Genomic DNA, 288,358 nt, shown 5'->3' with positions numbered 1-288,358 from the left:
TGGGGGGGGAACAGTGTGACGGACACCACATAGTCCGTATTAAAAAGGAGTCACTGCTCTCTGTATTACGCAGACACAAACTCAGCTAGCAAACAGCACTTTGTAGTCTGTGACTACCACATAAAAGAAAATGTACAATTATTAAATATTGGGAAAAGAGGCATAAAATGTCTACAGTATATACGTGTACTTCGGTTTTGTTTCAGAGGGTCAGACCTAGATCAAATCGTACGAAATTAGAATACATTTTTCACGAAAGAAATAATGCAAATCCAAATAATCCATTAGCTTGGACAAAATATTAACACAAATCACACGTTATTTATATTTATAGTTTTACATGCAGAAAACAATACAAAAACATATAAATAACACTTAAAACTAAGAATGGACACCTTTTCGCCTTTGAATGATTTCAATTCTCGGTACCTAGGAATCAATACCAGTCCTCTAAGGGCATTCCATTGATTGCGACTGGACTGTTCAGTTTGTCTTAGAAGACAATTTGCCTCTCATCCTAGCAGGCTCCATCAGTTCATGCCCATAGACTTAGATTGGTCAGCTCTTGTCCTAGACTTAGATTGGTCAGATTGAGTAAAGTAGCTGGTGCCAAAACCCCAACTTTGTATCCACCAACAAGTGGAGGGCGTGTACGGGCAAGGTTGGTTCGCCCTATTGTAGTGAAAAACTAGCAACCCTTCTGTCAATGCCAACGACAGTCATCAAAATGGAATTTCCCCTCTTTTATGTTGAGATATTATGTGGTAAAAAGATTGCTGTGAAACAATCACTACCAGCCCAAAATCCGTTGTTAGATTGGAATCACCCACGTTAGCATTTCCTTTAATTGGAAAAATGGAACCAAAGAATAATCTGTGACCTTTACAGAAATACGGACTATTTTAGGAATGGTTGAAAGGATAGTACTGTTAGGAGTTGGTGATGTGGATCCCAAGGATGCAGAGACGAATTTGGGGTTTACAATTGTTCTTCCTTTTTATTAGGCGGAAGCACAAGGTAGCAAAAACAAAAGGCGATGGTGGAAAACACACAACACACCATGTAAAAAACTACTGAGAGAAAACACACAAAACTAAAAGCGCTAGACAAGGCTAGGAAAAATATACTTCATGAGAGAAGTAATAAGACTAGGTACAAAAAATAAAACGCTAGACAAGGCTAGGATTAATACGGGCCAACCTGAGGTGAAAGGTACACAAACTAGAGAGTCCTCTTGGCACGACCAACCGTATGGAAGCAATGGCAAAGTTCCGGCGCTCACCGGTTGTCAGCAGCCTGGTTAAATAGGCTGTTTTTAATTACAGTCAGGTGTGTGCTGCTGCCTTGCGTCAGCTGCACTCCATACTGTGAACGAGAGAGAGAGTGAACATGGAGTGCAGACAACAGAAATAGGCAAGGACATTTACAGATTACCACAGTACCCCCCCCTCAACGGACGCCTCCTGGCGGCCTACCTGGCTTGTCTGGGAATCGAACGTAAAAGTCCTTGATCAAGTCCTTGTCAATTATAAGCGATCTAGAAATCCATGACCGTTCCTCTGGGCCGTACCCCTCCCAGTCCACCAGGTATTGGAAACCCCTTCCCCTTCTTCTCACATCCAAGATGGTGTTTACAGTAAATGCTGGGTGACCATCAACCAGCCTGGGTGGAGGAGGCGGTACCTCCGGAGGACTGAGCGGGCTGGATGAGACAGGCTTGATGCGGGACACGTGAAAAACAGGATGGCACTTGAGAGATCTAGGGAGATGGAGCTTGACTGCAACACGATTGATGATCTTGGCAATGGGGAATGGTCCAATGAACCTGGGAGCCAGTTTCCTAGATTCGGTGGCCAATGGTAGGTCCCGAGACGATAACCAGACCTTCTGTCCCAACAGGTAGTGTGGGGCTGGTGTGCGATGGCGGTTGGCTAAGAGTTGATTCCTGGCCGATGTTCTTCTTAACGCCGCCCTGGTGTTGCGCCAAGCCTGGTGAGCCCGATGTAGGTGTGCAGTAACAGATGGGACGTCGGCACTGGGTTGGGTAGAAGGAAAAACTGGTGGTTGGAACCCATAGGCGACGTGAAATGGAGACAGGCCGGTGGCGGAGCTAATGAGGGAATTGTGAGCGTATTCGATCCATGGGAGATTCTCAGACCAGGTCGAAGGTTGCTGATGACAAGTGCACCGGATGGCTGCCTCCAGGTCTTGGTTGGTCCGCTCGGTCTGTCCATTGCTCTGAGGGTGGTAGCCGGAGGACAGGCTAGGGGAGGCCCCCAGAGATTTGCAGAATGCCCTCCAGACGGCCGAGGAAAACTGTGGTCCTCTGTCGGATACCACATCAGTGGGGATGCCGTGCAGCCGGAAAACGTGGAGCACTAATAATTGGGCAGTTTCAAGAGCTGATGGCAGCTTGGGGAGGGCCACGAAGTGGGCCATCTTCGAGAACCGGTCCACAATGGTCAAGACAGTGTCATTACCCTCGGAGGGGGGTAGTCCTGTGACAAAGTCCACAGCTATGTGTGACCACGGGCGGGAGGGGATGGGTAATGGGTGTAACAGTCCTGCTGGAGCCTGGTGGGATGCCTTGTTCCGGGCGCAGATCCGACATGCTGCCACAAACGCCTTCGTATCTGCCAGAATGGATGGCCACCAAAAACGCTGGGAGAGGACAAAACTGGTGCGACGAATACCTGGATGGCAAGCGATCTTCGACCCATGTGCCCAATCCAGAACGCTGGAGCGGAGCCGAGGAACCACAAACAACCGGCCTGGTGGGCAGCCCCGAGGAGATGTGTCCGACTTCAGGGCCTCCAAGACTTGCCGCTCGATGTCCCACTGGAGTCCCCCAATGACGTGGGTATGGGGAACAATTGGTTCATGTGAAGAATTCTCAAAGGATGAAGAGTAGACACGGGACAGGGCATCGGGCTTCCCATTCTGAGAACCAGGTCGGAAAGTGATGATAAAGTTAAAACGGGTCAGAAATAGTTGCCACCTGGCCTGGCGGGGGTTCAGTCTCTGTGCGGTCCTTAAGTAGGACAGGTTCTTGTGGTCTGTGTAGATGATGAATGGTTGCTCCGCCCCTTCCAGCCAATGTCTCCACTCCTGATGGGCCAAAATGACCGCCAGAAGCTCCCTGTTGCCAATGTCATAATTTCTCTCCGCAGGGGATAGGCGACGAGAGAAGAAAGCACAGGGGTGCAACTTCTGGTCGGTGGTAGATTTCTGGGAGAGTACGGCCCCTACACCTGAATCAGAAGCGTCCACCTCAACAAAAAATTGGAGAGAACGGTCAGGGTAACACAGAACAGGGGCAGAAGTAAACAACCTTTTCAGCCTCAAGAACGCGGAATTGGCTTCGGGTCCCCATTCAAACGGAACCTTAGTAGAGGTTAGCCTCGTAAGTGGCTCAGCGACGCGACTAAAATTACGAATAAATCGCCTATAAAAATTAGAGAAGCCCAAGAATCTCTGAAGGTGCTTCTTGGAAACCGGAGTGGGCCAATCTACTACTGCTTTTACCTTAGCGGGATCCGGTCTGAGTCTACCCTCCTCAATGATAAAACCTAAGAATGGAATGGATGATGAGTGAAACTCGCATTTTTCCGCCTTGACGAACAGTTTGTTCTCGAGCAATCGTTGAAGGACTAACCGAACCTGCTGCACATGTTCGTCAAATGTTGATGAATAAATTAATATATCGTCCAAGTAAACAAAGAGAAAACGACCTGTCATGTCCCGAAAAATGTCATTAATGAAACCCTGAAAAACGCCAGGTGCATTAGTAAGTCCAAAAGGCATGACAAGATACTCAAAATGTCCGAGAGGAGTGTTGAATGCGGTCTTCCATTCATCCCCCTCTCGGATGCGAACAAGATGGTAAGCGTTACGTAGATCGAGTTTAGTAAAAAACCTCGCTGATTGTAATGGAGTAAAAGCTGAATCAAGGAGTGGTAGAGGATACTTATTCTTGATAGTAATCTGATTAAGAGTGCGGTAGTCTATACAAGGCCGTAGGGACTTGTCCTTCTTTTCGACAAAAAAAAATCCAGCGGCTACAGGTGCGGTCGAAGGGCGAATGAGGCCGGCAGCTATAGATGTGTTTATGTATTCTTCTAGTGCTTTGAGTTCGGTGTTAGACACCTTGTACATACGGGTCGATGGTAACGCCGCCCCGGCTAGCAAATCAATGCCACAATCGTAGGGTCGGTGGGGGGGAAGTGAGAGTGCTCTATTCTTGCTAAACACCGCCCTTAAGTCATGGTAGTGCTTGGGCACGTTTGTCAAGTCTATGTTCTCTATAACAGCGGTAGGTGGCGGTGTATGAGATCCTGCTGCGGAACGAAGACAATGTGTGTGGCAGGTTACACTCCAATTAATAATGGCCGAACGAGGCCAGTCTATGTGCGGGTTATGCTTATGTAACCAGGTTAACCCTAGAATGACGGGCGCGGACCGTGATGGCACAACAAGAAAAATTATTTTCTCACAATGATTTCCAGACAAGCGCAGGTTGAGTGGGAGTGTCTGGTGGGTTATGCTGGCTAATAGGCGCCCATCAAGAGAATACACCCTCTTGGGCACAAATAGTTTGACAACAGGAATCTTATGGAGTCTCATGAACTCAAAATCCAAAAAGTTATCATCTGCTCCTGAGTCAATGAGAGCGCAAATGTCTATTTGTTGGTTAGACCAAGAAAGAGTACCTTTTAGCTGCATTCTGCCTGCGGCCAACGAAGGAGAACGGCGACCTCTGGTGGACGTGTCCTCTGGCGAGTGAGGGCGCACTCGTGGCCGTGCGGCGGGGCGCGGCAGTTCCTTGCAGCGGGAGATGAGGTGATCAGCGGCCCCACAGTATAGGCAGAGTTGGAGGCGAACGCGACGTTCCCTCTCGGCGGCGGTGAGTCGGCGGCCTCCCAGTTGCATCGGCTCATCTATCTGCCATGAAGGGGGGTTGTCTTCGAGTTGCTCCGTCTTGCAGATGGCAGGTCTAGCAGGCGCTGATTGGCTGCAAGGTGGGGCTTGTCTTCCTAGTCGATCCCTCCTCTCCTCCAATAGGCGGAAGTCGATTTGCACCGCCAGCTCGATGAGATCATCCAGATTCGTCGGGAGTGACAGCGGGATCATCATGTGACGAATCTCGTCCGCGAGACCCAGGAAGAAAGCGTCCAATAGTGCAGAGGGACCCCAGTCACAATCGGCCGCCATGGTGCGGAACTCGATCGCGTAATCCGCGACCCGTCGTGAACCCTGTTGCAGCCGGAAAAGGGATCTCGCTGCCTCTCTACCTGGGAGTCGTCGTTGGAAGATTTGCTTCAAGGATTTGGAAAAGTTCGCGTATGTGGAGCTGGAGGTGGTCTGACGGTTCCATTCTGCAGTCGCCCAGGTGCCAGCACGGCCAGACAGGTGAGAGATCACAAACGCTACCTTAGCCCGCTCAGAGGTGAAAGCGGAAGCGTCTAGCTCAAAATGAAGTTCACACTGCGTCAGGAATTGTCTTACGTCTTCCTTTTCCCCGGAAAAACGTTCGGGTCGGGAAAGCCGTATGTTGCTAGTACTAGCGGGTTGTGTAGGTTGGGTGGATGCCTGGTCAGGCACGGTGGTCGAGGTGGGTACGACGGTGGCTAACAGCATGTTGATTCGCTCCAACATGGCGTCTTGACGCTCCGACATCCCCTGTAGACCTCGGCTCAGGTGGTCAAGCTGGTCCCCCTGCTGGTTGATCCTTTGAGCCTGGCCTTGCAATGCTCTTTTCCAGGAGTCTGTCTCTGCGGGTTCCATAGTTTGGCCGGAACTTTCTGTTAGGAGTTGGTGATGTGGATCCCAAGGATGCAGAGACGAATTTGGGGTTTACAATTGTTCTTCCTTTTTATTAGGCGGAAGCACAAGGTAGCAAAAACAAAAGGCGATGGTGGAAAACACACAACACACCATGTAAAAAACTACTGAGAGAAAACACACAAAACTAAAAGCGCTAGACAAGGCTAGGAAAAATATACTTCATGAGAGAAGTAATAAGACTAGGTACAAAAAATAAAACGCTAGACAAGGCTAGGATTAATACGGGCCAACCTGAGGTGAAAGGTACACGAACTAGAGAGTCCTCTTGGCACGACCAACCGTATGGAAGCAATGGCAAAGTTCCGGCGCTCACCGGTTGTCAGCAGCCTGGTTAAATAGGCTGTTTTTAATTACAGTCAGGTGTGTGCTGCTGCCTTGCGTCAGCTGCACTCCATACTGTGAACGAGAGAGAGAGTGAACATGGAGTGCAGACAACAGAAATAGGCAAGGACATTTACAGATTACCACAAGTACGTTTCCATGCACTAAAATAGTCTCATTTCTCAAATAATTTGTCTCTAAATAAGATTACTACAACCTATGGAAACATCTTAATCTGATCGTGTTTGGCTTTTAAAGAAAAGATTAGATTAATACACATGGATTATCAGAATCAGAATCATAATCAGAAGTACTTTATTAATCTCCGGTGGGAAATTAAGATTTTCAGCACAATCCCATTCAAGAGCAGACAAACATTACAGGGAGACAGAACAACTTCCGGCGGCCCTTACAAAAAAGGTGAGAAACAGGTAAATGCTGGGGGGATGAGTGGGTGAATGGCAGAGACCCAGTAGCTGGTCTCCATGGCCAAAAGGCTCCCGGGAGGCAGATCCAGAAGTTCACAAAAAAAAGCACAGCAGAAGTCACGAAAGTACCACACCTTGTCACACAGTCCCATGGGGTCCCGAACCAAAAGGCAAAAAAAAAACATCAGGAACACAAAGGGATGATACAAGAGCACAGAGCTCCTGCCACCAGCAGCCACTACAGCGGCACCATCTTGGGGAAAAAAATAAATAGATAAATAAATGAAATTGGAAACCAGGGGCCGTATTTATCAAGCGTCTTAGAATGCCATTTTACACTTAAGTCCTGAGAATTTGCGAAGTTTTGTCTTACTCTCAAACTTAAGAATAAAAGCTATTTATCAACTTTCTTAAGTCTAAGAATCACTCCTAATCTCCACGATATTTAAGAGACCTTCAGAGGTGTCCTAAGTGGTTAGGCGTTGCAAGCGGGGGATGGCACTGTGGCGAGAGAGACGTGCGCGAACGTTCAGGGAGTGGAAGGATGTCCTGGCTTTGTTTGATGACGAGCAGCTGATCAAACGGTATCGTTTAGACAGAGCGGGTATTATTTTTGTCACAGATTTAATAAGGGGCGTCATCTCATCAGCAACGTCACGCAGCAGAGCTTTCACAGCAGAACTAAAGGTCATCACAATGCTTCGATATCTTGCCACTGGGAAAATGCACATTTATTTTTGATTCATTGCCAATATTGTTTGTTTGTTTTGTATTATTGTGTTGTTTATTGTCAAAATATACACTCCCATTGTCCACTTAAATATTTCTAAGATATTTCTTTATTCTTAGACAAGGGATTCCCTCCCGTGATTGGTCATTTCTATGGACACAGAAATGACGTCACCTAAAATTCCGTTTACGGCACATAGTAATGTCGTAATTCAGCTCTGAGTGTGACACTTAAGATTCAGTCCTACACTTCGCTGAAAGTGTGAGTAAGACGCTTGATAACTAACTTTTAAGTGCAGCTTTCAGCGAAGAATTTCTTTACTCATAAGTCAACTCTTAGCAGACTTCTTAAGAGTAATTCAAAGAAGCTTGATAAATACGGCCCCAGTTCTCTCCATGGAGGACCAACACACCGCTCTACTACATTATTCCCAGGTGAAGAAGAACACACCAGGGAATCGCGGGGCACTGTTTACACCAACAAGCATAAACGTTATAGCTACAGAAGCTGAAATAAATCAATATTTTTAAATACACTGTATGATAATATAAAAACCTACCTGTTTCATAAGTGTCAGAATGTTGGCAAAGAAGACACATTAAATACTGGTCATGATGCCAGGACTTGGCGGTCCACTAAATAGACATATTTTGACAGTGTAAGATATAACTTGCTCCGTTATGCCTATCAAAGTTTTGGAAAATACATTGTTTTATGCAATAATTCATAGTTGCGCATTATTGGATCACATTACAATTCTTTTCAAGTAACACATTTGTTGTATTTTGTCATTTATTTTATTTATACAGTCCTAAAAAAGAGACATGAGAAAAACCTGCCTTTACTCACAGTCGTCCAAGTTGGTGAGAGACAAAATAATAGGGTTACAACAGAGTAAAACATATGTGGAAGGTTTTTTAGTCAGTAGACAACAATTATAAATAGCGGTAGATCACATGACTTTAAGAGATCCTCGATCTCATTCATTCTCATCATCCACAACATCATTGTTCGTACTTCATTTAGTTGTGTAAGCATTAAAAGTCCATATACAACAATCGAAACATTGTCACTGACATGCAACCAACAATTAAAACTAATTCACCGCGTAGTTTGTACAGTGCATCCGATAAGTATTTAGAGCGCTTCACTTTTTCCACATTTTGTTGTTACAGCCTTATTCCAAAATGGAATTAATTATCTTTAGACCTCAAAATTCTAAACACAATACTCCATAATGACAATGTGAAAAGTATTTTATTTATTTATTTTTTTTAATTATTTTTAAAAAATAAAAAAAATCACACGTACACAAGTATTCAAAGCCTTTGCTCAATACTTTGTTGATGGACCTTTGGCAACTAATACAGCCTGAAGTCTTTTTAATACGATGCCACAAGCTTGGCATATCTATCTTTGGGAAGTTTCGCCCATTCCTCTTTGCAGCACCTCTCAAGCTCCATCAGGTTAAATGGGAAGCATTGTTTTTTGGGAGGTTTCTGTAGATAACTGCTTTCATCTTAGTCTAGTCAGGGAGGTGACTAAGAACCTGATGGTCACTCTGTCAGAGGGACAGCCTTCCTCTGTGGAGAGAGGAGAACCTTCCAGAAGGACAGCCACTGCTGCAGCAATCCGCCAATCAGGCCTGTATGGTACAGTGGCCAAATGGAAGCCATTTCTATGTAAGGAGTTGGCCAAAATGCATCTGAAAGACTCTCATACCATGAGAAACAAAATGATCTGGTCTGATGAGAAAAAGATTGAACTATTTGGCGTGAATGCCAGGCGTCATGTTTGGAGAAAAACCAGGTACCGCTCATCACCGGGCCAATAACATTCCCACAGGGAAGCATGCGGGTGCCGGCATCATGCTGTGGGGATGTTTTTTTAGCGGCAGGAACTGTGAGACTACTCAGGATAGAGGGAAAGATAAATGCAGCAATTTACAGAGACATCCTGGGTGAAAACCAACACTTCCCATCCAACCTGAAGGAGGTTGAGAGGTGCTGCAAAGAGGACTGGGCGAATCCGCCCAAAGATAGATGTGCCAAGCTTGTAGATAGATAGATAGATAGATAGATAGTACTTTATTGATTCCTTCAGGAGAGTTCCCTCAGGAAAATTAAAATTCCAGCAGCAGTGTACAGAATTGAGATATAATTTAAATAGTAAATAATAAATAATGGGGGCATCGTATTAAAAAATAACTTGAGGCTGTAATTGCTGCCAAAGATGCATCAACAAAGTATAGAACAACGGCTGTGAGTACTTATGTACATGTGATTTTTGTAGTTTTTATCTTTAATGAATTGTATCAAATATAATATTAAAAAAATATATTAAAACGTTTTACAATGTCATTATGGGGTATTGTCTGTAGAACTCGCACTGCAAAAATGAATGTATTCCAGTTTGGAATAAAGCTGTGACATAACAAAATGAGGAAAAAGTGAAGCGCATTCTTTTACTTAAATTACCAATTAGCTTAAAGGCCTACTGAAACCCACTACTACCGACCACGCAGTCTGATAGTTTATATATCAATGATGAAATCTTAACATTATAACACATGCCAATACGGCCGGGTTAACTTATAAAGTGACATTTTAAATTTGCCGCTAAACTTCCGGTTCGAAACGCCTCTGAGGATGACGTATGCGTGTGACGTAGCCCGGCGAACACGGGTATGCCTTCCACATTGAAGCCGATACGAAAAAGCTCTGTTTTCATTTCATAATTCCACAGTATTCTGGACATCTGTGTTCGTGAATCTGTTTCAATCATGTTCATTGCATTATGGAGAAGGAAGCCGAGCAAGCAAAGAAGAAAGTTGTCGGTGCGAAATGGACGTATTTTTCGAACGTAGTCAGCCACAACAGTACACAGCCGGCGCTTCTTTGTTTACATTCCCGAAAGATGCAGTCAAGATGGAAGAACTCGGATAACAGAGACTCTAACCAGGAGGACTTTTGATTTGGATACACAGACGCCTGTAGAGAACTGGGACAACACAGACTCTTACCAGGATTACTTTGATTTGGATGACAAAGACGCAGACGTGCTACTGTGAGTATGCAGCTTTGGCTTTTTTTTGCGTATGTACGTAACTTTTTTAAAATATATAAGCTTTATGAACCTTGGGTTAGGTGAACGGTCTTTTGGGCTGAGTGATTGTGTGTGTTGATCATGTGTTTGAATTGTATTGGCGTGTTCTATGGAGCTAGGAGCTAGCAGAGGAGCTAGGAGCTAGCATAACACGTACCGTACCGTACGTGCGCGTCACGTACGTAACTTTTTAAAAATATATAAGCTTTATGAACCTTGGGTTAGGTGAACGGTCTTTTGGGCTGAGTGATTGTGTGTGTTGATCAGGTGTTTGAATTGTATTGGCGTGTTCTATGGAGCTAGGAGCTAGCAGAGGAGCTAGGAGCTAGCATAACAAACACGCAGGTGTTATTATGCAGGATTAATTTGTGGCATATTAAATATAAGCCTGGTTGTGTTGTGGCTAATAGAGTATATATATGTCTTGTGTTTATTTACTGTTGTAGTCATTCCCAGCTGAATATCAGGTACCGTGAGTATGCAGCCTTGGCTGCTAAACATTCGATAACTTGACCGTATGTGCGCGTCACGTACGTAACTTTTTAAAAATATATAAGCTTTATGAACCTTGGGTTAGGTAAACGGTCTTTTGGGCTGAGTGATTGTGTGTGTTGATCAGGTGTTTGAATTGTATTGGCGTGTTCTATGGAGCTAGGAGCTAGCAGAGGAGCTAGGAGCTAGCATAACAAACACGCAGGTGTTATTATGCAGGATTAATTTGTGGCATATTAAATATAAGCCTGGTTGTGTTGTGGCTAATAGAGTATATATATGTCTTGTGTTTATTTACTGTTGTAGTCATTCCCAGCTGAATATCAGGTCACCCCCGGCTCTCACAGCATCTTCCCTATCTGAATAGCTTCAACTCCCCACTAGTCCTTCACTTGCACTTTACTCATCCACAAATCTTTCATCCTCGCTCAAATTAATGGGGAAATTGTCGCTTTCTCGGTCCGAATCTCTCTCACTTCATGCGGCCATCATTGTAAACAATAGGGAACTTTGCGTATATGTTCAACTGACTACGTCACGCTACTTCCGGTAGGTGCAAGCCTTTTTTTTATCAGATACCAAAAGTTGCAATCTTTATCGTCGTTGTTCTATACTAAATCCTTTCAGCAAAAATATGGCAATATCGCGAAATGATCAAGTATGACACATAGAATAGATCTGCTATCCCCGTTTAAATAAAAAAAATTCATTTCAGTAGGCCTTTAACAAGGTAAAATGACCACAAAAGAGGCACACTGCGTATGGCCAAAAGGTGCATGGTAAAAAAGTGCATGCAATTATGCACTTCATATGAATGTGCGAAAATAGAAGAAACTAAATTATTTGATAAATCACACTAATTTCGTGCATGGAAACGCACTGTGGGAGATACTGTAGGTGGTGTCGCAGACCGCCCCCTATGTTTAGGGATGGTTTGTTAACCTTGATGCAGGTTGACCCTTTCGCACCATCCGTCCTCCGTGTACACTGTACATTGTACTAGATACCAGTACTCAGCGATACCAATTTTCAGTATTTCTGTGTGTCATGTGGTAATGAATGTGAATTTGTTTACTAATAATAAAAAATACAACGATAATTTAACATTCAGCAGTGAGCTGATAATAACTGTGCTATCCAGTTGTTATATATTTCCTACACTTTTGAGTCTAATTTGCAAGTATTATATTGTAGACTTTGCATGCAGTCGCAATTCCAAGATATTAGATGGCAATAGTGTAGAAACTACTGTAGTCTGTGCTATTAAGTTTAATATAGTTTTTTGTTGTGCCCTACAACGTGTTTATATGTTAAGTATTGTACTTATTACACACTTGCTGTTCAGTTGTAATGTGCATCTTTGTTGTAGTTTTAATTACAAAATTTGGGTTTTGAAATCGCTATGTAAAATTGTTAATGCTAATCAGTAGCATGTCAATTAAAAATCCAATTAGCATCAAGCTAGCGCATTTTGAAAAGTGGAGCCTCACTGAGCGTTTTCTACTCGCTTTATTGGCATGGAAATGTGCAACATTATCTTTAGAGGTTGTCGGACTGAGTCCCCTCTGACTGCGTGTTTCCCCGCCAAGTGTTTGAGCCGGCCAAAAACGTGACGTCACATGCAACAAAGGTATGAAAATATGGCACCTTTTTGATTTTGCATGAATCGATACCCGATAGTACCAACAGAAGTCAACCGGTGCCTATAAAAGTAATGAATTCCGTACTCATCCCTACATGAAATTTTAAAAAATTAACATTTAATGTTACTTTCACCTTTATTAAATACTCTTGTTGGCAAAGATGGGAAGGAGAGAGCCACACAGATGCCACCATTGTACTCTTCTACGAGTTCTTCATTGAGTTCAATAATGTTTCTCACCCATTTTATCAAAGTTCTGGAGCTTGAAACTTTCTTTGGTCCCGTGGTGACTTATTTTGCAGCCCTCCTTAATAAAGAAGCAGAGACTTTCTGAAATCCTATCTTCCCAACACTCAGCTACAGGGTGCGCTTGAACAACTCATCAGCTGAACAGTGTAGGGAGCTTAGCGTTTAACCTTCAGTGGACAAAGGCTAACGTTTTTGTAATTTTACTACAGTTTAACTGATTTTTGTTTTTCCCAAAAGGGTTTTTTAACTTAAATGTTTACATTTTCAATGTCCAATTCTTACACAGGTGTACGACGGATTGGCATGTATTCCAAAAATATCCTAAAGCCAAAATGACATACTGTATAAGTCCTAAATTTTTCAAAAGGCATAAATATATACGTATATATTAGGGCTGTTAAACAATTGAACTATTTAATCGCATTGTTCATAGTTAACTCTAAATTACGGTAATCGCATATATCAATAATTTTTCATCATTAATAAGTGTACCTTAGACAGTACAGACCATTTTCAAGTTTTAACACTATGAATGGACAATTAATTTGCTGTAATGAAATGTATTTTCAACTTTATGCTTTGTTTTTAAACAGCTCAACATAAAAACGACAAACATGATTTAATGGCAATAATTAAAAAGTGCCTACTGTGTGTTGGTGTCTTGCCAGATTTTGTATTTTGTAGAAATACATAATTTGTATTCCTGCTTTAGGAGCATTTTGACTGTTTGAATGTTAATTTGTTTACTAATAATAATAAAAAATAGGCATAAATATATACGTATATATTAGGGCTGTCAAACAATTGAAATATTTAATCGCATTGTTCATAGTTAACTCAAAATTAATCGCGGTAATCGCAGATATAGATAATTTTTCATCATTAATTTTCAAGTTTTAACACTATGAATGGACAAATAATTTGCTTTAATGAAATGTATTTTAAACTTTATGCTTTGTTTTTAAACAGCTCAACATAAGAAGGACAAACATGGTTTAATGGCAATAATTAAAAAATGCCTACTGTGTGTTGGTGTCTTGCCAGATTTAGGATTTTGTAGAAATACATAATTTATATTCCTGCTTTAGGAGCATTTTGACTGTTTGCAAAATGTTTTTACACCTTCCAAAAAATATAGACTTTTATGTCCTGTTTGGCTTGAAAGACAATTAAAATCAAATGTTCCCAGATAATCAACTCGCACACAAAGAAGGGAAACAGACACTGAGTTGTTCATCATTCTGTGATTGTTATATGAACAATAAAACCACACACACATAAGACAAATAATTGTATTCCCTTTATATAGTGTCCAAACTCGAAATCCATTATTCAGGAGGTTGCCTACAGCCAAACGTGTTGATGCCAATATGTTTTATCCACCACATTTGTTTGTATTACAAACACTCAGTGAATATCTTTGTCAGTTATTTTAAAAACTGTTAAAAACCTCCAGTATGAAAAATATCCATCCTTCACAATGTTCTTTATGCAGTTTTTGTATCACCTCCCAGTAAAATCTGAAGCCAAGGCTTCATATTTCTCACAGCTTAGTTCATTTTTGACTGACAAATGAAGTGTTTTGATTGCCTATCTATATTTAACAGCCATCTCACCGAAGACTCAGTGCCTCGAAGTAGTAATTGAAATTGAGTATAATTTCCTCTCATGTCAAATGTTCTCTCAGTGATCACTTATTATTCCTGGAGTGGAATAACTTTAATCAATGGAAAAATATGGCAAAACTTTAAAAGCAGCCTCTCTGGGGAGGAAAAAAATAATTCTAGACCTCTCAGTGTTTTCAGAATTCCCTCTCACACGACTTGTGCGGATTTACATTGAATATGAAGGTGGGCATTGACAAAGGAAGGTGCCCATAGCAGCAACACTGTTACGTTGCTCATGCTCCAAGCATGTAGCAAACATTAAGATTATTCAGATTAAAGTACCAATGATTGTCACACACACACTAGATGTGGTGAAATTTGTCCTCTGCATTTGTCCCATCCCCTTGGGGAGCAGTGGGCAGCAGCGGCGCCGCGCCCGGGAATCATTTTGGTGATTTAACCCCCAACTCCAACCCTATGTTGCTGAGTGCCAAGCATCACACAGACCTTTATATTACTGTAAACCTGTAAGGAAAAAAAAGACCTAATCCATTTGTGTTGCATGTTGCGTAAGGTGCGTGATGCAGCACTGTTTCTCATTAGTCTCCTCCATGTTAAAATGCCAACTGACAGCACTCCTGGGGGATAACTTTGTGCTGCTCCCTTATTTATGTGCCGTGTGCAGCACAGGAACGTCTCATCCTACATGCTGTCCACATCCCCCATCTTCATACATTAAGCTCAACCTGAGCAGCCCCTCTGGCAATTCAGAGCCTTGGTAGTGTACTGTATATTTGTCTACCCACTCAGAGGTCGCCGAAGGTTTCAGATGTTTGAGCTTTATGTAAATTGAATGCATGAACGTATGAAAAGATCATTTGAAATGGTTCTGAAATAACTGCACTTTCTATTTTGAGAAAACGGTCGGTCTTTTTTTTAAATGGTCTCAGCAAATGAATGTGAAGGAGATTTCTATCGAGATGTGTCATCTTCAACACTAGAGATGATAGTTGGTTGGTTGGCTGGTTAGTTAAACGGTTTGTTGGATCTTTGTTTGTTTGTTTTTAGTTACACGTAGTTGGTTTGTAGGTTAGTTGGAGGTGGTTTAGTTGATCAAATGTTTGACTAGTTGGTTTGTTCAATAGTTTGATTTTTGTATGGTTGTTTAGTTAACAAGTCAATTGACTGGATTGTTAGTTATTAGATTTGTTAATTGGGCATTCTGTTTGTTGCTAGGTTACAAGGGTGTTGCCTGGTGCATACTTGTTTGATGGTTTGGTTGGTTAAGACTCTGACCTTAGTTTTATACCACATACAAAAAATAGAATGAAAATAGTTTTTGTCATCTTAAGAATATAGTGCAACACGGAGACGCTAATGCATGGTTTTATTACGAGTCGTATAGATTATTGTAACACCCTGCTTTCTGGTCTTTCTAAAAAGGTTTTTGCATCTTTGGAACTACTGCAAAATTCAGCGGCACATGTCCTGATGAAGACCAGAATGCGGGCTCACATTACACCAGTTTTAAAATCTCTGCATTGGCTCCCCGTTTGTTTCAGGATCAATTTCAAGGTTCTTTTTATGGTTTATAAATGTTTTTATGGTGTTGGGCCTTATTGTCTTTCAGATTTGCTTTTACCCTAAGAATCTTTGTCACGGGATGGCATATTTCCACTATTATGGCTCCCGTCTCTGGAACAGCTTGCCGGAGGACCTCAGGCCTGCAGAGAACGTTCATGTTTTTAAGAGCAGGCTTAAGACCCACCTTTTTGATTTGGCTTTTACCTGATATTTTTAAAATTTTATTGAAGTCATTCATACTTTCCTTTTTATCTTATTAGTTATACAATATTTTATTTAGTTGTATTTATTTACTATATGTTTACTGTATATTTATAAAATGTTTTATCTTCATGTTTTACTTGTATTTTATCCTTTATTTCTACTCATGGTTCTTACTATTTTACAGCTTTTATTATTGTTTCGTCCCAGCATTCCTCAGAGAAAACCATCTGCATCAGGGGTTATTGGCCGTGCTGTGGGGGAGCTTTGTGTCAGCGTCCTGGTAGCTGTGGTCTGATGACCTCCTGGTGCAGATGGCGCCTGTGATAGTGTTTACTCACCTGTCTCCTCTGTACTCAGCCATGCATTCATTTGTTCATGTGTGTGTGTGTGTGTGTGTGTGTGTGTGTGTGTGTGTGTGTGTGTGTGTGTGTGTGTGTGTGTGTGTGTGTGTGTGTGTGTGTGTGTGTGTGTGTGTGTGTGTGTGTGTGTGTGTGTGTGTGTGTGTGTGTGTGTGTGTGTGTGTGTGTGTGTGTGTGTGTGTGTGTGTGTGTGTCCAATCATCGGGGTATTGTTTTTAAGTCTGTTAAACACTTTACGGTGCATTTCTTTTAAGTTTAAGTTTTATTTGATTTGATGTAATCACTTTAACGGTCTGCAAGGTCAATGCTAGGTTTGTTGGTTAATTGTTTTTATCTCCATGTAGTTGCTTTGTAGGTTAGTTGGTGGTGGTTTATTTGATTACATTTGTTTGGTTAGTTGGTTCGTTCATTAGTTTGATTGTATCGTTGTTCAGTTAACAAGTCAATTGACTAGTGTGTTTAGTTATATGAGTTGTAAATTGAGCGTTCAGTTTGTTAGTTGGTAGGTTAGCCGGATGTTGCCTGGTGGATTGGTTAGTTAGACGAGATGGTTGGATGGAGGGTGCTACGGTGGTCAGTTAGGCAAGTTTGGCTTAAGAACCCTGTTGATTGGCAATCAGGGACAGGTGAGCCTTCTAATTGCCAACTAGGGACAGGTGAACAGGTGAGGAGAACAACCCTCAGAAACAGGGGTAAAGTTACTGCAAGACAAGCCTAAACAGGAAGTGGAAAAAAATAAAAGCGCTGGACAGGATTAAACACCAAAACACAGAAAAATATAACATAAATCCAAAAGCTGTAATGCAGTATCACAGCATTTTGTTTGTTAATTGGTGAGTTGGTTAGACAGGTTTGTGGAGTAGTGGAGTAGCGGGTTGTTGCTAGGGGTGTAACTGTATTGTAGATACTGCGGTATTGCGGTTTCAAAATCATCACAATAATGCTGTGACATCTGACAGTATGAAACAAAAACTTAGTGGGTGAAGGTTTTTTTTTTGGTGCTTTTGCATTGGCCGATCTACAAATAAACTACATCTTCCATAATCCTATGCGCAGTGCGGGACCAGAGGGCGGAAGCGGAAGGTGGGGGCGTAGAACACAGTAAAGGGAGGAAGCAAGCAGGAAAAGTGTGATCAAAGTATATAAGAGGAATTGTTTTTTATAGACACATTCTAAACATTTTATCAAAGTCCATCCATAACATTTCGAGTAATGTTGCTAACAAACAGACAAACAAACCCTGGCGAAAACATAATCTGTTTGGCGGAGTTCTGCGTACTAAAGCGCTACCTTCGTCTCAAACGTTTCCAAGGCGACACAGAATGGGTCACGTTGCACCGCCGTGGAGGAAAAGTGTCCGGTACAAGTGCGGACTCTGCAAACTGCGGGAAATATGAGAAGCTGCTTGATAAACCATCACTGGGAAAATATATTTGAAGCATCAATAAACCGTGATAAATCATGATTAATCGCAGGTTTAGAGTGTGATTAATCTGATTTAAAAAACAATCACTTGACAGCCCTAATATGTATGTATATATTTATACATGTGTATATATACTGTATATATAAACACAGCTCACGTTCCATAGTAGTGGGTGAACATTCCAGCGAGCATCAATTTTTGAGGTATTTACATTATTAAAAGTTATATTGTCAGATATTTGCTGAAAAGTGGGTGTTTCCGCACAATTCTTTGCACTTAAAAATACTGTACATGTTTGTAGTAATAACTATAATTAGAACATTTGAGTATTATGTTTGCCATTTTTTCCATCTTTTTTTCGGGTGTACAATTCCACAATAATATCGCACCATGGCCTTAAAACTGTCATGTCTGTTGATCATGTTTTTGTTTGGCCATGTGCTGTTTGGTTTTTGGACACTTAGTCCCTGCTTTTTCACTCCCTTGTTTTGTCACCATGACGACCAATCCAATCCAATCCAATCCACTTTATTTATATAGTACATTTAAACAACAAAAATGTTTCCAAAGTGCTGCACAACAATTTTAAAAATAATATTAAAAACAATATTAAAAACAATAATCAAATATTATCCTTAGCTCCACCAATGACTGAAAAAACAAAAAATAAATAAATATAGAACCAATATAAAAACAATATAAAAATAAATATGATTAAAAATGATTTTAAAGGGACAAACCAATTAAAACAGTAAATAGAAATCAAAAATTATAAAAAAAACACAGAGGACAACAGAGGAACACACAATTCACGTAGTGTTAAAAGCCAAAGAATAAAAGTGGGTCTTCAATCGACCGATTAGTTGCACCTGTTTTCACGTTCGGACTCACACACCTGTCATCAATCATGTCACTAGTATCTAAGCCTGTCCTTTTCAGTTAGTCTGTCTGGCGACATTACCTCTGTCATTATCATGCCCTGCTTATTCCCTAGTTTATGCTTCATGCCATGCCACGTAAGTGTTTGTTTTTTTACGTCACAGTAAGTGTAGTTTTTCATGTCCATAGTTTTTGCCTTTATTATTTTCATAGCCAAGTTTGTTCTCCGCCTTGTGCGCGCCTTTTGTTTGTACCCTTTTGTTTGTTTCTTGTTATAGTGTTAAATTAAATCATGTATATATACCTTCAAGCCATGACTGGTCTGGTCCGATTGCATTCCGGGAAAACCATCAACGCAGCCAGCTGCAAGGTAGTCCTCGTCATGACAAATACCATCATAGGGACGGCGTGGCGAAGTTGGTAGAGTGGCTGTGCCAGCAATCGGAGTGTTGCTGGTTACCAGTGTTCGATTCCCACCTTCTACCTTCCTAGTCACGTCCGTTGTGTCCTTGGGCAAGACACTTCACCCTTGCTCCTGATGGCTGCTGGTTAGCGCCTTGCATGGCAGCTCCCGCCATCAGTGTGTGAATGTGTGTGTGAATGGGTAAATGTGGAAATACTGTCAAAGCGCTTTGAGTACCTTGAAGGTAGAAAAGCGCTATACAAGTACAACCCATTTATTATGTATTTATTTATATTGTACAACAAGATTTTTATATCGCTACATCCCTAGTAGTTGCTGTTTCAGTTTGATAGGTTAATGTATTGGATCGATTGTTATGTTAATCGAGATTTGAATGTTCATCAAATTGTAAATATTGCCCAAATGTTGCTGGTATGAATGTTTAGTTGCTTGTAATGACTCTATTCATTTTCTACTGCTTATTCCCAGTGGTGTGCCGTCAGGGCCAGCAAGGCATTCTCTGCTGGCCTAACATAAATCATGATGATAAATTAATAAAAGTTCAGTTTAATCTACTTTCCGCAAAGTATTTGTCTTATTCTCTCCATGCCTTATTAGGCTGCAGTGTTGCTTGTTTTTACTTGAGAGCTTTTGTCCAATCAGAATTCAGCTAGCTTGTTGCCAGCGCTGTGTGAATTCTGCCGGTTGATAGACAGTTGCGATAGCCAATCAGATGACGAGTTGTTGACAGTAGCCCATCTAGATAACCTTACGTTAAATAAGAATGTGATTGGATTTTCACTTGTCACTCCCAAGTGAGTATCCAATCACAAGTTTTAATTTGCGAAGAAGCAGGAAGTTGCATCGAGGCTATACCCGGCCAGCAGAGAAATCATCGGCACTCACTTTTTTCACTCACAAAGGAGAGCAAAACGTGAGTTCAAATATTTACATGTATTTATTTTCCCACGTTTAATTTTTTTTTTTTTTACAATCATTTTAATTTTGACAGTACCACGTAAGATATGTTTTAAATGCTTATGCCGGTTTATTGATTTTTAAATGTGCCGAAATATAGCCTGTTTTGTACACTGTTGAGGTGATTCAATGCTCAGTAGTGCACACGTGTGTTTCTGTATAGTGCAGGGGTGTCCAAAGTGCGGCCCGGGGGCCATTTGCGGCCCGCAGCTAATAGTTTACCGGCCCGCCACACATTCTGGAAATTGCAAAAATTAAAAAAAACATTTAAAAAAGTGTAATGAGGTGAAATCTGACTAGAAAAAGTTGCAATGTTGACACAAAGCTGCCATGCAGGCTGTTTTTTTTCTTTTTTTTTCTTTTTTTGTCATTTCTTAAAAAAGAAAAAGAAAAAAAGATCTCAATTATTTCAAATATTTAACTTTAAAATGTTTTATGTGGAAAACATTGTGTGGTTGCCATACAAAAACATCAATGTTTTCTTTGACAAAAGAGCATAAAACAAACAAAATAATAGTTCAAACGTAAAATCGACAGACATATCTGAAGTTGATCTCGTAACTTAAGTGTTGAAAGTAAAAAAAAAACTAATAAAAATGTATCACTTTATGATACAAACCTTTTGGGTGCCAAATATATTTAATGGGATTTTATTTGTCTTTTCACTGTGATTACTCAAAAATAATAATGAATGGTGTCCTGCATTATTTATATTTTTAAGGCTCTAATTACTTCACATCAAACATTGCTTTTTGAATGTTTTGGGCAGTGGGGGAAATACTGCATATTTCAGTTTTATTATAAAAAACAAAGTTGTCTTTGACAGAAAAGGCATAAATCCTTTTTGTTTTTTTTACCTTTATTTCAACCTGAAGTTGATATACTGTAGAGATTTACTATAAGCGTTAAAAATATATATATATAATAATAATTAGACTTGGGGGTTTTTTACATTTTAATGACTTAGACCCTTTATGGTCCCCGGGAGCCCTAAAGGTAAAAAAAAAAAAAAAAATCCAAATATTTTGTTATGGTTTGAAAATAAAAAATATCAAAATGGCCCCCGCATGCTTTAATTTTTCCATGTGCGGCCCTCAGTGGAAAAAGTTTGGACACCCCTGGTATAGTGTTTCTCCAGCAGTGGTGACATAAATGATGGTATTTTGAGGTGTATTTATTGAAGTCGGACATCACTGAAGGCCTAGATGGGAAACGCACAGCCCGCCACTGCGGGAGGGGCCGGTGATTATTGCAGGTGCACTCGGACATAAGGTGGAGTACACCCTGGACAAGTCACCCCTTCATCGCAGGGCCAACACAGATAGACAGACAAATATTCACACACCCGAGCCAATTTAGGTCAATGTCTTTGGAGGTGGGAAGAAACCGGAGTACCCGGAGAGAAAAAACTCCACCCAGGACCTTCCCGCTGTGAGGCACAAGAACACCACTGCTTCACCGTGCTGTCCGTGATGAGTCTCAATAACAAAAAAAATATTGCCAACATTCTTGGAGGGAATAGCTATCTATCATAGAAAAATGGGTAAGTATTTAAAAAAATGACAGCAAACAACACATTGACTTGCTTGGTAGAATTTCGTACCAAGCAGGACAATCCTCACACAACATAACATCTCTAATTAGACTATAACAAATATGCATTTTACATGGTGTGTCTTCTCAATTTACCTGGGCAGACACGCACCATTTCTCCGAAAGCTCCACAGTCACGCCTGAACATCACCCACCGCCTCCCCCGCTGATTGCCCCCTGCTTTGTAAGGACAGAGGCTGCCCTGCTTTCTAAGCCTCATTGATTCTGGATGGGTCTCCATCAATTAAATCTTTTGGATTTTCATCTTCACCCCATCCGACTTGGCACATGGGGGGGGGAAAAAAAAAAGCTTTAGTGAGGAGAACTGTCTCATATAAAATGTGCTTTCATTGAAATTGCTTACAGCTGCATTTTTGTACCGTTAACAAAAGAGCAAGTGGTGTGCTGTCTCGTTTTATCCGCTTCCAGAAGTTGGCCAATCCAAATAGATGGATGGATAGTGAACTAACATGAGGAGTGATGGCTTATTCATGTGTAAACAAAATGTCTGCTGCAGGCAGCTTTTGGAAGAATTTCTGATTTTTGTGCTGCCAATGTAGACAACATGCATCCTGCAGACAGGCAGGATTACTCTTGGTCTTGAGCTGCATGTGCAGTGTGTGTAAAGTATGTGACAGGAGCTCGTTTAAGTTGTTAAAGTAGGGCCGTGACACTTTAGGTTGCTCAACCTGCTGAATGAGATGAGAAATGTATATTGTGGATATATTTTACAAATATGGTCTGCTCAAACCAGTCAAGTGTTTTCTTTTAGGAAAAAAAACACAATGTGCAGATTTTTTGTCCTTGGCACTTGGATTTTTGTGTTAGATTTAAAGGTTATAAAGAGTCAAGCAGTGCCTCAGTGTTATGTGTCTGTCACACTACAAGAAAGAAGAAAATAGCAGCATGAATGCCCACCGAGAGGGAGCGTTGAGGGCAAACAGTGCCATGCTGCTAGAATTTACACTATTCTTCAAATATGATTTATTATTTATTCCTGCTTTGATGCCAGAACTAAGTTCTATAGACGGATTATCTTCCTGACCAGCTGGTATTTCTTATTTATCAACGTTTCATCTCTCTCAACATTTCAGAGTTGACTTGTGAATTTTTTTTCAATTCATAGACTTAAAAATCTAATAATTTTGTGTATACTTATAGGTTTCATGTGGACTAACGGGCCAATATCTTGATTGTGCCTTATGATAAGATACAGCAGCTATTATAACAAACCACTACTAATTTTAATTTGAAGCATATCAGGTATAATAATTTCCACCCATCCATTTTCTTCCGCCTATCCGAGGTCAGGTTGCGGGGGCAGCAGCCTAAGCAGGGAAGCCCAGACTTTTCTGATCCTACTTCACTCATTATTAATCTTTTCCAAAAAGGTTTTTACATTTTTATACTCCGACATCTGGTAGGTTTGTAACATTTCAGGCCTTAAATATACATTTGCTTTCATTTATCTTGCAATAATGCATACGTCTTAATGACAAAGTTGAGTGTCATATGCATAGTTATTGATATACATTCAGGGTGTAGATGTATAAACATGCAAACTGGCAGGTGATACCAAAAACATCTCCCCCAAGCAAGGCAGTGCTTTTTTTCCTGTCACTCTCACACACCAGCACCAGAGAAATTGTTATGTTCCTAATTTAAAGACAGGGGAGTAATGGTGAAGATGTATGAACATAAATGTATCTCTGTCTCTATTGCCTCAAGATATTGTCACACAATTGCCTATGCATTTGATTTAGATTTTTTTTTTTTTTTACATCCAATTTTAATAAATGATAATATAATATTTGTTCCACTGTTAGATAATAATAAAGTTGCAATTGCATGCAGTGTCAGCATTTTTCTGTCAAAATGGAAAGAAGTAATACAGTTAGTATTCGGGCCTTGAGTTTGACACTTAAGCTGTCAAAAAACTGTTAACAAATATGATATGTATGTAATAAATATTTTTTTAATTGAAATCTACCACTTCACTGCAAATGAGTTATTTCGCGGAGATTAAAACCTCTTGGAAAAATAAATCATATATTTGTGTCATCAGTAGCCGATGGTAATAGATGATAATATAGATTAGGGCTGTCAAACGAATGAAATATTTAATCGCAATTAATCGCATTTTATTTATAGTTTATTCATCAACATTAATATATATATATATATATATATATATATATATATATATATATATATATATATATATATATATATATATATATATATATATATATATATATATATATATATATATATATAATTTTCATTATAAATAGGTGTACCCTAGACAGATCATGTTCAAGTTTTAATTCAATGAATGGGCAATTAATTTGCTTTTAATGAAATATTGTTAAACTTTTTTTTTTTTTTCCAGACAGCTCAACAGAAAACGGATATAAACACACATTTAATGACAATTTAAAAAATCGCCTGCAGTGTGCTGGTGTCTTGCCAGATTTTGTATTTTGTAGAAATAGAGATTTTGTATTCCTGTTTTAGGACTTGCATTCAGAGCAGAGGAGCTACACGTTCATGTTTAGATACCAGTTTCACGCAATAACAACACAAAATGTTGATCGTTACGATCATGCTTTGTTTGTCGAAGATGTACTTTGGTAATGTCACCTGTGATATTTCCACCTAAATAAATGCTTTTTGATACATGTTGTACAAGTTAATGGTATGCATTTGTATGCATGACAATGTCTTAACCTTCTCTTTTTAATACTAAAATATCATCTTCTATCATCTGCTAAACATTCCTTAATTGAGGACTATCAACCAATACATTTTATTAAAAAATATACACTTTATTCTAATCTGCCAGAAAATATCCTATTTCTATTCCTCAATTGATATACTTTATTTAGGTATTTAGGTAGAAACATTACATTATAAAACATCTTTAACAAAGCACGATTGTAACGTAAAACTATTTTTCATTTTGTTATGTCGTTGGACCGGATCTTGACATGTTTTGATTTCAGACCTGACTGTTTGCAATAAAACACGTCCCCTTTCGACTTCCTGCCTACTGTCTTTCATATTTGTTGGGGTTTCATGCTATCATACTAAAGCAGTCACAGTAACAATCCAAATTCTATTTTATCAATGAACCTTAACTGTAATCTAAACACGAACATAAAGCACCACTTACCTCTGAACGACGCACGCAGCAGGCATTTGCTGCAGTGATGTCGTCTCACGGCGAACTTCCCATGGGTTTGAACAAGGTCTATCCATCATGTACCTTTTCTTTGTCCATTTCCCGCTTGTGGCTCATCAGTATAATATATATATATATATATATATATATATATATATATATATATATATATATATATATATATATATATATATGTATATATATATATATATATATATATATATATATATATATATATGTATATATATGGAATGGCCTACCTGCAACAGTTAGAGATGCTACCTCAGTGTATATATATATATATATATATATATATATATATATATATATATATATATATATATATATATATATATATTATGTGTGAATGTGAGTGTGAATGTTGCCCAGCGATGAGGTTGTATTCCACCCGAGTGCAGCTGGAATAGGGTCCAGCACCCCTGTGACCCCAACAGGGGCAAGCCATAGAAAATGGATGGAATGGATGGGTTCAGTATTCACAGAAGGAGAAAACATTGACATTACTGTCAGGCTTCTACAAACCACTGCACATTACTTTGTCTTTGTTTACACAATACACCAAATTAGATTTTGTTGCCCTCAAGAGACACAGATTGGGTATTTTTTGCTAGTCTAAACGCGGCAAAGTGTTTCAAGGCTAATATGTTTGGATCACATTCAGGCCACACGAGGAGGTACTCTGAAATCAGTTTGGAATCTGATTTTTTCAAATGTGACTGCAGTCTAAACGGCAATGCAACCCGATTTGATTCACCTTGGCCTGCAGTGTAAACCTAGTCTATGACCGCCAGGGCTAGAGTTAGCCTTCCTTTGCTCCCTGACCGATAAATCGTTGATAATTTCCTTCTTCCATTCTTTTCTTATTTCTTTCACGTTCCTTCTTCAAATATTATTGGTGTTTAATTGGATTAGCTTTCCCTCTTTCTCTACAGTATATTCTCTCAACCTTTCTTTTCCACTTTTTTATTTGGTTTTGGCATTATCTTGTCTTGATTATTTCTCCCTGAACTCTACAATTGCAGATAGAAACCAGCAGTATATTAATAACATTCATATTTGTTTTAATAGATGGTTGAACTTATGATTTTTGAAGACATTCACTTATTAACACCTTTTGAACCCAATTATTTCAAAATGGTAGGATTAAACTGCTTTCCACTTTATTTTGTCACTACCGAAATGATCATGTCACTACTGAAACATTATTATGTGTTTCGATAGTGACTGTTAAAGGCCTACTGAAACCCACTACTACCGACCACGCAGTCTGATAGTTTATATATCAATGATGAAATCTTAACATTGCAACACATGCCAATACGGCCTGGTTAACTTATAAAGTGCAATTTTAAATTTGCCGCTAAACTTCCGGTTCGAAACGCCTCTGAGGATGACGTATGCGTGTGACGTAGCCCGGGGAACACGGGTATGGCTTCCACATTGAAGCCAATACGAAATAGCTGTTTTCATCTCATTCTGGGTGTATTCTGGACATCTGTGTTGGTGAATCTGTTGCAATTATGTTCATTGCATTATGTAGAAAGAAGCTGAGCAAGCAAAGAAGAAAGTTGTCGGTGCGAAGCGTCTATTTTGCGAGGGAAGTCAGCAGCAACACAACACAGCCGGCGCTTCTTTGTTTACATTCCCGAAAGATGCAGTCAAGATGGAAGAACTCGGATAACAGAGACTCTAACCAGGAGGACTTTTGACTTCGATACACAGACGCCTGTAGAGAACTGGGACAACACAGACTCTTACCAGGATTACTTTGATTTGGATGACAAAGACGCAGACGTGCTACCGTGAGTATGCAGCTTTGGCTTCCAAACATTTGATCGCTTGACCGTACGTGCACGTCACGTACGTAACTTTGTTTAAATATATAAGCTTTATGAACCTTGGGTTAGGTGAACGGTCTTTTGGGCTGAGTGATTGTGTGTGTTGATCAGGTGTTTGAATTGTATTGGCGTGTTCTATGGAGCTAGGAGCTAGCAGAGGAGCTAGGAGCTAGCATAGCAAACACGTAGGTGTTTTTATGCAGGATTAATTTGTGGCATATTAAATATAAGCCTGGTTGTGTTGTGGCTAATAGAGTATATATACTGTATGTCTTGTGTTTATTTACTGTTTTAGTCATTCACAGCTGAATATGCAGGTACCGTGAGTAGCAGCTGCGCTTCCAAACATTTGATCGCTTGCCAGTACGTGCGCGTCACGTACGTTACTTTGTTTAAATATATAAGCTTTATGAACCTTGGGTTAGGTGGACGGTCTTTTGGGCTGAGTGATTGTGTGTGTTGTGCAGGTGTTTGAATTGGATTGGCGGCTTATATGGAGCTAGGAGCCAGGAGCTAGCATAGGAGCTAGGAGCTAGCATAACAAACACTGAGGTGTTTTTATGCAGGATTAATTTGTGGCATATTAAATATAAGCCTGGTTGTGTTGTGGCTAATAGAGTATATATATGTCTTGTGTTTATTTACTGTTGTAGTCATTCCCAGCTGAATATCAGGTCACCCCCGGCTCTCACAGCATCTTCCCTATCTGAATAGCTTCAACTCCCCACTAGTCCTTCACTTGCACTTTACTCATCCACAAATCTTTCATCCTCGCTCAAATTAATGGGGAAATTGTCGCTTCCTCGGTCCGAATCTCTCTCACTTCATGCGGCCATCATTGTAAACAATAGGGAACTTTGCGTGTATGTTCAACTGACTACGTCACGCTACTTCCGGTAGGGGCAAGCCTTTTTTTTATCAGATACCAAAAGTTGCGATCTTTATCGTCGTTGTTCTACACTAAATCCTTTCAGCAAAAATATGGCAATATCGCGAAATGATCAAGTATGACACATAGAATAGATCTGCTATCCCCGTTTAAATAAAAAAAATTCATTTCAGTAGGCCTTTAAGGTAGTGAAAATTCTAGCTAATTTTGAACATAACTGAATAATGCTAGCAAGCACATGACTAGCAAACACATCTTTAAAGAGAAAAACATAATATTTTGCATTAAAGCTGAAAAATGTTAAATAATTGAAGAGAAAATGTGTTCGGTAGTGACCATTTTTAAATATACACACTGATTTTGAGACTTTGGAACACATCTATTTAAAAACTATGGGATTAGGTTACTTACCATGCAGCCACGGGGGGGCAAAAATGCAATGTCACATCCTGTTAAAAAATGCAGGTGTGTTTATAGATGTTTAATTATTGTTTTGATCTTTTATGTTGGCTCTTCCTATCATTATGAAGCAGAATTCACCAAGCGTTGGAATGTTTACCCACTTCAATGGAACGTGAGCTCTGTTTATATATACATACATGTATATATATCTACATATAGTTGAGGTTTCTGTGGTTTATCCTTTATACAGTGCTCAATACCGGGGTAGGAAAAAACACAGACGCTATATCATCCCTACAAGCCTGTTTCGCAGGTTTCCCTGCTCGTCAGGGGATTTTAATTTGTACTATACTTACTGTCACCAGGTTTTGAGCAAATTAATGACTTGCAGTAAACTAAGCCGTTTAAAATGTTCCAGGATTACATTCTGACACAAAATGTCATTTGTGTACAAATTATGGGATATTTTCTTAAGCAAATGTTTAATATGCAAGCGCGTAATAACCTGTGATTAATCATTATTAATCACAATTCAAGAGTGTGACTAATCTGATTAAAAAATTAATGACTTCTAATGGTGTACATGCTGTTTTACTTCAACTGATATTGTCACACTACTAATCCACCCTTATGTTTTTGATGACATATAAGTCAACCATTTGTAGTACGTCCTATAAACTGTGTTCCGCCACTTCAATGTGCCATCTTGTTTTTGTTTTTTTTATCCCGACAGTAACTTTAATGTTGCTGCTACTCGCGTGGGTTCTGCACAACTGTGATCAAATTTGCACTTCAGAAATGATCCTCAGGGTCTTGGCAGGCTAAAAAGAACCATTCCTGAGTGTGTTTAATAATTCTGTTATCTGCTTCTGGTTTTTCAAGGTAACCGTTTTCCATTTCTGCACGGTTTCTAAGAAGGTAACTTCTTTCTGTGTTGCTGCGGAATAAATCAGCATTTGGAAGTTTTCATTTGACATTGTAGATGAAGTGTGTGAAGTTGGTGATCAAATATTAGTTTTTATTGAAGAGATGTTTTATACACTGCATACGTAAGCGTGAAGTTTGCATGTTCTTATCATGCTTGCAGGTGCTTCCTCTTACATTCCAAAAATATGCATTTTAGGTTTATTGGAGACTCTGTTTGTTATCTGTCGGTATTGAATGTGAGCAGTTCAGGGTGCAACCTGCCTCTCACCCGAAGTCAGCTAAGATAGGCTACAGCTCATAAGCAACCTCAAGAAAACAAGCAATATAAAAAAAATTAGGTGTACAAAGGTCCTATACGATGACGAGTGTGTAACAAACAATCAGTCAAAATTGAATCAACTTTATTTATATAGCACTTTTCATGCATAGACAAGTGGCAACACAAAGGGCCTGATTTACTCAGATCTAAATACCAAGCGCTATAAGCAGCATGTGCAAAAAATAAAATTGTAAGTAAAATGAGTAAAAACCGTCCCACTGGAACTCTCTAATTACTAAAGTTCCGTGGGTGACTTATGTAAACCCACTACACCGGTATTTTTTAGCACTTTCATAACGAGTCGACTGACAGATGTAAGTAAGAACTTTACACTACTTTATATTAGAAATGTTAACAGTGAACAAAGTATGCCCCACAACAAGAAAAAAGAGAAAAAGAAGAAGCTTATCAACTACGGTATCGAGACACGGACTACAAAGGCGGACGCGCGCACATTTTTAGGACTTATGCAGATCCCAAATACACATCTGTTAGAATAATTATGTGTAAGTTATCACACAACTTTAGTATGCTTAAAGTCTGTTGCTATAGTTATTAGCTATTGTGCTCAAGCTGTACTTTTTCTATCTGTACAAGGACAAAACTTCTTGTCTGAGGGGTGGTCTCAGCCGCAGATGGTATCTTTGTTTTAGCCCGCTAACAGCCAAGGCCTTCAAAGACCTCAACGAAAATAAGACGACAGCACGCAGACGAAGCAGAGACAAGGCGAAATCACAAGGCCCCCAGCACATTCCGTCACATATTGTGCGTACTGGAGCTGCTTTGCATGATATATGCGACCACTCCTTTTAGAGGCGGCCTCGGTGATGTTGACTGGGGAACTCCTGAATAAATAGAGGGACGCGGGAGCTGTACCTTAGAGCGTAAGGCGAGACTGTGACTAAGTGTGCAGCTCCATGCGTTCTCCTCATGAGCTAAATTGAACTCTGTCTCTGCATGATTCCCTGCTTCTTGTCTGTTTAATAGATGTCATCAGTGTTTGAACCTGACAACATCAACAGGTACCATAAGGTAAGAAAAGTTGGTTTTGCATAATATTGCAAAACAATACGCCAGATAATATGGCTGCTACTGGTTGCCATTTTGTTGTATATATATATATATATATATATATATATATATATATATATATATATATATATATATATATATATATATATATATATATATAGCGCTTTTCTACCTTCAAGGTACTCAAAGCGCTTTGACACTATTTCCACATTCAACCATTCACACACACATTCACACACTGATGGCGGGAGCTGCCATGCAAGCCGCTAACCACGACCCATCAGGAGCAAGGGTGAAGTGTCTTGCTGAAGGACACAACAGACGTGACTAGGTTGGTAGAAGCTGGGGATCGAACCTAGAACCCTTAGGTTGCTTGCACGGCTACTCTCCCAACTGCGCCACGCCGTTAATACTACGACAATCCATCAAGCGGTGCGGCTTCATCGCTTACTAAAGTCGTACAAAAACATTTTGACAGATTTATTGTGTGTAATGTTCTATTTCTCAATGGAACATTTAAAGCTTTGGTGTTGTTTACTGGCGTCATCTTGCAGTCTACACATATACTTTATGTTTGAGTGCCATCTACTGGTCACACTTTTCGTTAAAGATGTCCGATAATGGCTTATTTGCAGATATCCGATATGCCGATATTGTCCAACTCTTAATTATTGATACCGATATCAACCGATACCGATATATACAGTCGTGGAATTAACACATTATTATGCCTAATTTTGTTGTGATGCCCCGCTGGATGCATTAAACAATGTAACAAGGTTTTCCAAAATAAATAAACTCAAGTTATGGGAAAAAAATGCCAACAAGGCACTGCCATATTTATTATTGAAGTCACAAAGTGCATTATTTTTTTTAACATGCCTCAAAACAGCAGCTTGGAATTTGGGACATGCTCTCCCTGAGAGAGCATGAGGAGGTTGAGGTGGACGGGGTTGGGGGTTTTTGAGGTGTGGGGGGTTTAGGGGGTAGCGGGGGGTGTATATTGTAGTGTCCCGGAAGAGTTAGTGCTGCAAGGGGTTCTGGGTATTTGTTCTGTTGTGTTTATGTTGTGTTACGGTGCGGATGTTCTCCTGAAATGTGTTTGTCATTCTTGTTTGGTGTGGGTTCACAGTGTGGCACATATTTGTAACCGTGTTAAAGTTGTTTATACGGCCACCCTCAGTGTGACCTGTATGGCTGTTGACCAAGTATGTATGCATTCGCTTGTGCGTGCGAAAAGCCATAGATATTATGTGACTGGGCCGGCACGCAAACGAAGTGCCTTTAAGGTTTATTGGCGCTCTGGACTTCTCCCTACGTCCGTGTACACAGCGGCGTTTTAAAAAGTCATAAATTTTACTTTTTGAAGCCGATACCGATCATTTCCGAAATTACATTTTAAAGCATTTATCGGCCGATAATATCGGCAGTCCGATAATATCGGCAGTCCGATATTATCGGACATCTCTACTTATCGTTACACCATGTACCAAATATAATTGCTTTAAGGTCAGTAAGTACAACCAGAATTATTATGTACACCAGGCGCACCGGATTATAAGGCGCACTGTAAAAAAATTTTAAAATGAAAGGATTTTAGGTGCGCCTTATAGTCCTAAAAATACGGTAAGTGATAATAATGTACTCCATAGTCACCTATAATACAAAGCTGACACAATTTTAAAAGTTTAAAAAAAAAAAAAATGGCCCCTGCATTCTTTGACTTTTCAGTATGTGGTCTTTGGTGGAAAAAGTTTGCTGGACGTGGAGGCCCATGGTCTGCGGTTGTGAGGCCGGGTGGATGTAATGCCAAATTATCTGAAACGCCTTTGGAGACGGCTTATGGTAGAGAATTGCGCTGTGTGATAAAACTGCACATTTCAGTGTGGCCTTTTATGGCGGGCAGCCTAAGGCACACCTGTGCAATAAACATGCTGTTTACTCGGCATCTTAATATGCCACACCTGTGAGGTGGGATGGATTGTCTTGGCAAAGAAGAAATTCTCACTAACACAGAGTTAGACAGATTGTGAACAATATTTGAGAGGAATAGGTCTTTTGTGTATATTGTAAAAGTTTTAAATCTTTGAGTTCAACTCATGAAAAATGGGAGCAAAAACACAAGTGTTGTGTTTATATTTTTGCTCAGTATATATATATTGTTGCGTTGACCAGCATTCCTCCAATGGGGAATTCAAATTGCTAGTCTCTCCCAGATTCTTTTTATGGCAATACGCTGATGTTTATATTCAATCTCCAGGCAATAGTTGGTATTTTGTAGTTTATTCTCAAAGCTTAGAGGACAAACCTGAGACCAACCCAGCACCCAAGCGTTCCCTAACCCGGTCCAGATCGGTCTAGCTCGGTCTAGCTCAATCCCCCCGGAAGTCCCGTGATCTTCCGTCTGTCCCTCGCCCCCACTCTCTTTGTTTAGACTACTCCGAGTTATCTCTACTCTGACACATTCCAATCTAGAAGGCCAACACCTTACTATGAGACTCAAAAGAAGGAAGAATACTAGCTATTCTTTATATGACTATAGGAGTTTAGAAAGAAGTAACACTTAAATATGGATATGCTTCCAACAAGTCCCCCTTTAAGATCTTCTAATAAGATCTTTATTACTTGTACAAAACTTATAAAGCACGCCCCACATTAAAGTAGGTGCTGTTTTTTTTCTTTAAGCAAGCTAGCAATAAAACAACAGCTTATTTACATGGGAGATAGATGGAAGGAGTCCACGTCAATGTCGTCATGGTCAGGGAAGTAAACCAACAATTCTCGAAAGTCTTAAAGTTACCACTTTGCTAGACACCCTTTAGTGACACTTAGCCCAAGGGGCGATAAAGCAACCGCATGAGGCTATGATGGCCAAAAAAGCTCCGAATGGAGACCAAGACAGACTTAATTAGGTCAGTCCACCTGCCTAATGTGCTTTGAAGCCAATCTTTGAAGGGGTCAGAGAGAGAGTTCCCTAGACAGGGCCTGGAGGCCCTTTAAGGCCCTCTGAACTGAGCCATCGGGGGTAGTGTTGTTAGGAATGAAGGTACAGCATTGGTCACCAAACATTGCACACACTCCTTCTTCCTTGGCTAGGATGCGGTCAAGGGCTATGCGGATCTGAACGGCCCTGAGGGAGGTCGGGGCAAGTTGTTCAGCAAGTCCCTCAACGGCGTCACGAGTCAGGTTGGTTAGTCTCAACGGCGGCGGGGAGTTAGAGAGGCCGCTGAAACAGGAGTTCCAAGGGGTGTTAATTTGGTGAGTGGGGTCACCAGTCTAACCATAGCACAAAGCCCAACGGCTGACGTTGGGATTCTAATGTACAATCTGTGCTTCCCACAACACCAGAATAAGTCAACTCGTGCCTAAGGGCCTATCCTAGAGCCATCTATCAGTGTGGTGCACCAGTAACGGTTGATGTCACCCAATTTGTTGGGGGACGGAGAGGGTCCTGTAATTTGAAAACGCGTGTAATTCAGCTTTTGGGCCACAAAGGGAAGAAGTCGGGTGGCATTGTCAACAGAAGGGTACACATGTCAGTCAACTTAAAAGGGGCGGGGTAAGTGTGGGAAAAGGGACGTCCAGCGGAAAAAGCAACACAGTCACCCAGGTTTTGGCATCCACCTGAGCCACAGGTTGTCTGCACCATGTCATTAGCATGCACGGATGTGAGCCTTTGAAACACCACCGAGGTGGGGTGGTACTTTAGGTGCTACAGGGGGTGTAGAGGTAGTTAACGCCCTCTCAAGGACATTAATTTTAATAATTCCTTTAGGGTCTGTATCAGTCAGGTCAAGCCCCAAAACAACATAAAAGGGACGATGGGCACAACTTACCAGAGTATGTTGTCTGCATCCGACACCAATGGTTCAGGGTTGAGTCGTAACAAATATAGAGGTTATTACCACGGTAATAGCTATTGTGTCCCCCGTAATTAATCACACTGCACAGGTAAAAAATAAGTCTTGCTATCCCCTTTGACCCAGTCTATTTAAAGTCCGCTGTATGTTCTTAGACACTTGTCAGTCACTGTCGTCAGGAGGGATGAACTGAGACACAAAGACAGTAGAACACGCCCAAACACCAGTCCGTCAGGTAACACTACCAAGTGTAACATCCTGCCTTTCGTCTATCAATATCAGAGTAATTTAGGTAACAAAACGGGGATAAACATCAAACTTTTCACTTAATGTAACGACACATACAGTTATGCTGAAAACAAGCAAGAAAAACTAAGAAACATTTAGCATACTGGATTGGTCTCACACAAGGATATACAATATAGAAGTTGAAAAGAGTAATGTAGGTAGAAAATCTCTCTCATCTCCTGGGCTGTGGGGCAGATGATGTGGCGATGTCAGCAATGACATCCGCTGGTAATCTGTCAGGTTCTTCAGCTGTAGTGCAGAGGGAGAGGTGGTACCAGGTGTCCCCTCCACCAGCCAGTCGAAGGGCATGGGACGTCCGTTCTACGACCTAGAAGGGACCAGTCCACCTGGGCTCCGTCCACTTGTGTTTGATGACCTTGATCTTGACCCTCTCAGCGGGCGGAAGGGAATCTGTACAGAAGAACTGGCACACAAATTCTGCAATTTTTTGTGTAAAATACCATTTTGGTTTTACGCTGAGTCCTCCTTCCATGGGGGGCTGCTGGTCCTGTGAATGGCTGACCTGTATGCAGCTCATAGGGTGAAAAACTCAAAGGGCGGTAAAACAGTTTTATTCACGGACCTTCGAATGATCATTAACACTAATTGCAACATGTCAATTCAATTAAATTTGGTCTGTGCACAGATTTTAGCCAATTAGTTTTTGATGTTCTGGTCCATCCTTTCAACCTTACCTTGGGACTCAGGATGGTACCCCAAACCTGTGTTCTAGTCCGAAAGCCTTTTCGACCAAGGCTAAGTGAGTATTTTTTTAAATGGTTGCCGTTGTCTGACCTAATCTTTTTGGGGAAACCATGTCGGGGTACTAGGTCATTCACAAGTCATTTAATTACTGATATTGCATCCTCTTTTGAGGTTGTTGTTGATTCCGGCCAACCACTGTGATTGTCAACACAAGTCAGTACGTACCTTTTCCCTTGTACCGTATTGATCATATCAGTGAAATCAAAGACTATACATGGTTCACCCTCACCTCCTCCATATTCTAAATTTGATATACTAAAGTACTATCGATGTGTAAAATCATTATTTTCAAATTAAAATTAGTTATAACTTCTTACCCACGGGAAAAATGTTAAAACTATGGAATGTGTCAGAGTCGGATGATTGTCGATTTTGTTCCAAGGAGTCTGTATCCACCCTCACTCACCCCCTTCTGTTTCTGAAAAAAGGACTGTTTTAGTCATACTATCACTCTCAGAAACATCTAAGAAAAAGGTCAGCTAATAGTCAAGTAGCGGAGGACAGGTCATGTTTGAGGTCAATGAAAGTCTCTTTAGCCTCTATGGTCCACGGGGGGGTGGTGTTAGGGTAGGGGACCCCTTAGCGATATCACAAATAACTCAAACTCAACTAAACCCTATCTTTTATGTAATTTATTCAATATGGTGAAAGTAACAAAATATGCTTATATTTATATTGTCACCAATACTAGAAAAATACTACCCTTATGGCGGATGCTTCAGCAATAGTATTTTGAATTTTTACCACACCTGGTGGCCCCAATAATTCATTAAGTCAAGCTCATGTTGTAGAAAGTTGAATGATGCAGACACGTTTGTTACTGAATACTTTCTATCAGACTTCTGTCTTGACGACTATGTGTATGTAATGAGCAACTATAATTATTTGATATGCTTAAATGTGTAATGTGTCGTTTTAGCTCAGCTGTTGTGTAGCTGCTAGCTCCTCGTAGCCTACAGGTGTCTAGAGTGCAGACCACAGTAATGTGTTTAACATCACTATGGGCTAAACTTAATCTTTTGAAAATGTGGTATTTGGGTGTCGGTGTAATGTTTGGCAGCTACGCTGTTTCTTGTCATTGGACCTAAGTTCTTTGGTTTTGTAGGCGAGACAGAGAGCAAGGGAACAATGTGGGACACTATTGTGTCCATCTTATACCATGCTAGCTGTTGCAAAGATAGGTCAACATGAGCAGCCACACCTTGAGTTCCAACATATATAAATAATCATAACATATGGCGACTCGGGTGGCAGAACACACGGAAGCATCTCAGCCAGTCAGGGTTTTCACTGTTAGAGCAGTTGGATGTCAGCCATTCCTGTTGTTTCAGGCTGTGGTATGAGCTCATGGAGGAGTCTTGGTAGTGGTGTCGCAGCTGGGTGGTTCAGCCGTCAGGTAACACAAGGAATGTTCCTTCTTTGCGATTTTAATGTCAGGGTACTGTCTGTAAAGGAGGTCCAGCAATCTGAACCGGAAGTGGTTTGGTGACAGGTAACCTTCTTGTGACCCCAGCGAAGCCTTCGACCTTTAAAGAGGAAGCACACAGTTTTTTTGGTACCTCTGCATTCAGAATCGAATGGGTGGCTGATAAAATTGTCCGTTGACACTCATGTCCAGCAGGGGTCCTGTCGGTACTTCCTGCTGCGGCTCCTGATGTGGGCGTCCTCTTACACGCCTTCGTGTTCGTTTGTTGGCACGACGGAACCTTTCCTGTTCGGAAATGTTCGGACAGTCACGACTCCAGTGACCAGGCTGGTCACAGCCGAAACTGTGTCTACCCCAGACCGGCTTTGAAGCATCGTGTTGTCCACCACCCGAGTCCAACCGCACGTCTGTTGAGGATTCTTTCCTCCACCTGTTGGAACCCAAAAGCAAGGTCACCCACTGCTGAATATACCCTAGCTGATCTTTGACCTTTCGGTTCTTTTAACCTTTTATCTTCAGCGATCTGTAATTTAAGTAGTCGTTTCCTTGTTGCTCTGTCATTAGCCCTATTTTGCATGGGATGAATAAAATGTCCTGCCATATATTGTTTTTGGCACCGTGTATATCAGGGTTAACGTTGTCCAAAGTGTTTGGCCAAAGGTTCCCTCCCGGAGGTACAGGTGGGAAAGCAAGGTCAACAATGGCTTGCATGTATGCATCGGCAAGAGACTTATATTGTAGTATGTCCAAAGTGTTAATGTCATTTGTCAAAAATGTCTGCCGGAGAAAATGGTCAGACGTGTACAAGGGGTTAATTTTCGGAGGCAGGATTAATCTTAGAGGGGGCGTGTTAATACCTCCTTCTCTTGTCACTGGAGTAGGGGCGGTGTCCTAGTCAAAGTCTGGGCGGGTCGTTTGAATTGTCTTGCGCATGCGCGGCAGACAAAAAACCAATCAGTTCTTTCTGTCATTAATCATCGTTTCTTTTGCTGCATTTCGTTTTTCCACGTAATCCCCGTTTACTTTTATCATACGCCAAACTCTTAAATTCTCTCCCTGAGTGTTCCATTTTCACCAGCGCACACACACACACACACTCAGCAGCACACACACACACACGAGCATGCGTAAGCACTCCCGCTCACACACACTCACACTCAGCAGCACACTCTCTGCGTTTCACCTTACCATAAAACTTCCAGTTACTTTTTTTAATTTTTTTTATTTTATGTTACCAGATGTTTGAGTTCACGACTTTTCGAGTATTGTAAACTCCCTCTTAACCCTTTCAAGGAACGTTCTCTTTTTTTTCTTTTTAAACTGTACCTGCTAATTCCATTGTCGACAACCGTACATTCAATTGATCATCAAACAGTAATGATTCATCACATTTTCCCCAGCCGCCATCACATTCTTGTCTGTCACACTTCTTGGCCATTGTGTCTATTTTTTTTTCAGGGGCCTCGAACCCCTGAAGGCCTTTAAACCCCAAACCATACGGCGGCCTTTAACCCCGTTAAATTTATCGTACAATATGCAGGCCTCTAACCTCCATATCATACGAGGGCCTTTAACCCGTTACTCTTTTAGGCGGCGACCAACTACCCAGGGTGAGCCACACCCAACTATTAGTTCACTCGTCAATGAAACAATGAAATTGAGACACAATGGCGTAAGTTGACCACTTATTTACAATTTTAATGCAATGGCCGGCTCGGCAAAAATGCAATCAATCTATCAAAATCCCCACTCTGTGCCTGGGATTACAAAACAGTGTTTGACTTACAGACTTCAGGACAGACTCCTAACGCAGATTTTATCTAAAAAGAAAGGTTCTGCTTACCTTGAATTGGCCAATTGAGTCTGTCCAGAAGATTACAAGAAGTCATCAATCAACAGCGTGCCATCTCGGACGAAGCCCCCAAATTGTTGCGTTGACCAGCATTCCTCCAATGGGGAATTCAAATTGCTAGTCTCTCCCAGATTCTTTTTATGGCAATACGCTGATGTTTATATTCAATCTCCAGGCAATAGTTGGTATTTTGTAGTTTATTCTCAAAGCTTAGAGGACAAACCTGAGACCAACCCAGCACCCAAGCGTTCCCTAGCCCGGTCCAGATCGGTCTAGCTCGGTCTAGCTCAATCCCCCCGGAAGTCCCGTGATCTTCCGTCTGTCCCTCGCCCCCACTCTCTTTGTTTAGACTACTCAGAGTTATCTCTACTCTGACACATTCCAATCTAGAAGGCCAACACCTTACTATGAGACTCAAAAGAAGGAAGAATACTAGCTATTCTTTATATGACTATAGGAGTTTAGAAAGAAGTAACACTTAATATGGATATGCTTCCAACAATATATATATATATATATATATATATATATATATATATATATATATATATATATATATATATTTAGTTCAGCGTTTGAATCTCGAGATCAACTTCTGGTCTATCGGCAGATATTGTTTCTTCAGGTTTTTTTACCGATATATCTTTTTTTTTTATGTCCTTTTTCTTTAAACCTTGTTTTTTATGTCAGAAACAGAAGCAATATTTTCCACAAAAAAGCACCCCTGTTTTGTGTCTCCTTGGTTGCTATGGTTGTTCATTGTGTTCACCTGCCTTTGATTCGTGTTCGGGACGTTCACCTGTTCCCGGGCACTAATCAGAGAGCTATTTAGTCCTGCCTTTTCGCCTCACTCATTCTGGTGCTTTTGTTTGCTCTCGTGCAACTGTTACATTTATTCCTTGTGTTTCTTGCGCTAAGTTACGCCTTAGTTTTTTCTGTCTAGCTATCCCGTTAGCTTCCAGTGCTATATGCACGCTTGTTTTGTTTGTTTTCTTGTGTTTGTTTGTTCCGGCCTGATTTATGAGAATAAATCTTACTCTTACTTGCACGCCATTTCCTGTTGTTCCGTCTGCACCCTGGAAGAACAATCCGTGCATCACCATGCAACCCACCCGATACAAATAATTCATAAAAACGTTTTTATTTTTTGAGCAATGACAGTTGGTTTTTTTTAAGTCCCACTTCGCAGAGATCCAAAAGAGCCCCACTCATAAAAAATGTAGTCAACATTGTAACTTTTTCTCAATGCATTGCATCTGTTTGCTCTTTAATTCCACTTGTTAATCTTTTTTTTTTTAATAGTATCTGTAGATTGTGCCACGGGCCGTGGAAAAATTTGCTATGGGCCGCAAATGGCCTCCGCACCTCACTTTGGACAACACACATATATTTGTTGGATTATTAGATCATATTAAAAATTAAAAGATGTGCAATTGCATGCAGTATTAGCATTTATTCCTGTCAATAAGAAAAGAACAAATACATGTTGTAAGAAAAATGTCAATTTCAGTGCTCAGCTACTTCTTATTCATGTTTAACAAGTAAAAATGTTCATGATGACTCACATTTTTTTTAGAGCTTAATAAAAACTGGAGATGACTCATTTTTACCCGTGTGGAAGTTATAAATGTAAAAATATTCACATAAAAATTGCCTCTACAGTTGACAAAGGTGCTATTATGGCTACAATTGCACTCCAATACAGATTATTTTCTTGATGTTTTTGCTATTTCTCAAGGGAAAATGCTTCAAAATCCCCCAAGTTCAGATTCCTGGAGCACTCTGGTACCGAGTGTACACACTTACAATGACCACAGTACTGGTAGTCAAGAAGAAAGAAAGGTCCAAGCTAAAGAAGACCTTCAGCAGAGGTGAAGACCCTTTTTTTGGTCCATTTAGCCTTCTGTTAAATTAACTTTCCATCCCTCTGGCTGTGTACTGTACAACTCTCCCCCATTATCTGTTTTGGCCTGACTTTGATGGCTGTAATTAAATGATAGACTTGAAGGCTGCTTGGCCTCTTCAAGGCTGCCTGTGACTGCGTGTTCGTGTTATTCAACCAAGTTCACACCATTTGGTGCCAAGTAAGCAGCAAAAGAGTCAAATTCCCGGCTTGCAGCCTTGAAGGGGGCAGCTGTGATACATTAATTCCCGTCCAGATGTGAGCGGCTTGAAGCTTAGTCCTAATGAAGCAAATCTGAATATGAAATATGTTTATTAAAAAAACTATTTTCTTTCAATTTGAAACGTGCCCGAGCCTTGAGAGTGTTCAGCGTGAGCTCGATAAATTTCTCCTTATGCATGCAGATACAAAATGGGAAAAGTGTCACGACACAGCCCATAAACATACGGAATGTACAATAATTCAAGCAGAAAGCTGTTTTATTATTGCAGAGCGATTATAATGGTGGCTCTGCATTGCAAAGATTTATGTACATAATGTGCACTACAACATAATACACTTGAGAATTTTAATTACAGAAGTTTTAATTGGCCTGAGCGCTGTGGAACTTTCTGTTTAAATCAGTTATGATGCTGCATTCACTTTGTTCATTTACATTCCATTTATGTAGCAATTGTAGTCTTTAATAGATACATTTGAATTAAGTGTATTTTAAATGAAATATCTGTCTTTGTGGTACTGTTGTGCCTGGGATATTTTTTATTATTATTTTATTTATCCGTTGCTATTTTTTCATTTCAGTTTTAATTTACATTTTTGTTGATTTTGTTATTTTTAAAAAAAAAATGTTTTTGATGGTGCTAGATGTGAATGACTTTTGTATAAAATAAATGAAAACAATAAAAAATCTAGACCATAAAGGTATTTTGGAAAAAATAATAAATCATTATACTGGTATTTCATGTAATAAACTAAATACAAGATAAAGGTTCAAGGTTTATTCGTCACACGCAGAGTACACCCCAGTGAAATGCTGTTTTCCATTCTCTTATAAATGATAAATGGGTTGTACTTGTATAGCGCTTTTCTACCTTCAAGGTACTCAAAGCGCTTTGACAGTATTTCCACATTTTACCCATTCACACACACATTCACACACTGATGGCGGGAGCTGCCATGCAAGGCGCTAACCAGCAGCCATCAGAGGCAAAGGGTGAAGTGTCTTGCCCAAGGACACAACGGACGTGACTAGGAAGGTAGAAGGTGGGAATTGAACCCCAGTAACCAGCAACACTCCGATTGCTGGCACAGATATTGCGAATAGTGGGATCCAAACACTAGTTGCTGAATCTAATACACTAAATACAAAAAATACAAACATTTTAATAGCTCTGATGTACATTAATTACAAGACAATAAGTTGCACAATAGGTCCCAGTAGTTATGGTAGAAATATCAGTACAAGTAAAAGTACAGTAGTCGCATACAGTACCAGTGCAATGTCAAATAGTATAACAGTATATACAGTATATACAGTATAGGAAGTAATAAATATTAAGATGTCTACAGTTCTTTGGCAGTTGAGTCGTGACAGTAGTATGAACAAAGGTAATGGAACAGTATGACTTCTTTATACTCTTGTTTTTACATTATTTACAGTCATTGAATGAAGAGTATTGTAGTCCGGTAATTACAGTGGTAATTACAGTGGTAAGTAAAGTGATTCTTGTGCGTGCGGTTTTGTGCAATTGTGATGAGTGTTAATCAGCGGTGCAGTTGAGCAGTCTGATGGCTCGGGGGTAGAAGCTCCTCCTGAGTCGCTCCGTGTTGGCCATAAGACTCCGGTAGCGCTTGCCTGACTGCAGCAGTGAGAAGAGGCAGTTGCTTGGGTGGCTAGAGTCCCTCACTTTCCTCTTGGCCTTGGATCTACACCGCCCGGTGTAGATGTTGCAGATGGTTGGGAGCACACCTCCGATGGTGCGCTCGGCTGATCTGGCCACTCTCTGCAGTCTGTTGCGGTCGTGTGCGGTGCTATTCCCAAACCAGGAGGTGATGTTTCCAGTCATGACACTCTCTGTTGTGCATGAGTAGAAGTTTCTGAGGATCTTGTGGTTTAGCTTGAACTTTCTGAGTCTCCTGAGGAAGTAGAGACGCTGTCGTGCCTTTTTCACCACGTTGTTTATGTGTGTGGTCCAGGACAGGTCTTCTGATATTGTCACTCAGAGGTATTTGAAGTTGGTCACTCTCTTGACCGTCTATGCTGAGTGGACTGTAGTTCCTTGCCCCCCGTCTCCTAAAATCCACTATGATCTCCTTGGTCTTGCTGACGTTCAGGGCGAGGTGGTTCTCCTGACACCATAGTGCCAGGTTCTTCACTTCACTCAGGTAGGCCGTCTCATCGTTACCGGAGATCAGGCCCACCACAGCTGTGTCGTCAGCAAATTTCACAATGGAGTTGGTGGTGTTTTTAGCCACACAGTCATGTGTGTAGAGTGAATAGAGGAGGGGGCTCAGAACACAGCCCTGGGGGGCACCGGTGTTGAGGATGATGGGTGATGAGGTGCAGATCCCTGCTCTCACCACTTGTGGTCTGCCTGACAGGAAATCCAGGACCCACTGACAGAGGGTTGAGTTCAAGCCCAGGTCCTTGAGCTTGATGACGAGTTTGGATGGGACTATGGTGTTGAATGCTGAACTGTAGTCGATGAACAGCATTCTCACATAGTTCCCCTGCCTTTTGTCCAGGTGTGTCGTGGCGGTATGCAATATGTGTGCGATTGCATCGTCGGTTGACCTGTTTGGGCGGTATACAAATTGCAGGGGTCTATAGTGGGGGGGAGGGAGGAGCATATGTGGTATTTGATTAGCTTCTCAAAGCACTTCATGGCTATGGGGGTGAGGGCTACGGGGCGGTAGTCGTTGAGGCAGGCAGGGGCAGATTTCTTTGGAACAGGGACAATGGTGGATTTTTTCAGACAGGTGGGGATGACGGACTGTTCAAGGGACAGATTGAATATGTCTGTGAATACCGGTGCCAGTTGGTCAGCACAGACTTTTAGGACGCAAGCCGGGGATGCCGTCTGGCCCTGTGGCTTTCCTGGTATTCACCCTCTTATAGGTTCTCACGTCATGTTCTGGTATTCTGAATGCTGAGTCTCAATTGACTGTGGCCATACCCTCTTTTGCGGCGCTACGAAGGCTGCTGTTTGAATTTGCAGCCTCAAACCGTGCATAAAAGGTATTTAGCTCATTTGCCAGGGAGACAGCCTTTGTAGTCTGTCATGGTTCTGAGCCCTTGCCATACAGCTCTGGAGTCAGCCTGCTGAAATTGAAACTCAACTTTGTCCCTGTATCTTCCCTTTGCCTGCTTCACTACACGCCTGACGTCATAGCACGCTGCCTTGTACGCGTGCATGTCGCCGGTCGCGTGCCCTCTGCTGTAGGCTGAGGTGCACGCTTTCAAAGCCTCTCGGACCGATCCATCAACCAGGGCTTCTGATTTGGAAAAACCCGCACTGTGTATGTGGGGACTATTTCCTCGACCAGTTTACCAACAAAGTCCAGCACAGTGTCTGTATATTCGTCAATGTTGTCTGTGCCCTCGCGGAACACACTCCAGTCTGTACAATCTAGCGCGTCCTGGAGTAAGATGGTCTTTAATTAATATCCACAGTTAATAGTGCGTTAGCTAATAAATAGCTAATAAAGTGCAAAATAGCAGCTCATTACCATGGCAACACTGGATCCCCCACTGTACTTTAGCGGTCTTTAATATTTACGCAATAAAAGTTCACCTCCAGGCAGCTACAACCCTAAACTAACACCCTCCCTGGATTGCTAATAATCAAATGTAAACAATCAAATGCAGATACTTTTTCTTATGCCTTCTGATCTCTCTCTCTCTCTCTCTCTGTGTCCACTACTTGCTGTCCATATCCTACCCCCCCCCCCGTCCACACCCCTGATTGTAAATAATGTAAATAATTCAATGTGATTATCTTGTGTGATGACTGTATTATGATGATAGTATATATGATAGTATATATCTGTATCATGAATCAATTTAAGTGGACCCCGACTTAAACAAGTTGAAAAACTTATTCGGGTGTTACCATTTAGTGGTCAATTGTACGGAATATGTACTTCACTGTGCAACCTACTAATAAAAGTCTCAATCAATCAACCAAACACACCTTTCACAGAGATTATACAAAAATTCACTCTAAAATGACGTTTATTTAAAATATTTATAAACTGGATGTGTCAGTGGTAGTCACATCCATGCATATAGGATTGGTACCTTCTAGCTACTTGAATAGCAGTTTCAGCTAGTATCATTGACTTAATATTTAGAATATGTTGAAATAATGTCAGTTGCATGGTGAATGTCAAAATTTGTGATTAGAATATATATATAATTTTAATTGGTTATGTCTGTAGGTGGTGACAGTAACAATAGCAAACATATAGTGCAAAAGTATGTTGTAAGTAAATGTTTATAATTGCAACAAAAGCTAGAATCAGGGCCCTCCTGGGCTAAATTCAGGCCCTAAGCAAAATTGTATTTTAAGCACCCCCATTTAAAAAAAAAAATTGCACTTTTTTATTTATGTGAAGCTATTTTTAGACTTTTTAAATATGATCTAACTGGAGAAGGAGAAGAGAGGTGGACTTGCTTGGATTTGTCTTTTTTTGTGCTTTTTTTAAGCTATTATAAAACACAAATTCTGAAAATCAACTGGATTTTTTTGTTTGTGTCCTATTTCCTATCCCGATCTACCCCATCTGTTCAAAATGACACCCACTTTTGCTCTTTCCCTTGAGTAGTCTTTATTGACAGGTTTGACTGTACAGCAGAGGATGAATACCCCACAACAAGAAGATAAAGAAAAAGAAGGATCTTATCGACTACGGTGTCGGCACGGATTACAATGGCGGACGCACACAAATTTTCAGGACTTATGTAGATCCAAAATAAACATCTGTAGGTACCAGAAGGTAAGAAAAGTTGGTTTTGCATAATATTGCGAACAAACCCGCCAAATAATGTCTGCTAATAGGTGCCATTTTGCGGCCCTTATACACACACCAGAATTATACCCGTGTGTTGAAGCAGAGTACGTCTGACTACGGTAGCCGAAATGTTCCGACGATTCATCAAGCGGTGCGGCTTTATAGCTTACCAAGGTCGTACTAAAACATTTTGACCAAATTTTGAGCGCCGTGTGTATTGTTCTATATTCTGAATGGAACATTTAAAGTTTTGGTGTTTACTGGCGTCATATTGCAGTCTACACGTATCTCTTATGTGACTGCCACCTACTGGTCACACTTATCATTTCACCATGTACCAAATAAATAGCTTCGAGGTCGGTAATTACAACCACAATTATTCCGTACATTAGGCGCACTGGGTTATAAGGTGCACTGTCGATTTTTGAGAAAATGAAAGGATTTTAAGTGCGCCTTATAGTCCGAAAAATACAGTATAAGGGTGTTGGTTTGTGTTTTAGAGGGCTCTAATTAGGTTCAAGCAAAACCTATTCAGAATGTCGTAGGCAGCATTGTATTGCTGTAAATATGAAAATATTTGATTTATTAATAACATATCTACTTTGCGGTAATTCGTTGGAACCAATTGGATGCCATAACGGAGGGTTGATTCCGTGATTACAATAAACCTGGCATTGTATAGCAGACATCAAACCATTGAAAAACTGTGTTATTGTTTGCGCCTGAATTACATACAACAGAATGTGAGCTCAGTTTTGAGTGTGTTTCACACGTTTCCTGCTAGCCTCATGATAGGTGAATCATGAGCTAAAAGTATCCACACAGCAGGACATCTGTCAGGGCTGCTGACAGTACCAGCTGCTCCTTTCTACTTGCCAGGGGTACGGGCAGGTTAGAAGGTGGGCCTCATGGTTCTGTTCGCAAGAACAGGGACTGAATATAGAGCCAAGCCTCTGGTGGTGCTGTGCCCTTAGGACAACACAATAACTGCAGAAGTGATCCAAGAGGAGAGAAAAATTAACACAACAGAAGGAAAGGAGGAGCAGTTTGCCCTTGCGGCTAGTCATGAACCTAACTGAGGGTCTCGGGTTCAAAATGTGTCACGGAGGATGTACCGTATCACAAGCATTGTTTAAAGGTGCTATTAATACTACAATGTGGGAGAAACTTTGCAAATTATGTTAAATATAGTATACGCCATCCATCCATCCATCCATTTTCTACTGCTTGTCCCTTTTGGGGTCGCAGTTATTCCTTAAACTGTGGTACGTGGGCTTCATGTAGAACACCAAAAAAGTTTGCACTGTATATGGAGTATCATTGTTGACGATGTTTGTGCATTGTTGTTAATGTTAGAGTGGCCAAACATATTAAATATACTTGTTAAATAAAACAATGAGTGATGAATAATGAATAATAGATAGTACTTTATTGATTCCTTCAGGAGAGTTCCTTTAGGACAGGGGTCGGCAACCCGCGGCTCCGGAGCCGCATCCTTGACCACTCTGATGCGGCTCAGCTACATACATGCCGACCCCCCCGATTTTCCCAGGAGATTTATGGATCTCAGTGTCCCTCATAGATTACTCCTAGGGAAAAAATAATCCTATTTACTCTCTAATTACTAAAAAAGGGCGTGCCCTAATTGCACTGCAGTAATTGTCCTCTATAGCATTTACATACAGCGTGCCAGTCCAGCCACATGTTGCATGTTGTTATTACTTGCACACACAGGAGACAGCAAAGCATACTTAGTCATCAGCCACACAGCTTACACTGACGGTAGCCGTATCAAACAACTTTAACATTGTTACGTTACAAATATGCGCCACACTGTGAACCCACACCAAAAAAGAATGAAAAACACATTTCTGGAGAACATCCCACCGTAACACAACATAAACACAACACAACCATTACCCAGAATCCCATGCAGCCCTAACTCTTCCGGTCTACATTATACAACCCCGCTACCACCAAATCCCCCCACACATCAACACCCCCCCCTCTCCGTGCGTTGGTTGAGCGGAAGAGTTAGGGCTGCATGGGATTCTGGGTATTGGTACCGTCAGTGTAAGATGTGTGGCTGCTGAGTTAGTACGCCTTGCTGTCACTTACGTGAGCAAGCTAAAAATGCATTCTACGTGTGGTCTAGCAGGTACACTGTTAGGGCAGACTGTAGATGGCGCCAAATGCAGTGTCCTCACGCTCTGATATTCGGGAGTCTCCCGGGAAAAATGAGAGGTTTGGCAACTATGACGCTATCAAGCGCCATTCATTCAAAACTCGCGGGCTGCACTAACATCAAATTTCCACGTTAAAGTGCGTGCCGGTGCGTGTGTCGGAGACCCCTAGTTAACATAGCACAAAGCGTTTAAGCTTTGTATGCGGTGTTTTTCATTTTAAATTTTAAAATTTATTTCGTGGCTCCCATTACTTTCTTTAATTTGTGAAACTTGCCAAAATGGCTCTTTGAGTGGTAAAGGTTGCCGACCCCTGCCTTAGGAAAATTAGTGCCCACTAAGCTACTGTATTTTAATGTTTGAGTTTGAGTTTGAGTTTATTTCGAACATGCATGCGTACAACATGATACATCACAATCTCCAGTTTCTATATTCTACATGTTCGAAAAGGAGTAGAAAGAAGCAGAGCTTATTTAATCATACCCCTTTTCCTTTACATAGCAGTTGCTAAAACTTTTGTTCACTTCCTGTTCCCAATTTATTCATAATATACTCCATAAGTAATCAAATCAAATTAATAATAATTGGTGAAGTATTTCATATGGTGAGATGAGTAAGATTATCTTGAAAATTAATGGATGGATGAAATAAATTCAGAATGTTTATCATAGTTCTTCTTCTTTGTACTTTGTAAACACTTTAAGTTTGAAAAGTTTCTTGAAGTGGAGTATATTAGTTGGTCATCATTATCATCGTGGTACATGGAGAGCCAAGTGTTTTGTGAGGTGCCACTTAGTGAAAATAGTTTTCGAACCACTGACATTTTTATTCCCCCTTTTCGGGGGGTTTTGTCTCTTCTGGAGTTGTAACGGCCACACTCCTGCTCACTTGTTGGCATGTGTGCATCAGACTTATCGAAGCTCCTCATGCTCAATTAATTATAAACGAAGTTGATGAGACCCGTGAACCAAGGCAGGGGAGCTGCGGGCTGTGAAATAAAAATATTGAGCCGAAAGACGAGGGACGCCACAGCCAGGTGATAATTAGTCACCGCGTGCAGCGCTTTTCTTGTCATGCGTGGTCGTTTGAGCTATTGTTGGCTTAACAAAAGGGAGTTTTGTTACGCTTTTGGTTAGAATTATCACTCCGTATGCGTGTGTTCACATAATGGCAAGCCAGAAACATGTTTTTTTTAACAAGTTTAGCATCAACTCTGCTATAAGGAGAATGTTGTTGAAGTGAAGTACAATATTTATTAGAATGATGGGATTTTGAAGGGAAACTGCACTTTTTTGGAATTTTGGCTATCGCTCACAATCATTATGAGAGACATGAAGACTGGTGTTGGTTTTTTTTTGCATTCTAAATATTAAATAAATGTGATCAAAAGTTCACTTACAATGATGCCTATAAAGCCCTTAAACATCCAAAGACCTCCATTGAGGTGTTATAAATGGGTTACACTTATATAGCGCTTTTCTACCTTCAAGGTACTCAAAGCGCTTTGACACTATTTCCACATTCACCCATTCACACACACATTCACACACTGATGGCGGGAGCTGCCATGCAAGGCCCTAACCACGACCCATCAGGAGCAAGGGTGAAGTGTCTTGCTCAAGGACACAACGGACGTGACGAGGTTGGTAGAAGGTGGGGATTGAACCAGGAACCCTCAGGTTGCTGGCACGGCCACTCTCCCAACTGCGCCACGCCGTCCCGTTATAAACATGATATAAGTATATATGTAATTTAGTATCAGGCACATTTATAATAACATTAAATATTTACGTATTTTGATCATTTTAAGCGTACAAAGCGCATTTTTTTAATTTTTATTAACAACATCACTGATTATTGCTCACTGCAGACATCAAGAGAGCAAACAAACATAGAAAAAAAAACATCACATACTGTACAAGGTCTGCTGTAATTAAGATGCAGACTGCTGGAATGTTCATATATTCCCATTTAGATGAGGAATTACTATAATTGTCACAAAGAAATGGGGTGGGTGAAGGGGGGACCAAGCGTCATTTTGTGTAATTCTTGCTATTTCCAGGCCCTAAATGGCTGTCAAAGTCTACCAACTTGTCGGAATACCTCCTCAGACATCTTCTGTCCAGGTGAGATGAATGATTTATGATCTACAATGAACTTCCAGGGAGCAAGTAAAAAAGAAAGCAGCGGCTTTGTCTGCGTTAGCGCCTATAATAACAATATCACCAATACTTGGTTAATATTTCAGTCACAAAATGTAAATTGAGTATTTTTGGTTGTTTTTGAATGGTTATTTATTAGATTTTATGAGCGAAATAGAGAACCTCTGATTGGGTCCGCTTTAAGCGTACTTCTATTTGCTTTTATTTGCAAGTTACAATGCATTAAAAAAAAAATCATCTGTCATGTCTTTCATAATGATTGTGAACAATAGGCAAAATTCCAAAAAAGTGCAGTTCCCCTTTAGAGTACCAGTGGAAAAACAAGTTGCCTCTATATTGAAGCTATTATCATATATAGCTGATGAATGACATTGAAAGACTTACAAAGTTTGCAAGTAAATGGATATCAAAAAATGATCAATCTGACAGACATTCCCGAGCCATTTTATGAGATAATGAGCAAGACAGTCATGTGATTGCGTGACGTAGAGGTAGGAACCGCAGATCCCTTCCCTACCAACAAAAATGCAAATCATGCAGGCTTTGTGGGAGTCAACAACGATTGAATTAATTAAATTAGCAGACTATCACAATAAGTTTGGGCATTCTCCCCAACCCTCGGAGCCAACTCACTCAACTGATCGTCAGAAAGCTCCGCCCCTCTCTTCATCCGAGTGTCCAAAACAGGAGACCGCAAATCCAATGACACAACTACAAAGTCCATCATCGAACTGTGGCCTAGGGTGTCCTGGTGCCAAGGGCACATATGGACCCCTTTATGTTTGAACATGGTGTTTGTTATGGACAATCTGTGACGAGTACAAAAGTCCAATAACAAAACACCACTCGGGTTTAGATCTGGCGGGGCCATTTCTCCCAATCACGCCTCTCCAGGTTTCACTGTCGTTGCCAATATGAGCGTTGAAGTCACCCAACAGAAAAAGAAGAGATTGACTGAACAGTGTGAATATACTGTTTTTGCAGTCATTGACTGAACAAAATCAATATGTCATATTCAGTGTTTTTTGTAGTGCTTTGATATAGCTCATGAAGTACAGCAAATAATATTTATGTTCAATGACCATACCTATACAAACTGCACTCTTGCTATGTGTTACTATAAACATGTGATTGTACTCCGACTCAGTGTGAAGTAGTGTGTGAAATAAATTCCATCTGAACGGCTCAATAATCGCATGAACAATAACTGAAGAATTTAAACACCAGGCGAGAAACAGTTTGGAGGTCACAAAAAGTGGGGGGAGCATGGGAGCAAAACAACTAATGGTCTTTTCTGCTCGTTCAAAGCAATCAAGTCAAAACAGCACCTTTAACTCGAGCCAAAATGTAGTCCTTTAAAGACGACAACAATTTAAGTATTCCAACAGTGAGGCTAATTCTCCGAGATAATTACCTGCCCTGAGACACTCTCTGGAAGGACCCGCCAACAATTAACTTTGAGCCTCCCTCCATAAGCTCTCAAGTTTAAGATATGGAAGAATCACGAGGAGCAAAACAAAAACAAAGCAAAGTAACTTCAGTGAGGATGCACAGTGCAGTATAGTATTAGCAAAGTACTTTGGCAGCATGCTGTACGTCAGCAGCCCTGAGGGCCAGAGGCCAGACGGTAGAAACTGCAGCTGCGCCATTAATTTAAGGTAGATTAAATAGTGGCAGAAGGTTCAAGTTTAGTTTTTTTCTCTTAAGTCGGTTTTGTGTCCTCGTTTTTTCCTTTTGGCCCATACCAGCTGCTCCTATAAGGAAACCACATAGATTCTGCCTGCCACACATTGTCCAAAAGGCTTGATGACCAGTTCCTTCTGGACCAGCTGGCATTTGACCAGGTGGCATCGGGCTGAAGGACTCACCTTGACTCAGCATGCTGTGCTTCTTAGAAGTCTCTTAGGTTTTATCCCCAAACAAGTCAAACCATCTACTGTTTCGACAATTAAACATACAATTAAGCATTAAAATGTGTTTTCGGGTGATCAAATCCTTACTCGTTGTACAGGCAATGCTTTAGATACATTCTAACTGTCATACAAGTGTAAACATAAGTTAACTTTACAAACTAGTAAGACCATTTTTAGTTTAATGACGAATGAATGAATATTCAAGAGATTAAGTTGTCTGTTATGTTGTCAAAAAAGTGTAAGAATAAGTTTACCAATGTAAAAAAACAAACACTTATGGCTTGATTTACTAAGAACCAAACACCAGGCAGTAAACAGCGTGTGCAATCTATAAAATACCGTGTGGGCCTGTTGCGTGCGATTTATTAATACTGCACATGCTATTTGTAACTGGTGCAGACCATTTAAATTTAAATGTGGATTTTGCGTGTACTATGCAGCTTTCATCAATGAGACACTCCCATTTACTGCACACATCATGCTCCTATCTGTAGCATTTTGCTATCACACAAGCAGCCGACGTGTACCACTTTTTATGGGCATTTAGAAGAAATTCTGCAATGCATCTACAGTAAGTGTGTACACATGGACACAATTAATCAGATTAAAAGCCTAACCGGATTAAAAATGCTTCATGTAAACACGCCATTGGGAATATTCTAACCCAATCACACGTACACGTTCAGATCAAAATTTACAGCTACTCCAGGTGCTACCTGCTCAGGCACTTAACATGATGACGCCACGACTGCGACTGCGACTGCAGAAACTACAAGAACCTGCACATATCACAACATGGAGGACACGGAACAGCTCTATTTCAAAAAGAGAGGTAAAACAAAAGTAGCGAACAGAAGGAAAAATTGATGAATAAATAACGTGTCAATGTCGGACAAGCAGAAATGCAGAGAGCCATTTTGGTTTACAGCGGAAGTCTACTGCTTCTTCTTCTTCTTCTACTTCCATTTACGGTATGTACTGTGCATGTCAAAATCAAGTATTGTTACACGTATTATTACACGTCATAATGGGATAATTTTTTCACAGCTCATGTACACAGTAACATTTTAATCCGAATAATCAGATTAAATAAATGTTGCCCATGTACACGTGCCTATTTTGTGTCATGATCCATGGTCCGGATCATGTTTTGTTTAGTTATGCTGTTAGTTTTGGACTTCCTTAGTTCCTGGTTTCACTTCCTGGTTTTGTTTTGTTTCCATGGTTACTCATTAGTTTCACCTGTTCCACGTTTGGACTCACACACACCTGTCTCACGTTTTCACATTTTGAGTCACGTACCTGCTGTCACTATTATTTAAGCTCCCAGTTGCCAGGCTGTCTTCCTGGCAACATCACCTTCTCTTCACTAGATAACTTTTACCCATGCTTCCATAGTTCCTGCTGAAACTTTCCATGTCAAGTAAGTTTTTGTTTATTGTTCATAGTTTTGTGCCCACGTGCATGTCTTTTGTTTCATAGTCTAGTTTTGTATTTCCGCCTATTTGCGCACCTTTTGTTTTCATAGTCTGTTTACCTCCGCTGTGAGCGCCTTTTGTTTATAACTTTTTGAGCTTTGTTAGTGTAAAATAAAATCATGTCCTTACCTCCACGCCATATCCGCTTCAGTTCATTTGCACCACGGGAGAACAAATCACGCCAAAGACCCAGTCCTGACATTTTGAAACCAACTTTTTTTTTGTGTGCTGCAGATGCGCTCACAAGAGAGGCCGCACTGAATGTGCTCAAGATGGAAAAAAAATGCAAACTTTGAGGAATTCTTTAATATAGGAAATATTGTAATATATATTCTATGTGAAAAAACAAATGTCATGAGAAAATACTAAAGACACATCTATTACATTTGTTTTAATCAGCCCCTTAAGTTCTTTAGCAGCTTTGAAATTATAAAATGATGTTGCTTAATAGACAATGTGTTTAATATTTATTTTATTTCTGGCATCCAAATGTTGGCACGCACACGCCTATGACGGAGGATTCTCATCTGTCCATCCTTTGTCTGTTGATAAATCACATTGCACGTGCTAAACAATTACATTTAAAACATTTGAAAACATTTTGTAATGGGGAGGCTCAAAATAATATGTTACTCAAGGCTCTAAATTAGCCTGTGAGGCCGATCCTTCTGTTCTCATACTTTTGATGTTTTCGCTTGCGGCCTTGTTTCCGTCAGTTTCCGCCCGGAAAAAATAAAGCAATGATGTCGCCAACTATTATCCACAAGTACATTTATCGCCGACAAATTCAATCATCCACTTTTGACGACTAATCGTTGCACCCCTAATTGACACTAAGCACTAATATTAAATGTCACAGAGGAAGTTAGTCTCTCAGCTTTTTAGAAATGTTTTCAACTATTGATTAAATATTTTACTCTTTTGGCTCATCTCCCAAATGGCTCTTGATTTTGCCTCAAAGTTTTCCCTAGTGTTTGACCCTACCTTCGTTACAGTCAAAAGTCAGGTCTCCTTGAAGATTTTGCAAGCATTTATTTGAAACAGGTCACAGGTAAAGATTACAGCGTTGGTCTCACTTCTGCAAAAGCACTGTCGATTTGTGTGCGAGTCTTCTGCAAAAGTGAGCCCTGAGGAAGGATTATTCACTCTCTTTATTGCAAAAGAGCCGATAAGTCCAATGGATCAACGAGTATTCACAAGACAGGGAGCCAGTCCAAGGAAAAATAAGTGATATGCCTGAAGTGGTTCTATCCAACAACAAGGGAAATGTTGTCAAAAGGATGTGTAACTAATTATAAATATTATTATACAGTAAATCAAAAATATTAATATCTCATACTAGTTTCTCCTTTACAAGATTTTAACCATTGTACCATTATTTTGATAGGAAAGACAATTTGAATGTTCACATATTCGTTACAAGGGATTGATTACATACCAAAACACACATCAATGTCTCCAAAACAACAAACAGTAGCCGGGTAGGCAGCTGCATATGGGAGTCTGCTTAATCAAACAGTTTGAAGTTCAAAACAAGTATATGAATTTAGGTGTACTGTATATTTGTTATTATATTCTAAGTCAAGCTGAGCAAATACAAACATTTGTGTGTTGATTAGTCCTGATTAGTTATGTTTTTATGAGGCACCTTAATTGCTTCATTCCGTGCAAATTAGCATTGTTACTTTTATGTTTTGTTGATTGCACAAAAACAAATGAGCAAAACACTGTGAACAAATCCACATTATAAAAAAACAAGATTAAACTCAGTATGAATGTCATTACATATAAATATAAAAGTTAGCTGCCTCAGCTTGGATGGGCTGATGCATTTCCTTCTTACGTGTGGTATCCACCCTGTTTTTAAGGAGATTAATTAATTTCAATTCCATTTTCCTTTATATAACCAGGTAAAAACTCATTAAGAATTGAGATTTAAAATCTCTATTACAAGAGTGACCTGGCCAAGAGTACAGGCCAAAAGTTTGGACACACCTTCTCATTCAATGGGTTTTCTTTATTTTCATGACTATTTATTTTGTAGATTGTAACTGAAGGTATCAAAATTATGAATGAACACATGTGGAGTTATGTACTTAACAAAAAAAAGGTGAAATAACTAAAAAACATGTTTTATATTCTAGTTTCTTCAAAATAGCCACCCTTTGCTCTGATTGCTTTTTCGCACACTCTTGGCATTCTCTCGATGAGCTTCAAGAGGTAGTCACCTGAAATGATTTTCACTTCACAGGTGTGCTTGAAGCTCATCGAGAGAATGCCAAGAGTGTGCAAAGCAGTAATCAGAGCAAAGGGTGGCTATTTTGAAGAAACTAGAATACAAAACATGTTTTCAGTTATGTCACCTTTTTTTTACTCCACATGTGTTCATTCATAGTTTTGATTTCTTTAGTGACAATCTACAATGTAAATAGTCGTGAAAATAAAGAAAATGCATTGAATGAGGAGAAGGTGTGTCCAAACTTTTGGCCTGTGTTGTACATATAAATACAAATAGTAGCAGTCACACATTATAGTTAAAAGCACAAATTACTTACCAAATAAACATAAAAACACAAGATGATTGAATCCATCCATCCATTTCCTACCGCTTGTCCCTTTTGGGGTCACGGGGGGTGCTGGAGCCTATCTCAGCTGCATTCAGGCTACACCCTGGACAAGTCGCCACCTCATCGCAGGGCCAACACAGATAGACAGACAACATTCACACTCACATTCACACACTAGGGCCAATTTAGTGTTGCCAATCAACCTATCCCCAGGTGCATGTCTTTGGAGGTGGGAGGAAGCCGGAGTACCCGGAGGGAACCCACGCAGTCACGGCGAAAACATGCAAACTCCACACAGAAAGATCCCAAGCCCGGGATTGAACTCAGGACTACTCAGGACCTACGTATTGTGAGGCACATGCACTAACCCCTGTCTCACTGTGCTGCCCAAGATGATTGAATACTCAATAAAAACTATTTAAAAACAACAAGTAGAGTGCCCAAAGAAACAGCTACTCTATCTTTTAAAATGGCCTGAAATTCCCCCAAAGTGATGAGTTCAGGTAGCCTCAGATCCTTTTGTATTTTATTCCATAACCATGGAGCAGCAAATCTGAAGGCTTTTTTTTATTTTTATGAAGAGTTGTGTTGGCTCTAGGAACCAGCACGCTACGCCTGTGACCTTAAATCGTAGCAACTGGAGTCTCATAAATAAGGGGGAACAATACCAAGAAGTGATTTATGAATAAAACCCATCCATCGAGAAAATCTGCGGACTGACAAAATAATTCTGTAAATAAACATATAGTATTGTACATTGTATGCAAATAAATAACAAGTACAACCTTGAAATGACGACATAGTTTTAGTTAGTAAATAAACACAGGCTTTTCCCTGAAGTACCCCGAGCTCCTTGTTAGTGTGTACTGATGCCAAAGACAATGTACACTTTATTGCACATGTAATATATCATTATATTGATAGATAAATGCGCTATAATTCCACAATAGTTTTGCAGCACCACACACGCCTATGAACTGTTCAATTTGGATGCGTAGAGCGACTGCTTTAGTGGTCGCTCTGTGCATTGTGCTCTATTCTGATCATAAATGGTACCTTGTGTAAATAATTCCACCACAGTCAGCTGCTTCTAAGGTGGAGTTTGTTGTTGTGGTCTTGTTCGCCTCGTAAAGAGTTGCATTTCCCCCACTCGATGCTGATTCAGACGCTGGAATAAGTTTGTTGTGGTCCTGCCTGTTACGGTACAGTGGGGGCAGAAGACGGCACAGAGGCAGAGACGTCGTTAGCTGTGTGACGTGTGTAATTAAACCAAAATATGTATGGTGTGACTATGTGTAGTGATTATCTGAGGAGTGTTACCAGGAGTTGTTAAAGGTGAGTGTTGAGCGAGGTGCGGAAGTCCAGCGAGGGCAAGGCAGGCTCGGAAGTCCAGGGGCAGGCAGGAGATCAAGGGCAGGAGCGAGGCGTCAAGGTCCGTGTCCAGGCGAGATGTCGAGATCCAGGAAGGCAGCCAGGGAACCAGAGGGAATTCGGGGAGACGAGACACACAGCTCGAAACCAGGAAACGGAGGAACGCTGCTGGATGGCGACAAAAGGCACAAGATGATGAGCACAGAGGAGGAAAAACACAAAGGGAGAAAATGCATTTAGAGCTGGAGACGTGTAGGCTTACTGTACAGGTACAAGTAGCTACGTTCTGGCACTGGAACGCAGGACGCGCTTGCTTAAGAAGGCAGGGGAGATCTCATCAGCGCCAGGTGTGTTGATTGTAGATTGCGTGCAGCCGCACGGAGGCGCAACAGCAGCAGGAGAGAAACGCCCGTGGGCGTGTCCAGCGGTGCGCTCAGAGGAGCTCAAAGGAGCGCACAGCTTGAGCCGTAACACTGCCTTTTTTAAACAAGCTCCTCAGCGTGAAGTCACTTGCTATACGTCCATTACCGCTAAACCAAAGTACTGACAACATTTTTCTTTTAGCTCGGTTGGTGCCAGCAACTTGAGGGTTCCAGGTTCGATCCCCGCTTCCACCCATCCTAGTCACTGACGTTGTGTCCTTGGGCAAGACACTTTACCCACCTGCTCCCGGTGCCACCCACACTGGTTTAAATGTAACTTAGATATTGGGTTTCACTATGTAAAAGCCAGTGACGTGCGGTGAGGTTCATGGCTGGTGAGGCACTGACTTCATCACAGTTAGATTTACAAACATATGAACCCTAAAGAGTATCTTATTCACCATTTGATTGGCAGCAGTTAACGGGTTATGTTTAAAAGCTCATACCAGCATTCTTCCTTGCTTGGCACTCAGCATCAAGGGTTGGAATTGGGGGTTAAATCACCAAAAATGATTCCCGGGCGCGGCGCCGCTGCTGCTCACTGCTCCCCTCACCTCCCAGGGGGTGGGCAAGGGGATGGGTCAAATGCAGAGGACAAATTTCACCACAACTAGTGTGTGTGTGACAATCATTGGTAATTTAACTTAACTTTAACTTTACACATACAAACTGTAGCACACAAAAAAGCACATTTAATTAAAAAAACATTATTATGGTCTTACCTTTACTTATAAATGAAGTCCATGCGCCGCTCCTTTTGAACAAAAGCATTGATAACTTGTTTATAGAAGTCTTCCTTATCTTTCTTCAGTTTTAAAAGTCTCTCTGTTTCGATGGAGTTCTTCCTTTAATTATTACCTCCTGCTTCGATTGAAAGTCCAGTTTAGAAAACTGTTTTATTTTAGATATGTAATCCTCCATGTTAAAAGTTCAGGCGAGAGGAAAAAATAAACGATCGCTGCTAACTGTTGCTGCTTGTTGTCACTTCTTCTGCAGCCGAGTAGTCGCAAGAATGATCTCTGGGATCACTACCGCCCTTTACCACAAGGAGGCGGGATTACTGCAAGCCTCACCCAGTGTGTCTTCGCAGCCGTTTTATGATTGCTCAGCACAAGAAATACGTTACACACATACAGTTGTTGATAAAATACACTGTACATTATATACCTCAGCTAACTAAACTATGGAAATGTATAATATAATTCAATTAGCAATACGGTCTCACTGCACAGCAGGCCAGCAGTTAGCCGAGTCATTGCGCAATCCATGGCAAGGCTCAACTGGCTGGTGACTCACTGCAAGGCTCTTCTCAGTATTTGAACGGCAAATGTGAAAATTCAGCGATTTTGAATAAAAATAATCTAAAACTGGTGAAGTATAATGGAAAATAACTTTATAGTATAATCACTGGATACATATAACAATTTAATTAAATTTTTTTCTTTTTACATTTTTTTTCTTTCCATGATGGCACGTGAGGCCCCGCCTCACCTGCCTCCCCTGACTGCACGTCACTAGTAAAAGCCCTTTGAGTCACTAGAGAAAAGCGCTATATAAATATAATTCACTTCACTTCACTTTGTAACAAACATTTCGCGTTCATTAGCATTAGCATTAGCCATGTTTTGCTAAACTTGTGAATCTTGGACAGAGAAGTAAGGGGCGGGCGAGGGCGACGGAAGCTCATAGGGCAAAAAAGTCTGCCGGAGCAAAAGGAGAAAAAACATTGATTTTTATTTTTAAAAACGTCTGCAACAAAAAACTTGAATTTATCAATACAAATGAGGCATCGCCCAGGCCTAATTATAGTAGTCACTTCACAATGGTGTACGTACTTTTACAAGAATGCAAGTCATGATGAGATTCTAACCAAAAAGCAAACACATTGTTAACACTGTAGCTATCGTTATTATTTAGCTCACAATGTACCGATCGACAAGTTCGTCGGAATGGCAGCCTGAAGCCTCTAACTGACCACCGTGTACAAAAGGTCACCTTCTGACAGCGGCCATATCTCCCAAAGGTCAGACTAGTTGTGCCATTTGAGAAAGAGGCTGACCTGTCAATATACTTCCAGCATGTCTTTTTTATCACTTTGCTAAAACCGCAGCTTGTTTGCTAAATAGTTGGATGATGGCAGAGAGGCTGAAATTCAAGAGGTGCAGTTAAGATTGACACTCATTCAGACTTCATCATGCAGTCTTGCAGATTGAAGTGTGTAATTTTGAGATTTTTGGGGGGAGAGCTGGGCAAATGTTGGCTCCTTATAAACATACAATACCTCACATTTCAAAAACCATAATCTTCGTACTTTTCGGACCATAAGGCGCACCAGATGAACCGGTCTATTCGGGTCTATTTTTATACAAAAGGCGCACCGGGTTATAAGGCGCATTAAAGGGGTCCTATTATAATATTTTTCTACATCCTTGTGGTCTACATAACATGTAATGGTGGCTTTTTAGTCGACATGTTGCATAGATGTTTGTGTTTTTTCTGGGGGGTTGATTGATTGATTGATTGAAACTTTTATTGGTAGATTGCACAGTACAGTACATATTCCGTACAATTGACCACTAAATGGTAACACCCGAATGAGTTTTTCAACTTGTTTAAGTCGGGGCCCACGTAAATCAATTCATGGTCTTATTTACGTGGCTCCACTTCGACAGCGCCTTCTCCCCGTCATATTTTGTAGTTCTACTGACATATGTAAGTTAGAACTGTATGCTACTTTGTATTAGAAATGGCAACAGCAGAGGATGAATGCCCAGCAACAAGAGGATAGAGAAAAAGAGAGGGAGCTTATTGACTACGGCGGACTCACGCAAATACTGTATTTGGGACTTATGCAGATCCCAAACACACAACGGCTTTAAAATGCCAGAAAATATGGCTCATAATAGGTACCATTTTGGGGTCCTTAAAATAATAATAATATAATTGTCATGATCCGTTGCCCGGATCATGTTTGTTCTAGTTTTTGACTCCCTCAGTGCCTGTTTTAGCACCCCTAGGTTTGTGTTTCTTGGTTGTCATGGGTGCTTATTATTATCACCTGCCTCTGATTAGTGTCCGGGACGCTCAACTGCTCCCGGGCACTAATCAGAGAGCTATTTATTCCTGCCTTTCGCTGTCTTATTTGCTTCTATGCAACAAGTTACGTTGTTGATTTACCTTTGGATTCATATGCTAAGCACCCCTTGTTCGCTATTCCGTTAGCTTCCCGTGCTATCGGCCCGCCGGTGCTCTTTTGGTTTGTATCGCGCATGATTTATGGACATTAAATCATTTTCTCGAGAGAACGATCCACGCAGTAATATGCGACCTCGACGTTACAATAACAACATATAAATAATATAATATAATGATAATAATATAATAATAATAATATGATCCTTATATCCATAATAATACCTGTCTGCTGAAGCACAATATGTCCGACTACTGTAGCCATAATGCTGCGCGTTCCATCAAGCACTGCGGCTTTATAGCTTACCAAATTTGTACCAGCCTTGGGACCCACCGTCCAACGAGAATCAGCCGATCCACCCACCCCCTCACAGATCGTCTCCCTAGGGACAATCCCTGACAACCCTGCAACAATATGAGCGCACAACATCGGGCGCAAAGCACAGAGTGCAAGGGTAGGCCCGGGCCGATCCCTGACAAGCCAACCAGAATGATGACAAACAAAAACAAAGCCATCGAGTCCGCCAGCCCCGACAATCACCAAGCGCACCAATACCAGCCGCCCTCTCGTACCGGACACAGCAGGCACGGGGGCTCGCACCACAAACAAATGGCAGCAAAAATAACTGCTGCAAAACCCCCGAAGGCCAGTACCAATGCACCAAATCAAAACGACAAAAGAACCGCAACCGACCAAAACCATGGAGACCAACCAGCGCCAGTCCGTTAGCCAACCCAAACACCAACATGGGAACAAGAGACATCAACACCACCCATCACCAAGAAACTGAACTCCCCAATTTAAACCCGGAACACACCATAGCCCAAAGCCACAGCACCCACACCAAAGAAAAAGGCTGTGCTACCCCTGCACCAGGCAATTGATACAAACTCCACAGCGCCAAGCCAAAACAGACGTACACTTGACGCCACACAAGCCGGAAGCCAAAGAACAACCACCTAATTCACATCCATCAAAAAAAAAAAAACACTCCAAAATTGAAGAAGACAAACACATCCAAACACACAAACAAAAACACCATAGAGCTAGAACAACACCCGATGACCCGAGAAAGCCTACCGTGCGGCCACTCAGCGCAGTCATCAAAAAAATATTTTAAAAAACCACACCCGACTAAAAGACCCCAACTCGCGCACAACCAGCCCCTGAGTACACCAAACAACACCACAACAAAAATGACACCCGTACCCACCCCAACTACAAAAACTCCATCCAGCCATTCCACCCATCGCCCGCATTTACCTGAGGGTCCGGCACCCACTCCCCAACAAAGACAGAAATCACCCCACTGCCCCAAGCCATAATCTCACCCAGACGCAAAACTCTGCCCACAGACAGAGCACGTCTTACCCTCACACCACCAGCTAAGGCCCGGCACGAGATTTGCAAGCCACCAAACCACAGCCCGTGGAGCCTCGAGGAGACACCCGTGACTGTGATGTGGGAGTGTGTAGAACCAAAGAGTGTCTACTGTGTAGATAAAATTAGTCCCTAAAAAAAGAATGTGCAATTTATTTTTATTTTTTTGAGTCCTACAAAGTGCTTATACTGAAATAATTTTAATTGTTACACCCCATCTGTTTAATTGTAACGTGCATCTTAGTTGTAATTTTCAATACCAAATGTGGAAGTGTTGAAATCCCTTGCAAAATCGCTAAGGCTAATCGGTGGCATTTCTATAGCAAATCCAATGTAAACTAGTATCCAGCTGGTGCATTTTGAAAGGTGAAGCCTTACTGTTTTTTCAAGCGTCGTCTTCTTGCTTTGTTGGCATGGAAAATTGTAACATTACCCAAAGACAGTCAAGGCAAGTCTGCTCTGACTGCTTGTTTTACAGCCAAGTGCTTGAGTCGTTGTTGATTCTGCAACCGGACATGATGCCACGTGCAACAAAGGCACCGTTTAAATTTTGTGTGAATCTCTACCCGGTAAAACTGATAAAGTACCAAATTTGGCACCCATTCCTAATGATTATACATTCTGAGATTCTTGGAATTGGCATCTCCCGCTGCAGCCGCGCAAAGCTCCCCTGCCTTCTTAAGCCAGCGTGTTCTGCGTTCCAGTGCCAGAACGTAGCTACTTGTACCAGTACAGTAAGCCTTATACGTCCCTCGCTTTCCTCGCCCTATGTGCTTCCTCGCTCTCTGTGTTTCCCCTCCTTTGTGCTCATTGTGTCTTGTCCTGTGTCGGCATCCAGCAGCTCCGCATCATTCCCTGGTTTCGAGCCATGTGTCTCGTCTCCCTGACTTCCCTCTGGACTTCCTGCTGCCTTCCCGGATCTCGACACCTTACCTGCCCCCGGACAACGACGCCTCGCTCCAGCCCCCGACCACTTGCATGTCCCCGGACCTCCGAGCCTGCCTTGCCCTTTCTGGACTTCCGCATCTATCTCAACACACACCTTCAACACCTGCCGGTAACACTCAACATATAATCGCTTCACATAGTCACACCATACACATTTGGAATAATTACACACATCATTCTTTTGTATTAATAAATACGCTGCAAGCTAGGCGACGTCCCTGTCTCAGTGCCGTCTCCTTCGCCGCTGTACCGTTACAATACGATAATTAACGAAGGTACGGCAACGTTGTTCTTGACGAGATTAAAAATAAATTAACCTTGTTGATATTAGAAATAAAACACCCCTAAATTTGTTAACAAAGAAGGTGACATGTCTGATTGTTGGCGATTGCTACTTGATTGGGTATAAAAGTAGATTCCATGAAATGCTCAGTCATTCACAAACAAGGATGGGGCGAGGGTCACCACTTTGTCAACAAATGCGTGAGCAAATTGTTGAACAGTTAAAGAAAAACCTTTCTCAACCAGCTATTGCAAGAAATTTAGGGATTTCACCATATACGGTCCGTAATATCATCAAAGGGTTCAGAGAATCTGAAAGAAATCACTGCACGTAAGCAGCTAAGCCTGTGACCTTCGATCCCTCAGGCTGTACTGCATCAACAAGCGACATCAGTGTGTAAAGGATATCCCCACATGGGCTCAGGAACACTTCAGAAACCCACTGTCAGTAACTACAGTTGTTCGCTACATCTGTAAGTGCAAGTTAAAACTCTCCTATGCAAGGCGAAAACCGTTTATCAACAACACCCAGAAACGCCGTCGGCTTCGCTGGGCCTGAGCTCATCTAAGATGGGCTGATACAAAGTGGAAAAGTGTTCTGTGGTCTGACGAGTCCACATTTCAAATTGTTTTTGGAAACTGTGGACGTCGGGTCCTCTGGACCAAAGAGGAAAAGAACCATCCGGATTGTTATAAGCGCAAAGTTGAAAAGCCAGCATCTGTGATGGTATGGGGGTGTATTAGTGCCCAAGACATGGGTAACTTACACATCTGTGAAGGCGCCATTAATGCTGAAAGGTACATACAGGTTTTGGAGCAACATATGTTGCCATCCAAGCAACGTTACCATGGACGCCCCTGCTTATTTCAGCAAGACAATGCCAAGCCACGTGTTACATCAACGTGGCTTCATAGTAAAACAGTGCGGGTACTAGACTGGCCTGCCTGTAGTCCAGACCTGCTTCCCATTGAAAATGTGTGGCGCATTATGAAGCCTAAAATACCACAACGGAGACCCCCGGACTGTTAAACAACTTAAGCTGTACATCAAGCAAGAATGGGAAAGAATTCCATCTGAGAAGCTTAAAAAATGTGTCTCCTCAGTTCCCAAACGTTTACTGAGTGTTGTTAAAAGGAAAGGCCATGTAACACAGTGGTGAACATGCCCTTTCCCAACTACTTTGGCACGTGTTGCAGCCATGAAATTCTAAGTTAATGATTATTTGCAAAAAATAAATAAAGTTTATGAGTTTGAACATCAAATATATTGTCTTTGTAGTGCATTCAATTGAATATGAGTTGAAAAGAATTTGCAAATCATTATGTTCCGTTTATATTTACATCTAACACAATTTCCCAACTCATATGGAAACACGGTTTGTACAACCCCAAGTGCATTTGACTATAGATGTTCCTCTGTATTCTATACAAAAAATAAAAATAAAACAAAATTTTAGTTATGATTTGGATACTTAAAATGTGAGTTTTGTCCATGCATATGAGTTCTGTCCATGCATGGGCGAGTGCTTGCGTTGCCTTCTCATTCATTTAAAACTGTCTCTCATGAACGTGTGCAGCTATAAATATGCATGAGCAAACATCTCCTGAAATGCTTCCTATTTGGTAAATACCACAAAGAATTCCCACGTTGCTTTGCAATCAGAGGAGCAACTTTTACATTCCAAGCTCGCCGTCAGTGCAAATCACATTTCCAACCTTGATAATACATCAGAAAATATAAGGAGCAACATGCATCATAGCGCTGCTGTCTGAGGGGTTTTTTTGTGAGTGTGTGTCGCATCTAAGGAACCAATCCTGTCAGCTGTCGTCGGGTTGCTTTGAGTCATCTCCATATCATTAGCACGCTGCAGTGGTGGTTTGAAACCAGACGCCAGGTGCTGTACTGCAGACTGGAGAGCTGTGTTGATCAAATGAGTTCTCACTAACAGCACATCTGGGTGTTTACCTTAGCAGATCTGTGCTCAGCAAGGTTTAGATTCAACATTGTCAACACAGTCAAAACCTTTGTCAGCCACGACCACCATGTTCATGGTGTGCACGTTTCAAATATGTTATTATACAGTATTAGGTTGATATTAGGGTTGTAACCGCCTGGCCTCCACATACCTCAATATTAAGGTCAGGGTTTGGTGCATTTTTAATTAAAATAAGAGGACAAAATTAAAAACACAACGCTGCTTAGCTAATAAAGTAGTTTCTTAGTGGCCGAATGCATCATGTAGCTGAATAATACCAACTCACTGCTTTAAGGCTAAAATAGTTTATATATATATATATTAGAGATGCCGATATTATCGGCCGATAAATGCTTTAAAATGTAATATCGGAAATTATCGGTATTGTTTGTTTTATTATCGGTATCGGGGGTTTTTTTAATTTTTTTTTTATTAAATCAACATAAAAAACACAAGATACACTTACAATTAGTACACCAACTCAAAAAACCTTCCTCCCCCATTCGCACTCATTCACAAAAAAGGGTTGTTTCTTTCTGTTATTAATATTCTAGTTCCTACATTATATATCAATATATAACAATACAGTCTGCAAGGGATACAGTCCGTAAGCACACATGATTGTGCGTGCTGCTGGTCCACTAATAGTACTAACCTTTAACAGTTAATTTTACTCATTTTCATTAATTACTAGTTTCTATGTAACTGTTTTTATATTGTTTTACTTTCTTTTTTATTCAAGAAAATATTTTATTTTATTAATTTTTTAAAAAAGGACTTTATATTCACCATACCTGGTTGTCCAAATCAGGCATAATAATGTGTTAATTCCAGGACTGTATATATAGCGGTATCGGTTGATATCGGTATCGGTTGATATCAGTATCGGTATTTAAGAGTTGGACAATATCGGATATCGGCAAAAAGCCATTATCGGACATCCCTAATATATATATATAAATATATATATATATATATATATATATATATATATATATATATATATATATATATATATATATAATAAATATATATTGAATTTACAGAAAGTACAGTACTTGGGTCACAATTGTCTTTGTTGTTTTAACCTTTATCACAGAAGTGATTTTGGCATATTAAAACAGACACAATATTAAGCATTGACATACATTGGAATTCTATTTCATTTAGGTTTTAGACAAAAAGACAGGTTGTTGCAAAATGACATTGAAGCGTTAGTTGTTGGTTGTGAGTTACCTAACATACACTCCAAAACACTGATTTTCTCAAGCTTTACACTATAGAGCCAAATAGGACAAAATTAAATGAATAAACCAATCTATAAATATTTACTCAAATGTGTCATTGATTATTTACAATTTGAAAATAAAACATAGATGTGTTATTTAAAATTGTTTAAATGTGTCTGTGGAGGGGGGCGTGGCCTGTGGACCTGCAGCTAAGGGGGGTGTGCCAGGACCAGCTTCGAAATCAGCGACAGGTGCGTAGATTGCCCACCTGGGCCTGGTTATCTAATCACCTGTTGCTCTGTTAAAAGGCAGCAGCCGGGAGGAGAGAGGGGTTGGAGCTGGAGGGGAGTTGGAGTGAGAGCGAGAGCGAGAGAGTGACGAAGTCGGACAGGAAAAGACAATCGCTGAAAAGCAACCTGTGGAGAGGATAAAATAAAACTGTATTGTGACCCTGATCCGGGCTCTCATGACGTTGATTGGTGGTCCGAAGAACCCCCTGGAGGTTCCACCTCCACAGTGTCATATTTTACTTAATGTAAAATTACATCTAACGTAGGGCTGTCAACGTAAACACATATGATTAATAAAAAATATATATATCGTGTTACCATTAATAAATGAAGACTAATCGCAATGTTTGTTTTGACCGCCGAAAAGCGGCTCGCATTGCACAGGCAGTGATCACGCCACACGCCTATCTGTTGTAGGGTTGTACAGTATACCGGTACTGGTATAGTATCGCGGAACTGATGAGTCAAAAACGGTACTATACTCTGTTTGAAAAGTACCTGTTCCCTGGCATGACGGCGTGTCGTCATGTCGTGACATTGCTGGTTTTGCAAGCAGACGAGCATGTTCGGCAGCGCACACACATGAAGTACTTACAAGCAGACACAGTGTGTAGACAGAAAAGGGAGAACGAACGCATTTTGGTCTAAAAACTAAAGATAAAGGTGAAGTTAAAACACTGAAACACCCTCAGGAAGAGGTGTTTTAAGACATGGCTAGCTAGCTAGCGGCAAATGTCCATTCGCTGTCGGCAGTGCTTTAGCTACTTCCAAATAACTAACCCTGGTCTCCATGGCGATAAATAAAATATGTTTCTTACAAGTATCATCCCTGCAGGACGAGGAATAGCTAAACATGCTTCACTACACACCGTAGGAGGATACGATAGCTAACCGCTAACAGCAAACTAGCATCCTGAATGTAAACAAATGCCATGGTTGGATCTACACCTGACATCCACTGTAATGATACCAAGTACAATAGCGTATCTAGTCGATACTACTATGATTACATCGATATTTTTTTCTCGTCGCAAACATTTTTTTCCTTTTTTTAAAATGTATTATGTTTATAAAGTCAGAAAATATGTCCTTGGACACATGAGGACTTAAATTATGACCAATGTATGATCCTGTAACTACTTGGTATCGCATCGATACCTAAATTTGTGGTATCATCCAAAAATAATGTAAAGTATCAAACAACAGAAGAATAAGTGATTATTACATTTTAACAGAAGTGTAGATAGAACATGTTAAAAGAGAAAGTAAGCAGATATTAACAGTAAATGAACAAGTGGATTAACAATCAATATTTACAGCTTGTCCCTCATAATTTTGACAAAATACAATGAGAAATGACACAATATGTTACTGCATACATTAGCAGACAAATTAGGAGCCTTTGTTTGCTTACTTACTACTAAAAGACAAGTTGTCTTGTATGTTCACTATTTTTTTTAAGGACAAAATTGTTCTTCGATTGCAATAAGGAACATATGTTTAATGTACCGTAAGATTTTTTGTTAAAATAAAGCCAATAATGCAATTTTTTTTGTGGTCCCCCTTATTTAGAAAAGTACCGAAAAGTATCGAAAAGTATCGAAATACATTTTGGTACCAGTACCGGTACTAAAATATTGATATCAGGACAACACTAGTCTGATGATAGTTAGAGCGATATGCTTTGCGCCCTTCAAAACAAACTCAGACGGAACTTTAGACAAACTTTCTTGTCATTGGCCCACATCAAGTTTAAAACAGCATCTTAAAGGTAAACACGAACGTGAGGATGGCGTCGTTTGCATGAATGCTACATGAACAGCAAACAAAAAATGAAAAAATGGCTTGAAAATAGGTCTGCAAAACAAAATCAATGCACATACCTTTTTACCTACACACTGCCTCCCGCATATTGTGATCACAACAAACCATGTTCCCGACATCTACAAAGCAATTAGCTACCTGCTGCCACCTACTGATATGGAAGAGTATTACACGGAGAGTACAGACACTCAACAACAGCACATTATTTGCGGATTATAATTACTGGTTTGTTAAAAAAAAATTCAACCCAATTAGGGGGAAATTACTTAATCTCCCACGGCACACCACACTGTATCTCACGGCACACTGGTGTAGACTACAATAAAGTGTTTTAAATGTTAAAAAAAAAAATCATGATATGACCCTTTTTATCAAATTTTATTTATGCAAGCAAATAATAACCTGTGATTAATCATAAATAATCAAAGTTCAAGAGTGTGATTAATCTAATAAAAAAAATTAATCACCTGACAGCCCTAATTTAATTAATCATGAAAAAAAATGTATTTCATTGTTTCAAGATTTAAATAATTATTTAAGGAGGTACAGAGATGAAGAAGGGCTTTGATATTGGGTTGTTTGTGTTACAGAAGAGTGTGGGGCTGCCCATTGAGGCAGTGGTGTTGTTGTGGTGGCATCATACCATTTCCATGATCACTAGTGGTAATGATGTGGCTATGTATGTGTGTAGTGTGCATATGTATGTATATATCTATGATGTATGTACAGTATATATAAGTTCTTTGAGTTTGTACATTGAGTGAACAGGTAGTTCTAGCTCAGAGTAATTTATGATTTAAAGAAAAGGGGTGGGATTAAATAAGTGTAAACTTCTTCTCACTCCTTTTCAAATATGTAAAAAAAAAAGAAGGAAAAAAAAAAAAAAAAAAAGAAAAGAAAAAGAAAGTCCAATGCTCATTTGTTTTTTTTTTTTATTTTCCATTGTTTTTCATTTTGTTATAATGGCTGTTAAGGCTATAGCACTGTATTGGATCAGGCTTGCTCTTGTTTTTATGCATATTTGAAATAAAAATATATCAATCAATCAATCAATCAATTTTGGGATTTTATTAACTATCGATTTAGCTATTCACTGATTTGATTTGATGATTATTTTGATTTTCTTATTTCATGATTAAATTATTTATTTAAGGACTTAATTAATTACATATTTAAGTAATTATTTAAAGACGTAATTATTTATTTAATTATGTCCCATTTGGCCCCCCATATTATTCTCAACATAGGAAATACATATCTATTTATTTTGCCTTTAAACAACTTAAAAACTTCACATTTTAAAAAGCTGTGCTCTAAACAATTTTTTTGGCACCCCCGATCAGACTTTTGCACTTTTGTTTCTATTAAAACTTCCATATATGGTATTCAAACCAGTGAGTAGTACCTTAAAGGCCTACTGAAACCCACTACTACCAACCACGCAGTCTGATAGTTTATATATCAATGATGAAATTTTAACATTGCAACACATGCCAATACGGCCGGGTTAACTTATAAAGTGCAATTTTAAATTTCCCGCTAAACTTCCAGTTGAAAACGTCTTTGGATGATGACGGACGCGAGTGACGTAGCCAGTGAAACAGAAGTATCGGTACCCCATTGAAAACAATGCAAAATAGCTCTGTTTTCATCTCATAATTCCTGCGTTGGTGAATCTTTTGCAATTTGTTTAATAAACAATGGAGACTGCAAAGAAGAAAGTTGTAGGTGGGATCGGTGTATTAGCGGCTGGCTGTAGCAACACAACCAGGAGGACTTACTTGGATAGCAGACGCGCTAGCCGACGCTAGCCGCCAACCGCACGGATGATCGGGTGAAGTCCTTCGTCGCGCCGTCGATCGCTGGAACGCAGGTGAGCACGGGTGTTGATGAGCAGATGAGGGCTGGGTTTTTTAATCATATTTATTTTTTATATTGTTTTTTATATTGGTTTTCTATTCATTTATTTTTTGTTTTTATTCAGTCATTGGTGGAACATAATATTGTTTTTAATACTGTTTTTAATATTGTTTTTAACATGGCTGTGCAGCACTTTGGAAACATTCTTGTTGTGTAAATGTGCTATATAAATAAAGTGGATTGGATTGGATTGGCGTAGGTGGAGCACTAATGTTTTTAGCATAGCTCTGTGAGGTCCGGTTGCTAAGTTAGCTTCAATGGCGTCGTTAGCAACAGCATTGTTAAGCTTTGCCAGGCTGAGAATTATTAACCGTGTAGTTACATGTACATGGTTTAATAGTATTGTTGATCTTCTGTCTATCCTTCCAGTCAGGGATTTATTTATTTTGTTTCTATCTGCATTTGAGCCAGATGCTATCACGTTAGCTCAGTAGCTAAAGAGCTTCGCCGATTGATTGATTGATTGAGACTTTTATTAGTAGGTTGCACAGTGAAGTACATATTCCGTACAATTGACCACTAAATGGTAACACCCGGATAAGTTTTTCAACTTGTTTAAGTCGGGGTCCACTTAAATTGATTCATGATACAGATATATACTATCATATATACTATCATCATAATACAGTCATCACACAAGATAATCACATTGAATTATTTACATTATTTACAATCAGGGGTGTGGAGGGGGTGGGGGGTAGGATATGGACAGCAAGTAGCGGACATATAGAGAGAGAGAGAGAAAGAGAGCGAGAGAGAGAGAGAGAGAGAGAGAGAGAGAGAGAGAGAGAGAGAGAGAGAGAGAGAGAGAGAGAGAGAGAGAGAGAGAGAGAGATCAGAAGGCATAAGAAAAAGTATCTGCATTTGATTGTTTACATTTGATTATTAGCAATCCGGGAGGGTGTTAGTTTAGGGTTGTAGCTGCCTGGAGGTGAACTTTTAGTGCGGTTTTGAAGGAGGATAGAGATGCCCTTTCTTTTATACCTGTTGGGAGCGCATTCCACATTGATGTGGCATAGAAAGAGAATGAGTTAAGACCTTTGTTAGTTCGGAATCTGGGTTTAACGTGGTTAGTGGAGCTCCCCCTGGTGTTGTGGTTATGGCGGTCATTTACGTTAAGGAAGTAGTTTGACATGTACTTCGGTATCAGGGAGGTGTAGTGGATTTTATAGACTAGGCTCAGTGCAAGTTGTTTAACTCTGTCCTCCACCTTGAGCCAGCCCACTTTAGAGAAGTGGGTAGGAGTGAGGTGGGATCTGGGGTGGAGGTCTAGAAGTAACCTGACTAGCTTGTTCTGAGATGTTTGGAGTTTAGATTTGAGGGTTTTGGAGGTGCTAAGGTACCAGGAGGTGCATGCGTAATCGAAAAAGGGTTGAACGAGAGTTCCCGCCAGAATCCTCAAGGTGCTTTTGTTGACCAGAGAGGAGATTCTGTAGAGAAATCTCGTTCGTTGGTTAACCTTTCTGATTACCTTGGTTGCCATTTTATCACAGGAAAGGTTAGCCTCTAGAATGGAACCTAGGTAGGTGACCTCATCTTTCCTGGTGATAACAATGTCACCCACTTTTATGGTGAAGTCATTGACTTTCTTAAGGTTGATGTGGGACCCAAACAGGATGGATTCTGTTTTACCCAAGTGTATGGATAGCTTGTTGTCAGCGAGCCAGGTGCAAGTTCTACACAGCTCAGCACTGAGGATTTTCTCCACCTGTGACTTGTCCTTGCCGGATACCAGCAGGGCAGAGTCATCCGCAAACAAAAACTATTCACAGTCGCATGCTGATGACATGTCATTTATGTATATTAGGAACAGTAAAGGTCCCAATATACTGCCTTGGGGGACTCCACAGCTCACCGAGAGGGGGGGGGACACGGTGCCGTTCACCTCTACCACCTGCTCCCTCCCCTCCAAGTAAGATTGCATCCAGCTCCATGAGTGTTTGTTAAATCCGATTGCTCCGAGCTTATCCAACAGTATAGCGTGGTTAACGGTGTCAAAGGCCTTCTGAAGGTCCAGCATGACCATGCCGCAGTATTTGCCCGCGTCCACCTCATGTTTGATGTGGTCGGTCAGATAGAGAAGACATGTGTCAGTGGAGTGGTTAGTTCTAAAGCCGGATTGGAATTTGTACATGAGTTTATTAGTGGCAAGGTAACTATCGACCTGTTCATAAACTATTTTCTCCATTACTTTCGAAATGGAGCTGAGAATAGAAACAGGTCGGTAGTTGCCAGGTTCCAATTTGCTTCCTTTTTTAAAGAGGGGAGTTACTCTTGCTATCTTAAAATCTTTTGGTATTTGGCCTTGTGTAATTGATAGGTTTATTGTGTGCGTGATGATCGGGGCAATGATGGAGGCAGAGTCCCTGAGGAATCTGGAGGGAATATTATCAAGGCCAGTGGCCTTTTTAGGGTGGAGCGCGCTCAATTTTTTAAACACCTCATCAGCTGTGACCATTTCTAATTTTAAATCACCGTTGGATACTCCTAGCTTTCTGTAGAAGGCTTTAATGTGTTCTACACCAAAGCGACCAGAGTGGTGGGACAGCTTGTTGACAAGAGTTGCGGCTATGCTGGTGAAAAAGATGTTAAGTCTGCTAGCTACCTCCATTTTGTCTGTAATGAGGGAGTCACCCTCCTTGATGCTGATGTTGGTGAGTCTTGTTTTAAGTTTCTGGCTGCAACCAGGAAGCTGGTTGTTGAGAATTTTCCAGAGCTCACGTGGCTTATTTGTGTTTTCCTCTATTTTGTCGTTAATGTAATTTTTTTTTAAGGATTTAGTCAGGTTGGTTGACTTATTTCTTAATTTATTGCATTGCTTTTTGAGAGTTGAAAGGAGTAATTTGAGGTTGATGTTATTGGGTTGTTTATCTACTTCTGTTTTACATTTTTGGTATTCAGAGTATTTTCTGTCTCTGTCTTTAATGGCAGCTAATAGGTCCGGATTCATCCATGGTTCCGAGCGGGCTTTGATCCTGACTGTTTTCACGGGAGCCATGTCATTTAGTATCTTTAGGAACGCCGTTTTGAAGCGATCCCAAGCAACATCGACCAGGTTGCTCGCGAGCACAGGGGACCAGTCCCACTCATCTAATTTTAAATTGAAATTGTCATTGGAGTATTTTTTGACGGATCTGGATTGGGCTGTTATGTGGCCATTGGTTTTGGGTTTAGCTATTTTGCGGGTGCAGAAGGTTAGATAGTGGTCGCTAAGACCACAGATCATGACCCCACTATTTTTTATTTTAGGCCGGTCTGAAGTGAGAATGAGATCTATGATTGATTGGGTGGAATCACACACCCTTGTAGGTAGCGCTATTAGCTGGGAAAGACTGTGCAGATTACAAAACTTGCTGAAGGATCTGAAGACAGGCGCATCTTTGCGTTGAATATCTGTGTTCAGATCCCCAGTTATAATTTTCTCCACGTTGTCTGTCCCTGCCAAGCATTCTTCCAAAGCCCCATAGAAATCACTCTGATTAGGGGGTCTATAAACAGTCCCTATTAGTACCGGCTTAGCGTTTTTAAATTTGATTTCCGCCCACACAGATTCCAGGTCATCGTGGTTAAGATCACTGCGAGTTATGTATTTTATATCTTGGTGAATATACATACAAACGCCCCCACCATGTTTATTCCTATCCTTTCTGATAACCGAAAAGTTTTCTATTTCTATCTCTGAGTCAGAAATACTTTGATCAAATTTGGTTTCAGAGAAACACAAAATTTTTACCTTCGTGTTGAGGAACATTTCTCTGATTTGGTCGAGTTTGGCTCCAGAGAGGCTGTTCACATTAAGGTGGATGATGTGTAGTCCACTGGAACCAAAAAGAGCATCAGAGTCCGCTGTGTTGTGGTACTGACCAGAAAAGTTCTTGGTTGTTATTGCTGTTGAAGTTGAAGAAGAGAAGGGAGAGAGAGGAGAGAGAGAGAGGCATCTTCCTCCAGGTGAAGGGGGGGTGGGGGGGGCGGAGTTGGAGAGGGGGAGAGGGGGAGGCCAGGTAGGGTTTCTGGGGGTGGATTTCCTTTTGGCTGGCTTTTTTGAGGACAAATAGAATAACGAAAATGTTTTTGTAAAGGCGCCTCTAAATCCAGTGTATGCCGCGTCCTCGACCGTCGTGGACCGGGGAGAGGCCGCGTGGACCCCCGCCATCTTGTGCAGTTCCCCGCCATCATCGATGACTGGTTCGCCATCCACCGCCGCCGCTGCGTCGTTCACCGCCGCTGAGTCGATGCCTTCTCCGATGACTGGGTCGTCCTCCACCGCCACCGCCGAGCCTCCGACCGTGTCGATGAACGGGGCGAAGTCCTCCGCCGAGCCACCGATCACTGGAGCACAGGTGAGCTTGAGCTGAGATGAGCCGGTAGCCGAGTTAGCTTCGATGGCGACGCTAGCAGTAGCATTGCTAGTCTTCGCCAGTCGGGACAACATTAACCGTGTTGTTGCAGGTCCAGGGTTAAGTTCAGTGTCTCCTGATAGTAGAAGTAATAGAAGTATTATTGACTTTCTGTCTATCCTTCCAGTCAGGGGCATGTTCCCTTTGCCTCGATGGCCAGTCAAGCACGATGCTAACACGTTAGCTCCAAAGCCAAGGTGCTTCGCTGATGTATTGTCGTGGAGATAAAAGTCACTGTGTATGTCCATTTCGCGTTCTTGACTCTCATTTTCAAGAGGGTAAAGTATCCGAGGAGGTTTAAAATATAAATCTGTGATCCACAGTAGAAAAAGGAGGAAGTGTGGGATAATCCGAGCAGTTGTTTGAATTCCCGATCGGGAGCGAAAGAGAGTGCGACCGCTCATCTCGGCGTCCGTTGAACTGACCTGATGTATTGTCGTGGAGATAAAAGTCACTGTGAATGTCCATTTCGCGTTCTCGACTCTCATTTTCAAGACGATATAGTATCCGAGGTGGTTTGAAATACAAATCCGTGATCCACAATAGAAAAAGGAGAGAGTGTGGAATCCAATGAGCCAGCTTGTACCTAAGTTACGGTCAGAGCGAAAAAAGATATGTCTTGCACTGCATTCTAGTCCGTCATTTTAACGTTCCTCATCCACAAATCTTTCATCCTCGCTCAAATTAATGGGGTAATCGTCGCTTTCTCGGTACAAATCGCTCTAGCTGCATTGAAAACAAAAGGAAATATGAGGAGGTGAACAACTGACTACGTCACGCTACCTCCGGTAGGGGCAAAGCTTTTTTTTATCAGAGATCAAAAGTTGCGAACTTTATCGTCGTTGTTCTATACTAAATCCTTTCAGCAAAAATATGGCAATATCGCGAAATGATCAAGTTTGACACATAAAATGGATCTGCTATCCCCGTTTAAATAAAAAAATAATAATTTCAGTAGGCCTTTAAAGACCTCATATAACTAGAATGTCACTTGTAAACTGTAGACATCCACCACCAAGAGTGTTAACATTTTAATCAATTGTGTTTGTTAGTTAGCAGGCTACATGCTGTATTTAACTCTTGATCCAGATCCTCACCAAAATGTAATTAATTCTTCCTTAACCCATCTGCCTTTCTACAAAGTTTAGTGTAAATAAGTTTTTACCCAGTACTCCCGGTTTTCCGAGTCATTTTTCCCATTGAAAATGAATGGGCCATTTTTAGAACTTTCAGAAATTCCACATTTGTCAACCGATTCGAACTGTCCATCATCCATACACTCCACTCACCTTGGACAAGTTCAGGAAAATTCCAGGAATTCCCAGGATTCACGATGAACCAAAGCCATATTTTACCACTTCTTTAAAAGTTTTCACAGTCCATATGTTTCAACCGTTTTTGACCATTCTACCTTCAAAACATTCCTCTTAATTGGGACAACAAAATTTACCTTTTTTTTCCTTAAAAATTCCCGGTTTTCCGGAAATTTCAGGAATTCCGGAATACCAATTTTCAATTCAAACTGTTACTACATCAACCTTTTTTTAACCGATTTCAAAAGAATTCCAACACCAACCCAATCATATAATCTAGGACTATTGTTCTGGTGTCAATATTTTTAAAAAATTCTCGGTTTTACAGAAATTCCCAATTTTCCGGAAAATTCCTATTCAAATTAATGGACGTATTCATAGCTCTACAATGCTCAAAATTCTCAAAATTTTGTGTCGTTTTCAAGCCAGATTCCGACCTTTCAACCATCCGCCCACACTATTCTTCCAATATATCAAACGTAAAACATGTTTTTCCCGGAATTACCAGGAAATTCCCCCCCCCCCTTGAAAATGAAAGGGCAATATACAAACCTCTCCATATATTCCACTTTTCTCAACCCATTCCAACCGTTCCAACATGCAAGCATTGCAGTTCCAGTCACGCATATCAATGGCTTGGCGGCTTGCGCACATAGGGAATTCCTACCGGAATTGCAAATTCAAGTTCAACTACAGCCACGTGTACGTGGACAAAATTGATTTAATATGATCATCATTTGGATTAGAATCTTACTGTGCACATGGACCCTGAAAAAAATGATCTTCATTTTAATGCATCACACCACAAATCAGAATACTTTACTTTGATATGCGCAGAACTTAACATAAACGGAAAGTTGTCTTATTATTTGTGCTATGGCAACATCTCCTGGACAAGTTTGCTCACTGCAGATGCTGAAGAAGCAGCAGGAGACTTCCACTCTAAACAGACATGAATTTTTGTATTTCTGCTTGTCCGACATTATCACTGTATTTATTTATAATTTTTTCCTTCTGTTCACTACTTTTGTTTTACCTCTCTTTTTGAAATGGAGCTGTTCTGTGCTATTTATGTTGTAATTATGTATGGGTTGCGGTGTGTCTTTATGTTACGACATTCTGTGTATGTGTTTGAGGCTAGAAGTTAGCATTTGAATTAGCTGTAATGTCGTGAATAAAACAGCTCGTTAAGACAACTACTGGATCCCTCCTTTTATTGTTTCATCGACACATGACACCCCAGACCATAATTTTGTTTTCGCTATTCTCGTTTTAAAGCAGCAAACTCAACATGTTCAATGAGGGGAGACAGACAGTCTATTCATACCAAGACTATTGAATTTAGTCCCTCCTCCGCCACCAAAGTATAGCTGACGTCAAAGACATGTACAGTAACGATAATTCTAACTCAAATTTTGGAAGATGGAAGATTATGGCATGTTTACATGAAGCATTTTTATCCCGGTTAGGCCGGGGGTCCGCAACCCGCGGCTCTAGAGCCACATGCGGCTCTTTAGCGGCTCAATGGAGCTTTTTCAAAAATGTATGGAAATGGAAAAAAAATGGGGTGAAAAATATATTTTTTGTTGTAATATGGTTTCTGGAGGAGGACAAATTCGACACAAACCTTCCTAATTGTTAGAAAGCCCACTGTTTAATATGTTTGTGTTTATGCTTCACTAATGAGAGTATTTGGCGAGTGCCGTTTTGTCCTACTAATTTCAGCGGCCCTTGAACTCACCTTTGTGTGGACTGTGACTCAACAGTTTGTTTACATGTAAAACTTTCTCCGACGCTGCCACAGAAAGATGTGTTTTATGCCACTCCTTCTTTGTCTCATTTTGTCCACCAAAAGTTTTATACTGTGTGTTGATGCACAAAGGTGAGCTTTGTTGATGTTATTGACTTGTGTTGAGTGCTAATCAGGCATATTTGGTCACTGCATGACTGCAAGCTAATCGATGCTAACATGCTATTTAGGCTTGCTGTATTTACATATTTCATCATTATGCCTCATTTGTAGCTCATTTAATTTCCTTTACTTATGTGTATTTAGTTTATTTTTCCATGTTTTATGACACATTATCTGTGTGTAATATTGGCTGCATTTGTTATACTTGTTGTTCCAGACCACAGCAAATGTTACCCAGCTTGCAAAGATTGTAATAAATCCATTGGAAGAAGACAGCCTGACGTTTCCTTTAACTTGGACACACACATCTATACCTTTGGCCATTCTAAGACAGTCATTTCCAGGAGTTACCTTACCCTCTGAGAAGTTTTACTAATGTTTTCCAATGTTGTAAAAATGTGTAGAATAAATATTACATTTCAGCATTTCTGTCAACGGAGATATGCGTCAGCCTGCGACACATTGTCATTTTGATAGTAGGCTAAAATAGCTCATTAGCCACTTACATCATGTGTTGCCACCATTATAACACTTATATAAGTCTTTTAATTTTTTGCGGCTCCAGGCCGTTTACTTTTTTAAATTTGTGGTCCAATATGACTCTTTCAACATTTTGGGTTGCCGAACCCCTGGGTTAGGCTTTTAATCTGATTAAATGTGTCCATGTGCACATAGCTAATGTTGTTTGTCCTTCTGCTTACTTTGTCAAAAATGATATTTGTGACAAAGTTCTTTAAACAATATTGTATTGTACTGCATAGAGATGTATATTTATGGTTCAATCATGTTGTTTTATCATGTTTTACAGGCACTGCAGTCAAGTAACACCATTTTGTATTGTCACATAATGTACCGTGTTCTCTGCATTTAAGTACGGTAAATCATGTTTTGACAACAATGATGGGTCAAGAGACGAACAGCTCAGACTTACACTAAAGGGCTTTTGAGTATACATTGATGTTGTTGGCTCGTTGTAAATCATGCGTTCAGGGTCTTGAAGACGCAGCGTCTTCATTGCCCTTCTGTTGTTAATCTCTTCTAAGGGCTCAGTCAAAAGCAAATACAGCAAGGATGTTAATATCTGGAGCCGAACCAGATTTCAGCAAGCAAGCAACAATATTTTCTCATTATCTTCTCTGCAGGGATGTAGAAAAGCTGCTGGCAAGATTACTCGCGTTCTTTCTTTCTTTTTTTTTTTCTTTTTTTTTCAGAAGTTGCACCAGCCTGTTTTGCTTTCTTTGATAGAGAATATAGTACGTTAGCAAGTAGTACGTGTACACTTTTTAGAGCCCAAGACAGCCTCTGCTTCAGTTTTTGTTTTTGTTTTTTGCTTCAATTGTAATGAAGAAGAAGCTATTATTGACACTGACTGATTAAAAGCAGCTTGTGAGTGATTTTAATGTCATTGAGTTTCAGGGCCCCAATTGAAACAAACCAAACTCACTGTTGTTATACCATCTAAATCCACCGGTGGCAATGGTGAGTTGTATGTTGCAAAAACACACAACATTTAGTGCATTTCTACAACCTTTCAGGAAACATTTAACAAGTTCATAACAAAATTGTATTATTAAGTTGATTTAAAATAAATATTTTGTTGGTTGTTTGGTTTTCATGAGATTTACAGTAATAATTGGAATAAGTTAGAAATTCGGAGTCCACTGTAACAAATACAAACATGATAGTTATCATTTAGTTGTGCCATAAGTATGTAAACTAATATTTTTAATATATTATAATTTACAGTCTTAATGGCTGCTAAATATTTTAAATATATTCAGTTGCTGTTTAATCAAAAATATATATGTAAATGATATATATAACGATAAGATAAACATTGGGTCGCTTTGTAGTATGATTCCATGTTTTGACCTATTTAAATCAAGAGGTTTATTGCAAAGGGTTAGTTTATAAACTTTGCAAATAAATTGAACCAGTTCAACCACAGCTTATACAGTGATTCTCAAACTGTTGTCATGCGCCAAAGAAGTCTGTAAATATGTGTTGGATATGTGTGGAATGTAACAGTGCCCAAAAATATACCGTATTCTTTGGATTATAGAGCACACCCGTATATAAACCACATCCAGAAGATTTAAATAAAATAAAAATCCATGTATCAGCTGCACCAGTCTGTAAGCTGCAGATATATATGTTGTGAAATTAGTTGTTTACACTGAGCAATTTTGTAAATGTTTATTTGCATACCTTAATTGCTTTCAAACGGTGTCTATGACATGGCAGTAAAACGGCCGATCAAATAAAACAGACGTCGTCGTCATGGAAGCAGAAGATCCGCTGACTCTCCAATCAGGCTCAATTAATCCATGGTGACGTCTTGGTGAATTTACTGAGGAATTTACGAAACTGAAACATTTAAAAAATAATTCCATTGTAAGTTAATAATACTAACATAGACACTCGTAAATGTGTTAGCATATTAGCTCATGCTAATGACGCTAGCTTCATTACAATACGATAGCACATAAATGAAGCTTCAACAGACATCACACCAGTGACGTGCAGTCAGGGGAGGCAGGTGAGGCGGGGCCTCACGTGCCATCATGGAAAGAAAAAAATGTAAAAAGAAAAAAAATGTATTAAATTGTTATATGTATCCAGTGATTATACTATAAAGTTATTTTCCATTTAACTTCACCAGTTTTAGATTATTTTTATTCAAAATCGCTGAATTTTCACATTTGCCGTTCAAATACTGAGAAGAGACTTGTGGTGAGTCACCAGCCAGTTGAGCCTCGCCATGGATTGCGCAATGACTCGGCTAACTGCTGGCCTGCTGTGCAGTGAGACCGTATTGCTATATGAGTTATATTATAAATGTCCATAGTTTAGTTAGCTGAGGTATATAATGTACAGTGTATTTTGTCAACAACTGTATGTGTGTAACGTATTTCTTGTGCTGAGCAATCATAAAACGGCTGCGAAGACACCCTGGGTGAGGCTCGCAGTAATCCCGCCTCCTGGTGGTAGAGGGCGGTAGTGATCCCATTCTTGCGACTACTCGGCTGCAGAAGAAGTGACAACAAGCAGCAACAGTTAGCAGCGATCGTTTGTTTTTTCCTCTCGCCTGAACTTTTAACATGGAGGATTACATATCTAAAATAAAACAGTTTTCTAAACTGGACTTTCAATCGAAGCAGGAGGTAATAATTAAAAGAAGATCTCCACCGAGACAGAGAGACTTTTAAAACTGAAAAAAGATAAGGAAGACTTCTATAAACAAGTTATCGATGCTTTTGTTCAAAAGGAGCGGCGCATGGACTTCATTTATAAGTAAAGGTAAGAACATAATAAAGTTTTTTTTATTAAATGTGCTTTTTTGTGTGCTACAGTTTGTATGTGTAAAGTTAAAGTTAAGTTAAAGTACCAATGATTGTCACACACACTAGGTGTGGTGAAATTTGTCCTCTGCATTTGACCCATCCCCTTGCTCACCCCCTGGGAGGTGAGGGGAGCAGTGGGCAGCAGCGGCGCCGCGCCCGGGAATCATTTTTGGTGATTTAACCCCCAATTCCAACCCTTGATGCTGAGTGCCAAGCAGGGAAGAATGCTGGTATGAGCTTTTAAACATAACCCGTTAACTGCTGCCAATCAAATGGTGAATAAGATATTCTTTAGGGTTCATATGTTTGTAAATCTGACTGTGATGAAGTCAGTGCCTCACCGCACATCACTGCATCACACATGGGATGGTTTAGTGTGTATTAGTTGGAAAATTTTAGCTTTAGTTGTATTGTGAAACTTACAAACGTTGCTTGAAGTGATGAATGAAGAATTCATACAAGTTGAAACACTATGGACGATTAGAAGATGGAACATTGATTGATTGATTGAGACTTTTATTAGTAGGTTGCACAGTGAAGTACATATTCCGTACAATTGACCACTAAATAGTAACACCCGAATAAGTTTTTCAACTTGTTTAAGTCGGGGTCCACTTAAATTGATTCATGATACAGATATATACTATCATATATACTATCATCATAATACAGTCATCACACAAGATAATCACATTTAATTATTTACATTATTTACAATCAGGGGTGTGGAGGGGGGTATGGACATCAAGTAGTGGACATAGAGAGAGAGAGAGAGAAGAGAGAGAGAGAGAGAGAGAGAGAGAGAGAGAGATCAGAAGGCATAAGAAAAAGAAAAAGTATCTGCATTTGATTGTTTACATTTGATTATTAGCAATCCGGGGAGGGTGTTAGTTTAGGGTTGTAGCTGCCTGGAGGTGAACTTTTATTGCGGTTTTGAAGGAGGATAGAGATGCCCTTTCTTTTATACCTGTTGGGAGCGCATTCCACATTGATGTGGCATAGAAAGAGAATGAGTTAAGACCTTTGTTAGTTCGGAATCTGGGTTTAACGTGGTTAGTGGAGCACCCCCTGGTGTTGTGGTTATGGCGGTCATTTACGTTAAGGAAGTAGTTTGACATGTACTTCGGTATCAGGGAGGTGTAGCGGATTTTATAGACTAGGCTCAGTGCAAGTTGTTTAACTCTGTCCTCCACCTTGAGCCAGCCCACTTTAGAGAAGTGGGTAGGAGTGAGGTGGGATCTGGGGTGGAGGTCTAGAAGTAACCCGACTAGCTTGTTCTGAGATGTTTGGAGTTTAGATTTGAGGGCTTTGGAGGTGCTAGGGTACCAGAAGGTGCATGCGTAATCGAAAAAGGGTTGAACGAGAGTTCCCGCCAGAATCCTCAAGGTGCTTTTGTTGACCAGAGAGGAGATTCTGTAGAGAAATCTCGTTCATTGGTTAACCTTTTTGATTACCTTGGTTGCCATTTTATCACAGGAAAGGTTAGCCTCTAGAATGGAACCTAGGTAGGTGACCTCATCTTTCCTGGTGATGACACTGTCACCTACTTTTATGGTGAAGTCATTGACTCTCTTAAGTTTGATGTGGGACCCAAACAGGATGGATTCTGTTTTACCCAAGTGGATGGATAGCTTGTTGTCAGCGAGCCAGGTGCAAGTTCTACAGAGCTCAGCGCTGAGGATTTTCTCCACCTGTGACTTGTCCTTGCCGGATACCAGCAAGGCAGAGTCATCCGCAAACAGCACGTATACTTCCTGTTCAAAGCTTTAAGGAGCAGGAAACACTATGTCCATTCACCCAGCAGCACCAGCAAACTCAAGAAAAAGATGTCACCATAGCACAAACAGTAACACACCATTTCAATGTCTTTGTATGTGTTTTAGGAAAACTATTTGCATTATGGCCGTCAGTGAAGCAAAATCCATAAATTAGCTGCGCTATTCTATAAGACGCAGGGTTTAAAGTGTAGGGAAAAAAGTATATATGTTTTTTTATGAGTACTTAGGCCTACTAATTACTACCTAATTTTTTTTTCTCCCCCCCAGCGTGTCCCTGTTTCTCACCTTTTTTGTAAGGTGTGCCGGAAGTTAGCAGACCCGTCAGCGATCCTGTTCTGTCTCCTGTAATGTTTGTCTGATTTTAAATGGGATTGTGCTGAAAATCTTAATTTCCCCTCTGGGATTAATAAAGTATTTCTGATTCTGATTCTGAATCCAAATACAGTATGATATACAATAAAATACATCAGTTGGTAAGTTCTAGTTTTATGGTCATATATAATATAAATTAAAATATCGTAGATAAAGTAAATGGAAATGGAAATGAAACTTTTCTACATTTTACATTGACGAAATAATGAATATGACAGGTCCATATTCAATAATGACAAACGTTACAGGAAACCACCAGAGTTTACATGAATCAATACCAAATGTCATTAAAACTAACCTACAAAAAGTGACAATATTGATCTGACATCAGATTCAGTCAGTGTGTGTTTTTGTGCGACGAGATCACGTGTCAACGTGCATTATTCTTCACTCTTCCTTTTGTATTATGTTAATATAGTTGGAGAAATGACAGTTATATCAATTATGCATCAAGTGAGGTTGTATGAAAGGCATCGATGCAAATCAGGTTTCAGAGTGAGATGAATTGAAATGTATCGTTTCAGAGCAGTGAGTTCAAGGCTCTGTGGAAAAAACACCTGAATGGAATCACAGAGTAAGACGCTTTGAGTGTGATTGGATGTGAGAGACACTTTTAGACAACCTGCAGGTCCTACAAGCTGTTTTCACTCTTCTCAAAAGGCTTTCTGAGAGAATGTGTCTATTAGTATGGTTGTCATTCACTTTTGGGAGGTCATCACTGACCTGGGAAGAATGCCTGCAAATATAGAAATTATACGGTAAATAAGTGATGGTATGCAAAAAAAACCATCCAAATATTGTTTTAGATCAAAACCAAGCTTTCATAAATCTCCAGTTCATTGTCAGAAATGACGCTCGGGTTTTATGGCACTACAGTTACCATGGAAACAAGCCACATTCACCGGCTTTATCTGTCAGTCAATCGATCCACAAAAGTTGCATACATTGATCAATAAGTAATATTGAACTTGTGGATAGAAATGAGTCAGAGCTTGGTAGGTGTGATCTTCTGGGATGTGCACACTTCTGAGTCCACAATGCCCTCATCTGTTCCTGATCCTCTCTTTTTTGTAGCAATCTCTGCTCATGAGGAACTCATTCTTGTGTAAACAGCGCCACCAACAGACATTGGTGTAAAGTACAAGTCTCCACAAACAATACTGTGTTTTTCTGATTATTTGTTATTCTAAAAAAAAATTGTAAGCTCTTGAATTATGATGAATTGTGATTTTCATAGCTGAACATATACCAGGTTACACATTTTCTAAAAGGATAAAGAATGTGTAATAATGAAGTTGATAGATTATTTGTAATGTTTATTCAGCTGTAAAATAACAAATAAATGATGTGTGTGTCTATATTGAGTTGTGGTCAAAAGTTTACATACACTTGTAAAGAACATAATGTCATGGCTGTCTTGAGTTTCCAATAATTTCTACAACTCTTATTTTTGGGTATATTTTAGTTTCATCTGACCACAGAACTTTCCTCCAGAAGGTCTTATCTTTGTCCATGTGATGTCAGATGAAACTCAATTTTAGCTGTTTGGCCACAATACCCAGCAATATGTTTGGAGGAAAAAAGGTGAGGCCTTTAATCCCAGGAAAACCATGCCTACCGTCAAGCATGATGGTGGTAGTATTATGCTCTGGGCCTGTTTTGCTACCAATGGAACTGGTGCTTTACAGAGAGTAAATGGGACAATGAAAAAGGAGGATTACCTCCAAATTCTTCAGAACAACCTAAAATCATCAGCCCGGAGGTTGGGTCTTGGGCGCAGTTGGGTGTTCCAACAGGACAATGACCCCAAACACATGTCGAAAGTGGTAAAGGAATGGCTAAATCAGGCTAGAATTAAGGTTTTGGAATGACCTTCCCAAAGTCCTGTCTTAAACGTGGGGACAATGCTGAAGAAACAAGTCCATGTCAGAAAACTAACACATTTAGCTGAACTGCACCAATTTTGTCAAGAGGGGTGGTCAAAAATTCAACCAGAAGCTTGTGGATGGCTACCAAAAGCGCCTTATTGCAGTGACGTATACTTTTGACCCAGTAGATTTGGTCACATTTTCAGTAGACCAATAATAAATTCATAAAACAACCAAACTTCATGAATGTTTTATGTGCTCCAATCACTCTATCACAAAAAATTAAGAGTTGTAGAAATGATTGGAAACTCAAGACAGCCATGACATTATGTTCTTTACAAGTGTATGTAAACTTTTGACCACGACTGACTGTAAAAAAGAGAATGCGTTCATCTGAAATTATTTTTCATACCATAATCATGTGAACACACTGACCTTTCAAGAGTTAAAATAACAAAAATGTAATTCATATTTGATATGTCTATAAAAGACTGACTTGTTTAAGGTGGATTTTTTTACAGCATATTTGGGGAAGCTGACATTTGTTGATGTCTGTAATTAAGTGATGATCTCAAATGTGTGATACACATAAATGGTCAAAAAAGCCTAGACCAAAAAGTAAATGTTTGGATTAAGATTATTGCAGTGCATTTGCTATAAACGTGTCTTCTACTTCTATATTATGTGTTTGTCGTTTTCTGTTTTGCATTTTTGGGGGATTTTTTGCTTATCGTTCACAATCCTCTTAAGATACAAGAACACAAAAAAATGTTTTGCCTTGTAATTTGTAATAATCGGCTTGTTTTAGCTGGCTAGCAATGCGGCTAATGGGAGCAATCCATTCTGCCTCTAAATCACTTTGAAAAAAACGCCAACAATACTTCCTTTACGTTCCATAACATGTATAATACCAAGCTATAGCAACATTGTTATTGTAAGAGCGAACACTGAGGAACTCTCTTTCTAGCGTAATAACATATTGCCTTGCGACCGCAGGCAAGAGATAAGCTAGCTACTGAATGACTTTTGGGTTTGTAATGCACAAAACATTGTGATACGACACCTATCTGTATATTACCGTATCTGAAAAGTATTGGTTCACATTTCATGTTTTGTTGGTACACAGCTAGCTCGACAGCGTATGTAGTGTAGTTGTACTAACAAGCATGATGTTCTGCATGTATCATGATCAATATTATAGTGACTCACTCAATGGACAGTTGTGCGTTTGATCTAGCTTTGGTCCGGTTTTTTTCCCGGTTTATTTTGGGTAAGGAGGCCATTTCTGTTGACATAGTTTGGCCCCAAGCTCCACATTTACAGTCAAGTCACGCCGACTTCACTTTCTTGGCTTCCATCTGCTCTGTTTCACCCTCTCTTCGTGCACGCTTCTTTAAGCAGTTCATCCTTTGTATGTTTATCTTCAAAAAGACAAGGTTGTGAATCCTAATTTGTCCAAATGTAGTAATCTTCGTTGTCTATTACCAAGTCTGCCATGATTCCAACACACTCGCATTTGTTTCTGGAAGTAGGAACTAGAGTTGTACGGTATACGGGTATTAGTGTAGTACCGATGGTAATGAGTCATATTCGGTACAAGAGCGTATCTAGTCGATACTACTATGATTACGTCGATATTTTTTGGCATCACAACATCTTCTTATGTTTTCTTAAAATGTATATTATGTTTATAAACTCAGGAAATATGTCCCTGGACACATGAGGACTTTGAATATGACCAATGTATGATCCTGTAACGACTTGGTATCGGCTTGATACCCAAATTTGTAGTATCATCCAAAACTAATTTAAAGCATCCAAACAACAGAAGAATAAGTGATTAATACATTTTAACAAAAGTGTAGATAGAACATGTTAAAGGAGAAAGTAAGCAAATATCAACAGTAAACGAACAAGTAGATTAATAATTCCTTTTCTACCACTTGTCCTTAATAATTTTGACAAAATAATAGAATGGAAAATGACACAATTTGTTGTTGCATATGTCAGCAGACTAAATTAGGAGCCTTTGTTTACTTACATACTACTAAAAGACAAGTTGTCTTGTATGTTCACTATTTTATTTAAGGACAAACTTGCAATAAGAAACATCTTTAATGTACCCTAAGGTTTTTTGTTCATATAAAGCCAATAATGCATTTTTTTGTGGTCCCCTTTATTTCGAAAAGTATCTAAATAATTTTGGTACCGGTACCATAATATTGGTATCGGGACAACACTAGTAGGAACACACATTTGTTGCCAGAAGTTGGAAGTGCGTTGCAATGGGAACAGATGTAAATGTGCTGAGGAAATAAGTTTTGGCAATGCATAATATGTCCAAATTACGGTAAATATTGTACATGGCACATATTGTTATGAACGTGTCTGTTACTACATAATATACATACTTGTGTGTATATAAAACGTTGATGGAGGGATTTTGAGGTTTTTTTAAAAGGCGGCACAGAGGTTCGTACGTGTGCCTCACAATACGAAGGTCATGGGTTCGATCCCTGGGCTCGGGGTCTTTCTGTGTGAAGTTTGCATGTTCTCACCCTGACTGCGTAGGATCCCTCCGGGTACTCTGACTTCGTCCCACCTCCAAAGACATGCACCTGGGGATAAGTTGATTGGCAACTCTAAATTGGCCCTAGTGTGTGAATATGAGTGTGAATGTTGTCTGTCTGTCTTAGCCCTCCGATGAGGTGGCGACTTGTCCAGGGTGTACCGTATGGAGCCAGAACACTGTTCTTACATTGTTGCATATAGAATTTGGCCAACCCAGTTTCAGACAATCGCCTCAACGATTAAGTTAAAGTACCAATGATTGTCACACACACACTAGGTGTGGTGAAATTTGTCCTCTGCATTTGACCCATCCCCTTGATCACCCCCTGGGAGGTGAGGGGAGCAGTGGGCAGCAGCAGTGCCGCGCCCGGGAATCATTTTTGGTGATTTAACCCCCAATTCCAACCCTTAATGCTGAGTGCCAAGCAGGGAGGTAATGGGTCCCATTTGTATAGTCTTTGGTATGACAAAAGGACAAAAGGAAGTCACGTGACTTCAGAGCGTCATGATTCTGATCAACTTTGACGCAGGCCCTATGCTGTACTGCACTTCTTCATTAGACATTTCTTTTATTTGAAGAGTTTTTCGCCGTGTAAAGATGCCGTGCTGTGTGCTGCTAGCGGACTAACAAAGCAGACGGGCTATCAATGGACCTGTTTATCTGTATTATCTGAAGACCTATTTTTACGATTGTAAAGACAAGATTTTGGACGACTATTGGACCAGAAGCCGCATATAGCTTCGGAATGGAGAACTGAACAGAGCTGTAGTAGTAACACTGTTCTCTCTACGCAAGTGGCTCGCGAACACAGACGTTGATTTCAGTTATCGAGGGTTATCTACGCCCCACACCCCACACAATTCCATTTTACGCCCATTTTTCTTCATTTGTTTTTCTGTTTTCATGACACATTGCTTAAAGATTAGTTTCTTGATGCTTTGATGTTTTCATTGGTCTACCAGTATGCTCGGCTTTTACAACCTCCTGATGTTGTTTGTACTTGTTCCAGATTTTAAACACAGCTGACTGTGAACAGTCAACATCTATTGCAACCTTGTGTCATGAGTTACCTTCTTAAAGAAGTTTGATAATCTTTTGTTTCAATCGACATATTTTATGTTGGAGCCATGATTCATGTCAATCCACCTGGTGCAACAGCTCTCCAATGTGTGAACGCTCCTTTTTAACTGCAGACTAGTGAACCGATTGAATCTGATGCAGGTGTTAGTTTTGGAAATAAAAATGTATAGGGTGATGCCATAATTGTTTTCCTCAGAATTCAGTGATTCTATAATTGTTTGACTCTAATCTAAAAATTAAACTGTTACTGACTGCCCCAGTTCAATTTCTTGATTTATTTTAGAGTTTCTTAAAGCCAGAAAGTTGTCATTTGAAATTACTATAGTTTTGTTTTCTGCTTTCTTTCTACAAAATTAAACAATTGAATGAACATCCTCCAATATTTTTTTTGCCAGAGGTTGTATTCTAAAAAAAAAAGTGCATAACTCACTACTAATGACAAAAAAAAGGCCACGAAAACGTGTATTTGATTGAACAATTGAACACACAATTATGTAACAATATACAAACAAACAAAGGCACATGCAATTATTTACAATATTCCAAACATTTACAAGGTTGAGCAATCAATAATTATATATGAAGAAAGAAAGCTGAAGAAAGTAAGGTAAGAGCCAACACAAATAGATAAGACAAAAATAAATAAGAAAAATAAGAAAATCTAAATAAATATGTAAAAAATAAACAAAAATTGATTTAAGTAAAACCATTTAAATATCTCGATATTGACTATATAATGAGAGATTTGTTTAATTGTAACCATTTTCCAAGATGAAATAAAAATACAAATAAATCTACATAATATATTTTTTTAAATTCTAAATTGATTATGTAAAATTGTTTACATTTCTCCGATATCGACTATAACTTGAGGGCTTTGTTTTATTTGTAACCATTTTCCAAGATGTTATTAATAATTTGAACTGTGGGCAAAATTTGGGTTTCACTTTAAGAAATCGACTTTTGTGCATAAAAATGGAGCTTGCAACATAATAACATTGTAATCATCTCTCGATGTCCTTAAAATAAAGTTATCAGAAAAAAAATGTGTTCCGTTTTCTCTTCTGCTGTTTGACTTGGATGTTTTGACATAATATTGCCACCAGAGGTCGCTGTATTTTTCCCACCTGAGAAACACAGCCGGAATAGGACGTGGCAAAGAAGGAGCTCGCTTCCTGTATTTTGACAGCGAGTGTTAACGTTCGGGTGGTGTCGCGTATTATCCAATTAAAGTCGAAACGAATGTGCACCCGGACACTTTTGGACTTTGCTCTAGTTTCGGAATACCCAAACGAACAGAAGTCAGTGTGACAGGCCGGTGTGGTGTTACATGTGGAGCGGGCAGCCGGCGCTGTAAGCGTCCGGACCTCTGGGGACGATGGCGGGGCTTCTGTCGCTGGTGCTCGGCGGGCTTCTGGAGCTCAGCATGAGCGTCTTAGCGAACGGAGAAGGTTATCCCATCTTCACTGATGAAATTCCTTTTAAAATCACTTGGCCTGCTGCTGATTTTAAATTGGTACGGACTCCTATTCGAGTCATTAAATATAATGTTGCAGGTGTGTATTTTTGACAGTTGTGTGTGCCTGGATTTCAGCCCACTTCCGGTGCACTGTACAAGGAAGACAACTTTGTCATCATGACCACGCTGGAGAAGGAGAAATACAAGTGCCTTCTGCCTTCACTCACAGCGGGGGACGAGGTTGGTTTTGGGTTTTGAAACTGAAAGTGAAGTTGAACACTTGTAAACAATCCATCCATTTCTACCGCCTTTCCCTTTCGGGGTGGTGCTGGAGCCTATCTCAGCTGCATTCGGGCGGAAAGCGGGGTACACCCTGGACAAGTCGCCACCTCATCACAGGGCCAACACCATACTTGCCAACCCTCCCGATTTTCCCGGGAGACTCCCAAATTTCAGTGACCCTCCCGAAAATCTCCCGGGGCAACCATTCTCCCGATTTTCCACCCGGACAACAATATTGGGGGCGTGCCTTAAAGACACTGCCTTTAACGTCCTCTCTCACCTGAAACCTTCACCCCTTAACAGCCGCATGCTGTCCAGGCGTCCGCTTTTCCTCCATGTAAACAGCGTACCGGCCCAGTCACATTATTATGTAGCGTTAGACGGGTTTGACAACGGTCTTTACTCGAAGATGTCAAGAAATGCTGACACGTTGTATGATCTTTTAACTGGTTTAATGATAACGCAAGTCATACTTGGTCAACAGCCATACAGGTCACACTGAGGGTGACCGTATAAACAACTTTAACACTGTTACTAATATGCGCCACACTGTGAACCTACACCAAACAAGAATGACAAACACATTTCGGGAGAACTTCCGCACCGTAACACAACATAAACACAACCGAACAAATACCCAGAATCCCTTGTAGCACTAACTCTTCCAGGACGCTACAATAACATCTACGGCTTTTGGAGCTCAGTGCACAGCTGCACACACAACAAGAAGGAGACGAAGCAGAAGAACGAAGAAGAGACATGGCGACAATGAGTAAGAAGAAGAAATACGCTTGCAAGTTCCAAAATGATTGGAAAAAATAATTTCATTTCATCCAGAAAAGCTCGAAGGGGAAGGGGTATGCTGCCTGCACCTCAACACCGCCCCCCCTCCCACATCTCTCGAATTCGGAGGTCTCAAGGTTGGCAAGTATGGCCAACACAGATAGACAGACAACATTCACACTCACATTCACACACTAGGGCCAATTTAGTGTTGCCAATCAACCTATCCCCAGGTGCATGTTTTTGGAGGTGGAAGGAAGCCGGAGTACCCGGAGGGAACCCACGCAGTCGCGGGGAGATCATGCAAACTCCAAATAATCCATCCATTTTCTATTAGAAGCATTTAAGTCCCATCTTAAAACTCATTTGTATACTCTGGCCTTTAAATAGACCCCCTTTTTAGACCAGTTGAACTTCCGTTTTCTTTTCTCCTCTGCCCCCTCGCTGGGTTATTCCGGTTCCGGTGACCATGGATGAGGTGCTGGCTGTCCAGAGTTGAGACCCGGGGTGGACCGCTCGCCTGTGCATCGGTTGGGGACGTCTCTGCGCTACTGACCTGTCTCCGCTCGGGATGGTCTCCTGCTGGCCCCACTATGGACTGGACTCTCACTGTTATGTTGTATCCACTAGGGACTGTACTTAGAGGGGGGGTTATCCACATATGCGATCCTCCCCAAGGTTTCTCATTGTCATTCACATCAACGTCCTTTGTGTGGGCTCTGTGCCGAGGATGTCGTTGTGGCTTGTGCAGCCCTTTGAGACTTTTGTGATTTAGGGCTATATAAATAAACATTGATTGATTGATTGATTGAGCTTGCCCTCATTAGGGCTAAGAGCTGGAGCCTATCCCAGCTGGATGTGGTCTGCATAACTTTAGATTGATGCAGATGCAGAGTAGTGCTTCACCACTGCTGACTACAATGGTAGACATTTGTTAAGTTGTTTGTCTTTCCTTTTTTTTTTAGGATGATGTGAAGGAATACCGCGGCCCCAGTCCAGCTGATCTGCTGGAGCCTTTGTTTAAGCGAAACAGCTGCTCGTACAGAGTGAGTAAAAACCCCGGGCCTCCTCTCACGTCTGCGTGCAAAACAAAAGCCAAACATTTTCGGTTTCTCTTTCCTTTGCAGATTGAATCCTACTGGACTTATGAAGTATGTCATGGGAAGCATGTAAGACAGTATCATGAAGAGAAGGAGACGGGTCAGGTGGGTGTCCCCGGCGGAGTCTGAACGTAAAGTTACTACTTCATAGAGGAGCAAGGTCTTAATATTACCGTGTGCAACTACAGAAAATACGTGTTCAGGAGTACTTCCTGGGGAATTTAGCTGAGAAGAAACAAAGTACAGAAGCAGGTATGTGTGTTTTTGACTTATTTTACTGACCGACAAAAATGTGGGTATGCTTTTTTTAAAATGTGTTGGGATTTTTAATTACTAATGTAGGTGTATGAAATACATATCCCACTAATTATTTTTTAGCTTTTAACAAAATTCCTATTTTAAATGTTGAAATTAGAATTTGTGATGTCAAACCAAATTTCTAAATATGATTGAGACTGTGCTTTTGCACCAATTTACCAATCCAATGTATGCCTAAATATTTATAGTATAGATAGGGCAGCACAGTGACACAGGGGTTAGTGCATGTGCCTCACAATACGAAGGTCCTGAGTTCAATCCAGGGCTCGGGATCTTTCTGTGGGGAGTTTGCATGTTCTCCCCGTAACTGCGTGGGTTCCCTCCGGGTACTCCGGCTTCCTTCCTTCTCCAAAGACATGCACCTGGGGATAGGTTGATTGGCAACACTAAATTGGCCCCAGTGTGTGAATGTGAGTGTGAATGTTGTCTGTCTATCTGTGTTGGCCCTGCGATGAGGTGGAGACTTGTGAGGCGGTATAGCTCGGTTGGTAGAGCGGCCGTGCCAGCAACTTGAGGGTTGCGGGTTCGATCCCCGCTTCCGCCGTCCTAGTCACTGCCGTTGTGTCCTTGGGCAAGACACTTTACCCACCTGCTCCCAGTGCCACCCACACTGGTTTGAATGTAACTTAGATATTGGGTTTCACTATGTAAAAGCGCTTTGAGTCACTAGAGAAAAGCGCTATATAAATATAATTCACTTCACTTCACTTGTCCAGGGTGTACAGCGCCTTCCTTGTGCAGCTGAGATAGGCTCCAGCACCCCCCCCCCCCTTTTTTACATCTATATGTATTAAATGCAGTTAAATATCAATTTATAAATATCGACCTATTTTTTATTTAACATTCAACACAGAGCTGTGCTATCCGGGTTTCTTGTTTTCTTACACTTCTGTGTCTCATTTGCAAGTACTGTATTGTACTTGCATGCGGTTACAATTCCAAGACGTTAGTCGGCAGTAGTGTATAGACTACGGTTTGGTGCCGAGCTACTAAGTAGTCTTTGCCTTAATGTTAAAATGAGCCAAGTTTGCAACCAGAACAATAGGTAACATAAGTCTGGAAATATTGCACAGGTAGATTTTTCTTCTTGTATCATACCTGTTAGTACTGACAGATTTTGGTCAGTAACTATCAAAGAATCAAATTAGTTACCCATCCCTAACTCTTTGTAATTATTATATTATATTTGTTGCATTATGCTATAAAAGTATCTTGTTTTAGCTAAACCTGAAGAGCCAGAACCTGCTGAATCAGTAGCGCCTGAAACAGAAGTAAGCTTCACACCAAAGTTTGAACATTAAACAGCTTAAAATATGACAGTGACACATACTATTCTTTTGTGCTGCCCAGGTGCCGTCTAAGAACATAGAAGGTCAACTGACTCCATACTACTCCCTGGAGATGGGTTACGGGACACCTTGCGTGTTGAAGGAGAACCAGCCGCGCGCCACCTCTGTGCTATACGTGTGTCACCCGGAGGCCAAGCATGAGATCCTGTCAATCGCAGAGGTCACCACTTGCGAATACGAAGTGGTGGTCCTGACCCCCTTGCTCTGCGCGCACCCAAAATACAGGTGGACCTCGCCACCCTGCCGTGATTAAAAGCATACATCAGATTTAGCCTGACGCCCCTCGTTGCAGGTTCAAGTCGTCCCCGGTTAACGCCATCTTCTGCCAAGCGTTGGCTGGTTCGCCACTGCGGCCTCAGCGGCTCGCCCAGCTGGATAAGGAGCGAGAGGAGCAGCTCAAGCCTCCTTTCATGGCCACCGCAGAGCCCAGAGAGGTGAGCTGCTCGTCTTGTGAAAGGACGACAACGAGCTCACTGATCTGTCTTGTGTGTTACAGGAGGAGACTTCACCAGTGAAAGAAGAGGCCTTCACTTCCACTCACAAACCGATCGCTGTTGGTGGACAGGCTCAGGTGTCCGTGGGCAGCACTCACATCTCACGTCTGACAGACAATCAGCTCATCAAGGAGTTCCTCAGTGGCTCTTACTGTTTACACGGGGTAAGACATCGTCAACTGATTTGGAGAGTCTCCTAGAGGCCTGAAATGTTCTGATGATGTGATGTGTCCTTTAGGGGGTTGGATGGTGGAAGTATGAATTTTGTTATGGAAAGCACGTCCATCAGTACCATGAGGTAAGACAGTCTTTGTGTGTCTGTCAGGGAGGGCTGCTTTTAAACTGATTGACATACCTTAAGTAGCATTTTATACATTAACCAAAATGCATCTTAAAAAAAATCACAAAATGTACTAAATGATGTTTTACAAGTATTAGGGTTGTGAACGATCAACTGATGCGACCGAGTATTCGGTTCAACAAGTGAGCGATTAGATTGCATCGGTAGCAGACTCCTCAATCAATGCGAATAATCCATGAATTCCTAGCTGAATCGGTTATAGAGTCATGGATCGGTTATCGCGAGACTTTGCATGGGTCGTCCAGATTACAATATGCGTCAGCGTCTCTAAAACAACGCGAGAGCTGAAGCTACTCGCCAAACGCGGTAGCCGCTTAGCTGGTATTAGCACGAGTGATAAACAAGAGACAACACGGAAAATGAGTGTGGAGGAGAACGAAAGCGTCAGTCTGACCGAAGGTGATAATGGACCGAGAAAGATTTTCAAAAAAAACACTACAGTGGTGGAAAGAGCAGCAGGACTTGCCACTGCTTTCATCTCTCGCTAAAAGATACCTCTGCAACCTGTTGTGCTGGGAAACACACTCCTGCCGTAAAATGCACCCCCTGACGCGGGAGCGCGCTGACGTCACTCGTCTCGAAAAGTATATCTAAACTCGGCTGTAATGACCGAAGTGGCTGAAATCGCCTCTTTCGGCATAAAAAAGTACATAAAGTGAAATAATCCAAGTTTTCTTTACTTGTGGATGGATTAAAAATTGTGAGCCTTTAATGATTTCGCCGTCATTCAAGTGGCTGAAATCGCCTCTTTCGGCATTAAAAAGTACATCAAGTGAAACACACGGAATCTGAACGTGTGTTCAGTACTGCGGGAGACATTGTTTCCACAAAACGTAGTCTGCTCAAACATGAGCATGTGGATCAGTTGATTTTCCTTAAAAAAAAATCTGCCCTCCAAAAAAACAGAGGACAGTGATGATGAAAATGCACAGGCATATTGTAAGTGAACTACTGCTTTTTGACCTGGGAAACGGTACCTCTCACACAGTAGTTTGATTTTTATTTTTACATATGTATTTATTTTCTCTATTCTTTTACACAAAGCACTTGTCACTGTGCTCATTGTTGCCACATTTTGAGATGTGTTATAGGTGTGTAACTTGTTTACATTGTAATGTTGCACCTTTGTTACCTACCTCTAGTGTTCATTGTTACCTACCTCTAGTGTTCAAAACACTATATGCTCAGGTTGAAATATTGAATCTTTGTTACCTACCTCTAGTGTTCAAAACACTATATGCTCAGGTTGAAATATTGAATCTTTGTTACCTACCTCTAGTGTTCAAAACTATGCTCAGGCTGAAATATTGCACTTTGTTGTTACTATTCTCTGCTACTTTTACCTCTGGAGTTCCCATCCTACAATTCAGCCAGAATTTTTTTGGTCCATGTCTAAAGATAAATACATTGACATGTGATTTTGTTGTTCTGTTTTTTTTGCCAGTGCCGTAAAGCCACAATGCTTGGGGATTTGGAGTCTTAAATATTAACCGTCAAATCGAATCGTATCGTTCGGAATCGAATCGAATCGGTCTGTAATAAAAGGATATCGTTTTTGAATCGAATCGTAACCTGTGTATCTAGATGCATATCGAATTGTTTATCAGAGAGAGATGTGCAACCCTAACAAGTACATGATTTTAATGTTAAAATAGCACAAATTGGCATTTGAACTGTTGTTCCAGTGTTGATAATGCTTGTAAAAGTTGTAGGGTATTTTTATTTTATTATTATTATATTTTAACTTCTGTAATGTCTAATCTTAATTGGGTCACATTGAACACGTGTTATTGAAACAAATAATTTGATAAAATAACATAATTGTAATAATAAGTAAGTGTAAATATTTATAAAAAGTTGTGATTTTAAGAGGACAAAAGCTTTGCCGTGAATATACAATTGATTGTTCCCAGACCACCCCTTACCTAAAATTACCGTAAACTCTTCAGACATTTGACCAGCAGCCATGTACCCCTTACACTTGCATACTTAAAAAACATACTTTATAAGTTATTACTGGGACTATTTTAGCTATGCAATTACTTTGTTAAACACTAGAGAGTAGCCTTAGCATGTTTGTTTGTTTTTTTAAATGCAATCCTGCGCCTCAAATTGTACACTTCTAGGGCCTGATCTACTTAGATCCAAATAGCAAGCGCTAAATAGTATGTACAAACTTCAAAATGTTTTGTACTATTAGTGGGCGTGTTTCATATGATCTGCTAAGACTGCGCATACACTTGATAACAAGTGTAAAAATGGTATAGACCGTCCAATTTTAATGAGAATTTTGCATGTATACTGGCTGTCACCATGGATACACTAATTTCCCTTCACATTTATGGCATCTTATGGTTAAATCTGTGGCGTTGTCATGTTGACATGCAGCACACAACTATAATATGTCCCACCTTTCTGGGCTATATTTAAATATTATCTAAACAACAGAACCTACTTTTTCTGGGAGGTGTGTTTTAATATAGGATATATATATATATTATAAAAATATTTTTAAATTATTTATATTATAATATATTTTCTATGTAGAAAAAAACAGCTGCAATTTAAAAACAAATCTATGGAATTTATTGAACTTATTTTAATCAATCAATTAAGTCAAACAACAGCTGTAAAATTCCTAAATGATATTGCTGAATAGACAATGTGTCTAATATTTTTATTTTTGACAGTCCAAATATGTTGACACGCATACAGATGGACTATTCTCTCTGATCGTCTGTTTTTGCAACACGATCGCCTGCTTTCTCACATCATTTGTGCATAACTGTGTCAGTTTGCATGAACATTCTAGACATGCTAAATATAGACGCAAAACAGTGGTGACAGAACAGTTTTTGGCCTTGATAAATCACATTGCGAGTGCTAAATGATTATATTTGCGTCTCCTCCTCCCGCTAATGTGGGGGTTTTGCTCATCAGCATATATTCTGTACATAAAGACAGACACGCTAAATGGAGTGCTCTCTCTATTTTGCTCACTTAAGAGACACAATATCCTGCGCACAAGCTTAGTAGATCAACTTTGCGTGCGCTATCAAGTTTGCACTTGTTTTAATTCACACAAACCTTAAGTAGATCAAGCCCTATGTCTATTTTTATAAACCACGGCTTTTGTCAAATGTTTGTTTCGCATACTCCTACGTCAGTTTGTACCGGAGGTTCTATCTGTGCCTTGTTAAAAAGTTTTTGTTCATTATTTTGGTCCATTATTGGACTTGTGCAAATCTTTAAATCTGCAACGTGTCCTCTTTATAGCAAATAAAAGTCTAAATCTTTAATTATTGGCATGTAAGAGGATTTGTGTTGCTTTTGTGTTTCAGGAAAAGGAGCAAGGCAAGAACATTGTAGTTGTTGGGAACTGGAATGCAGACGAACACATGGAGTGGGCGAAGAAGAACGTGGCTCGATCCTACCAGCTCAAAGACAGTGGAGTGCAGAAAGTCAAGTATGTTGTTGTTGCACATCCTTCATCACAACCACCTGCTTTTCGTCATGTTTGTGTGCTCACAGGTTGGTCTCTCACTTCTATGGCCATGGGGACCTGTGCGATATGACAGGGAAGCCCAGACAAGTCATTGTGAAATTAAAGTGCGTCATCATCAGTGCCTTCAATTAGTACGCCGTATTTTCCTACTGACTCACTCCTGTTGTTGTTTGCTCAGATGCAAAGAGTCCGAGTCTCCTCATGCGGTCACCGTCTACATGCTGGAACCTCAAACCTGCCAGTATATCCTTGGGGTGCGTGTCCTCCAACTTTGACTTGGAATTCTGCTTTAACAAAGTTGTTGATCCTGAGGTCAAGGGCCAATTAGATCCGTTTTAGAGACAAGTCGACCCTTAAGGAGGTTCTTAGAGTAGTCCCTCGTTCATCATGGTTAATTGGTTCTGAACGTAAAGAATTTCCATGAAGTAGGAATAATCAGTTATAAATCAAGTATTTTCAAAACTACAGCTTTAAAAAAAATCTGTTTACAATTTTCTAAATACATTTTAAACATTGGGAGAGCCCTCGAGACATGAAGTAACCCCATTTAGTCACCTTTACAGTCTTTTAATTCAATATGCTGAGCCAATCAGTGGCCAAAACACTGAACAGCGTGCTCTTATTGGTTTGGTCTCCTTTACTTTAGTATTGAAATTGTTACTTCATTTAGACATTTTTAGGCTTTAAAATGCTCAATTAAGGTCAAAAATATTTTCGAATATGCTTTAAAAAAAAATCTTCGATGAGTAGTAATAAAGCCGCAATATTTGAAGTGTGATGTAGTGAGGCATGACAGTATTTCATTTTCCAAATAATAGCCAAATTTGCTTTAAGACCCCAACATGTTCAACTTGTTAAACAAAAGTGATTCCTGCAGTCATCTCTTAAATGTAGATACTTTTGTTTCATCTGTTCTTTGATTTAACTCTTAGCCACATTAGTATAGCGCATTGTCCCAAATCTAAATCAGCCCTCAATATAAGACGAACAGTCTTTTTCGAGACTCTTTTTTTTTTTTTAAATATGAAAAATAAAACACAAGAAAATTTTCAATATCATTGAAATTAAAATGTAATTGTAATAAACAATCATGTTTAATGGTTGTTTCAGTGGTCATGATTATCTCAAAATTAGCATCATAACTTATCCTCTGTTCTTTGATAACTTGCCCAAACTTAAGGACTGGTATGTATGAATGACAGGCAGAAAAGCTCAGAGAAGTAAGTTGGCGCCACATGTTGGAATGCATGTATACATTTGTAGACCCAGACAAAAAATAATGTCTTATTCAGGTCAATGCAATACATGAATATGACAATATGCAGATTCAGAGACTGGCATTGTTGTTGAAATCTGTTCCAGGTGGCTGTAAATTCCTGCTGTTAAGATTCATTTCCAATTGCTTAGAGAAACATGAATGGTGTATCAGCTGGTGGAATCAATCCATGTTCTGTATCCTAGGTTGAGTCTTCAGTCATATGCAGGATTCTTGACTCGGCAGACGAACAAGGACTCCTGTCCCTCTCCAGCTGAACTCCAAAGGTCATGTGAGGACAAGAAGAGAAATCCTGTGTGGTAGGTCTCAAAAAACAAAAAAAGACAGATGCCTGTGACGCTGGACATGATGATGGTTAACAAAGGTTTAAACTGTGGTGGTCCTGTTAGCTGGGCTGGACTGGATGTCGAGGAAACAAAGACTCTCCCAGCTTCCTGAAACTGTGCAATGGTTCACGCCGCGTCGTAGCTGAAATAAATCACTAACAGAGATTTATTTTATATCTAGGCTTTAAAATGTGTTGATTTCTCATGAGCAGGATGATTATCAAATTCACAATATTTACTGTGGGTTTCTTTGTGTGCTGGGCCGCCCCTCCCTAAACGCTGGTCGTGCGGTGTGTTTTGGCCCCATGATTAGTGGTGGGCTTCCTTTTATGTCAAGAAGCAAATGTAAAATGTGAAGCGCAAACATGTTCCGTCACTGATTAGATCACGATGATATAATTCCCCCTGAGGCGGGGGCGGTTAGTGCTCATCTCAAATATACGATGGGACTGGGACCGAATCCCGGTCAAAGTAGAGTTAAGAAGAATTTAAAATATATGTTTTAAAGGGGAACTGCATTTTTTTTTATTGTGCCTATCATTCACAATGGATGTTTTGGGTTTTTTTGCATTCTAAATATTAAATAAATGCGATCAAAAGTTTGCTTGTAGCGGAGCCAATGGGAGCTCTACTGTTACGCCCATGAAATCCAATAAATAACCAAAAAGCTTCCACAATACCAGAATATTAACCACGTGTTTGTGATATTAATATAAGCGCTAACACAGACTATTTATAGCAGCACCATGATCACTACTGTGTATCCCTATGTTTACGTCATCGAGTGGTCTGCTGCTTCTTTGCTTCCTTGCTCCTTGAATGTTTATTGTAGATCATAAATCATGCATCTCACCTGGAGAGAAGAGTATGAGTAGGTATTTGGACAAGTTGGTAAACTTTAACAGTCATTTATGACCTGAAAATGGCCGGAATGACACAAAAAGACACTTGGTCCCCCCGCCATTCTACTCCGTTTCTTTGTGAGAATTATGAGTCATTCTTCACCTAAACGGGAATATATCAACATCCCAGCAGTCGGCATCTTAATGACAGCAGACATTGTACAGTAAGTGATTATTTATTATGTTTGTTGGTTCTCACAAAGTCTGTAGTGAGTAACAACCAGTGATGAAGAAGAAGAAAAAAAGCTAACTCGTTTTTGAAATTAGTGTGTATGCTTAAAATGATCAAAATAGGTAAATATTAAATGCTGTTATATATGAGTCTGTTACGTGTTTGGATGTTTTTTTAAGGGCTTTGTAGGCGCATTTGCTCGGCCCCCATTGGCTCCATTGTAAGCAAACTTTTGATCGCATTTATTTAATATTTAGAAAGCAAAAAAATAAATAACCATCGTTATGAAGGTTTCATGATTGCGAACGATAGGCAAAATTCCCCAAAAGGTGCAGTTAACCTTTAAGAATATTTCTATTTTTCCGCACACAAAAATATTGAACTTCCCCCCCATGTATTCGTTTTAGTACAAAACATTAATCAAAAATTTAAAAGGATTGTTTCAAAAGTATTTATTTTTTTTAATCGAAGGTCTCTAAAATTCTGTTTAGGGCTCCAATTTAGGCTGGGGTGGCCTTGTGTGGGTGTGGGTCTTCATTTATGTTTGACTGGGAGACGTATCACTCGTAATCTTAATGATGATGATGGTGAGTGTAACTTAATTATAAGATGGTGCTGTTAAATGCTTGAAAATCTTGATTAAAATGTATTTTTAACTTTTGCATTTTGTCCAAGAAGTATTTTCTAACATGCATGTTGTCTTGGTCACTGTCTCATCTCATGGACAAAACATAAATACACTTGCAGTGTGACAAAAAGTGCAAACGTTTGTTACACTCGTGCAAAGTAAAGATGTGCAATTTTAAACATTTTGCTTTTATAAAAGTAATACTATTGTTTTCATAAAATTATATCAGATTAGTACGGCCAATGAGTGTTTTCATCATAAAGACACTATAAGGACAGGCTGCTGCTTCAAAAGCTGCAATCTTACTTGGTTTGGCTTTCTCAACACAACTGAATAAACCCGAATTCAAGTGGTTATTTTTCCTCCTGAAAAGAACACAACACTCGCGCTACAGCAGGGGTGTCAAACGTATGAAATCAGGCCCTTGGACAGGTTTGCTAAATATAAAAATGAGCTGAAATTTTTGGGATAAAAGAAACCGCTGTTCTAAATGTGTCCACTGGATGTCGCAATAGCAATTATTTGTGACTTCAGAGCGGGGCGGAGCTATGTCCCGTGATAAGATAGCGGCAACATTTCCGTGTTTGGACCCTACTTACTTATAGTGCTTATTAGTGATCGTATGTAAAATGTGCATCGTAGGTGACCTGGGACATTTCTTCCAAAATAAATGGGCGCACATAAATATGCTGAAATTAAAAGGTATCTCCTTTTCACTTCATGATTTATGAAATGAGTCTAAATTCAAGTTTTGTTGTAGATGATGCTACATATGTACAGAATAAACCACGTTAGTACATTAGTTGAGGAAAAATGTATAAATTACATGAATAACATCCTGTAATTTGATCTTGATTTTATATTATTACTCATTCCATCTTCTGATAGATTAAAAATTAACACCAATAGGAGCATTTTAAAACTCTGCCAAACTCAAATCCAACTATTTGACTGATGAACATCATCACACCATGTATTCAGAAAGTATAAACAATGACGACTTAAGGTAGAATACTATTATCCGCCACATGAAAGTGTATAAAAATATTATGATTTGTACATTTTCAGAACGTGCTTGGTCTATTTTTAAACAAAGAAAACAATCTAAAGTTGTCTTTATTTGTAAGGTTCTCATGCCATGTTTTCACCATTTCGGCCTACTTAGGAATAGGTTTACCTCCATGTGGCCTCTGGGCTTAAATTAGTTTTACACCCCTGCTCTACAGTATCAGATGTTCGTGTTATTCTTTGTAGGGCCACCAGGGGGTGCTGCTGCTTAATCAATACTATTTTAAGTGTTGGAAATGAGTCAGGCATTGAAGTAGCTTTGTTTTTTTAAATCCTTACCTCAACTCAACAATAAAATAAAATAAAACATTTTATATTTTAAATTCAACAGTCATAATTTTAGCCTAAATATTGTGTAAAGCATGAAAAACAAACACAAAATAATAAAGCTAAGACAATATAGCACAAATAAGTAAAGACCCTTTGCTATAACAACTACTTCACAAATGAGCTTCATTTGAAAAGAAAGCAGCACGGCACTTGCCAAACATTTATTGTGTTAAAAAGTGTGCATGGGGTTCACAAATAAACGTGTTAAAAAGCCGAAAAGTCAACTACAGCCTTGTGTGTGCACTGAAGGCCTCCGATGTCAGGTTTTAGCAGCCCACAGTTGTGCAACACAGCTGTTAGATTCATAGGAACATCAGGAATACCCCAAAAAACACAGCAAAAATATTTTGATCTTTACGTCACTGTCCACCATGGATCCATCTTCTACACTGCGCATCCTGTTCATGATCAGCTGGAGCCTATCCCGGGTGATTTATAAGGGTCAGTCTATCCCAGGGGTCACCAACCTTTTTGAAACCAAGAGCTACTTCTTGGGTACTGATTAATGCGAAGGGCTACCAGTTTGATACACACTTAAATAAATTGCCAGAAATAGCCAATTTGCTCAATTTACCTTTAACTCTGTGTTATTATTAGTAATTAATGATATTTACACTTAATTGAACGGTTTAAAAGAGGAGAAAACACGAACAAAATTACAATTAAATTTTGAAACAGTTTATCTTCAATTTCGACTCTTTAAAATTCAAAATTCAACTGAAAAAAAGAAGAGAAAAACTTAAAATTAGTCATTTTTCCTGATTAAGATTAATTTTAGAATTTTGATGACATGTTTTAAATAGGTTAAAATCCAATCTACACTTTGTTAGAAAATATAACAAATTGGACCAAGCTATATTTTTAACAAAGACAAATCATTATTTATTCTAGATTTTGTAGAACAAAAATTTTAAAAGAAATTCAAAAGACTTTGAAGTAAGTTTTAAATTTGATTTTACAGATTTTCTAGATTTGCCAGAATAATTGTTTTGAATTTTAATCATAATAAGTTTGAAGAAATATTTCACAAATATTCTTCGTCGAAAAAACAGAAGCTAAAATGAAGAATTAAATTAAAATGTATTTATTATTCTTTACAATAAAAAAAAAAAAATTTACTTGAACATTGATTTAAATTGTCAGGAAAGAAGAGGAAGGAATTTAAAAGGTAAAAAGGTACATGTGTTTAAAAATCCTAAAATCATTTTTAAGGTTGTATTTTTTCTCTAAAATTGTCTTTCTGAAAGTTATAAGAAGCAAAGTAAAAAAAAATAATGAATTTATTTAAACAAGTGAAGACCACGTCTTTAAAATATTTTCTTGGATTTTCAAATTCTATTTGAGTTTTATCTCTCTTAGAATTAAAAATATCGGGCAAAGCGAGACCAGCTTGCTAGTAAATAAATACAATTTAAAAAATAGAGGCAGCTCACTGGTAAGTGCTGCTATTTGAGCTATTTTTAGAACAGGCCGGCGGGCTACCTGGTGCCCGCGGGCACCGCGTTGGTGACCCCTGGTCTATCCTGTCTGACACACCAAACAAGCATTTACACATTACAGCCAATTTCAGGGTTCCATTACCTCACTGTTGTCATGACATGTTCATAAGTCCAAAATAAAGTGAATGGATGGATGCGAAAAACATATGAAAGTTGTCAATTACTAAGTTTATAATATTTTTGTAGTTTATAATTGTTTCTCACCAGTCGATATATTGGATAAGGCCACTGAAATGATGTTGCGGGCCACACCACCTTAAATGCGGTGATGGGCCACATAAATATGTGATGAGTCACATTAAAAATAATGTGGCAGGCCCACGATAATGAAAATATAGTTTAGTTTCTAATTGTTTTGTTGAACAACTCTTATGGTACATAGTACACAGCTGATACATATTTTGTGCCTGGTGGCACACATGGTGGTTGCCTACTCTACTGCATTGTCTGAAGTAATAGGGGTGTGTGTGTGCGTGTATCAAGGCCTCAAAATTGCTATCCATATGTAAAGTGGAAAACTGATGGTTCACATGTAAGGATATAAAGTACAGTACCCTTTGTTGTTTTATATTGTTTATATACCAGGGGTGTCAAACTAATTTTAGATCGGGGGCCACATGGAGAAAAATCTACTCCCAAGTGGCCAAGGCCCAGAAGGGACTGGTAAAATCACGGCACGATAACTTAAAAATAAAGACAACTTCATATTGTTTTCTTTGTTTAAAAATAGAACAAACACATTCTGAAAATGTACAAACCATAATGTTGGGGTTTTTTTTACACTTACATGTTGCGGTTAATAATTTATATTTTCTGAATACATTATGTGATAATGTTCATCAGTCAACTCATTGGTGTTAATTTTCAATCTATCAAGATTAAAAAATGATCTCAAAATCAAATTACAGTATTTTATTTATGTAGTTTGATCATTTTCCTCGACTGATGTACTTACATCATGTGGTTTATTTTGTACATACTCAGCATCATCTACAACAGACCTGGGCAAATTAAGGCCCGGGGGCCACACACACCTTTTCAATCTGGCCCGCCGGACATTCCCAAATCATTTTTTTAGATCTTTAAGGTGGAATCTGTAGCTGCCATTATGATGTGCAGTCATGTTTTCTAATGACTGTAAGTCTTCAACTATACAAAGTATTTCAATGGTTGGAATCTGTGCTTATGGATGATTTACCAGTTACTATGGTCATCTAATTAGTTACTATGGTAATCTACGTCACAGCAGCTCACATGAGGCACCAAGCAGTGTGGGCGGGAAGCGTTTCCACAGACGCGGAAGGATATTTTCACAACAAAGTTCTAAAGCTTAGTGATATATAGAATAGAATAGAATAGAATAGAAAGTACTTTATTGATCCCTGGGGGAAATTCAGCAAATATCAGATTGTAGGTGGGTTTATTTTGTTCATATTTCACTGTTTTGTTGCGTTTCACTTGATTGTAAAATATGTCGATCGAAAGGGGGTGTGACGTTCATATTTGGTCAATATTCAGTGTTTTATCGTTCATAGAAAAATTTTGAATTCCATTACGTTTTTTAAGGCGGTCTGTCATAACATTTTTAGCATTCAATCAAGACATTATTGTGAGGTTTTGTATTAGTGTTCCTAAAAATAGATATACCAGCCCCAGACACATTTTTTTCTCTAAATGTGGCCCCCGAGTCAAAATAATTGCCCAGGCCTGATCTACAAAGATACAAAGAATCGCTCTTGCGACATCTCGTGGACACTTTTAGAACAGCTGTTTCTTTCATTCAAAAATTGCAGGTTAATTGTTATACTTTATCCGTGGGCCGGAAAAAACCTGTATGTTTGACACCCCTGTTATATACTGTAAAGTGTCCTTGGGTATTTTTGAAAGGCGTTTATAAATTAAATGTATTATTATCATAAACAAAAATGTTAATATAAAAAATGTTTTTAAACACAAAAAATTGTATAATTACATTTTAAAATTGTATTAAATAAAATTCAATTAAATTCATTATGGGAACCACTTGGCATTCCCAGAGAGAACAAACTCCAGCACAAGAACACTCCACTCAGCAATATCGAGGTTCGAACCCACAACCTTCTTGCTGCAGAACACAACAGATCCCAAGTGAAAGTTCAGTCTGAGGGGGCGGGGATCTGCTGCACTGAGGTGCTGTCAAAGTCCTGCAGCGTGTCGTTACGGGTGTGGTAGTGCATGGCGACGTAGGACTTGGCAAAGGCGAACGTCTGTGAGCTGGCAGGCTGGAGGCTGGTGGGCGAGCTGGGCCCTGCCGACGGACTGCTGTTGTATATGCTGTAGTACGGCTCGATGCGGGTGTTGATGGGCGTGGACGTGCTGGCGGGGCGGGGCCTGCGCCCACCTCTAGGGCTGGCGGCGCATTCCCTGGACTGACTCGGCCCGCAAGCCTGGTCCACCAGTCTCTTCTGGGCCTTGGGCGAGAGCACGTAGGCCGAGTTGGTCTCGTGATGCGAGGATTTATTCCGGTTGACCTCCAGGCTGCCCTTGCCCATGGCGTGCAGGCGAGTCTTTTGCTTGCAGCACAGCAGGCCCAGCGCCGCCCAGTGCACGCAGCACAGGACGCGGCGCCGCAGGCCGGCGCTGTTGCGCGAGTACACGAAAGGGTTGATGCCCGATTTGAGGAAGATGAGCACGAAGCTGCACAGTTCGAACTGGTGGTGCGCGAAGCTGCTCTCGGGCGACAGGACGTCCCGCGCCAAGCACACCCCCATCGGGAGGCAGCACAGCAGGACGGAGAACACGATGACGACACAGGTGACCACGGCTTTGGAGTCTTTGGCGGTGGCCAAGTTGACCGTAGACACCAGCTGACAACACGTGGCTCCCTGTGCCGCCCCCGGAACCACGGGTTGGTTGGGGTAAGAGTGCGTCTTTACGTTCTGGAGCTTCCGGTACAACGGGGGGCCTTGGGAGCCGCACTGCACCCCCTCGAAGCCGGTGGCGACCAGAGGCGGCGTGCACCTGGCAGCCACCGTGATGACGGGACACTTCCTCACTTGGACGTTCTTCCTCAGGGTCTGCGCGATCATCAGATAAGACACGGTCACCACGGCGACGCAAAAGGCGAAGTCAGCAAGGTAGGCGTACAGAACCAGCCGGGCCCGGCCCCCTCCGAGACCGAAGTGGGGCAGGCAGGGGCCGTCCCTGCGCGGGTACGCCCGCATGGTGAGGAGGGCGGCCATGGTGAAGCTGGACGTCCACAACAGGGCGGTGAGCGCCAGCGTGCACGGGAAGGAGGCGGTGCGGTTGGGCTGCTGGCCCAGCACCATCCGCAGGCGGTGCAGGGCGATGACCGCCACCGTCTCCAGCGACATGATGATGAACCCGGAGCTGGTCAGGTGGAAGGCGAAACAGAAGCTCTTGGACACGCCGTCCCCGCCGCCCGCGTCCAGGTAGAGCACCAGCGCGAACATGGGCGCCGTCACGCAGCAAATAAACAAATCGCAGAAAGACAGATTGAGGATCATGAAGTCGAAGTTGGTGCGGAACTTGCGGAAGGCCGGGTCGAAAAAGGAGAGGAACACCACCAGGTTGCCGTAGGAACCCAGGAAGAAGATGGAGACGAGGAGGAGGGAGCAGAAGGTCAACGTGGTCGTGTGGATGAGCGCCCATGTCGGGGGGCCGTGTGACGCCTGGGTGCCGTTCAAGTTCACCTGCTTGGGCACATCCGTCAGGTCTGATGGCGTCACCGTGCTGTTCATCCTCATATCATTATTAATAATAATAATAATAATGAAATGTCAAAGAGTCACATAATATTCCTCTGGAAAGAAACGCCAACATGATGACAGCCTCCATCATTGGTGCCTCCTACAAATAAAATCACAGTTTATAAAACGAACAATAAAACACACGTGTGAAAAGAGAGGAATCATTTGAGCAAAAATAATACAATCCCAGCGAATCTTACCTTCTTTAGTTGAACCTGTCATTTATTTCAGCCCATGTTTCTATTTTAAAGCATCCTCGCGGTACGTGAACGCACCGCAGCTTCGAGGCGAAAAATATCCACTTAGGCACCATTAAGACAACATAAAACGCACCATCACCTTCATCCTCGCTGTTTCTAACGCATTCGCACAGCAAACTCGCGTCGGCTCATTTATTTGTCACATAATTTCCATTCCTTCTTTTTCTTCTTCTTAGTCGATGTATCCATTCTTTTTTCTTTTTTTTACCCAGAATACAACCGGACTTGCGCGGTTTGGAAAAAAACGAGCATGAAGTCACAGCCGACGTATGCGAGCAATGATCATCAAGTACTGCGTTCAACGAGTGCATACAATTATTGTACTTGTTTATCAATATAGTTGTATTATTATACACGGTCAGTGTGCGTATTTCAGTCACGTAATCCCATTGTGTTTGGCTATTACCGTTTTTAAAAGGAGATCTTGAACGTCACACTACAGCAAAATGGTTACCACATTAAGGATATCCTTATTTCGGTCATTTTAGTCTAAACGTACAACATTATGTACCCCATACAATAGTATGTATTAGAAATGTATGAATCATAGATGTATTCATTAATTATTATTTTAATAGTTGTTGTTTTTTACTTTTTGGGGTGACGAATCTATTCAGAACCAAGTCTCAATTCTAATTTATTCTCGCAATATAACATCTGGTATATAAATTAAATTAACACCTTTTCAAAACACGTTTTTTCAAAAAGTTCCTCTTGGCTCCTGACGTGCATGTACAGCGAGATGGCCTAAAATTGCTTTTTAAAAATGTTATCGATTCTTGAAAAATGTTAATCGATTTATAACCGGAATAATTATCTCATTTGTTCCTGTGTGCTGTTATTGCCACTGTCTTTTGTGCTGTGTATAGTGTTGATGCTATTGGAACATTCACTTCAACCAAGTTTTATCTTATCCTTTATTATACATTGGTTTGTTTTTGTACCTACTTAACTTTAACATGGGAACATACCTTTAATTTTTCCAAATATAAAAACAAAAACTCCTTGTTCATTTATATTAAAATCATTTAGACTTGATTTAAACAATTCTAAAAAAAAATATAATTCAGAATCAGAGAAACTTTAATAATCCCTAAAGGGAAATTAAGATTTTCAACACAATCCCATTCAAGAGCAGACAAACATTACAAGGAGACAGAACAGAATCGCAGACGGGTCTGCCAACTTCCGGCGCCCCTTACAAAAAAGGTGAGAAACAGGTAAACGCTGGGGAGGGGTGAGAAAAAATATATTCAGTCTAAACTTGGGCCCCTGGAGAGGGGGTCCAGACTGAGGCCAAGGGAAGAAGAAAAAAACCTTATAGCCATAGCACACATAAACGTGTGTAAGAGGGAAAAATCAAAGAATACAAAAGACATTAAAGACATTAATAGAGCAGAGCTGATGCAACCAGCCACTTCTACACAGCCACAAAAGTAAAAACAAAAACAAAACAAAAACATATGCATCGTCTGCTGGGGTGGGGGCAGCATGGCCAGAGACAGGAGCAGACCCAACAAAGCAATCAAGAGAGCAGAGTCAGCCCTTGGCCGGCCACCAACTCTCGGCCAGTGTCCAGTCCGCATTGATGAGCAAGGATGCGTCCAAGGAGACCGAGGTGTCCGATACATAGTATTTTTCGGAGTATAAGTCACACCTGCCGAAAATGCATAATAAAGAAGGAAAAAAAACATAAGTTGCACTTTTTGTAGAAATTAATTTGATAAAACCCAACACCAAGAATAGACATTTGAAAGGCAATTTAAAATAAATAAAGAATAGTGAACAACAGGCTGAATAAGTGTGACGCATAAATAACCAACTGAGAACGTGCCTGGTATGTTAATGTAACATATTATGGTAAGAGTTATTCAAATAACTTTAACATATAAACATGCTATACGTTTACCAAACAATCTGTCACTCCTAATCGCTAAATCCCATGAAATCTTATACGTCTAGTCTCTTACGTGAATGGGCTAAATAATATAATTTGATATTTTACGGTAATGTGTTGATAATTTCACACATAAGTTGCTCCTGAGTATAAGTCACACCCCCGGCCAAACTATGAAAAAAACTGCGACTTATAGTCCGAAAAATACGGTACTCATTCAGCCAAGACACCGTGAAGCTTGTCCGTCCCGGCGCTCAGCGCCAGCTCCGCAGCCCCGTCTCTTCATCCGCATCTCCTCCAGTCTCTCCAAACGGACTCTGGTGTGGCTGAGACCCAGCAGCTGGTCTCCATGGCCAAAAGGCTCCCGGGAGGCAGATCCAGAAGCCCACAAAAAAGCACAGCAGAAATCACGAAAGTGCCACCCCTTGTCACACAGTCCCAAAGGGTCCCCAACCAAAAGGCAAAAAAACCCACATGAAAACAAGAGGGAAACATCAGGAACACAAAAGGATGACACAAGAGCACAGAGCTCCTGCAAACAGCAGACATTATTTTTCATCATTTTTGTCAATATTTACTTATTCAATATTTAAGACATTTGTTTGTAATAAACAATTTATTGATACATAATATACAACAGGTAGACAGTACAACTACCAAAAAAAAAAAACACTGCAAGTTTGGCACTACACTATACAAACGTGAGGTACTAAATGCTTCAATGTTTGGACTCTTTCCAAGTCCTCCAGGAAGAGAGAAAAAACAGTAAGTTCTAAGAGAGTCAATGTTATGGATGGTAAAAAGAAGTGGACAGTTTTGCACTGGGAAACCTTAGAAAAAAATGTGCTCGGGTCATCACAAAACATCACAGCACCGCATCGGGGGGAGCGCACCCTCTCCCAATAGGCTCCAGTGCTTTTAAAAAAAAAAAACTGAACCCGAAGAAACACTTTCTAGGAAAATAAAATTCAGCATTTTAAGAACTTACAAATAAATAAATATGTGTATGCATATTTGCTATAGCATGATATATCCACACGCCAACGATGCATATAATCACGTCTAGCTCAAACAGCCACACAAACATCATTTTATTACAGTCTAAACCTTGGGGAGCCGGCATGTCCTCCATTGGAACTTCGTGTTGGCTCAGAGTTGATTCTTGGGATACAATCCTGAGAAATGTGTCCGACACCGCACGCGTCATCAAGCGTCCCAACGCGCACGCAAACAACTGTACAGAAATGTTACACGCTGCAGGGCGTCCATCCCTGCCATGAGTGATCCTTAAATATTAAGTATAGAGGAAATGTAAAAGGGCTACATACTATACATCCAATACACAACATTTCAATCAATGTATGTGTGCCACTTCCTGGCTAGGGTAGGCTGATGTTTGGGAAAGGCAGCCCCCACCTTCATGCAGGCCGGCAACCGCTGGTGTGGTCTGAAAGAAATGAAGCAGAAAGTATTGTCACGTAAATCAGTGTTTTTCAACCACTGTGCCGCGGCACACTTGTGTGCTGTGAGATACAGTCTGGTGTGCAGTGGGAGATTATCTAATTTCTCTTATTTGGGTTAAAAATATTTTTTTGCAAACCAGTAATTATAGTCGGCAAAGGTTGTGTTGTTGTTGAGTGTCGGTGCTGTGTAGAGCTCGGCAGAGTAACCGTGTAATACTCTTCAAACTGTAGTGCACCACAGGGCTAGTGACAGTGTGTGCGCGTGTTACAGCAGCTATTGTTTTGGCTTTGTTAATAAATAGAAAGTTGATCCATCACCCCGTTATGTTTGTTTGATATACAACATATTAATTTCGCACTTCATCCAGCTGTATAATCACTCTCCATACAGCAATAGATGATATTTGTCTATTACCTAAACCGCTTCTATGTTCGCTACCTCTCTTTGATTTTAATGTATATTTTCTGCTGGATGTACTCTCTATTTTATGCTGTCCTTTTTTTCACTGCAGCTGTTACATATACTGTAATGTTGTACATGGTAATTGGGATTTGTTATATATTATATAAAATATAATATAATATAACATATCAGTATATATTATATACTGTATACATAATATGTAAATATTACATATATGTTATATTTTATATTGCTACTATGGTACATTTTTAGTCTACTTTATACCTGCATTATCCTTTCCATCCTTACCCTTTCCATCCTTTGCGCCAGAGCTACTGTGTGGAATAATTTCCCTTGTGCATCAATAAAGTTTGTCTAAGTACTGTATAGCGCTTTATGTTGTGTTCAAAGTAGAGATGTCCAATAATGGCTTTTTTGCCGATATCCGATATTCCGATATTGTCCAACTCTTAATTACCGATTCCGATATCGATACATACAGTCGTGGCGTTAACACATTATTATTGCTTATTTTGTTGTGATGCCCCGCTGGATGCATTAAACAATGTAACAAGGTTTTCCATAAATCAACTCAAGTTATGGAAAAAAATGCCAACATGGCACTGCCATATTTATTATTGAAGGCACAAAGTGCATAATTTTTTTTAACATGCCTCAAAACAGCAGCTTGGAATTTGAGACATGCTCTCCCTGAGAGAGCATGAGGAGGTTGAGGTGGGCGGTATTGAGGGGTAGCGGGGGTGTATATTGTAGCGTCCTGGAAGAGTTAGTGCTGCAAGGGGCTCTGGGTATTTGTTCTGTTGTGTTTATGTTTTGTTACGGTGCAGATGTTCTCCCGAAATGTGTTTGTCATTCTTGTTTGGTGTGGGTTCACAGTGTGGCGCATATTTGTAACAGTGTTAAAGTTGTTTATACCGTCACCCTCAGTGACCTGTATGGCTGTTGACCAAGTATGCGTTGCATTAACTTGTGTGTGTGAAAAGCCTTAGATATTATGTGACTGGGCCGGCACGCAAAGGCAGTGCCTTTAAGGTTTATTGGCGCTCTGTACTTCTCCCTACGTCCGTGTACACAGCGGCCTTTTAAAAAGTCTTAAATTTTACTTTTTGAAACCAATACCGATAATTTTGAAACAAATACTGATAATTTCCGAGATTACATTTTAAAGCATTTATCGGCCGATAATATCAGCAGTCCGATTTTATCGGACATCTCTAGTTCAAAGTGTACAAACTTTTACTAAATTATGTACTTTTGTCAAAGCTGTAACCCATTATTCATGTTTACATTATTTTTTTATGGAGAAATTTGCTTCAGTATACAAATTTTTCTATTAACGAACCAGTTATGTTAGTAAATTGAGGTTCCACTTGGCTATACAAGCTGTACACTGACTACTGTTAACTATGATTTATATTGTATTGTCCCTTGAGAAGGTGTATTATAATAAAAATGGTTGCAAGTGAAATGCTTTACCAGGTTTTAGGCATAGTAACAGGGGGACACCAGCAGGTCAGTGAGCACCAGCAGCTGGTCATCTGTGAACTGCTGCTTATGCTGCTGCCAGTTGTCATGGTGCGTCCTGCGGAAGTTGGACAGGGTTTTCTTCACAGTCATCTGGAGGACCACAAACACACATTCAGGTTACGTTTTACTTTCCCATGGTGAAAAAATGCATTCTAATAAGACATACTTCAATAGGTTGAGTGTCATTAAGGTGGGCGCTCAGGTCCATTAGCAGCTGGGGCATCCAGGTGGGCACGTCGTATGGGCTGGAAAGGATGCAAGCACTTAGCCCAAGAACACCAGCATGGCGCCGCACCAGGTCTGTGACAACAGCAACAAAATGAGGTGAAAGGAAAGTATGGATACATTTTTAGAGGTTAAACTGGCGCCTCACCTGCAGAAGGTACAGTGTCCCCTATTGTGCCAATGCCCCTCTTCCTCTTTTTAGGAAGGCAAGTCTTGCACAGAGCCTCAAAGTGAGTCTGCATGGGGGCATCCATGTGCAGGAAATTGCACTGGAGGAAGCCACTGAGTGTGGTGGCGGCCATTTCTCTTACCTGCAGAGGAAGTCAAAAACATTACTAGCTAGTGCACTTGCACAGTCTAATGACATTAGGTACTATTTTCCCTTTGACAATCATAGAAACAACAAGATGGAAATAGCATCTGCTTGAAAATTAGGGTGGAGGTGTGAGGAGTCAGGTGTGATCCAAATGTCTTTTCCCCCCTCAGATATTATATGCGGAACAGCCATCTCCAAAGAAAAGGCCTCCACATCAAAACGATTCTTTGCTTTAGTGCAGTGTTTCTTAACCATAAGGGCGGGGGCCCATTGTTGGGCCACCAAAAAATATCTGTTTCTCAGCTGTGGCCCGCAGTGGCACTCAGTTGTATTACACTTTTCCACCACTTGAGGCAGTAATGAAAATCTTAACTAAACAGAAGATATCTGGAGCTAAGGACATAGAGAAGTTACTTCAGTGCAAAAATGATGACTGAATTATTACTTGTTTTTGACATAATGACTTGTGAAACTGTATTTTCATTTCATTTATTGACAGTTTACTTAAGAACCATTGATTATTTATTCAGTTTATTTTAGCACAACATCCATCCATCCATTTTCTACCGCTCGTCCCTTTTGTGGGTCGCAGGGGGTGCTGGAGCCTATCTCAGCTGCATTCGGGCGGAAGGCGGGGTACACCCTGGACAAGTCGCCACCTCATCACAGGGCCAACACAGATAGACAGACAACATTCACACTCACATTCACACACTAGGGCCAATTTAGTGTTACCAATCAACCTATCCCCAGGTGCATGTCTTTGGCGGTGGGAGGAACCCGGAGGGAGCCCACGCAGTCACGGGGAGAACATGCAAACTCCACACAGAAAGATCCCGAGCCCAGGATCGAACCCAGGACCTTCAACATATATACATTTATTTTTGTCAGCTATTAATGAGTGCCTTGTTATGCAGTATATTTGATTATTGCTTATTTTATCTAATTAGCCTGACCTGAGCCTAAGGTTTATGTGTTAAATAAATAATATTCTTTGTGATTAACACATGCTTTCATATCAATTGACAAGGTGTATTCTGTTAAACTGTAGGTAAGTTAGATATAATTATTGAATCCGATTAAAATGAAGAATAAGATGACTAACCCAGTTAACTACTAACCCCAGGTCCCTCTGTAGTGGAAAAGTTGGGCCCCAAGGTCAAAAATGTTAAGAACCCCTGCTTTAGTGCATGCAGCTGTCATGGATAATAGGTGAGCTTTTATTCCATAATGTCTTTAAATGAAGCAGGTAGTCATGAAGGCCAAACAAAAACGACTACTTCTATCCATCCCCCACTCCTTTGTCTCAACCCCACCCTTGCTTCCTCTTTCAATCTGAAAGTTATCTCCATGGCAACAGATTACCGCAGCCTGGGGTTTCCATAGCAACAGTTAGAGGACTGGAGGAAGGGTGAGGGGGGCTGGCGGTGAGAGTAGTGGAGTCAAGAGGTGAGTGCTGAATCACTAAAGGCCGCCAGCATAAACAGTCACCTTTACAGTACAACAATGATGAAGCTGACGACTATTTATTCTGAACTAATTTTTGGTTATGAACTAATGAATTATGTTGTTGTTTTTTTTACCTCCAACTGCTCGTCTTCCAGCAAACTTATGACCAGTGCTCGCACGTCGTCCACAGCTTTCTGGTCACTCATGAAGGTGAACAGGTTGTAAAACACCATGATCTGGAGGTAGGTCAGCACTGTGTAGCGGGCGTGCCAGGAGCTGCTGCCAGCAATCTGCAACACACAACAGCGTCATCACATGTCAATTACGGACTAAGCATTGGACACACCAGAGGTACAAAACGTGCATAAATTTAAGGACGCTTTGTCTTTTTGGAAATTTGATAATCCTCGCAAGCAAAGGGGCTTGATTCATTATGATGGGTGATACCCCAATGTGCTGCATTGCTAGAGGTGGGGGACATAGGGGATTGCATAAATCGATTATTTATTTATTGTAATTAAAGTAATGCAAACAGCTCTGAAATGTGGAACAAAGAAGTGCGGTAAACGTCATATCTGGCACGCTATGTGAGCGGACACGTTGAACAGCGTAAACAAGCATGGCTGACCCAAGATATTTGCATTTTGTGCCACAGTATGAAAAAAATATTTCGGCAACCCAACAAACACGAGGACCCCGGCACCTGACACGATTCCACCTGGTGGAAGCGGGTGTATAGCAACAGGCAACTACAAGCTACCAGTTCAGTTCAGCAAACAATCGAGGAAGCAATTTGAAAGATGCCACCCTCATCTGAAAAGGTAAACAAAATAAAGGGCATTGCCACGTTTATTGCTAAATATTTCCGTCCTTATTCCGTCGTGAATGAGGGATTTAGAGCACTGCTTCACACAATGGAGCCCAGATACACCATTCCATCCTGACTCTCTCATTTCATTTGTAGCAGGGGAAACCTGTTCATGTTTGTTTGTATTTAGGCAATAAAGCACTTTAAATGTGATTCTTTGCCAGGTGTTTAGTCTGAAGTTAAGTACATTTTTTGTAGGGGCCACATTTTTTGTAATTTGAAAAGGCACTACAACTTTATGTACAAAACTACATTTTGAAGGAGGATTGTTAATGCTGAGCTACAAATACCAACTTTTTAATTTGTAACTCAGGACAATTTATTGATGTTTGTGTTTGTATTTAAGCAGCAAAGCACTTTTTGAACTGCTGGTTTTGCAGTTCAAGTTTTGTAAATGCAGTATTTTTGTGCTCTATTATTTTAAGGCACTTATGTCCCAGTTTTGCACACATTTCCATTAATCTAATAAACATAATGGAAATTACTTCAACAGTTTCTTGTTAAAACTAAACTGGTTTTTTAAAACGCGTTAGTGATTAATGCTTATTTAGTGAAACGAAAAGAAATGTAAATCTGCATTAAAGATGCATCAATAATCGACTTTTAATCCAATCGTAGCTCTTGAATTGTAATCGATGAGGTGCCCATAGATTCCCACCTCTATGCTTTGCTACTACATATTGTCTAGTACAGTGGTACCTCAACTTAAGAGTGTTTTGAGATAAGAGCTTTCTCTCGGCTAATTGTTATGTTTTAAGTTACAAGCAATACATTTAGTTACAAGCATCCTCACCATTAGTTAGCATCGCAAATACCACAATAAACCTGTAAGAAGCCCCCAAAATTCTGTTCATACTTGCTAGCATTAGCTTATAGCTAGATAGAGATCTTTGTTTTCCAACCATGGCAAGAAAGACATTTGAGTGTGAAGGACAGTGCTGGGAAGAAGAAGTGGATGACACTAATTGAATTAAAGGAAAAAAAATCAATAAAAACATGACCGAACATGTAGCGAACTTGGCAAAGCAATTCAAGCGCATGATTGCTAGTCTGCACAATATTGAGGCAGAATAAGCCTGACACCAGCCAAGAATGTTAAAATAATATTCAAACGGCAGCTATTTATCCATGAGAGTATGGAAAAGCTGCTGACGGTGTGTTTGACGGAGAAGCAGCTCGAAAGATACAGTTGAAGTCTGCTCTCCTTGGTAAATGCTATTATTAAATTACATTACTTCATAAAACTATTGTGGTTGTTTGTACTACATTTTGTTTTGTTTTTCATACAATATTTATGGATAATAAAATTGTAATGTTTTGGAGGCAGGCAAACACCAATTAAATTGAATTCTATTCATTTCAATGGGAGACAATCAGAGATACAAGTGTTTTGCGTTAAGAGGGCCAACATGAAACCAATTAAGCTCACAAGTTGAGGTACTTTTGTACTGTATTTCCTCAACTTGGGACTGTGGTGCTTACAGAAACAATTCTTCAATTAATTCATACACTGCTTACACAAAAATAAATGCTGCACCTCATAAAAAGCAGCTAGTGGCACAATGTATCTGTAAGATATCTTTACTACCGGTGTATTCCAGTTTTCACAAGGTGGTACACTTTGGCACACTACACCCCAACTCATTTGTTGAGTTTCCACCATAGGTGTGTTTGCAAGACGCTGATGCACGGTCATAGCTAGGTAGTATCATGTCAATGCCCAGTAACTATCCTCAAGCAGGCTTTATTTTTTAGACAAAAAAACCCATAAGAACTAAGTTGAAAAAAACAAAAAAAACACTAATTCATCAAATTTACAAAAAGTAAATCCCTTACAGCTGTGTGCAAACCTGAATGGCAGAGCACTCATGTGTCTATCCTATGGGACAATGTGAAAATGTACATAATAATTACTTCTGCCTCAAAATGCACTGCATCATGTATACCAATAACTAAAGGACACGAAAAGAACCAGCTAATGTGAGTGGGTTAAACAGTTAATTCCACTGTAACATGGAAGTAGTAATTCTCTGTTTAACAGACATCATCAGCATGTCTAGTTCTATTCTTACACAATCACTACACAGGTTAAGGACCTCCTCTCAAAAAAATGTCTGCTACTCTCTGCACTTTAGTGCTTAAGGGGGTCCTACTATGCAAAACCAACTTTTCTTACCTATTGGTACCTGTTTTTGTGTATTTGGGATCCCTGTACGTTCTGAAATTTTGAAATCAACTATGGAGGTATGGCAGAGGTATTTATAAAACAATCTTGCCTTCTTCCAAACTTTTTCCAAACGGGCTGTTTGGAATAAAATACTTTAGTGACGTATCTTGCCGTAGTTAAGTCAGCGGATATCTCAATATATGGTAGAGGTTTACCCGAAAAGCTTTGCGCAAGTCTGCCATTTTTATTCAGGTATAGTCCAAAGTTGTCAAAGAGTTCCTTATTTTTTTCTATCCTCTTGTTGTGGGGCAGACTGGCTCGTACATGCACATGCATGCTAAAATCCTCCGTAGTTGCCATTTCAATAAATAGTAGCCTGTATTTCTAACTTGTATCTGTCAGTAGACTAAATATTGAAGCACTAATATTATAACATGGCTGACATCGCTGTCGAAGCGAGCTTGGTCTGGAGGAGGGTTTCGGCACGCAAATGAGACTGCCCACAAAGCAGCGCGTTCTAAAGAGACAGTCAGAAAGCAGCTTAATGGTCTGTAAAACATAATCTATGCGAAAACCCTACAATTACATGTCATGTAGACCACAAGCACATGTTTCAAATGTAGGAAAACAATTTTATATGACCTCTTTAACTCCATTGGCCACCGTTTCAGGAAACACTGTAATTCCACAGGAAACTTCAATGTTTTCTTCTTATTAATCTAGTGAATCAGTGAAGTCATTTTATTGCAGAAAGCTTACCTGCTGCAGGCCATCAAGGACCATGGGGATTTGCTCTGTGTAAAGGAGTCCCTGAGACATGAGGGACAGGCAGATCTTTGCATCCCGCTTAAGCTCATCATAACTGTCATCATTCTCAACTGGAGCAATCTACAATCGCATAAAGTCATCAGAATATGTACGCTCGAGTTATTTTAAGCCAATGTGTGAGCAGCTGAAGAGGCGGGCTTAAAGGAGCTACCTTGAAGAGCAGGGGGAGTAAGCGCAGCTGCTCGGGTACAGCCGTGGAGAAGGAGCGCCCGGCACTTGCAATCAGCCACTTTAACACTGCAAACATGTTAAGGGTGTGGGGTGTTGATAAATGTTTACGGTATTAAATGGGCCATTAAATAATAACACACCTGTTTTGAGCAGTTTGATGGCTTGAGTCCTTTCATCCTGCTCTCCCACCTCATTTTCCTCAATCACGTGGTTCTGGATCTCCTCGTCACCCTCGGTCAGGGGCTTCAGTTGTAAGAGAATTCTCTCAGTGAAGTCTGAGATGCGAGGCGAGGTGGTTGGCCGAGTGTAAGGCAGGTTAACGTCTATCATGAAGATGTAGGTCAGCACGCTGGAGGGGCAGAGAAACAAAGATGCAGGGTTGACAACTCGTTTAAGGTCAAATGCAAGATTTGTTTTCACTTTGATAACTTTGTCCATGTTTATTACGGATGGAAAGAACACCCTACCTTCCAATTCGCTCTCTCACATTCTTGTAGACCTGCGTTAATTTAGGCTCCAAGTACTGCAACAATCTATGGAGAAGCTCTGGCACACGCCACTCCTGCTGAGCGAGGCCTCCCTGCAGAACATATAGGCGGCTAGAAAATCAAGAGGAAACCAAATTAATAAACTGATTATTATCGTCAACATTACAAATAAGGGCATACAAATAAAGACAAGCTCTGTGTACTGACCACGCATCGACAAACGAGCCCCCTTCTCCATTGACCGGGGACTCCATCAACAACTCAAATAGCCAGTGAAGCTTGCGAGGGTCTCTACTCTCCTGTAGATGGGACAAAAATTTTTAAAAAGAGTCAGATGAATAAATGGACAAGATGAACTGTGAGAAGGAGGGCTTGTTTACACAGGCTGTGGCGATGCAGGTGCCCCAGTCGGCATATGTTTCCACTGTGATGTTGGACAAGGCGGTACGAAGGAGTGGACACAAAATTTTCCAGAGGCTATCAACCTGTAAATCAAGCATTGAAGATACATCCAAAACAATGTTGAGCCTAAATAAAAGGGTTCCCACTCTTTCCCCAAAAATATTTTCCAAGACATTACAGCTGCTACAGAACCTTAAAGAGGAACTGAGCTTTTTTGGAATTTAGCCTATCATTCACAATTATTATATATCTAGGTGATCTTTTTTAATGCATTCTAACTCGTAAATAAACACTAGCAAGAGTCAGCTAACAATGGAGTTAATGGGCTTTGATCTATTTTGCCGCTTTTTTGCCAATAAAGCGCTCAAAAAAACACCCAAAACCCATTAACACTGGTTATACATGCTGTAAGTATGTACTGTATGTAATACAGTATCAGGCAAAGTAATAATAACATGTAATATTTATATATTTGGTAATTTTAAGCATTACATTAATTTTTCATACGCATTATAATGTTCGCTATATACTTCAACAAAATACAACTAATACTACTTATAGTATACTACATGAGAGACAACGACGACTAATTTGGGACAAATGATGATCCAGAACCTTGTATTTTTGAGCCTGAATATACAAAGGATGACCTCCAAGTTTAAGAAGATGAGTGATAAGCACATCCCGCTCTAATGAAACACTAAATAAGCATTATGTAGCTGTATTGGTAAGTGACGAACAAGAAATACTAACTACAAACACAATACACCTATCACTTACTGAACAATGTCTGCTCTCAGTGAGATACCGATTGATGGCATGTTTATATGTCCCCATTTAGATGAAGAATTAAAAATAATCCTCAAGCAGGTTGTGTAAAAAAAAAGTGGGCACAATCTAGCGTCTTTTCATGTCTCTCTTGCGATCCCCGGGTCTAAGTTGAATGTCAAAGTTGATTGGTTTATGGCCACAACCAAAAGCGAGAGGCATGATTTATAATCTAGAATTACATTTCACCAACTCAGAGGCAAAGCAGTAGCTGACTGGCTCAGTATGTCAATAGCTGCATAAGATCAATTATAACTTTTGCTAATGCTTGGTTAATATGCAGGTAACAACGTGTAAATTTAGTATTGTTGGCGGTTTTTAAATGTTTTTTAGAGGGCTTTATAGGCGGAGTAGTGTACTCCCATTGGCTGCAATGTTAGCCACCTCGTACTTACCGTATATTACAAACTACAATGCATTAAAAAAAGACAGAATAATGTGTTCTTGTCTTCCAAGGGATTGTGAATGATAGGCAAAATTCCCAAAATAATGTTTACGTGTACTAAATTTCTCAAATCTAATCTAAACCTTGCTTGATGTGATTTCAAAATTAACTCTTTACGGGATTTAGGACTATATAAATAACCTTTGATTGATTGATTAACTTTTACCTAATAATGCAGTGTTGTCTGCACGTCCTCAGCTCATTCGCTCTTTGTGCTCCACACATTATAGTAGCTTTCATAATCTGTCTGTTTATGCAATTTTTAAAAATAATTATTTTCATGAATTAGTTTTCACAACTCTTTGTTTACAAACTTTCGACTATCAAGGAGTTCAAAGTTCCCGAGTTCTCTGAACGTTTCTAAAAGAAAAGTTGTGTCGGCAACAGACAAATTATACCTCCCTCCCGCCATATTTGCTGCTGGACGATAACCATCTGTCTATCTCAAAAGGAGGATACACGTCACGCTGACGGAGCAAATTTTACCCCAACTACAAAGACAGGATCTGAATGAATGTGTACATTGCCGCGGTTCTGAGTAATGGTCAACCTAAAAGGCATGTTTTCAATAGAAAATTGGTCAGTCATTTTTCAAGGAACTCTACATAAGTATGGGTGCTTAGTAAAAGCCAACCTTAGTGTAGCTCCAGTGCTTACAGCCTCTGATCAGGCCAGATATGATCTCTGCAACACAACGCTGTTTGCTCTCATGAGTGTCGGCTACGAGGCGCTCCATGTGTGGTTGCAGCAAAGGCAGAAAGGTGTCGCTGAAATTACGGAACAAACCCTGGAAAGAAAAAAGAAGTAGCTTTCATAATCTTTTTTTAATTGAAAGCCACTTTGGGAAAATCAAGTCACCTTGAACAAACAGAATCTGCGTGTGCTAAACTTGTCTTTGCCCTTCCGTTCCTCCAGAGAGAGAAACTCGATGAACTGATTGACGAATACCGGGTCTGAGAAATGGTCATAGATGATCTGCTCGCGCTTTAATGGAGGAGAAAAAGAAGAAAGTCTATTATTTAAAAAATGCATTTGTATTTCTTGGCCTATTGTCGGAATGCACAAACCTCTGTCATTTCATCTCTGACCAGATTCAATTTTGGCTGTTTGTCCTCAGGAGCATAAATCATCAGTTCCCTAGTAAGTAGTTTGATAAGATACAGCTAAATACAACTTAACAATACACAGTCAAGTAAAGGAAATGAAGGAAAGGTGGAGCATTCTCAAACATGAACCTTGGCCAACTGTAGTAACCCCAGTGAGTCTTTTCCACAAAAACACAGCACTCCCAGTCTTGCTGTGTCCGTGGCAGGCTGCTACTGTTGTACTGCAACCACTTGTTATCTGGTCGATCACCAGCCACGATACCACTTGTCTCCTCAACTGCAACTTATTACGACAAAGAAAACATTGTTTACAATGTATTTTAAAGCTGTATTTGTAATGCCAACAAAAAAAGGAAAAACAAATCAAACCTTTGTCCCTTTTAAAAATCTCAGATGGGCTAATTGGAACTTTTTTATGAGGCCTCTTTATCTGTTTCATGATCCCTGCCACAGCAGATATCGCCACCTATTGGAATGGTTAAAAACAACAACTCTTCACCCATGCACGATTTTGCAAAAATTTAAGGGTGGCTTTAAGATGAGGACCCACTCACCTTACGGACATAGAGCGAGTCATGGTTGAGGGTTTTGATGAAGAACAAAACAGCGGCTGGTGGGAGTTGGTGGTCATCTCTCAGGAGGAGTGACAAGAGGCCAATAGCGACATGCTCAAATTTCCAAGGCCTGCAGCGTAAAAACAAAGTGTTGTAACAAATACGCCAAACTGCAATGTGGTTAATATCAAATCAACTTACGAGTTCCTGTTGCCGAGAGAGTCCAGCAGATCACCAATCAGCTGCTGGTACTTCCTAAAACAAGCAAATGAGCAATTGGTTGTTACATCTGTCACATAAACTATACAGACATGGTTAAATGTTGTGGTTGTCTGATATAAACCCTGCATATTCACTTTTTAGATTCTCCTGCATGTCCTGTTAAAAGTATGCGCCAATCAACGAAAGAAAACATGTTTTAGACATTGTTTCTATTGTAAGTATAGGGGTGTCAACACGTGACGTCACATAAAGCGGATGTGCAACTCTCTTTTTGGCTTTCATCAATAATAAACACACGATAAACATATTCAAACAACAATGAAATAATTAACAGCATTTAATAACAAGTGTGTGTCTATAAGTGAGCTGTCAGAACTGTCCTTCAAGACACGTACTTCTGCTTGGCGATAAACGTGCTGAAGAGGAAAGCCAATCACACTTTGCGTCATCTAATTTTAATGACACAAAGTATCAACCTTAGATTATGAACAACATTTTCTGACAGTAGTTGTCTGAGTGATGTTGCAGTAGTTTTTTTGTTTTTTTTAAAGGGTTCTATACAGTTTTCATCAGACTTAAAAAACAGCTTAACTTACTCTATAGATTCCAAATTTTTAAGTTGCTGTCTCTTTACACCCTCTGCTGTTTCTTCCTCTGAAGGAACAGGGTCTTTAGGAAGGGGATTTCCAGTGACCATAAGTTGTTTGGCCACATCACAGCTCTCTACTGGGATCTGCAGGACAGAACGTTAATTGGTAGCAATGACTTATGAGGTTTCTGTTGTTTTTTGCTCGGCAAATCACAAATCAACTATTTGATTCTAGTGTTTTTTTTACAGAGAAGTCGATGCCAATGGTCTCATACTGCCGGTGGATTTTGTCAGCAAGGTCGTCAAAGAGCCGCACAATGGAGGGCTTCTCCAAGGACATAGCTGAACTGAGGCCAGATCGAACAATAGCAGGCCACGTCAGGGCAATGCAGTCCCAGTCATGCAAATTGGCCAGGCACATGCCACTGTGATTTCCCAGTAGACAATACAAGGCACCCTGGAAAGGCAGAGTCAAGCATGTGCCAACATTTAAAACATACTCTTCGACATGTGACAATTTATAAATAAAAAAACATTTGTTTGACATGACATACTTTGAACTGTTGCTGTGTGACGCTGCCGTTGTCTGGGTTGAGAAACTCAAGGACATGTGGTATCACGTCTCTGCAGCAGAAGTTATACGTGCCAAGGGCAGTGAACAGTACATTTTGAGCTTTGCTGCGTACCTGAAAAAAAGGCTCATTGAGTTTAAGTCTATTACAAAATAGTAGGTTAGAGTGCATGACAAATTAAAACATCACATTAACAACAAGAACACAAATGATAGAATTGTTTTAAAGTGTCCTCACTCACTTGGCTGTAGGTGCTTGTGGAGAGACGCAATAGATCCCTCATCAGCTCCTGGTGAATGCTTCTGTATTGACACCCTTCCATCGTCAGCTTGCGCAACTTATAGAACACCAAGTTCGAAACTTATGAAATGATAAAACGTACTGAAATAACATGACTTGCAAAGTTCTTCATAGTCAACTCACTTCGTGCTGGAGCATGACTCTGTCTATGAGGAGAGCTCTGATATGCCGCTTTCTGCCATGGAGCTGCAAATAGCTGAACTTGAGTTTTGAGGGAAACCTAATTCTGTGGCTTAATTTATATTTACATAGGACGACAAAGCCTCACCCTATTTTCCATAGATTTCTTCACAAGATTGAAGCTCTTCCAACGAGAATCAAACTCATGTTTGTGAGAACCCTTAAAGTGCAGCAGGTCACTGATTATCTAAAAAACAAAGACAAAAACTGGTTTGTATTGGATGAGATGTTATGCAATTACACACATGAAATGGGACATATTTAACTACCGTATACTACTTTTAAAGTATGGCAAATAATCAGACATATTTTTTGAAAATGTAATTTTTGCAATCATGTCCCATGCACAGTGACTAAATAGGCAACCTTTCTACTGGGACAATAATTACCCCCATCCCCCACCCCCCAAAAAGTGTAGTTTTACAAGTTGTTACCTTTATGATAGAAAAGAGAGATTTTGTGTCATCCTCAGAGTTTTCAAGTATGTAATCTGCAAAAAGAGTTTAGGAAGGCTTGTCAATAACAATTTGTTAAGGGGGGGGAAGAACTGTTGTAAACTTACGAAGCAACAGTCTCATCACACGGCAGATGGATTCTCTGTAGTTCTCTTTAGACTGATCTGGAAATAAATATTAAGACTGCAAAGTAAGTGTGCTTAATATTAAACACGATTTAACATTAAGTTTATCTGAAGTCAAAATTGTAGTGCACACCATAATCTGCTCCGGTATAGAGGGTAGTCTCGTCCAGGTTCACCATACTATGCACTCTGTTTCAAACGCATATACTTTACTATTGAAACATTTTATGCCTCACATCTTTATGGTATTCATTGAACAAAAATTTTAAAATACACTCATAATGTACAGTATGCATTTCATTTAACATATATATTAACTACTTACAGTTCAGGAATCGGTTCTCCTTTCAAGGGCGGCATGAGGCCACCGGCTCCTAGGAGGCAGTGCTGAATAATTGTCAGACTCTGTAGGACATCATCTCTGGGGGTAAAAAACAAAAACAGGGTAAACAAATCAGTAACAACAGGGCGCCCAAGAAGTAAATTGGAATGTGTTTTACATTCTAAAATGCTTTGTATAATACCTGCTCATGTCTTGGTCTCCCTCTGCATAACTTTGAAGCCTCTCAAGTTCCGGCTGCAGAATCTGGTCCAGTAAAGAGTAAGTGAACTTGGTTTCATCTGCGCTGGGCACATGCCACCGGATGTCCAAGTTCCAGAGGTCACCTGGACGACCCCAATCCTGCATGGGATAAACACATAAGTAAAAGTTACCATATTATCCAGCTACATTTGCATCACTGTGTAGTTGTACAGCCCTTTGCACAGCAACAATTTGCTGGAGTTAATAAAGGCTGACTCATTTACAAAATACTTATCAGTGGTTACAGTCAAAGACACAGGCAAGACTTCACATCTCTCAGTCATCCAACTTATCCGCTAATGGATCATTTTTAGACTCACATTATTTTGACAGTTTTACTTTATGCAAGTGATTTAATGAATTATAAATCATTATTATTACCTTAATGGGTAGGTAGTCACTGATTGGTTGGCGAAAACCGCTTGGCACACTGCAGTACTCAGTGGGGTAGATGAGGGCTGTGGAGCGCAGGATGTGATGCAGCAGGTTGCAGGCAAGAATGTAGCCCTGCTTACACTTGAGGTGGAGGGTCAACTGCAAAATGTGGACCAAGTCTGAAGAATAGGTCAGGAGCTTGTCACCATCCACTCGAGTAACCTGGGGAGCACATAGCGAGATTATACAAAATCAGCAGCAGTAAAACGATTCACTATATTCCTATTAACAAATTTTACCTCACCTCAGATAGTAACTGAAGATTCCATAAAAACTCCTTGTCCAGCTCCTCTTCGAGCAAAACTTCCTCATCTGTTATAATTGAAAAAAATAAAGTGTACATTACACAACAAACAATGAAATCCAAGCAAAGTGCATTAACTTTGGACAAAACTGCTTTATGAGGATGCAGTGTACTTACTGGCAGCAATTTGGTGTATTTGACTGCAGCAATGAGGCACAAACATTTTAAGAGACTCTGCAGGGTGACACTGAAAGAACAATTAGGTGGTCAATGAGCATTAACCGACAATAACATGATTGCTGTATTTCTTCATACACTGGCCAGATTAACAGGGCTCAATTAGGCTAGGGTAGGCATTAGTCATGGTCATTTTTTTCTGGTTTGTTGAAGTGGACTACACAACTGGCATTTACAGGGGAACAATTATGATTTTAACACACTTGCGTATGGTCTACTCTAGATAATAAGTATTGGAGATGCTTTGGTGTAACTTTTGCTCCACAGTCACAAACGGTTCATGTGTGGAGGAGGCATTTCCAGATTGCAAATTAAACCCATATCGCCCCACTCTCTCCAAAAGTATCAGAATGTATCTTTTGAAAATGTACACTGTCAAATATATATCTTCAAGATGATCATCATTGGCATTTTTCTTTCGGTCATGGTAGGAAATACATTTCATCTACAGTGTATAAATGTGCCACAACATTAGGAACACATACAAAGTGATATAGCGCACATGCCATGATTTTGACGAAAATAATACTTCCTACAATCCTACCTTTTGTGGTTTTTCCACAAACTTAGTTGTGATGTCGCAATAGTGCTGTCTTTTTGTCAGAGTTTAGCGGCTAATCCAACTTTCTACACACTGGTCCAATATAACAAAACAATCCCGGGTAAAATGTTGCGGACAACAAACACAGATGTATTTATTTTACAGAAATCAGAGCAAGCGGGAGAGCATGAAACAAAAAGGAGTAACACTGCAATCTATGGGCAGCAAAGCACAGGGGGTTCGGGGGACTGGCCGAGATTACGATTAGAAACACCCAAAATATTACTTCCACCACACTATGGATGTAACGGTAAACGGTATAATGATAAACCGCGGTAAAATTCCGGACGGTTAGTAATACCGTTTAAAATTTTCAATGACCGGAAAACCATAATTTATTAATGCATTTTAGGCAACACTGCGTACTTCCTGGAAATGGCGCCACATTAGCGATGGCGCATGCGCACTAAAAACCATGGCGGAACACAACTACAAGGAGATTTCCCCTCGGAGTAAAGAGAGCGGAGCGCTTGGTTTAACTTAATTGTCTTTTGCTTCATTTCCGTGGAGTCTCGGCGTGCGTTTAAGAGCGCACTGCTGTTTTTAGACAGGTGACAGGTGTGGACAATTTTGGAGACAAACGTATTTGTCTCACACTAAAAGTATATAGCGAACTATTTGATGTTGCTTTTATTTTCTCAATACAGCGTCCATCAGCTGTGACTGTGAGTTAATGACGTGCGAAAACACGCAGCAAGCGATGTGTCGGAAAACATTGCCTCCACTTGTTTATAAAGTCTTTAGTTTGTTTACTGGGATGTTCCCTCGTCATTTTTTTTTAACTGCAAACTGTATCAGTGTTCAAATAACATAAATTCTAGCTATAATGTTACACAGGAAATAATTTTGAATGTGTGGTTTGTTTTTGTAAAATAAAACGTGGTTGAAAGATTTCAGTATAAGTAATTTTTTAAAATTTGAAGCACATTTAAAAATACCGCGATAATAATGATAATCGTGATCATTTTGGTCACAATAACTGTGATAAGAAATGTTCATACCGTGACATTCCTACAGCACACTGTGATGTCAGACTGTGCCATCTGTTTAAAAAAGACTGCAAAACGCAACGTTCAGAGGCATCTGAAACTGCATGCAATCTCACACACAAAAGCATGAACTTTATGATATGATTGTTTAACCCGATTATCCAACACTGTAACAACAATTAGAAGTCAGAAAGGAGGACAATCATCATTAGTGGGATACAGGGTCAAGTAAAGCGGAGACCACTATTTATGGAAGCACAGTATTTAGTTACCTTAGCAGCAGCACGACACATGTCTGCCACCATCCTTCCAGCAACACGTGTCTCAAAAATGTTGGTGGTTGCAAAGTTAAAGACCTTTTCCAGAGCCACCTGTTTAGAAAAAAACATGGCCATAAATAAAGGAAACTTTTAAGTAACCACATTAAATATATATATTGTTTTGTGTTGACCTTGAAGATGTCCAAGGAGCACTGAGTGAGGATTGTGCTGAAGGTGGAAGACAAGCCAAGCTCTACCAGACTTTCCAAATGGGTCATTTTCTCAGTTTCAGTTTCCTCGCGCGTTTGTTCCAGAGTGCTACTGTCAATCAGGGCAAAACACCTAAACACATTATGAAACATTGATTAAAGGGTTTGTCACACAGGAGATTACCATTGTTTATCATTATAGTACTACCCCTTAAAACATAGAATTCATCAAAAATCCACTACATACCTATCCATGAATTGAAGTACAAAGTCTTCAAACTCTGCAGAAGCTGAGCACATCTCCCTTTCCACCTTAAAAGTTGCAAAGTTTAGAACAAATCAGTATGCATGTATACATATTTTTGCATTATTCATTATCATTTAACAGTACGGTACTTCACCTCTGTCAAATCAGTTCTTTCGTGTAGGACGGACGAACAGTCCACCAAAGGCACAAGAGTCACAAATGTAGCAATAAACTGGAAAGTGATCTGCAAGGAAAGAAATAATTGGATAGTGAAGGCGATCAATTAAAAAAAAGACAAAAATTGTTTAAGAGTGCCAGACAGGGAGCCTACCATGCACTTGCTAAAGTCATTCGGGTCAACTCCTGGCAGTGCTCTCATGAGTAGGGGCAACATGTGAGTCGGGCCTTCAAGAAAGTACTTCCCACCCGAGACTAGGCTCCGTGCTACACCGATCATGCAGCTTAGGGTGGCTGTCAGCTGGTGGGGCTCTGTTAGAGTCTCCAGTGCAGGGTATGTTCTACATCAGTGACAACAATTAGCCCCTTGTGTTGAGCCCAAAGACTACCTTGTTTCTTAATCAGAGTGGAAAAACAGTAACAGCGTGTCCAACTCTAAAGAGGCAGACCCAGAAGTTATAAAACATATTATTTAACTTGCCTCTCTAGTACAGGAGGAATGACCAACTCAGGCCTCATTAGTGCAAGGTTCTGAAGAGCTTGGGCGGCATCCAGACTGCCTGTTTTGCTGAACATGGCCAGCAGAACAGGCTGCATCATACTCTCCACAAAGTTGGTAATATCCTCCTCTGTGAGCTTGTGAGTGTCTGGAATTGGAGTTAGCCACGACGGCTTTCTGTAGCGCTCTCTATGGACCCGACGAACCACACTAGCCGGGAGACGTTGGAGCAACTTCATGAGTTTCATCTGGATAGAACAGGACAGGAACACACGATAAAGGGCAACAGTCTAATTTATGATATTAAAATAGTTATTTACATGAAAATAGTTGGAAAATGGTTTTGTACGGAAAAATTATTGAAGCAAAATTATTTGAAAAACATGTATCTCAATCTGTGTGTGTAATCCAATTCACATGTGTGTGTACTAATGTGTGTGTCTGTATATCAATCTGTGTGTGTAATTAGATTTGTGTGTGTGTTTTAAGTTGTCTGTCCGTATTATGATCTGTCTGTGTGCAAAAAAACATCTGTCTGTATTATGATTTGTCTGTATGTAAAACAATATCTGTATTTCAAACGGCATGTGTGTGAAGCAGAAACCCTCTATTGGCTGTCTTTTTACACGTGAGTTTTGCGACACTTTTGCCAAGTACGACTTGTCTGTCTGTACAGCAATTTGACCGTGTAACTTTTTAAGAGGATTTGTCTGTGACTTCCCCTTGCCTTTCCTTATTCTCACCACTAGTCGGCGCTTTGCAGCCACTTACACCAAAGTCGTGTGCATGGGTCTCACAGTCATCTCTAAGGGGGAGCTACGCCCATCGACGGGGGAACACGATCATTTCGGCCGCTATGTAAATACTGCTAACTTATTTGAAAACATTCAATTTTATTTACAGCAAGTGATGAAAAGTCCATTGTTTTAGCATCAACGGCAACACGAGTGTGAGTGGCTGCAAGGCGCCAACTAGTGATGGGTATAAGGAAAGGCAAGGGGGAGTCGAAGACAAATCCTTTTACACGTTGAAATCGTTGTACAGACAAACAACTCGTACACGGCAGAAGTGTCACAAAAGTCGCACCTACTCAGTGGCCTAGCGGTTAGAGTGTCCACCCTGAGATCGGTAGGTTGTGAGTTCAAACCCCGGCCGAGTCATACCAAAGACTATACAAATGGGACCCATTACCTCCCTGCTTGGCACTCAGCATCAACGGTTGGAATTGGGGGTTAAATCACCAAAAATGATTCCCGGGCGCGGCACCGCTGCTGCCCACTGCTCTCTTCACCTCCCAGGGGGTGAACAAGGGGATGGGTCAAATGCAGAGGACAAATTTCACCACATGGGTCAAATGCAGAGGACAAATTTCACCACACCTAGTATGTGTGTGTGACACATACTAGGTGTCACTCATTGGTACTTTTAACTTTAAAAGTCACGTGTAAAAAGGCAGCCAATATTAGGTTCCTGCTTCACACACGTCTAAATACACACACGCCAATCAAAATACAGACAGACAAACAGACATTTTTTTACACACAGATAAAATCATAATACGGCCAGACGGATATTTCTTTACACACAGACAAATCTTAATACGGACAGACATATTAAAAAACACACGCGGATCTGATTACACACACACACAAATTGATTTACAGACAAACACATTAGTACACAGACATGTGAATTGGATTACACGCGCACATATTGAGATACAGGTTTGCAAATAATTGTACTACAATAATTCTTCCATAGTTTTAGATCATGCATCCATTTTCTACCACTTGTCCCTTTCAGGGATGATCAAACATATCTATTTAAATCCTCAATAACCTGAAGTAAGTAGTATACAATTTGGATTCAAATGTCAATATTTTAAAAAATGTACACAAAAGTCAACAAAATGCCATCACTTGCATTATGATAAGCACAACTTCAGCATAGCTGATGCTACTTTATTTAAAGGAATAACTCATCTTGCTTTTTTTGTGATGTCACCACAGAAGGGTGCAAGTGAATTCAAAGAGGAAATGTGTGATGATGACCACAGAACTACAAATATTACTGTGACAAAGGAAACTCTCTGGCTGCTCAGTACAACAAGCCCACCTATTTAGTCTTTAGGTAAACATACACACATACAGTGGTTACAGCTTACAAGTGCCTCTACTGACCATTTTTTCGTGTTACAAGTTGTCTAATTATTTTGCTCTAGGTTGCGAACAAAATGTTGGTTTGAGCCTCACCACCGCAAGTTGGCATAGCGAATGTTAAAGTAAACCTTGTAAGATCTGACCAAAACATACAATGTCTCCATCGCTAGTGTTAATGAATAGTTAATAAGACATAACTTTAACCAATATTATAACGGGAATGAACAATTTGAGCGCAAAGGACAGTGCTGAGAAGAAGCAGCTGATAATCATTTAATTAAGGCAAGAAATCATCGGGGAAAAAAGTCAACATGGTGAAGAAATACAAACATAGCATTTTATATATACTTCCGTGTTTAGTTGTTCACAACATTTTACACGGGAATGTTTTATCAAAACAGAATGCTAAACTTAGACAAAACAGCACCATTGCGACATTACTACTTGGTGTAAAAGAGAGAATAATACTTATATCTACTTACATGATTTTCATCTAATCGTGGCATGCGCACAATATCACCAACGTGTGACATACCGTTTGATAAATGCTGGGAAATGCAGCTTTTTTAATGCGGCATTGTGCGCATTAAAAGTGTACTTACAGTTGTGAACAGTGAATTTATATACGTTTTAGGAAGTTTATTTTTGACTGCGGTGATGTTTGTTTTCAAAATATATATTTAAACCGTGTACATTTCCAAACGATGCAATGATACATTTTGATGACATTCTAATACTTTTGGAGGGTAGGTTGCAGAAATTTTCATTCACAATTTAAAAAAAACGCCTCCACACACATACCAGTTGCAGACATACTCAGAAAGTCAGTTAAAATACAAAAATGACTGTGGTACAAAATGTACGCAAAATTCACACCAAAGTATATCCAATACATTATCTAAATCACAAGGACGTGTTAAATGTAGATTAGATCATCATACGTCTCTTTTAAATACCATTGAGAACCTGATATTTGATGATATATTATACTCATTACCAACCGTATTCGCAGTAAACCCAAGGGCTATGTATCCTTCCTCATATTCTACTACCTAACTGGAGGCTTATGTATCCTTTAAGTATGAATAAAGTCACCTATACTGGTGACTTTGCGTCTCACGGCACCCCATACACCTCAACGTGCCTACCGATGGATGCCCGCCCAACTATTTGAGAAGCACCACATTACTTCATAAACTACTGTAGTTGTTTGGAGTACATTGTATTTTATTTTTACAAAAGTCATTATCTAGAAGTTTTTCTTATCCAAAAGCATGTTACATGTTAAAATGTGTTTTTCTTTGAGGACCCAGAACAGAATAATATCATTTTTAATCTTTTAAATAGGGAACATTAATTTGAAATAAGAGTATTTTGGTTAGAGTGTGGTCACAGAACCATTAAACTCATAAGCTGAGGTTCCACTGTACACGGCAAAAGTCAACTGCACACAAAAAAAACAAGCCCCAGGCTAGGATTGAATCCAATAACTTTGTTGCGACAGTGCTAACTATTAGCCAACTGGGCTGCACATCTTATCTCCAAAAATACATGTTGCACTTTGGTGCCTGTGCTTTTACAAATCAGGAAAACAGGGGCTTCCTCAAACCAGAAAAGCATGTGCGCCTGCTCCTGGGGACATCCAATACTATTGCAGCAATCTCGCTCACATGTTTTCTTGTTATTTCTGAACTAGTATGTAAACCGAGACAGCCAAGAGGATTCAGGAAGCCGTCTTGAAAAACAATGACAAATGTGTTTGCCCCTCTGACGCTGTACACGTTGCTGACGTGAGTTGGAAAGAAGCACACTTGGAATAAGCTGTGGAAAAGCGACATCACGATGTGCTGCTTGATCACAGACTGTCCCGGTGTATTTGTTGTCTAAAACTACAAACTATAAATTACAGGAATGCAATAGACTTGCTTGATAAATCATTGTAATAGCTTATTCATATTCATGGAAAGGAAGAAAAAAAGTAACTCACCAACCAGCGACCATGGTTTGATGGGTGGAAAAAAGATGTAATGCTGTTGAAAAGGCCAGTGAGTTGTGCTTGAGTTTGTTTACTTGGTCCACCCTAAAATTGACAAGGAAGCAGTCATGGAGAAACATTTTTAAACTGACATTGCCAAAATCCATGGACACCAGACAAACCAGAAGTGATGATATCCATAGCACCACATGGCCAATATCGTAGGCATTGGTCACGTATCGCGGAACCATCATCTGGCTGGTTCCCACAGGAAGATTCAAACTCCTCAAAATTCTTGTGAAAATCTGAAAAGTATTATAATAATATATAAAATATGTATATGATAAAGCTGGCGGTTTAGTAGAAAGAAATAAAACAATGTTTTTCACAGAGAAGTCACAAGGCTGGAACATGACCCTCAAGATCAACAAGTAAACTTGATAGTTTGTTTCTTTAACACGCAGCGGTGGTTGTGAAACACACACAAACACACTGAGTCATACTGTACATGAGAACACGTGCAAAAATTCAAAACCTGTCATTTCCTGTACCCTCAATTTTGAGAAGTAGAACATACCTTGGGGATATAAGAATCCCAATCAATGTAGCCAATGTTGTCATTGGCCAAGCGAGCGAAGAGATTGACTAGGTGCTACAAAAACAGAATGACACATGAGCGAGACTGAAATAAAAGATAAAACACATAACAGGTCATGGAGTCTCATGTGCTGTACTCACCAATTCCCAGCTTGGAAGATTCTGCACTGACACCCACAAGTTGATCAACTCTTCGAACCACAATCTGGCAGAAAAACAGTTTAGTTCAAAAGTCTATGTAGAATTCATAAGCAACACAATTGAAGTGCTTTAGTGGTAAAAAGACTTGAAAAGCTACTACATCAATATACAATAGATTTTGATATAGGGTTTATTTAATGCACTGAGGAAGCAAGTCTTGTAGTTCTTTTAGTCTATCAGTCGTTGATCCATTTTAATCAAATTTTTACAGTGGTACCTCAACTTACAAATAATTTGTGACACGAGCTGTCTTCCGGCTTCTTGCTATGCTTTGAGTTGTGAGCATATTTGAGTTACGAGCTCAACCCGCTGTCAGTCGAAGTAGTTTTTGTCACAGGGTTGAGCCGTTTGAGCAATAAAGAGTTAAAATATTGTTATGCGTTGCTGTTTGTGCTTTGTTTACAAAAAATTCAAATGTACATTTTGATTAAACAGTCGGGGTGTGCGTTTGAGCACCGCTAAAAAGAATGACATCCTACCCTCCTCAGTTCCGGTGTGTGAAGAGGAAGCAGAAGACCAAATCAGAGTCCCAGTTAGCAACCTACTCGGCGAGTCACTGTAATGTCATTGCGCATCCCACAAGCCAGCCTCCGCGGCAAGCAGCCAAAAACGTACAAACAACATTAATCCATTAAAACAATAAGAATCTGCAGATGCTGTGTTTGGCATGTTTCAGTGTGTTCCGTCAACTCCTGACTCAACAAACTGGACAAATGGGCATTACATTTGGTACACAGACTTCTATATCACTTGTTGTCAATTGACTTCTCCAGTCCGTCACTCAAGTATGTTTGTGTGCAACATAAACATTGATTTTTTTAGTTTCTACACAAAGACAGCATTGCCAGATTTCACAAAAGAAACAAGCAACCAGCTTTATGAAAAAAAGTTGCGAATAATAAGTAGACTTTGCAACAATGTACAGAGAAGCAGCCCGAAGAAGAAACCGCATTAGTCTGTTCCCCATGGTAAACGCGGTACACAAATATTACATAAAACTACTGTAGAGGGGAACTTTGATTTACGAACACCAATTTGCGACTTTTTCGGTTTACGTACATTTAAATAGCAACGTATACGCCTCTGTGTGCAAACCATGTCTTGGCGTACGAAAACTTTATCCATTCATTTATTCATTCATTTTGCATGCCGCTTGAAACAATCGGTGGCTGCCATTTTGATGACATAACTTCCAGTACACGCGAGCACGGCCATTTTGAAAAGGTGGGCCCCCTACGTCACATCCTGTTTATCTCCTGTATACACGGGTGCGGCCATTTCGAAGAGCTTCGACAGCGAGCGGCACTTTTGATGTGTTTATATCCACGATTGTCGTACCTTGCGTCAGAGCTGTGCAGGCCTCTCTTAAAGATCACTTTGTGTGATCAGAAATGCCATAAATGTGTCAAAACTCTCACGGTCAGCTTTGTGTACAGCTTCAGGTTGCTAGACAACCACTGAGGTATGATTTTAGCTGGGAAATTAGCCTTTGGCTTGCGGCACCTTTCTTTCAAGGATTTTTCTCAGGGAGCTTTGTTCTGCAGCGATTCTTTAATTGTGATGAGAGATAAAAATGCCGCAGTGGACCTTTATTACAGTAAAGGAGAGAAAACTACCAGGACACAAGCCGATGAAGGATCGCCTCACACTGATAGTTTGTGCTAACGCTAGCGGCGACTACGTGAAGCCAATGTTGGTTTATCACTTCGAAACTCCCAGAGTGTTAAAAAAATGCCACGAATATTCACAGACACAAGATAAAATGATTTTCCTTTTTTTGATTTTTGGTTTTACCCCGCCTTCCGCCCGAATGCAGCTGAGATAGTCTCCAGCATCTCCGCGACTCCGAACGGGACAAGCGGTAGAAAATGGATGGATGGTTTTGGAGCACACCAACGAGACTTGTGTGAATGTGTGTGTGTTCAATGTTGACATTTAAACTTGCTGTAATGTTGTTGTGTTGTTTGGATAAAAAAGAGATTGTTGAGCTATAACCCCCTTGTTATGTTGGTTATATGCATTATGGAGTCTGCAAAATGTGCAGCTTTTTACTAAAATAGGGAGTTTTGTCAAGGCTACAGACAATTATTCATGTTTACATTGATTCTTATGGGGAACTCTGCTTTACGATACAAACGTTTCGGTTTCCGAACCATGTTGAAGAACCAATTAAGTTCGTAGATTGAGGTTCCACAGTATTAAAAATGTAATCGTCAGGCAAATTCATAACCCTTATTTTGTATGTCGTCTATATCGCGCAACTCTAGTTGAGACACATTTTGGTTCACCTGAATTTACCATGTCAATAGAAACTAAATGGGGGTGGGAAACGCACACACTTTGTTACCAAACCATTCACTGATTGGGACCAGATATATTATATGTACACTCTTACTTGAAGCCTTTATGGTGCAGCTCTGGTGGTAGGGTTGTCGGTAAAAAGAGTTCAAAGTAGCTTATTGCCCTCTGCATGGTGACGTCAAATGGACAAAATAGTGGTCTCCACTCATCCAGCATTTCCTGAGTTGCAGACTCTGGAAAATATCTGCATCAAAACAAAACACCAGAGAGAGAGAACAACATTGAGTTATTATGGAAGTTGCTGCCCAAAAAAATAATTCATATTACCGTAATTTCCGGACTATAAGCCACACCTGACTATAAGCCGCACCAGCTAAATTTAGAGGAAAATACAGATTGCTCCATATATAAGCCGCACCCGACTATAAGCCGCAGGGTTTTGATGTGTAATTACCGTAGTATATAGGGGTTCCTGCTACCACGGAGGGGATTGTCGGGACAGAGATTACTGTTTGGGAACGCAAAGCGTCCCATTTATTAACAATAAATCTTTCAATCATTCAATCAAACTTTCACATCTTTGACATGGCGAACAGCATTCGTGCAGAGTACAAATAATACAACGGTGCAAAGTAATACAACGTGCTCGCCTGTACGTTATCAAAATAACCAGCCTACCGGTATATGAAAAGTCAGTCTTTAATCATTGTGTCATCGTCTTCCTCCTGCGTACTAAAACCACTGAAATCCTCTTCGTTGGTGTCGGAGAAGAACAGGCCGTAAATAAGCCGCACCCTTGTATAAGCCGCAGGGACCAGAACGAGGGGAAAAAGTAGAGGATAAGCCGCACCCTTGTATAAGCCGCAGGGACCAGAACGAGGGGAAAAAGTAGCGGCTTATAGTCCGGAAATTACGGTACATGAAGTATTTAAAGCAGCAAAGCTAACAGACCACATTCTCACACACAACCTGTACCATTCACTACTATAATGCATCTGTACTGGTGTCAAAAATGTGAGATTGCAAAACACATGAATCAGCATCACTGAATTATATAACCGGCAGGGGGGAGATGACGGGTCACACCTGGCACATTCTCGCTTTTCGCATCAATCCAGTGGTTCTAATGGGCTCGTAGTCCTACCGGGGGACTTTTATGTTTAATTATATGCTTGCGTAATCACAGCGGGTTATGTCAAGTCACTAGCTTCTTTAGGGGAAAGACAAGCACTTGAGCAGGCCAAGGAAGTATTGTTCCAGCCAAAGGCCACTTGTTCCATCTTCTCTCTGATCCACTAGCTGACCACAAATCACACTCACTCGTCCTAGTGACAGAAAACTCTCACACAAGACAGAATTAGACAAATAATAGGATTATCTGACTAAGTGCAAAGTGAGGGCTGTCCTCGTGCTGGCCTAAGGTCTGGAAGCACATAACCATGGTGGACACAGTAGACCTGCTTGCTCATTTGTAGGCATTAGAGGTGCACCGCTGTCTTCTTTAGTTGAATAGAATATATCATATTTTTTCTGTACTTCAATAAACTAATACAATAAAAATATACCACTACAATATACTACTTTTTTTGTTGAATATTATCAGGTATCACGTAATCAGCCTGTCCTACTATACAATCCCAAGGATGTCCTCGGCTTCTACTCTGGTCACTGGAACACTGATACCAACCTACCTACTCAGTGGCCTAGTGGTTAGAGTGTTCGCCCTGAGATCGATAGGTTGTGAGTTCAAACCCCGGCCGAGTCATACCAAAGACTATAAAAATGGGACCAATTACCTCCCTGCTTGGCACTCAGCATCAAGGGTTGGAATTGGGGGATGGGTCAAATGCAGAGGAAAAATTTCACCACACCTAGTGTGTGTGTGACAATCATTGGTACTTTAACTTTAACTTTAATCCAGACATGGCCTTGGCGAGTGCTGGTTATGACAGCCGGCAAGAGATGTCTCAACATTGACCCTCTTTGATTACGACCCTCGAACTTGCAGTCACAATTCCAAGTGACCCGCAAAAGCACTGCAACTTTTGCAAGGCCAATTGGGAACTATACAGCTTCATCACAGATCAACTTGCTCAGGACCTTCCATCTCCTCACCACTGATAACAGTGACTTTGCAGCACAAGTGCAGCACGTTGGGTGGATTGCCAATTGAACACGGAGTGGAAGAAGAGCAAATCCATACATTCATTCCAGACACCAGTTCTTCACCGTCAGCAATGTGTTTCCCCAGACCCGCCTGGGTCAGGCTAAACCGCATTTAAACTTGCGTTGTACCATTATGCTCAAGAAAGCAGAAATTATGTATGGCTCCTACAGCAATCTGAGAGTGTGGCGCATAGGAACAAACAGCTGACCACATCTTAATATCTTTCCCCATCTACAGTCCTCCAAACGGGGCACATGGTCTGCAAGTAGTTGATAACAATGCTATGGCCTGGCTGTCCAACAAATGCCCAAGGATATACAGGTTTGTACACACCTCTACTGAAACCATCACTTCCCATATGACGAAAAAGAAGATCAAATTATATTTGTATTATTTCGTCCCCATATTTTCTTTTTTATCATTACTTTATGTGCTGATTGGCTGGAAGAAATCGCTCTATAGCACAGGTGCCAAACACATTTTTATTGTGGACTTTTTCCCCATATTTTCTATTTCATCATTACTTTAAATGCTGATTGGCTGAAAGAAATCCCTCTATAGCAGAGGTGTCAAATTGTTATCGTGGATCACATCACAGTAAGGGCTGCCCTCAGAGGGCCACTTGCAAATACAAAACATATAACAGCTAACTTTTTGCAACTCAACGCTAAGAAAACGGAAATGCTGATTATCGGTCCTGCTAGACACCAACATCTATTTAATAATACCACCTTAACATTTGACAACCAAACAATTAAACAAGGAGACTCGGTAAAGAATCTGGGTATTATCTTCGATCCAACTCTCTCGTTTGAGTCACACATTAAGAGTGTTACTAAAACGGCCTTCTTTCATCTCCGTAATATCGCTAAAATTCGTTCCATCTTGTCCACTAGCGACGCTGAGATCATTATTCATGCGTTCGTTACGTCTCGTCTCGATTACTGTAACGTATTATTTTCGGGCCTCCCTATGTCTAGCATTAAAAGATTACAGTTGGTACAAAATGCGGCTGCAAGGCTTTTGACAAAAACAAGAAAGTTTGATCATATTACGCCTATACTGGCTCACTTGCACTGGCTTCCTGTGCACTTAAGATGCGACTTTAAGGTTTTACTACTTACGTATAAAATATTACACGGTTTAGCTCCAGCCTATCTCGCCGATTGTATTGTACCATATGTCCCGACAAGAAATCTGCGTTCAAAGAACTCCGGCTTATTAGTGATTCCCAGAGCCAAAAAAAAGTCTGCGGGCTATAGAGCGTTTTCTATTCGGGCTCCAGTACTCTGGAATGCCCTCCCGGTAACAGTTAGAGATGCTACCTCAGTAGAAGCATTTAAGTCCCATCTTAAAACTCATTTGTATAATCTAGCCTTTAAATAGACCCCCCCTTTTTTAGACCAGTTGATCTGCCGTTTCTTTTCTTCTCTCCTCTTCTCCCCTGTCCCTTGCGAGGGGGAGTCGCATAGGTCCGGTGGCCATGGATGAAGTGCTGGCTGTCCAGAGCCGGGACCCCGGGTGGACCACTAGCCTGTGCATCGGTTGGGGACATCTCTGCGCTGCTGACCCGTCTCCGCTCGGGATGGTTTCCTGTTGGCCCCGCTGTGGACTGGACTCCCGCTGATGTGTTGGATCCACTGTGGACTGGACTTTCACAATGTTATGTCAGACCCACTCGACATCCGTTGCTTTCGGTCTCCCCTAGAGGGGGGGGGTTACCCACATATGCGGTCCTCTCCAAGGTTTCTCATAGTCATTCACCGACGTCCCACTGGGGTGAGTTTTTCCTTGCCCGTATGTGGGCTCTGTACCGAGGATGTCGTTGTGGCTTGTACAGCCCTTTGAGACACTTGTGATTTAGGGCTATATAAATAAACATTGATTGATTGATTGATATAACAATGTAAATGCATAATTGTTTTATCATCATGATATTACACAATTGTTCTTCATTTGATTATTGCCATTGTTTCCCAAGAAACCGATAGAAAACTTTGGACTCACAAGTCATGGTAAAAAGCAGATTTTAAAGATCCCCTATTGTAGATTTTTTTTTCAAAAAGGGTTATAATGACCAAAAAATATATAACTAATAGCTTGTTTCATCATATAATTAAATATTTAGTTAGCAACAACTGCAACTAAATGCAGTAAATTTGTTCTGTCGAAAGTGCAATACAATTAGCAAAGAAGATGAAGTGTCTTATTATTTACAGGCTTTTGCAGGCCACATAAAATTATGTGGCGAAGCAGGTGTGGCCCCCTTGTGTTTGACACCTGTGCGATATTGTGTGCAGCATATTTTTCTACTAGAGTTTTTTTTTTTATGTTGTAAAATAAAATTATTTAACAGATTTAGTACTTACGGTCTGCAGCTCTTTATTAATGTCTTCAACACACCTTCCACGGAACTGTACAAAAAAAACAGAAACACATGTCATGGATTTGTTATTCAAAACACATTTAAATACTGATCTTAAAATAATTCCTTCACTGCAATGCGGTTTCAATTTGACGTCATGCACACATTCTGTCACACAGGTGTCTATTGTTTAGGTTAGAGAACTACTGTGACTTTATTGGATATAAATAGTAATATGTGAAATGTGTCACTTGTTTATAAGATATTGTGCTGTGGTTAAGGCTATTTATAAGTTGTATGCATAATCCTGACATGATACATAACAATGACCTTTGGTGCATTATCTAAACAGCAGGGCCCTGGTCACACAAGAGTGTTGAAAGCACGGGACCAATATAACCACAACTTTGGGAGCACCCCACCCTCAATCCCACCTATCTGCGCTCTGTCATGCACACTAAAGCCATGCCTTGTTGGAAATGGCCTGCCAAACACTTACCAACAACATAACTTAGCAATCACACAATGCTTTTTGGAGCTTACACACTCTACTTTTCCTGTGCCAAATCATGGGTTGAGGCAAAATGCAACAACAGTAAACAAGTGTATGGAAGTCGGTCAATGTTATAAGACTGAAAGATCACAAAATGAACCAAACACATGCGTGGCAAAATCTTCAATCAAGAGCCAGTTATGACAGGCCCATTCTAAGTGCATAGAGATCACTACTTGACCTTAGTGTGTTAGGGATAAACCCCTTACATTCACCCAGACATATTCAAGGATGGGAAGAAACGTGACCGAAGTTTCTGCTGACTTGTGTGGTGCTGTGTTACTAGTATGGCTGCGGCAATGCAGTTTATAAGCAAGCTCATGTTACCATTAATATAACGGTCAGAGGAAACTTTTGTTGAAAAAAAAAATTACATTCAGTACTACATTAAAAGTGACTTCTCAATAAGCCAGTGGTTAAGGGGGAAACATTGTTAGCTGCAGTGCGACAGTCTCCTCAATGAGTGAAATGTTAACATTGATTCAGCCTTAATCTATTTTATGTCCCAAGCTGCATATGGGCTGTCCATTTTTTGTTTTCACATGCAATGTGTCCAAAAATGAATGAGTGTCTCAAAGAATGAAAACACAAAGGAGCGTTGTTGTTCTTACCACCTCTGAACCAATTTTAGCATAATGAGTATAGCTGATGAACGAGGCCGGGGAGAACTGAATGTGAGAGGGGGACAAAGGCATAAAGAACACATTCAGCACCAGACAATGTGCCAATCATGCAAAATATGAACATATGACACATCACTTTGTTGTAAAATCAGATTTTACAAGTGTGCTTTAAATAAAGTTGAGCTGCCGATCAGCCACACAAAGCAGTTTGTTCGCATCAGCTGTAAAGCAACACAGATATGACAGTGAAGCACCATTGACCTACAATGTTTTCATAGCACCATAAAAGAGCACCTCGCACTGCTTGCTTTAACAAAAAACAATGAATGAACCACATTTGAATGCCTCTCGAAAGCATGAAATGTGCAAATCATTGTTAATGTAGCAAATAAAAATACTGGGAAGGTGAGTTCAGAGTTGTTTTAGGACTCATGATTACCATGAGCACAAAACGCACGGTTAAAACATGAATTATGCAGAATTGTAAAGTTTGTGTGTGGGTGTGTGTGTGTGTGTGTGTGTGTGTGTGTGTGTGTGTGTGTGTGTGTGTGTGTGTGTGTGTGCTATTTGGAGTAACCTACAGATCAGTGTCATTTTGGGTATGTGGGAGGCTGATAGACAACGCCAACTAGTGACACTACAGAGAGAGTGCACCTGGAAAGTATTCACAGCACTTCACATATTCCACATTTTGTTATGTTACAACCGTATTCCAAAATGCAATAATTTAATTTTAGTCCTGAAAATTCTACACGCAATACCCCATAATGAGAATGTGAAAACATTTATTTTAGATATTTTTGCAAATTTATTACAAATAAAAAACAAAGAAATCACATGTGAATACATATGTATTCACAACTTTTGCCTTGAAGCTGAGCTCAAAAGTGAGCTCAGGTGCATCTTGTTTCAACTGATCATCCTTGAGATGTTCCTACAGCTTAATTGGAGTTCACCTGTGGTAAATTGGACATGATTTAGAAAGGCACACGCTTGTCTATATATAAGGTCCCACACTTGAAAGTGCATGGCAAAGCACAAACCAAGAATGAAGTCAAAGCAATTGTCTGTAGACCTCCGAGACAGAATTGTCTTGAGGCACAAATCTGGGAAGGGTACATAAAAATATCTGCTGCCTAAAGGTCCCAATTAACACAGTGGCCTTCATCATTCATATGTAGAAAAAGTTTGGAATCACCAGGACTCGTCCTAGAGTTGACCGGTCGTCTAAACTTAGCTTTCGGGAGAAAAGGGTCCTAGTCAGGGAGGTGACCAAGAACCCGATGGTCACTCTGTCAGAGCTACATCCTTTGTAGAGAGAGAACTTTACAGAAGGACAACCATTTCAAGGCAATCTACCAATCAGGCCTGTATGGTATAGGGGCCAGAGAAAGCCATTCCTTATTAAAAAGCATATGGCAGCCCGCCTGGAATTTGCCAAAATGCACCTGAAAGACTCTCAGAACATGAGAAACAAAATTATCTGATCTGATGAGACAAAGACTGAACTCCTTGGGGTGAATGCCAGGCATCATGTTTGGAAAAAAACAGGCACCACTCATCACCAGGCCAATACCACCCCTACAGTGAAGCATGGTGGCGGCGTGCTGTGGGGATGTTTTTTAGCCGCAGAAATTGCGAGACTAATAGGGATAGGTGAATGCAGCAATGTACAGAGACATGTACAGGGACGGCGTGGCGAAGTTGGTAGAGTGGCCGTGACAGCAATCGGAAGGTTGCTGGTTACTGGGGTTCAATCCCCACCTTCTACCATCCTAGTCACGTCCGTTGTGTCCTTGGGCAAGACACCTCACCCTTGCTCCTGATGGCTGCTGGTTAGCGCCTTGCATGGCAGCTCCCGCCATCAGTGTGTGAATGTGTGTGTGAATGGGTGAATGTGGAAATACTGTCAAAGCGCTTTGAGTACCTTGAAGGTAGAAAAGCGCTATACAAGTATAACCCATTTATCATTTATTATATTCTTGATGAAAACCTGCTTCAGAGCGCTCTTTAGCTCAGACTGGGGCGACGGTTCATCTTTCTGCATGACAACAGGTGAATGCAGCAATGTACAGAGACATTCTTGATGAAAACCTGCTTCAGAGCGCTCTTTAGCTCAGACTGGGGCGACGGTTCATCTTTCAACATGACAACGACCCAAAGCACACAGCCAAGATAAAGGAATGGCTTTATAAGTCTGTAAATGTCCTTTAGAGGCCCAGCCAGAGCCCAGATTTAAATCTGATTGAACATTTCTGGAAAGATCTGAAAATGGCTGTTCTCCATCCAACCCGACAGGAGCTTGAGAGGCGCTCAAAGAATAGCGGGCAAAACTGCCCAAAGACAGGTGTGCCAAGCTTGTGGCATCGTATTCAAACGTACTTTAGGTTGTAATTACTGCCAAAAGTGCATCAACAAAGTATTGAGCTTGTATATCATGTAGTTTCTAAGTCTTTAATTTTTAAAACCTTTGCAAAAAGCTCTAATAACAAACATTTTCACATTGTCATTATGGGGTGTTGTGTGAAGAATTTTGAGAACAAAAATGAATGTATTCCATTGTAAAACGAGTCTGTAACATAAAAAATGTGGAAATAGTGAAGCGTTGTGAATACTTTCCAGATGTACAGTATGTGTTTCTAGTAAAATTGTACCTCCAGAGTTAAACATTATTAGCACATATTTGAAGACTTCCACACAGTGAGCAACTAAAGCAATAATTTTCAAACTGTGGTTTCGGATACCACTAGTGGTACACGGTCTCCATCCAGTAGTATGCCAAAGAATCAATTAAATATTCAAACACAGTGTTACAGATCAAACTGTTCATAAAAAATATTGAATATACTTTTTTAATAAAACATCTGTCTTATTTTTAATAAATATTTAGGCCTACTACCCTACTGTATTTTATCGTTGGTCATTATGCTGGTACTTAGAGAGCTAAGTGTTTTCTGAAGTGGTACTTGGTGGGAAAAAAGTTTGAGAACCACTGAACTAAGGGATTAACTTCCAAGAGTTTTGCTTTATTTTCAGCTTTTTTAGTTATGTTGAAAAACATGAAAAGTGTAATTAAAGCTTGTGAAGTTACTGCAACCTACAGCAACGTAAAGTGACAAGAGTGGTACACATCCTTCGTCCTGGCTATTCAGTCAAATACATTGAAAATAAAACAACGCCTCATTTTTGACATAACCGAACGTGGACTCCTGACCCAACTCCTGACATCAGACCCCCTTGTAAAGTTACAAATATTTCCTTTAAAGTCATATCTGTTTTGTAGAGTAGTTAGGATCACTCCTTTGAATGAATGTTCATCATTTCAAAGATGTGGAATAGGTTATGTCTTACTAGTAATTATTTTTCACGTTTGTACAACAGTTGCCTAATTGGCAATGACACATGTACATGTAATTATAATGGACGCTGTAGGAGAAAAAAACAACAACATTAAAACGCAAAACGTTTACCGTATTTTTCGGATTATAAATCGCTCCGGAGTATACGTCGCACCGGCTGAAAATGCATAATAAGAAGGAAAAAAACATATATACGTTGCACTCGAGTATAAGTCACATTTTGGGGGGAAATTTATTTGATAAAATAACATTTGAAAGGCAATTTAAAATAAATAAAGAATAGTGAACAACAGGCTGAATAAGTGTACGTTATATGACGCATTAATAACCAACTGAGAACGTGCCTGGTATGTTAACGGAACATATTATGGTAAGAGTCATTCAAATAACTATAACATATAGAACATGCTATACGTTTACCAAACAATCTGTCACTCCTGATCGCTAAATCCGATGAAATCTTCTTCCTCGTTGTCGCTCCTGGTATGCGCCGCTCCCTTTCTTTCTGCTGCTCGATCGCCGTTTTCTGCTGCATATTTCACTACGTCCAGCTTGTAATCTGCAGTATATGATTTCCTTTTCGGTGCCATTTTTGTTCAGCCCTTCTCAGTTTTTATAAATTACCGCCAATGTTGAAATAATCCATTTTAATAGCTACAGACATAGCAGCAGTTAGCATCCCATGACCCACAATGCACTTCTGCCATGACCCGCCCCCGCCGAATTCTTATTGGTTGACGTGTGTGACGATTGCTGACGTGTGTGTGACGATTGCTGACATTTGCTTCGTTTCTTACGCGAATGAGATAAATAATATTATTTGATATTTTACGGTAATGTGTTAATAATTTCACACATAAATCGCTCCGGAGTATATGTCACACCCCCGGCCAAACTATGAAAAAAATATCGGATTATAATCCGAAAAATACGGTACATACAAATAAACTTTCTACTGTCGCTTTTTTGTGTCTTTTTTAAAGTCACAAACAGAATTGAACAGCCTGGGAGTGCTTTCAGATGGGAGAGGGACCCACAGCATCACTACCTGTTCATTGAGAAGAGCAATACCTGCTTTCATGTTATTTTGCAAAAGTCTCCAATAACACCAGAGAAAGTCGCTAGATTAGTCACAAGACACTTTTTTGAAAAAGTGTATCTAAGGGGAACGAAAACTCGCTAAATATAGCAACAACGTCACTAAGTTGGCAACATTGACCACTCCTGCTATGTCTTCCTATTCTCTGACAGACCGGGCACGTATAAAGTGTGTTAAGAAGGGGAGTTATGATGCATACCGCCACCTATTGTACAGACTTGTAACGAGATTCTACAGTCTGACAGTCCCATTATAATGTGCTTAAGAGCAAGGTGAAAAGGTAAATATGGAACCAAATTTATTTGTGGCACTCTGACAAAAATAAAGGGAAACACTGAATATTAGAAAATACTTAACATTGCCTTTTATGATTGAGACAGTTTGCGCTAAAATGTATGAATTCCCCTTTCATTAAAATTGGGGGATTTAAAAAAAAAAAAAAGAACAAATTGGGGGTCGAACAGTGTCCCACAACAAAATGTGTTCAACTTTAGAGAGGAGGCTATTTTACAATTGAGTAATATGGCAGGTGGCGATCAATGCCACCACTAGAAAAAGATGTGAAATTAGTTCAGTGTGTTTTAGTCAAAGAAGCATCAAAAACTGTAACAATTGCCTACTTGGGAAACCAATTTAGTCCCAGATGCTCGGTCTTGGAGAAAAGGATCCTGTCATGCAGATCATACAGAGGCCTCCAAGGCAATTCCAGGTCGTCTCTTGAGAGAAGCTCCCTTTTCCTTAGAAGGACAAGACACAAACACAGTCAGGCTAATATGTAAACAGGCTTGCTTCAGACCTTGTGACTCCTTCTTACTTGAGCAGGTTGATGAGAAGGCGAGCCAGGCCCTGCATCATGCTGATCTCAAGTCCAGGGATAGTCACTAGCTCATAGAGCAACTTGATAAACAACACATGGTCTTCCTTGCTGAACTTCCGACCATACAGGCGGATGTACCTACATCACAGGGGAAATAAATTAGGAATTGCTCTTCCAATTGCATTTTACATCATCAACAGTGTTGATGTTGGTTCATGCTTTAAAAAGGGAACATTATGACAAGGAGCTAGGTTTCATAAATGACTCCGGTCTGTGAAATAGACTGTTTTGAAAAGGTTGTATCACGAGCCGTATCCCATAATACCAGTGAGCAGAATCTGGGTCAAACCCCATAGTGAACTTTCCATCTCTCTGAGCCGGTAGTGACTCACTCTGGGACAGAGCAACATGCAAACATGGGGACAGAAACGGATTATTCAGCCCAGCAACAAAGTACAATTTTGAAACAGCACTCCTGTGTAATCCACTGCCAATTTGACAGACGCCATCACAGAGTAAACAAAAACTACACGGGGAAAAAATAGAAATTTATTTTTGGTCTATGGTTGTTTACATGCACCCCCGAGGGCAAGGCTGTACAACTGGCAGCCAGGGGGCCAAACCCACTCTGGGAGTGACACCAGAGTTCAGTTCAAAACTTGGGAGACAAACATCTTTGCAGCAAATTCTTAAAAACACTAGCATGCTCCTGTTTTATAGAAGACCTTGGACCACTATAAACACATTGTTAGTTAATTGCATTAACGTTCTAATCTTGCTAACAAACATAGAACACTGGGGTACAAACTTGTGAACTGAGGCGTTCCTTTAAGTCCTCTCCTTTTTTATAATGTGATATATGACACTAAGGTGTAGCTGTAACTTGTTTACTTCAGTCATTAGTGCAATCGTTTAGTTATACTAGTGGTGTTCCTCAAGGTTCTAATTTAGATCCTCTCTATTTCATCGATTGTACTATTGAACTAGTACAATGCAAAATCAGTTAAAAAAAAGTTTGAGACTCACATTTTTGCAGCAAATTCTTAAAAACACTGTCAAAGATGATCTTTGACTAGCTTATTTGCAGAAGGACCTTAAAAACAGCTGTAACTCTGACAAGATAAATAGACCAAAATCAAAAGTCTACTGGTTCTCCGGAATATAGAAAATAAGACTAATAATGAAGGGAGAAGTACGGCGCCCCCGGTCCTTAGCTTTTAGTTGAATATCCCTGCTCTAAGGGTTGACCTGCCTGGCAAAACAGCTGGGATAGGCTTCAGCTTACCCATGACCTTAACTAGGATATAGATGGATGAGTGGTGTATCAATGACACTGTTAGTAAATATTGGCACACTTGTATTTAGTTGAATGTGGTGTGAGTAAATAAGTGATACTGGCACAGTGACATTGTGGTTAGAGTGTCCACCCTGAGATCGGGAGGTCGTGAGTTTAAACCCCGGCCGAGTCCTACCAAAGACTATAAAAATGGGACCCATTACCTCCCTGCTTGGCACTCAGCATCAAGGGTTGGAATTGAGGGTTAAATCACCAAAATGATTCTCGAGCGCGGCCACCGCTGCTGCTCACTGCTCCCCTCACCTCCCAGGGGGTGGAACAAGGGGATGGGTCAAATGCAGAGGGTAATTTCACCACACCTAGTGTGTGTGTGCCTATCAGTGGTACTTTAACTTTAATAACACAATTTCGTACCAAATCACACAAATTAGCTAACTCACTCCTACTGAGACAATAAAGCAATTTATATTAATCTAAATGCAATATGGTGATGTTTGAGATATTAAAACGAGTTTAAACTCGTAACAGCACGTACACGTATTACCAAAACATGCACAGCAAAAAAAACAAGCTTAAGTTGTTGACATAGAGATCCTCAAAGCACGTTTTGGAAATTGTTGACATTTTAAAAATACTTACGTGGAAAGTTTCCTTGTCCAAAACAGCACCCCGGGCCATATTTCTCTAAGCTGAACAGCCCGGCCTAAATTACCCTTAATTTTACTCAAAATGTCATTTGATTCTTCATCGAGTTGATCCGCATAAGGTAGAAGTTTGTTGTACACGATGTCTTTCTGAGGAACAAATCCCAATGTGTCCGATTGTGCCTCTTTCATATTACCTAATTTAACAAATGGATGGCACGTCTTGTTGACAAATACTAAAATAAAGGCTAGCTTGTTAGCCCACTCGTGTGACTGGACGGGGGTTTACAAGTTGATACGCGCGGTAGCCATCATCATCCCAAGTTTAAATAGCTTCTCTCCATTGTGGACGTTAGCGAGAATCGACGTTAAAAAAACTTAAGGCGGATCAATAACCCAAAATCGTCCGCATAACGCGTTGGCACTCGATTTCCTAACGTAGTCCTTAACGATATTAAAGCCTGCTAGCAGCCTAGCTAAAGTTAGCGCTCTACTAATTCCGCTCAGTCACTTCCCATAGACCGTTGAACGTCGACTGATTCATCCAACTACAGTCGGGCAGCAGGCAGGCGACACCCAGCGACCGGCCACACTTTTGACGTCATATCCGCTTGTCGGCTCGCAGTGCAGTGCATTGCACAAGGTCCGACCTAGTCGCAGTGGTCCCCAACCACCGGGCCGCGGCCCGGTACCGGTCCGTGGATCGATTGGTACTGGGCCGCACAAGAAATAAAAAAATAAAAATAAAAAATAAAAATATATTTTTATTAAATCAACATAAAAAACACAAGATACACTTACAATTAGTGCACCAACCCAAAAAACCTCCCTCCCCCATTTACACTCATTCACACTCATCCGCACAAAAGGGTTGTTTCTTTCTGTTATTACTATTTCTGGTTCCTACATTATATATCAATATAGGTCAATACAGTATGCAGAGATACCGTTCGTAAGCACACATGATTGTATTTCTTTATGACAAAAAATTTTGAAAAAATTAAAAAAAAATTTTTATAAACGACTGTAGCATAAAAATGTTTTTCAACATTATTATGCTCCAGGCAAAATTGTTCCTACATAAATCATCATCATCATCATCGGCTGTCACTCGAAGAGAGTATGACGATCCTCCTGGTAGGGGGGTATCCCTTTATGGAGGATGCCTGTGCGTGACTTAGTTTAACGTGGGGAGACTGGTGCACAGACAGTCACCACACGATCCTTGACAGATCCGGGTCAGGGTCCAGTGGCATGGAGTCCAAGACGACTGGGGACCCTTTTCTGTATGTATATATGTATGTACACATAGGTGCATGCATAGCTGCATGTACACATATAGGTGTATGTACATATGTACGTACACATATAGATGTATGTACATATGTACACATATAGATGTACAGTATGTACATATGTATGCACACATATAGATGTATGTACATATGTATGTACACATATAGATGTATGTATATCTGCATGTACACATAGGTGTATGCATGTCGATTTATGAAAGTAAGGCCTACATTTTGTAATTGGTTTAATCATTTACAATTATCAATACAATCTTGGAGGATGATTAAGAGTACAAAAGCCCTTAACCCTTGTATAATGTTCATATTGTTGTTACTCAGCCTGCGTTTGTGGGTCTGATGGACCCGTTGCATTTTCTGACTTTTTTTTAATGCCTCACAATGAAACACTTTTATGTTAAAACACTGAACAGATGTTTACCTTATCCCAATAAACATCTGTTCAGTATTTTAACATAAAAGTGTTTCATTGTGAGGCATTAAAAAAAAGCCACAAAATGCAACGGGTCCATCAGACCCACAAACGCTGGCTGAGTAACAACAATATGAACGTTGCACGGAAAATTTCTCTGCCAGTTTCTGCATTCCACAGGGATTCTTCTTTTGTGTTTCTGCACCTGCGGTTCCCACACAAGGTTGCAACATTGATTGTCAACACTGTCTGCTCTCATTTCCTCGCACATTTAACCCTCTGATGTTCTGTGTACCTACACTATGTCCTCCTCCTGTCTAGGCCTGCTGTGTGTGTGTGTGTGTGTGTGTGTGTGTGTGTGTGTGTGTGTGTGTGTGTGTGTGTGTGTGTGTGTGTGTGTGTGTGTGTGTGAGTGGTGTGTGTGTGTGTGTGTGTGTGTGTGTGTGTGTGTGTGTGTGTGTGTGTGTGTGTGTGCGGTACACAAAACATCAATTTCCACACTTCTATTAACCCTGGGTCCAGTGGACCCGGACATCTTATATGTAATAGAAATGTGTAGGGGGGGGTGTATGGTGTGTGGTCATATGTATTCTGATATATGTTCTTCACAGAAAATGAGCCAAAGTCAGTGAGTCTCAGTTTGAAAAATTTATTAATTGTACAATTTTTCTTTTAATAAAAAATGAAAACGGGTCCCACAGACCCGAACACCACACAAGGGTTGAATTGATATCTTTGTTAAAAACATTCAAAGTGATTTAGGTAGCCTCTTTAGTCTTTCATATTTTTATTTGTTTATTATCATTATTTATTACTCTATCCGTATTTGCTTTTGTTTTCTTTCCTTGACATGTTTCGCTGGTGTTGAAAGTGCCTTGACTTTTGTGTGCATTATAAATGTATGTTTGTCGTACAATAAAAACAATTATAATAATAACAAGGTTCAAGTCGCCATTCATTCTTTTTATAGACGCTGATCCTTTAGCCTTGCAGGTGTGCGCATGTGTCCTCGACTCCTCGTATGCCTGTTCTATTTATGCCGCATGACTCGTTTTGGAAACGAAAGACGGCCATGTCAAACGCACATTTCACTAATGTACAAGGTAAAACAACGTTAAAATGTACTTAATATTTTAATCTTTCCTAAACTATCCAAGTAACAACATATTGATATTCAAACGGTGTTTTCCGTCATTAATGGCAAAACTATAAACGTTACAGCGATGACTGCCATCTGGTGGGTAAAGATTGTAAATACATAAAGATGCAGTACAAAAATAAGACGTCCCACTCCAACACGAATTCCCCCAACGGCACCGACGTCGCAACACGAAAAAGGGTGGTGAATAAACATCACCAATAGACAATCTTCAGCAAAGCCAATCCACGCGTCTCCCTAGCAACCGCTTTAACGTTTGTCCACGGGAGTCAGCGCATGTCATTTTGAAAAAACGCATGTTTTAAAGGGGACTTTTAAGGATAGTGAAATATCGATTTAATGTCAATTAAGTCGCGTTCTATATTGTTTTAAAGCGGTTGCGGTAAACAATGATTATTGAAAGGCTTAAATTGACTTGTGACAAACTTGTGTCACACCAGCAGCTAGCTTGTTGTCAGTCTTTTACTGGCATTCCTCTCCGTGGCAAGGATATTCTCATTTACACCCATCTGGACGTTGGCCAGAAGGTTTGTCAACTTTGTTTGTCATCTAACAGAAAATGTTGTATAAATAACATCATAGTCCAGATATGTATTATTTAAGGAAGCATTTTTAAGTACTGTTTTCATGGGGGACGTTTATTTGTGCACAGCTTCCGGTTAGTTTGGTTCTGGTAAAACGCAAAACTACACACAAATCAAAACCTTGTAGAGAGGTATGGCATGAAAACAAACAATTTTATTTTAATACATTTCAAAAAAATATTACGTACATTGGGAAATCTCTCAATTAATTTATTTTTGCTTAATCTGTCTGTTGCCATACACCTTGGAATGAGCATTACTGCCGCCAATAGACCTGGAGTAGAACAGCATAGAGCTCGGACGTATGGCTCTTTGAAGAGAGCCGGTGTTGTGGAAAAGTTGCTACCCATAAAACAAAACAAAAATACGTTGATATATATTGTGGTTCTTCTTAGCATGTTTTTACATAGCAAGAAACAAACCAGTTTGTTTGGTTGTGGTAAAACGCAAAACTACAACAACAAAAAAAAGTAAACCCTGTAGAGAGGTGTGGCATGAAAACAAACAATTTTAATTTGATGCATATAAAAAATATTACTTAAGGAAAACTCAGATTTTATTTATTTTTGCTTAATCTGTCTGTTGCCATACACCTTGTAATGAGCGCTACTACTGAGTGGCCTAGAGGTTAGAGCACTGGTTCTTAACCTGGGTTCGATTGAACCCTAGGGGTCCGGTGAGTCGGCCTCAGGGGTTCGACGGAGCCTCTGCCCGGAGGTCAAGACACACCCGGCTCATCGTGTAAGTAAAAACTTCTCCCTATAGAGCAGTGGTCCCCAACCTTTTTGTAGCTGCGGACCGGTCAACGCTTGAAAATTTGTCCCACGGACCGGGGGGGGGGTTTTCATAAAGAAATACAATCATGTGTGCTTACGGACTGTCTCCCTGCAGACTGTATTGATCTATAATGTATATATTGTGTTTTTTATGTTGATTTAATAAAAAAAACAAAAATTATTTATTTAAAAAAAAAAAAAATTATTTCTTGTGCGGCCCGGTACCAATCGGTCCGGCCCGGTGGTTGGGGACCACTGCTATAGAGTATTATGGATACTCCCAAACAATGTTCCATCTGATTTGCAGGTGTGTAATTTGTTATGAGTTCATGCACTGTGTTGGTTTTGTTCTTTGAACAAGGTGATGTTCATGCACGGTTCATTTTGTGCACCAGTAAAAAAAACATATAATTTTGTTTTGAATTTGAAAAAAAAAACATTTTATTTCTCACTAAAGAAGGGTTCGGTGAATGCGCATATGAAACTGGTTGGGTTCGGTACCTCCAACAAGGTTAAGAACCACTGGGTTAGAGTGTCCCCCCTGAGATTGGTAGGTTGTTAGTTTAAACCATACCAAAGACTATACAAATGGGACCTGTTACCGCCCTGCTTGGCACTTAGCATTAAGGTTTGGGACATATGGCTCTTTGAAGAGTGTTGTGGAAAAATTTGCTACCCGTATAATTTTGGTGCCCAACGCAACTGAGCATTAGTACGTGAAAGGTGTCAATCCGCAAAAATCTGAGCCGAGGATGTAGTTGTGGCTTGTGCAGCCCTTTTAGACACTTGTGATTAAGGGCTTTATAAATAAACTTTGATTGATTGATTGATTGATTGATCCATCCGTCCTTGTTTTACCTCCTGGGTTCTTGGGGGCCTCGAAAAAAAAAAAAAAAAGCAATTAAGGTTAAAGAAAAAGCGTTAATATATTGTGGTTCTTTTTAGCAATTATTGGTGAGAATTATTCTAAAATGTGGGCTTTAGTTTGATTTTTGTTGTGTTTTCATTGTGAACATTCCATAAGGTGGTGCCACATCCCCAAGCTTTGCCAAGGTACTGAATTTTTTCTCACCTAAAAATAAAGTTTTGTTGCAAAAGAGCATTTGAAAAATACACAATACGTAGGAATATAATCTTTTTGTGTATATAAAACTAGAATAAAAATTAGGACATAATATAAATGTGAATACAAAATTTTGCTACCCCTTTGAACTACTTTGCATATCCACATCAGAACAAGGAACCAGAAAATTGAATCCAAATGCTGCTTTGTTTTTCCTCTAATTCTTTGACCCCTTTTTTTGACTCATTTTCTAGTCCAGTCGCCAGTTGGTGCCATCATGGGAAATTGCCAATACTGTATATGCATCTGCATAGAAAACGGCTCACAAACGAACCCATTGCAAATCGGTTCTCATCGTTCACTTCAGAGAGCCGTTCAAAAGAGTAGATTCTTTTGCGAATGTCACATCCTTAAAACATCATGATCATAACTAAGAACAGTTCAAATGAACTTTACCAGAGTAGGAGTATAAAAAAACACTTGGGCATTTTCTGAATAATATGTATTTCAAAAATATAAGTGTGTAATGCATTTTTTTAATCTAAGCAAGTTTTACTTGAATAAATAAGTCCACATCATGGTTAGTACTTGTGTGTCCACAGGCCTTATTGCTCACTGGACATCATGGTGAAATTACCTCCATGACCTTTGGTAAACAGAGCTCACCTATCCACCTCTGTTCTGCATCTGCTGATTATATCATTGTCTGGGATATGCAAGAGTGCCAGAAAAAAGTGAGCCAAGGTACAGAAATCGACTTAGTTTATGGCTGTGGGTTTTTTTTGCATGTTGCTAATTCAATGTGGTTACAGGTGAACTTGCAGCAGGAACAGTCATTGCGACTTTATTAGGAGAAGTGGTCCATATTTCCTTCTGTTTCTCTGACAAGAGAGTGGCTGCATGTTCAGGAGCTACTGCGTATATTCTCAGCTCACAGGTACTTTAAAAAAAAACCATTATGGTATTATTTTATATGAAAGATGCATTAAATTACAATTTTTATTTTCTCATTACAACAAGGAGGGGTAGTAAGAAGAAGAGCCTATTAAATCCTACTCCTTTTCCATTTCATAGCAATTTCTCACACATTTGGTTGTTTGCTTCCTGTGCTCAATTTGTTACACAAGTAAGTAAAACATAAATAACCAATAGTCCTCATTAATAAATAGTAGTTCATAAGATGTGAGTCACATAATGAAACAAATAAGATTTTCAACCTTTTCGATAAGGTCTAAGATGTTTATCAAGATTCTTCTTCCTTGGATTTTGTAAACACTAAGAGTTTGAACACTCTCTTTATTGACTAACCGTGTAGCAAAAAGGTCAACTAGGATAATACATAACGTTGGTTATAGAGAACACAGTAACCCTTTATTTATGTAATAAAGAACTAAATTCAATTATTTGGTGCATTTGCAAACAGCTAAAATTATGCACAAAGCAAACTATATAATCTGCTACCCAATAATGTACAACAGTTATTTTCAACAAAAGAGGAGAAATAGAGAAGAATTTACAGTAACCTAAAACATTTCAGTACAACACTTAAAACCTTTAGTAAATCAGTATGTGGAATTATATTATGGAATGAATTAAGCAAATAAGTTCTACAATGTACTAATATGATCCAGTTTAAAGGCCTACTGAAATTATTTTTATTTTATTTAAACGGGGATAGCAGATCCATTCTGTCATACTTGATCATTTCGCGATATTGCCATATTTTTGCTGAAAGGATTTAGTATAGAACAACGACGATAAAGTTCGCAACTTTTGGTCTCTGATAAAAAAAAACCTTGCCCCTACCGGAAGTAGCGTGACGACACCGGAGGAAGGACTGCTCATATTTTCCAATTGTTTACACCAGCAGCGAGAGAGATTCGGACCGAGAAAGCGACGATTACCCCATTAATTTGAGCGAGGATGAAAGATTCGTGGATGAGGAACGTTATAGAGTGAAGGACTAGAATGCAGTGCAAGACATATCTTTTTTCGCTCTGACCGTAACTTAGGTACAAGCTGGCTCATTGGATTCCACACTCTCTCATTTTTCTATTGTGGATCACGGATTTGTATTTTAAACCACCTCGGATACTATATCCTCTTGAAAATGAGAGTCGAGAACGCAAAATGGACATTCACAGTGACTTTTATCTCCACGACAATACATCGACAAAGCTCTTTAGCTACTGAGCTAACGTGATAGTATCGGGCTCAAATGCAGATAGAAACAAAATAAATAAACCACTGACTGGAAGGATGGACAGAAGATCAACAATACTATTAAACCGTGGACATGTAAATACACGGTTAATAATTTCCAGCTTGGCGAAGCTTAAAAATGCTGTTGCTAATGACGCCATTGAAGCTAACTTAGCTACGGAGCTAACGTGATAGCATCGGGCTCAAATGCAGATAGAAACAAAATACATAAACCCCTGACTAGTATTGTTGATTTCCTGTCTATGCTTCGAAGCATAGACAGGAAATCAACAATACTATTAAACCATGAACATGTAAATACACGGTTAATGCTTTCCAGCTTGGCGAAGCTTAAAAATGCTGTTGCTAATGACGCCATTGAAGCTAACTTAGCAACGGGACCTCACAGAGCTATGATAAAAACATTAGCGTTCCACCTACACCAGCCAGCTCTCATCTGCTCATCAACACCCATGCTCACCTGCGTTCCAGCGATCGACGGAAGGACGAAGGACTTCACCACGATCATCCGTGCGGTCGGTGGCTAGCGTCGGCTAGCGCGTCTGCTATCCGAGTCAAAGTCTTCCTGGTTGTGTTGCTGTAGTCCGCCGCTAATACACCGATTCCACCTACAACTTTCTTCTTTGCAGTCTTCATTGTTCATTAAACACATTGCAAAAGATTCACCAACACAGATGTCCAGAATACTGTGGGATTATGAGATGAAAACAGAGCTATTTTGTATTGTATTCAATGGGGTACCGATACTTGCGTTTCACTGGTTACGTCACGCGCATACGTCATCATCCAAAGACGTTTTCAACCGGAAGTTTAGCGGGAAATTTAAAATTGCACTTTATAAGTTAACCCGGCCGTATTGGCATGTGTTGCAATGTTAAGATTTCATCATTGATGTATAAACTATCAGACTGCGTGGTCGGTAGTAGTGGGTTTCAGTAGGCCTTTAAGCATATGTTTGTAGGTATTTCCCCATATTTCTAGACAATACCTCAGCTGTGGTAACACTAGCGAGCAGTAAAGAATGCAAAGTGATTTTTGTTCAGAACATACAAGTATTTTTAGTTATTCATTATTGAAGTATTTCATGATGTATATTTTTATATCACTTTTTTAGTTAATATATTATTAATTTGATGTCTTTTGTGCTGTCAATTTCTACTCCGTCTGTGTGTGTTTGTGTTTGACTGTCTTTTGGTACATCGCACATTTCATGTTTCTCATTATAACATGTCCGAAAAGCAGTACGAAGAAGCAGAGCTTAGAGAGCAGCAAATACATGGTATTCCCAGTCGAAACTTTTATGTGAAGCCGTTGATGATTGTATTTTCACGCTAGAAAGAGGAAATTATCTCTGCATTGACCGGCCACTTGGGACCTGTAACATCAGCAGAGTTCTGTCCTTGGAATAAGGACGTTCTTATAACCACATCAGAGGACAGAACATTCAAGGTATTTAGTTAATTAACATGATGTATTCTGTATATATTAACACATGTTCAATGTCTTGAAGACATAATAATAACCGTATATCACTGTCCTTCCAGGTGTGGGATTTAAACACTGAATCTGTGTTCTATCAATCTTTTGTACTCTCAGGTAGGATATTAGGGGGTATACTAGATTTGTTCAGGTGTCTATTCTATTTACCATAAACTCTCACATTGTTTAGCTTCTCCCCTGCTCAGTGTGCTCATTTTGAAGGACAACAGACAAATTATCACCGGCTCTACAGACGGACAGGTTATTTATTACACACAGCCTGGGACAGCTGCAAAATGAATATCACAAAAAAGTAATTCTCTAGCCCCGAGTGAACTCTTTTTGTGATTTTCTTTAGGTTTGGTGTTATTCTATCCGCGCCGATTTTACTTGTCAGCTTGTGACCAAAATAGACCTTCACAAAAGTAAACAAAAACATCAAGCAGGTGACGTGACAACCAAGCATTAGACAGAAGCGGAGCACATCATATTTTATGGACTCATTACAAGCTGCTTACTTTTATTATTGTTTTCTTTAGGAATGGTAGACCAGTCAGCTGAAGCTAAAGTGGACATTTCCAAACCTGTTCTAAAAATGGCTTCTTTTGGCTCATGTAATGATTTCAGTGATGCAGAAAAAAAGTAAGTGAAAAAGCAGTTCCTTGCCCTTTAAAGGATTTTCAAAGGCAGACAATGAAATAAATGGATGGCTTAATCAGTTGGTGTGTACTAATACCTAGGGGTGTCCCGATACAACTTTTTCGTTTTCCGATATGATACTCATATTGGAGGCTTGAGTATTAGCCAATACTGACATTAATCTGATATGATATCAGTACGGACCATAGTACATACTTTTGTTGTTGTGTAGTTTTGAATATTATAAAATACTTGATTAAGTGAAATTTACTTAGAACAATAGTAGGCATGAAAAACATTGACCTTATGACAGGTTAATGCTTTTGAAGTGGAGTGTTAATTTGTTTTTTGGGGAAGCTTACACTGTAAAAATTACTGTAAAAACTACAGCAAGCAATTGTTAAATAGCAATTAGTAAAGCATCGTAAAATCAAAAATAGTTTATCACCATAGTAAATGCAGTGAATTCCTGCAAACCTAGAAACAGTAGATAACCTAAATTACGATGTTATAATACATAGAAAAAACCTGATTTTACTGTGAAAATAATGAAAAATTGTACAATGCGTTTAAAATGTATGGTATTATTATTATGTCTAAATTAAAGATTTTTCAGATTGTACATTTACATCTACAGCATACCTTAATTGTTTTAGGGGTTTGTGTTAAAGCATTAGCCTCGTTAACTTTTGGCTAACAACATGTTTTCTTGTATTTTTGTGGCAAGTTGTTTCAGACATTGAGGGGTTATGTCTATGTGCTTCATTGTAAACTGCTGTGTGTTTAAGTGTGTTGGAACTGGTTGCAAGCAACGATTTAACAGATATGGAGCATTTAAGGCACATTTTTAATAGCGCACTTGAAGGAACACATTGAAGAAGGCCATGTTGTGAGTTGTCCAGTGAAAGCTTGTACACATATTTTAAAGTCATAATCCTCATGTACCGCTCATAAGTCTCGGAAACACAAGTATTTTGCATATACTAGTATTAGTGAAAGGGCCGCACAGTGGAGCAGTGGTTAATGCTCGTGCCTGACAGTGAGGAGGTCCTGGGTTTGATTCCTGGGCTTTGGTCTTTCTGTGTGGATTTTGGAGGTTCTTCCTGTGACTGCGTGGGTTATCTTTGGGTATTCCCACCTCAAAAGACATGCACCTTGGAATAGGAAACAGTAAAACATGCCACAATTTTACGGTGAATTCCTGGCAACCACAGACAGCTGCCAGTATTTTACTGAAAATGTATAGTATTTTTTGGTCAATATATCAGTTTTTTTCATAGTAATTTACCAGAAGCAAAAACAGTTGTCAACAGTAAAATTAACGGATTCAACATCAACATACCGTAATATCCTATACATTGTGACTGTATTTTTCACGGTGATTTCCGGGCAACCACAGCTGTTTCACCGTAAATTGTGAGGATTTTTTTTTACAGTGTAGTGATCACAATAATTCATTAAATTACGCTCATGATGCAGTGAATTGAACTATCCAGACACGTTTGTTAGTGGATACTTTATAATAATCTCTGCCTTTGAGACTTTGTATCTATAGGTAATATGCAACTATAATTATTTCATACTCATTTATAATGACAAATGTCGTGTTTTAGATTGCCTGTCATTTTTTTGTTCAATTAAGGACACCTATTACCTATGTCTAGCTTATGTGCTATTGTGTGCTTAGCTGTTGTGTTGCTGCTAGCTCCTCGTGGCCTATAGCCTGCCATGTTTACCCTTTGTAAATGACTTCAATAGAATACAAGAAAATATCAGAGTTATGTGATTATTGGAGGACATTTAAATGTTAATTGGCTGTCCAGCTTGGTACAAGTAAATACGTTGCAGGACTGCTTGTAACAGAGCTTATATCGGAGAGTTTAGATCCAGGCCGATACCATCCGATACTTGTTTTTTTTTTTTTTTGCTAATATACCGATATCCGATGTCAATATCGGATTGAGACCCTTTTGCCAATAACTTTATTCTAAGAATATTTGACTTATTTCTGGATATGTGTATTTGGGCAAACCACACCTAAAACCATTGTACATTAAAAAATATTTAAGGGATTTAAGTCATTCAGTGTTTGGGATGAATTAGAAACTTCAATGTGTGATTTCATCATCATGACGGGGGGCAGTGTAGCGTAGATGGTAGAGCTGCCTTGCCAGCAACTTGGGGGTTTCAGGTTCAAGTCCAGCTTCAGCCATCCTAGTCACGGCCGTTGTGTCCTTCATTGGGCAAGACATTTCACCCTTGCTCTTAATGGGTCGTGGCTAGTATGACAGCTCCCACCATCAGAGTGTTTATGTATGTGTGAATGGGCGAATGTGTATGCTTCCATGTATAGGAAAGTGCTATATAAATACAGAATATTTACCATTTACCATTATCAGGAAAAAAAGGGTTTATTGAGGGAGAGTGCACCTTCGTTGAACAATTTGAAAACTATAAGCGCCTGAGGAAAACTGCAAAGGTGGAAATGTATTGTATACTTTTGTAATTCATACAATAGAGACTGTAGCAAATGTCCACAAACAGTATTACAGTAGTACATCAACTTACAAGCTTAATTGATTCTGTGACGGAGCTCTTCATTCAAAACACTTGTTTCTCAAATCAATGTCTCTCATTGAAATTACTTGACATCATTTAATTGGTGCTTACCAGCCCCAAAAACACCACATTTTTAACATGTAACACTCCTTTTAGAAATAAAAACAAACTTTTAAAGAAATATAATATAAAAAACTAGAAAAAGAATGTAGCACAAACAACTACAGTAGTTACATGAAGTAATATAATTATAATGTACAGCATTTACCTTGGAAGTGGACTTCTCCAGCTGCTTCTCCATCAAACACTCCATCAGCAGCTTTCCCATATTATCATGGGTAAATGTCTGCCATTTAGATACTATTTTAACATTGTTTACAGGCTCATTCTGCTTCAGTATGGTGCAGGCTAGCAGTGATAGACTCAAATTTCTTCGCCAAGTTGGCAACATGCTTGGGCATATTTTTGAATATTTATTCAATTCAATGAATATTATCCGCTCCTTCTTTTTAGCACTGCAACCTCTCACCCACTTTCTTTCTTCCCCTAGTTGGAAAACAAAGATATGTCGATCTCTAGCTATAAGCTAATGCTAGCGAGTAAGACAGGATGTTTTGGGCGGATCTCACAGGGTTTACTGTGACATTTGCTCCGCCTACTAATGATGGCGATGCTTGTAACTCAGATTTTTGCTTGTAATTTAAAGCATTACAATTAGCCAAACGACTGCTCTTAAGTTGGAGTACTCTTAAATTGAGGAACCACAAACCTCCACAAAGTGTATTCGACCCTTACAGAGGCAAATATGCTCCACATGACCATAATGATACACCAGGCTTTTCTAACCTATAAGTATAATGGAACCATGCATAAAAAGTGGATATATATTTCCTCCATGTAACAATTATTTTTCTGTTTCACTGCATACTTTAGGCTTGATGAAGTATAACTTAGCTCTTCAGTTGCATAAGGCCACAATTCGTTTTAAATTAGTAGTTGCAGTGTTTTTAAATGGTATTTTTTTCTGCCTCTGTAGGGACGAGAGATGGCTATGTATTGGAAGTACTGACGGCCTGTATGTGGTCGATGTGGCTACATCAGAACTCATAACAGTTCTTTATTTCAAAGGTAATCGATAATGGTGTGACCGCTCCTGTTACCATTAAAAAGTATTGTCTTAGGTGTCGCTATGTGGCAATCATTAAACTATTATTTATAACATGGGTTATTTTTCAACTGATTCTAGACTATCTCAGTTTGAGTGTCACAATGGCCGGGTCTTGGGTCTTCTCTGACAAGTGTAACGATTCTGTAAGTATACCTCAAAAAACCAAATACATCGCTTTGTTTACACACAATACATCTAGCCTTTTCTCATATATGTCAAGGTCAATCTATCGTTGAGGGTTTAAAGCAGAGGTGTCAAACTCATTTTAGCTCAGGGACCGCATAGAGGAAAATCTATTCCCACGCGGGCCGGACTGGTAAAATCATGGAATGATAATTTAAAAATAAAGATAATTTCAAAATTGTTTTCTTTGTCTTACTTCGGCCAAAAATAGAACAAGCACATTCTGAAAATGTACACATTTTAAATAATCCTCTTGGCAAAACATTTCAAGTTTGTGGAAAATTCTGAGGAAAAAATGTGCGCAGTTTCAAAAGACCATGAAGAACACAATGAACTTAGACTTTGTCTCTGTGTTTTTGCAAAGCCATTAAGCTTTAAGCACTTCTTACTTAGCATTGTTGTCATGTTGGCAGTTCACCATTGAAGACATGTTTGGAAAAGCAATCGAGTGTTTCCTAAAACCGCTGCATTGGTGACATCCGCAATTGCCACAACACATTCATTTATCATTATTCAAATATTACAATTATAATATAATCTAAACAATTGTCAAAATGGCACCATAATAGCCAAATTAAAGGTAGCATAACTACAAACGTAAGCAATGTTAACATGCTAGACTTAAGCATAAAATAAAATAGAACAAACAACAAATGTATAAATACACATTTTTACGATGGAGTTCAGGGTGCGCATCGTGCCGTCAACAAATTGCGAGCGCTGCATGGAATTCTAACTACTTCAAAGATGATGGTCATGTTGATTTAAGTCTTTGCATCTTACCGTTTCATTATTTTATCTGTTGAGTGGATAATTTACAATGAAAAAAGGTATTGTGCATCGCTACAGCATTAGTCTGCCACCAGCCACAACAGGAGCAGCTGATTGCTTGCGCCTGTGCGGATTGGAGTAGCGGCAGCCAATCCAGAGGCCGCTTAAAGTCAGCTGACACATCATCTTTAAACATTGTCATGTGTGACGTGGGTTACACTTGAATTGTTATTGTGACATCACATTTAGAACAGCAGTTTCTTTCATTAAAAAATTGCAGCTCCTTTTTATAGCTAGCAAATTAATTTTGTGGGCCGCAGGGCAGATTAAACTTGTTTGGGGGTCTGATACGGCCCGTGGGCTGTATTTTGACACCCTTTGTGTCAAGTATTTATGAAGTGATAGGACAAGTTAAAATTGGATTATTAATTCTCTATGTCAAAATAAGAAACCTACTGATATAAGTATGATGGGCAGAGAAGCCCAAATTCAATTCAGCATATGTTCACTTTAAATTCTCAGCTAATAATTTTTTACTCTACTTGGATTATGATGTGAATAGCAAAACAATAGTATGTAAGGATAGTTTTATGTTCAAATATATTTCCAGCATTATATCAGTGACGTGAGAGACTATTATCACATACTGTATTTATGCAAGAATATAATACATTTTAAATTTATCCCACATTATTTTGAACAGCTGTTATCAGATTAATGCATGTTTCTTGTCAACATTCTGACATACAGTATTTGCCAAGATTATCGACCCATATAAATAAATAGCTGACTCAGCACTGTGAGGTGAATATTGCTAACTTTTCCCCACGACTAATATTGTGTCTGCTGCAGTTTCCTATATCGGCAAGTTAGCTATATAAACTGATTTAGCAATGTTTTTGTTTTTGTTTTCTTTAATCTGCAGTTTAATGTGTTCATAGCCCCTAAACATTGACATTTGCACAACACTGCAATTGCAGCATTGTCTGCTCATAGTTTACTACAGTTTATACAAGTTGAGATAGTTATTTCGTTTTTTACTCCTTGAGGGGGGCAATAATGTGTTTTAGGACTGTGAAAGTCAACACCGCTAAACACATTCACCTTCTAAAACGATCATGGGTCGCAAAGCCTTGACAATTATTTTACATGATTTATTCCTGTATTTTTGCCAGGTGGTGTTTTTAGTGAGCTCTTTGTTTACACCCTGTGTGGCACTGTTGGAGTTCCTTCTGGATGACGCAGGGAGAACCTGTGCTGGAAATCAAGGTTTTTCTGTATTTTCACGGTAATGTTGACTTTAAATGCAAATATGTACAATGTAATTTTACAATGTGTTTATCAACCAATGAAAATGCTAATTTACTACGATACATCTGCGTCAATTTAAAATGGGTAATTGCAATGGACAGACTAATATGTCTTTCTGATGAGTCAACAATTTCATGGCTCTAAGTTACAGAGAAACTAATAATCAAGTGATGGAAAAGTTGGTAAGCCTTCAATTCCAGTAACTCCTTTCCCTCCCTTGTTTCCAGTTCGCCCCCACTGCTGGAGTCCCCTCTTAATGCGGAGTTGAAGAAGAAGGAGCCCAATAATGCAAAGAAAAAAGGTCAGCATGTACAGTATGTTTCCCTTGGTTACAAAATTATTCCCTGTTGGAAAGCAACACTATGTAGTAATTTGGTGTCCGGACACCTACACAATAGTTTTGATGATATGCTGGCTGTTTTTTTATATATATACAGTATATATATCATATATATATATATATATATATATATATATATATATATATATATATATATATATATATATATATATATATATATATATATATATATATATATATATATATATATATATATATAAATATATATATACACTACCGTTCAAAAGTTTGGGGTCACCCAAACAATTTTGTGGAATAGCCTTCATTTCTAAGAACAAGAATAGACTGTCGAGTTTCAGATGAAAGTTCTCTTTTTCTGGCCATTTTGAGCGTTTAATTGACCCCACAAATGTGATGCTCCAGAAACTCAATCTGCTCAAAGGAAGGTCAGTTTTGTAGCTTCTGTAACGAGCTAAACTGTTTTCAGATGTGTGAACATGATTGCACAAGGGTTTTCTAATCATCAATTAGCCTTCTGAGCCAATGAGCAAACACGTTGTACCATTAAAACACTGCAGTGATAGTTGCTGGAAATGGGCCTCTATACACCTATGTAGATATTGCACCAAAAACCAGACATTTGCAGCTAGAAAAGTCATTTACCACATTAGCAATGTATAGAGTGTATTTCTTTAAAGTTAAGACTAGTTTAAAGTTATCTTCATTGAAAAGTACAGTGCTTTTCCTTCAAAAATAAGGACATTTCAATGTGACCCCAAACTTTTGAACAGTAGTATATATATATACTGTATATAAATGATCCGTTCATGAATGAGTATATCCGTTTGACCACGGTGTTCAATGGAGAAGTCTGATCTACAAAATTTGCAGGCAGCATACCCCCTTACCCTTCGAGCTGTCCTGGATGAACTGAAATGATTTTTTCCAATCATTTTGGAACTTGCAAGCATACTTCTTCTTCTTACTCGTCGTCGCCATGTCTCTTCTTCGTTCTGCTGCTTCGTCTCTGTTATGTTTTTAAACATTACTACTTGCCGTAGTTTTGAAGCAATGCATGATGGGAATCCAGATGTTGTGTGTCAGTGTATTAACGTGCTGGCTGGAATAAACACACGCTGAGAAATAGCTCCGTGCCTGCCTACTTTATGGGTTATAGATAAACCTATGGATAACGGAGACATATATAATAGTCTCCTTTTCAGGTGAGAGAGGATGCTAAAGGCCGGGCTTTTAAGGCACGCCCCCAATATTGTTGTCCGGGTGGAAATCGGGACAAATTCGGGAGAATGGTTGCCCCGGAAGATTTTCGGGAGGGGCACTGAAATTTGTGAGTCTCCCGGGATATATATATATATATATATATATATATATATATATATATATATATATATATATATATATATATATATATATATATATATATATATATATATACACACACACACACACACACACCTAGGGGCAGCACGGTGGTACAGGGGTTATTGCATGTGCCTCACAGTAAGAAGGTCCTGGGTTCGTCTCCGGGCTCTGGGTATTTCTGTGTGGAATTTGCATGTTCTCCACGTGACTGCGTGGCTTTCCTCTGGGTACTCTGGCTTCCTCCAACCTCCAAAGACATGCACCTGGGGATAGGTTGATTGGCAACACTAAATTGGCCATAGTGTGACTGTTGTCTGTCTATCTGTGTTGGCCCTGCCATGAGGTGGCGACTTGTCCAGGGTGTACCCCGCCTTCCGCCCAAATGCAGCTGAGATAGGCTCCAGCACACCCCGTGACCCCGAAAGGGACAAGCGGTAGAAAATGGATGGAAGGATATATATACCTATATAAATATCTGAATGATTCTTTTTTTAAATCAGATTAATCACATTTTGGAATTTAGATGAATCACGATTAATCACAGGTGATTACTTAATTGCATAGTCAAAATTTGCTTAAGAAAAGACCCTGATATTTGTAAAGAAATGCAATTTTATTGTCAAAATGTCCTCCAGGAGCGTTTTCAAACGTTTTACTTGAATGCATGTCAGTTATTCGCCCAAAACATGGTAACAGTCTATCTAAAGTTCTTTCAGGCTGTATTTTGGAGTGAAATTTTCCAGGGAGCACACCAGTCTGAGTCTCCTCACTCATTTTTGTACTGACGTATGCATTGATCTGATCACTGACTGTATAGCAGTTAAGGTAAAAGAGCTTGTACCGTCCCAAAAAATTGCATTAATAATCTTAGTGGGTTCATTATTAATGCCAGAATTTTTTGTAATTGATGACATGAGTTAACTCGTTAATTTTGATGGAGGACCAGCTCGAATCAGAATCGGCTTTATTGTCATTGTACAAATGTACAATAAAATTGTGATGCTTTGTGCTAAAAAAGCTCAACTTATGGCATGTTTTAACCATTGTTCATTTATATTTATTACCATGGTGACTTATAACAAAATTATATTTGACAACTGTATGTTGAAAGAACTCCAGAACTAGAGCAAAATAATTCCCTTCTGCTGCTTTAATTTTATTCAATTGTCTTTACAAAGTCTGTTTGGCTAATAAAATCTCATACAACTTCCACCTTATATACGAGAGGATGGAACAATATTTTTTTTTGCATGACAGGAGAAGTTGGTGTGGCAATAACTCTCTTCAATTTGAGCACTTTTTGCACTTTAACAGGTACTTGGAATACTTACAATATAACAATAAACACAAACACATTTTGACCAATGTGTTTAGTTTTTATTATTCAAGTGGTTGCTTCATGCACAGGCTCCATGTTTATGCAAGCCTATATAATTAGGGCCTGGCGGCTTGATTGTATTCACAAGCTGCAGTTCTCTGTGTTTTTTACGTTGCACTCAAAGAGTGGTATATAGTAGCGGCAAGGCCAATATTATCCCCACTCCCCACAGCTGCATGGGGGAGAGCTACTGCATGACTGCTATGTCAGGGCCAAAACTAAAGCATTTACAGACAAATGCAACCTTAATCACTCTATGTTATTAAGTAAATCTGCAGAATTTCTAAACCTCTCACGCTCTTGGAAAGGCAAACATTCTTCTATTGTCCAGAACGAGTCGGCAGGAGCGCTCTTAAATATGACAGATATGACTACACACTCCATTATAAACAGGAAGGCTCTTCCAACTTATGATGAGGGTGACTTGTAAATGCCTATGGTTATGATTAATTTATGATTTTACTTTAACAAATCGGTTAGTTAAAAAAACGGTTATTGTATTGATACTGTAAAAGTCGCAATGGGTCTACTTGATGAAGGAATATCCGACGGGAAATAAATTGTACACCGATTTTTTACAAATGATGGTTATGACTACGCACGAGTCTTAAACAACTAAACTGACAACACTTTTAGCCACGTACTAAAGTAGGTGTGACAACAAAATCAGCTGATTCGTGAACAAAACAAGCTTTGTCGCCAGATTTATTCAAATTCATCCAAATATGTTCTATTCTTCTTGTATATTTGCTGATAGCTATGAGCATGTAACCTGTTGAGCTTTAAGCAGTGGCGGTGGTTAAAGGGTAGGAGGTTGGAGCCAACGCTCGACCATTGACCGATTGCAACAGAGTAGGCGTATTCGTAGAACAGGCTGCGGAATCTAGGAGGAGATGAATTGAAATTTTCACTTAACACAATTTTAAATTTATGGAGTATTTTATAACAAAAAAAATAATGCAGTACCTCAATGGGACCCAATATAATTGTAGGAGCCTAAATGCTGTTTAAGTTAATTTACATATTTTATGGTAGGTGCTTTATGTTTATTCAGCCAAAATGGGACTATTTACTTGAATTGTATGCTTAGAATAATTATTACATTTGTCTAAATAATTTGATGACGTAACTGTTTAAATTGCATATATGGCGGAAGGATCTGTGTGGTAGGTTGGTTTTTGGACACAAGGTATTATGGGTAATGACAGTCAGTCAGGTGCGGGGGAATTGAGCCACACAGTTTTTTGACCTCAATCTTACTTTTTCTAACTTTTTCTTGCTGTAACAAACTCTGTTTATTTTGCCATTCATTTGTTCCCACATTGTTATTGTGTTACGTTTTTGAATAATTAAGTGACAATAGTAAACGATACAAAACGAAGAGGAGCGTCTGGATATTTGTTTGCTGTCGCCGCAGCAAGCGGAGTAGGAGAAAGTAGAGGAGCGTCAAGCTAAAGGCTTCAATAGGAATCTACAATAATGTTAAAGCCCCTGAAATTAGCCGGATAGGACCCCTTAAAACAGGGGTGTCCGAAATGCAGCTCAGGCGCCATTTGCAGCCCGCAATTCATTATTTTATTGGCCCACAAGGCCACCACACATTCTAAAGACAAAATAAACACATCCCAGATTAGAACATTGCCCAAAAAACCCCACAAAAAAGGTAATTGGTCCAAATCCTCCCACAAATGGGACCTGAAAACCAAAATGGTCGAAAACCTGTGCATCTTACTTTATATGGTCTTTAATGATTGCATGATGAACACATACACATTTCTTGCCTGATATTGTACATTTTTGAGTGTGCTAAAACCCTCAAAAAGGTCTTAGTAGGCAGAATAATTATTATAGAATGATAAAAATATGACATTAAAGTTTAAGATAAAGATTAAATATGACACTAGTTTGCTTTGTACCCATTACACAACGCTATGTGGATGTTTTGTTCAGATGGTTTGGCATCTATTGATTGTTCTACTTGGGTTTTAGTATCTTTAATGTACAACATGTGTCAAATTGTCCCCCACATCCTTTACTTGTTCTGTATGTGGCCCTCGCTGGGAAAAAAGTGGACAGTTTCCTTTGAAAGTCTTCAGCCTACAAAAGAGCACACAGCAAACACTACTGATGACTTCTCTTACTTATAAGAGCCTCTTTTGGTAACCAACATTTGCATATATTGAACTGTTGTTGGAGGGTGATGCAATGGTTTATTTTTATGCTTGCATCTGACATGAGGAAAGTTTTTGAAAAGCTAAACTAGTTTAAGGACTTTTTGGAAATAATGATCTTAAAGGCCTACTGAAATTAATTTTTTTTTATTTAAACGGGGATAGCAGATCTATTCTATGTGTCATACTTGATCATTTCGCGATATTGCCATATTTTTGCTGAAAGGATTTAGTATAGAACAATGACGATAAAGATCGCAACTTTTGGTATCTGATAAAAAAAAGGCTTGCCCCTACCGGAAGTAGCGTGACGTAGTCAATTGAACATATACGCAAAGTTCCCTATTGTTTGCAATGATGGCCGCATGAAGTGAGAGAGATTCGGACCGAGAAAGCGACAATTTCCCCATTAATTTGAGCGAGGATGAAAGATTTGTGGATGAGTAAAGTGCAAGTGAAGGACTAGTGGGGAGTGGAAGCGATTCAGATAGGGAAGATGCTGTGAGAGCCGGGGGGTGACCTGATATTCAGCTGCGAATGACTACAACAGTAAATAAACACAAGACATATATATACTCTATTAGCCACAACACAACCAGGCTTATATTTAATATGCCACAAATTAATCCTGCATAAAAACACCTACGTGTTTGTTATGCTAGCTCCTAGCTCCTATGCTAGCTCCTAGCTCCTAGCTCCATATAAGCCGCCAATCCAATTCAAACACCTGCACAACACACACAATCACTCAGCCCAAAAGACCGTTCACCTAACCCAAGGTTCATAAAGCTTATATATTTAAACAAAGTAACGTACGTGACGCGCACGTACTGGCAAGCGATCAAATGTTTGGAAGCGCAGCTGCTACTCACGGTACCTGATATTCAGCTGGGAATGACTACAACAGTAAATAAACACAAGACATATTTATACTCTATTAGCCACAACACAACCAGGCTTATATTTAATATGCCACAAATTAATCCTGCATAAAAACACCTACGTGTTTGTTATGCTAGCTCCTAGCTCCTCTGCTAACTCCTAGCTCCATAGAACACGCCAATACAATTCAAACACCTGATCAACACACACAATCACTCAGCCCAAAAGACCGTTCACCTAACCCAAGGTTCATAAAGCTTATATATTTAAACAAAGTTACGTACGTGACGCGCACGTACGGTCAAGCGATCAAATGTTTGGAAGCCAAAGCTGCATACTCACGGTAGCACGTCTGCGTCTTTGTCATCCAAATCAAAGTAATCCTGGTAAGAGTCTGTGTTGTCCCAGTTCTCTACAGGCGTCTGTGTATCGAAGTCAAAAGTCCTCCTGGTTAGAGTCTCTGTTATCCGAGTTCTTCGATCTTGACTGCATCTTTCGGGAATATAAACAATGAAACACCGGCTGTGTTGTGTTGCTGCTGACTTCCCTCGCAAAATACGTCCGCTTTGCACCGAGAACTTTCTTCTTTGCTTGCTCAGCTTCTTTCTCCATAATGCAATGAACATAATTGCAACAGATTCACCAACACAGATGTCCAGAATACATCCAGAATGAGATGAAAACAGCTATTTCGTATTGGCTTCAATGTGGAAGCCATACCCGTGTACCCCGGGCTACGTCACGCGCATACGTCATCCTCAGAGGCGTTTCGAACCGGAAGTTTAGCGGCAAATTTAAAATTGCACTTTATAAGTTAACCCGGCCGTATTGGCATGTGTTGCAATGTTAAGATTTCATCATTGATATATAAACTATCAGACTGCGTGGTCGGTAGTAGTGGCTTTCAGTAGGCCTTTAATGTAATATTGTAAAGACACCATAAGAACTAACAAGGAGTAAAATCCCCACATTTCAATTTGTGGTTGAAGTAATTAATGCTTACAGTGAGTGTTTTTTCCCAAGTATCTTGTATGAAATTGTGAAATTATGAAACTCTGCTACTGCCTACTGAGCACTTCTGTCTTTATTACCTCTTGACAGGGAGGTTAAGTTTTGACACAAAATGTGTGTGTGCATGGGGGATGACAAACTTATAAATATTTGTTCAGGATACAATTTCTGGTCTAGGATTTTCTCCTGTATAGTAAAATATTACTTAAAAAAATATTTTCCTTAAATGCTGAGTCGAGGGGACGGTGTAAGGGTGGTTTCTGGGTACTATAACATTATCATTTTAGCATTTACATAGTTGGCATAATCATTACAGGTGCTATGGGAGATACATAAAGTGAAAAAACAAAGAAAGCAAAATAAATGTTTAGAAATACAAATGAGCTTTCTACTGTCGCTTCTTTTTCTGTTTTTTTTTATGTCACAAGCAGGACAAAGTGCTTCTCGTTGAGAAAGTTGATGTGTGCTTTCATGTTGGAGTCACCAAAATTGTCCAATTAGATCATTAAAAATTGGTAGGTTCGTTACAAGCCGCTTTTTTTCATATCTTAAGATTGACAAGGTCGAGACAGGTCTGACTACTCGCTAAATGTAGCAACAAAGTTGCTAAGTAGGCAACACTGATTCCTCCTTCTAAGTCTTTATTTTTACTGGCAGACCACAGTGCATATGAGGTGTGTTAAGCAGCAGAGCTACAATGTCATCTGCTCTATGATATTGTAACAACAAGCTGCATTCTCATAAAGTCCCATGTATGAGAATGTGAGGGTGAACAATTTGCTCCAAACGTGTTTGTGGCAGTTCAAATGTGTTTGTGTCAGGCCGCACGTAAAGGAAACAGTGGTTTGAAATGGTCAAATGTAGGCATATGGAAGTAGAGGTTATGTATAAATGTGGTAACCAATCCAAAGTAGGATATATGTAAAACAAAAAGGATGTTTTTATCTTGCTTTGTGGAACTTTTTAACTCTTGGTTTATTTTTCACAGGTAGTTCAAAAGAACAGCCACTTGTTTTCCACGCAAATATTAAATCATCTGGATACACAAGCTCCCCAAGGTAGAGTAAACCATATGCTTGCAAATTCAAATTGGTTTGTATGGTAGAGATGAAATTTATGGCTCTTTTAAGGGAGCCGGATGTTCTTTTCAAAGAGCTGTTCAAAAGACTGGTTCAATATGCGTGTGTGTGTGTGTGTGTGTGTGTGTGTGTGTGTGTGTGTGTGTGTGTGTGTGTGTGTGTGTGTGTGTGTGTGTGTGTGTGTGTCTTACACAGGGTGTGTGTGACGCGTCTAGTGCGGTAGAAGTAGAGAGATGTCTGTAGATGGTGCATGTTGCATGTTGCATGTTGCTTTCTGCTTGTTACTCTCTGCTTACAGATACCGCCGCCAGCTATCCCCCCTCGGGGGGTGAAAAGAGGAGCCGAGTGCGTAAGTCTCCTCCTGTTGGTACAAAGCCTCTCCACCACCAAGACTCCTTCAGTGCCTCCTCGTGGCCACACACGGATAAGGGTTTTTGCAGACCCCGAACTAAACTGAAGGGGATCTCGGAGCAGCAGTGGGCCCCAGAGACGTGGCGTATAGGCCCACCATTGTGTGGAACACGCCCTGACGCCCGTCAACCCTGCCCCAACTATGGGTAAATAGCCCCATTGCCTTGTGGGTCAGCTTATTTAGGCAAAGGCTAAGGGAGCACACCCTGACAGAAAAGCAATGTGCTGGCGGTGCGCAATAGGCGGGCCTTGAAAGATTAAGGACCCGGCAACGTCCTGCAGTCATGATAGGGGGCTGGTCGTCATGGGCTTACCCACGCCACCGGGTTTACCTCATTGTGGTGAAGATAGTGCTACTGGAGAAAGCGCTCCTCCTTTGGCACTTAAATATCTCCTTGCGCAGGTACCCACTTCTGACCATGGTGAACAGTACCTGGACTAACATCTGGTTGAAGTCTGACGGCGATGGGGTTTCTGGCAATGGGAGCAGGTTTGAATGGACTGGAAGCTCTTGGCTAGAACCCTGCACGGCAGCAGCACAGGGTATAGGTCGCTAACAGCTCGGTTGAGTGGAAGCTGTTTTCGGCAGACCCCTGTGTGTTTGAGCAGCCTTATTTAGGGACGGCACTGCTCACCTCAATTGAGGACGGGCCTAGAAAAGGTGGCCTAAAAATTGCCCACTCAATCTCGCCTGGATAGGATACCGCACCTGTCGGGCCATTCCATACCTGCGGTCGAAAAAAAAAAAAAAATCATGCAACTTGAAACTGGCAACATGGAATGTAAGGACTCTCCTGGACTCGTACGGCAGATCTGACAGACCTCACAGAAGAACTGCCTTGGTTGCTGAAGAGCTGAATCGCTACAACATTGACATTGCAGCCCTGAGTGAGACCAGGATCCTGGATGAAGGCTCTCTAACTGAGGAAGGTATGGGCTACACATTCTTCTGAAAAGGCTACCCCTCAGGAGGACAACATCTGCATGGTGTAGGACTGGCCATCAAAAACACACTGCTGCCAAGACTCACTGAAACACCTGTCGGCATTAGTGAAAGACTAATGACCCTCCGTATCCCCCTGGTCAGGAATCGCTACGCCACACTTCTCAATGCTTATGCACCGACCCTGCCATCTGACAGTGAGGTCAAGGATTCCTTCTACCAGTCACTTGATGAGGCTCTCTGCCGGATCCCCAAGAATGACAAGATTTTCTTGCTTGGGGATTTTAATGCCCGAGTGGGACAGAACAGCAGGATATGGAGTGGAGTACTTGGCAGACATGGGGTTGGTCAGGTTAACTCAAATGGGACGAGACTGCTTACTCTCTGCTCAGAGCATAACCTGACCATAACCAACACCATCTTCCAGCAGATGGCTAAATATAAGACTTCATGGATGCACCCCTGTTCTAAACAGGGGCACCTGATAGATTATATCATAGTGAGGCGTAGTGACATCAAAGACGTCCTCATCACCCGTGCCATGAGAGGTGCAGAGTGCTGGACAGATCATCATTTGATTATGACCAATGTCCACATGCAAGTGCGCCCTCCCTTGAGACGGCGAGGACCCAAAAGGAAGAAGCTAGACTGCGCCCGCCTGGAAAACCCTGATCCAAGAAATGACTTTCGCTGCTCCCTCGCTGAGAAACTTGGGGCGGTGGAGTCTTCCTTGAACTCTTCTGAGAACTCTATTGACTAGAACTGGACCTCTATCAGCTCGGCTCTCTATGAGGCAGCAGCCCAAACAATTGGCTTCAAGAGCAAGAACCACCAAGACTGGTTTGATGACAACTCGGACACCATCCATGTCCTGTTGAAGGATATGCACAAAGCACACAGGGCAACCCTAGAGAACCCTTCATCCAGTAGCGCCAGGCAGAAATGGCAGAGAGCTCGAGGAGAAGTGCAAAGGGCTGTTAGGAGGATGCAGAATGAGTGGTGGAGAAAAAAGGCACATGAAATCCAAACCTTTGCCGATAAAAATGACATGCATAACTTTTACAATGCTGTCAAGAAGACCTACGGCCCAACAAACCGCTGCATCACTCCCCTGAAAACAGAAGACGGCCTGTCAACCTTGAAGGACCAACCTAGCATCCTGCTGAGATGGGCGGAACACTTTAGCACCCTGTTGAATCAGGAATCTGATGCAGACCCCACTGTTCTGGATGAACTGCCTACACTTCCCGTCATGCACAATTTGGACAAGCCCCCAACCTTCCTGGAGGTCCGATCAGCTACCCGCTCCCTCAAAAACAACAAATCCCACGGTAATGACAACATCCCGGCTGAACTACTGAAGCAAGGAGGATACTTCTGCACAAGAACATTGCACCAGTACATCACAAAGATCTGGGCTGAAGAGAACGTCCCACAACAATGGAGAGACGCCAATGTTGTCACTATTTACAAGAACAAGGGTGACAAGGCTGTCTGTGGCAACAGTAGGGGCATTTCACTCCTTGCTGTTGCCGGTAAAGTTCTGGCAAAAGTGATGCTCCAGAGGCTGATTAATAACATCACGGAGTCGATACTGCCTGAATCACAGTGCGGGTTTAGAAAGAATAGGAGCACAGTGGATATGATTTTCACAGCTAGACAGCTGCAGGAAAAATGTAGGGAACAACATCAGGACCTATTCATGGCCTTTGTCGACCTCTCCAAAGCCTTCGACACTGTTCAGAGAGAACTTCTATGGGAAGTCCTCCTCAAGTTTGGCTGTCCCATTAAGTTTGTTAACATCCTCCGTCAGTTTCATGATGGAATGACTGCTCGAGTGACCATAGGAGGTCAAGAGTCTGCCCCCTTCCCTGTACATACAGGAGTAAGGCAGGAGTGTGTACTAGCACCAGTGCTTTTTAACATCTTCTTGCTATGTGTTACCAAGCTTCTCCACAAAGAGATTGAGGACAGCAGCGGTGTGACAGTGGACTTTCGTCGAGATGGCAACCTGTTTAATATCAGGAGGCTTCAGGCTACCACCAAGCTGCAGAGGGAGAGAATTGTTGAGATGCAGTACGCAGATGACTGTGTTCTTGTATCTCACAGCCCACAAGACCTCCAGTCTGTTCTTGCGGCTGCGGTGAGAGCATACAGCAGGATGGGACTGACCGTCAACACCAGCAAGACGGAAGTAGTTTGCCAGTGGAGCTCCAACAAGCCATCTACATCACCTGTCTTCACTGTTTCTGGAGAACAAATACCAATCGTTCCATCCTTCAGATACCTGGGAAGCATTCTTTCTGATGACAACACTGTCGATAGTGAGGTCCAGAACAGGATCAAGCAGGCAGCGGCAGCTTTTGGGAGACTCAGGCGTCGGGTCTTCCAAAACAAGAACCTCCATCTCCACACAAAGGTCTCTGTCTATCAAGCTATCTGCCTCACTACCCTCCTCTACAGCTGTGAAGCCTGTGTAACCTACAGCCGTCACATGAAGGCCCTAGAGCAGTTCCACATACGCTGCCTTCAGCGCATCCTGGGGATCACATGGCGTGATCGTGTGCCCCACTCTGAAATACTCTCAAAAACCAACTGCAGGAGTATTGAGGCCATGATCACCCTGCACCAACTACGATGGCTGGGCCACGTAGTAAGGATGCCCTCAGACCGCCTGCCTCGCAAAGTGTTGTACGGCCAGCTACACCATGGTCGTCGCTCTGCTGGAGGGCAGAAGAAACGATATAAAGACCAGCTGAAGACTGCACTAAGGAAGTGTAAAATCAGACCTGAGGCCCTGGAGGGTGTGGCTGCTGATCGTAACACCTGGCGTCAGCTGTGCCAGGATGGCACCCGCCTGCTGGAGGAGGATAGGACAGCCAAGAGACAGGAGAGAAGACTCAGGAGGAATACACCTACGATTGCCGTTTCCACCACCACCACCACATTTACATGCCCTACCTGCAGTAGGGTTTGTTTATCCAGGATAGGGCTATTCAGCCACCAACGAACTCACCGATAGAAGTGGATGTCGTCATCGGACTCGATGGACAACCATAAGCAAGTGTGTGTGTGTGTGTGTGTGTGTGTGTGTGTCTGTGTGTGTGTGTGTGTGTGTGTGTGTGTGTGTGTGTGTGTGTGTGTGTGTGTGTGTGTGTGTGTGTGTGTGTGTGTGTGTGTGTGTGTGTGTGTATATATATATATATATATATATATATATATATATATATATATAAAATATATATATATATATATATTATACATATATATGTCTTAATTAGATTATCCAAAATATAGTGCTCGATACCGTGGTAGAGCGTAATATATGTATGTGTGGGAAAAAATCACAAGACTACTTAATCTCTACAGGCCTGTTTCATGAGGTGTTCCCTCAATCATCAGGAGATTTTAAATAATTTAAATCTCCTGATGATTGAGGGAACCCCTCATGAAACAGGCCTGTAGAGATGAAGTAGTCTTGTGATTTTTTCCCACACACATATATATATATATATATATATATATATATATATATATATATATATATATATATATATATATATATATATATATATATATATATATATATATATATATATATATATATATATATATATAAATATATAAATACATACATACATACAGTATGTATATCAAGGAAACAATGAGTGGTAGCAGTTTTTAGATAATATGTGGATCAAAATTATTCAAATTTACACCAATATTACTCTTAATGTAATTTTCCCTCACCTATAAAAGTAGCACGAGTGCATTTTACACAATACAGGAATAAAATACCCAATTAATAAGTAAGAATAAAATGCATATACATATATAAAGTATACATACAATGAAAGTAATAATTAGCACATAATAAAAATGTGAATACAAACACTTTTCATTACTGCCCTTTCCTTTTTTTTGTTGGTGTGCAAAATCTTTGCTCTGTGTGCAATATGGGTGTCAGGATAGTGTTTTTTTGTTATTGTGTTTTTAAATTATTTATACATAGTGCAATCGTTTAGTGTCCACTACGTATATACTGTATGTGCGTAGGTGGAAATGGTGACTTTACTATTCATTACTAATTTTTCATTGTTTTCATTGGACTGGACAACTGGACAATCATGCATTACATACTATACATTACCTTTTGCACTATATTAATTTATATTATTATGTGTTGTCAACCTTGTACTTTTTTATGTCATTGCCTGAAATAAATAAATGATAAAAAATGAAAAAAAAAGGAAAAATTACGTTTTACTTACGTTGCTGTATATAATGTATATTATATAAAATCTTCACTGCAACCACAGAAATGCCCCATTGTGCGATAAATAAAGTCTGTCCTATCTACTAATTTACTTATCCACATCAGAACATTGAATCAGAAAAGGGAATCCAGATCCCAAATGAACATCTCGCAACTGCAAATCAGTTTTCATCGTTCACTTAAAAGAGATGTGTAAAAGGCTCGATTCATTCGCGAACATCACATCTCTATTACATAGCCTGTTTATTATAGCTCATGGCACGTTGCCACTACTTCTGCAGCAGAATAGTAACTCTGAAGTCTATTCAACAACCGCAAGACTACAATGACAATGAGTTCTAATTCATGAGAACTTAGTGTTTTAGAAGTATTCCAAACAACCTCCTTCATTGTGAAAGGCTAAAGCCTCACAGTCTGGTTTGAAGTCACCACAAAGCTCATGTCTTAACTCTCATATGGTCGACAGATCTCAAATGTTCTCTTTCCTAAATAAAAACAATTGATTTACATGTCAAATTGTAAGTTTAATTAATAGTATTTTGCCTGTGTTTATTACAGAAAGCTTATGTTTATACCCAAAACAAATGCTCAGAAAAAGCAGTCCTTTGTCAAGACCAAGAATAAAAAGTAAGCGTTTTATTTGTATTATCTTTTACAAAATGTATAAATAATTCCTTTGTATTTTAATCCTTTCATTTTCAATTAGGGGTTTACTCCTAAAAGATTACCCAGAGGACACTGCAGCTCCTACAGTTCGCCGTGTACACCTGAGTGTTACCAACAAACCAGCGTACTGCTTCCAGTATTCAGGTGAGCATTATGTAATACTGACAGTAAGTTGTCTTACTTTTTACACACTATGTATGCTTTTGAAGTTTTTTTTGTGATTAATAATTAACAAATGTCTTGTATATCCCCAAGGTGATGGAAAGCAAATCTTGTGTGGTCTCGGTGACAACTCTGTGTTATTGTACAAGTCTTCTCTTACTGGCAATCCAGCTGTGTATACAGGTACACGAGCATGCACTTATCACCCACACATGACATAACCTTTTTATAATGCGCCTTTACTAAATCTTTATTTCATTTTAGATATAGAATCTTTTTCTTTATTGGGTCACAAATAAGTCACACATTCCAGTCAAGTTCAAAGCGCATCAATTTCCCAAGTTGTAACACTTTTAATAGACAAGGAAGAATTTGATTTGTACCTTAGATTTAAAACAAAACAAAACAAAGATTATTTGTGCAACTCTGAATAGCACACTTTGAAATGGATATTTGGCTTCAGATGAAACGCCTGACTCATTCCTGACTCAAAACTGTAGATAAAGACTTTTACCGCAGATGCTTGGTGTTGTTAAAATGTGATACAGGTGCATTCCATTTGATACCGAATATACCAAAAGGGGGCAGCAGAGATACAAGGACCAACGTAAAGGAGACTGAGGGATGCTGTCATCCTCACTTTTTGCCCACATCTCAGAGCAGTTCCATAAAAGTAAATGTTGCAACCACACATTTAGTTTCCAGGTAATTATGAAAGGCTCTCTTTGTGTGCAGGACACGACAAGCCGGTGAGTAGTGTTAGCTGGAGCCTCAACAGACACTGCTGGTTAAGTGCATCACATGACCAGTCTTTGCGACTCTGGACTCACGATATCTCAGAGCCTGCTGTTATCATGGTAAATATGTCATTAGCATCATCGTATATACTCTGAAATGACCGCTCACCTGCTGCTGTTATGAAAGTCATCACTCATGATGTCAAATGCTCATCCATCCATCCATTTTCTACCGCTTGTCCCTTATGGGGTCGCGGGGGGTGCTGGAGCCTATCACAGCTGCACATGGGCAGAAGGCGGGGTACACCCTGGACAAGTCGCCGCCTCATCGCATGGCCAACACAGATAGACAACATTCACACTCACATCTAAAGTTAAATATAACATAGCTGTAGACAAAAAATGGCTAATTTAGTTGTATACATAGTGGAAAAGACTCGTCAAACAGTGATGACACGGCAGATAAATGACAATAAAAATACATGCCCAGTGTTTTCTCAAACAGAAGCTATCATGGGTATGTTAAAATTTAGAGATTGAATTTCAATGATTTTAAATTAAGCATTGATGACAAATTACCGCCCACAAAATGGTGCACACTGATGGTCAGAAAGCGTTTTGAAGATGGTCTGTAAAACATAAATCATGCAACATTTTGACATCAAAGAACCATCATTACATGTAATGTATACCACAAAGAAGTGTGTTAAATGTAGAAAAAAAATCATAATATGACCCCTTCATGTCGCCGGGAGAATACGCAGAGGGCAAGATTTGGCTGGGATCACCTATATTTAAGGGTTGCTCCACCCAAAAATGTGCATATTGGATGAAGTCGCATAGTGCCACACTACCCTCAGAGTATATTCTGACTTTTTGGTCTTTTGAGGTAAATCTTTGCTCTATTTTTGGCCATATCTCTGGTTGTGTTGCTCCGAATGGAATTGTTTTTTTCTAAGAAGATTTTTTTTCATGTTTAATTTTAATATTTTCATTTCAGATACATTTTTATATAGCACCGATACACTCAACAAATTCTATAGTCATGGAGTAGCTGAGGAACGAAAAAGTCCTCTGAAAGTTTAAAATGCATAAAACATGTTTGGATTCATATTTTTCCTACTTTTTTGCTAAAATTTAACCCAACTATGCTGCACTGCAAATGTTTTAATCTGCCACATCAAAAAATAAAATAATAAAAAGAAAAAACATTGTTTTATGACCAATCTTATTAATATTTAGGCCCAATCTTTACCCCAATAAAGCAGTACAGTCCTTTAACATTTACTATACGGATGATAACTCATTTTATGCAAATCTTTCATAATATAAAAAAACTGACAATTAGATCAAAGGGGCATTGAAAATGGTAAATGGGTTATACTTGTATAGCGCTCTTCTACCTTCAAGGTACTCAAAGCGCTTTGACACTATTTCCACATTCACCCATTCACACACACATTCACACACAGAAAAGGGATTCAATTTAAAAAAAACATAACATGATTGCTGTTTTTATTTAGGCCTGAGATTAAATGAGAGAAAGTATGAACAAATATGAATCCAAACATGTTTTTTACACTCTAAACTCCCTGATGACTTTTTCGTCCTGTAGCTACTCTACGTCTATAAAATTAAGTAATCTCCAAAGGGTTAAGTCGAGAGGGAGAATGCCGCACAGCCACAATCGGTGCAGTTGTGCAGCTTTTTTCATTGAAGCACATGGAAGAATTTTTTAAAAGTCATTATTGCACTGTTGAAATTGCAGTTAAAGACATTTAAAATGACTGTGTTGTATCTGTATAGACTATTGACTGGTTTATTTTGAGATGATCATTTGGTCTCATATTTCTGTTTTCTTTCAGGGGAAACAAATGTTCTCTAAACCTATCAAGGGTGCCCAGTTTTATTACCTTGACAAGTTTTTGCTTCTGGCATCTGGAGATTCACTGCACTTGTATTTGTACCATGTGGATGTCACACACGATGATATCAAAAGGTACTGGTATTGAATTTGCCTTTTGATCTGCTGCCTTAATCAGTGGTGTGCAACCTGCAGGCCATTTGCGGGCCACAATTTATTAATTCATTAGGATAAGGCGTATTCTAAACACAAAGTGTAACAAATCCAAACTATTTTATATGTTTTCTATAACATAGAGCTGAGTTAAATACACATCATTTCACTATGTAGCACATTTTTACTGATATTTCATCGGTATTAGAAGTGAATTATTACTAACCAAATACAGGTAATTGCCCCAGTTAAAGGCCTACTGAAATGAATTTTTTTATTCAAACGGGGATAGCAAATCCATTCTATATGTCATACTTGATCATTTCGCGATATTGCCATATTTTTGCTGAAAGGATTTAGTAGAGAACAATGACGATAAAGATCACAACTTTTGGTATCTGATTAAAAAAAGCCTTGCCTCTACCGGAAGTAGCGTGACGTAGTCAATTGAAAGGCTCCTTACATTTTCCTATTGTTTTCAACGCAGCTAGAGCGATTCGGACCGAGAAAGCGACGATTACCCCATTAATTTGAGCGAGGATGAAAGATTCGTGGATGAGGAACGTTCGAGTGAAGTACTAGATAGAATGCAGAGCAAGACATATCTTTTTTCGCTCTGACCATAACTTAGGTACAAGCTGGCTCATTGGATTCCACACTCTCTCCTTTTTCTATTGTGGATCACGGATTTGTATTTTAAACCACCTCGGATACTATATCCTCTTGAAAATGAGAGTCGAGAACGCGAAATGGACATTCACAGTGACTTTTATCTCCACGACAATACATCGACGAAACATTTTAGCTACGGAGCTAATGTGATAGCATCGTGCTTAACTGCATATAGAAACAAAATAAATAAATCCCTGACTGGAAGGATAGACAGAAGATCAACAATACTATTAAACCAGGGACATGTAAATACACGGTTAATGCTTTCCAGCCTGGCGAAGGTTAACAATGCTGTTGCTAACGACGCCATTGAAGCTAACTTAGCAACCGGACATCACAGAGCTATGCTAAAAACATTAGCTATCAACCTACGCCAGCCAGCCCTCATCTGCTCATCAACACCCGTGCTCACCTGCGTTCCAGCGATCGACGGTGCGACGAAGAACTTCACCCGATCACAGATGCGGTCGGCGAGACGGAGGAAGTTAAGGTGAGTTCGGCGGCTAAGGCGTCTGCTATCCATCTCTGTCTTCCTGGTTGTGTTGCTGTAGTCTGCCGCTAATACACTGATCCCACCTACAACTTTCTATTTTGCAGTCTCCATTGTTCATTAAACAAATTGCAAAAGATTCACCAACACAGATGTCCAGAATACTGTGGAATTTTGAAATAAACAGAGCTTTTTTGTATTGGATTCAATGGAGTACCAATACTTCCGCATCAACTGATTCCGTCACGCGCATACGTCATCATATCTAGACGTTTTCAACAGGAAGTGTGGCCGGAAATTTAAAATTGCAATTTATAAGTTAACCCGGCCGTATTGGCATGTGTTGCAATGTTATCCTATCAGACTGCGTGGTCGGTAGTAGTGGGTTTCAGTAGGCCTTTAAGGTCTCTATATTAACAATAGGACAGCATCATTGCATTATTACAAATGTGCTATGGTAATCCTGAATCACTTGCATTGGTAATCATATTACCATCTTTAAAGATTAAAGTATCAATGATTGTCACACACACACTAGATGTGGTGAAATTTGTCCTCTGCATTTGACCCATCCCCTTGGGGAGCAGTGGGCAGCAGCGGCGCCGCGCCCGGGAATCATTTTGGTGATTTAACCCCCAACTCCATCTGGGACAGTTCTCTGCTAACATTGTTGCGGCGCTTCTTAAACCTTCTCCTCCTCAAGAAAACATCCAGTCAATGTACAGTAGATTCCTTTACATGTTGTCAACTGTATATAATGCAGTGTAAAACAAATGTTTTCCTACTGTTGCTTTTGGAACATACATTTTACTAATAATAATAATAATAATGGATTAGATTTATATAGCGCTTTTCTAGACACTCAAAGCGCTTCACAGAGAAGTGAGAACCCATCATTCATATTTACAACTCATTCATTCATCATTCATTCTCCGGTGTGAGCGGCACCGGGGGCAAGGGTGAAGTGTCCTGCCCAAGGACACAACGGCAGCGATTTTGGATGGTAAGAGGCGGGGAGCGAACCTGCAACCCTCAGGTTTCTGGCACGGTTGCTCTACCCACTACGCCATACCGATACTGTATCTAACTTAACAATAACCATACTTTGACTTGTATTTATTAGAGAGAAAAAAGTAATTGATTCAAGATCGGCTTCATCGTGCTTTGTTTCTTTTTTAGATATGAGCATCGTAGTTTTGTCAAATTGGCAAGATGCTTTTCAACATCCTCTGGAGCAGATATTACAGATTTGTCTGCCATCAATGATTTCTTCTCCTGTATCCTTTTATTGGCTGTTGTTTTTGTGCAAAATCAAGTGTTTTGGTGAACGGATTAAATACTATGTCCGTTCAACCGCTGCTTCTGAAGCTTGCATTGCTGGTTTTGCATGTAAATGTCTGCATTTTAAGTGTACCTAATAATGTATCTACCAAACTATATACAAGGGTGATGTCCTGTCTTGTGTGCTCTCCCCAGCATCCACAAAGTACAAACCCCGTTTCCATATGAGTTGGGAAATTGTGTTAGATGTAAATATAAACGGAATACAATGATTTGCAAATCCTTTTCAACCCATATTCAATTGAATGCACTACAAAGACAAGATATTTGATGTTCAAACTCATAAACTTTAATTTTTTTTTGCAAATAATAATCAACTTAGAATTTCATGGCTGCAACACGTGCCAAAGTAGTTGGGAAAGGGCATGTTCACCACTGTGTTACATGGCCTTACCTTTTAACAACACTCAGTAAACGTTTGGGAACTGAGAAGACAATTTTTTTAAGCTTCTCAGGTGGAATTCTTTCCCATTCTTGCTTGATGTACAGCTTAAGTTGTTCAACAGTCCGGGGGCTCCGTTGTGGTATTTTAGTCTTCATAATGTGCCACACATTTTTAATGGGAGACAAGTCTGGACTACAAGCAGGCCAGTCTACTACCCGCACTCTTTTACTATGAAGCCACGTTGATGTAACACGTGGCTTGGCATTGTCTTGCTGAAATAAGCTGGGGCGTTCATGGTAACGTTGCTTGGATGGCAACATATGTTGCTCCAAAACCTGTATGTACCTTTCAGCATTAATGGTGCCTTCACAGATGTGTAAGTTACCCATGTCTTGGGCACTAATACACCCCCATACCATCACAGATGCTGGCTTTTCAACTTTGCGCCTAAAACAATCCGGATGGTTCTTTTCCTCATTGGTCCGGAGGACACGACGTCCACAGTTTCCAAAAACAATTTGAAATGTGGACTCGTCAGACCACAGAACACATGTCCACTTTGTATCAGTCCATCTTAGATGAGCTCAGGCCCAGCGAAGCCGACGGCATTTCTGGGTGTTGTTGATAAACGGTTTTCGCCTTGCATAGGAGAGTTTTAACTTGCACTTACAGATGTAGCGACCAACTGTAGTTACTGACAGTGGGTTTCTGAAGTGTTCCTGAGCCCATGTGGTGATATCCTTTACACACTGATGTCGCTTGTTGATGCAGTACAGCCTGAGGGATCGAAGGTCACGGGCTTAGCTGCTTACGTGCAGTGATTTCTCCAGATTCTCTGAACCCTTTGATGATATTACGGACCGTAGATGGTGAAATCCCTAAATTCCTTGCAATAGCTGGTTGAGAAAGGTTTTTCTTAAACTGTTCAACAATTTGCTCACGCCTTTGTTGACAAAGTGGTGACCCTCACCCCATCCTTGTTTGTGAATGACTGAGCATTTCATGGAATCTACTTTTATACCCAATCATGGCACCCACCTGTTCCCAATTTGCCTGTTCACTTGTGGGATGTTCCAAATAAGTGTTTGATGAGCATTCCTCAACTTTATCAATATTTATTGCCACCTTTCCCAACTTCTTTGTCACGTGTTGCTGGCATCAAATTCTAAAGTTAATGATTATTTGCAAAAAAAAAAAGTTTATCAGTTTGAACATCAAATATGTTGTCTGTAGCATATTCAACTGAATATGGGTTGAAAATGATTTGCAAATCATTGTATTCCGTTTATATTTACATCTAACACAATTTCCCAACTCATACGGAAACGGGGTTTGTACATTGTATATATATCAACTATATTTTTTGTACTTATCTCTGCCCTCTCCTCCCTAGGTTTCAACTTGTCTTGCTTATTGTCTCTACATGAAGGATTCCATAACTTTCTCTGTTCAGACATTGTTCTGGCGTGCGCTTCCGATCGGTCCATTCAAGTATTTGACATGAACAGAGGTAGAGTGGCTGCAGAAGTGCCCGATGCTCACAGCAGAGCCATCCACTGCATAACACAAAACAAGGTGAGCATTTCAAAACTTTCCAACCATCCATGTAATGGGCTCCCCATTTCCAGAGCTCCAGCTCATGCAGGCTATACTCCCCTTACCTTGCGCCATTGTCCATCATTTGCCTCATTTAAACATGACTCAATCGATAATAACATTCTCATGCTATACAAAAGAGCTTGGTCCTCAATAGGCAGCCTGCTGGCCAAATCTGGCCTACTAAATATCATCCAAATAATGAAACCATAGAGTTTTACAGAAAAATGCTCATTAATGGTTGATAGTCATTGTGAGTGGCTTGATAGCTGGATTGGTGTTAAAATTATGGACCCAGGTTTATGTCCCTTTCATGGTGAATATTAAATTATAATTTATTGTTGTATTATTAAAATATGATTATTGAATGAGAATGAGATATTAGAAAAGACAAGGCGAGCGAACGTTCAATATCGGGATGGACGAGCTTCATGCAGCCCTGACTGAACGAGCATGTGTAGGACACTTCAGTTTCCCTGGACTGATTCTCAATCATTCGCGCAGACTTGATATTGACTGGACTTTAGCCTAGAGCTAGTGGGAAGCCTAGGACGTATGCTCTCTTGGTTGCTTTGTTGGGTCTGTTCTTGTCTCTGCCCGTGCATCCCCTTAGCAGACGATGGCGTGGAGCACTGGAGAGGCCACCACGGTGTAGGCGGGTGTTAAAATTGTCTTTTTGTTTTGTTTGTTGTTTGTCTATGTATGATGCAATTGTATGTGTGCAACATGTACTATTTAATGCTGTTTTTGTTTAGTTTTTTGTTGTTTTACATTTGCAGCTGAATGTAGAAATAGCGCCTAGGAAGTGACAGCCTGTCGCATCAGCTCTGCGCTCCTTTAATGTTTCCTTCCTTGTTTTCATAACAAGATAGCGCCGCAGATGGCCGCCACAGTACTGTGCTCTCTCATAATTGTGTTTTTCTTTGTTTCTTGCAGTGAACAAAGCACAGTCTATTAAGGCAAATTCTTTGTGTGTTAAACATACTTGGCCAATACATTTGATTCTGATACTGATGATATTATATTTAAATGATGTTGTATTTATATTTTTGGTAATGATACCAACATTGCCAGCAATTACAGTACCTTAATGGCCCTTGTAATTGTAATTGTGGACCCCGCACTAGAATGATAGCTATATAAATAAATGTAAATAAATATATTTAATTAAAGGGGAACTGCATTTTTTAAAATAATTTTGCCTATCGTTCACAATCATTATGAGAGACAAGAACATGTCTTGTTTTTTAATGTATTTTAAAGATGATAAAAAAACACTTGGAAGATCGGCTAAAGGGAGTCACTGTTGTAGCCTTCAAAGCCCTCTAAGACAACTTCAAAACCCTCCATCAGCGTTTTGTAAACACACTGCAAGTATATATACTGTATATAGTGTAGTAACAGACACGTTCGTAATATGTTCAATATTTACCGTATTTTGGTCATTTTAATCATTACCAGAACTAGTTCTTCGACGCATTTATTTCAATCAATCAATGTTTATTTATATAGCCCTAAATCACAAGTGTCTCAAAGGGCTGCACAAGCAACAACGACATCCTCGGTACAAAGCCCACATAGGGGCAAGGAAAACTCACCCCAGTGGGATGTCGATGTGAATGACTATGAGAAACCTTGGAGAGGACCGCATATGTGGGTAAGCCCCCCCCCCCCTCTAGGGGAGACCGAAAGCAATGGATGTGGAGTGGGTCTGACATAGTATTGTGAAAGTCCAGTCCATAGTGGATTTAACATAATAGTGAGAATCCAGTCCATAGTGGGGCCAGCAGGAAACCATCCCGAGCGGAGACGGGTCAGCAGCGCAGAGATGTCCCCAACCGATGCACAGGTGAGCGGTCCACCCCGGGTCCCGACTCAGGACAGCCGCACTTCATCCATGGCCACCGGACCTGTGTGTCCCCCCCTCCTCCACAAGAGTGAGGGGGGCAGAGGACTTTAAAAAAGAAACGGCAGATCAACTAGTCTAAAAAGGGGGTCTATTTAAAGGCTAAAGTATACAAATGAGTTTTAAGATGGGACTTAAATGCTTCTACTGAGGTAGCATCTCTAACTGTTACCGGGAGGGCATTCCATAGTACTGGAGCCCGAATAGAAAACGCTCTATAGCCCGCTGACTTTTTTTGAGCTCTGGGAATCACTAATAAGCCGGAGTTCTTTGAACGCAGATTTCTTTCCGGAACATATGGCAATATGTCATATTTCCGTTTCCAAAGCAGCGCACTTCCAACTTCTAGCAACAACGTGTGTCCTACTTTCGTAAACAAGGCGTGTGTGTCTTCTTATAATGGCAGACACGATAACAAACAACACATATACGACTATTTTAGAACCAATGAGGATTCACAATGTTATCTTTTTAAGCTAAAACTACTGCTTTTAGAAGCCAGCACGAAGCAAGAGTGAGACGTTGGAGCAGACAAAAGCAGAGAGAGCGTGAGGTGAAAATCAGTCGAAGCTGCGACATGTGGAATTTGAAGCCATGCTATTTTGACATAAATGGCATGCTTACCCAAAAACATCAGACAAAACGTCCCTGGTCAGCTGGACCAAACAGACAAATGTCGATCGAGGGATTATTGATCATCATGATACACGCAGAACATCATGCGTGTTATTACAACTACAGTGCATACGCTGTCTGGTTAGCTGTGTACAAACAAAACATGAAATGTGGACAAATACTTTACAGACACTGTAATATGATTGTTCATGTTTTTCAGTCAGTACAGATTGGTGTCTTACCGCATTGTGTTGTCCATTACAAACTCAAACATGTTAGCTTATCTCTTTTCGTAACTAGCTTTAAAAGCTAATTCCGTAGGACGCCCCTGTGTTCCTACGCTAGAAAAATAGTTTTTCAGTGTTCGCTCTTACAACAACAATGTTGCTACAGCCTGGTTACACGTTACGGAATGTAAATGAAGTATTGTTGACGGTTTTTGAATGCATTTTTTTGTGATTTAGAGGTAGAATAGATCGCTCCCATTAGCTGCATTGCTTGTAACCAAGAACAAGACGATTTTACATGTTAGAAAGCAAAATTTGCGGTAAAATTTCATAAAAGGCATTATTAATTGACATGTTACATACACTTCTTCAAGCAAATTAAGTTCCAAAATGTTGACGTCACACAGGCTCACGCTTCTTTGCAAACAAACCCCCACTTTGCTTTGTATCAAAACCTCTCTGGTTACTATAATGACACACATATCACTGGAAAGCGCAAAGCTTTTTGAAGCATTTGTGCAATCAAGTCTAATGATTGTTTCAAATATATATATCGTAATTGCAAAACATGCCCCCAGTGACAGCTGTTGAAGGGGCTTACTGAAATAATTTTGAAAAGTTGAGCAGAACTAAAAAGTCAACAAAGGAAAATGGGCCACACAATACGGGCCGTAATTTTCCCATGGCTGATCTAACTTGTACTGATCATATGACTACATTCATATGTTTTCAATCATGTACATTTCATTTAGCATTCTTTCTATAATGACACATCATCTATCTGATTTATATTATATTTAACAACAATTTAAATTACCAAACAGCATGTCTCCATACGGTCATTCAGAACATTTAGTGCTGTAGTAGTTTATCTAAAATATACACTACCGTTCAAAAGTTTGGGGTCACATTGAAATGTCCATATTTTTTAAGGAAAAGCACTGTACTTTTCAATGAAGATAACTTTAAACTAGTCTTAACTTTAAAGAAATACACTCTATATATTGCTAATGTGGTAAATGACTATTCTAGCTGCAAATGTCTGGTTTTTGGTGCAATATCTACATAGGTGTATAGAGGCCCATTTCCAGCAACTATCACTCCAGTGTTCTAATGGTACAATGCGTTTGCTCATTGGCTCAGAAGGCTAACTGATGATTAGAAAACCCTTGTGCAATCATGTTCACACATCTGAAAACAGTTTAGCTCGTTACAGAAGCTACAAAACTGACCTTCCTTTGAGCAGATTGAGTTTCTGGAGCGTCACATTTGTGGGGTCAATTAAACGCTCAAAATGGCCAGAAAAAGAGAACTTTCATCTGAAACTCGACAGTCTATTCTTGTTCTTAGAAATGAAGGCTATTCCACAAAATTGTTTGGGTGACCCCAAACTTTTGAACAGTAGTGTATAGTAAAAGTATATGTATAGGTTAAGCTTTGTGATTGGAAAGAGACAAAGCAAACCAAAATGGGATTTTTGGCAATAGTGACTAACACGAGCTTCATCTTTCTAGTGAAGGATCGGCTATTTGGCAGATTTTCTGGTGTTGCATAAGACATCTATGAGTGCGAGGAGGGTTACATAAGGAGCACATCTGTGATGGAGTAAATGTGTTAGCTTGTGGTGTGAATGAAGCAGTCGGTGGCTTCAAATTTACGGTCATTGTCTCGCTGTGTATTTGAACCCCTGGTGTATTGGGATTAAAAATGCCATATGAGATGGTGGGGGTGAGATTATACGCAAAATGATTGCCTTGGACTAATTCTGTTCCATGATGCAATCAGGGTTTTTTTGCACTCCCACATCACTGTCTTGGACTCACGTAGGCCCAATTTTCTGTTGTCTAACAAGTTAGAGTGCTCTGAAGAAGAATTCTGCATCACCCATCAATATCGGTGTCAGCAATGAGCTGAATTGGCCATGTCAGTTGAAGATTCACACACAATGAAGCAAGCTTATTAGTCGCTTTTGGGTTTGGATGGTTATACTCATCATTCTAGAGAACTTGACCAAATATTTCATATTTGTGTAAAGTTGTGTACCCAGTGACCGTCACGCTTTTGACTTCCCTTGCTTCGATAGTTCGGATTAGTTGGATAAACCCATGCATGTACCCATTCAAGAGTGAATCACACAGCTGACTTCTCGCACATGCCTCTTCTCCTATTGTATGGGCCATCATTGTAGACTGTGTTGTTTCAGCTGAGCTATTGCGTCAATGCATGCCCAAGGGTTTGTGGGGTTTTGGAGGGTGTTAATACCAGAGGGGACAGCAGTGATAGCCCCAGCTCGGACACTGCGAATATAATGTCATGCTTCCTGAGACTCGCTTTTTCGTCTCAAAGCGGGCCGACTGTGAAGAACTTGAGCCTGCGAAAAAACATTTCCATCGCCTCCTCTGTAAAAATTCACCTGGAACTCATCAGAGCAGAAGGGTGGAAGACTTCTCGGAAAACTAAACTGGAAATGCCCTGTCGGACTCCCGTTCTCACACTCCTGATGGAAATCCAAACAAAAACCACGCCGTCTCACTCTCACTCGAGATTTCTTATACACTTTTATGCATCATCTGATAAGGTAGCAGGGAAGTCACATGGAATAGGTGCTGTGGAAACTGTATATTTAGAAGAAAGTGCTATCTCGCTGTGGTAGAGAACTGATGGAAAACACATTTTTGAAAAAAGACAATTTCACATTCCTGCTTCACTACCATTGGCTTTAATTTTGTACCTCTCCACACACTGTTGTGCGAAGTGGAATGAAGTATTTGGAAGTTGTTTGCTTACACAGGCTATATTGCAGAAATATTTTCCAGCAGTGGATATGCTAAGAAGCTTAGTCTTATACTACTCCAGTTATTCGTATCCTGACGAGGCGTTTTTTTCGTTCATTTGTGTGTATTTTACAGGGCTCAATGTTCAGCACACAGGCACCCGAATCATACAACCTCTTCCTCACCAGTGCAGTCACAGATGGCGTGAAGATGTGGGACCTTCGCACACTTCGGTTAGTGCAAATATATTGTTGTCTGTTCAACAGTTGACATTGTCCAGCCAACACAGTAAAAGCCCATACAGTATGAAATAAATGTTTAAGTATTTACTGGCTTTACACTAAAATAAGTCAACATAGTTCTCGTTCATGTCCATATACTGACATACAACATACTTGATGATGCGTGACTAGTAGTGACGGAAAGGTTGAGTACAAATGTACATTCATGACAGCAATTCAACTTCAAATATGAAACTACTATGTGATTTTTACATGCAAAGTGAGATATTTCAAGCCTTTATTTGTTATAATTTTGATGATCATGGTTTAGGATTTTTTGAAAAACCCACATTTTATGAAATTTTCAGTTTGAGGTTTTTATAAACTGTAAGCCATATTCATCAAAAAAAAAAAATACAGTATTATCATTTCACCTTGTAAGCCCAATTGCTGGAATAAACAAACCTTTGCATTATATTCTAATTTTATGAGTTTCACCTGTATATGTTATACGTATACATATGACGAGGCGTAATTAAGTCTGAATACAGATGTAGTTTTTTCTGCCTATTATAGTAGCACTTCTTTGGTGGAAGATCAGACTTTTTCCATAGGAAATAATGGATCAGTTGCAGGGTTAAGATTGTCCCAATCATAACTTTTTAACTACATTCAATGTTAAAAGTAACATTCAACATAACATTCATGCTTAAAAGGGACTTATGGAGGTTTTAATCTACATTTAAAAGATGTCCATGTTGTCTAGATAATGTAGCGGATGTGTTGTGTTGTAAATTTTGCTCCAAGGTCACATTGGGATGTAACGATAAACGATAATAATGCCAACCGCGGTAAAACTCCCGACGGTTTGTATTGCTGTTTTAAATTAAAATAATCAAAAAATTGAGATCGATAACTGCACTTTGATAAACTCACGGACTGATTGGCGCCATCTCACTAGTTTAAATGCTAACATGAAAACAAGAGACATTGTTTTTCTCCATTAAAAAAAAACATACACAAATATAAACTTATTTACCGTATTTTTCTGACCACAAGGCACTCCAGATTACAAGGCACACTGTTGATGAACGGGTCTATTTGGGCCTATTTACATACACATGACGCACCATAAGGCGCATGAAAGGGTTCTTATTATGATTTTTTTTTTCTACATTTAAAACACTTCCTTGTGGTCTACATAACATGCAATGGTGGTTCCTTGGTCAACAGTTTTACAGACTATCTTCAAGCCGCTTTCAGACTGTCTTCAGGATGCGCCGTTTGGTGGGCGGTCTTGATTAAGTAAACTATACGCTAATTTATATTACAAAATAGCAACAGCACAGGATGAATGTCCCACAACAAGAGGATAGAGAAAAAGGAGCTGATTGACGACGGCACGGGCTACAATGGCGGACGCGTGCACATTTTCGAGACTTATGCAGATCCCAAATACACATCCGTAGTTAACACGAGATAAGAAAGGTTGGTTTTGCATAACAGGTCGAAACAAAATTCCAGACAATAGGTCTCCTAATAGGTGCAATTATGGGGTTCTTATTGATGGGATGTTACCGACGTCAAGTCTGGCTCACGTCCCACCCAATGAATACGTGTGCGTGGTGGTTAAGCTAGCTCTGTTTTCAATGTATAGTAGGTGCCATTTAGCCTTTCTTAAAGAAAAAATGCCCTGTGCTAGTGTTGTTTTCAGCTCTACGAATTGTTCAAATCGCGAAAAGGATAAACATTTTTTCAGAGTTCCTCCAGAGGTAATTAAAAAGGATGGAAAAGTGCAAGATTTTACAAAACAAAGAGAAAAGCAACTCACACTCCAGTCCAAGAGCGCAGTGTCGAAGAATGAATGAGTTTGCAGCAATCACTTCGTTAAAGGTTTGTTTGATATACTTTTAACATTTATTATTTCCCATTTAAGTATTATCTTGATAGTATTTGTATTTCTTAAACACATGTTTGCTACGAGTGTTTCGAAAAGCACCAATTCGGCAAGTCTAAATAAAAGAAAGTAAATGCGAGCAAAACATAAAAGAGTTTTGATTTTAACATGGGCAGTAATCATTAAATTAAACTTTCAGCACATACACAATGTTGACATCTATAAAAGCACACTACTTTTGTACACCCATAGTTCGTGCACTGCTGGCTGTACAACAGCCATCTTACCTTCGTTGACCACCACTGGTTTTCACTTCTGGGAAAAAGTCACATTTCGGAATACCAGCTAAGCACACACCATAATAATACCCGAATGTTGAAGCACAGTACGTCTGACTATGGTAGCCGTAATGCTCCGACAATCCATCTAGCGGTGCGGCTTTGTGGCTTACTAAAGTCATACTAAAACATTTTTACAGATTTTTGAGTGCTGTGTATAATATTCTATATTCTCAATGAAAGTTTTGGTCTTGCTTGATTACCTGTACTTCCTAGCGTAATTTATTACAGTCCACACGTATCTCTTATCTGTGACTGCTACACTTATCATTACACCATGTACCATATAAAATTGGTCCGAGGTCATGGAGCACAATCACAATTAGTACTTATACAAGACAAGACGCACCAGGTTGTAAGGCGCACTGTCCATTTTTGAGAAAATGAAAGGATTTTAAGTGTGCATTATAGTCCAAAAAATATGGTAAACACTACTGTTTGAGCAACTAAGCTATTCAATTGTGCACATTGGACCTATTTACTGTCTTTCAGAGTAATCGTTCTGTACTTGCAGGAAAAAAGACAAAAGTGTTTTTACCTTGCGTTCAAGGACTGAACAAAGTAGGACACAACACCCGCCATAAATAATGAATATTAATAATAATTAAAACAATAAAAGCTTAGCCATTAAAACAGATATAATACTAAGACTAAAACACTATCAATGAAGCATAACAAACACAAAACTTGCAAAATAGTGGATTTTCTAACAGCGTGTCTAGTAATTTTAGTTATTTAATTTAAAAAAATACTCGGTCAAAACATTTCAGTGTGCGTAAAAGTACTGAGTGCACCTTTTGGGTGCTAAAAAAATTGGTTATTTTACAGTATATCGCTCAGAGAAAAGGTAGTGGTTATTTTACAGTATATCGCTCAGAGAAAAGGTAGTGTGTGCTGCATATTCTACAACATAACAAAACAGCACAGGTTAGACCGTTGATGCATATGATGTCATGTCACGCTATTTACCACTTGTTATTTGGGTTTATTTAGGCCCATACTCCTTTATAACACCGTTTCATGTACCACTCAATGTACTGTATATTCTTCTTTATTCACATTCTGCATCTTACCTGTCTGCCTTTTGCAATGAGCATTGATTTAAAAAAAAAAAAAAGGCACAAAAAGCCAAAGAATTTGTTAAATTCTGAAATGTATGTCTCTCAATGTTAGATGTTGCTTTCAGAGGTTTATACTGTATGCTGTTAGTACTATACTGTAGGAAGAAGCCTCATGTACACAGTTTACAACGTAAAGTGAGTGGCACAGCCTTGGCAGGGGTCAAGACACATTTACTATGATGCCTTGCTCATGAAACATTATTTTCTTTACACTTTGTGTTCAAACATGACATTTGAACTCACATCAGGGCTTTTATTGGCTGAAAGGTTTTTGTTAAACAAGTTCAAAGCTGTAAATGCTAACCATATCAAAAAACCAACCAAACACATTTTATGTTTACCTCGTTCAAATATTAAAACAAATATCCACTTTTAAAAGTTTCCTCATGAAATTATATCTTGTGTAAAGGCGCTGTATGTAGCAAGAATTGTTTTTCTTCATCTTTTATGTGTAGATAAATTAATACAAGAGGAAGAATCCAAATATTCTCTTTGGCTCAGTTGAAGGAATTCCTTAGTAATTCATTCCTTCATGTCTGAAACAGCCTCTTTGTTTAAATCCTCTTCCCAAATTTAGCTAAAACCTTAAAGCTATGTGATAAATATTTGGGCCAGCTTTCAAACTTCTGGTTTTGGGAGCTGTCATCATGCTTCTCTCAGCAGATAAAATCCCACTTAGATTAAGCACATGGAGCCACTTTTTTTTAAAAACATTTTTTAGTTCTTGTTAATTTTATGTTCCAAGTGTTGAACTCTCATGGATAAAGATCAAAGAGCTACAGTGACCCGTGCATATACATTTTACTTTTAGTAAGTACACCCCTTATGTTCAAGCAACTAAAATATACTGGTACAATTAAACTTGGATGAACGTTAAAGTAGCCAGTGTACAGTTTGTATAGCAGTATTCATTTATTTTCCTGCAAATAAGTCAACACACAACCATTATTTGTCAAAATTCTCTTCAATGCTCAAAAATACAAAAGAAAACTTAAACTGTTGGACAATTTGCTCACACATTTGTTCACAAAGTGGTGACCCTCGCCCCATCCTTGTTTGTGAATGACTGAGCATTTCATGGAAGCTGCTTTTATACACAATCATGGCACCCATCTGTTCCCAATTAGCCTGTTCACCTGTGGAATGTTCCAAATAAGTGTTTGATGAGCATTCCTCAACTTTCTCAGTCTTTTTTGCCACCTGTGCCAGCTTTTTTGAAACATGTTGCAGGCATCAAATTCCAAATGAGCTAATATTGGCAAAAAATAACAAAGTTGTCCAGTTTGAACGTAAAGTATCTTGTCTTTGCAGTGTATTCAATTGAATATAGGTTGAAAAGGATTTGCAAATCAATTGTATTCTGTTTTTATTCACGATTTACCCAACGTGCCAACTTCACTGGTTTTGGGGTTTGTACAAAATTGAGTAGATGGTGAGTTATTGTGATGTAGCGAAATCACATATTTTCACCAATTTTCCCAGGAGATTTGCCATACAGTATTTTGAAATGCAAATGTTGATACTCCTCTTAGACACACATAATAGAGCTGTTTGTGAAATGCCCTAATGTTGTTTAGTGCTAAATTAACCACAACGCCACATTAAACATTACTGTATGTACTGTACTGGTATGACGTTTCCTATAAAATATAAATATAAAAAAACAACCTGAAGCCTTGTTCACCTTTTTACTGACGTATACTATTCATGTTTATTTAACTTTTAATGCAAATTAATATCGCCTCAAAATATCGGATATTGGCCTCCTTGACTGATAATAATCGGTCTCTGTATCGGTATCGACCCTGAAAAAAACATATCGGTCAATCTCTAGTTTGGAGACATTATTGGCCACTTCCTCAGCAAGGCACTTGTCATCTTGGAGACGTTTTTTACAGGGCTGTCTTCAAATAGTCGAAGATTCGATCCTAAGCAGTATGATTCAACTGTCAACCTTCCAATCGAATCGTATGATATAAAACCTCCCATCCACCCTTCCTTCGGAAGAAAGCGAGGTAGATATCTGCTGAGGGCCCAACTGTACAGCATGTGTGTTGGGAGGATAGACTGATTGCGTTCATCATATCTTTTTAAAATATCAATTAAAGTGTTGTGTACAGACAAATTGTTTTTAGAGAGTAAAAGATAATTCATATATGCTTACAATTTTGGCTGTCAAAAGAAAGCCACCACTGCTTCCGGTCTCTGCTTCTGGTCGCTGTTTCCTGGTGTGACGTCACGTAAACAACTGGCTGTTTTTTTGTCTCCCACATCTGTAAATATATAGAATGTATGCTGCACACAATAATATTTTACAAAAAATTTTTTTTTACATACGAGATGTGATGTAGGCTTGTCGGGATGCTCTGCTGTCATAGAGAAAGCTGGCCATGCCATCGCGGGCTTCTCACTGACCGAATCCCCGCGCTAGAAATTGGACACGCCGTGTGCCGGACGCAACACCTCTCTCCGGAGGTGTAGTGCTCCTTTGTCAAAGGTAATGATCCTTCCACTGCTTCGCATGCGTATACTTTGTCACGACTTTTACTTCATATATTTAGTCAACTTTGATGTCTAGCCCAGAACTTCCCAAACAGTGGTTTAGTCTTTTTTTCAGTTGGAAAAATTCGCAAACAAGATATTTGTATTATCCACTTTAATGAAGGACTATATTCATTTTAGAAATATATTATATTACCTTGGAATATTCACATATATTTGCTAGAGACTTAGACTTAGACTTCCTTTGTCATTCAAATTTAAACATTACAGTACAGATAAGAACGACATTTCGTTCCATTAGCTTTGCAACACTAAATTGGCCCTAGTGTGTGAATGTGATTGTTGTCTGTCTGTCTGTGTTGGCCCTGCGATGAGGTGGCGACTTGTCCAGGGTGTACCCCGCCTTCCGCCCGAATGCAGCTGAGACAGGCTCCAGCACATCCCGCGACCCCGAAAGGGACAAGCGGTAGAAAATGGATGGATGGACATTCATTGTGACATTACTGACACCTAGTGACCAGTCAGTATACATTACTACATATCATCATCTGTGTATATCTCTTAAAAAACGTTATGGATTAATTGATCGTCGACTAAGGGCAAAATCTAACAAAATCAGATTCGACTTTGAAAATCCTTAGTCGAAGACAGTTCTAGTTTTTGCATTCCCGATTATATTGTAAAATTGTCCTGCTCCCCAATTTCTATCATTTCTATGTCACAGAACATGTTGAAATGTATGTTTCCATCAATGACCCACAGTTTCACAGTTCCAGCAATTCTCAGGCAGCCTCAGAGCATTGCACAAGAATGTTTCAACACACAGCTATTATTGTCCAAATAACAGCATCCCACAAAAGTGAGAAGACATACAATCACTTTGAAGTAGTCAGTGCACAGCTTCTATACTCCAGAAGTATAGATTTAGTATACCTTGTGAGTATCTCCAATTTTCAGTAATTATATTTTGTTTTGTATTAAACCAAAAAGCTTTGAGGAGAAAACCAACGTACGGAACATTTGCAAATATCACACTCTCAATTCCATGTGGCGAAACTCAAATCTTAATTTTATTTCCTCTGTTACTTCCAGAGTTTCTTGTCACTTTTTAACTTGACTGAGACACATGTATGGCACACTCTCCTTCAGTATATACTGGTAGTCAGCTGACCTTTTATTGATTGACCAACTTTAAACTCACCCAGTTCAGAAAACTTTCACAATTTTGTACTGCAGGCCAGGGTTAATCAACTGTCATCTTGAGGGCCAAATTTGGCCTGGGAAAGACACCGCACCGTCCCCAGAGTTCAGTTTACTACATGGGAAAGAATGTAACATTGTTTCAACAAATTAAATACAATTTAAAACTATTTTGTGCAGTTTCTAGTATACTGATTTTGTAAGCCAGATGATTTCAATCCCTAGTGGGTATTGTGGCAGAAAGAAACTGGCAATTTGTTTATTTATTGTTTTAATGCGAAAGTCTGACAAAAGGAATAGACCAATAAATGTCCACTATGGAGAATGATGGTTCTCAAAATAAGAATAATAGTGAAGGGAGATGTCCGGCCACCCGGTCCTTAGTTTTCTGGAAATGTGGCCACTGGAACAATTTAGTTCAATAACCCTGCGGTAGGCACTATGGATATGAATACTGCATTACTTCATTGGATTCTTTGTTCCCTTATGTACCCACTATGAGTCTGGAAAAGGGTACAAATTGACCACATGACACTTTTCCATTGCTCCAGAGTCCAATGTCTACCCTTCCTAGCCAACTGAACCCTTTCTCCCCCAATTTGTTTCAGCGATAAGCTGTTTTGTTAAGGCTACATGGCTGTTTTGCCTCGATTCCCTTGAGTTCTCTTCGCATTATGCTCTTACTCTCTTCTATTAAACTTAGCTGTTGATTTTCTACCATCTGATCTCACCGAGCACTGAAATAAGCTCTCAAGATGGTTTTCCAACCACTTATCTTCCCACAAAATGATGGTCTACCACTATTGAATAATTCATTTGACACTTCTTAACCCAATTTTGGAGGCAATTCAGCAATCTCCTAAGTTGTTTTTGACATGTTTAGTTTTTTTTGATGGGGGAATGATTGAAAAGCTACTCAGTCTATCAGTTCAACAATATGTTGCTGCTATAATTATCCAATAGAAAGGTTAGTTCCATTCAGCTTTTGGGGGCCTGGCATGTTTGCATGATTAAACTGCAACAATATACTTACAGCAGCCTGCCACGTACCTTAATACTTGACACTGAATACTCAGGTGGATGCCAGAATCCTCAGGGCCGCCACTCATGAGGATCAGACCCTCAAGTGCCGTCTGCTAGTCATCACTCAAATACCGCACAGTCATCACTCACACAGCACCAGAGTGTGTGTGTATATGTGCGTGCATGCACGTGTAGGGGGACTTCAAGCCAAGTATCTCTTCCTTTAGTCAAAACATTTGATCCATATTCTGACCCAGAAAAACTGAGTGTTTTTGCGCCAACTGTCTATTGTCGGTGTTGCGATGGCAGGTTGTGTCAGCACTTTTCAGCACTTCTTGTCATTTTGCAGACTCATTTTTTCATCTATCATATGCTCCAATATCAATAAGAGGTCACTCATATTTTACACATAACATGTGAAGAGCAAATGTTAGTCTTGTTGTCTTACCAAGTGGAAAAGCAATTCACTGAGGTCAAAGTCTGAAGAATGATTCAGATTTAAAACTTTACTCCCAATAGTGCCGCTGCACTCCTGTTTTTCCAATCTGATCAGCTTTTACTAGCTGCCGATTACTTGACATGTTGTCACAGATATAATATGTTACTGTAATTCCCAGTTTCATCTGTAAACGTCTGTTTTCTCTATTTGAAGGTAACTGGGTCTCAATGCTGGGAAATACCTTTCGCTTGTCGAACTTGACCTCATGCCAGCACATATTAGTGGATGGTGCTACTTAATGTTCCGAGGGAGACCCTTCAAGTGCGGATTTTTTTGTTAGGCCGTTTTGCAGCTTTGTCAAGGCATAGGTTATAACTAAGCTGGACCCACTCTGCTTTAAAAGTGTGGTCTCTTTTAAGGGTCTGATTGGTTACCATGCTTGCAGTGAAAACATATTAGAAATATGTTTTTAATTAGAAATCCATCTCTTCAGCTACTTTGATCTATTTAGTGAATACTTATAGCATGTTTGTACACTCACAAAAAGAAAAAAATATAATCTTACGATTTTTTTTGTCAAACAATTATTTAAAAAAAAAATCAGATTAATTACACTTTTGAATTTTGATTAATCACAATTAATGACTTTTTTGAATTTTTACTCGCTTGCATAATTTCTATTAACTTTTTTTAAAAAGCCACACATTTAATTTTTCTGGCAGCACAGTGAAACAGGGGTTAGTGCGTCTGCCTCACAATACGAAGGTCCTGGGTTCGATCCTGCGCTCGGGATCTTTCTTGCATGTTCTCCTCGTGACTGCGTGGGTTCCCTCCGGGTACTCCGGCTTCCTCCCACCTCCAAAAACATGCACCGTGGGATAGGCTGATTGGCAACACTAAATTGGCCCTAGTGTGTGTATGTGAGTGTGAATGTTGTCTGTCTATCTGTGTTGGCCCTGTGATGAGGTGGCGACTTGTCCAGGGTGTACCCCGCCTTCCGCCCGAATGCAGCTGAGATAGGCTCCAGCACCCCCCGAAAGGGACAAGCGGTACAAAATGGATGGATGGATGGATGGAATTTTACTGTCAGAATGTCATACAGGAACATTTTTGTTATTTTTTACTTTAATACACGTTATTCACTTGATCAAAACTTGCTAATAGTTAGGAGTGTCCTGATACAATGTTTTCACTTCCGTTACAATACCTGTATTGGAACCTTGAATACTGGCAGATATCGATATTGATTCGATACGATATCAGCAGGACTTTTACAAACTTTTATTATTTTTTAGTGTAGAATGTTAGAAAAGGTTCGATCAAGTAAAATTAGTCAGAGAACAATGGTGGAAATGAAAAACACTGAACTATTATCATTAACCGTGTGGAATTGACTTATGCTGTCATTAAATTGAAGTAACGTGTTGACTGTTTTTTGGTGACATCTAATAGCCACAGTTATTCATTAAGTTAAGCGACGCAGTAAGTTAAATGATGTGGACACATTTTTTGTACGCCTCTGCCCTTGTAACTTTGTCTATGTAAGTAATTTGCAATTGTAAATATTAGATACTTGTTTATCTTGACAAATGTGGTCTTTTAGATATTTGTAATATTGTTTACTTATAGACATTTATTACATATGTCTAGCGTGTGAGCTATTTTGTGCTTAGCTGTTGTGTAGTTGCTAGCTCCTAGTAGCCGACAGCTAGTGATGGGCAAGCTACTTGAAAAATGTAGTAAGCTGAGCTACAAGTTACACTCGATTAAATGTAGCTAAGCTACAGGGAAAGCTATCCTCGGAAAATTGTGGCAAGCTACACGGCAAAAGTAGCTTGCTACATCAAAGCAAGATTTAACAGAATTTTATCTATAGGCCCACATGTATAATATCAATGTTAATGTAACAGAGTGTACAAATGGACCCAATAAGGGTCCATTACTATTAACTATCTGTCATTTAGCTGGGGACACCCTACAACTACCTCTAGGGGTCCCCTCACCCCACTGTATGTGTTTAGTTTGCATTTTCTTTGGCCTACCCCTACAATGTTATTCATTTCCTTTGCCAACAGTAAAAAAAAACAGCATCTATCTATATCTTGACAAAAAAAACTGACGTGTGTTGTTTGGAAACAGTTGGTAATGGTTATGAACTCAATTAATCTTAATGTGTGTTCCTAAATGTTTGTTAGACATCTTAGATGAAGAGATAAGTTATGATTTAAACAGCTAAAAACTAAAGTTTTGGGCATTGTTTTCTCTATAAACGCATGCATTTGTGTGAACATGGCCAGGGACACACATTGTTGTGGTTTTCCTGCTCCTCATATTCATTAGTCTGCGGGAGAGAATCCTTCTGCAAATTTCAAGTATGTATTTTTTTTTTCCGAGTGGTCAGCTTGGAGCGTCCCTCTGCCTCCGTCGTCATGTGACATGAGTGCGTTACTGCTATGATTTTGTTTCCTGGTTTCGATGACCTGCCTTATTTTGCCTCTGATTGGCCAGTCCGTAATGTTTCGCCCTAACCTTAGCCAATTGTGACTCATCATACGAACACCAACCAATCATTATGACTTTTCTCCGTATGTATGTACTGTATGTTCTCAATAATCCAGGTTTCTCCATATTTTTTTTTTGGCCTGGATTCGCAGTCCATTTTCTCTCTTTGTAGCTTGTAGCTTTGATGTAAGCTACATAGCTACATGGGTCTAAAAGTAGCCAAGCTACAGGAAAAGTTACTTGTTTAAAAAGTAGCTAAGCTGCCACCAAGCTACTGGAAAATGTAGTTAAGCTACGTAGCTTAACTACATGTAGCTTGTTACTACCCATCACTGCCGACAGCCTTCCACGATTACCTTTTGTAAATGACGTGACTAATATACAAGAAAATGCCAACCTTTTCTGCTTATTGGAGGACATTTGGATGGTAACTGGCTGTGCAGCATTGCGCAAATAGACTTGCAACAGGACTACTTTTATCGGAGATTCATCACACATTTTACATGCGAGCCGATATAATCCTATACTTAGTTTGTTTGTCTGATAGCGGTGCAGATAGGCTAATATCCAATATCAATATCAGATCGGTACACCCCTACAAAAACTTTTATCGAAAGTCAAGTCGTGTTGTATTTTGATGCAAAATATCCCAGCAGGTTTACCAGTTGGAGTCTTAACACTCATCTTTGCAGTGACATATGCATTTACCTGATCACTAACCGCATAACAACCTATTCCGCCTTTCAGGGAACGTTAAGTTAAAGGTTCACTTAAAATAAATTGCATGAGTAGTCTGTGTTTACACATGATTAATGAAATAATGTTCTGTGATTAATCGCATGAGTTAAATCGATTTGACAGCCTTAGTGTTTTGTGAACTGCTTTAACACATAGTAGGTGTATGTCTTTACTTGGAAAATAATGTTTTTGAGTAAATACAAATGTGTGCAACTGGTTGGCATACACATTCGTAGCGTGTGTTTTTTCTGTGTTGTAGAGCCATGAATACAGTAAATCGTAAATGTCATCTAACCTATAAGTCAATGAGTCAATGAGTCATTTAATAGATGTCCAAGTCCAGCCCAGGGGCCATTTGTTACAAGCATCTAATGTTTTTATTAAACACATGCCACATCCAAACATTTCAAAGCGGGTTTAAAGAAAAATAAAAAAACATCTAAAATGTCACAAGAGCAATGTATAACTAGAGCTGTCCTTATCCTGATCATGGAATCAGATATTTGCCTTTCTTAACTGATCGGCTGATGAGCTAACAAGGCCAGCCCATTTTTACTGCAGCTGTGTCACAGTGTTTACATGGCTAAAAATTGTACTTACGTGAAAGATTCCTTCAAAAAGCATGCATGCTCAGGGAGACACAATTACATTTCTGGATTTCTTGTTACACACATGAATGAGTTGTGTGAATTCCAAGAGGGAGCATATCTTGCCAGAACACTGGCTGGAATTTGAGAGCAAACTGCAACAAACCGTTGTTCGCGAAGTCGCCTCTAAGTTACTAATCCTCACCACCTTGGCGGGAAATAAACTACGTTTTTTTCCAAGTAAGATTATCACCGGAGGACGAGAGGAAAAGGAATGACGAAGCATGCTACACACACACACGCACCGAGCAGGACGACTCAAGAAGCTAACCGCTAAAGCTCCAATGGAGAGATCGACCCAGATGTCGATACTATCGATACGTAGTATAATATCAGTACATAAGTGATACTAAAGTGATTAAAGATCGGTATTTTTTTATATTTTATATTTGCTTTTTATATTCCAAATCATGTTGTTTTTGTTATTGTTTACAAAGTCAGGGAGTAAGTCTCTGGATACAGGAAGGCTTTAGGGCATAATCATAGTTTTTGATGTTCTTTAGTTGTTGTGCACTAGCCACTTTAAGAAAAAAAAAATCGTACTTAGTATTTTCTTCCACATTTTATACATTGTCTGAGTTACAAAAAATGTAGCAAATTGTAAAATTAATAAGATAAGCTTTTTTTGTGTTGTTGTGTTTCTATCTATTGTCAAAGTATCTGATCGGGACTCGAAATCGCATGGGATCAGAGGCCAAAAATGTTGATCGGGACATTTCTAGTTGTAACGTTGAATGTTACGAATTAAGATGTCCCATTTTTTTCACCACCAATACCACAAAGTTCAACTTTAAATATATTTAAACTTATCAGCATATCTTTACATAAATTGGATTATTTAATTCTCTTGAATAGACAGAAGATGAAGATTCTCAAAGTGTGTTTTTATTCATGTCCCTATGCAGCACTTAGTGACAAAGGTTTGGACACCCTAGTCAAAACGGATTTGATGCTCCACATATGTAGACATTTATCGTGTAATTTTTCTTAACCAATGTGTGGTCAGCGTCTTATTCGTCATGAATGCTTTTGACACAAAAGGGCTGACTTTGGTGAATAAAAACATCTATAATTTCCTGTTATTATTGTATCTTGACATCAAAACAAGAGTGTTGGTTTTGTAGGATATTGAACCTGACTCAGGTCAATGTTCCAAACTTAGAACTTGGAATAGTGATTGCAACACTCTGTCTTCTAATTTATGTTGAATATTACTATTTAAGTGGGAATTTGACCTTTAACCTAAGGTAATTAAACCACGTTGTCACTTAATTCTGTTACAGTAAATGTTCCAATGGTCAGAATGAGAAAAAGCAGAGCATAGAGATGCTGACATTGAACCACCAATTGGTCCAGTTTTGGAACAGAGATGGCCTGAAGGCATTCCAGGGAAGTTTGCAAGAATGAGACAGGAACTGTGACCCCAGATGAAATGACATGATAGAACTTGCCTGAGTCGACCTCATTGACACACTTTTAAAAACAACTCAACACCTCAAAATCTTTGCATTTGTCTCTTAAAAAGATGTGTCAGTGTGTATTTCATTCTCCTTATCTCCCCCGACTCACTCACACTTTCTAACAGGAAATATGTCCCTGACCTACTTTTAGCTTGCTTGGATGACAAATGTCAAAGACATGTTCTCACCAGATCCTGTTAAGCCTTGCATCTGCCAACTATTCAGCTCATATAGAGACCTTTGCTCAGCGAGCTGTCAGTGACATCGTAAAGACATTTCATGCTGCTGCGATGCAAACCCAAGAGCTCAGCGTGTGGCGAGAGGCGGCCATTCGTCATCTACTGCCTCCTCTTTACTGTGTTTTACTTGAGCCATGCTCAACTTCTTCTCTTTCTCCACGGATTTAAATGTTTGTAAAACATTAAAAGAATTGCTATGTAGCACTTAGCGTTTTAGCAGATGTTTTTAGCCCACTTCCACGAGGCATTAAATGTACACATTTGATCCCACCAGAGACATTAGCAAAGTGTGAGCACTTTTTAAAAATACCTTCTCACCATATGCATTTTTCTTCAGGTGCGTGCGCCGTTACGAAAACCACGTCAACCGCTGCCATCCCTGCTCTTCCACGTTTTCCCCGTGTGGTCGATTCATAGCCAGCGGCTCTGAGGACAACTGTGTAAGTTTGAAACACGTAAATTTTTCCTACCGAGAGCGCACATTGACAAATGAATAGTGTGCGAAAATTGGCTGACATAAGTGTTTGTGAATAACAACTCGATGCAGCTTCTGGATATACACTGTGATTTACAAGGGGATTAGGACTTGTGTCATCAGTGTGCGGTTTTAATGTTTTCACAACATGTCATTTAATACATAAATAGATCTAAATCTTGGCCAATATAAGATTAGACAAATGGCACTTCATGCTATTTGAGGTAACGTAATGCACAAGAAGCATCCTTGCTGGGGTTAATTTAACACAGAATTTGCTAAAAGCACATTTGAATCTCCTCCATTAGGTATTTGGTATGAATTACTTGGACATTCAAAAACACTAATTACTACATTAAAGTACATACCATTCTTAAGTAATTTGTTTTTCCTGTATCACTTGTCCCCATTGGGGTCACGGCTGACTGGGGTGAAAGGCAGGTTACACCCTGGACTGTTCGCCAGCATATCACAGGACACTACTGCATATACAAACAAGCATTCACACAAACACTCACACCTACTGTATGGACAATTTAGTCTCCCATTACCCGACATACATGTTTTGGAATGTTGGAGGAGCCCAAGTACACAGAGATAATTCAGGCATGCAGAAACGGGGATGACATGCAAATTCCACATATGCCCACATATGTGTTTTCTGCGACCTTTAAGGAAAACAGCACATTTTGGGGGAATTTTGCCCATCTGCAATCCCTATGAGAGACAATAACACACATGTCCTTACCTTTTCTGTGCAAAACGGCTAGTAAGAGGCAACTAACAAAGCAGGTAATCGGGATATGATTGATTCCGCCAATAAAAGCCTGTAAATAAACATCAAAAACCTTCCACCCCATTTTATATACATGCTGTACGTATACACTACCGTTCAAAAGTTTGGGGTCACCCAAACAATTTTGTGGAATAGCCTTCATTTCTAAGAACAAGAATAGACTGTCGAGTTTCAGATGAAAGTTCTCTTTTTCTGGCCATTTTGAGCGTTTAATTGACCCCACAAATGTGATGCTCCAGAAACTCAATCTGCTCAAAGGAAGGTCAGTTTTGTAGCTTCTGTAACGAGCTAAACTGTTTTCAGATGTGTGAACATGATTGCACAAGGGTTTTCTAATCATCAATTAGCCTTCTGAGCCAATGAGCAAACACATTGTACCATTAGAACACTGGAGTGATAGTTGCTGGAAATGGGCCTCTATACACCTATGTAGATATTGCACCAAAAACCAGACATTTGCAGCTAGAATAGTCATTTACCACATTAGCAATGTATAGAGTGTATTTCTTTAAAGTTAAGACTAGTTTAAAGTTATCTTCATTGAAAAGTACAGTGCTTTTCCTTCAAAAATAAGGACATTTCAATGAGACCCCAAACTTTTGAACGGTAGTGTATATATAATGGCACATTCATGATAAAATGTAATAATTACAGTATTTTGGTAATTTTAAGCATTATTGTAAGTTCTTTCCTGGGCGCATTGATTTCCCAGAGCACATAGCAATGGTAGCGTTTGTTGCTATGCAAAGCACTTTCTGTGTTTGCAACCTCTACTGACGGACTTCGGGGGAGCCTTGAAGGGTTATCATGTAGCACTATTGCTAAACATTTAAAAAAATAACATTAAAGGGTGACTGACTTACAATGTCCGCTCTCACTGGGACATGCCCACTGATTTGATGGTTGTATCTTTCAGCACTTGTGCGCTCCTTGAGCTGCTAAACTCAGAATAATCCTTACTAATGAGAAAGAAAAAAACGCTTCCGAGAGATGTTGCAAGGATAGTCTTAGACTGTGTTCTATTTTTGGGGGAGCACGTGGAAGTTGACCAAATTCTTGGCATGGTGCCAGAACCTTCTACTATACAGGTGAGATGCATAATTTATAACCTAGCATTAACTTTTCCTAATTCAAAGATAATACAGCAGAGGCAAAAACATTTCTTCAATTATGGCAAGTCCCAACTCGCAAGTGGTCGTCGGAGTAGTGTGAACAAGGCGATGTGTAACGACGCCAGATAAATAGTTCCTCCATGTTAGGTCTTACAATATAAATGTCGCTATTGCTTGGTTAGTATGCAGGCCACGGCATGTAAATGAAGCGTTGTTGGCCTTTTTTTTAAAAAATCTTATTTTATAGCGTTTAAAAGTTGAGGTCCATGAATCCAAATACCTGCATTATTAGCCAAGTCCTGCTAGCAGTTTTTCACTATTTAGAAGGCACCAAAGAGAGCAAGACGTGAGTTTTTGTCTCACATAGGAATTTAGGATGATTCCAAAAAATTGCAGTTGCCTTTTAGGATACATACAGGTACCACAACTTAAAAACACGTTCCAAAATTTAAATGTCACTCGAATGATACATCAAAACAAAAGTCTTGGCTTTTTTTTCTGATTGGTTGGGAAAAATCGAGAGATTCCAATGTCTCCTGCTTTCAGGCGTTCACGGTCTATTAAGAACTCCTACTTTATGGTTCTTTGCCCGATAAAGGAGTACAGCAAGGATTTTTTTTTCACTCAGACATTTTTAATTAGACTCAGACCTTTTTCCAAAGTTCACTTCTACAGTCATGTTGAAATGGCGCTGTTAAATAGATTTTCCAGACAGTGACTTTTACATCTTTTGGAAAATGTCCGACTGCTTCTTAATGCTGTTTTTGTAAGTAAAAAACAGTGGAATGAAATATGCACGTATTGACACATTGCTGGACTCAGGAGGGTGCAAACATTTGAGGATATCTGAAATGTTATTACTCGAGAAGGCAATACAATAGTGAAATTATAATATCCCTGCCATCTTACACCTATCTTCTTGATATGGATATTGTATACATTCTTGGAAAATATAGACATATTCAACTTTTTTATGGTGAATTTCACAATCCCATATTTTTTCTCATACAACAATGTTCATTTAAAAACATATTACCGTCATATAAATTTGTACTTCTCAAATGGCAGGGGTTGGGGTGGAGCTTTCATTAAGGAGTGCATTTTTTTATTCATACTTGAACATTGCACTAGTTCCCAGCTCAGTTGCAGCCGTGCATGGTGGTGGCATGACAGAAAATAATTGAGAACCACTGATATAAATGAAGACATCTGAGGTTACATGTTACACTGATTTGACAAAAAGTCCTTGCCACGCACACACACACACATCAGAAAGGAAGCATTTTTACCAATGGACCATTTGCCTCACTTTTAAGTATGTTTTCTGGAAGTCCAATTTAAATACAAAACAGCTGCAGGAATCTGATGAATCGCTGTCTGGTAAAGAAAGTCTGTCTATCTCCACATCTGTTTTTATCAAGCAAATGGCTCTTAAAGCTTGATGATTGCAGCCAGGGACATAAAAAAAAGGTTTGCAGTTGATATCACACATTCAGGTCTCTCATCCCGTACTGTTGAATGTAAGAGCTTCTAAAAAGCTGTACATGACATTTGGTGCATTGGAACTAATTACACAATTGACTAATGGGGGAACAAGACAGATCCTTGTATTGTCATCTTCTTGTTGTATCCCGATTTGCCCATTATTGCATTACTCTAAACAAACTGGACTCGTCAAACTACATGACACTTTCCCATTGTACCTGAATCCATTTTACAATATATGCCCCATAACATTCACATTACTTATAAGAATTTTTCTTAAGGCTATATTTAATTGTCATTGTCCTTACATAAAACAGAGCACCTAAATTAGAACCTTGAGGAACACTACTAGTAATATATAGTACATTTTTAGTCTACTTAATACCTGCATTATCCTTTCCATCCTTACCCTTTCCATCCTTTAAAACTGAGCTACTGTGTGGACCAATTTCCCTTGTGGATCAATAAAGTTTGTCTAAGTCTAAGTCTAAGTATATATAACTAAAGAAGTTGAACAAATGACTACCGACTGACATCTGAAATAAACACGCCACCGCAACACCTTAGATACATAAATCGCGTCACGAAAGAAATGTGTAACTGCCAAAAAGAAGAGGACTTATAAGGGTTGCCTTGGGTAACACCTCAGTTATGCAAATTTGATTTGGACCCTAAAATGTCAATGCAAGGATCTGCCAATGTGTTTATAGTAGCCCAAGTTCCTCTATACAACAGGAGCACAATGGTGTTTTTCAGAATTTTCTTCAAAAATCTTTGTCTCCCAGGTTTTGAACTGAACTCGAGGTGTTATGGTGTCATTCCAGTTGAGTAGCCCTGTCAATATGGTCTACCAGTAGGGGTGTAAAAAGTACATGTATTCAGTATTCAAATTGAAATTTCCCACTTGGTAAACATTTCAGGTGAGGCACAGGGAGTGTACATTCAGTGTTGCGATGCACCTCTTAGGCCAAAGTTTTGTGACTAAAGGTGGACTATAATAATTTCCAGAGTATAAGCTTCTACGTTTCCCCACACTGCGCTTTATACAATGCTGTGGCTAATTTATGGATTTTTACGAGTTTATGATCTTCACATGCAAATAAATTTAGTCTCATCATATCCGACAAATTAAATTTCCAAACTGGTCACGATAGACCAATAAGATTGTTCACGATAAATCAAATATACTCACAATCATTCAGTCAGCTATTTCGTGTGTTATGGACTCACCTCCGTCATGGAGAAGAAACGACAAAATTCACACAACGCTGCCCCAAAGCCGAAGGCGATCGACTAGGCCAGGGGTGTCAAACTCAAATACAGAGTGGGCCAAAATTTAAAACTGAACAAAGCCGCGGGCCAAGGTTGAACAAATTAACCTTTAACGTACTCTACGAGCTATCGTCCCGTCCGCTAGTGATGGGTTGATGAGGCCTCATGAAGCGTTTCGACACATTGCAAAACTGTATTGATACTGTGTCGATACTGTGTCACTAAATACTGACATCTGCTGGACATTAAAAATCCCTACAGGCAACCTATGGACCGACTCAACTGACACTGATTTTATGACCTAGTATATACAATAATATAAACCAAGTCATTGTATTTCATTTAGGATTATTTCATATCTTCATTTAAATAAAAATATATTTTTATCTTTTTTAGATACAGTCAAATAATGTGAACATGTATCATGACTAGGATGGTAGAAGGTGGGGATTGAACCCCAGTAACCGATTGCTGGCACGGCCACGCTACCAACTTCGCCACGCCGTCATTCCTGTACCTTCTCTAGTAACAGTAGTGATGGGTCCTGCAACACAGATGCATAGGCGCATGCGTCGAGCTCATAGAGCGAAACCCTGTGTCGGTGCGCGTACCGCTTTTAGAAAGTCACGTGACCGATCATGAGCTGCTTTGGTCACGTGACCGATACGCGAACTGTATCGCACTGACGCCTCCTCTGTGCCCTGTGAGCAACATTCCCTCTAAGGTGCGCGCCTGCGCAATTGCGCAGTGCTCAAGCGTCCTCCGCGCACACCGTGCGCCGCACAGCCAATATATGCCGCGCACCAAATCAAACCCATCTGAATTCTAAACAAAATAAACACATTTATTCTGTGTAATTTTGAAATGCAACTTTGAGTGACAGTGACAACAAGCGGCCCTAACGGTGTTCGTCAACAACACGCATTGCGCCGCTTCCTAATAAACACAGTTTGGCGCGCAGGCGTCAGTGCGATACAGTTCATGAGCGGTCACGTGACCAGAACAGCTCGTGTTCGGTCACGTGACTTTCTAAAAGCGATACGCGCACCGACACAGGGTATCGCTCTATGAGCTCGACGCATGCGCCGATGCATCGGTGTTGCCGGACCCATCACTACCGTCCGCTTTTCATCCATTCTAACATCGTTCAGACCCAGTCACAAGATAGGTGCGGCTTCTGTACGCACACACGAGCGAATGCAACGCATACTTCATCAACAGCGATACAGGTTACCCTGAGGGTGCCAGTATAAAAAACTTTAGCACTGTTAGAAATATACGCCACACTGTGAATCCACGCCAAACAAGAATGACAAACACATTTTGAGAGAACATCCGCACCGTAACACAACATAAACACAACAGAACAAATACCCAGAATCCTTTACAGCACTAACTCTTCCGGGACGCTACAAAATACACTCCCGCTACCACCAAACCTCCCCCCCACACACACACATCTTGTAGCGTCCCGGAAGAGTTAGTGCTGCAAAGGGTTCTGGTTTGGTGTGGATTCACAGTGTGGCGTATATTTCTAACAGTTTAAAGTTTTTTATTCGGCTACCCTCAGTGTAACCTGTATCGCTGTTGATGAAGTATGCGTTGCATTCTAATGTGTGTGCGTGCAGAAGCCGCACATGTTATGTGACTGGGCCAGCGCTGGCTGGCTGGCTGGCTGGCTGGCTGGCTGGCTGGCGTTTGGAAGACTCCCGGGAGGATCGGCGGGCCAGCTTTAGTGTTAAATTGATATCGCCTCAAGGGCCAAATTTGGCCAGAGGGCCAGGGTTTGACACCCATGGACTAGGCCATCAAAAAAGGAAGACAGCCGCCAAACGAAACAGAAGTCCATCACCACCAAAGGACCCCAGAAAGGTCGGACTGCTATGCCCCGAATAAAATAACTTCAGCAGTTTAAGTAGGAGAAGGACGAAAACTGTGTATAATTATATATATAGTAGTGTCATGTTATAGGCTATGACTTTTGTTAAATTTGTAAATAAACACAAGCATCCGCATAAATATTTCATATTTCCTGTGGCTATAGACCTGTATAGCCAATATATGTGCAAAATAAAATTTGTCCAAAAATTATGTGATTGCGGCTTATGTTTTAGGTGCGCTCTTATAGTTAAATTTTTATTTGCCAATTTTGTTTATTGCCACATTTCCTGCCTGCAGGTTGCATTTGCATTTGAATGATTGAATTTAAAAATCATTCCACACATACGCTAAGCAGCTTTTTGTTTTTGTTCCCTTCTGTATCGAACCGTGATGATAACGTACCATTCCGCCTGTCATGATCCCACATGACATTTGGGACTTTGCTCGTTATTTTCCTATGTCCTGTATCGTTTCCTGTCCGGGTGCTCTTATTTTGGTTCTACTTCCTGTTGGAACTCTTTGTTTTGCTGGCACCTTTGCCTTGTTTAGCTCCTGCCAGTGCACCTGTTTTCCATTTCTAATCAAGTCTATTTAGGTTCACCTGTTGCTCTTTGCCAGCGCTGGATTATCACTTTTTTGTGTGTGAGCTCCTGTGCTGGTGCTACGTGCCTTGCACTGGCTTTTTGTTTCAGCAGTTAATTTGCTCTTTGAGTGTAGAATCAAACTCTTTCACCTGCAAACCGCTTTTCTGTCTTCGCATCCTGGGGTCAGGCCTTCAGTCGACATGCGCCACCGTGACACCACCCCTATCTAAGAGGAAAATGTAGTTTCACCACTATTTTACCAGTGACCAGTTAATGTGTTGGATGGTCCTTAATCCAATTTTAGAAGTTTAAATAGTAGCCCTGTTCCCATAACAACAGACAATGTCACGGGGGTTTAGGAAGTGACAATCTAAGCTAGTCACTGCATCAAGGGTCCGATAACTTGGCAGCTGAAGCACAATAATCACTGCAGTGAATATCAAATAATAAGTCTGGAAAATAATTGTGCAAAATTATCTTAACCTTATTTCTTCCTATCTTCTCAACAATATAGTTTAGTGTAAAGTTTAGAACTTAATCCTTTTGATCACTTAATTTTAGGCCATGTGAGTGTATGAGTAACTTTGACCAAAACATTATATTGTGGTTTAAGAAAGTGTATATATTATATTACAATGCCGTATGCAATTTTAATTGTGATAAATGTCATATTGTACATGTGTACTAATGTAGGCAATATTTTTACTTACTGTTGTTTATTTAGTCCCTTTTTCACCTCCTTTCAGGCTTACGTGTACGACATCAGGAGCAGCAGCTACCTGCATAAACTCCAAAGACACTCCGAGACTGTGCTCAGTGTGGCTTTCAACCCTGCTACACCACAGGTGACGATTTATTCAGAATTGTATCTGTTATTTATATAACACACGTAATGACCATACATTTTACAGTGTTACGATTTCAATCAATCAATCAAGGTTTATTTATATAGCACATTACAACAGCACAAAGGTGCACAAAGTGCTTTACAGGACTAATACGTTAAAAGCAAGTAAAACCATACATAGGAAAACAGTTAAAAAAAACTAATAACACTTATGGCAATTGTTTGTTGAAAGCCAGGTTAAACAAGCATGTTTTAGTTGAGATTTAAAAGCATCTCGCTCCGTAATGGCTCGCAACTCAGGAGAGAGGGAGTTCCATAACTTGGGTGCTGATGCGGCAAAAGAACGAGCATGCCATTTTTCAATTCTAGTCTTTGGTACTTCCAAAGATGTGTGCAAAGATGAGCGCAGATTCCTTGGTGGGTGGCGAACAGTTAAAATATCAGCCAACAATGCTGGGGCCAGACCATTGATGGCCTTAAAAACCAAAAGAAGGATTTTACAATGTATTCTAAAACATACTGGGAGCCAATGGAGAGAACCGGGGTAATATGGGCACCTTTTGGAGCATTAGTGAGGAGGCGAGCATCTGCATTTTGTACTAACTGGAGCTTGTGGAGGAGTGACTGATTTAGTCCACTATACAGGGCATTGCAGTAGTCCAGTCTTGAGCTGATGAAAGTATGAATGGGTTTTTTTAAAGGTCTGCCCTTGGCAGAAAATGCTTCACTTTTGTCAAAAGCCTCAGCTGGGAAAAATCCTGCTGTGATCACAGAGTTAATTTCTTGGTCAAATGTAAGGTCGCTGTCAAATATCACACCCAGATTCTTCACAGCAGGCTTGTGTTATACTTAAAAAAAGAGAACTTCCAGTTACCACTACTTTGTTTAGCACTGAATTCATTTGGCACGCTTTGGAAATGCCAAATCATTATCATAGGCAGTTATATAATCGAAATGGCATGCAACATGCATGCAGCGTAAATGTGGTTTGCTGCAAATACTGTATGTATTGTCTTGTCACAATGTACATTAAGTACAGCTTGGGTTGTACGGTATACCGGTATTAGTATAGTAACGCGATACTAATGAATAATTTCCGGTACTATACCGCCTCGTCGTGTCATTGCTGATTTACAAGCAGAGGATCATGTTCGGTAGCGCTCAATCACGTAGTACAGACAATGTGTGTAGACAGAAAAGGGAGAACGGATGCATTTTGGCGTATAAACGATAAAGGTGAAGTTATAACACTGAAACGCCCTCAAGGAGAGGTGCTTTAAGACATGGCTAGCTAGCTAGCGGCTAAAGTCCAGCCCCAGTCGGCAGTGTTTTAACTATTTCTAAATCACTAATCCTCACCTCCATGGCGACAAATAAAGTATGTTTCTTACAAGTATCATCCCTGCAGGATGAGGAATAGCTAAACATGCTTCACTTCACTTCCACTCGTCCTTAATAATTTTGACAAAATAGAATGAAAAACGACACAATATGTTACTGCATATGTCAGCAGACTAAATTAGGAGCCTTTGTTTGTTTACCTACTAATAAAAGAAAAGTTGTCTTGTTTGTTCACTATTTTATTTAAGGACAAACTTGCAGTAGGTTTTTGTTAATATAAAGCCAATAATGCAATTTGTTGTGGTATTTAGAAAAGTATCGAAAAGTAACAAAAAGTATCGAAATAATTTTGGTACCGGTACCAAAATATTGGTATCGGGACAACACTAAGTACAGCTCGTCAGTAAACTAATTTTCCTGGAACATACCTCTGCAAAATTAGACATATTTTAAAATACTCTTTATTGCGATTTGCCTACTGTCCCATGAGACTGATTGTCTTTTAAGAATGAAAGACACCTGTTTCAAATCTCTAAGGTCAGTTTTTTGTAACACCAACTTAACACACAAGGCTACATTCACATTCCCCAGTGGAAAGTTTGATCCATGGCCACCAGTTGGCTGAGTTACAAAGATCTGTAGACAGAGGTGGGTAGTAACGCGCTACATTTACTCCGTTACATCCACTTGAGTAACTTTTGGGATAAATTGTACTTCTAAGAGTAGTTTTAATGCAACTTCAAACAAAAATCCGAACAGGAAATCTTAAAATCATCCATATCAGATCATTGCAAAATAAATAACCACATCATGGACTGGGACAACAGTAAAATCATCGGGACAGAAAGTAACAAATTCAAACGATGGATTAAGGAGGCGATCGAACTAAGGAAGCGGCCCAAGGAAACCATCAATCGGGATGAGGGAGCATTGGTAGCCAACCAGGTAGACTTGACAGGTCTGCCTGGTTGGCCACGCCTATAAGAACAGCTGAAAGGCAACACGTCACAGTGGTCAGGTGACGCTTCTGAAGAAGACAGCAGATGAGAGTCGAAACATGTCAGGTAAAAATTCTATCTAATGTACCGAAAATATGGTCTGATTACAAGAAAATTTGAAAGAGTATATGAATAAGTAGACATAATAAACCTTTTTGAGCAAAATAGATGTCAACATTGTGTATGTGCTTAAAGCTTAATATATGATTGCTGCCTTTGGTGAAAGCTTAAAGGGGAACTGCACTTTTTTTAAAATGTTACCTATCGTTCACAATCCCTATAAGAGACAAGAAGACAAAAAAGTTCCACGTTTTGCAGCTTCGATTCACTTTCACCTCTTTTAGCTTCCGTCTCACTCTACCTTTGTACCGGCAGTGGATCATCTTCCATAAATTCAGACTCAAAAAGATAAGGTTGTGAATGCTCATTTGTCCAAAAATAGTCGTCTTTGTTTGTTTGTTACCGAATCTGCCATGATTAAAACACACTCGCGTGTTTGTATCCGGAAGGGGTCGTTACCAGAAGTCGGACATGCGCTGCTATGGAAACAGAAATAAATGCGCCAAAAATCTTGTTCCGGAAATGATTGAAATTACTAAAATACGGTAAATATTGTACTTATTACATATTACTATGAACGTTTCTGTTACTACATTATATACATACATACAGTGTGTATACAAAACGTTGATGGAGGGCTTTGAAGTTGTTTTAGACGGCTTTGAAGGCTACAACGGCCGCATCTTCCAAGCGTTTTTATCATCTTAAAGATCACCCCCCCGCCCCCAAAATAAAAAGATGTGTGTTCTTCCATCCATCCATCCATTTTCTACCGCTTGTCCCTTTCGGGGTCACGGGGGGTGCTGGAGCTTATCTCAGCTGCATTCGGGCGGAAGGCGGGGTACACCCTGGACAAGTCGCCACCTCATCACAGGGCCAACACAGATAGACAGACAACATTCACACTCACATTCACACACTAGGGCCAATTTAGTGTTGCCAAGCAACCTATCCCCAGGTGCATGTCTGTGGAGGTGGGAGGAAGCCGGAGTACCCGGAGGGAACCCACGCAGTCACGGGGAGAACATGCAAACTCCACACAGAAAGATCCCGAGCCCGGGATTGAACTCAGGACTACTCAGGACCTTTGTATTGTGAGGCACATGCACTAACCTCTGTTCCACCGTGCTTCCTGACGTGTGTTCTTGTCTCTCAAAATGATTGTGAAGTGAATGATAGGCAAAATAAAATGTTTTAAAAAGTGCAGTTCCCTTTTAACACTTTTGGGTTTTGCTCACTTTTTCTTTCTTTTTATTTTAATTTTAATTTTATTTAGGTGCTTTACGAAACACTCGTAACAAACATGTGTTTAAGAAATACAAGTAATATCAAGATAATACTTAAATGGGAAATAATAAGCGTTAAAAGTATATCAAACAAACTTTGAACAAAGTGATCACTGCAAAGTCATGCATTCTTCGACTCTGCTCCCTTGGACTAGAGTGTGTGCTGCTTTTCTCGTCGTTGTTTCCACAAATCTTGCACTTTTCCATCCTTTTTGATAACCTCTCGAGGGACTCTTAAGAAACGTTTATCCTTTCCACGATTTGAAAGTTTTTTTTAAATTTGTAGCCCGAATACAACATTGTCTTTAAAATGTTAAAACAGATTTGACACTGCATCATATTGACGGTCATTTCAAATATTTTACCAAAAACGCTTTACCCTATCTTGAGAAATAATACTGCTGTAGTATTATGTCTTGTTAGATATTTGTGTTGATCAGCAGGTACTGTATATATTTTTGTGTGTTACTTATCATTACTACTGCAGTTACAAAGATTGTCCCCTTAGACCAGGGATATTCAACTAAATTGTTTTGGGGGCCACATTTACAGAAAGCTAAGAATTTCTCCCTTCACTATTATTTGTACTTTGTATATTTCGGAGAACCAGTGTCCTCTACAGTAGACATATGATTTTGGTCTATTTATTTTAATCAGAGTTACAGGAGCGCTCTGCTTTTTAAGGATTTAGCTAGTCAAAGATAATATGGAAATGGAACCTTGAGTCATTGAGGAACACTAGTATTACTAAAGAAGTTGAACAAGTGAATTCTGACTGCGTCTGAAGTGAACAAGCTACAGCAACAACTTAGTTACGTATGTAAATTACATTCCGTGAAAAAAATTGTAGCTGCCAAAAACGGAGAGGACCAAAGGGTTGCCTTAAGGAACGCCTCAGATATGTAAATCCCTAGTTTGGACCCGTGTTCTGCGTATGTTTGCCAGCGAGGTTAAAATGTCAATGCAAGGATCTGCCAAAGTGTTTACAGTGGTCCAAGTTCCTCTAAACCAGTGGTTCTCAACCTTTTTTCAGTGATGTACCCCCTGTGAAAATGTTTTTAAATCAAGTACCCCCTAATCAGAGCAAAGCATTTTTGGTTGAAAAAATGAGATAAAGAAGTAAAATACAGCACTATTCTGATTTATTAAATTGTATAACAGTGCAAAATATTGCTCATTTGTTGTGGTCTTTCTTGAACTATTTGGAAAAAAAGATATAAAAATAACTAAAAACTTGTTGAAAAATAAACAAGTGATTCAATTATAAATAAAGATTTCTACACATAGAAGTAATCATCAACTTAGAGTGCCCTCTTTAGGGATTGTAATAGAGATCCATCTGGATTCATGAACATTCTAAACATTTCTTCACAAAAAAAGACATCTTTAACATCAATATTTATGGAACATATCCACAAAAAATCTAGCTGTCAACACTGAATATTGCATTGTTGCATTTCTTATCACAGTTCTTTTTGACAGACATTTTAAAAAAATCTCACGTACCCCTTGGCATACCTTCAAGTACCCCCAGGGGTACGCGTACCCCCATTTGAGAACCACTACTCTAAACAACAGGAGAACTCTGTTTTTTTCGGAATTTCCTGCAAATATGTTTGTCTACTAAATCTTGAACTGAACTCCAGTATGGTGTCATTCAATCAATTAATCAATATCCTTTATTCAACCAGGTAAAAAACTTGTTGAGAATAACATCTGTTTTTTAAGAGAGGCCTAGCCAAGAGGGCAGCAAAACAAAGTTACAGAAATGCAAATAACAACAATAAAACAAAACAGCAGCAGTTAAAAATACAAACAACTTACGACATTAACACAAAAAAACATGCGATACGTAAAACTCATTTATAATTTTGTGGCAGAAAACAATCTAAAACAAGTACAGTGCCCAATAGAATGGTTTCTCGATCCTAAAAATGGACTGTAATTCCCCCAAAATGATCAGTACAGGTAGCCTCGGATCCTTCTGTAAGTCATTGCTGTACCAGGGAGCAACATATCTGAAGCCTTTTTTTTAACCAAGATTTGTATTGGCTCTAAGAACCAACATACTAAGGATGTCCTGTAACTGTAAGCTGTATTGATTGGAATATATACACATATTAGAACAAAAATAGGTTGATAAAAAAACATCCATTGGGAAAATCTGTGGAAAGACAAAGATGGACAGTTAGGCGTTGCATACAAAGTGCAATGGTGGACAATAAAACATGAGACACAGTGACATACGATATGCAGTTTTTTTCAAATAAGTGTCGGGTGCATTCATATTACCGGGGTGGATTTGGTCCCCGGGTCACCAGTCGAATAGCACTGACTTAGACACTTTTTAGCAGAGACTTTTTCTGCAATTAATTGCAAAGTTGAGAATGAAGTAGCTCCTTGTTATCGTAGTCTTTCCTCTCCTTGTGTTTATAGTCAAAGAAAAAACACAAGTCGTCTCATGAACCCTATCATAGTCTTATGGAACATCTGCAATGACTTAGTGATACTTGTACAATACAGGACAACAACCTGTGATCCCCTTCCTTTTTTATGTCACATGTTGCTCATATTTATTACTGTGAGAACCTTCCAAAGCAAGGCCCATCCATACAGATAATACAATGCATATTTTCCACTCATTTACCACTCATGTTTTCCATCCTAATACTCAAAAGACCATCAAGGCTGGCCGATCCACGTCTGTGGTTCATTCCCTTAGGTTTATCCTGCTACTTAACGCTGTCATGAGAGATCCCAAACTTTTTACTGTCACTTCACTTAGTTGTCTCGTAAAATCTTTGGGATTTCACGTGGCATACCTTTTGGGGGGGAGGAGTTCAGCTCCTCTCTCGTTGGATACGAATCCGTAAGCAGGAGTGTTGACTTGCAAAGTATTTTGTTGTTCCTTTCCATCTGTGTGATAGAAATATACCTTTCCAATGCAAGCTATGCCTGAAAACCAGGGTTGTGCAACACATGCTGTACCTGCTGTCACTCCCTCCTACAGTATGTGTTATGGTATTTTAAGAGCTTCAGTATCATATGTAAAGGCAAAGCAAAAATATTATAGCTAGCCTGAGGGAAATCAACAGTCAGCTCTGGGAAGCAGGTTACTGGGTCAGACAAGGGAAATATGCACAGTTGGTCTGCACTTTATTTGGGTTAGCGTGATAGCTGTATTTTCTAGACCCAACTTGTTGATAGTTCTTCTCATGTTGTTCCACACCAGCAATGGAAAACATCTTAATCACATTAAACATCTATACAATAGGTTGAAAGGAGTTGCAGTCTGTTTTTAGTCACATCTGATGCAGTCTACCAACTTTCTGTCTTTTCTTTTGACCTGAAAAAAGCCTTTTTTTGGATAGTGATAAAAGATATGGGAAAAAAATAGCCTCCCTTTAAATTCTATTTAATTTTAGCGTTTATGAATTTGCATCAAACCAACAAACAAAATAATTTCCAAGTTTAACACCAACTACAATTACAAATACAAATGCTTTTTTCAAAAGCATTGAAAGTTTGTACACTTTCAAAATAATTGTAAATACAACTCCAAAACTTGTGGGTGCTGAAAAAATGGATTCAAAATCGTGATTCTTATTTATTATCGTTAACATTTTTCAAAAATCCCTCCATCCATCCATGTTCTACTGCTTGTCCTTCTCGGGGTCGCGAGGGACTAGAGCCTGTCCAAACTGCAGTCAGGCGGAAGGCAGGGTACACCATGAACAAGTAGTTGCCAATGAATTTATTGGCTGATTGGCTTACGCACTGTGCGTATACGTCATATGTCAGCAGCTTAGAGGAGATTTTGTAACATGTAACCTGTTTTGTAATTGTTTTATTGTAGTTTATATACCAAATGATATGTGAAAATAGGTATGAATCAAGAATCGAGTTGAATCGAATATAGATTCTGAGTTGAATTGCCATTCCAAGAATGGGAATCGAATTGAATCATGAGTTGTAAGATTCACATTCCTAATAATTATTAAATTATCATAAAATGTTATGTTTGTTTTTCTTGTTGCTTTTTATATCAGAAATACACATTTGTTTCAAATTCAATTAGAACATATTTCATATATTTTTTAAATACACTATATTGCCAAAAGTATTTGGCCACCTGCCTTGACTCACATATGAACTTGAAGTGCCATCTCATTTATAACCCATAGGGTTCAATATGATGTCGGTCCACCTTTTGCAGCTATTACAGCTTCAACTCTTCTGAGAAGGCTATTGGATATTTCTTATTGACGAGAGCTCAAACCACTCATAAACATTTTGGTGTGTCTGTATGCGGAGTAAAACTATGGAACAAACTGGACTTACAACATAAGCAATGCCAAACTATTAATCGATTTAAACTATTATACAAACATGGGGTCTGGTTCAAATATAGAGATGAGGGTCTTTAATTTGACCTGCTGCTGTACTCTGTCTCAAAGTGTTAACATGTGCTCAATGTTTCCTTACCATTATTGCTATTATGTCTATTACCATTATTGCTATGTTGTCTATTACCATTGTTGGCATTTTGTCTATTACCATTGTTGGTATATTCATTATTCCTATATTGTTGATACAAACTATTGTTACAGTGTAATAATTATTGTTACCTGTGGTAATGCCACTATGATACAACATATCCTTGAACAAAGTAACAGTGAACTCATGTGAATAATCACTGAATGGAGAACTGGGGGTGGGATTAAATAAGTTATCTTCTTCCCACTCCCTTTCAGGCAAAACTGGACAATCATGCATTACATACTATACATTACCTTTTGCACTATATTAATTCATATTATTATGTGTTGTCAACTTTGTACTTTTTTATGTCATTGCCTGAAATAAATAAATAAATGAAAAAAAATTAAAAAAGGCTGTACACAAGGTTGCGGAGAGTGTTTATAGGAATTTTCGACCATTCTTCCAAAACCGCATTGGTGAGGTCACACACTGATGTTGGTCGAAAAGGCCTGGCTCTCAGTCTCTGTTCTAAATCATGCCAAAGGTGTTCTGTCGGGTTCAGGTCAGGACTCTGTGCAGGCCAGTCAAGTTCATCCACACCAGACTCTGTCATCCATGTCTTTATGGACCTTGTTTTGTGCACTGGTGCACAGTCATGTTGAAAGAGGAAGGGGGCAGCTCCAAACTGTTCCCACATGGTTGGGAGCATAGAATTGTCCAAAAAGTTTTGGTATCCTGGAGGATTCAAAGTTCCTTTTACTGGAACTAAGGGGCCAAGCCCAACTCTTGAAAAACAGCCCCACACCATAATTCCTCCTCCACCAAATTTCACATTTGGCACAATGCAGTCCGAAATGTACCGTTCTCCTGTCAACCTCCAAACCCAGACTCGTCCATCAAAATGCCAAATGGAAAAGCGTGATTCATCACTCCAGAGAACGGGTCTCCACTGCTCTAGAGTCCAGTGGCGACGTGCTTTACACCACGGCATCCAACGCTTTGCATTGGACTTGGTGATGTATGGTTTAGATGCAATCATCAATCAATCAATCAATCAATCAATGTTTATTTATATAGCCCTAAATCACAAGTGTCTCAAAGGGCTGCACAAGCCACAACGACATCCTCGGTCCAGAGCCCACATACGGGCAAGGAAAAACTCACCCCAGTGGGACGTCGGTGAATGACTATGAGAAACCTTGGAGAGGACCGCATATGTGGGTAACCCCCCCCCCCCCCCTCTAGGGGAGACCGAAAGCATCGACCAAAGAAAAGCTGAAAAATGGAGAGATCAAAGTTTATTTATACATTTCTACAATCACTGCTATGTTTTACTTATAAATATTTTTATAGAAATAATTACAACTGAAAAAAAAGATAAAAGATTGGTAATTTTGAATTAAGCAACTTTGGGAGAGGCAGGAAGGTGCGTTAGACTCTTACAATAATGGGATGTGAACAGATGGAGCGCAGGCAGGAGGAGCTCAATGCATTATGGGAAATCCCCAGACAGTGTAGGCCTACAGCAGAATAACTAACGGATGATTCAGGACAAGCCTGAGCCAGCTCTAGCGCTATCTAAGCTTTCCATCATGCAAACATAGAACACTTTTGTTTTTAATGACACACTTACATATTTCCTATTCATATTTTCCTTGTTTAAGTGGAAAGAGGTTTATTGATCCAATCCCAGATTCAGCAAAAAGTTGGCAAAATAAAAAGTTAACACATAAGGGATGAATGCAAACAAAGAGCCAATGCGGTAATATTTTAGTATCAACTACAAAATATTACAAAATGACAGAAGAGTGTGTTTTTTTAATATATTGGCAGACTTTAGTAGACGTGTCCCACGTTACATTTATTGTAACATTTATATAAGTTGGAACCTCTCAGAACGATGATGAACATTACAAGTCAAGAGACATCCAATAAAACAGACCTGGCAATTTGTGGTCATACTGTTGAATGCATCTAGTTATATGTTTTCATTCATTCCCGTTTCTACACATAGTTTCACAAATACACTAAAATGGGTTTTGGCACCTGCGGCGTAGGTAGAAACACCAGCATCTAGGGCAAGTCAAGTTTTCATAGACCACTATAGCGAAAATGAGAAGTCTATCTTTAAGCAAAACATAGAAAACTAATCTGTCCCCAAAGTTTAACTTTTATAATGGAAGTAAACTCATATGCTATAATTATTGTTAATGCAGGTTTCACATTAAAATAACTAGAAAAATACAGGAAAACATTGTTATGGTCCCATTTGCATTAATAAATTAAAACAAGTTTTTCTCACCTTTATGAATCAGCACTATCTATCCGCCATGAAAACATACTTATATGATCACATTAATTTTTTTTAAAAGTCCAGTTCTGAGAAGTATTTGATCTTGGATATACTCTTTAATCCTCCTTATTGGCAGACACATTAATTACATTACATTTAATTTCATTCAAAGAAGTAAAACAAAGTTTTTTCATCTAACAAAAACAAGCCTAAACTCTGGCTTCCTTTATTACAAATGCCATGTGTGTTGTTTGAAAACAATGCTGTTTCCGCTGTTTAAACATTGTCGAGACATGCGTTTGCTAGATCGATCTCCCCCTCTTTTCCTAATATGGCGAGTCAGAGTACTGCTTAGGCATTGGAGGACCTACGCTTGCAGCTTCTCTTTTCTCTATTTTAGTGTCCGTTTATGAAGAATAATCATGCCACGCTAACATTAAAAAAATCAAATAGGCTGTACATTTAGACTACAAATTAATGGTGTGAAAATGTATCTGCAAACATTATTTGAGCGACATTGTGCACATAAACCAGCAGTAAGCAACGCCCTCTTCCTCTTTCTCTTACACACACACAAGTAAGGAGTTGAAGCCTCATGTACGGTTTGTGTGCAAATTTAGTGTTTTTTTCTCATGAAAATGTTAAAAAGTGATTTTTATCATACAGAAAATACATTTATAACACAGTTTAATGGACTTGTTGTTGTTATATATACTTGTTGTATAGTTATATTCATTTATTTATATTTTTCCATCATGACAATTGAAACTCCGCCTCACCTGCCTACCCTGACAGCACGTCCCTGCTTTAAGCCCAACATACTTTTTACTAGCTTGGCCAAGTCTACACGAACATGGATGTTTTTAAAAATTCACATTTCCCTCACGACAGGGATTAAATAAATCTCCAGCCACAGGAGTGGAGTTTAAAAAAAATGTCTGTCCACATGAAGAAATATTGATCATTTTTCATTATTTAGAATGCACAGATAAGAGAAATTAAGAGTGCAGTTCCCATTTAACATGTCTACTACTGTACATGACTGATAAGTAAAAGTAACTGTTGTGTGAGGGCAGTACTTGTCATTACATGACAAATAAATTAGCAGGTGCTTACTGGGGGCAACCGCCAATCTCTGTACATATTTTTGTGGAGTTTTGGCGTCATTTAACCCAGACGTGTCTAAATCATTGCTTCATTCACTTTTAATGCAATTTTAAAAGTGTTGTCCTTCAAGATGGGTGAGTCGATATACACTATTGTTCCATTCAACGTGGCTCGAATATCCCCTATTAACCCCTCACGCAGAATGTTACATGGTAGATATTGAGTATGTTTTACATTTATATTTTCCATGATTATGTATAGAGCCATTAGATAATCAGGCCTTGGTTGGAAGGGTTGAAAAGGGGTCATAATCAGGGCTGATTATCTTTATATGTGTAAGAAGAGCGTATAAACAATCCAAATATTAGGGCTGTGAATCTTTGGGTGTCCCCCGATTCGATTCAATATCGATTCTTGGGGTCACGATTCGATTCAAAATCGATTTTTTATTTTCAATTCAACACGATTCTCGATTCAAAAACGAGTTTTTCCCGATTCAAAAGGATTCTCTATTCACTCAATACACAGGATTTCAGCAGGATCTACCCCAGTCTGCTGACATGCAAGCAGAGTAGTAGATGTTTGTAAAAAGCTTTTATAACTGTAAAGGACAATGTTTTATCAACTGATTGTAATAATGTAAATTTGTTTTAACTATTAAATGAACCAAAAATATGACTTATTTTATCTTTGTGAAAATATTGGACACAGTGTGTTGTCAAGCCTATGAGATGCGATGCAAGTGTAAGCCACTGTGACACTATTCATTTATTTTTATTTTTATAAATGTCTAATGATAATGTCAATGAGGGATTTTTAATCACTGCTATGTTGAAATTGTAACTAATATTGATACTGTTGTTGATAATATTCATTTTTGTTTCACTACTTTTGGTTTGTTCTGTGTCGTGTCGTGTCTCCTCTCAATTGCTCTGTTTATTGCAGTTCTGAGTGTTGCTGGGTTGGGTTTGGTTTTGGAATTGGATTGCATTGTTATGGTAGTGCTGTGTATTGTTTTGTTGGATTGATTAATTAAAAAAAAAAAAATATATATATATATATATATATATATATATATATATATATATATATATATATTTTTTTTTTTTTTTAATTAAATAGATTTTTTTTTTAAATAGATTTTTAAAAAATGAGAGTCAATTCTGAATCGCACAACGTGAGAATTGCGATTCGAATTTGAATCGATTTTTTCCCACACCCCTAATAAATATGCAGACACTTTATGTCTGTTTTGAAATGCACTCATGTGTACTTTGGAGAGAGATATGGAAGGAAACAGCCATACTATTAAAAGTGTTGACAGTCTTTTGATGAAGGGCGAATATTTTGGCCTATTGTGCTTCAATTACTTGGGACCTCATTTGCACCTCGTGTTAGCTGCAGGAGTGCAGAGCTGTGACCGCTCACTGACACCAGCAGCTGTCTTTGAATCTTGACAACTTCTATTGCCCCCTTCAACTTGGAAGACGGAATGAATCATCCCACTGGTTCTTGTCTCCAAGGGTCCACATGTATCATCCTTGCTCTTTCCAGCCTGGAAAAAAAAAACTGGCGTCTTACTTGACTTTTTCTTTCACTGTCATTTCATTTTCGCCTAGTTGGCATTTAAAACTGTTGCCACTACTTTGTCCCTATTCTTTTTATTGTAATGCCCCCAGAAAGGTCTCCACTTGACGGTCAGACAGCAAACACAGCGGCGTCTCCTCTAGAATGTCACATCCGAGTGAGAGTCAGACAGAACTGAGACAGAACTTCTCTTAGAACTGCAGGCACGTGTCCAGTAGAGCTGGAACAGCAATGCACAGGAAGCTAACATTCTCTCCAAGTCCAAAATCATATTAGGACATCTGGATAGACCTACAGGAAGTGGATATGGAGTTCAGTATTCACTATGGACAAGAGCATTTTTGTGGTCAGAAGTCACTGATGTTGGACCTGGTTAAGCCTGACATGGCTCACAATCCTTGTTGAAGTTCATCACAAAGGTGTTTAATGGAGCTGAGGTCAGGGTTGTCAAGTCGGGGTGGAACCAAATATTATTATTGCGACGTCTTGTATCGTTAGATCTCATGCTGATTCCTTTATGTTCTGCCAAAAATGTGTATCTAAAACACCAATTATAACATGTTTTATTACATTGTGTTTTTAACCTTTGGCTGCTCCGCTACAGGCCGTTCTTTGAGCGAAATAATTTATATTTTTTGATAAACCGAGTGCCGACAAACTTCAATTAAGTTGCCATTGAACTATGATCTCTGCTGAATTCAATGTAGCACATTCTGAAGGTCTGAAGTCTATTACATTTTAAACTTTTCAGACCTGAAGTGGAAGTGCCATATCAGGAGGTTGGCGTGTTTAAAGTTATACGCCGTTTAAGTTTTTATTCCCCGTCTTAAATCTCATGCACACTCGGGTACAAGAACTTAACGACAGTTCCAAGATTTTTTAGTAGAAGGAAAAATCTGTTTGCAGCAAGTTGGTTATTGTATCAGAGTAGACGTGGTCGGGTGAGCCGGCTGCGTAATCTGAGCATTTTGGCCAAGAGCTGACTGTACCAATTTGATATTAATGGATTATTTTATTTAAAAAAAAAACTTTTTATAGTATCACACACACAATATAATTTTAAAAGCCTCTAAGCGGGATAAGTAAGGCCCATTCAAACACATTCAAAACATGAAAGGGGACCAATTCAGGGATGATATTATATTTTTACGATTCGATCCGAAACGATTCATAGAGTTGAAATCGATTAGGTGACTTTTTCGCCAAAAAAATTAAACCAGTGTGACTGTGAAATAAATAGTGGATATTGGATACTGCAGGGGACATTTCCTATAATCCTGTTATTTCTTGTAAGGGAATTAGGTATGAATTAATTATGGATACAACCAAGCAAGTAAACAATAATTAATGGCCAATCCATTCACAACTTATTTGAATACAGTGCAACCAACACTTGAGGTTGAATCAAAAAGAGGAAACACTTTCTACTCTCATTTTAATATTCAAGTACAGTAAAAGTACAACATTTTAACATCAGACTTTCATGCTACTTATGCTTTTGTTTTTCAACATTAAATAATACAACATTAATATAAAAAATAAAGTGCAACCAACATCTCGTCAAGTTGAATTAACAGTAGGTTTACCTGCTACATTTACTGTTGTTTTTTGACATTGAAATAATACAAATACAAAATATATTAATATAAAAAATTGAGTGCAACCAAATCTCTTTAGATTAAATGAGCAGTGGTTTGACCTGCTTCTGTTCTCATTTTAATAAACAGTTACAGTAGCAGAGAAAAGCCACATCAAATACAAACGCCATAACAAAATAACATAAAGCCATTACACAACAACTATAAGCCAAAAACGACAATACAAAGACGGAACGGAAGTGATAGCAGACAAGTTTCTGCGACTCAAAGACTTCCTGAGACGTAGAGTTGAAGACGGTGTTATGAACGGAGTTGTAAAAGTAAGTGAAGTGTGACCACTTTTTCAGCCATAAATATTTTTATAATAGTTTTTCAATAATACTAAAATAATATGTTCAAGAAGCTGGTCCGTCGCTGCAACTTGCTCTGCTGTCACTGCTGTTGTGTCAAAGTTGTGTTGTGGCTTTATAATATTGTGTTGTGGCTTTTGCAATCGTGCTGTAGCTGAAAGTTGTTGTGTTTTAATTTATTATATTGTCTTGTCGCGTCTATTTGCCATCCTTGTTTTGCAGACTAATAACGCCACAGACGGGCAGACAAACTTGTATAACGTTTAACGTCCTTATCATTAAAAGTGTTAAACTTCATATAAAGTTTGCCGTTCTCAAATCCAATGTTTTCCTTTTTCTAGCATCGATAAAATCAATCAATTACCTTTTAAAACGATGTTGGATCAATACCAATCTTACGGACGGCAAACTCGCCAAGTGCAGATGGATTTAGTTGAATCTAAGGAATATAAATCGATATATTGATTAATCATTACACCCCTAATTTTTACATACATTTATTTAATTTTCCTAATATTTTTGTTTTATTTAATGTGTTTCTGCAAGTTTTTCCTACATTTACATAGACATTGGTATGTGTCCTAGATCATTTTTCTACCATTGTATTGAGTACCTTGATATAATCGCTCCTGTTGTAAATTCCAGTTGATTAATGAGTAGATTTGGAGGTGCAGCCTCATACTTTGGCTTATATTACTTACCTGCGAATCAAAAGAGACTACCACAAAGCATTTGTATTCGTAGTTCCCAGGTTCATCAACAAATTATGTTGCTTCACCTGAGCTGGATGCTTGTTAAAAAAAATTTGAGATAGAAAGTGTTTGGAAAAGAGCTGGACACAAGATGTGTGGAGACTGTCTATGGTCATTTAAACAACTAACAATCAATATTTAGAATATATTGCTAACTTATTAGTTAAAACTAATGGTTTTTGATTTATTGTGATTAATTGCAGTAAGGTACTTGCGTGCATGAATTAGATTAACCTTAAAAAGACCCCACTATTTTGACACAAATGCAATTTAATTTTTTAGAATTTAATTTTTTTACATGTTTTACTTCAATGCATGCCATTTATTTACAGTTCTATCTAAAGTCCAGTCGGTTTGTATTTTGAATTAAAATTTACCAGCGAGTACACCAGTCGTAGTCTCTCACTCAGCTTTGCGCTGGCGTATGCATTGACCTGATCACTGACACAAATGTTTTACGACAGTTAACTTAACGTTAACTTCGACAGCCCTGATCAAACTTCAAGGCCCCATTCTAGTTGCATGATTTTATGTTACACTCAGCTATTCTTTCCGTGTGTGCACATTTTTGATACACTTCCCAGCAAGAGTGTGTATGAACTGAATGTACAGTCTGTATGTCTTTCGTATGCGCTCTCACACATTCAAGGAACCGTCAGTCACGTCTTTACCCAGTGTGCTGTGCTCGTCTCCTCGATGACTTACGGCCCCGTCTTAGCGCTCATGTGCATGTCGCTTTCCGTCTCTGTTCTAGTGCAGAACATCCTGTTGTTTTGGCAAATCCATGTGATAATTTGAATAATTTGCAAAGCTAAACACATCGTTCTTTATTCACTGAAAGCATCACCAGATGGACATTTTCTGTCATTGACGTTCCCAGTATTTAACACTATTTGCTGACACATTTGCCAACATTAGGATAGCGGCCATTGGAACATTAAACCCACATTTTATCCTACTTTGAACTGTTGGTAAGCTGTTTTTTTCAGGGATATTGAGGCAGCTTGCCCAACAATAACTTAGTTTATGTAATATAGACTTTTTTTTTACTTTGATTGATGACACAAAGCATGGCCTGAGTGCAAATACTTAAAAAACATTGCAATGTCTTCACCTCATTTGTAAGAGTGTCTTGAAAATATATAAAAAAATATCTCACATGAGAAAAAAATATTTCTTGGAAGTGATGCCATCACTTGGAAAAGCTATATATCAGGCATTGGCTCAGCTTAATGCATAATGACTTCTGACCCTGCTTATAAATCTTTCTAAAGGGATCAAACCTATGCTCACTGTGGGTTTTTGTTTTAAAGTTCAGAATTCATGGAAGTCGCACAGCTGGCGACCCATCATGACCCCTTGGTCTGCAGTGAAACAGCCCACAACGATCTCTCGCGTCCGACCTGTAAAAACAAGTCGACCAGTTAGCCTCATTGAAAAAACTTTTAATTTTGCATTGTGGACTGAGTCTGGTAACAGATGTTTGTTTGCTAGTGTACCACTTTGAAGGATCTCAACACCTTGTTTGTGCTTCACCGGAGTGAGTGGCGTGTTGAGATTGTTGCTGTTCTTGTTAATGGAGCTGCTCTCTGACCCTCTTTAGTCTTTATCACATATTGCAGCAGCCCAGGGGCCCAAGCCAGACAGGGAGGCATTTCTAGATTAAGGTCAATGAAAGGGAGGTCATGGTAAAAGAAGGCGACGTCAGGCAAATCTCAGTTTAGACTCAGAGGGTACCTTTAAAGCTGAGGTTCAAGCCAGGTGATGCACTCATGCTTTTTTTTTTACTTTAGATTCATTTGCTCTAAACAATGTTAATTCAGGTCATTAAGACGAAAACAAAAAAGAAGAGAATAATAAACTACTTTCATAACTTTGTTGTAAAAGTCTGATCCCCTTATGTCCAGTTTAGTTTTAAACTCGGATAAACAATCCTCCATGATGGCAGTCAGATTCATTCATTCATTCAGCAAAGCATTGAAACATCCTCTTTGCATTTGACTTGATGGTGACCAGTTCGCAATTGGGACTGTTTGGGTAGTTTAATAAAGTTAAAGAAAACAAGGTGCTTGCTACGTACGCCCCCCTTCACGGTGACTCGTCGTGTGGTGACTCAGAGTACTACAGCTGCTTTTTCTGTATACCGGTAGTCCGATTAGCAAGAATAATGATGTCACACTTACATTAAATATTTACACAGGCTGTAGATTCTACAGTGTAGAAAGTTATGGTGCACAAATTGTTCTGCTGAGATGCTGCCAAACACAAATAGCCGAACAGAAAGTACTGACTGCCAAAGGGACTCAGATACTCTTTTGCTTGCTTGCGAATTAAAAAAGACGGAATACTCACAACAATATGGTTAAAGGATTCAATAAACTTTATTTTCATACCAGCACACATGAGATATCATGAAATTCAGTACCCAAGGTCTCAGATATGGCCCACTGAGTATCACAAAAACAATGTTGATAATCATTTAAATAGACTAGAATAGAAATACAGTATGTTATGGTTGTGGCGTTAGTTCATTTTAAACAAAAATACAATTACAATATGATACAATGCATCATATATTTCCAGTTTACAGCATGTCTGAAAATAAGTAGGAGGAAGCAGTGCTTATTTAATCCCACCCCTTTTGGTTTCGTACCAATTACTAGCGCATGTGTTTGTACTCAATCTGTAACAGAACAGTGAATAAATAAAATGAGTAAGTAAATAAATAAATAGGCAAATGAGTAAGTAAAAATAAATACATAAATAAACAATAAATCAAGTTTTCATAAATAAATAGTTAAGTGATTCATGGTTCATATAGTGAAATTAATAATATATATATTTTTTTTAAATAAGGTTCAAGATGTTTATTAGGATTATTCTTCTTTGTACTTTGTGAACACTTTGAGTTTGAACAGTTTTTTAAACTGAGTCATTTAGAGTGTCCGCCCTGAGATCGGTAGGCTGTGAGTTCAAATCCCGGCCGGGTCATACCAAAGACTATAAAAATGGGACCCATTACCTCCCTGCTTGGCACTCAGCATCAAGGGTTGGAATTGGGGGTTAAATCACCAAAAATGATTCCCGGGCGCGGCTACGCTGCTGCCCACTGCTCCCCTCACCTCCCAGGGGGTGATAAAGGGGATGGGTCAAATGCAGAGGACAAATTTCACCACACCTAGTGTGTGTGTGACAAGCATTGGTACTTTAACTTTAACTTTAATTAGTACTTTGTTTGACTTCTTTGCTTAATCCATTCCATTATTTAATTCCACTACTGATACACTAAAGGTCTTAAGTGTTGCACATTTTGTCTAAAGTTATATTTCTCCTCTTTTGTTGAGAAGAATTGTTGTACATTCTTGGGTAGCAGGTAATAGTTTTCTTTGTGCAAATTTTAGCTGTTTGCAAATTCCCCAAATCATTGAATTTCAATATTTTTTATTCAATTAATAAAGGCTTTGAATGTTCTCGATTGCCAACGTTATGTATTATCCCTTATTGATCTTTTTTGTAACACAGTTTGTGAATGTAATGTACTTTTTTAGCTATTTCCCCATATTTGTACAATAATAGATCCGATATGGTAAAAATAGAATATGGAGTGATTTTTAGTCCAATACATATTTATATATGGAGTGATTTTTAGTCCAATACATATTTAGCTTTATTCATTATTGAAGTGATTCTCGCTACTTCATGTTGTATATTTTTATATGAGATTTACAGTTCATTCTATCGTCTATTATCACACCCAAAATGTTAATTATTTTCCCTATCCAATGTCTACTCCGTCTATTTGTATTTGTGTTTGACTTTCTCTTCTGCTAATAGCCGAAAAGCATTATTCCAGTTATTCTGAAATTCAAAGATAGTCTGTTTTTGTAAAACTATCTTTTTAATTTGTTTATTCTGTTGTTATTTGTATTAGCTTCTGTGTGTTCTCTCTTGAACAAAACACAGTTGTGTCATCTGCGAATAATATTTACTTTAAGTCCTTTGTAATCTCAGGACATTCAATCGATGGCAACTGGACTTTTTGGTTTGTCTTAGAAGACATTTCGCCTCCCATCCGAGTAGGCTTCATCAGTTCATGCTCATAGACTTAGATTGGTCAGATCTCGTCTAACGGCTGGTGCCGATATCTCAGTAGGCTTCATCAGTTCATGCTCATAGACTTAAATTGGTCAGATATAGTCTATGCTGGAAAATTCACCCAATAAAATGTTTTTTAATACTTTTCTGGGGGTTATTACATAACTACTAACCATGTGCACATTTTTCTTACTAGCCAGGTGAAGTAAGTGCACATGTGTTTATACATCTAATATATAATAACGGTATATAATGCTCACAGTCACGCTGCTGCTTTCGCTCAGTGTTGAAGTGTAAGATCTGCTCTGCTGACTTTTAGAAATGAGGTAATGCTTCCTTTTTCTTTTTCAAGAAAAATTGCAGTGATTGCACAAACATGTGCCTCATCCACTAGTGTGTGTGTGTGTTGTGTGGGTGTGTGTGTGTGTGTGTGTGTGTGTGTGTGTGTGTGTGTGTGTGTGTGTGTGTGTGTGTGTGTGTGTGTGTGTGTGTGTGTGTGTGTGTGTGTGTGTGTGTGTGTGTGTGTGTGTGTGTGTGTGTGTGTGTGTGTGTGTGTGTGAGTGTGTGTGTACACATGCGCAAGCTATTGGAAAACTGCTGATTTTAAAAATGCATCATTATGATGCAAAATATACACATGGCAAATATAAAAAGCTTCCTGCATCCATCCCACTTACAAACCCCGTTTCCATATGAGTTGGGAAATTGCGTTAGATGTAAATATAAATGGAATACAATGATTTGCAAATCCTTTTCAACCCATACTCAATTGAATATGCTACAAAAACAACATATTTGATGTTCAAACTCATAAACTTTTTTTTTTTTGCAAATAATAATTAACTTAGAATTTCAACACGTGCCAAAGTAGTTGGGAAAGGGCATGTTCACCGCTGTGTTACATGGCCTTTCCTTTTAACAACACTCAGTAAACATTTGGGACCTGAGGAGACACATTTTTTAAGCTTCTCAGGTGGAATTCTTTCCCATTCTTGCTTGATGTACAGCTTAAGTTGTTCAACAGTCCGGGGGTCTCCGTTGTGGTATTTTAGGCTTCATAATGCGCCACACATTTTCAATGGGAGACAGGTCTAGACTACAGGCAGGCCAGTCTAGTACCCGCACTTTTTTACTATGAAGCCACGTTGATGTAACACGTGGCTTGGCATTGTCTTGCTGAAATAAGCAGGGGCATACATGGTAGAGTTGCTTGGATGGCAACATACACTACCGTTCAAAAGTTTGGGGTCACCCAAACAATTTTGTGGAATAGCCTTCATTTCTAAGAACAAGAATAGACTGTCGAGTTTCAGATGAAAGTTCTCTTTTTCTGGCCATTTTGAGCGTTTAATTGACCCCACAAATGTGATGCTCCAGAAACTCAATCTGCTCAAAGGAAGGTCAGTTTTGTAGCTTCTGTAACGAGCTAAACTGTTTTCAGATGTGTGAACATGATTGCACAAGGGTTTTCTAATCATCAATTAGCCTTCTGAGCCAATGAGCAAACACATTGTACCATTAGAACACTGGAGTGATAGTTGCTGGAAATGGGCCTCTATACACCTATGTAGATATTGCACCAAAAACCAGAAATTTGCAGCTACAATAGCCATTTACCACATTAGCAATGTATAGAGTGTATTTCTTTAAAGTTAAGACTAGTTTAAAGTTATCTTCATTGAAAAGTACAGTGCTTTTCCTTCACAAATAAGGACAGTGCAATGTGACCCCAAACTTTTGAACGGTAGTGTATGTTGCTCCAAAACCTGTATGTACCTTTCAGCATTAATGGCGCCTTCACAGATGTGTAAGTTACCCATGTCTTGGGCACTAATACACCCCCATACCATCACAGATGCTGGCTTTTCAACTTTGCGCCTATAACAATCCGGATGGTTCTTTTCCTCTTTGGTCCGGAGGACACGACGTCCACAGTTTCCAAAAATAATTTGAAATGTGGACTTGTCAGACCACAGAACACTTTTTCACTTTGTATCAGTCCATCTTAGATGAGCTCAGGCCCAGCGAAGCCGACGGCATTTCTGGGTGTTGTTGATAAACGGTTTTTGCCTAGCATAGGAGAGTTTTAACTTGCACTTACAGATGTAGTGACCAACTGTAGTTACTGACAGTGGGTTTCTGAAGTGTTCCTGAGCCCATGTGGTGATATCCTTTACACACTGATGTCGCTTGTTGATGCAGTACAGACTGAGGGATCAAAAGTCACGGGCTTAGCTGCTTACGTGCAGTGATTTCTCCAGATTCTCTGAACCCTTTGATGATATTACGGACCTTAGATGGTGAAATCCGTAAATTCCTTGCAATAGCTGGTTGAGAAAGGTTTTTCTTAAACTGTTCAACAATTTGCTCACGCATTTGTTGACAAAGTGGTGACCCTCGCCCCATCCTTGTTTGTGAATGACTGAGCATTTCATGGAATCTACTTTTATACCCAATCATGGCACCCACCCGTTCCCAATTTGCCTGTTCACCTGTGGGATGTTCCAAATAAGTGTTTGATGAGCATTCCTCAACTTTATCAGTATTTATTGCCACCTTTCCCAACTTCTTTGTCACGTGTTGCTGGCATCAAATTCTAAAGTTAATGATTATTTGCACAAAAAAAAATGTTTATCAGTTTGAACATCAAATATGTTGTCTTTGTAGCATATTCAACTGAATATGGGTTGAAAATGATTTGCAAATCATTGTATTCCGTTTATATTTACATCTAACACAATTTCCCAACTCATATGGAAACGGGGTTTGTATTTCATGGCACAAATGAGTTCTTATTCCAAATCAAAACAGCTTTTCTCCCATTGTTTACTGTGCATTAGATGGCTTTACAGTGGTACTTTTTAATTAAATATTGTGTTCTGTTTCTCTTGTAGCTGCTGACTGGAACCCTAGATGGGAAGATAAGCCTGTTTGAGCCCAGCAGCGGGGTCCGTCTAACTCGTGACCCAACCTCTGCTGCACCTAACATGGTCATGTAATCACAATCACAAAGGCTTCTGCAACCACCATGCTGCTCCAACCTGGCCAGTATTTCTTGTATTTATTTACAGAAAGCAACACATAGTCTCGTATTACATGTAATGCGTTCCCTTGTACATCACGTTGTCAAAAATATTCACTCTTGTAGCCCTGATTTGTGTATTTTTCTTTTTAAAACCAGGGTTTGATTGACTATTTGAGGTTTTCACTGGCCTCATTTAACTGTAATGTCTTGATATAATATTTCCTCAATTAGGCGTAATTACAGCAACATTAGCCAAAAACAAAGTTGCTCCCACCCATTCACCCACATTCAGCGGTGGGGCAGGTCAAGGATCAAACTGATGTAGAACAGATGTAGTAGTATAGCACGGCTGGCTGTGATCACCACTTTGCACATGACGTCAACTGGGTGCAACCTGCGTGGCTGCCAGACCCACAGATGCTGCTACTACTGCTCGTCACATTCAGCTCCCACTTGTATTTTCTCTCAGGCCAAACCAAAATGTCACACCTGCCTGCAAGGGTTCAGAATGGAAGTTAATGTGTTGCATTGTTGCTATGGTTTCTGATGGATATAAATAAAACACTGCCTGATTATGATTTCTTTACTACAGCATTATACAGTACATGTATTGCAATACTTAAAATCCTCTGTTTTTAACCACACACAGAAGGCTGATTCTCGATGGCCTACATTGGATTAGTCCCATTTCATTGTCAGAGCAAGAACACTACATACGGGTGATCCTTGGGTTAGGAACAAGTTTGTTCCCACGACGTGTGTAAGTAAACTTTTACTGCAAGACTTAATCCCAATTTTGTTTGGATCGTTTTTTTATTTCATTAAAAAACGCAGAATTGAATGAATGTGTGTGTGAATGTGTCTTTCGTAGAAACACCCCCACACACTATGCTTAGGTGACAAATGAGATGGCAGCATAGGCAGAGTTGAGGATAAATGTCTAATCACATACTCTGTGGGGAGAAATTGCCTTATTTACAGAACAACGGTGACATGTTGGGCCGGACTAATCCAGCCATTTGGCTTGGTCTTGGGAGTTCTTCTGTTAAACAGGAATAGCAATTCCGGTTAAAACAGTGACGTGAAAACAAGTTGCGTGTCCACCGAGGAACTACGACAATAAGAGTCATTCACTACTAAAAATGCCAGTCAGAATGTGCTACCTCTATGTCATAATGAAATCGTAGCCATTCTACAGAGGTAGCATTCTTTGATATCTACATCGGCGTTTTGAAACTTAAGGTAGCATTTTTTTCGACGTGGCAGTGTAAATCGATAAGACACTGCTTATAAAAGTATGCAACTGGTGGCTTTTTCCGACGAGGCAGCTCATTTCGACAGAACACCTTAGCCACACTTGAAACAGTGTCATTAGAAGAACGCTAAGCAGAAAGCGCATAAATCATTGTAGGTAATCATAAGCATTATTGATGGTAATTAATGACTGACACTCCACATAAAGTTTGCCATGTTTTGAATGTTGTCATACAAGCTAGCTATTGCAGCTGTAGCAAGCAAACTACAATGTCACACTAGCAGCAATTAACTACATTTCATGATTGGATAGACAGCTGATCTACTTTCAAAATGTTCACTATTCATGTGTGTTGTTTTTTATTCTAAAATCATCAGTCAATCTTATTAGCTAACGTGGCTGTTACTGGTAAACTGCAATGTCATGAGACTATAGCAAACTGGCCCTTTACTACACTATTTACTACATTTCATGAATAATTAGACAGCTATTTTACTTTCAGAATTTACATTAGCCATGTTTAGAATGAGGCAACACGGTCGCACAGTGTTTAATGCTGGTGCTTCACAATAAGAAGGTCCTGGGTTCGATTTTTCTGTGGTGACTGCGCGGGTTCCCTACAGCAGTGTTTTTCAACCTTTTTTGAGCCAAGGCACATTTTTTGCGTTGAAAAAATGCGGAGGCACACCACCAGCAGAAATCATTAAAAAACTAAACTCAGCTGACAGTAAAAAGTCGTTGTCGCAAGTGTTGGATATGAATTCAAAGCATAACCAAGCATGCATCACTATAGCTCTTGTCTCAAAGTAGGTGTACTTTCACCACCTGTCACATCACACCCTGACTTATTTGGAGTTTATTGCTGTTTTCCTGTGTGTAGTGTTTTAGTTCTTGTCTTGCACTCCTATTGTGGTGGCTTTTTCTCTTTTTTTGGTATTTTCCTGTAGCAGTTTCATGTCTTCCTTTGAGCGATATTTCCCGCATCTACTTTGTTTTAGCAGTCAAGAATATTTCAGTATGTTTTTATCCTTCTCTGTGGGGACATTGTTGATTGTCATGTCATGTTCGGATGTACTTTGTGGACGCCGTCTTTGCTCCACAGTAAGTCTTTGCTGTCGTCCAGCATTCTGTTTTTGTTTACTTTGTAGCCAGTTCAGTTTTAGTTTCGTTCTGCACAGCCTTCCCTAGGCTTCAATGCCTTTTCTTAGGGGCACTCACCTTTTGTTTATTTTTTGTTTAAGCATTAAACACCTTTTTACCTGCACACTGCCTCCCGCTGTTTCCGACATCTACAAAGCAATTAGCTACCGGCTGCCACCTACTGATATGGAAGAGTATTACACGGTTACTCTGCCGAGCTCTAGACAGCACCGACACTCAACAACAACACATAATTTGCAGATTATAATTACTGCTTTGCAAAAAATATTTTTAACCCAAATAGGTGAAATTAGATCATCTCCCACGGCACACCAGACTGTATCTCATGGCACACTAGTGTGCCGCAGCACAGTGGTTGAAAAACACTGCCCTACAGGAACTCCGGCTTCCTCCCACCTCCAAAGACGGGGGATAGGTTGATTGGCAACAATAAATTAATTCAAACGTCTCACCGGCAGCGCCAAAATATAAAGGTGTGGATTTAACGTGTTCGCCTAGGTGTTCACATATTGCGAAAGTGAAAAGGGCATATTTTATTTTTGACACTTTGATGCAGGTGAGCCATCGATCATGACATCGACGGACTGTAAGTCAAAGCTGTGTGTATTTGCTGCTTCAGGTGTTTTGTTAAAATGAGCTGGTTGGGCGAAAAGAGCTACCAGTTGCTATTCCTGTTTAAACAGTGATGAAAACGAATACATAGGCTATCGTAATTTGCGTCAATGTGAACTTCCTCGCGGCGTAATTGTTTACATGCTTTGCTTTCTGTCCGTTAATATACAATGTGAACATCCTCACGCTGCAAGTGTTTGCATGCTTGCTGGTCAGAGAACAAAAGGAAATACATATAATGTAAAAGAACGGGAACTTTTGACTCCCTGTTAGTTGGTACAGTAAAACACAACTTGAAAAAAAAACATTACTTTTTCTAGAGTGCATGCAGTGTTGTTAAGTTTCTGTGTAAATATGTGAAGAATGCAGAAACTTTGAGGCATGATGCAGCTGACCTGGTGATAAACTAGTTTGAGAAGAATGTTTTTTTGTTATTCATAAGACTATTGTACCTTTCAATTTTGTAAATATTGGCTATTGTGTGTGAAGTGCTACTGAAGGTTAAATTCAGTTTAACAATTAGGCCATCACGTTAAGATAAATGTTGTGATGGTTGATAAAATGTGAATTATTTTATTTATATTACTTTAATTTTTTTTTAGTTTCCCCCCTGAGAGATTTCCACCTTATTGTGGTTAAGAGCTACCAGCAGGAGCTTAGTCATCAGGTGGGACACCCAAATTGAACAGGTGTAAAGGTAGAGGCCTGACAAAGTGCAATCCTCTTCTCCAGGTTGGAGTTGGACACATAGGTCCTGATTTACTAAAGGTTTGCGTGTACTGAAACACGTGCAAACTTGATAGCTAGGGATGATGTTTGATAAGAAATTATCGAGTTCGGGACTATTATCGAATCCTCTTATAGAACCGATTCCTTATCGATTCTCTTATCGGGTCCAGATAGGTTGTATATGGAAAAAAACACACAATATTTGGTTTAACAAAAGCTCACATTTATTATATAAGAAAACAATTTAATCTAATAAATAAATAAATATTGACTGTTACCCCCCTAAAAAAATAAAATAAAATAAATAAATATTGACTGTTGTTACCCAAAGTATATTAAGTGGGATTTTTCAGAAAAACAAATATATACAGTAACACAAAAACAACCTGTCTCTGTGATCATAGGTGTATAAATAATAATATAGTGTTAAATAAAATCAGTCCCTTGGGCACAAAACTGAAAATGATACAGCTCTCCAAAAAGTGCACTTCTGCTGCTATTTGACATAACTGTTTGTTATGATGCTTGTTTACAAATGTGGTTACAATGCTAAAAAAATGAAAAGTTAAAGCTAAAAAAAGAAATACACTTTATTGAGTTAACAATATTTCTTTATAGGGGGAAAGATGTTATGAGCTAGGGAATATAACAACTACACTACCCAGCATGCAACGGGAGTGACGAGCACGCGTGGTAGCCCCGAAAAGGGTTGTTGCATGTAGTCACCCGGCAGCTAAGAATGAGGTTATGAGCACGCTGTGAAAGTAAACGTCAAGAACTCAGCCAACACGCCTCGTCTGCATTATTTATAATTAGACAGACAACACATATACAGTGTGATTTTGTTTTGTTTACAAGGAAAGAAAAACAAAAGTTAAAAAAGGGAGATCATGTCATATATGTTGTATATATATGTATGTGTTGCGGTTGCTTTAAGAACATTGCGACAGCTGCCGTAAAGGAGGTGCGTTGCTAGCCTGGTTGCTATGTTTCCCGTTGGTCGTAAAAGTGTTCGTCATGTGTTTGTACCCTGCTCAAATCTCTCAGTAAAGTTATTCATTGGATTATACCTTTTGTTTTGAACTTTATTACACCTTGGAGCGCTTTTTCCGGTCCATTTTTTTCCTGCTTTCCCTATCTGCGCCTAATGACTGAGCTACGTGACGTCATTTCTTGTGATGTCACACGGAGCATTACTGGTCGGGACGGGATTCGTTCCGAGGGATTCGAATAAAGAACCAACTCTTTTTCTTTACTATAGTGGTCTCGATAACGGGTACCGGTTCTCAAAAAGGGATTCGAGTCCAAGGACTCGGTTCTTTTCTTATCGAACAACCGGGAAAACCGGTTTCGAGTATCATCCCTATTGATAGCACACGCAAAGATGATCTACTAAACGTGTGCAAAGTGGATTGCGTGTCTTAAGTGAGCAGAAAAAGGCGGGCAATCCATTTTGCGTCTCTGTCTTATTAATTAATATGCAAAATATATGCTGATCTTCAGAACGCCCACAATACTGGGAGAAGAAGATGCAAGTATAATTAGTTACCACGCGCAATGTGATTTATCAACACTCATCACCGTTTTGCGAGCACTGTTTTGCGTTTTATTTAGTAACTGTGTAAACTGACAGTTAAATGTTTCTTTTATGAAAAAAAACGTGTTGAAGTATGCATTTTTGCCTATTGAGCGGAGTAAGTGTGGTCTCTCTCCAATGCCCCTTCAGCGGTAAAATAAAAAGAAAAAAAAAATGCCGTCAATGTAGATGCCCTGCACGACTGCTTCTAAAATGCCCATAAAAAGTGGTAGATGCCTCCTGCATGTTTGAAAACATAGCAAGACGCCAAATGATAACATGAATGTGCAGTAAATGACAGTGTCTTCGTGGTGATGCCCCGTATAGTACACGCAAAATCCTTATTTAAACAAGGCGGTCTGCACCACATTACAATTGTACACGCAGTCTTAGTAAATCACACGCTCAGTCATAGTACACACACATTCAATGAAGAAGACAATGTTATTACTGTATTAGCACGGAAAAAAAGTGCTGGAGCATGATGGAGCAACGTGTACACTTGATGCCCCCTTCACATTTCTGACTGCCCCCTCAAATATGTCTGCCGAGACCCGACCCTGGTTTTAAAAAGAGTTAAGATGAAGGGGTTAGACCCATTTTTAGCACGCCGAAGGTGAGCTGTGACATTGATCAGTGAAAGACAAAGTTGGACTTATGCGTGCATCTGTAATTAACGTATTTGATTGACATAACGAGTGCCGTGCTGCTGTGATCGTGACGCTAATGGGAAAAAGGATATGTTTTTTGCAGTTGATTTCCTGCTACAAATAGTCTTATCTTCAATTGGTGTTTGCAGTTGTTTATGGTGTGAAGTTCATATTTTGTCTCATTATTTAGCTATAGATGTCCCTGTTGTTCAGCAATGTTTGCTGTTGAGCCTACTAGAGATGTATTCATCTTGTTTATTAATGCTATTAAGGATATTTTCTTGATGCTAACAAATAGCACCAGGGACGCTATAATGTGGTCATTCGTGTCGAATAAAAGCACTTGGCCTTCCTGCACAACTAAGCTCTTAGTTTCTGTTGTGAAAATTGAAAATGAAAATATGGTGGATTGGACCAACAATCACAATTTTATTACCATAACATGACATAACTTTATTTGCACAACCAGGTCTTACTAGTTATATTTAAGCATAGCAACCACAAAAGAACACAAACTAATGTGATCTCTTATACTTTCTTTACGTTTAGTTTTAGTTTTAAATACTACTAATATAGTAGAGAATAAACTTGATTGCATCACAGAAAGTTTCTCAAACAAATGAAATTTTACAAAGTGATCACTACAGACACAAGCATGGTCTGATTGAATTCCACAAGATGATGAAAGTGATATTTTTAAAAGCCATTTCCTTTGACGCACTTTTGTTTTTTTCCCTGACGTTATTACCTTTATGAGCCACTTCCTTTGGGACTCAATAAAAGCTGTCTCTATTTAAAAGATTGGAACACCCAAGAACAGAACAGCAATACGGCATTTTCTGCTCAAACTTTATACTCACTCTCACTTGTTTCAATGCTACGCTCAAGCTGGTTGACCATCGTGTGAATTAAGCCGCAAAAAAGAAAAACGGATGTGACGTCAAATGCAACCCAGCTATTTATGTATTTCTTATTTTGGTATATTTCGTTAGTAAATCTAACATCCGTACAACTGCAATTGCATGCTTCCGGGCACAGGAGCACACGACCTAGATACCCTTGATACGCCTGTTGTTTAGTTGTCCGTACTCTATATATACACGGCTCTACCCCCAACCCGAACTGCACGCCTTCGCCGCTTTACCCCTCCGTAGTATGATGGCTTACGGAGCAGCGCCTAGATAGCTGTAGCTTCGGACACCCTGTAGCAAGGCACAGGGGGGAAAACTTTTCTTGTGGCAGGAGGTTTTGGTCTGAATGGACCTTTAAGTCTTCTGCCTGAGGGTAGAGGGTCAAATAGTTTGTGTCCAGGGTGAAAAGGATGGGCTACGATCCGGCCTGCACGCCCTCGAGTACTGAAGGCATACAGGTTTTGGAGAGATGGGAGGTTGCAGCCGATTACCTTCTCAGCAGAGCGTATGATTCGCTGCGATCTGTTTGTCCTTGGCTGTGGCCTCAGGAAACAACACTGTGATGGAGGTGGTGGTGAACTCAATGATGACCATGTAGAACTGCACCAACATCTTTGTTGGCAGCTCGGGTTTCTTCTGTAAACGGTAAGTATTGCATTCATTACACATCAACTTTTTGATTGATCTTAGTTGTAGTTTTGATTATCAAATTCGGAAAATGTTGACATCTTCATGTTAAAGTTAAAGTACCAATGATAGTCACACACGCTAGGTGTGGGGAAATTACTCTCTGCATTTGACCCAGTCCCTTGTTCCACCCCCTGGGAGGTGAGGTGAGCAGCAGCAGTGAGCAGCAGCGGTGGCGGGAATCATTTTGGTGATTTAACCCCCAATTCCAACCCTTGATGCTGAATGCCAACCAGGGAGGTAATGGGTCCCATTTTTTATAGTCTTTGGTATGACTCGGCTCACGACCTACCAATCTCAGGGCGGACACTCTAACCACAAGGCCACTGAGCGGGTTATAATTGTAATGTAAATCCATTTTCTACCGCTTGTCCCGCAACCCCATCTCAGCTGCATTCGGGCGGTAGGCGGTGTACACCCTGGACAAGTCGACACCTCATCGCAGTCCTCACGTAATTGTTAATGCTGATTGGTATCTGTGGAAAATCCAATGTAAATTAGCTAGCAAATTTTGAAAAGTGGAGCCTTGCTTCACTTTCGAGCACCTTCTTCTTGCTTTGTTGGCATGGACAATTGGAACACTACTTCGAGGCAGTCCAGCTGAGAGCTTGACTGCTTTTTTACCGGCCAAATGTTTGACTCTGTGTCGAATTTGCAACCGGACGCAACAAAGGTATCGAAAATTTGATTTTACATGAACACCTATGAAAGCACTGAATATAGAACCCATCGCTAACTCTAAATGACAATGATCATTTTCAAATGATTCCATACAAAGTGTCTTATTTTATTTCAAAGCAAGAACACCATTGATCTTGAATAATACCCAATGTACAATGGCTGTGGCAGCTCAGGTTAAACAACATGTCTGTAACTGTTATCTTCTTTTAACAACCAATACGGCACAAAAGAGACAGATGCGTAATGAAGGCAAATTTTACTGCCAACCACTTTTTTGTCACATTCCATTGTAAGTAAGATCATTTGGTGTCTTACCACAACAATCTGCGGTTATAATCGCCAACTTTTTGTAGATGCTGAAGGAACAATCGGCTCGTCTAAATGGCGACAAAGCATCACTCAATGCGCTGTCCATGAAGTAGACATACTCCAGTACAGTATATTACATCTGGCACGTCATCTGATACTGACGCTAATTACACAGTGACAAATCCTGAACTCGTCTGTCTTTGAGAAAAACTGCATCGTCTTCCACGTCCAGTAATATGCGCCTGATTAATAGCGAGGCATGCAGATGTTGTGCTGTATGAGTTGGTAACCAAAATAAGAGAGTAGGGATAGCGATCAATGAGATTTATTGGGTGAGTTAGTCTAATACCATGTTATGTGTATGGATATGTGTGTCTTTATGCCACAAGATGAACTGGCAAGCTTGACTTTGTTCTGTCATGGTGAGCTTTAGTGTTCCTGCACACAGCAGCAGCTTTCTGCCGGAGGTAAACACTCATAAATTGTCTTTCGATGAATTTTGCGTCGCCAGGAAAGTGTGTGTATGTGTGTGACCTTTAGTAGCGATTTGAACCTGTATGGATTGTCAACCTTCACTTAGATGCAGTGTGCTCTTGTTGATGTGTAAGTGATAGACTGGTGTCCATGCACATTCTTTGTCTCTATGTGAGGTCATTTCGGGTGCACTCCCTTCATTGATCTCACCAGAAAAGAATGATGTGTTTATCTTTCAGCCACGCCTGCACATCCTAATGTTCTGGTCCAAAGTCCTTAAATTCGAATGACAAACTTGTTTTCCAAGCAAAATGTGTACCGGTACATCAGATATATATGACAGTCAACATGATCGTAGTCACATTATGAGACATTCAAATACATCCTTAAATTTGGTTTGTTTACTACCACTCTGGTCAGTGGCCTTATACAGTAGTACAATTTCCGACTAATTAATTCTCTGACAGAGCTCTTAAAGGGGAACTGCACGTTTTTTGGAATTTTGCCTGTTGTTCACAATCATTATGAAAGACGTGACGACAGATGTTTTTTTTTCTTTTTGCATTCTAACTATAAAATAAATGCGATCAAAAGTCTGCTTACAATGGAGCCTATGGGAGCCGCACAATTCCGGCCATGAAGCCCTTAAAAAAAACCATCCAAACACCTCCATTGAGGTTTTATATACATGATGTAAGTATATATGTAATGAAGTAACGGGCACATTTATAATAACATTTAATATTTACGTATTTTGCTCATTTTAAGCATGCATTTAAAAAATGCATCACGTTTGCTTTTTTTTTTTTCTTCATCACTGATTATTACTCACTGCAGACTTCATGAGCGCCAACAAACATAATAAAACATCACTTACTGTACAAGGTCTGCTGTCACTAGGATGCCGACTGCTAGGACGTTCATATAGTCCCATTTAGATGAAGAATGTTTCATAATCTTCACCCAGAAATGCGGCGTGGGGACCAAGCGTCTTTTCGTGTCATTTTGGCCATTTTCGGGTCCTGAAAGGCTGTCAGCGTGTACCAATTTGTCGGAATACCAACTCGGACTTATTCTGCCCAGGTTAAATGCATGATTTATGATCTAGAATAAACTTAAAGGAGCAAGGAAGCGAGAAAACAGCAGACCACTCGATGTAAACATGTAAACGTAGCGACACAAGGAAGTGATCACGGCGCCACTAAAAATAGTTTGTCTGCATTAGTGCTTATAATAACAATATCACTAATACTTAGTAATACTAGTATTGTTGGCAGTTTTTTGAATGGTTATTTTAGGATTTTATGGGCAAAATAGAGGACCTCCCATTGGCTCAGCTGTAAGCAGACTTTTATTTACATTGATTTCATATTTAGAATGCATTTTTGAAAAATCAATCCGTCGTCATGTCTTTCATACTGATTGTGAAGGATAGGCAAAATTCTAAAAATTTCAAAATTCCCCCCAAAAAAGTGCACCTTTTTTTTTTGCCTGTCATACACAATCTCGTTGTAGGACACAAACGCATGTTGTTGTTTTTTTAATGCTTTCTAAGTCGTAAAATATTACAAATACAAAGTGGCGAACAATGCAGCTAATAAAGCCCTCTAAAAAAACATTCAACAATACTCTATTTACATTTCACGACCTAAATATTAACTAATTATAAGCGATGTTATTATAAGCACTACCGCTGAGGAACTCCTTTTAGTGGCGCTAACTAGTTAATGCTGCTACAGTGTTGACATACTGAGCCGGTGAGCTACTGCATCGCCTCTGAATTGCCATCCATCCATCCATTTTCTACCGCTTATTCCCTTCGGGGTCGCGGGGGGCGCTGGAGCCTATCTCAGCTACAATCGGGCGGGAGGCGGGGTACACCCTGGACAAGTCGCCACCTCATCGCAGGGCCAACACAGATAGACAGACAACATTCACACTCACACCTCTGAATTGGTGAAAGTTAATTCTAGATTATTAATCACTTTTATCCTAAAGCATCGCAACCATTGAAATTAATCAAAATCATTGGTGGAATAATTGGTGCTTGGACCCCGCAAAACTGCACAAATTTAACATGTAACATGTCTTTTAAGAAGAAAAAAATAACTTTTGTATGTTAATATGTGTCTGAAAACAATACAATAGAATGTACTAATAATAACTACAGTAGTTTAACAAACTATGTAATAATAATGTACAGCGTTTACCTTGGAGAGCGGATTGTTGCTGTATATTCTTTGAGTGCGCTTCCCCATCCTTTCATCATTAAATGTCCCCCGTTGAGATATTATTTTAACATCCTTGGCTGGCGTTATTGACTCATTCTGTTTCAGTACGGTGCAGACGAGCAGTAATGCGCTCAAACTGCTATGCCAAGTTGGCAACATTCATCCATCCATTTTCTACCGCTTGTCCCTTTTGGTGTTGCGGGGGATGCTGGAGCCTTTCTCAGCTGCATTTGGGCAAGTCGCCACCTCATCGCAGGGCCAACATAGATAGACAGACAACATTCACACTCACATTCACACACTAGGGCCAATTTTGTGTTGCCAATCAACCTATCCCCAGGTGCATGTCTTTGGAGGTGGGAGGAAGCCGGAGTACCCGGAGGGAACCCACGCAGTCACGGGGAGAACATGCAAACTCCACACAGAAAGATCCCGAGCCCGGGATTGAACTCAGGACTACTAAGGACCTTCGTATTACGAGGCACATGCACTAACCCCTGTTCCACCGTGCTGCCTAAGTTGGCAACATGTTTTTGATTAGTTATTTATTTACTTTACCTGCACTGCTGTGTTAAAAGTGACAAATATTTTATGCGTAAAATGTCTAATTATTGGTTAACGTGCAACATTCTGTGTGAAAACACTTGTAGCATCTAATTTTATGGTTCGGATGTGCCAATTTTGAGATGTGAAAGACTACTTTTGCTAATGGTCTCACAAATGTAAAGACAAGTAAACTGCTTGTTACGGTGGGGGTGGTGTTGTTGGTGTGACCCCAGGATACAGAGACAGCAGCCGATTGCAGGTGAAATATATTTAAGAAAGGGAGAAAAAAAACTGGGAGCAGCAGCGTGAGTGACAGGAGTGGATCACGGGTGACGAGACAAAAACATACAGGTATAGGAAAATCAGGTAGTGCAAAATAATTCCAGAGTGCAACTTGAAAAAGACAAAAGACAGTACAGTCAATGACACAAAAAAAGATCCAGCATCGTCCTACAGATAAAGCTGGTTTAAGAGGCTTTCTGATTGCCGGGTGTGTCTCCCGATTGCCAATCTAGGACAGGTGAGGGAGCCAGCGCTCAGACCAGAAGGAGAAGCCGTGGCAAACAGGAAGTGACAACATAAATAAGAGCGCTGGATAGGAAATAGTACTGAAATTAAGGAGACAAGGAACAAAGAGTCCTAGACAGTCATGAAGGGTCATGACACCGCTAACCACAGGGTATTTTCAAGATGGCGCCAGTGTAGTGGCTGCTGTTTGCAGGAGCTCTGTGCTCTTTGTGTTCTTGATGTTTCCCTCTTATTTTCATGCCTTTTTTGCCTTTCGGTTCAGGTCCCCTCTAGACTGCGCAACTTTGGTAACTCACTCTGCACTTCTTTTTGGTGCTTTTTTTTGTGGACTGTATATTTTTTGTGGACTGTATCAGACACTTTGGTCTCCCTGGACGGATTCTCACTCATCCGCGTGGACCGGACATTGGCCGAGAGCTAGTGGGCAGCCTACGACGGCTCTCTTGGTTTGCTTTGTTGGGTTTGTTCCTCTCTCTGGCCAGCAGATGATGGAGCACCGCCGAGGCCACCGCGGTGTGTGTGGGTGTTGGAATGGTGTTTTTGTTTTGTTGTTTGGTCTATGCTTGGTGCAACCATATGTGCGCAATATGTATTATGTATTGTTTTTTCATTGTGTTTTACTTGTGTAGCTGTTAGGAGACTATTTTCTAACCTTGAAGCAGAGTGGTCTGCACAATGAGTCTCACTCTCTGTTCACTTCATTCTGTTCATGGACATAACAATGAGTACACCCCATGTTTTTATCTTTGCAAATAGACACACATTGTATCTTATTTAGGTTTTGGGAAAAGGAGTACCAGGAATGAGACGAAAGGGGAGTGGATAACACACGCCAAGTTAAAGGCCTACTGAAACCTATTACTACTGACCACGCAGTCTGATAGTTTATATATCAATGATGAATTCTTGTCATTGCAACACATGCCAATACGGCCGGGTTAACTTATAAAGTGCAATTTTAAATTTCCCGCTAAACTTCCGGTTGAAAACGTCTATGTATGATGACGTATGCGCGTGACGTCAATCGTTGAAACGAAAGTATTCGGACACCATTGAATCCAATACAAAAAGCTCTGTTTTCATCTCAAAATTCCACAGTATTCTGGACATCTGTGTTGGTGAATCTTTTGCAATTTGTTTAATGAACAATGAAGACTGCAAAGAAGAAAGTTGTAGGTGGGATCGGTGTATTAGCGGCTGGCTGCAGCAACACAAACAGGAGGACTTTGAGGTGGATAGCAGACGCACTATCCGACGCTAGCCGCCGACCGCATCGGTGATCGGGTGAAGTCCTTCGTCGCACCGTCGATTGCTGGAACGCAGGTGAGCACGGGTGTTGATGAGCAGATGAGGGCTGGCTGGCGTAGGTGGATAGCTAATGTTTTTAGCATAGCTCTGTGGGGTCCCGTTGCTAAGTTAGCTTCAATGGCGTCGTTAGCAACAGCATTGTTAAGCTTCGCCAGGCTGGAAAGCATTAACCGTGTATTTACAGGTCCATGGTTTATAGTATTGTTGATTTTCTGTCTATCCTTCCAGTCAGGGGCTTATTTATTTTGTTTCTTATGCAGTTAAGCCCGATGCTATCACGTTAGCTCCGTAGCTAAAGTGTTTCGCCGATGTATTGTCGTGGAGATAAAAGTCACTGTGAATGTCCATTTCGCGTTCTCGACTCTCATTTTCAAGAGGATATAGTATCCGAGGTGGTTTAAAATACAAATCCGTGATCCACAATAGAAAAAGGAGAGAGTGTGGAATCCAATGAGCCAGCTTGTACTTGTACAGCTACTTCCGGTACAGGCAAGGCTTTTTTTTATCAGCGACCAAAAGTTGCAACTTTATCGTCGATGTTCTCTACTAAATCCTTTCAGCAAAGATATGGCAATATCGCGAAATGATCAAGTATGCCACATACAATGGTTTTGCTATCCCCGTTTAAATAATAAAATTTCATTTCAGTAGGCCTTTAACTTTCGGTTTGACATCTCTGCCAAGGCAGGGCTGCAAGATGGACAAAAGCATATGTGCAGAGTGACCATTTTCAGAGAATGTGCCGGACTTTAGACAGCTCGGTCTTCTCTCCAGTGCTAGTATTGTACTTTTTGTAGAAGAAATTGTTCATCTTCAATTCCAGTCACGTTGCTTTATTCGGAAGGCCTCGGAATAAAATAATCTGGGAGGACCTTGCCCTTAAAAGGGAGTATCCGAACATAGCTGTATGTAGAAAAGGCGCCACTGAAATGGCCGCTGGTTGCATCAGCAATGTGCTATTTTAATATGTCATTTGTGTTCTTTAATGTTTCTCTCTTGTTTTTAATGGGATTTACCTTATTTTTGAGGACTTTTTGCATCTGCACTGCAACCACATCATTTCCCCATTGTGGGATGAATAAAGTCTGTCCTATCATATCCTAAAAAACACAACAAAATAATGATATCTTGAGGCGGGTCCTTCTTATACAGTAGGTTTATTTTCACTCCATCCTTCACTTTAAGCAAGAATTTGCGAAGAATGCACTACCAACCTGATAAGACCTGATAAATCTGTAAGAGAAAGAGATTATACAGTATTATATATGCTCTGTCCTCCTCTCCTGCATGGCGAGGTTACCAGGTGGCCATGGATAATTCCTAGAGTCTGGAGGAACTGATAACTGATAACAAGGCTCTTTTAGGTTTAATGCCTTGTACCTTGTTACAAATAAAAAACAGCTCTTACGCATTACGTTCTAACAATTTGTATGCTTTAACTGTTCCTCGTGTACAGACTGAATTTGGCAAAAGAGCTTTTAGCATTGCTGCCCCTCTGGCATGGAACTCATTGAAACTCTCTGAACTACTTCCATTTGGAGCCTTCCGTTCTATCCTGAGGGACAGACAGCGTGAGTCGTTTGCACAGTGCCTGTGTTTTTAAAAGGTGTAAATCTTAATTGTTTTACAGTTCCCTTTGATGCATTTTAAAATGTATGTTTTACCGCAGGGGTGTCAAACTCGTTTTCATTGAGGGCCACGTCGCAGTTATGGTTGCCCTCAGAGGGTCACTTTTAACAATGAGTAATTAAGTTAAAGTTAAAGTACCAATGATTGTCACACACACACTAGGTGTGGCGAAATTATTCTCTGCATTTGACCAATATATGAATATATAGGTGTATATATATAGTACATTAACAATATATTTTTTTACATAAATTGCAAAAATAATATTTACATTTTACTTTAAAAACTGGCAGCTCAGTCACCAGAATTCTACAGTAAAAGTAGTGGGTTTTGTACAGCATATAAAAGAATTTAATGAATGGAATGGGAAAACAATACCACTGTTTTTAGTGGTAAAATTCAAGCAACAGACATGCCGGTTGTTTTTTTTACCGTAAAATCTTGTTGTTTTAATGTTTTAAAAAAAAAATGTTTTAGTGTCTTACTGTATATGGAAAAGTGATTTTACGGTAAAAAAAAAAAAAAACTCAGTCGGCGCAATTTAACCATAAAATCTATTGTCAATTTTACAGTCTACAATTTGGTTGATAATTTGTTTTGAAATCATAAGTCAAGCAGATATTTAAGTACAGTATTTATCTTTATTTTAACAAAATATAATTTTGGTGTACATGATGATATAATATTTTGATTTTGATAATATTGAATTTTAAAAGATATGCAATTGCATGCAGTACATGATTTTTAATGTCAAAAGGTAAAGAACAAATATATTTAGTAGGAAAAAATTAAGCGTTTTATTAACTGCCTCACAATACGAAGGTCCTGAGTAGTCCTGAGTTCAATCCCGGGCTCGGGATCTTTCTGTGTGGAGTTTGCATGTTCTCCCCGTGACTGCGTGGGTTCCCTCCGGGTACTCCGGCTTCCTCCCACCTCCAAAGACATGCACCTGGGGATAGGTTGATTGGCAACACTAAATTGGCCCTAGTGTGTGAATGTGAGTGTGAATGTTGTCTGTCTATCTGTGTTGGCCCTGCGATGAGGTGGCGACTTGTCCTGGGTGTACCCCGCCTTCCGCCCGAATGCAGCTGAGATAGGCTCCAGCAGCTCCCGCGACCCCAAAAAGGGACAAGCGGTAGAAAATGGACGGATGGATTAACGCATATTATTGGGGGATGGCGTGGCGAAGTTGGTAGAGTGGCCGTGCCAGCAATCGGAGGGTTGCTGGTTACTGGGGTTCAATCCCCACCTTCTACCATCCTAATCACGTCCGTTGTGTCCTTGGGCAAGACACTTCACCCTTGCTCCTGATGGCTGCTGGTTAGCGCCTTGCATGGCAGCTCCCGCCATCAGTGTGTGAATGTGTGTGTGAATGGGTGAATGAGGAAATACTGTCAAAGCGCTTTGAGTACCTTGAAGGTAGAAAAGCGCTATACAAGTATAACGCATTTATCATTTATTTTCAGGCTTTTAACAGATTTGGCCCCCTGACCTTGAGTTTGACACCTGTGTCTTAACGTATTACTTTTCTGAAATTGCTCTTTGACATGTGCTGTTGACCTCTTGGCCAGGTCGCACCTTGTGAAAGAGATCTTGATCTCAATGGGTGTCTTATCTGGTCAAAGAAAGGTTGTCAAGTAGTCAACCGGGTTTGAGCAGTCCTCTATGCATCAGTTGGTGACGTCTCTGCATGGAAGTAGACCTCTCCCGACCATTTGTAATTTAATAACTGTACCGACTTGGTATCCATTGCAGCCGGTCACCCAGTAAAGGGGTCCCCACATCTGTGGCCCCTTCCTAAGGTTAATTCCTTTTCCCATTTTGGGCTTTTGGAGTTTTTCCTTGCCCAGATGTGGCTTCAGATCAGGGTATGTCGTTATAGTTTGTGAAGCCCGTTGAGGCATTTGTGATTAAAGGTTATACAAATAAAAATGTTATGATTGATTGATATTATCTGCTAACAGATGGTACCTGGTGGTTATTTGAGCACACTACAGCTATTCCTGGAAAGTTCCACTCCCACGCAAGATTCTCACAGGAATGAGGCAAAAATACAGTGTTACCCACTGTATCTTATATATGTTGCAAAAAGCAGGATGGGCAAAGTTGAAGCTAAAATTGTGGCTGAGCTTTAATGATGTTTCTGCTATACTTGCACCCGAGGAGTGGCCATGAAGATTGGTCTTTGATTAAGTGTTGGAATGCAAGTCCTAACGATGGGTGGGGGTGGGCGTCGCACGATGTCCTAGAGTGACTCATTGCGCACTCGCACAGTGCTTTCCTACAGTCATGTAATGCATGAATAAAATTAACAAGCATCCATTTTGAGGAATGTTGATTCATTCGGGATGGGTCACATTGTCCTAAAATAAACTTTTCTTGGCGGCATAGCAATCAAATTGTGGAAAGAGAATCACTCTATCGCTGATATCAGCACTGAAGCTCAGACAATCGACTCTCGTGTTAGTTGTGATTTGTGGTTGCACCCATAAGTTGTATTTGTAGTATTTGCCTTACTGCGACCAGAAGTGGTTTGTTGTGTTTTCATTGTGGCACAAATAGATCAAATAAATGAGGACGTTACACTTCGAGATAGCTTTCTTTAAAAGTGGGTATGAACTATTCTGCGCCTTATGTCTTGACAATGTACTAACAGTGATGGGCAAACTACTTGGTAAATGTAGTCAGCTAAGCTACAAGTTGTGATCAGCAGCTCTGGGGGTTAGTTGAACGTCTTGAGCTGATTCTCTGCGGTGCCCACTTTCAGATTGTGTCCTGTGAGATTGTGGCTCCCAGGAACCTAAAAGAGTCCACATTAGACACTGTGCAGTTCAGAATGGTGAGGGGGGAGCTTCCCCTGAAGTCCACTGTCATCCCCCCAGTCTTAAGCGGGTTCAGCTCTAGGCTGTTCCACCTCCTGTCTGTAGGCAGATTTGCCGCCGTCCTGGATGAGACTGATGACGGTGGTGTTGTCTGCGAACTTCACGAGTTTCACAGGAGGGTCCCCTGAGGTGCAGTCATTGCTGTAGAGGGAGAAGAGCAGTGGGGAGAGAACACACCCCTGCGCTGATTGTAAAGATTATATATGGTACATATATTTCAAAATCAACTAAAAGCTTTCCCATCGAAGTAATACCCTAGAGCAGGGGCCCCCAAACTTTTTGACTCTGGGGCCGCGTTGGGTTAAAAAAAAATGCGGCCGGGGTCCGGGCTGTGTGTGTGTGCGTGTGTGTATACAGTTGTGCTCATAAGTTTACATACCCTGGGAGAATTTATGATTTCTTGGCCATTCTTCAGAGAATATGAATTATAACACAAAAACCTTTCTTCCACTCATGCTTAATGGTTGTGTGAAGCTATTTATTGGAAAACAACTGTGTTTACTCTTTTTAAATCAAAATGACAAAAGAAAGTACCCAAATGACCCTGATCAAAAGTTTACATACCCCAGTGACTTTGATCTTATAACATGCACAGAAGTTGACACAAACAGGTTTGAATGGCTAATCAAGGTTCCAATCCTCACCTGTGACATGTTTGTTTGTAATTAATGTGTGTGTATAAAAGGTCAGTGAGTTTCTGGGCTTCTGACAGACCATTGCATCTTTCATCCAGTGCTGCACAGATGTTTCTGGATTCTGAGTCATGGGGAAGGCAAAATAATTGTCAAAGGATCTGTAAGAAAAGGTAATTGAACTGCATAAAACAGGAAAGAGGTATAAAAAGATATCCAAGGAATTGATCATGCCAATCAGCAGTGTTCAAACGCTGATTAAGAAGTGGAAAATGAGGGATTCAGGTAGACCAGCAAAGATTTCAGCCACAACTGTCAAGAAAATTGTTCGAGATGCAAAGAAAAATCCACAAATAACTTCAGCTAAAATACAGGACTCTCTGAAAAATTGTGGTGTGGCTGTTTCAAGATGCAAAATAGTGTGTGACACAGGTGTCAAAAATGGGCTGCATGGTCGAGTCGCCAAAAGAAAGCCATCACTCCAAATTACTTTGTTCCAGAAATTTTGAGGCTTGTCTCTGTGCTGTTTGGCGTAATGTAAGCGGGATACTTTGTGACATTTGCCCAGAAATGGCATATGATTTGCTTGAGTGGCTAGGAGACCCAGAGAGTAACAAGCGGTAGAAAATAACATAGAAAGGACACATTTTTAAAAAGTCTCCAACTTGAGACTTCCCGCCGGCCGTAGTTTGGTGACCCCTGATCTAAACTTACGCTCACTTGTAATGTCTATCTTCCTTTACGCCTGTGAAACATGGACCCTTACAGCAGAGCTGCAGAAAAGAATTCAGAACATGGAGATGAGATGCTACAGAAGACTCATGGATATCTCCTACACCCAACATGTCACAAACGAAGAAGTCCGGCAAAAGATCAGCCAAGCCATCGGCCCACATGATGACCTGCTCACCACGGTCATAAAGCGGAAACTAAGGTGGTACGGACACATCACCAGATCCTCAGGCCTTGCAAAAACAATCCTGCAAGGCACCGTACAAGGTGTCAGGAGACGAGGGAGACAAAAGAAAAGATGAGAAGATAACATCGGAGAATGGACTCACCTGAAACTCACCGAGGCAATGAGAGCTGCTGAGGACAGAGAGGGATGGAGAGAGCTGGTCAACAGATCGTCTGTGGTGCCCCAACGACCCTTTGGGGTTATGGGATAGGTGAGGTTAGGTTAGGATCTAAACTTTACCTTTGCCGGGTATTTTTTTTTTCTATACTTTTATTGTAATATTTTCAGAATGTTTTTGTTCATTTTTGGCCGAAGTAAGACAAAGAAAACAATCTGAAGTTGTCTTTATTTTTTAGTTATAATGCCATGGTTTAAATAGTTCCGGCCCGCGTGTGCACAGATATATTCCTCTCTGAGCTAAAATGAGTTGGACACCCCTGATGTACAGTATTATAATGTATGTAACAGCTGCAGCCAAAAAAAAAGGGCAGCATAAAATAGAGAGTAGATCCAGCAGAAAATAGACATTATAAACAAAGAGAGGTTGCTAACATAGAAGCGGTCGGACAAAATTAATAAAAAACTTGAGACTTCCCGCGGGCCGGATTTTGGATGCTCGCGGGCCACATTCGGCCCGCGGGACGTGGTTTGGGGACCACTGCCCTAGAGTCTGATGCACTTCACCAACATTTTGCATCATGCCATCGTTCACTCCTGGAAGGATTCTTTCATCATCATGGCCATCTCAATGCCATCCAAGGGTTCATAGCAGGTCTCTTTTACCCCGTCGAGTTTGGGACAAGATAAAAAAAAATCACAGTAGCCAGGGAGGTTGCTCTACCATATGTAAGATGATTAGGGCATTGTGAGCAGGCATGTTGTCATGGTGAAGGAGCCACAAAATGTTTGTCTCTCCCCGCCCAGTGAGCGATTCACATTCTTCAGGCTCTCTTTGTAGACCATGCTGGTTGTTTATTGATCCTTCACATCACAGAATGCGAATAACATCTAAAGTCAAACTTTTCTGACACATTTTGTATGCTACTATTGTTGTTGTTTTTGTGTGCTGTTCTGTTATTACTGAAACCCATTCCTTCATCCTCTGTCTTCTGCTCTCTCTTCATATGAGGAAGATGGATGCCCAGTTGAGTATTTGCTCTGGTCAAGGTTTCTTCCTGTTCGAGGTAAGTTGCAACTTTTAATTCTCTCCTCAAAGTACAATATCTTGAGGAAATATATTGTCCGGAATATCACATAGAAAATGTTTGTAATGTATTCTATAGTATACAGTAGGAATAGTTGTATGTAGTCATGTCGCATTGGTACTGCTCAATAAGAAATAATATGAGGATTATGTGGTTTATAGGGATTATGAGTGCAACAAAAATATTTTCAGAGACAGGAAAAAGTTGTATAATGTATTTTGTTCTGAGAAAACAAAAAAGCAGATTAGTAGCAGATGGCGTCCTCCAGTGTAGACACATTGACATAAGTACAGAACAATCACATAAATCAACCTTCTAGCATGAGGAGATGTATTACTGAGAAGAAGAACCATCTTCGATATTCCCAATGTGTTTGAATTGTGTAATGAATAATGGATCTTTCTGTGTGGAGTTTGCATGTTCTCCCCGTGACTGCGTGGGTTCCCTCCGGGTACTCCGGCTTCCTCCCACCTCCAAAGACATGCACCTGGGGATAGGTTGATTGGCAACACTAAATTGGCCCTAGTGGGTGAATGTGAGTGTGAATGTTGTCTGTCTATCTGTGTTGGCCCTGCGATGAGGTGGCGACTTGTCCAGGGTGTACCCCGCCTTCCGCCCGATTGTAGCTGAGATGGGCTCCAGCGCCCCCCGCGACCCCAAAAGGGATAAGCGGTAGAAAATGGATGGATGGATGGATAATATTGTAGCGTCCCGGAAGAGACTGGAGCTGATGGGAATTCTGGGAAGTTGGGCTGTTGTGTTTATGTTGTATTGCGGTGCAAATATGCCCTTGAAATGTGTTTGTCCTTGTTGTTTGCTGTGGTTTAATTGTATGGCATGGGTTTGTGACAGTGTCGGAGTTGTTTGTACAGCCACCCTTAGTGTGACAGACCAAGTATGCCTTTCAATCACTTGTATGTGTGTGTGTGTGTACAAAATTAACCAGATCATTACTCTTCGCTGTGATCATACAGACTCAGCATTTCTTGACATCTTCAACTTTAAACCATTTTCAAACCGTCCAACGCTACATTGGGGTCAGAAGTGGGATGGATTTTTCAAAGAAGCTTGAGGATCTCATCAAATGCCTGGAAAATGTGCTCCGGGTGAAGACCAACTATCTCACCACCAGGAAGGGGAGAGGAATGAGTGCCACCCTGGTGGACTGGAGGCGCAACTACCTCATCACCAAGAAGAGGAGGCACAAGCGCCGCCCTGGTGGATTGGAGGCTCTGCTCTCCAGTGTAGACACATTGACATAAGTACAGAACAATCACATAAATCAACCTTCTAGCATGAGGAGATGTATTGCTGTGAAGAAGAACCATCTTCGGGAAGGGGATTGACGAGCCAGGTGCCTGCAGATTGACAGCCCCCACAGAGCCATCCCCTGCTACGATCTTGATGGTGGACCAGGCAAAGTTCCAACCTAACCCTGTTACTAATAGGCCGCCTACTATGGAGATCCAACAGGCTATTGCAGAACTGCTAGAGCAAAGCAGTCAAGGCCTGAATACCACCCAGCAAGAGCAACTGAAAAGCCTCCTCCATTTTTGCAGCGAAAGATGAAGACTGCATGCACACCAGTCTCGTACTCCACGACATCGACACAGGAGACGCACGGCCAATCCGGCCACACCCACGCCGTCTGCCCCTTGCCAAACGAGTGGATGCCCAGGAGAACATCGAGGAGTTGCGCCAGGCCAGGCGGGCGTCATCGAGCCCTCCAGCAGTCCATGGGCAGCACCCGCAGTTCTGGCCAAGAAGAAGGACGGCCCATGGCGGTTCCACGTTGACTACAAACGGCTCAACGATGTGACCCGCAAGGACTCCTACCCGTTGCCTCGCATAGATGATGCACTGGATTACATCACCGGCTCCTCCTGGTTCAGTTCCCTGGATCTCCGCAGCGGCTACTGGCAGGTGGAGTTGGCCGCCGAAGCTCGACCAAAGACAGTGTTCACGACTCTGGTAGTTCAAGGGGATGCCGTTCGGGCTCTGCAACGCACCTGCCACATTTGAGCGGTTAATGGAGAGAGTGCTGGCATCCATCCCTCGTGACAGCTGTGTGGTGTACCTGGATGACCTCCTGGTGCATGCTGCAGGATTTAAGGGGGCTCTACAGAACCTCCAGCATGTGTTCCAGGCCATCCGTCAGTCTGGGCTGCGGTTGAACCCCAAAAAGTGCCATTTGCTTTGGCGCAAAGTTTCCTTCCTGGGGCATGTCATCAGTGGGCAAGGTGTTGCCACTGATCCAACCAAGGTTTCCACTCTCAGTGACTGGCCGGTGCCAAGTGATGTCAAAGAGTTGCAGAGTTTCCTGAGACTGGCATCCTATTACCGGAGGTTCACTTTGCAACCATTGCTGGCCCCTTGCACCAGCTCACACACAAGGTGAAGTTATTCAAATGGACTGACAGCTGCAATGACTGACCGATTGATTGATTGATTGAGAAGTTTATTGACATCCTGAAGAATTGAATCCGTGTTATGCTTTAAAAAGGCAAATGGATGACACAAAAAGCCAAAAGGCTTGTTTCTATTGTGGTCCATTAAATATTCATCATATTTTATACATTCAATAATAAAAGATATATAACCTGTAGCATGTAAATGAAAATGTATGTTAAAAAATGGATAAGTTATGTACATATACACAGTATACATGTCAGGTGATTTGAAAAACTATATATACAAAAAATGGGGGGGGGGGTGTCATTTAATCATTTAATTTCAGGTAATTAAGAACATTTTGGAAGTAGAAATTAATTTTTTAAAAATGACAGCTCCACTTAGCAATAACTTGATGTACTTGGTCGAAGAAATTTGATAGTAGATTTAAACAAAGTACTCACTTCTCTCATCAGGTAGGACGTTGTGGTCTCTGCTCCACTCAGACTTGTCGACCTGGTAAGGATCCTCATCCAATTACGGCTGTTTTCTCCTTATAATGACAAATGGACTTGTTATCTAATAACACAGTATTTCTCCAAGGTTATTTACCACTGAATAGTTCGGAAATATTACATGTAGCGCTATCGAGAACGATGACTCCAGCCTTTCAATATGGCTGTCGGCAATGCATTGTGGGATACTTTAGACAAAAACCAGAAGCCCTCTATACACACGTGTGCCACTAAGAACAACAAAATGGCTGACGTGTGGCTTGTAAAACCAAAAGTTGCTCATCACTTGGCAATAATCTCAGATCGTATTAAACAGTCTAGTCTAGCAATATGTTTATTTACTGTCACCAGGCAACCGTGACAACTGCAGTTGATAGTGGTTAGCATCAGGCAGCGCAGACTATTTATAAAACATTTTCTGATTAGTTTTATCCTTCGGTATTTCGGTGAGTGCTTGAAAATCTCTTAAGATAAAGAATAAAAAAAAGATGTCACCATTCCATGAAAGGAGACGGCTTTTTAATAACCTTATGACACATTTTGTCTCACATCCATGTTCTGACGGACGCTTTCCCAGAAGTAAGGCACAGATTTATCTTGTGATTTAATTGACGGACCACCGAGAAGCCTTGAAGCCGATACAGCAAGCTTCGATGTCACATTCTTGATTTGACCTCCATTTGCAGGTCATGTGCTTATTAACACCTACAGTGCTTGCCAAGTTCAGGTTGCGGCAATGCTCTATTTCTTTTTGGCACCAGATATATAAAATCTCCCTCAAATTAGAATCCAGCAGCGAGGAAAATCTTCTTCAGCTTCCACTCATTTGTCCAAATGACAAATGTGACTCGCACTCGTATACCTTGAATGTTTTTAACTTTCATTGAACGGACAGAAGCCAAAAGCAAAACCTGGAGTCAATAAAACAGGCAGGAAATTCTTCAGTCTGAACACTTTGTATTCTTCAACATACGATTCTTACTAAAAGTACTTCACTGTGTAGAAGACAACGTTAATTTAGACAGCAGTTTTTAATTTAGTTGTAGTCTTTGTCTTTTGACGAAAATATGTTTAAGTTTTCATACAACTTCAGTCATCTAAGGTGATTTAGTTTTAGTCAACAAAATTACAGTAAATGTCGTCGACTAAAATATGAAGTAAAAAAAGATAAGACCTCTTTAAAGCACCTTTATTTAGACAGAGCGTTTGTTTGATACAAAAGTAGCATGATCTTATGGTCAGGCATGATGAAGGGGCGGCGTGGCAAAGTTGGTAGAGTGGCCGTGCCAGCAATCGGAGGGTTGCTGGTTACTGGGGTTCAATCCCCACCTTCTACCATCCTAGTCACGTCCGTTGTGTCCTTGGGCAAGACACTTCACCCTTGCTCCTGATGGCTGCTGGTTAGCGCCTTGCATGGCAGCTCCCGCCATCAGTGTGTGAATGTGTGTGTGAATGGGTGAATGTGGAAATACTGTCAAAGCGCTTTGAGTACCTTGGAGGTAGAAAAGCGCTATACAAGTATAACCCATTTATCATTTATTTATTTATGATGCATACAAAGGTCAATGCCAATAAATATCTTTCGGGAAATGTTTCTATTTTTTATGCGACGTCTCTGGCAAAGCAGGTATTTATGTGCGTTGTGAAACGTAGCTACAATGCATGTGTTCATTATAAACTGTTTAGGAATGCAGGAGAACCGGAAGGTTGGTAAATGACCAACAAATATAATAAAATATTACTTACTGTACAAGGTCTGCTGTCATTAGGATGCCGGTTGCTGGGATGTTCATACAGTTTATTCCCATTTAGATGAAACATGTCTCATAATCCTCCCAGTGGCTGCATTGTAAGCGGACTTGAATTTACTTTCATTTAATATTTACAATGTATTAAAAAAAAATGTCATGTCTTTCATAATGATTGTGAACGATAGTGCAGCTCCCCTTTAAGTTTGAGTTGCTCAACGTCAGGACCTAATTCAACAAGTTCCCAATTTTGTTTCAATGTCTTGTGCCTACTGGGTCAGTTGGTGTTTGATGAAAGCAACAATAAGAGCAACATATTCACCTCAAGTATTTTTTATTATTTTTTATTTAAGCTCCTTGATTTGCAATCAAAACATTTCTGAAAGTTTTAGAGTCACATTGCAAGGCATTTGCAATCAAGACAATCTGATGGGCTCCAATAGGTTGTGACGGACGGAACATTTTGTCTTCTTGTCACTTGCCAGGATTTCTTTTCCAATGATTCATCAAATAGTTTATCGTCATCATTTATTCTCCTTTGCAGTTTGCGTCACCAAATGAACCAGCTTTGACAGCAAAAATGCATATTAAAAAGGCCAACTAACACCAGCTTCATACTTTGCTGTGACTTTCCCTATTTATTAAAGTATCCAAGAACTCTCCGACAACAGCTAAGTGCTCAAACGACTTTGTTTACTGGGTACATTAACGGATGCTAACACAACGCTCACAAAAGACAGCTTTACGGCACAACACGTCACACTATCGTGACCCTCTATCCTTATATGCTTACATACAGTCTTACATGTTCTGACAAGGTAGCCTCTCCTCCCTTTACAATGATGTGTATTTCTGGTCTTGTCACCCCTTCCCGGGCAGAACGGCGATACGGCCGTGCGGCTGGATCAAAAGAGACGTCGGAGACGCTTTGCCGAACAAAATGTTGCTTTATTACAAGCGAGCGCCATTACACGGGACTGCAGTACCTGGAAGAGATCAAGTCATGTGTCTCTCCTAACCTAGAGAGGCCGAACCACAATCTTATATTCCTTCTTCCTGCGTCTGGGTGTGTGTTAATTTAGAAGAACACAATCTGACCATGTAAATTCAGTTCAGTTTCAGTTTATTTCGAGTAGATGTTCATGTGAAACAACTGATTTAAGTCATTTTGATTGATTTATTGAGACTTTTATTAGTAGGTTGCACAGTGAAGTACATATTCCGTACAATTGACCACTAAATGGTAACACCCGAATAAGTTTTTCAACTTGTTTAAGTCGGGGTCCACTTAAATTGATTCATGATACAGATATATACTATTATAATAATAATACAGTCATCACACAAGATAATCATCCGGGTACATACATTGAATTATTTACATTATTTACAATCATATACATTGAAACAGTGTAGGTCTGACTTGGTAGGATATGTACGGCAAGTAGTGGAGAGAGAGAGAGAGAGAGAGAGAGAGGGGGGGGGGGGGGGGACGGACGGACGGACGGACGGACCAGACCAGAGAGATCAGAGAGCATAAGAAAAAGTATCTACATTTGATTATTAACAATCTGGGGAGGGTGTTAGTTTAGGGTTGAAGTTGCCTGGAGGTGTACTTTTATTGCGGTTTCGAAGGAGGATAGAGATGCCCTTTCTTTTACACCTGTTGGGAGCGCATTCCACATTGATGTGGCATAGAAAGAGAATGAGTTAAGACCTTTGTTAGTTCGGAATCTGGGTTTAACATGGTTAGTGGAGCTCCCCCTGGTGTTGTGGTTATGGCGGACATTTACGTTAAGGAAGTAGTTTGACATGTACTTTGGTATCAGGGAGGTGTAGTGGATTTTATAGACTAGGCTCAGTGCAAGTTGTTCTACTCTGTCCTCCACCCTGAGCCAGCCCACTTTGGAGAAGTGGGTAGGAGTGAGGTGGGATCTGGGGTGGAGGTCTAGAAGTAATCTGACTAGCTTGTTCTGGGATGTTTGGAGTTTAGATTTGAGGGTTTTGGAGGTGCTAGGGTACCAGGAGGTGCATGCGTAATCGAAAAGGGTTGAACGAGAGTTCCCGCCAGAATCCTCATGGTGCTTTTGTTGACCAGAGAGGAGATTTTATAGAGAAATCTTGTTCGTTGGTTGACCTTTCTGATTACCTTGGTTGCCATTTTATCACAGGATAGATTAGCCTCTAGAATGGAACCTAGGTAGGTGACCTCATCTTTCCTGGTGATAACAATGTCACCCACTTTTATAATGAAGTCATTGACTTTCTTAAGGTTGATGTGGGACCCAAATAGGATGGATTCCGTTTTACCCAAGTGTATAGATAGCTTGTCAGCGAGCCAGGTGCATGTTCTACAGAGTTCAGCACTGAGGATTTTCGGAATCTGGGTTTAACGTGGTTAGTGGAGCTCCCCCTGGTGTTGTGGTTATGGCGGTCATTTACGTCATAACCTAAATGTTGGTTTTGAGCTAGACAGGTAGTCTCTTCTCAAGAATAGGGCTATCACTTTTGCATTCCGAAGTCCCAATTAGATTCTCTTTTCCAACGAGAAGTGATCCAATCCACATGCGAATATCAGGGCCTCATCTTATTATGTGCTCAAACTGAAATACCACTATTTAATTAAACTTGGTGGTTCGACTTCTCCAAGTTGGATGTAAATGTTCACCATAAGCACAACATGATTTGAGTTAATTAATTCACTTCAACATCAACAGGGAATACAAGCTGGAACTAATCTTTGAGGCAGTCTGAGCGGCGGACCGCCAGCAGCACCAGTAACTTTCAGCACGAGCAAATTCCATCTCCCCCATCAAGGGGACAGTGCAAGACCGAGCTCGCTACAAAACTGCAGTCGGTAAATGCCATGTTATCCTTGATTGCTTGGCTAGGCTTACCGTGGCAATGTGGTGCGTTCAGTGACACGCTGGGAACACAGACTCTAAGGCTCCATTGACTTTGAACTATTACTGTATGCTGCAAATTTATTTGGTTCAATGGTGGCTTATTTTAATGCCGTACTAGTTTTTTTAAAAAGCACAGAAATGATGAGACTAAAAATGTTCACCTGTCATAAATCATACTAAAACCGGAAAAACTGAGATACCACTGTATTTTTATTAAACTCTTATATCTAACATCTACTAATCACTGAACATTTCGGGGGGAGTTTTAACTATTCATTTAATTAGACAATAACTAATTTAATATTTTCTTTTGTGAACGACCCAAATTGTTTTGTCGGTTTCATCAATGCAAGGCCGCTCCACCCTAAACCCAGATTTCATGCTTTGCGTAGGGCCCCGTTTTGCTTGAAGAAGAGCATGTTAAAATGTCGATGAAAGACGGGGTGCTTCATATGAAATTTTACCGCAAATGTATTCCTAGCCACATCCTGCTCAGTCATTAATAACAATATAATGGCAAATTTTCCCTTTTACCCATTGGCTCTTGTCTTTGAAATCCATTCACTTCAATTGTTGTAGTAAGGCTACCCGATTCTATGTTTTAATGTTAAATTGTTTATTTTTGTACAGAAAAAATAATTATTGAACATTAATTTTTTTTCCACTACAAAACATGCATCCAATTCAACAATGATTTTTAAAAAATATATAAAAAATGGTTTCACATGAATAAAAAATTGTGAACAATGTTGAAATGGGGTGGAATGGGGCAAATAATTCAGGGCCCCAATGTAGCCTGGAGCGTGACAATAGTCACAGAGAAGTAATTGTACTAATTTGTATCTTTAAAATGTATTTTAATATTCAACTCAATGGCGTGTCTCAAGTTACTTTACTGCTGAGTGTCTTTTTGCTGGAGACATCCATGTGACACACCAGTGTGTGTAACTATGTAAGTAAGAATGCCTTAAATGAGACCTATTATGTAAAATCAACTTTTCTTACCTGTTGGCACTTGTTTGGGTGTATTTAGGATCCGCATAAGTCCCGAAAATTTGAAATCAAACCATGGAGGCATGGCGGAGATCTTTAAAAAACAATGTTGCCTTCTTCAGAACTTGCTCCAAACGAGCTGTTTGGAATTTGAGACTTTAGTGACGCATTTTGCCTTACTTACGTCATGCGCGTATCGCCATATATGGTAGAGGTTTACCCAAGAGCTTTGCGCGAGTCCGCCATTTTAATCCGTGTCGTCCAAATTTGTAGTGAATAAGTCCCTTATTTTTCTCTATCCTCTTGTTGTGGGGCAGACTGGCTCGTACATGCGCATGCATGCAAAAATCCTCCGCTGTTGCCTTTTGTAATAAAAAGTAGCATGTAGGTCTAACTTATATCTGGCAGTAGACTCGAAATGGCTGACGGTGTAGAGGCGCAGTGGAAGGGGGCTTGGCCTGGAGGAGGGCTTTGGCACGGAAATACAGTAAGATTCTGAAGTTTAAGATGGGCTGTAAAACATAATCAATGCAACATTTAGACAATGTTATGTAGACCACAATGAAGTGTTTTAAATGTAGGATGTAATATAACCCCTTTAGGTGCAGTTCTTCAATTTGGGCAAACATGTCCACAGTGTTGAAATGACCTGATTAGATTTTGACTGTCAAAGGGACATGTTGTCAGAGGGAACATCTGCAGGGGATGTCGGGCTAGGAAGATTCACCTAACACAATAATGAATAGAGTCATTTAATTTCAAGGTTATTGACCTTAAAATCCTAATGTTTGTATAATTAAACCATAAGGTGGGTCAATTTCTAATGAGATTATAAGGCTGCTATTCTCCTTAATAGAAGCCAGTTACAATTTAAAAAGGTTATTTCAATGAATGTGGATTATTTCATTAAATGTATTTATTTACTTGAATAAGACGGTACCATTTGGTTTATGGTATGCTTTATTTGGATTATGTGGTTGAATACTTGTGAAATGGCTGTAGAAGCAATATTTTGATTATAGTCGTTATATTTCTTCACCTCCAAACAGTGCAACTATGTACACGCACCATCATATTGTCCAATGTACAGTATGGTGGTTTTATGAAGGAGCTGTGCAACAACAAGGTTGCAGCACCTCCTGTGCCCAGGGACCCAAGGCCAAAGCTCCTCCTCCTCTGCTGAATGAGGATATCTCCACTCGTACTTTCTTTTTCTCTCATATTACACACGTCAAAGTTCGATCTCTCTGCGGTGTGCATCCGTCTCCAACTTTTACGATGTATCTTAGTAGTCCATCACGTCACTCCAAACAGCAAAGGCAGGGAAATGTCTGGAAGTCATTATAAGATGATTGCATCTTACAAATGAAAATGCAACTGGGTGGGTGGGGGGGTAAAAGTTTAATAATGATGGTTCCTTTGTAATATCTTATATATACAGTAAGGTAGCACCTCTGTTTTGGATAGTAATCTACCAAAAGATCTAACAATGACCGAATCGTATTGAAAACTGAAGGTAATTTCCCCATAAGGAAAATTATATAGTGGAACCTCCATTTACGAACTTGATTGATTCTTGAACAGGGTTCGAAAATAGAAAAGTTTGTTCATTGAAGCAAATTTCTCATGAAGAATAGGTTCCAGCCTAGAAAGAAGTCCATATTAGTGTGGTCCCGATACCAATATTTTGGTATTGGTACCGGTACAAAAATGTATTTCGATACTTTTTAATTTTTCATTTATTTCTTTCTTTCAGGCAATGACATAAAAAAGTAGACAACACATAATAATATAAATTAATATAGTGCAAAAGGTAATGTATAAACTTAGACTCAGACTTAGACTTCCTTTTTATTGTCATTCAAATTTGAACTTTACAGCACAGATAAAAACTAAATTTCGTTACACAAGGTCATGGTAGTGCAGGATAAAAAAAGCAATAAGGTGCATATATAAATAAATAAATATATATAAATAATATATAAATATATATATAAAATAAAAAAATATATATAAATAAATAAATAGATTACAGTACAGATAAATATATTGCACTTTTTCACATGCGTCCACATTTATGGATGAATGTTATATTGTATTATATAGTATGTAATGCATGATTATCCAGTTTTGCCTGAAAGGGAGTGGGAAGAAGATAATTTATTTAATCCCACCCCCAGTTCACCAAGAAGATAATTTATTTAATCCCACCCCCAGTTCACCATTCAGTGATTATTCACCTGAGTTTCACTCTTACTTTGTTCAAGGATTATAATACAGATGTTGTATCATAATGGCATAACCACAGGTAACAATAATTATTACACTTTTCGGTACTTTTCGATACATTTCTAAATAAAGGGGACCACAAAAAATTGCATTATTGGCTTTATTTGAACAAAACATCTTATGGTACATTAAACATATGTTTCTTATTGCAAACTTGTCCTTAAATAAAATAGTGAGCATACAAGACAACTTGTCTTTTAGTAATAAGTAAGCAAACAAAGGCTCCCAATTTAGTCTGCTGACGTATGCAGTAACATATTGTGTCATTTATCATTCTATTAGTTTGTCAAAAGTGGTAGAAAATTAATTATTGATCTACAAGTTCATTTACTGTTAATATCTGCTTACTTTCTCTTTCAACATGTTTTATCTACACTTCTGTTAAAATATAATAATCACTTATTCTTCTGTTGTTTGATACTTTACATTAGCTTTGGATGATACCACAAATTTGGATATCAATCCACTACCAAGTAGTTACAGGATCATACATTGGTCATAATTTAAGTCCTCATGTGTCCAGGGACGTATTTCCTGAGTTTATAAACATAATATAAACATTTTTTAAACAAAAGAAGATGTTGTGATGCCAAAAAATATCGATTTAATCATAGTAGTATCGGCTAGATACGCTCCTGTACTTGGTATCATTACAGTGGATGTTAGGTGTAGATCCACCAATGGTGTTTGTTTACATTTTGACGCCGGTGAGCTACGTTGTGTAGTGAAGCATGTTTAGCTGTTCCTCGTCCTGCAGGGATGATACTTGTAAGAAACTTACTTTATTTGTCGCCATGAAGGCGAGGATTAGTGATTTAGAAGTAGCTAAAACACTGCAGACTGCCGATGGACTTTAGCCGCTAGCTAGCTAGCCATGTCTTAAAGCACCTCTTCCTGAGGGCGTTTCAGTGTTATAACTTCACCTTTATCGTTAGTTTTTAAGCCAAAATGCATCCGTTCGCCCTTTTCTGTCTACACACATTGTCTGTTTTAGAGGCGGTATAGTACCGAATATGATTAATTAGTATCGCGGTGCTATACTAATACCGGTATACCGTACAACCCTAGTCCATATTTTAGTAAAATTTTGTACACTTGGAACATAATATTCATAAAGTACATCAAACAAACATAACAAGGGGGTGATGAATCAAATGTCTATTTATTAACAAAGTCAAAACAGCAATTATCAGAACTGTTCTCATTTTTCAGCCGCCCTGCCAACACACACACTCACACACACACACTGCCACCAGAATTGTCGTGAACTCATGACAGTTTGAAATCACCAAACTCCTTAAATTTTAACAGCCAGATCGCTACAATGAAGGAATGAAAAATAAAATCCACTTTACCTTCTTGGTGAATCTTCTTTGAGTTCAGTGGAAGGTGGGGGAGGCAGTGTCGACAACGCTGTGGATACTTCCTGAATTTTTTAAACCACACATCAAGTGTCTATTATTTACTTTGTCCATGAGTGTGTCACATCCAGGTTGCCAGTTACGCACCGCCATCTTCGCCGAGCTACCGCCGCTGGTAAAGTTACTAAACATGTCCGACCTTAGTAAATCTAAAAGGCCTTGTTACGATTCTCAACTTATTAAAGTTAAGTTAAAGTTAAAATACCACTGATAGTCTCACACACACACTAGGTGTGGTGAAATTACCCTCTGCCTTTAACCCATCCCCTTGTTCCACCCCCAGGGAGGTGAGGGGAGCAGTGAGCAGCAGCGGTGGCCGCGCTCTGGAATCCTTTTGGTGTTTTAACCCCCCAATTCCAACCCTTGATGCTGAGTGCCAAGCAGGTAGGTAATGGGTCCCATTTTTATAGTCTTTGGTATGACTCGACCGGGGTTTGAACTCACAACCTACCGATCTCAGGGCGGACGCTCTAACCACCAAGATGGAGACGTTTGAAGGCGGAGAAGATTTTTTCATCTGACGCCAAACTTGCTAATTTCCTCCTTGATAGGTAAGTAAGACATTTACATTTTCTTATGACTTGTAATGAATGGAAAAGGACATGTCATATGTAAACTATGTTGTCCAATACAGTCTATGATCTTGTTTAACAAAGCTGGTATGTTTGTGCAACGAATGCTTAGTGTGATGGTACTCAGCTCCTAGTGTAATGCTTAGCATGCTAACCCAGTCAATGACACATTGACATACAGGCTAACGGGGGGAAATACAGTATATGCCCGTTAGCCTATATGTCAATGTGTATTTGAACTGACAGGGCAAAATATATTTTCGACACATAAAACTTATGTGGATATGGGTAGCGTCAGTGCCTATTTTGTTGTCAATATGCTGATACGCTGAGGAAATGGCAATGTGAAACGTATGGAGACATGATAAAATAATTCCTCATTCGTGTTTGCATATTGTGGACTACATGTACCAAGTTATATGGCAATCTGAAACGTTTGAAACAGTAGCCTATAGGCATATCTTGGTAAAAAAAAAAAAAAGTATCATCTTTAGTTTTGGGCGTACATTAGGCTGCTACTGTAAGTCTACTCTACTTATTTTTATCAGTATAACCATTGCAGGCATTGGTTGTAGTTCGTTTTAGTGAATTAGTGAAGTGAATTATATTTATATAGCGCTTTTCTCTAGTGACTCAAAGCGCTTTACATAGTGAAACCCAATATCTAAGGTCCATTTAAACCAGTGTGGGTGGCACTGGGAGCAGGTGGGTAAAGTGCCTTGCCCAAGGACACAACGGCAGAGACTAGGATGGCAGAAGCTGGGATCGAACCTGGAACCCTAAAGTTGCTGGCATGGCCACTCTACCAACCGAGCTATACCGCCCCACACTGTTACGCCGTTTTAGTCTTTGTTTTCCGATAGTACTGACAATGACCATATGATTGCCATTTGTTGTGATATTGTATGCAGGCATGACGTACTTCTTCCTGGAAATAGCTTAATTTATGTGTAAAATGTGTTGGTTAGAGATTTGCTATTGACAAAATGGTCCCAGCACCTCAACCCCTAGTAAGAGGCAGTGGAAGTTTGAAGTTCCTTGGAGTAGCCCAGTCTATCGAGCTGGATTCGGCTGCGTATCTGACAACCTCAGTCAGGGAGAGGGGTAGGGGACTACAGAATTTTGACCGTGATTGCAGTACCATTTCTGGCCAGATTATTTACATATGGCTCCTTTAATTGATTGATGTTTGCCTCACCCATTACCATGTTTTACACATGTAAAAAGAAGTTAAACTATATTGATGTAAAACAAAAACCCTCCCTTAACTCTGATCAAGTGACGACATGCATTGAGTAGCTAAGGTCAAAGGTCACAAGGCCACAATTTCGAACTTACCTAAACTGTGCGGTTTTCTTTTTAGTTCCAGCAGCAGCCTTATTGATTTAAAGTGACGGATGGCAGCTCAGGCCAAAAGAGCACACGCTTACTGACACATTTTCTTTATAATTGGGAGACTGTAAATTGTTGATGGGTGTGAATGTGAATGGTTGATTGCATGTGTCCTGTGATTGACGGGTGACCATTCCACGGTGTACCATACCAAGTCTGTCACCCAAAACCTTACCAGTGACCCTCAGCAGAACAAGCAGTGTAGAAAATATATCGTACAGATTTGACTTCCATATATTTTTATGTTCTATGACGTTTACTTCTTGTTTTCATGTGTGTCTACTAGAGATGTCCGCCTGCCAATATTATCGGCCGATAAATGCTTTAAAATGTAATATCGGAAATTATCGGTACCGGTTTCAAAAAGTAAAATTAATGACTTTTTAAAACAGCGCTATACGGAGCGGTACATATCCAGTAAAACACAGACGTAGGGCATACTTGCCAACCCTCCCGATTTTCCCGGGAGACTCCTGAATTTCAGTCCCCCTCCCGAAAATCTCCCAGGGCAACCATTCTCCCGAATTTCTCCCGATTTCCACCCGGTCAACAATATTGGGGGCGTGCCTTTTAAGGCACTGCCTTTAGCGTCCTCTACAACCTGTCGTCACGTCCGCTTTTCCTCCATACAAACAGCGTGCCGGCCTAGTCACATACTATATGCAGCTTTTACACACACTTAAGTGAATGCAAGGCATACTTGATCAACAGCCATACAACTCACACTGATAGTGTCCGTATAAACAACTTTAACACTGTTACAAATATGCGCCACACTGTGAACCCACACCAAACAAGAATGACAAACACATTTCGGGAGAACATCCGCACCCCCCCCCCCCCCCATCTTCCGAATTCGGAGGTCTCAAGGTTGGCAAGTATGCTCTAGTACAGTGGTTCTCAACCTTTTTTCAGTGATGTACCCCCTGTGAACATTTTTTTAATTCAAGTACCCCCTAATCAGAGCAAAGCATTTGTGGTTGAAAAAAAGAGATACAGAACTAAAATACAGCACTATGTCATCAGTTTCTGATTTATTAAATTGTATAACAGTGCAAAATATTGCTCATTTGTAGTGGTCTTTCTTGAACTATTTGGAAAAAAAGATATAAAAATAACTAAAAACTTGTTAAAAAATAAACAAGTGATTCAATTATAAATAAAGATTTCTACACATAGAAGTAATCATCAACTTAAAGTGCCCTCTTTGGGGATTGTAATAGAGATCCATCTGGATTCATGAACTTAATTCTAAACATTTCTTCACAAAAACATAAATCTTTAACATCAATATTTATGGAACATGTCCACAATAAAATCTAGCTGTCAACACTGAATATTGCATTGTTGCATTTCTTTTCACAGTTCTTTTTGACAGACATTTTAGTGAGGGTCAAACCATCATGGCATGGGGGAAACTCTGGGTTTATGGTAATGGATGGAAAAGCCTACTTGATTTGATGTTCAGTTTATGAACTTACATTCATATTTTGTTGAAGTATTTTTCAATAAATATATTTATAAAGGATTTTTGAATTGTTGCTATTTTTGGAATATTTAAAAAAAATCTCACGTACCCCTTGGCATACCTTCAAGTACCCCCAGGGGTACGCGTACCCCCATTTGAGAACCACTGCTCTAGTATACTCTGGACTGAAGCTGTGTGCCTTTATTGTTTCTGTAGTGGTTGTTTTGAGGCATGTTTAAAAAAATTCAAAAAATATTGTACTTTGTGAAAGTCAAAGTATAGTATTTCCCATAGTTGTAGTGGGTATCAGGATTATCTCAGGCAGAGCATGTCCCAAATTCCAAGCTGCTGTTTTGAGGCATGTTAAAAAAAATAATGCACTTTGTGGCTTCAATAATAAATAGGGCAGTGCCATGTTGGCACTTTTTTTCATAACTGGAGTTGAAGTTGTTCTCCTATTTTGGAAAACCTTGTTCTTGATTGATTGATACTTGTATTAATAGATTGCACAGTACAGTACATATTCCGTACAACTGACCACTAAATGGTAACACCCAAATAAGTTTTTCAACTTGTTTGTCCATGTTAATCAATTCATGGTAAAGTTACATTGTTTAATGCATCCAGCAGGGCATCACAACAAAATTAGGCATAATAATGTGTTAATTCCACGACTGTATATATCGGTATCGGTTGATATCGGAATCGGTAATTAAGAGTTGGACAATATCGGATATCCGCAAAAAAGCCATTATCGGACATCTCTAGTGTCTACCTAATTTTTCACCACTGCAACCCATACATTTTCTCATTGTGGCATGAATAAAGTCTATCCTATCATATTCCATCTCTGGTTAATTTTATTTTGTCAGACAGTTTATAGTAAGACAAGATGTTTGTGTCTTTTTGTGAGAGAGGAGCCAGGGTATAAACACATTCAGTGAACATTTGGCACAGTTTGTGCTGAAACTGAAGCTGGTCTCGGGGGATTTGATTGGTCGTCCGGCTGTTGTTGTTCCTGCCTATGAACAATACACTGTGTCATCAGGTCAAATGAGGTAGCATGGGAGGGGGTTAATGCCTGACCAACGTTTGCAGAAGGAAAATAAATCTGGGCATGTTTAAAAGTTAGGCAAGAGGTACAAACAAAGCCAAGCCATGACAGTGAACTGACCCGTGTTGGCTCCAAGGAGCAGTATAATATTTGGACAGGGATGGTGTAATATTGTGAAAATTCTTGTAGGATACAAGCACACCGTCACTTTTGGTTATCATGAATAATGATCCTTTTCATCTGAATGAAGGCATGCTGTTAGAATAAGAAGGTGGACGTGGGTCAAAGTAAAACCCCTAAAATTGTGAGGACTATCTGGATGATGTACCGAGGACCTATTTAACTAATATTAAGTGAAAGACCAGGGTGGGAAGGTCATTTCAAATATCAATAGTATCTATAACAAAGTTGTATCAACATTAGATCGATACATGCTGGATAAAATCAATATTTGTTACTCTTTATTATCAACAATAGAAGTGGGTTTTGTTGTTCATGGACATGGGAATCTTTCAAAGACTCATGATTCAATTAGATTCCGATTTTTAGGCTGATGATGCGGTCACGCTTGGGACGCATGGTGATGCGTGGGTCGTTCTCCCAAGATGCAGACTGAACTACGGATGCAAAGTGCAGGTAAGGAAATGATTTAATGTCCATAAATCAGACAGGATACAAACAAAAGCAACGCGTGCTGAATGCACGGAGAGCAAAGCTCAAGCTTAGCAAAAGGAAAGCAAGAATAGGAATGTCACGACGTGGACTATGGACGGGTTTGTTTTCCCGAGATGCAAAAGAACTGGACCGGACATGGCGTGAAGGTAAAGACATGATTTTAATTCTAACAAAAAGGGTGAACAAAAAGCGTGCACAAGGCGGAGACACAACTTGACTAATGAAACAAAAACTAGCACTTAGGCAGACTATGGGCAAGAAACAAAAACACTTACTGTGACATGAAACGATCAGCATGAACTATGGTAGCATGGGTAACAGAAGTAAATCATGGCATGAAGTGAGCAGAGGTAATGCCGCCAGAACGACCAACTGAAAATGACTGGCTTAAATAGTAGTGACAAGATTAACACAGGTGCGTGAGTACAAAACGTGAAACAGGTGAAACTAATAAGTTGTCATGGAAACAAAACAAACAAGAGTGCACAAACCGGAACTAAAAAGAGTCCAAAAACCAAACAGAACATAGCCAAACAAAACATGATCAAAAGACATGACAAGGAATTGAAAAGGTAACGCCATAACTAGGGATGATGTTTGATAAGAAATTATCGAGTTCGAGTCTATTATCGAATCCTCTTATCGAACCGATTCCTTATCGATTCTCTTATCGAGTCCAGATAGGTTGTTGTATATGGAAAAAAACACACAATATTTGGTTTAACAAAAGCTCACTTTTATTATATAAGAAAACAATTTAATCTAATAAATAAATAAATATTGACTGTTACCCCCCTAAAAAAAAAAAAAAAAAAAAAACATTGACTGTTGTTACCCAAAGTATATTAAGTGGGATTTTTCAGAAAAACAAATATATACAGTAACACAAAAACAACCTGTCTCTGTGATCACTATAGGTGTATAAATAATAATATAGTGTTAAATAAAATCAGTCCCTTGGGCACAAAACTGGAAATAATACAGCTCTCCAAAAAGTGCAATTCTGCTGCTATTTGACATAACTGTTTATGATGCTTTGACATTTTTGCACTTTAAAGAAAGAAAGAAAATTCTATGAAGAGAAAAGTTGTTTGCAAATGTGGTTACAATGCTAAAAAATGAAAAGTTAAAGCTAAAAAAAGAAATACACTTTATTGAGTTAACATTATTTCTTTATAGGGGGAAAGATGTTATGAGCTAGGGAATATAACAACTACACTACCCTTCATGCAACGGGAGTGACGAGCATGCGCGGTAGCCCCGAAAAGTGTTGTTGCATGTCGTCACCCGTGAAAGTAAACGTCAAGAACTCAGCCAACACGCCTCGTCTGCATTATTTATAATTAGACAGACAACACATATACAGTGTGAAAAACAAAAGTTAAAAAAGGGAGATGTGTTGTATATATATGTATGTGCTGCGGTTGCTTTAAGAACGTTGCGCCACCTGCCGTAAAGGTGGTGCGTTGCTAGCCTGGTTGCTTTGTTTCCGGTGGGTCGTAAAAGTGTTCTTCGTGAGTTTGTACCCTGCTCAAATCTCTCAGTAAAGTTATTCATTGGATTATACCTTTTGTTTTGAACTTTATTACACCTTGGAGCGCTTTTTCCCGTCCATTGTTTTCCTGCTTTCGCTATCTGCGCCTAATAACTGAGCTAAGTGACTGATTTATTGTGATGTCACACGGAGCATTTCTGGTCGAGACGGGATTCGTTCCGAGGGATTCGAATAAAGAACCAACTCTTTTCTTTACTACAGTGGTCTTGATAACGGGTGCCGGTTCTCAAAAAGGGATTCGAGTCCGAGGACTCGGTTATTTTCTTATCGAACAACCGGGAAAACCGGTTTCGAGTATCATCCCTAGCCATAACGTGTTGCATGGAAGTAAATAAGAAAGCCATTCAGTATGTGGCGAAAAACAGGAATAAGTAGCTCTCTGATTAGTGCCTGGCAGCAGGTGAGCGTGCTGAACACTAATCAAAGGCAGGTGAATCCAATCTACACACATGGCAACCAAACACATACCCAGGGGTGCTCAAAACAGGAACTGAGGGAGTCAAAGACTAAACGAAACATGATCCGGGCAACGGATCATGACAGATTTGATTCTTGCAATTTTTTATTTGGTATCCAAATTAAAACAACACCTTTTCAAAACGGGTTACAAAAGCTCCTCTTGGCTCCTGACAGATGATGTCAAGGTCTGTGTTTGTATGCAGAGCCGTCAGGCAAGTGCAGAAAGGAAGCCCCTTTTTTTAGGAAAAATGCAGGTAACAAAAACCATAGATGTGCAGCTGAGAGGTGCACAAAAAGCAAACGTGTATGAAGAGCAATGCAGGCAAGGCAAAATGATTATGAGGACAAGGCTTACATTAGAAGCATCCTGATTGTCAATCAGGCACAGGTGAGAGAGCCAGCACTCAGACCAGAGGAGTGGTGGTAAATGGAGGAAAACAGAAAGTGCAAGGAAATAATACAAAATACAAGAAACTAATAACTGTCCAATAGATCATGACAGATGGCCTAAAAACGTCTTTTAAAAAGCAATTATTGAATATTTTGAGTCAATTCAGAATTAAAATCGCAATTCAAATGTAAATAAAAAATGTTCTCCCACCCATAGTTGTTTATATTGGTAAATGTATATATGTGTGTGTGTGTTTGTGTATGTATATATACTGTATATATCAGGGGTCGGCAACCCAAAATGTTGAAAGAGCCATATTGGACCAAAAATACAAAAACAAATCTGTCTGGAGCCGCAAAAAATTAAAAGCCATATTACATACAGATGAGATGAGATATAAATTGAATTAAGATGACTTAAAGGAAGCTAAATTACCTCATATATAGCTACAAATAAGGCATAATGATGCAATATGTACATATAGCTAGCCTAAATAGCATGTTAGCATCGATTAGCTTGCAGTCATGCAGTGACCAAATATGTCTGATTAGCACTCCACACAAGTCAATAACATCAACAAAACTCACCTTTGTGCATTCATGCACAACGTTAAAAGTTTGGTGGACAAAATGAGACAGAAATAGAAGTGGCATAAAACACGTCCTAGAAAGTCGGAGAAAGTTATACATGTAAACAAACTAAGGTGAGTTCAAGGACCGCCAAAATTAGTAGGACAAAACGGCGCTCGCCAAATACTCGAATCAGTGAAGCATGTTTAATATAAACAGTGTGCTTTATAATAATTAGGGAGGTTTGTGTCATCTTTGTCCTCCTACAGTAACCATATTAAAACAAAAAATATATTTTTTTCCCATCATCTTTTTCCATTTTTCATACATTTTTGAAAAAGCTCCAGAGAGCCACCAGGGCGGCGCTAAAGAGCCGCATGCGGCTCTAGAGCCGCGGGTTGCCGACCCCTGGTATATATATATATATATATATATATATATATAGGTATGTATGTATGTATGTATATATATATATATATATATATATATATATATATATATATATATATATATATATATATATATATATATATATATATATATATATATATATATATATATACAGGGGCGCCGCTAGGGATTTTGGGCCCCATGAAAAGAATCTTTACAGGGCCCCCAACACAGCGGCAACATTATAATTTCATCATCATTAGGGGCCTCTCTGGGCCCCCCTCCATCATGGGCCCCTAGAATCCGTCCCCTTTACCCCCCCCCCCCTTTTCGGCGCCCCTGTATATATATATATATATATATATATATATATATATTAGGGCTGTGAATCTTGGGGTCACGATTCGATTCAAAAACGATTTTTTCTCGATTCAAAACGATTCTCTATTCATTCAATACATAGGATTTCAGCAGGATCTACCCCAGTCTGCTGACATGCAAGCACAGTAGATTTTTGTAAAAAGCTTTTATAAGTGTAAAGGACAATGTTTTATCAACTGATTGCAATAATGTAAATTTGTTTAACTATTAAATTAACCAAATATATGACTTATTTTATCTTTGTGAAAAAATTGGACACCGTGTGTTGTCAAGCTTATGAGATGGGATGGAAGTGTAAGCCACTGTGACACTATTGTTCTTTTTTTTATTTTATTTTTTTTATAAATGTCTAATGATAATGTCAATGAGGGATTTTTAATCACTGCTATGTTGAAATTGTTACTAATATTGATACTGTTGTTGATCATATTTATTTTTGTTTCACTACTTTTGGTTTGTTCTGTGTCGTGTTTGTGTCTCCTCTCAATTTTTGCAACTCAACTCAAGTTTTTGCAACTCAACGCTAAGAAAACGGAAATGCTGATTATCGGTCCTGCTCAACACCGACATCTATTTAATAATTCCACCTTAACATTTGACAACCAAACAATTACACAAGGCGACTCGGTAAAGAATCTAGGTATTATCTTCGACCCAACTCTCTCGTTTGAGTCACACATTAAGAGTGTTACTAAAACGGCCTTCTTTCATCTCCGTAATATCGCTAAAATTCGTTCCATTTTGTCCACAAGCGACGCTGAGATCATTATCCATGCGTTTGTTACATCTCGTCTCGATTACTGTAACGTATTATTTTCGGGCCTCCCTATGTCTAGCATTAAAAGATTACGGTTGGTACAAAATGCGGCTGCTAGACTTTTGACAAAAACAAGAAAGTTTGATCATATTACGCCTATACTGGCTCACCTGCACTGGCTTCCTGTGCACTTAAGATGCGACTTTAAGGTTTTACTACTTACGTATAAAATACTACACGGTCAAGCTCCTGCCTATCTTGCCGATTGTATTGTACTATATGTCCCGACAAGAAATCTGCGTTCAAAGAACTCCGGCTTATTAGTGATTCCCAGAGCCCAAAAAAAGTCTGCGGGCTATAGAGCGTTTTCTATTCGGGCTCCAATACTATGGAATGCCCACCCGGTAAAAGTTAGAGATGCTACCTCAGTAGTAGCATTTAAGTCCCATCTTAAAACTCATTTGTATACTCTAGACTTTAAATAGACTCCCTTTTTAAACCAGTTGATCTGCCGTTTCTTTTCTTTTCTCCTCTGCTCCCCTCTCCCTTATGGAGGGGGAGTTGCACAAGTCCGGTGGCCACGGATGAAGTGCTGGTTGTCCAGAGTCGGGACCCGGGGTGGACCGCTAGCCTGTGCATCAGTTGGGGACATCTCTGCGCTGCTGACCCGTCTCCGCTCGGGATGGTTCCTGCTGGCCCCACTATGGACTGGACTTTCGCTGATGTGTTGGATCCGCTGTGGACTGGACTTTCACAATATTATGTCAGACCCACTCGACATCCATTGCTTTCGGTCTCCCCCAGAGGGTGGGGGGGGGTTACCCACATATGCGGTCCTCTCCAAGGTTTCTCATAGTCATTCACATTGACGTCCCACTGGGGTGAATTTTCCTTGCCCGTATGTGGGCTCTGTACCGAGGATGTCGTTGTGGCTTGTACAGCCCTTTGAGACACTTGTGATTCAGGGCTATATAAATAAACATTGATTGATTGATTGAATTGCTCTGTTTATTGCAGTTCTGAGTGTTGCTGGGTCGGGTTTGGTTTTGGAATCGGATTGCATTGTTATGGTATTGCTTTGTATTATTTTGTTGGATTGATTAATAAAAAAATAAATTAAAAAAATAAGAAAAAGAAAAATACAATTAAATAAAAATAAAAATCGATTTTTGAAAAATGAGACTCGATACTGAATCGTGCAACGTGAGAATCGCGATTTGAATTCGAATCGATTTTTTCCCACACCCCTAATATATACACTACCGTTCAAAAGTTTGGGGTCACCCAAACAATTTTTTTGGAATAGCCTTCATTTCTAAGAACAAGAATAGACTGTCGAGTTTCAGATGAAAGTTCTCTTTTTCTGGCCATTTTGAGCGTTTAATTGACCCCACAAATGTGATGCTCCAGAAACTCAATCTGCTCAAAGGAAGGTCAGTTTTGTAGCTTCTGTAACGAGCTAAACTGTCTTCAGATGTGTGAACATGATTGCACAAGGGTTTTCTAATCATCAATTAGCCTTCTGAGCCAATGAGAAAACACATTGTACCATTAGAACACTGGAGTGATAGTTGCTGGAAATGGGCCTCTATACACCTATGTAGATATTGCCCCAAAAACCAGACATTTGCAGCTAGAATAGTCATTTACCACATTAGCAATGTATAGAGTGTATTTCTTTAAAGTTAAGACTAGTTTAAAGTTATCTTCATTGAAAAGTACAGTGCTTTTCCTTCAAATATAAGGACATTTCAATGTGACCCCAAACTTTTGAACGGTAGTGTATATATACAGTATATATATATATATATATATATATATATATATATATATATATATATATATATATATATATATATATATATATATATATACACGTGTATATATATATATATATATATATATATATATATATATATATATATATATATATATATATATATATATATATATATACAGTATATATGCATATGTTATAGTAAATTATTCAAAAATAGTTTGTTTAACAAAAACTTTAATTTTCTGTATATATACAGTATATATATATATATATATATATATATATATATATATATATATACACGTGTATATATATATATATATATATATATATATATATATATATATATATATATATATATATATATATATATATATATATATATATATATATATATACAGTATATATGCATATGTTATAGTAAATTATTCAAAAATAGTTTGTTTAACAAAAACTTTAATTTTCTGTTTTATTCTGATGATCACCAATCTAAAATGCCAAATCACAAAATCATTCAATTATTTTGAAAAAATTCAATAAAAAGTATTAATATCGATATCTGTAAAATGTATTCCTTACCTGTGACTGATTGGCAATCAGGGCACACATATTCCTGGTTGCCAACCTGGATGCTTTATATCATTGCGTAATTTACATCATTGTTTTGTTTCGGTTGTTTTTAAACTTCCATGCTGCATAGCTTCCCCTATGCTCGCTGTGTCTATTTTGCCTTTTTGTACACTACGCTGCTACACATTATTTTTTTCATTAAATACGTTTCACCTGCGCTTTGCCAGCCGTCTCTGCATTCTGGGGTCAAGACCAGTGCAACAGTGACACGTTACAAGCTCTGCTACACCAAAGCTTAACAAATTCCTTGTTTTCTTTTTAGGATGCCACAATATAGGGGTACCAACGATGGCTAAGAGGAAACGTGTGACGATAACCATAGAACAGGAAACAGAACTTATTGCAATGCAGGAAAGTGCCTTATAAGACATCAATAAATCAGCCATAAAACAATTATGGATTGTACAATCCAAAGCCAAGCTGTGTTTTTTAGGGACAAGACTCACCTCCCAGGCACACAAAGTAATGCATCCCGCCGTCCGTCGTCACATGAAAGGGTGAGTACTTTTATTTATACTATACACTTATGAATGTCAGAATGTCAACTTGAATATTGCTGCACAGACAACCGTTTTATCATGGTGACCATTTTTTCTATAGACAAAAATTGTGTCATGGTATAGAATACAAAACAGTTGTGTTACATTTGATCTTTCTCTGGCTGAGGTCTTGTTCAGATTACATACTACAATCAATATTTATAGGCCAATTAAATTTGGGTTGCAAAGGTCGCATGTGATTGTGTGATTTAAAGTCTTCACATTAAAGCTACTTTTCTTTACATATTTAACATTTGACTTCAAATGCACCCGAAATTCCATTCAGGAGATTGTGCAAGAATATTTTTTAAGCGCTCCTGCCAAATGTCGTTCATTGGTATTGCTCACTCTTTGGCAACAACCTCATCCAAAGCCTGTTTGAAGTAAATCGTCAAGAAATAAATGATTCTCATCCTTCCCCGAACTATTTTATTTTCTAACGTGTGTCTCTGTCACCTGTTTGCCGTATTTCAAACAGCCAAGGTGCCAGACTTGAGCTCCCCAGTCCTACCAAAACTATTTTTTTAATCCTATGTTGTAGGTGAAAACGCTTCAAAAGCCTCCTTGGTGAGATCACAGCTTGGAGGAGACACATGGAATCCGCGGTTGTTTGTCAAACTTTAAGTGACAGCACTTCACATCTTTGCAGCGTGTGCATGTGGATCTGCGACTTGGTTCACGTTTGCTAAATGATCTTATGGAAACACAGATTGCAACCTCTGCGGAGGTTGCAATATATATATATATATATATATATATATATATATATATATATATATATATATATATATATATATATATATATATATATATATATATATATATATATATATATATATATATATATATATATGTGTGTGTATATATATATATATACATACATATATATATATATATATATATATATATATATATATATATATATATATATACGTATATATATATATATATATATATATATATGTGTGTATATATATATATATATATATATATATATATATATATATATATATATATATATATATATATATATATATATATACAAACCCCGTTTCTATATGAGTTGGGAAATTGTGTTAGATGTAAATATAAACAGAATACGATGATTTGCAAATCATTTTCAACCCATATTCAGTTGAATATACTACAAAGACAACATATTTGATTTTCAAACTGATAAACATTTTTTTTTTTTTGCAAGTAATCATTAACTTTAGAATTTGATGCCAGCAACACGTGACAAAGAAGTTGGGAAAGGTGGCAATAAATACTGATAAAGTTGAGGAATGTTCATCAAACACTTATTTGGAACATCCCACAGGTGAACAGGCAAATTGGGAACAGGTGGGTGCCATGATTGGGTATAAAAGTAGATTCCATGAAATGCTCAGTCATTCACAAACAAGGATGGGGCGAGTGTCACTACTTTGTCAACAAATGCGTGAGCAAATTGTTGAACAGTTTAAGAAAAACCTTTCTCAACCAGCTATTGCAAGGAATTTAGGGATTTCACCATCTACGGTCCGTAATATCATCAAAGGGTTCAGAGAATCTGGAGAAATCCCTGCACGTAAGCAGCTAAGCCTGTGACCTTCGATCCCTCAGGCTGTACTGCATCAACAAGCAACATCAGTGTGTAAAGGATATCACCACATGGGCTCAGGAACACTTCAGAAACCCACTGTCAGTAACTACAGTTGGTCGCTACATCTGTAAGTGCAAGTTAAAACTCTCCTATGCAAGGCGAAAACCGTTTATCAACAACACCCAGAAACGCCATTGGCTTCGCTGGGCCTGAGCTCATCTAAGATGGACTGATACAAAGTGGAAAAGTGTTCTGTGGTCTGACGAGTCCACATTTCAAATTGTTTTTGGAAACTGTGGATGTTGTGTCCTCCGGACCAAAGAGGAAAAGAACCACCCGGAATGTTATAGGCGCAAAGTTGAAAAGCCAGCATCTGTGATGGTATGGGGGTATATTAGTGCCCAAGACATGGGTAACTTACACATCTGTGAAGGCGCCATTAATGCTGAAAGGTACATACCGGTTTTGGAGCAACATATGTTGCCATCCAAGCAACGTTACCATGGACGCCCCTGCTTATTTCAGCAAGACAATGCCAAGCCACGTGTTACATCAACGTGGCTTCATAGTAAAAGAGTGCGGGTACTAGACTGGCCTGTCTGTAGTCCAGACCTGTCTCCCATTGAAAATGTGTGGTGCATTATGAAGCCTAAAATACCACAACGGAGACCCCCGGACTGT

General features: G+C 39.7%; 4 protein-coding genes and 1 long non-coding RNA gene across 8 annotated transcripts in view; 3 read left to right on the top strand and 2 right to left on the bottom strand.

The window, feature by feature from the left end:
* The first annotated feature begins 90,474 nt into the window (after positions 1–90,474).
* On the top strand, positions 90,475–102,325 carry erlec1 (endoplasmic reticulum lectin 1). 2 transcript variants are annotated; one of them, XM_062058359.1, is made up of 15 exons: positions 90,475–90,853; positions 90,932–91,036; positions 92,827–92,907; positions 92,989–93,066; positions 93,150–93,213; positions 94,501–94,550; positions 94,630–94,853; positions 94,921–95,062; positions 95,125–95,286; positions 95,361–95,420; positions 98,825–98,949; positions 99,015–99,092; positions 99,167–99,242; positions 100,450–100,563; positions 100,654–102,325. In XM_062058359.1, the coding sequence occupies exons 1-14, from the start codon at positions 90,716–90,718 to the stop codon at positions 100,519–100,521; spliced, it is 1,455 nt and encodes a 484-aa protein (XP_061914343.1). In that variant the 5' UTR covers positions 90,475–90,715; the 3' UTR covers positions 100,522–100,563; positions 100,654–102,325. The 2 variants fall into 2 exon arrangements, with proteins under 2 accessions (XP_061914343.1, XP_061914342.1); XM_062058358.1 differs by having other exon boundaries at positions 100,450–102,325.
* Positions 102,326–103,785: 1,460 nt separating this feature from the next.
* Positions 103,786–109,441, bottom strand: gpr75 (G protein-coupled receptor 75). The gene is made up of 2 exons (XM_062058357.1): positions 109,139–109,441; positions 103,786–109,038 (listed from the first exon to the last, which is right to left on the bottom strand). Exon 2 carries the CDS (start codon positions 108,933–108,935, stop codon positions 107,325–107,327), a length of 1,611 nt encoding a protein of 536 aa, XP_061914341.1. The 5' UTR covers positions 108,936–109,038; positions 109,139–109,441; the 3' UTR covers positions 103,786–107,324.
* Positions 109,442–111,692: 2,251 nt separating this feature from the next.
* On the bottom strand, positions 111,693–152,014 carry psme4a (proteasome activator subunit 4a). The gene is made up of 47 exons (XM_062058356.1): positions 151,433–152,014; positions 149,494–149,634; positions 149,300–149,416; positions 143,050–143,094; positions 138,608–138,757; positions 136,153–136,216; positions 135,992–136,066; positions 135,597–135,719; positions 135,427–135,519; positions 131,263–131,528; positions 130,936–131,122; positions 130,759–130,848; positions 130,605–130,669; positions 130,340–130,490; positions 130,161–130,259; positions 128,239–128,308; positions 128,062–128,129; positions 127,764–127,979; positions 127,324–127,481; positions 127,125–127,220; positions 126,933–126,988; positions 126,782–126,838; positions 126,654–126,709; positions 126,308–126,406; positions 126,163–126,225; positions 125,981–126,076; positions 125,722–125,853; positions 125,415–125,624; positions 125,175–125,311; positions 124,558–124,611; positions 124,357–124,486; positions 124,172–124,268; positions 123,932–124,085; positions 123,764–123,833; positions 123,555–123,680; positions 123,331–123,483; positions 121,402–121,506; positions 121,229–121,320; positions 121,001–121,132; positions 120,674–120,882; positions 120,514–120,599; positions 120,294–120,422; positions 116,634–116,789; positions 114,883–115,045; positions 114,676–114,809; positions 114,459–114,599; positions 111,693–112,542 (listed from the first exon to the last, which is right to left on the bottom strand). The coding sequence occupies exons 1-46, from the start codon at positions 151,627–151,629 to the stop codon at positions 114,465–114,467; spliced, it is 5,502 nt and encodes a 1,833-aa protein (XP_061914340.1). The 5' UTR covers positions 151,630–152,014; the 3' UTR covers positions 111,693–112,542; positions 114,459–114,464.
* Positions 152,015–154,444: 2,430 nt separating this feature from the next.
* Positions 154,445–241,059, top strand: wdr27 (WD repeat domain 27). The gene is made up of 24 exons (XM_062058354.1): positions 154,445–154,848; positions 157,347–157,488; positions 157,557–157,681; positions 160,303–160,416; positions 160,512–160,563; positions 160,637–160,707; positions 160,805–160,892; positions 160,986–161,088; positions 164,681–164,772; positions 164,891–164,955; positions 166,942–167,054; positions 167,305–167,378; positions 175,192–175,261; positions 181,471–181,539; positions 181,619–181,722; positions 181,834–181,923; positions 182,476–182,597; positions 184,343–184,476; positions 186,836–186,933; positions 188,836–188,957; positions 194,636–194,733; positions 209,165–209,267; positions 217,179–217,277; positions 240,123–241,059. Exons 1-24 carry the CDS (start codon positions 154,711–154,713, stop codon positions 240,225–240,227), a joined length of 2,391 nt encoding a protein of 796 aa, XP_061914338.1. The 5' UTR covers positions 154,445–154,710; the 3' UTR covers positions 240,228–241,059.
* Positions 241,060–273,761: 32,702 nt separating this feature from the next.
* Positions 273,762–288,358, top strand: part of LOC133657253 (uncharacterized) — a 17,066-nt gene continuing 2,469 nt past the window's right edge. For 2 of the 3 annotated variants that reach the window (XR_009827248.1, XR_009827247.1), the window contains exons 1-4: positions 273,762–273,864; positions 273,941–274,031; positions 278,516–278,602; positions 285,816–286,050. This is a non-coding gene — a long non-coding RNA (uncharacterized LOC133657253). Of the gene's footprint in view, positions 273,865–273,940; positions 274,032–278,515; positions 279,444–285,815; positions 286,051–288,358 lie in introns of those variants that run through there. The other variant, XR_009827246.1, reaches the window with a different exon arrangement.

The sequence above is a fragment of the Entelurus aequoreus genome, linkage group LG09 (assembly GCF_033978785.1).
Source record: "Entelurus aequoreus isolate RoL-2023_Sb linkage group LG09, RoL_Eaeq_v1.1, whole genome shotgun sequence".
Classification (NCBI taxonomy): domain Eukaryota; kingdom Metazoa; phylum Chordata; class Actinopteri; order Syngnathiformes; family Syngnathidae; genus Entelurus; species Entelurus aequoreus.
Note: the sequence above shows the minus strand (reverse complement) of the source record. Positions and strands in the feature narration are given on the sequence as shown.

Coding starts and splice junctions, on each gene's coding strand:
- wdr27 (XM_062058354.1), top strand. CDS start 154,711: ATGATTATTGAAAGGCTTAAATTGACTTGTGACAAACTTGTGTCACAC. Junction 154,849..157,346: donor ATCTGGACGTTGGCCAGAAG/GTTTGTCAACTT, acceptor GTGTGTCCACAG/GCCTTATTGCTCACTGGACA. Junction 209,268..217,178: donor GCGGCTCTGAGGACAACTGT/GTAAGTTTGAAA, acceptor ACCTCCTTTCAG/GCTTACGTGTACGACATCAG.
- gpr75 (XM_062058357.1), bottom strand. CDS start 108,935: ATGAGGATGAACAGCACGGTGACGCCATCAGACCTGACGGATGTGCCC.
- psme4a (XM_062058356.1), bottom strand. CDS start 151,629: ATGAAAGAGGCACAATCGGACACATTGGGATTTGTTCCTCAGAAAGAC. Junction 126,077..126,162: donor GAGTCATGCTCCAGCACGAA/GTGAGTTGACTA, acceptor GTGTTCTATAAG/TTGCGCAAGCTGACGATGGA. Junction 124,487..124,557: donor TCTCTCGGCAACAGGAACTC/GTAAGTTGATTT, acceptor TTTACGCTGCAG/GCCTTGGAAATTTGAGCATG.
- erlec1 (XM_062058359.1), top strand. CDS start 90,716: ATGGCGGGGCTTCTGTCGCTGGTGCTCGGCGGGCTTCTGGAGCTCAGC. Junction 91,037..92,826: donor CACTCACAGCGGGGGACGAG/GTTGGTTTTGGG, acceptor TTTTTTTTTTAG/GATGATGTGAAGGAATACCG. Junction 95,063..95,124: donor CCACCGCAGAGCCCAGAGAG/GTGAGCTGCTCG, acceptor TGTGTGTTACAG/GAGGAGACTTCACCAGTGAA.